General features: G+C 40.0%; 6 protein-coding genes, 3 long non-coding RNA genes and 8 other non-coding genes across 28 annotated transcripts; 9 read left to right on the forward strand and 8 right to left on the reverse strand.

Annotated features, from left to right (window-relative positions):
* The first annotated feature begins 13,072 nt into the window (after window positions 1-13,072).
* Med18 (mediator complex subunit 18) lies at window positions 13,073-24,557 on the forward strand. 3 transcript variants are annotated; one of them, XM_005317685.5, is made up of 3 exons: window positions 13,073-13,225; window positions 13,783-13,923; window positions 23,444-24,557. In XM_005317685.5, the coding sequence occupies exons 2-3, from the start codon at window positions 13,851-13,853 to the stop codon at window positions 23,995-23,997; spliced, it is 627 nt and encodes a 208-aa protein (XP_005317742.1). In that variant the 5' UTR covers window positions 13,073-13,225; window positions 13,783-13,850; the 3' UTR covers window positions 23,998-24,557. The 3 variants fall into 3 exon arrangements, with proteins under 3 accessions (XP_005317742.1, XP_013218804.1, XP_021590389.1); XM_013363350.4 differs by having other exon boundaries at window positions 13,075-13,158; XM_021734714.3 differs by having other exon boundaries at window positions 13,078-13,210.
* A 41,514-nt stretch (window positions 24,558-66,071) lies between these two features.
* Window positions 66,072-161,969, forward strand: Phactr4 (phosphatase and actin regulator 4). 3 transcript variants are annotated; one of them, XM_078025715.1, is made up of 15 exons: window positions 66,099-66,227; window positions 91,398-91,451; window positions 91,580-91,702; window positions 132,357-132,530; window positions 133,755-133,835; window positions 135,122-135,286; window positions 136,457-136,846; window positions 140,104-140,698; window positions 141,463-141,647; window positions 144,280-144,433; window positions 152,521-152,576; window positions 154,699-154,760; window positions 156,566-156,703; window positions 157,808-157,884; window positions 158,977-161,969. In XM_078025715.1, exons 4-15 carry the CDS (start codon window positions 132,389-132,391, stop codon window positions 158,990-158,992), a joined length of 2,061 nt encoding a protein of 686 aa, XP_077881841.1. In that variant the 5' UTR covers window positions 66,099-66,227; window positions 91,398-91,451; window positions 91,580-91,702; window positions 132,357-132,388; the 3' UTR covers window positions 158,993-161,969. The 3 variants fall into 3 exon arrangements, with proteins under 3 accessions (XP_005317744.1, XP_077881841.1, XP_005317743.1); XM_005317687.5 differs by lacking the exon at window positions 91,580-91,702 and having other exon boundaries at window positions 66,072-66,227; XM_005317686.5 differs by lacking the exons at window positions 66,099-66,227; window positions 91,398-91,451; window positions 91,580-91,702 and adding an exon at window positions 117,798-118,084.
* LOC120891123 (U6 spliceosomal RNA) lies at window positions 68,833-68,938 on the reverse strand. The gene has a single exon (XR_005735542.1). It is a non-coding gene; the product is annotated as a U6 spliceosomal RNA (small nuclear RNA).
* Window positions 133,677-169,362, reverse strand: LOC144367973 (uncharacterized). The gene is made up of 3 exons (XR_013427636.1): window positions 167,568-169,362; window positions 139,545-139,646; window positions 133,677-133,772 (listed from the first exon to the last, which is right to left on the reverse strand). It is a non-coding gene; the product is annotated as an uncharacterized LOC144367973 (long non-coding RNA).
* On the forward strand, window positions 167,704-169,807 carry LOC144367972 (uncharacterized). The gene is made up of 3 exons (XR_013427635.1): window positions 167,704-167,810; window positions 168,791-168,819; window positions 169,359-169,807. It is a non-coding gene; the product is annotated as an uncharacterized LOC144367972 (long non-coding RNA).
* On the forward strand, window positions 168,509-168,710 carry LOC120891049 (small nucleolar RNA SNORA73 family). The gene has a single exon (XR_005735483.1). It is a non-coding gene; the product is annotated as a small nucleolar RNA SNORA73 family (small nucleolar RNA).
* On the forward strand, window positions 169,085-169,287 carry LOC120891047 (small nucleolar RNA SNORA73 family). The gene has a single exon (XR_005735480.1). It is a non-coding gene; the product is annotated as a small nucleolar RNA SNORA73 family (small nucleolar RNA).
* Window positions 169,808-175,450: 5,643 nt separating the features above from the next.
* Window positions 175,451-188,478, forward strand: Rcc1 (regulator of chromosome condensation 1). Of its 3 annotated transcripts, XM_013365079.4 has the most exons (11): window positions 175,451-176,606; window positions 179,803-179,884; window positions 180,641-180,706; window positions 181,604-181,791; window positions 181,970-182,149; window positions 183,193-183,289; window positions 183,404-183,526; window positions 185,043-185,198; window positions 185,418-185,537; window positions 185,858-186,010; window positions 187,081-188,478. In XM_013365079.4, exons 2-11 carry the CDS (start codon window positions 179,812-179,814, stop codon window positions 187,254-187,256), a joined length of 1,332 nt encoding a protein of 443 aa, XP_013220533.2. In that variant the 5' UTR covers window positions 175,451-176,606; window positions 179,803-179,811; the 3' UTR covers window positions 187,257-188,478. The 3 variants fall into 3 exon arrangements, with proteins under 3 accessions (XP_013220533.2, XP_013220536.2, XP_077881842.1); XM_013365082.4 differs by lacking the exon at window positions 180,641-180,706 and having other exon boundaries at window positions 175,667-176,606; window positions 187,081-188,179; XM_078025716.1 differs by lacking the exons at window positions 179,803-179,884; window positions 180,641-180,706 and having other exon boundaries at window positions 175,667-176,606; window positions 187,081-188,179.
* Window positions 188,479-196,391: 7,913 nt separating this feature from the next.
* On the forward strand, window positions 196,392-217,908 carry Trnau1ap (tRNA selenocysteine 1 associated protein 1). 2 transcript variants are annotated; one of them, XM_005317692.5, is made up of 9 exons: window positions 196,392-196,551; window positions 197,022-197,119; window positions 202,264-202,363; window positions 202,985-203,037; window positions 206,272-206,403; window positions 208,020-208,139; window positions 214,221-214,383; window positions 214,590-214,623; window positions 217,646-217,908. In XM_005317692.5, the coding sequence occupies exons 1-9, from the start codon at window positions 196,525-196,527 to the stop codon at window positions 217,780-217,782; spliced, it is 864 nt and encodes a 287-aa protein (XP_005317749.1). In that variant the 5' UTR covers window positions 196,392-196,524; the 3' UTR covers window positions 217,783-217,908. The 2 variants fall into 2 exon arrangements, with proteins under 2 accessions (XP_005317749.1, XP_013218559.1); XM_013363105.4 differs by lacking the exon at window positions 208,020-208,139.
* A 1,495-nt stretch (window positions 217,909-219,403) lies between these two features.
* Window positions 219,404-222,106, reverse strand: LOC120890677 (uncharacterized). Its single transcript, XR_005735041.2, has 5 exons — window positions 221,788-222,106; window positions 220,814-220,890; window positions 220,433-220,514; window positions 220,058-220,109; window positions 219,404-219,547 (listed from the first exon to the last, which is right to left on the reverse strand). It is a non-coding gene; the product is annotated as an uncharacterized LOC120890677 (long non-coding RNA).
* LOC120891093 (small nucleolar RNA SNORD99) lies at window positions 219,617-219,690 on the reverse strand. Its single transcript, XR_005735520.1, has one exon. It is a non-coding gene; the product is annotated as a small nucleolar RNA SNORD99 (small nucleolar RNA).
* On the reverse strand, window positions 220,271-220,403 carry LOC120891082 (small nucleolar RNA SNORA61). Its single transcript, XR_005735512.1, has one exon. It is a non-coding gene; the product is annotated as a small nucleolar RNA SNORA61 (small nucleolar RNA).
* LOC120891073 (small nucleolar RNA SNORA44) lies at window positions 220,637-220,766 on the reverse strand. The gene has a single exon (XR_005735505.1). It is a non-coding gene; the product is annotated as a small nucleolar RNA SNORA44 (small nucleolar RNA).
* Window positions 221,192-221,326, reverse strand: LOC120891063 (small nucleolar RNA SNORA16B/SNORA16A family). The gene has a single exon (XR_005735495.1). It is a non-coding gene; the product is annotated as a small nucleolar RNA SNORA16B/SNORA16A family (small nucleolar RNA).
* A 4,575-nt stretch (window positions 222,107-226,681) lies between the features above and the next one.
* On the forward strand, window positions 226,682-231,232 carry Rab42 (RAB42, member RAS oncogene family). Its single transcript, XM_005317693.4, has 2 exons — window positions 226,682-227,080; window positions 227,963-231,232. Exons 1-2 carry the CDS (start codon window positions 226,851-226,853, stop codon window positions 228,384-228,386), a joined length of 654 nt encoding a protein of 217 aa, XP_005317750.2. The 5' UTR covers window positions 226,682-226,850; the 3' UTR covers window positions 228,387-231,232.
* Window positions 231,233-236,629: 5,397 nt separating this feature from the next.
* On the reverse strand, window positions 236,630-260,550 carry Taf12 (TATA-box binding protein associated factor 12). Of its 5 annotated transcripts, none has more exons than XM_078025718.1 (7): window positions 260,397-260,508; window positions 249,582-249,660; window positions 248,321-248,572; window positions 245,692-245,769; window positions 240,598-240,712; window positions 238,653-238,741; window positions 236,630-237,110 (listed from the first exon to the last, which is right to left on the reverse strand). In XM_078025718.1, exons 3-7 carry the CDS (start codon window positions 248,486-248,488, stop codon window positions 237,075-237,077), a joined length of 486 nt encoding a protein of 161 aa, XP_077881844.1. In that variant the 5' UTR covers window positions 248,489-248,572; window positions 249,582-249,660; window positions 260,397-260,508; the 3' UTR covers window positions 236,630-237,074. The 5 variants fall into 5 exon arrangements, with proteins under 5 accessions (XP_077881844.1, XP_077881843.1, XP_005317752.1 ...); XM_078025717.1 differs by having other exon boundaries at window positions 249,582-249,656; window positions 260,397-260,504; XM_005317695.4 differs by lacking the exon at window positions 249,582-249,660 and having other exon boundaries at window positions 260,397-260,550.
* Window positions 260,551-264,208: 3,658 nt separating this feature from the next.
* Window positions 264,209-264,342, forward strand: LOC120891088 (U11 spliceosomal RNA). Its single transcript, XR_005735516.1, has one exon. It is a non-coding gene; the product is annotated as a U11 spliceosomal RNA (small nuclear RNA).
* Window positions 264,343-267,551: the final 3,209 nt, after the last annotated feature.

Consider the following 267,551-nt stretch of genomic DNA (forward strand, 5'->3'; position numbering starts at 1 on the left):
AGTTCATGTGCTGGAAGGTTGGTCCTAGGTGTGGTGTGGTGATATTGGGAAGTGGTGGAACTTTTGAGTGGTGGGGCCTAGTGGAAGATGTTTATGTCACTTGGAGTACTGCCAATGGATGGGGTTAACATAGTTACCATGGGCCCTGGATAATTCCTCTGAAAGAAAGGTGTTATAAAATAAGAACAAGCCTGGTCCTTGAATCTCTCTGGTTTTCTGTCTCACCATGTAATCTCTCCCTCTCTCATGCATTCACACTGTGTTGCCACCTACCATATTGTGATGCAATCAAAGGGGGCCCTCACCAGATGCCAAACAGATAAGATCTCCTGATCTTGAACTTTCAACTTCCAAAACTGTGAGTTTAGGGGCTGGGATTGTGGCTCAGCAGTAGAGTGCTCGCCTAGCATGGGTGGGACCCAGGTTAGATTCTCAGCACCACATAAAAATAAAGGTTTTGTGTTGTGTCCATTTACACCTAAATACACACACACACACACACACACACACATATATATATATATATATATATATATATATATATATATATATTTTAAACCTCTTTTATTTATAAAGTACCCAGACTTGAGTATTTTGTTATAGCAGCAGACAATGGACTAAGACATATATTTATCTAAATGCAAAATGCGTGAATTTAAAGTATAGCTTGATGATTTTTGGAAAATATACACACCTGAGTACCCATTACAACAAGTAAGATTTAGAATATTCCCATTTTTACAAAAAGTTCCCTCACGTCCCTTTGCAATCAATCCTCTCATTTCACCCCTCACAAGCACAGATCTGATTTCTCTGACTTTACACTCATTTTGTCGGTTCCAGAACACCATATAAATGAAATCACAAATTACACATTCTTTTGACTTCCTCCATTTAAATTATTTTTAGATTTATCTATCTTTTTATGTACATCAGTACATAAAATTTTTATTGCTGAGTAGAATTCCATTGTAGAAATATCACAATTTGTTTATCCCTTCACCTGTTATAGACATTTGAGTTGTTTCAGCTTTTTAACACACTCATCAAAAATGTGGAAAACAGGGCTGGGAGTATCACTAGAACATATGTTTAGCATGCCTGAGGACTTGGCTTAAATCTCCACCACCAAATAAATACATTAAAAATTGGGGGAAAGGGCTGGGATTGTGGCTCAGCGGTAGAGCGCTTGCCTAGCATGCTCGGGGCCCTGGGTTCAATCCTCAGCACCACATAAAAATAAGTGAATGAGATAAAGGTATTGGGTCCAACTACAACTAAAAAAAAAAAATTAAAACACAAACACTACTACCTGTCCAGAGGGAACACTGCTAATGCTAATCTACTAATAAAGGAAACTTTAAAAAAAAAAAAATTGGGGGAAAAAAACAGAGACAAATGGAGAGAAAATAATCTCTAGTCCCATTAATCAAAGACAATTACTGCCAGAATTAGAGTGTCTGGTTTTTCTTCCTCTGTGTACAGACATTTTTCAGATTCTGTATTTAAACACATTACAGCCCGGTGTGGTGGCTTGGGAGGCTGAGACAGGAAGATCTCGAGTTCAAGCCGGCGTCAACAGCTTAGCAAGACTTTAAGCAACTTAGCGAGACCCTGTCTCAAAATAATATTTTTGAAAAGGTCTGGGGACATGGCTTAGTGGTTAAGCACCCCTGTGTTCAATGCCAAGTACCAAATAAATAAATAAATACATTATACATGAGATTTTAAAACTGGCTTTATTGTTTAATATTATATCATAAATATTTTCCATATAATTTCTTCTGTAACCATTTTTAATAGTATATGACATTTTATTACTAAGATGTGAACTAGATTTTATTATTAAGATAATAAAATAACTAACTAGATTTTATTACTAAGATGTGAACCCTGTCAATTCAGAGATTTAGGTTGTCTACTACTTTTTTTTTTTGGCAGTGATGGGGATCCAAGCTAAGGTCTCACACATGCTAGGCAAATGCTTAACCACTGAGCTACATTCCCAGCCCTAGCTTATCCTTGTATTCCTTCCTAATGATGCTTAGTCTATAACAGGCACACAATAAATATTGACAGTATTGTATGCCACAATTTACCTTGCTATATCTGTACAAAGAACTAGACAATTCTCTTTATCATTTCCTTTTCATTAGTTCCTTGTTAAATGCTTATATCCTGCCTCCTCAACCACATTGCTTGAAAGCAGCGTGTAAGAACACCTACCATGTGCCAAGCACAGCAAGTATCAATAATGCACTTAGAAGAAATTTTGACAAGTAGATAATCTCCCTGTTTTATAAATTTGAGAAACAAACTCAAGCCAGGTGCGATGGCACATGCCTGTAATCCCAGTGCTCCTGTGGGCTGAGACAGGAGGATCTTGAGTTCAAAGCCAGCCTCAGTAATTTGGCCAGGTGCTTAGCAACTCAGTGAGACCCTGTCTCTAAATAAAATACAGAATAGGGCTGGGTATGTGGCTCAGTGGTTGAGTATCCCAAGTTCAATCCCCAGTACCCATGAGAAAGAAAGGAAGGAAAGAAGGAAGGAAGGAAGGAAGGAAGGAAGGAAGGAAGGAAGGAAGGAAGGAAGGAAGGAAGGAAGAGAAATTAAACTGGCTCAAGTTCATGTCACCAGTATGTAGTAGAGTTCAAATGTTAAAAAATTCTTATGTAAGATTCCAAATCCCACAATAATTTTGGGAATAGTTAAAATTGCCTTTTGCCTTGCTATATGCCAGGTGCATCAGACAATTCTCATAACAATAACAAGAGGAAATACTAATATTCTCCCCATTGGGGAGATGACAGAGAAGGGAAGTAAAATGCCCAAGTTTTCATGGCTGGATAGAATTCTAACCAAAGAACTCTGACTCCAAGGCCCATCTTAAACCCTAACTGCTAAACCCTTCTGCTTCTCCACAAAGTCTTCTTGAATTTTTCTCTCTTCTGGACTGTGCGAAGAGTCTCCCCCAGAAAGTGTGTGAGTCGATGTTATAGATAATGCCATATGATGACCCTTTTGACCTAAAGAAGGGGTTAATAGCAATGAGGTCTTAAGGAACCAAAAACAAACCCTTTTACTTCCAAATATTGCATACTATAGCAGATTCACAGTCGGGCAGATATGAGGTTGGGAAAACATCACCTGTCTCCGAGGGCTGGTAGGAGGAGTAAATGAGTGATATAGATTCACAGAAAGTGCTTACTCCAGAGCCTTGCACCCAAGAAGTGTTCACTAAAGGGGAGCTATCAAAGAGCCTCCATCCAGGAAATCTGAGATTCAGTGGGTTAATTATCCTCAGACAGAAAACAGCACTGACTTCCCCAGACAGCCTGGGAGGGTAGAAACCCAAACAATCAGTTACAGTTCAGCTAAGACAGAGCTAATCTTTAATCTTTTATGGATGTATGTAATACATTAACTGTTAAAGCCTGTCCCCTCGAGGCAGTTCAACACCTGGTCAACAGAGGCTGGAGCTGAGTTGGCTGGGCTAAGTGGAAAGGAGCAAGTAAATAGGCCAATTACCCTTCTGCAACAGACTTTCCTAGGTCCCCACCTTGAGATTAAACGCTCATGCTGCCTGTCATCCAGGGGGTGGGGATGGGAGGTGAGCTCTTGAGTCAGCACCCAGTGAAGAGCACAAAATGACCTGACATGTTTTACCTGTCTCCCAGCAAACCAAACTTCTTAAGAACAAGAATTGGACCATTTATTATTTGTCATTGGGTGTTTACTGTTGGTAGTTGCTATTAATAACGATGGTGTAGTTATCATAACACGGAAAAAAATCCCAAGGTGCAGAATGACTAAGGCTATGAATTATAAAGTCATAACGTTCAACTCCTTATTTTCTCAATTCTAAGATGCATTTTTAACCGGCTTCCACTTGTAATACACGCTTGGAGGCATTTCTCAATTGCCTGAAAATCTGCCCTTAAAATAACTATTGTAGCTTAGAGTGCATGTAAGTAACAAGGAAATGTAATAGTTCAAAATTCAAGTCTGGGCAAGAATTCTTTCTACCAGTTTCAATATTTCCAAAGACAGGGGTTCAGTCCCGCCCCCACCCCACCTTGCAGAAGTGGGGATTGAACCCAGGGTCTGGCACATGCTAGGCAAGTGTTCTACAACTGAGATATATCCCAGACCTTTTTATTTTAAGATAGAGTATTGCTGAGTTGCACAGGCTGGCCTTGAATTTGCAATCCTCTGTCTCTGTCTCCTGAGTAGCTGGGATTACAGGTACAGGTGTGTGTCATAGTGACAAATTGGGAGTTTACTCCCCACCCCCCCCCACCCCAGTACAGGAGATTGAGCCCAGGGGCAGTCCTACCATGAACTAAATCTCTAGCCCTTTTTATCTTTTTATATTAAGTTGAACAGGCTGGCCTCAAATTTGCAACCTTCTTACCTCAGCCTCCCAAGTCACTAGGATCATAGGTGTGCAACATGGCACCCAGCTAGGAGTTTGCTTCTTACCTAGTACCTTTTCCGTTACTGGACATCATCATTGTAATTGGTAGTTCCTTGTATAAAGCTGAAATCTGTCTCCCTGTCGTTTCCACCCAGAAATTCCACTCCTGTCCTTTGAAACTACACAAAATTAAAATTTTCTTAGGATGCTTTTATGAATTGAACACTTGTGTCTCCCCAAAATTCATTTGTTTAATCTTTTTATTTTATTTATTTTTTAAGAAGTAAGTGGACACAATACCTTCATATTTATTTGTTTATTTTTATGTGGTGCTGAGGATTGAACCCAGGGCTTCACATGTATTAGATGAGTGCTCTACCACTGAGCCATAATCCCAGCCCTCATATATATATATATATATATATATATATATATATATATATATATATATAAAGATGTTTATGGATCTTTATTTTTATTTATCTATTTAAATGCGGTGCTGAGAATCAAACCCAGGGCCTCACACAAGCCAGGCAAGTGCTCTACCACTGAGCTACAACTCCAGCCCCATTTGTTGAATCTTAATCCCCAGTGTGATATGGGGCCTTCAGGAGGTAATTAATTCATAAGGGTAGAGCCCTCATGAATGGGATTAGTGTCATTATTATAAGAAACACAAGAGGGATTATATTTTTCTCATGAATATGTATGAACACAAGAAGACAGTGGTCTGCAATCTAGGAAAAATTCCCCCACCAGATATTGGACAAATTAGGACCTTGATCTTGGACTTTCCAACCTCCAGAACAGTGAGAAATAGTTTGTGTTTAAGCCACCTAATTTATGATGATTTGTGATAGCAGTTGGAAGACAAGAAAGTCTTAGGAAAATAAATCTGTGGTAGACAGCTCTGGGCTTTAATTCTGACTCTGACACTTACTAGCAGGACCTGTAAAATGTGCTAAACATTTCATTATTGAGAAGTTTGGGGGTCATTGTACAGGGAATTGAACCCAGGGATGATTTACCACTGAGGTAAATCCCCATTTCCTTTTGAGACAGAAATAAATAAATAAAGAAAGAAAGTCTCTCTGAGTTGTTCAGGGCCTCCTCAAGTTCCTGAGGCTGACCTCAAATTTATAATACTCCTGCCTCAGCCTCCAGAATCAATGAGATTACAGATTCAACATGTACCTGTAATGAGTAATATGAGATAGATTTATTTATTTATTTATTTATGTATTGGTTGCTCAAAACATTACAATGATCTTGACATATCATATATCATACATTTGATTCAAATGGGGTATGAATTATTAATATGAGATTTAAATGAGAAAAAAAATGCATAAAGTACCTGGCACCTGATGCTCAATCAAATTAAGATACTCATCTCTTTCTCGCTCCTCAACTCCTTGGGCTTCGTCATTTTTATATGCTGGAAGACAAATGCTGTGACTCACCCTTCCCCAGTCTTTTCCAAGTTAAACATTCCCCAGTTCCTAAACCATTCTTCTAATAATAACTCTGATTCATTGCATACCTACAATATACAGTATATGACAGGCACTACTGAAGAACTAAGAAGTTAAATTACAGGCCTATGGCCATCTAAGCATTCACCCCAATTCAAGCTCAGATCTGTCTGGCTCTAGAGCCACAATTTTCTTTCTTTCTTTCTTCTTTTGGGGGAGTACTGGGGATTGAACTCAGGGGCACTTAACCACTGAGCCACATTCCCAGCCCTATTTTGTAGTTTATTTAATAGAGACAGGGTCTCATTGAGTTGTTTACTGCCTTGCTGTTGCTGAGGCTGGCTTTGAACTTGTGATCCTTCTGTCTCAGCATCCCAAGCCACTGGTATTACAGGTGTGTACCACCCCACCCCGCTAGAGCCACACTTTCTAATCTAGATTGTGTAGCAATACTATCCCATAGATATTTCATATGAGTCATGTATTTTTAAATACATGAAACTACATTTTAAAAAGTAAATTTAATAAAATATTTTTACTTACACCAAAATAGTAGCATTTCAATATATACTCCATATAAAATTATAGGGACATTTAATATTTTTTCACACCATCTTCAACATCCAGGGTGCATCCTATACCCATGGCATATCTTAATTTGAACTAGCCAAAGGTGACTCTTGGGTACTATGTAAGACAGCACATATCCTGAGAAAAGCAAAATCCAGTCTGGAATTTAAGGGCTTGGATTTTACTGCATCCAGTGCTGACTACTTGAATGAGACCAAGAAGAATGTTTAATAACTCTTCTGCTAAACTTTGTCCCTAGAATCATTTTTCTCAGCAAATACAGTGTTTATGAAGCACCGGTACTGCACCAGGCATCATTCTAGGTGCTGGGGATGCTGCAGTGAATAAAATAAAGCAAAGGCCTGCATACATGGAGTTTTTCATTTTAATGGGATGAGAAAAAAAATGGAAAATTGGTGGTGAATCACCTGGTCAAATGTGCCATGAAGCTGGGCATGATTATGCAGGTCTTTAAGCCCAGTGGCTCAGAAGACTGAGGCAGAAGGACCTTGAGTTCGAAGCCAGCCTCACCAATTTAGCAACTAAGCAACTCAGTGAGACCATTTCTAAATAAAATACACACACAAGAAAAGGGCTGGGGCAGGGGCTAGGATTGTGTCTCAATGGTAGGCCGCTCACCTAGCATGTACAAAGTGCTGGGTTCGATTCCCAGCATCACATAAAAGTAAATAAATAAAATAAAGGTATTGTGTCCAACCACAACTAAAAAAACAAAAAAACAAAACACACACACACACACACAAAAAAACACCCCCCCCCCCCCCGCTGGCGATGTGGCTCAGTGGTTAAGCATCCCTGGGTTCAATTCCTGGTAACAACAACAAAAAAGTGCTGTGAAGAAAAGTATAGCAGGCTATGGGAGCAGGACAGATAATGGACTGCAATCTTATTTATTTTGAGATGGAGTCTTTTTTAAAATATATATATAGTTGTAGTTGAACACGATACCTTTATTTTATTTATTTACTTTTATGTGGTGCTGATGATTGAACCCAGGGCCTCACATATGCTAGGCGAGCATTCTGCCACTACCCCAGCCCTTGAGATGGAGTCTTGCTATGTTGCTCAGGCTGATCTTGAACATCTGGTTTTGAGTGATCCTCCTGCCTCAGTCTCCCAAGTTGCTGGGATTATAGGTGTGTACCCCCACACCCAACAGGGAAGACCTCTCTAACAAAGGGATATTTGAGACATGAAGAAGCAACAAAGTGAAACTTGAAATTCATTGAGGAACCAGAGTTCTGGGAATACTACAATTACAAAGACTTAAGATGGAAGCGTGCTTGACATGGCCAAGTTAGAGCAATAAGTACAGTGTGGCTGGAGGGCAGGGTGGCACGGAGGGGGATGTTAGACATACATGGTCAGAGAGGTGATGGGATGGATGTTGGCAGACCATAGAAGCATAAAGACTTCTGCTTTTACTCTGAGTAGAGGAATCAGACATGAACTGATGAGGATTTAAGAGATAATGAGATTGAAAAATGATGGCTATACTTTTTTTTTGTAGGGCTATCTATATAGAAAGTAGTTAATAAATATCAGTTACTCATGGAGACATATATGGAGTTTGTAACACTAAGGTTGGGAGCCTAACACTGAGTTTAATAGGGCAGTAGATCTATCTTAGTTTTTGATAGACAGTCTAGAAAGCCAACAAAGGAAGCATGTATGGGTATGTGTGGGTTGCAATCCATGTGATTAGTCAGCTGTGCTGATGAAGACTGGCCAAATACTGGTCCTACTCCTTTTACCATTGGCTGGGAAATGTTGAATATATGGACTTTTCTCCTTTTTACTGCCAACTAATTGCAATAACTGAGAAAAATTACAATGGAAAAAGGGCCCATGAATTCATAAAGAAGCATATAAAAAGACAGGTTTGGTGTCAAATATAACTGACTTTGTGAATTCTGACATTGGCTGTGTGGCCCTAGACAAGTTACTCACCCTTTGGAACCTCTTTTTCCACTTCTATAAAGTACAGACAATTATATGTTCCTATTTTTTTAAAAATTGAACTCAGCTTTACCACTGAGTTATATCCACAGCCCTTTAAAAATTTTTTTCAATTGTAGGTGGACACAATACCTTTGTGTTTTTGATTTATTTTTATGTGTGCTGGGGATGGAACCCAGTGTCTCACACATGCTAGCTAAGTGCTCTACCACTGAGCCACAACCCCAGTGTCCCCAGCCCTTTTTTAAAATTTTGAGATATGGTCTAAATTGCTTAGGGACTTGCGAAATTTCCCACACTACTTTCTTTTTTTTTTTTTAATTTTATTTTTAATATTTATTTTTTAGTTCTCGGCGGACACAACATCTTTGTTGGTATGTGGTGCTGAGGATCGAACCCAGGCCGCACGCATGCCAGGCAAGTGTGCTACCAGTTGAGCCACATCCCCAGCCCCCACACTACTTTCAAAATTGGGATCCTCCTGCCTCAGCCTTCAAATTGCTGGAATTACAGGCATGTACCACCACACCAGAAATATGTCCCTTTAGTAGTATTTGGTTTGAAGCAGCTATTTAATGATTAGTAACTATTCTGGTGTGTTAAACAAGATTTTTAACATCTACTACATCTGAATCACATAAAGAAAATACATGGGGCTTGAGGTGTTGTTCAGTGGTAGAGCACTTGGCTAGCAGAATTGAGGTACTGGGTTCAACTTCCAGTAAAACACACACACATACACACACATACACACACAAAATAATAAAATACACACAATAAACCATGATTCTTTCCTCCACAATGTTTACATTCTATCCAGGGAGATGAGTCAGGCATAAAATATGTTCAATAAGATACAATGTTATCGGGCTTAGGTGGTAGCTCAGAAGAAGAGTAGTTTGTTTGCACAGTGAGGCAATGGGTTCCATCCTTAACACCACATAAAAATAAAAGTATTGTGCCCATCTACAACTAAAAAAAATACTTTAAAAAGATACAATGTCATTATTCAAATGAGAGATATAAAACTAATATTAGCAACCATTTATTGAGTGCTTACAATAAATTAGGCAGTATACTAAGTGCTTTATAATCCTCTCATTTAATTTGGCAACCTTCTTCTTAGAAAGTACTATTTTTGTCTAAGGCCTTACCACACTGAATGTGCCTGATCTCAAAAGCTAAGAGGGTCAGCCTTGGCTCGTACTTGCATAGAAGAAAGTATAGGTGTGGTGGTGACACACCTGTAGTTCCAGCAGTGGGGAAGCTGAGAGGATCACTTGAGTCCTGCAGTTGGAGAGCAGCTTGGGCAACAATGAGATACTAGGTTTCAAAACCAAAAATTCTATTATTATCTCTTTATAAAAGAGGAAGCTGAGGCTCAGAAAGGGGAAATGAATTGCCCAAGGTTGCACAGGTGGGTGGGGCAGAGCACAGGGGTGAACCCCATTCTAAGCTCTAGGATTTATATCCTTATGAAAGTAACCAATTCCTATAATTTAGGGATTGTCTAGGTTTAACCATATTGTTCACACATTTCCTATCTATCCTTTTTTTTTAAAGTACTACCAAGGCTATTCAAGGTAGGAATCTAGACACAGGTGACTATCCTCTCTTTTCTCTCTGGTTAGTCATTAAATCTTTCTCTCATAGTTATCTCAGCCATAGTGAATCACAGCTCTCCAGGCTGTCTTCCTAAGTTTGTCCCCACATTGCAGCTAAGATGATCTTTTCATTTTTATTTTATTTTTTATATTTATTTTTTCATTGTAGTTGGACACAATACCTTTATTTATTTATTCACTTTTATGGGGCGCTTAGGATTGAACCCAGAGCCTCACACGTGCTAGGTGAGCACTCTACTACTGAGCCATAACCCCAGCCCTTCATTTTTATTTTTAAATTTTTGTTTTTGTTTATTAGTATTGATCCCAGAGTGTGAGCCAGATTCCTCAGCTCCTCCCCCCATTTTGAGACAGGATCTCGCTGAGTTGCTTAGGGCCATGATAAGTTGCTGAGGCTGGCTTTGAACTTGGGATCCTCCTGCTTCAGCCTCCCAAGTTGCTGGCATTACAGTCATGTACCACTGCACCTGGCTAAGGTGATTTTATATATATATTTGTAGACAGACAACAATAACTTTATTTTATGTGGTACTGAGGATCAAATCCAGTGCTTCACATATGCTAGGCAAATACTCTACCAACTGAGCTACAACCCCAGCCCCAAAGGTGATCTTTTTAAAGCTCACATCTGATCTTTAGTTTGGTATGTAAAGTCCTCCAAGATCTGGACCTTATTCCTCTTCCATTTCTTTTTTTTTAATATTTCTATTGATGGGTCTTTATTTATGTGTATGCGGTGCTGAGATTCGAGCCCAGTGCCTCACGTATGCTAGGCAAGCGTGTTACCACTGAGCCATACTTCCTCTTCCATTTCTTACTCCTTCTTACCTCAGATTCTACAGCCTAATTCTACTTAATTTGATGTCATCTGGTAATGCTGTTTCCATCACCTGCAATTTCCTTTCTTCCCTTTTAATCTAGTTAACACTTGTTATGACACCATCAAGTTACTTTGTGCATTAATGACCTTTTCCAGGAAGACTTCCCTGATGCCCTCAAGATGGCTGAAGTGTCCTACTTGCTTCCAAAACAGCTGGCCTGTTTATATCTCATTACCTAATTGTATCAAATCACATGGTACTGTTTCCTTAGTTTAACTCTACTTCCTACTAACCTGCTGATCAACTCTTTTGAATGCATAGTTGGAGTCCACACTTAAAATGAACATCTGACTTTTCAAAGTCAACTGTGTCCAGATTAAAAAAAAAAAAAGAATCCTGGCAGGTGATGAAGCAGGTCTATAATGACAGATTCTGGAGATGGAGGCAGAAGGGCAGCAAGTTTGAGGTCAGCCTCAGCAATTTAGTGGGACCCTGTCTCATAATTAAAAATAAAAGGTGCTGGGGTGTAATCAGCTGAAAAGACAGCAAGTGCTCACGCCTGTAATCTCCACAACTCTGGAGATTGAAGCAGGAGGATCACAAATTCAAGGCCAGTCTCAGCAACACAGTGGAGTTCCTGAGCAATTTAGTGAGATGCTGTCCCCAAATAAAAACAATTAACAAGGGTTAGGGTTAGGGCTGAGGTTGTAGCTCAGTTGATAGAGCACTTGCCTAGCACATTGAGGCACTGAGTTCGATCATCAGCACCGCATAAAAATAAATAAAAATAAGGGTGTTAAAAAAAAGGCTTGGTGATATAGCTCAGTGGTAAAGCATCCCTGGGTTCAATCCCCAGTACTAAAAAATTAAATTTAATTAATTCATAATTAATTAATTAATTAAAAAATAAAAATAAATAAAAGGTTTGGGGATGTAGCTCAGTGAAAAGCACCCCTGGGTCCAATCCTAGTACTGGAAAAAATAATAATAAAGGTGGAGGGAGGCTGTATAGAGAAAGGAAACCAGAGCTAGAGTTAAAAGTGTCAGTATAGTCCCAAAGAGGATGGATCAATAAACTGCTTGATTTGTATCCCAGCCTCTCTACTCCTTTGCACATAATTTAGCATCTGTTGTCTAAATTTTCCCACTGTACCACTATTACAGTAATAGTGGTACTTGATTCATAGGGTTTCTGTGAGGATCATTAAATTTTGGAAATTTTGTTTGGGCTCTAGGGATTGAACCCACAAGCACTTTACCACTGAGCTACATCCCCATTCCTTTTTATTTGAGACAAGGTTTCCCTAAGTTGCCCAGGCTGGCCTCAAATTTAAGATCCTCCTGCATCAGTCTCATGAGTTGCTGGGATTAAAAGTCTGGGCCACCTGGGCTGGCTTTACTTTTACATTAACTATGTAAGACATTATTTGTTAATCACTGAATTTTTTAGTATCCTTTTAATTTCTGCATTTCAAGTGAATGCTTCATTCATCTTTCCCTAATCCCTGCTCCCTCCACACTTTATGTGCTTGACGTTAGCAGAGTTCAATAAATGTTGAATTTACAACACCCACCCCATATTTTTTATTTATTTTTGAGCCTGGGTTGTCTTATATCGCCCAGGCTGGCCTCAAACCATGGGCTCAAGCCACCCCATCTCAGCCTCCTGAGTAGTTACTGGTGCACGCCACTCGCCAGTATTTTTAAATTGAGGTTAATATCCATAGCAAAGTGAAAAAAAAATAAGGCTATTGCTGAGATCCCCAGTTGCTCACAACATTATGCTAAGCAATATAGGGCGTCTTCCTTTTCACCTTCAGGTATCTAATAAAAAGAGGTCTTTGTTTTATAACATTCTCCCCTTCTCTTCGTGAAGCTCCCTTTCTTGTCCGAGTCAGCGTTTCTGCGATCAAAGTTTAAACGTAAGTTCTTTCTTCACTTCTACCAGTTCCAAGAGATCTCCTACACAAAAACATCTCTGGGTCATCGAACTTGGAAAAAAATAAATATTTTCCTAGATGAGGGCCTATGACGTCAAGCTTCCCCCGCCACCACCGAGCAGTTACTGTACAAACCAGTGCCGCATGTTTGCGCATGCGTTTCCGCTAGCCCGCAAAGAAACAATTTCTGACCCTCTCGGCACCCTTACGTCGCGAGGCGGCAGTGTCTCGCCTCGTTTGCGCGACGTCGGCTTCCTGCCGGAAGTGGGAAGAGAAGGAGGCGGGGCGGTTTTGCTCGTGGTGTTTCTTGCTAGGCTCCTGTATTCTGAGGTCTGGAGAGTAATTGTTGCTCAAAGGCTCTGCGGGTGGAGCGCGGGCGGAGGTGTGTTTTTCCAGTGTAAGTGCACACGTCCGGGATGCCGGCTTAGGACGATCTGTACTATCATTTTATAAAAGAACTTCATGCTTCCGCGAGGCTCTCTCCTAGTCGGCCGCAGGCTCTGCCACTGACTTGATGTGCACTGTGACTTGCCTTGTATCCCTCTCCGTGTCTCTGTGTCTAATCTGTAAAATGAAGGGAAGACAAGATCCCTAAAGTCACTTTTCAGTTTTTCCGAATGTAATTGAATGTCTGTTATTTCTTTTGAGCCACGTAGTCCGGAGGGTTAGTATCCTTGACCCCATTTTATAGGGAAAAGCTGGTGAGAGGTTACATGACTTCCTCAAGATTGAACAGATAACTTTTTGAGGTTTTAGAACTTGAAACTAGAATGTTACTCTGTAACTCCATGGTCAAATTTTCTTTGTATATTTCTATATCGTCAGTTCCTGGAACTGGCCACATAAGCAGATACTCAAAAAGTTTTGAATGAATTAATCTTGATTCCAAGGCCAATGCCATGCAAACCTGGTATCTCTCCATCTCTGATGTATAAACAAATGTTACTTTTCCAGGGTATCTTGTGCCTTACCTTACTGGGTGCTCTGAGTCCAGTTCTGTAGTCTTCAATTAATCAGACACCATGGAGGCACCCCCAGTTACCATGATGCCTGTTACTGGGGGCACCATTAACATGATGGAGTACCTGCTTCAGGGTAAGTAAATCAGAAAGCTGGGATTACCTGCTTTCCTCTTTTCAGCTTCTGTGGAAATGAAAGACTTACACAAAGGTAACCTGCATAGTTTCTGACACTCAGCAGACAATTTCCATCCCCTGCAGTGCTGGGGATTGAACACTGAACCTCATGCATGGTAGACAACCTCTACCCCAGCTCCTTATTTTTTAAATTATTTTAAACTTAAAATTATGGTTTCAAGGGGCTGGGGTCCTGGCTTAGCAGTAGAGTGCTCACTTAGCACATGTGGAGTGCTGGGTTTGATCCTCAGCACCACATAAAAATAAAATAAAGGTGTTGTGTCCAACTACAACTGAAACAATATTTTAAAAATATGGTTTCAAATGCATTAAGCACTATAAATTTGCCAGTATAACATTTGAAATGTTGCACCTCATATCTGTTGAACTTTTTCATCTTGCAAAACTGAAACTCTATACCCATTAAATACTAATTTCCCCTCTCTTCTATTCCCAGATGTTAGCAACTATCTTTCTACTTTCTCATTTCAAATATCTTAGATACCTCATATGAGTGGGATAATACAGTATTTGTCTTTTTGTGACTGACATATTTCATTTAGCGTAATGTACTTGGGATTCATCCATTTTATGATATAGGACAGAATCAATCTCCCTATCTATGTCTCTCTCGCTCTCGCTCTCTCACTCTCTCCCTCTTTTTTCCATACTGGAGATTCAACCAAAAAAAGATTGGCTTACTTCACTTACCATTATATTCTCTAACTCCATCTATTTACCTGCAAATGCCATGATTTTATTCTCTTAATGCTGAGTAATATTCCATTGTGTATATATACCAAAGTTTGCCATCATATAATAAATTAGAATGAATAAATAATTTAAATAAATAAATAAATAAAATCATATGCTAGATGTTGTAGAAGAGTAGGCAAAGGCTAATAGACAATTCTGCAAAGAAGACATACAAATGGCCTACAAGCATATGAGAAGTTCGATATCATGTGAGGCAAGTTCTATACCCTGAGCTACAACCCCAGCCCTTTTAAAATTTTTTATTTTGAGACAGGGTCTTTCTAAATTCCTCAGGCTGCTCTTGAACTTGCCATTCTTCTTTGTATTACCCTTCCTTAACTTCTCAAGTAGCTGGGATTACAGGGATTTGTCACCAACCTGGCCAGAATAACCTTTTTTTTTTTTTTTTTTTTAGTTGTAGTTGGACACAATATCTTTTCATTTTATTTATTTATTTTTATGTGTTGCTGAGGATCAAACCCAGCGCCTCATATGTGCTAGGCAAGCACTCTACCTCTGAGCCCCAGCCCCAGCCCCTGTGCCTTTTTCTTTTTGGTACCAGGGATTGAACCAGGGGTGCTTAACCACTGAGCCACATACCCTTTTGTATATTTTATTTAGAGATAGGGTCAGCAATAAAAGAGAATAAAACTATGGTATTTGCAGATAAATAGATGGAGTTAGAGAATATAATGAGGCTGGCTGGGTTGATGGCTCATGACTATAATCCCAGTGACCTGGGAGGCTGAGACAAGAGGATTGTGAGTTTAAAGCCAGCCTCAGCAATTTAGTGAAGCCCTAAGCAATGCAGTGAGACCTTGTCTCTAATAAAATATTAAAAAGGGCTGGGGATGGGACTTAGTGGTTAAGAACCCCTGGGTTCATTCCTCAGTACCTGCCCCCTTAAAAAAAGTTGCTGAGGCTGGCGTTGAACTCACAATCTTCCTATCTCAGTTTCCTGAGCCATAGGGATTCTAGGTGTGTGGCACTGTGCCTGGCTTTATTGTGGTTTTTTTGGTCCAGCAGCTAGCATATGATTGTGTTTATTTATTTATTTAAATTATTTATTCTAATTTATTATATGATGGCAGAATGTATTACATTTCATATTACACATAGAGAGCACAAATTTTCAAGTCACTGGTTGTACATAAAGTATTTTCACACCATTCATGTCTTCATACATGTAATTAGGGTAGTGAAGTCTAATACATTCCACCTTTTTTTTTTTTTTTTTTTTAAAGAGAGAGTGAGAGAGAAGGGGGGACAGAGAGAGAGAGAGAATTTTAACATTTATTTATTTTTTTCTTAGTTCTTGGCGGACACAACATCTTTGTTGGTATGTGGTGCTGCTGAGGATTGAACCTGGGCCGCACGCATGCTAGGCGAGCGCGCTACCGCTTGAGCCACATCCCCAGCCCCTACATTCCACCTTCTTTCCTATCCCCACGCCCCCTCTCTTCCCCTCTCTCCCCTTTGTCCTATCTAAAGTTCCTCCATTCCTCTCATGCTCCCCCCCCATCACCATTAAGATTCAGTATCCTCATATCAAAGAAAACATTCAGCCTTTGGTTTTTTGGGGATTGGCTTACTTCACTTAGCATTATATTCTCTAACTCCATCCATTTACCTGCAAATGCCATGATTTTATTCTCTTAATGCTGAGTAATATTCCATTGTGCATATATACCAAAGTTTGCCATCATATAATAAATTAGAATAAATAAGTAATTTAATTAAGTAAATAAATAAAATCATATGCTAGCTGTTGGACCAAAAAAAAAAAAAGAACAGTAGGCAAAGGAGGCTAAATAGACAATTCTGCAAAGAAGACATACAAATGGCCTACAAGCATATGAGAGGTTCAGTATCACTAATCACTAGAGAAGGGCATCTAGGTTGGTTCCACAATTTAGCCATTTTGAATTGTGTTGCTATAAACATTGATGTGGCTGTGTCCCTGTAGCATGCTGTTTTTAAGTCCCTTGGGTATAAACCGAGGATAGCTAGGTCAAACGGTGGTTCCATTCCAAGTTTTCCAAGGATTCTCTGTACTGCTTTCCAGATTGGCTGCACCAATTTGCAGTCCCACCAGCAATGTATGAGTGTGCCTTTTCCCTCACATCCTTGCCAACACTTACTGTTGTTTGTATTCTTGATAGTTACCATTCTGACTAGAGTAAGATGAAAGTTTTGGTTTTCATTTCTCTAATTGCTAGAGATGTTGAACATTTTTTCATATATTTGTTGATTGATTGTATGTCCTCTTCTGAGAAGTGTCTGTTCAGTTCCTTGGCCCATTTATTGATTGGGTTATTTGTTTTTCTTGTGTTAAGGTTTTTGAGTGCTTTATATATCCTAGAGATTAGTGCTTTATCTGATGTGTTTGTGGTAAAGATTTGCTCCCATTCTGTAGGTTCTCTATTCACCTCACTGGTTGTTTCTTTTGCTGAGACGAAGCTTTTTAGTTTGAATCCATCCCATTTATTGACTCTTGGTTTTAATTCTTATGCTTTAGGAGTCTTATTAAGGAAGCTGGGACCTAATCTGACATGATTGAGATTTAGGCCTACCTATTCTTCTATTCGGTGCAAGGTCTCTGGTTTAATTCTTAGGTCCTTAATCCACTTTGAGTTGAGTTTCTTGCATGGTGAGAGATAGAGGTTTAATTTCATTTTGTTACATGTGGATTTCCGGTTTTCCCAGCACCATTTGTCGAAGAGGCTATCTTTTCTCCAATATATGTTTTTGGCGCCTTTGTCTGATATGAGATAACTGTAATTATGTAGGTTTGTCTTTGTGTCCTCTATTCTGTTCCATTGGTCTACAGGTCGATTTTGGTGCCAATACCATGCTGTTTTTGTTACTATTCCTCTGTAGTATAGTTTAAGGTCTAGAATAGTAATGCCACTAGCTTTATTCTTCTTGCTAAGAATTGCTTTGGCTATTCTGGGTCTCTTATTTTTCCCAGGTGAATTTCATGATTGCTTTTTCTATTTCTATGAAGAGTGTCATTGGGATTTTGATTGGGATTGCATTGAATCTGTATAGTGCTTTTGGTAGTATTGTCATTTTGGCAATATTAATTCTGCCTATCCAAGGACAAGATAGATCTTTCCATCTTCTAAAGTCTTCTTTAATTTCTTTCTTTAGCATTCTGTAGTTTTCATTGTAGAGGTCTTTCACCTCTTTCATTAAGTTGATTCACAAGTATTTCTTTTTTCCTTTTTGAAGCTATTGTAAATGGGGTGGTTTTCCTAGTTTCTCTTTCTGAGGATTTGTCATTGATGTACAGAAATGCCTTTGATTTATGGGTGTTGATTTTATATCCTGCTACTTTGCTGAATTCATTTATTACTTCTAGAAGATTCTTGGTGGAATATTTTGGGTTTTTAGGTATAGAATCATCATTGGCAAATAGAAATAATTTGAGTTCTTCTTTTCCTATCCATATCCCTTTAATTTCTTTCGTCTAATTGCACTGGCTAGAGTTTCAAGAACTGTGTTAAATAGAAGTGGTGAAAGAGGGCATCCCTGTTTTGCTCCAGTTTTTAGAGGGAATGCAATTTTTCTCCATTTAGAATGATGTTGGCCTGGGGCTTTGCATAGATAGCTTTTACAATGTTGAGATATATTCCTGACATCCCTATTTTTCTAGTGTTTTGAACATGAAGGGGGTGCTGTATTTTGTCAAATCCTTTCTCTGCATCTATTGAGATGATCATATGATTTTTATCTTTGAGTCTATTGATGTGACGAATTACATTTATTGATTTCTGTATGTTGAACCAACCTTACATCCCTTGGATGAACCCTACTTGATCGTGGTGCATTATCTTTTGATGTGCTTTTGTTGTTTTCAGTTTGCCAGAATTTTATTGAGAATTTTTGCATCTATATTCATTAGAGATATTGTTCTGAGTTTTCTTTCTTTGATGTGTCTTTGTCTTTGTCTGGTTTTGGAATCAGGTGACATTGGCCTTATGGAATGAGTTTGGAAGTGTTCCCTCTTTTTCTATTTCATGAAATAGTTTGAGGAGTATTGGTGTTAGTTCTTCTTTAAAGGTCTTGTAGAACTCAGCTGTGTATCCATCTAGTCCTGGGCTTTTCTTGGTTGGTGGTGTCCTCTATTTCCTTGCTTGAAATTGTGTATATAATCCTGATTTAGTTTGGGTATATCATATGCCTCTAGAAATTTGTTGATGCCTTTGATATTTTCTGTTTCATTGGAGGACATATTTTCAAAATAATTTCTGTAGTGTCCATTGAGATATTTCCTTTCTCATCATGGATGTTAGTAATCTGAATTTTCTCTTTCCTTCTCCTCATTAGCATGGCTAATGGTTTATCATTTTTATTTATTTTTTCAAGGCACCAATTTTTTGTTTGTCAATTGTTTCTTTTGTTTCAATTTCATTGATTTCAGCTCTAATTTAATTATTTCCTGTCTTCTACTGCTTTTGAGATTGATTTGTTTTTCTTTTTCTAGGGTTTTGAGATGTAATGTTAGGTCATTTATTCGTTGACATTTTCTTCTTTGAAGGAATAAACTCCATGAAATGAATTTTCCTCTTAAAACTGTTTTCATACTGTCCCAGAGATTTCAATATGTTGTATCAGTGTTCTCATTTACCTCGAAGAATTTTTTAATCTCCTCCTTGATATCTTTTGCAACCCATTGTTCATTCAGTAGCATTTTATTCAGTCTCCAGGTATAGAGTAGCTTTTATTTTTTTATTTTATCATTGATTTCTAATTTTTTTCCATTGTAGTCTGGTAGAATGCAGGGTAGTAACTCTACTTTTTTGTATTTACTAAGAATTGCTTTGTGGCATAATATATGGTCTATTTTAGAGAAGGATCCATGTGCTGCTGAGAAGAAAATATATTTGCTTGTTGATGGATAATATATTCTATTATATGTCAGTTAAGTCTGAGTTATTGATTGTATTATTGAGTTCTATAGTTTGTTTAGCTTTTGTTTGGAAGATCTATCCAGTGGTGAAAGAGGTGTGTTCAGGTCACCCAGAATTATTGTGTTGTGGTCTCTTTGACTCTTGAACTTGAGAAGAGTTTGATTTATGAACATAGATAGAGGCTCCATTGTTTGGGGCATGTATATTTATAACTGTTATGTCTTGTTGATGTATGGTTCCCTTAAGCAGTATGAAATGTCTATTTTTTTTTTAAGGTGGACACAATATCTTTATTTTTATGTGGTGCTGAGGATCGAACCCAGTGCCAGGCGAGCACACTACCACTTGATCCACAACCCCAGCTCCTGAAATGACCATCTTTATCCCTTTTGATTAACGTGGACTTGAAGTCTACTTTATTTTATATGAGAATGGAAACCCCTGCTTGTTTATGCAGATCATATGAATAGTATATTTTATCCCAACCTTTCACCTTCAGTCTGTGAACATCTTTTCCTATGAGTTGAGTCTCTTGAAGGCAGCATATTATTGGGTCTTTTTTTTTAATCCAGTCTACCAGTCTTTTGGTTGGTGAGTTTAGGCCATTAACTTTCAGGTTTATTATTGAGACATGATTCGTATTTCCAGTCATTTTTTGTTTATTTTTCAATTAAACTTGACTTGGTTTCTCCTTTGATTGGCTTTTCCTTTATTATAGTTCTTCCTTCTGCAAATTTTCATTGTTGTTTTTCATTTCCTCCTTGTGGAATATTTTGCCAAGAATGTTCTGTAGTGCAGGCTTTCTTGCTGTAAATTCTTTGCTAAGTTGCTGAGGCTGGCTTTGAACTTGAAATCCTCCTGCCTCAGCCTCCTGAGTTGCTAGGATTTTAGGTTTGTGCCACCACACCCTGCTCCTAACACTAACCTGTTCAATATCAAACTTGATTTTTCCACCTCAAAATCTTATTTCTCCTGTAGTCTTCCCATCAAAGTAAATGGCAACTCTCAGCTTTCATCTTCCCAGGCCAAAAACCATGGAATCATCTTTGACTTCTTTCTCCAACATCCTATATCCACCTAATCCACATTTCTAAAACTAAAGCAAAATCCAGCTTTCACCCGCTTGATCATTTCTACCTAGTCTAACTTGCTTTCATTTTTGCCTTGCCTTTGCAGTAACCTGTCTCCACCTTTGCCTTTTTTTTTTTTTTTTAATGTGGTCTTTCTGTGTTGCCTAAGTTGGCTTTGAATTCCTGAGTTCAATTGATCCTTCTACCTCCTTAATAACTGGGACTATAGGCATGTGCCATCATGCCTGGTTCATCAACCTAGTCTTCTTTAATCTACACAATAGGCAAGTGGTCTTTTTTAAAATATAAGGCAAATATGAAAAATAAATAAATAAAATATAAGGCAAATAAATCCTCTTCTCAGAACCCTCCAGTTTCCTATGTGATTTAAAATAAAATATAATCTAGACCATTTTCTACAATATCCTACATATTATGTTCTCTGTTATCTGTCCAACATTATCTCTTCCCACTTTCCCCCTTGATCAGTCTCTTTAGCCAGAATGACATGCCTACTATTGTCTGAAAATAACAAGTATTTGGCAATGTATTTCTCTTATCCCTTATGCTAAAAATGTTCTTCCTTCAGATATTCCCAACACTTTCTTTAGAGCACTACAAAATGTCACTATATTGCAAAAACTAATAGTAAGATTCAAAAGACTGAATATTTGAAAACAAACAGGGTTCTAAGTACAGCAATGGACCACCAGGTCCTGGTAAGCATGTGATTGAAGATTTATTTAAGAGTTGTGCCAGGGCACACTGTGCTAGGCAGTAGGAGGCCCTGACCTTACAGAGATTACAGTTTATTAGAGAAAACAAAAAATAAAAAAGTAAATTAAAAAGTAGAAATACAAGGAAATAAAAGGTAGATGATAGAATAATTGGTGGGAAGGGTTGGGGGAAAACTGCACTGAGGGGCTGGAGTGGTCAGAAAAGGTCTAAGTAGATGAACCTGTGCTGAGATCCAAAGGATGAAAATGAGATGATTAGGGAAAAGAGTTGTCAGGGCACAGGGATGATCAAATGCAAAGACCACAAGGCAGGAAAGAGCTTGGCAGATTCAAGGAAATGAAAGTAATATTTAAAAGTCATTATGAGGGCTAGGGCTATAGCTCAGTGGCAGAGTGCTTGCCTAGCACATTGAAGCACTGGGTTTGATCCTCAGCACCACATAAAAATAAACAAATAAAATAAAGGCATTCTGTCCATCTACAACTACAAAAAATAAAAATAAAAAAAAGATAATTATGAAACCTGGGATCATCTAAGCAACTTAGTGAGACCCTGTCTCAAAATAAAAATAAAAGGGATGGGGCTCAGTATTAAGTGCCCTTGGGTTCAATCCCTGGAAACAGCAACAACAAAAGATGTATGTTAGGCATCCAAATGGAAAGATTGAGTAGACAGTTTGGATATATGAGTCTGTAGTTCATGATTTAAATGTGGGATTCTCAAGAAATAAAATAGTATTTAAAGCTATGGGATCAAATCAGGTCACCAAGGAAGGAAGAGACTTATTTTGGAGGAGGGGGTGTTTGGTGTTTTTTTTGTTTTTTTGGTACCAGGGCTTGAACGCAGGGGTGATTTACTACTAAACTACATCCCTGGCCCTTTTTTATTTTTAAATTTTGAGATAGGATCTCACTAAGTTGCTTAGGCCTTCACTAAGTTTCTGAAGCTAACCTTGAACTTGTGATCCTTTGCATCAGCCTCCTGAATTGCTGGGATTACGGACATGTGCCACCATGCCTAGCAAAGTGACTATTGATAGAGAAAAGGACCAGGAATGAGTTGTAGGACCTTCCATCATTTAGGCAAGATGAAGAGATTAAGCAGAGAAAACTTAAAGGAATAGTCACAGAATTAGGTGAAGAACCAAGAGAGATTTGTGTCGTAAAGGCCAAGGGTATAATTTGTAACAACTGTGTTAAATGCTGCCAGAAGGATGAATAAATGAAGACTAAGATTAATGTTTTTATGAAGCGGTTCATTGTCTTTTTAAAAAAATATATTATATAAAATGGAAATTTTAGAGCTGGGGATGTGGCTCAGTGGTAGAGCGCTTGCCTAGCATGTACAAGGCCCTGGGTTCAATCTTTCAATCCCCAGCATCACAAAAGAAAAAAAAAAAGAAGCTTTATATGTTCTTACATAAATGGAAGACTTATGGGGCTGGAGTTATAGTTCAGTGGTAGAGCACTTGCCTAGCATGCAGTGAAGCCCCCGAGTTCAGTCCCCAGCACCATACACACACACATGCACACACACACACAAAACAAAACAAAACAAAACTTGCTGGAAATAGCAGATAATTGTGGCCAGGGGTATAGCTCAGTGATAGAGCACTTGCTTAGCATGAGTGGGGCCCTGGGTTTACTCCCCAACACCAAAAAAGAAAAAAAAAAATCAATCCCACAAATATAATTGTTAAAATAAACGACATTCTCACCGTTGTCTTTTAAAGGCTCTGAGGCCAAGGAGCAAGAACTTCTGGTCATTAGCATTTCTAGGGAGATCCTAAAGAAAGGGAAATAACTTTCTCATAATGTTATACAATAGCTTGGCAATATAACTCCTTATATATTAGGCCTGTGTTTTACATAGTACTACACTAAACTGTTGGGTTTTTCATTTAAGATTTTTGTTTTGTTTTGTTTTTTTAAATAATCCTTTGCTAATTCTTTGACCCAAAATGAAAGCTGAGATTTAATAGTGCTTTTTCCCTCTTTAGGAAGTGTTTTAGACCACAGTTTGGAAAGCCTTATCCACCGCCTTCGTGGTTTATGTGACAACATGGAACCTGAAACTTTCCTTGACCATGAGATGGTATTCCTCCTGAAGGGCCAGCAGGCCAGCCCATTTGTCCTGAGGGCCCGGCGCTCTATGGATAGAGCAGGGGCACCCTGGCATCTGCGTTACCTGGGACAGCCAGAAATGGGAGACAAGAACCGATATGCTTTGGTGCGAAACTGTGTGGACATTGCCACATCTGAAAACCTCACAGATTTCTTGATGGAAATGGGCTTCCGTATGGACCATGAGTTTGTTGCCAAGGGACACTTGTTTCGTAAGGGCATTATGAAGATTATGGTATACAAGATTTTCCGTATCCTGGTGCCAGGGAACACAGACAGCACTGAAGCCTTGTCGCTCTCCTATCTTGTGGAATTAAGTGTTGTTGCACCAGCTGGGCAGGACGTGGTCTCTGATGACATGAGGAACTTTGCTGAGCAGCTGAAACCTCTGGTTCACCTGGAGAAAATAGACCCCAAAAGGCTCATGTGACTAAGACAGTCTGTCCTCATATGTTAGAAAAAAGATGTTATAAATGCCCCAGTTTACCACTGCCAGCCAGGTGTTGCTCAGGAAGGACAGTGAGAATTTACTTGGTTCTTTGCAGTGTATTCCTCGTGAGGTTTCACATTCATAGCAGCCTTTTTATTTTTATTTTTTAATTTTTTGGTACTTGGAACTGAACCTAGGGACGCTTAACCACTGAGCCACATTCTCAGACCTTTTTTGTATTTTATTTAGAAACATGGTCTCGCTGAGTTGCTTAGGGTCTCCCTAAGTTGCTGAGGCTGGCTTTGAACTTGGTATCTTCCTGCCTCAGCCTCCCAAACTGCTGGGATTACACATGTGTGTCACCACACCCAGCCATGGCAGCCTTTTTAAATTAAAGGCTCAGGATAACACAGAATATGTCTAATCCCTCTGCATAAAGAAGGGAAACTGGGACAAATTAGCTTTGGAAAGAAAAGTCTCTTAATTATTATGTGTAAGGTTTGTAACAGCCTGTGAGCTTGTGTTGAATAGTAATAAAAGCTGTTAAAAAATGTCTGTAATTCTGCTTCTTTGGTCTCTTATTTTATACCCTCAGGGGAGATTCATTAGCAGTTGAAGCAACAATAAGGATAATTCTTAGTTTTAATTTTTTGTTTGTTTGTGGTGCTCAAGATTAAACCTTGGGCCTCAAGCATGCTTGGCAGGTACTTTATCACTGAGCTATACCTCTAGTCCCTTAGTTTTAATTTTATGAAAATGGTAGTTCTCACTTATCATAAAGTTGCACATTTGTTGATGAGACATTTTAAAGTACAAAATAGTAAAAATAATATATAAGGAAATACACTAATTCTATTTTGGTATATAGCTTTCTAGTCTTTAGTTTTTATAAATTTATGTACATACATATATATACACATATATATTTGTTTTGGTTTTGGGGGGGCTACTGGGGATTGAACCTACTGAGCCACATCCCCAGGCATATTTTGTATTGTATTTAGAGACAGGGTCTCACTGAGTTGCTTAGTGCCTGTTTGCTGAAGCTGGCTTTGAACTCAAGATTCTCCTGCCTCAGCATCCCAGCTGCTGGGATTACAGGTGTGTACCACTGTGCCCAGCTATATATTTGTTTTTATAAAAACATTTCATACATATTGGGTTTCTGTTTATTTCCCAGGATATTAATCTATAGTGTTCTTTTGTAAATGTAAAAAAAAAAAACCAAACTCATTTATTGGGTTCTAATCATGTTACAGTGCTGTCCTAAATTCTTTATTTTTTTGTTCTTTTTGTGCATAACAATAGAATGTATTTTACCTACATATGTGGGGTATAACTTCCCATTTTTGTGATTGTATATGATGTGGAGTTACCCTGGTCATGTATTCATATATGAACATAAGAAAGTTATGTTTGATTCATTCTATCTTTGCTAGTCACATCCTCCCTCTGTTCCCTTCATTCTCCTTTAGACAAAGGAGAATGAACTTCACAAAATCCAGTGAACTTCCATTCAGCCTTTGGTTTTTAGGATTGGCTTATTTCACTTAGCATGATAGTCTCCAGTTCTATCCATTTACAGACAAATGCCATAATTTCATTCTTCTTTATGGGTGAGTAATATTCTATTGTGTTTGTATATGTACCACATTTTCTTTATCCACATTCATCTGTTGACGGGCACCCAGGTTGGTACCATAGCTTAACCCAAGTTCTTTATTTATGTTAAACCAGACCCTTTTGGGCCAGGAGGTATAATTCAGTAGCAGAGCACTTGCCTTAGAGTGCCTGAGACCTTGGTACCTAGCAACATTATAAAATAAATAAATAAATAAATAAAAAGACCCATTTTGTAAACAGGTACAGAGTAATTATCTTTTTCTAGGTTATACAGCTTTGATTAGCAGAGCTAGTATTTGAATATTGGCAGTTATAATTACTCTTTGTGTTTTTATCATTTAAATTTGCAATAAATTGATTCCTCTACTTTTGGATATTTAGTTTTATTCCAATGTTTTGCTTTTATGCACAATACTATAATGCTGGTACTTTTGATTAAGTCTTTATTGATAGCTATTATTATTCAGGATAAATTTAGGGAACTGCTGAGTCAAAAGGTATGTACTATTTTTTGTGGGGAACACGAGGGATTGACTCTGGGATGCTTAACCTCTGAGGCACATCTCCAGCCCTTTTCATTTCTTATTTTGAGACAGGTCTCACTAAGTTGCTTAGGTCCTCGCTAAATTGCTGAGGCTGGCTTTGAACTTGCAATTTTCCTGCCTCAGCCTCCTGTGCTGGAATTATAGGTTTGTGCCACAGAACCTGGCTGGGTATGTACTATTCTAAGACTTCTGCCATGTACCACCCGTATCTTCCAGAAATGTCCCAGTTTTCATTTCTACCAGCATTAAATGAAGTTTCCAACACTAGGTTACCTGAAAATTCATTTTTCTCATTTGAAGATTAATAGTAATAAGTTTTAATTTAAAAAAAATATTCCTTGGGGCTGAGGTTGTGGCTCAGTGGTAGTGTACATGGCTAGCATGCGTAAGGTACTGGGTTCGATTCTGCATACCACAAACAAATAAAGTAAAGGTCCATCAAGAACTAAAAAATATTTTTAAAAATTCCATGCTCAGGTTTACATTTTATAAATATTTATTGTAGACACATGTGAATATTTTTTTCTTATTAATTGTTCATCTTTTCCTTATTAATTTGTAAAGATCTCCTATATAATTTTTCCTATTTATCATTTGACTTATAACTTAATGGATTTTTTTTAGTAGAATAAATATGGATAATTTTAATGTTTGTAGTAGAGTTTCTAATATTCTAAAGAGATTTCAGTTTACCAAAACTTAAAGGCCAGCCAGGCCTGGTGGCCTGTGCCTGTAATCATAGCAACTTGGGAGGCTAAAGCAGGAGGATTATGAGTTTGAACTCAGCCTCAGCAATTTAGTGAGACCCTAAGCAACTCAGCAAGACTCTGTCTCTAAATAAAATATATTTTAAAAAGCTGGGAATGTGGCTCTGTTGTTAAGTATCTCTGGATTCAATCCCTGGTACCAAAAAAAAAAAAAAAAGATATAGGTCATTAAAAATTTTCGGACTGGGTTTGTGGCTCAGTAGTAGAGTGCTTGCCTGGCATATGTGAGGTGCTGGGCTCGATTCTCAGAACTACTGCATATAAATAAGTAAAATAAAGGTTCATCAATTTCAAAAAAAATTTTCATTTTCCATTTTATTCAGTAATTTCCACTTAGTTATTTCATTTGAACTATATTGGACAATTCACAATTCACTTTGGATCACAATTTTTTACTCAAAATAGAGCTGGGGGGTTTAGTTCAGCTGTAGGATGCTTGCCTAACATGTGAGGCCCTGGGTTCAATCCCCAACACCACAAAAAGATGCAAGCAAAATGTTCAGCCAGGTGCTATGGTTCTAGCTACACCCAAGGCTAAGGTAGAAAGATCGCTTGAGCCCAGGAACTGGAGATCAGCTAGCATAATGTAGCAAGATCTGTCTCAAAAACAAACAAATGAAACAAACAAAAAAAATGAATGTATGTGGTGCTGAATAATGAGTGCTGAACACTCATTGACTTGGGTGGCTGAGGCAGGAGGATCACAAGGTCAAGGCCAGTCTGGAAAACTTAATAAGACTGTCTCAAAACCAGTCAAAAAGACTGGACATGTGGTTGAGTATCCCTAGGTTAATCTCCAGGACTGCAAACACACACACACATACCCCCCCAAAAATTATTAGGATGCTTTGTGCTACAAGTAACAGAAAACCCTCTTCAAAACTGCCTTAAACAGGTTTGAGGATGGTGTTATCTTTACTAGAATGGTGTCCTGGGTTCCATCCCCAGCACTGATGATAAGTTCCAAAATGGGATGGCTTCCCAGTTCGCTAGCCAATTGTTTCATCTAGGATTATTTTCTTGGGCTTCCCCAGCATATTTGCAAAGTAGTTTCCCCCAATCTCTGTTATGACATATTGCTGTTAATAGCATATTAGCATAATGATTCAGGTAAGACCCTTTCTTTTGTAGTCTCCACCTTTATTCCCCCCATTTATTTTTATTTTTATTTTGTTTTATACCAAGGATTGAACCCAGGGGCACTTAACCACTGAGCCATATCCCCAGCCCACTTTTTTTTTAATATTTATTTTTTAGTTTTTTGGCAGACACAACATCTTTATTTTATTTTTATGTGGTGCTGAAGATCAAACCCAGCGCCCCACGCATGCAAGGCAAGCGCATTACCACTTAAGCCACATCCCCAGCCCTCCCCAGCCCATTTTTACTTTTTGAGACAGGGTTTTACTAAGTTGCTAAGACTGGCTTTGAACCAGCAATCCTCCTGCCTCAGTCTCCTAAGCCACTGGGATTACAGGTATGTATCACAGATCCCACCACCCCCACATTCTTTTTTCTCTTTTAATCTTTTTTAGTTGTCTTTATTTTATTTATATATGGTGTTGAGAATCAAACTCAGTTCCTTACACATGCTAGACAAGCGCTTTACCACTGAGCCACAACTCCAGCTCAACCACTCCCATCCTAACCTCTATTCTTATTCCCTTTAACCTCTAGGCACCCACTCAAATATCTTTGATATGTTTGTGATGCCTGTCTGATTTCCTTCTACTTTCCACTATCATAAGTAGTTAAGTGGGTATGTAAAATTCACATAAATGATACTGCACCATCATTTATGTTCCTATTATTTATTTTTGCACACTGCTGGCAGGCAAACCCAGTGTCTCACAGCTTGTAATCACTCTGCCTCTGAGCCACATCCCCAGTCTATCTTTTTTTGCTTTTAAAAATTAATGTTTTTCCTGCCTACACAGCAAATGATGCAATGTTTGTAAAACTGCTTTGACAGGAAAAAAGTGTGTTTTTGCAAACTGTTAAAAAAAAAATTAATGTTTTGAGCCGGGCATGTGGCTCAGTGGTTGAGTGCCCCTGAGTTCAATCTCTGGTACCTGCCCCCCACCCCTCAAAAAATGACATTGTGGGCTGGGGTTGTGGCTCAGTGGTAGAGCGTTTGCTGACATGTGTGAGGCACTGGGTTCCATTCTGACACCACATAAAAATAAACAAAATAAAGGTATTGTGTCAAATCTACAACTAAAAACTTTATTTTAAAAATATTAACATTGTTCTGGCAGTGTGGTACATACCTTTAAGACCAGGTTCTTAGGAGGCCGAGGCAGGAGAATCACAATTTCAAGACCAGCCTAGGCAACTTCGTAAGCCCCTGTCTCAAATCAAAATGAAAAAGAAGGGCTGGGTCTGGGCATGGTGGCACATGCCTGTAATCCCAGTGGCTCTGGAGGCTGAGGCAGGAGGATTACCAGTTCAAAACTAGCCTCAGCAATTTATCGAGGACCTAAGCAACTCAGTGAGACCCTGTCTCAAAATAAAATATAGAAAAGGGCTGGGGATGTGACTCAGTGGCTAAGTGCCCCTGGGTTCAATTCCTTGTACAAAAAAAAAAAAAAAAGAAGAAGAAGAAGAAGAAGAAGAAGCATTTGGGATGTAGCTTCCCAGGCATGTGTGAGGCCCTGTGTTCCATTCCTAGCACTGAAACAAAAAGAAAAACACATTGTTTTGTGATACATTCTTGTTGTTTTTCTAACTCATAGTTTCCCACTTGCATGTACTTTCTTTTTTCTTTTCTTTTTTTTTTCTTTTTTTAGTTGTAGATGGACACAATACCTTTATTTTATTTGTATGTGGTGCCCGGGATTAAACCTAGTGCCTTGCGCATGCTAGGCAAGTGCTCTACCACTGAGCCACAACTCCAGTCTTATACTTTCATATTAATGGTAGTAATATTAGTAATTAAATACCACATAACTCTGTAACAGGTGCTTTAAATGTTTTCACTCACATACTTTTTATTACAACCCTGTGAGATAGATATTATTCTCATTTTGTAGATGAGTGTGAGGCATGGAGAGTTTACTAAATTCTACTTCTATTGTCTAGAGTCAAACTAGTAAGTGGTGGAGATGGAATTTCAACTCATGCACTCCACCTCCAAAATCCAGGCACATATCCAAAGTTTTATTCATTCAGATCCTTGATGATAGTAGATTTCCTTCTACTTTCCACTATCATAAAAAATGCTAAAATAAGCAAATTCTTAGATTACTGTGAAAATTCCTTTAAATTATATAGCTATGGGGCTGGGGATGTGGCTCAAGCGGTAGTGCGCTCGCCTGGCATGCGTGCGGCCCGGGTTCGATCCTCAGCACCACATACAAACAAAGATGTTGGTCTGCCAATAACTAATAAATAAATAAATATTTTTTAAAAAAATTTATATAGCTATGGGCATGTTTGGACCTGCCAATTATTGCCAGACTGCTTTTTTTTTTTTTTTTAAGAGGGAGTGAAAGAGGAGAGAGAGAGAGAGAGAGAGAGAGAGAGAGAATTTTTAATATTTATTTTTTAGTTCTCGGTAAACACAACATCTTTGTTGGTATGTGGTGCTGAGGATCGAAACCGGGCCGCACGCATGCCAGGCGAGCACTTGAGCCACATCCCCAGCCCAGCCAGACTGCTTTTGTTGTTGTTGTTGTTTGTGGTACCAGGGGTTGAACTCAGGGGCATTTTATCACTGCACTATATCCCCAGCCTTTTTTTTTTTTTTTTTTTTTTTTTTAATGTTGAGACAGTCTCCCTAATTCCCAGGCTGGCTTTGTATTTGTGATCCTCCTGTCTCAATCACCCCAGTCACTGGTATTACAGAAGTGCACCACCACACTTGGCTCAGATTGCTTTTCAGAATTGCTGTACCATGCCCAGCATGGTAGTGCATACTTGTTTTTTTTTTTTTAGAGGAGAGAGAGGAGAGAGAATTTTTAATATTTATTTTTTTTAGTTCTCGGCGGACACAACATCTTTGTTGGTATGTGGTGCTGAGGATCGAACCCGGGCCGCACGCACGCCAGGCGAGCGCGCTACCGCTTGAGCCACATCCCCAGCCCATGGTGGTGCATACTTGTAATCCCAGCAGCTCGGGAGGCCAAGGCAAGAGCATTATGAGTTCAAAGCCAGCCTTAGCAATTTATCGAGGCCCAAGCAACTTAAGGAGACCCTGTCTCAAAACAAAATATAAAAAGGGCTAGGGATGTGGTTCAGTGCTTAAGCACCCCTGGGTTTAATCCCCTGTTCCACCAACAAACAAACAGACAAACAAATAGCTTGTATTATTTATGTTCCTTGTGCCATTACATAAAAATAAATATTCACATCCTTACCAGTCCTTTGGGTTGTTAATTGTAGTCTTTGCCAGTTTGATGGATATAAAATGGCATATTTTAAAAAATATTTTTTTAGTTATACATAGACACAATATCTTTATTTTGTTTATTTATTTATTTTTATATGGTGCTGAGAATTGATCCCAGTGCCTCATATGTGCAAGGCAAGTGCTCTGCCACTGAGCCACAACCCCAGCCCAAATGGCATCCTTTGGTTTTTTTTTTTTTTTTTTTTTGTGAGAGAGAGAGAATTTTAATATTTATTTTTTAGTTATCGGCGGGCACAACATCTTTGTTTGTATGTGGTGCTGAGGATCAAACCTGGGCCGCACACATGCCAGACGAGCGCACTACTGCTTAAGCCACATCCCCAGCCCATCTTTTGATTATTTTGATATGCATTTCTCTGATTATAATAAATTAAATAGGAGTTTTTGTGTGTGTATGATACTGGAGATTGAACCCAGGAATGATAATTTACCTCTTAGCTAAATCCCCAGTCCTTTTTATTTTGAGACAGGGTCTCACTAAGTTGCTTAGGGTATCCCTTAGTTGCAGAGATTGGCCTCTACTTTTTTTATTTTTTAGTTATCAGTAGGCCTTTATTTTATTTATTTATACACAATGCTGAAAATTGAAGCCAGAGCCTCACAAAATGCTAGGAAGCACTCTATTACTGAGCTACAACCCAGCCCCTGGCCTCTATTTTTCCATCCTCTTACCTCAGCCCACTAAGTCTCTGGGACTACAGGGGTGAGCCACTGTGCCTGGCTCATTTATGTATAGATATTTTTAATATGTGAAACTAAGGTTATCTATATTCTTTTCTCATTTTTTCCCATTTGATTTCTTGTCTTGTTGGTTTGCAGAAATTCTTTATATATTCTAAACATTAATCCTGTGTTTGTTTTAAATTCTGTAGTGCCTTCTCCCAATATCTACTTACATCCTTAAACCTTTTTCTATTTGATTTCCTGTTGTATTTTTGTGTATTCTAGACATTATTTCTTTGTTCTTAACTTTGTAATATCTTCTCTCTTCATGTTAACTTTGTCTTTGCTGTCATTAGTTAAATAGATATCCTGAATTTTGAGAGTTTCTGTTTGTGTTTGTTAGATTTTTTGTCCTAGAGACCAAACTCAGGACCTTGTTCATGGTAGGCATATGCTCAACCACTGAGTCACATTCCAGTAGATGTCCTAATGGTTTAAAATCTCGTTTATGAAGTCTCTGTGTGTGTGTGTGTGTGTGTGTGTGTGTGTGTGTGCGCGCACGCATGTGTGTTTTATTGGAAATTCAACCCAGGTCCTTGCACATGCTGGGCAAATGCTCTACCAATGAACTATATCTCCAGCCCTATTCTTTTTGTACCCCTAGGTAATATGATTTTCCTACATTTTCTTACATTAGCTTGATAGTTTTATCTTTCACATTTAGGACCTTGATCCATTTGGATTCCATTTTCTATATGGTTTCAAATAAAAATACAGCTTTCTTCTCCCTACAGTGAATTCGTTTTTCTCCCACCATATAAAAAACAATCTTCCAAGTGCTTATTATGTCACCTTTAACACATATTAAGTTTCCATGTGTATATACTTTATTTCTAAGTCTCCGTGCTATTCCATTGGAATTTTTCTTTGTTAAGTGCCAGTTGAATGATGTTTTTATTACTGTGGCTTTGTGGTAGAGCCAGTTCTACCAGTAGAGCAGGTATCTCTATTTTTCCCCTTCATAATAGATGTTGCTTTTGTAGATCTTACTCTTTCATATTCAATTTAGAGGAGGTTTTACTGATGTTATTGAATATGTCTAGACTAATTTGGGAGGTAACTGGCAACTTTATGTGGGACATTCCCTCTGAATTCAGTGTGGCTGGCTGACTGAGAAGCCTTCCCGGGCTATACTAAATTAAGTAGCACCATCACTCCTTGTCACTAGCTCTATCTCTTTATCTTATTTGACTTTTTTTTTTTTTTAGTATAGCGTTTCTTTCTGTTATTTCACTGCTTTTGTACTAGAATGTGAGATTAATGGGGACAGGTGCTTTGTTTTGTTCTCTTCTAGGCAGCATTGAAGAAACTGCCAAGAGAGAAAGTATGCTTTTATGCACAATCCCTAGCACCCACAACATCTGGACTATGGTAGGTACTCTGAGTATTTGTTAAACATGAATTAAAATCTTCACATTGCTGAGATCATCCCAGTATGACATTTATTCAGGACTTCTTATGTCCTGAATGGAGTTTAATTTTTTTTCTTGACAAACTTCTTAGGCATTGCTTTTATGCTAATTTCTATAGTCAACAAACTCATGCATATCAGCCTGCCACCTGTTTTTATAAATAAAGTTTTATTGAAACACATCCACATTCATTCTTTTTTATGTAAATTTTTATTTATATATGACACAAGAATGCATTACATTTTTTTATTACATATATAGAGCCCAATTTTCATATCTCTGGTTGTATACATAGTATATTCACACCAACTCGTGTCTTCATACATGTCCTTTGGATAGTAATGATCATCACATTCCACCATCAGTAATTACCCCATGCCCGGTCCCTTCCCTTCCAACCCCTTCTTTTAACAATTGTCTATGGCTGCTTTGTACTATAATGCCAGATTTGAGTAGCTTCAATAGAGACCAAATGACTGACAAAATGCAAATTATTTACTGTCTGATCCTTTATGGAAAAGATTTGTTTATCCTGGAAATACTCTACAGTTTAGTTGCTATTGTAGACAGTATTGTATTTTTTAGTACTTTGTTTTTGTGGGGGGGGAGGGATGCTGAAGATCAAATCCATGGCATTGCACATGCTAGGCAAGCACTCTACTACTGATTCCAGCCCTTTATTACATTTTTTAAGGTAGTTATCCCAGGGAGTTGGAATATATAGCTAGTCGTAGAATGCTCACTAGCGTGTTTGAGGCCATAGGTGTGATCCCAAGCGCCAGCATCCCCCCCCCCAAAAATGCTTACTGTTTCAATAGCTTGCCTGTTGATTCTTTTGTTTTGTTTTGTTTTGTTTTCCCCACAGATTGTCATATCATTGACAAACAATGACTGTTGTGTCTCTTACTTTTCTATTCTTATATACTTCTTTCACTTTTTCTTGTCTGAAAAAAATGGCCTAACTCTCCCATGCTCTAGGAAATACTTATGTTAATAACTAGCTTCCATGACTTAGTCCTGATCTTAATGCTATTGTATCAATTTTTTTCTACTAAGTATGAAGGAAAAATTATGATTTTTTTCAATTCTTTAGCTCATTAATGTGGTCAACGATATTGACAGATTTTCTGCTATTGAGCCATTGTGTTCTCTTGCCATAACTCCTATGTGTCATGATGTATCATTTAAATACCCTGTGGAATTTGGTTACCTATTATCTTACTTAGGATATTTTCATTGTTAAATTCCTTAATTGACATTCCAAGTTCTATAGATGATGACTTCTTCCTATCTGTACAACCTTCTCTGTCGAAACTGCAAGCCAAGCACAGGGCAGGATGCCAGGCTACAGCAACAGCTAAGATATAGTCCTTATGTTTTTTAACCAGTCCCCTGTTATGGGTGTTAATTCACAAGATATGAAAGGATTCAGCCATGATTTGAATCTTTGAATTCTTCTTCTTCTTCTTTTTTTTTTTTTTTAGGTACTGAGTATTTAACCCAGGGGCACTTTACCACTAAGCTAAATTCCCAGGCTTTTTAAATTTTTTTTTTTTTTATTTTGAGGCTAGGACTCACTAAGTTTCCTAGGGCATTACTAAATTGCTGAGGCTGGCCTTGAATTTGACATTCTCCTGTCTCAGACTCAGAGTTGCTGGGATTACAGGCCCTTACAACCATGCCCATTTCTAGACTCTAGAAATTTCCATGATAATGGCAGGAACAGGCATTTATAGAATTTATGTATTCATGAAAGCTGTGTGAATAAAGGGCTTCTTCCCAAAGTGAAGACCTTTAGCACTGGTCAAGCATGTCAACTTTCTTTTTCTATGGATACAGTTTGATGTTCTTGTTTATGTATTATCTTTGGTTTTTTGTTTTTTAAATTTTAGTTGTAGGGCTGGGGATGTGGCTCAAGTGGTAGCGCGCTCGCCTGGCATGCGTGCGGCCCGGGTTCAATCCTCAGCACCACATACCAACAAAGATGTTGTGTCCGCCGAGAACTAAAAAATAAATATTAAAAATTCTCTCCTCTCTCTCTCCTCTCTCATTCTCTCTTTAAAAAAAAAAAATTCTCTCTCTCCTCTCTCACTCTCTCTTTAAAAAATAAATAAATAGATAGATAGATAGATAAATAAATAAATAAATTTTAATTGTAGATGGACACAATACCTTTCTTTCTTCTTCCTTCATTCCTTCCTTTCAGTCTGATGCTCTTATTTATGTATTATCTTTATTTTTTTAACTTTAGTTGTAGATGGACACAATAACTTCCTTTCTTCTTTCTTTCTCTTTCCCTCCCTCCCTCCCTCCCTTCCTTCCGTCCTTCCTTCCTTCCTTCCATGTGGTACTGAGGTTGAAACCCAGTGCCCCACACATGCTAGGCAAGTGCTCTACCACTGAGCCCCAGCCCAGCCCGGATCATCTTCCTTAATGTCCTTTCACGTTTGCCTTTTCCACTCATCTCTATCGGTGTGGCTTCTGCACAACCTAAAAGCAAGATGGAACCATGGAAAGCTTGTAACACAAGAGCTCCCATGTGAGAGACAAAGGTAGCTTTCAATTTTAGCTATGTCATTTTCTAGCTAGATCACCTGGGACATAATGCATACAATCCATTTCCTCATCTGTCAAATTGGGAATAAAAATACCTTCATTACAAAAGCATACAACAAACTAAACTGTGTGAATATTTTCAACACAGGGCCCTACAAGTTGCCAGGATTTCTATTACTGTCCTTCTGTGATCATTCCTGACCACAAGAAGGCCATGAAGTCTTTCCTTCTCACCTCTGACTTTTGACAGCAGCTACATAGAATCACTCACTTCACATTTCATCACGTTCCCTGCGTGGTAATTCTGCGTGTATCTGTTTTGACTTCTGGCTCTACCATTTAATCATTTTGGTATCTTGGGCAAATAATTTAAATTCTCACAAAGTCTATTTTCTCATCTGCATCTCATCTGCAAAAAGATCTGTAGCACCTGTTTCCATAGGTCTGCCAGACAAATTATCAATATGCATAAAACCCAGCAGAGTCTTGGCCCTATAAAATGTGGTTTTTTTTAAATATTTTTTTTAGTTGTATGTGGATACAATACCTTTATTCATTTATATGTGGTAACTAAGGATTGAACCCACATTGGCTCCTCATTTGCTAGGTGAGTGCTCTACTGCTAAGCCACAACCCCAGCCTTAAAGTATGTTTTGTTGCTGTTTTTTTTGTTTTTGTTTTTGTTTTGTTTTGCTTTGTTTGGTACTGGAGATTGAACTCAGGGCGCTTTACCACTGAGCTATATTCCTCAGCCCTTTTTATAAGTTACTGAGGCTGACCTCAAACTTGATATTCTTCTGCCTCAGCTCCCAAATTGATGGAATTACAAGTGTGCCACATAAGTCTTTGTACCTGTTAATTGTTTTCAATTCTAGTATTATTAACAAGAATGTATGCTTCCTAAGGAGAGGAACTATGTTTTTTTAATATTTATTTTCTAGTTGTAGTTAGACACAATACCTTTATTTCACTTATTTATTTTTATGTGTTGTTGAGGATCAAACCCAGGGTCTTGCATGTTCGAGGCGAGTGCTCTACCACTGAGCCACAGGAACTATGTTTTTTTAAAAAAAATTATTTATTTGTAGATGGACACAATACCTTTGTTATTTTTATATGGTGCTGCGGATCAAACCCAGCTCCTCACACATGCTTGGCAAGTATTCTACCACTAAGCCACAACTGCAGTCCCAGAAACTACATTTTGTAGTACAGAATTATGATTATGAGCACAGACTTTAGGTTTTTTGTGTGTATAGTGCTAGGCATAGAAAACAGGGCCTCAAGCATAACAGGCAAGAGCTCAACCCTCAGCCCCAGATGGAATTTGGAGTTCAAATTCAAACCCCACTCAGGGGCTAAGACTGTAACTAAGTAGTAGAATGTAGGTTTAGCATTGTTTAATGCCATGGATTTGATTTGGCAGCAGGGTGGGGGTGGGGATGGTACTGGTGATTTTACCCAGGGACACTTTACCACTGAACCACATCCCCAGTCTTTTTTTAATATATTTTTTTAAGTTGTCAATGGACCTTTATTTATTTACTTTTATGTGGTGCTGAGAATCGAACCCAGTGCCTCACACATGCTAGGTAAGAGTTCAATCACTATGCCACAGCCTCAGCCCCAGTCTTTTTATTTTAAGAAAGGGTCTTGCTAAATTGCTTAGGGTGGAACTTGAGATTCTTATACCTTAGCCTCCCAGGTCACATGAATTATAGGCATATGTCACCATGACCAGCCATTGCCCTGGATTTGATTCCTAGCACCAAAACAAACCCCTGTTTAGGCCTTAGTTTTCTATTCCTGCAGAATGAGTGTAATCAAGGAACTCCATTCCTAGAGATTGCTGTAGGGATTAAATGAGATAACCCACTCATTTAAGAGCACAGTGCCTGGTTGTAAATATTTATTTAGTGTACTAAATATTTTAACACTTACTAAATGTTTTATTCTAAATACTTTATTTTTGTGAACCCCAATTCCCTACCCAACTTAACATGACTCATCTAATAGAATTTCAAATATTTTTTGAATGAATGAGTGAGTGAATCAATGAATGCTGACTTGTAGGCCAAAAGAATCTCACTTGTGTGAACTCGTCTGTCCCAGGTTAACACTCCACATTCTTCTTCAATGAGTTGGTTTCTAAGCCATGACACTCAGCATCCGTGAAAATCAGGAAGAAATTATGAAAAATGGGAGTTTTCAGACCCTGGCTTTTTAACTTTAAAGAAATCACTAGTGCTTTAGTGCTTGAATGTATTTTTCAGAACTGAAAAAATGAATTTTAAAAAGTTGTTCTAGGAAAAAATGTTAAAATATACAACATTCAGGGTCATGGAGAACATTGAGCAAGGGCGTACCTTTTTGGAGAAAATAAAGGTCAGTGCAACTATTATTGAGGGTGTGTGTTCACCCTAAGGAAATAATTAAGGATGTTCACAAATGTGTATCATAAGGTTATTTATCTTAGTAGTGTGTCTGATAGCAAGAAATGGAAATAATCCAGATGTCAAATAAAAGAGGATGGAATACTTAAATATTACTTCATCCATACTATAAGATATCATTTTGAAAAAAATTTGCAAATTTAATGACATGGAAATATTCCAGTTAGTTAACATATTAACTATGTGACCTTAGTCTCCTTATCATTAAGTGGTAATACTAATATTGCCTTTCTTAAAGGGTTATTAGGAGGATTAATGCGTTATTATATGTTAAAAAAAAAATTGGGATAGTACCTGGCCCATCATAAACATTTATAAGCAGAAATTGTAGCCAGAGGTGGGGTTGAACCCTGGGGTTCAATTCCTAGTAACTAACACAGAAGAAGAAGGAGGAGGAGGAGGAGGAAGAGGAGGAGGAGGAGGAGGAGGAGGAGGAGGAGGAGGAGGAAGAACTACTCATCCAGGAATTTTAAGGAAAAAAAATAGAAACAATGTGTATGGAATGCTATTTTCTATTTATTTTTATTTTTTTTGTTTTTGTGGTGTTAGAAATCAAACCCAGGGCCTTGCTCATGCCAGACAAGTACTCTTACACAAAGCCACAGCCCCAGCCCCTAGTTGTTTGTTTTTGCTGGGAACAGGGGATTGAACCCAGGGCCCCTTTACTGAGCCACATACTTTGTCATTTTAATTTTTTTATTTTGAGCAGGGTATCGCTACACTGCTCAGGGCCTCACTGAATTGCTAAGACTGGCTTCAAACCTGTGATTTTTCCTGCTTCAGCCTCCTGGTCACTGCAATTATAGACATGGGCCATCACATCATGCCTGGCTGCTAATTTAAACAATAATATGTACAGAAGCCAGGCACATTGGTTTGGGAGGTTTGAGGCAAGGGGTGGGGGGCTGGGGCTGGGGTTGCAGCTCAGTAGTAGAGTGCTCACCTAGCACATCCGAGGCCCTGGGTTCAATCCTCAGCACCACATAAAAGTAAATAAATAAAACAAAGGTATTGTGTCATGTACAACTAAAAAAAAATATATATATATATATATATAAAAGGTAACTTGGGGATGTGGCTCAGTGGTAAAGTGCCTCACACCCCTGGGTTTAATCCCTGCTATAAATAAACAAATAAACAAAAACCAGAAAAATAAAAGAAAGAAAAAGAATATTGCTTTAATAGGGAACTAAGGATGTCTGTCTAGAATTTTCCACTCTGTGCCAGCTGTTTAGTCAGGTGGCCTGAGTACAAGTGTGAAGAGGGAGTCAGGTTCTCCTACACTTTGAAAGTTGAGCTCTCTTCTCAAATGAGAGAGCATCCTAGCCCCAGGATGCCCTTAGGCAGTGTCAGGTTCTTAATAATGATGGTGACCAACTATGTAAAATCAACTCTGAACAGGATGTGAGTCACCACACTGGCTTTTTGTCAACCTGACTGTAATTGTTTGTGTTTTTCCTTGGTGGTGTGAATGTGAACTGAGACTAAATTTAAAAAACAAACATACCAGAAAATAAACATCTAAATAAGTAGTTCCCTTCAAAGTTTTTTTTTTTTTTTTTTGAGAAAACAAAGTTTTTATTTATAAAACTTTATTATTGTTCAAATAATTTCTTGGAGTGGGGAGGGGAGAAATCAAGTTCATTGATTTCAAAATTAGTTTATATGAAATATATTTCTAGTTCTTTTTTTAAAATAATTTTTTTAGTTGTAGATGGACACAGTACCTTTATTTTATTTTTATGTGGTGCTGAGGATGGAACCCAGTGCCTCACACATACTAGGTGAGCACTCTACCCCTAGGCCACAATCCCAGCCCTAGCTCTTTCTAAAAAAAAATATTTTTCACTGTAGAGAGACACAATACGTTTATTTTATTTATGTATTTTTATGTGGTGCTAAAGATTGAACTCAGTGCCTCACATATACTCTGCAAGTGCTCTGCCACTGAGCCACAACCCAGCCCATTTTCTAGCATTTAATTTGTTTTATTATTATTTTGGTACTAGGGATTGAGCCCAGGGGTACTTTACCACTGAGCCATATCCCCAGCCCTTTTAATTTTTTATTTTGAGACATGGTCTCACCAAGATGCTCAGAGCCTTGTTAAATTGCTGAGGCTGGACTCAAGGCTGGCTTCAAAGTTGCAATCCTCCTGCCTTAGTTTTCCTAGTTGCTGGGATTACAGACTGGAGTCACTCTGCCCGGCTAGCTCTTAATTTATTGAAATGATGATACCCAGAACTTTTCAAAGTGTAGTAAGATGCGCATCCTCATGTTTCTAGTGACATTGTAAATTTGAGAAAACCCATCAGAAAGCAATTTGGAAGTAAATATCAAGAACCACCAACCGGGGGCTGGGGATATGGCTCAGTTGGTAGAGTGCTTGCGTCACATGCACAAGGCCTTGGGTTCAATCTCCAGCACCAAACACACACACACACACACACACACAAAAAAAAAAAAAAAAAAAGAACCACCAACCGGGCACTATGGTACATGCCTGTAGCCTCAGCTACCAGAGGATGAGGCAAGAGGAACACAAGTTTCAGGCCAGCTTGAAGGCCGTCTCAAAATAAAAAGGGTGAGGGGAGGTGCTCAGGATGTAATTCTGTAGTTCAGTTAGTGCCCCTGGGTTCAATCCCTAGTCCTGGAAATAAAAACAACAAATAACTGTCAATTAAAAGGAAAATAAATAAACAAATGCTCATGCCCTTTGACCTGGCTGTTCTATTTCTGGTAATTCAGGTTGAGGAAATAAGCTAAGGTATGGGGAAAGAAATTTTTCATAAAAATAAAAAATACTGGGCTGGGGATGTGGCTCAAGCGGTAGTGCGCTCGCCTGGCATGCATGCAGCCTGGGTTCGATCTTCAGCACCACATACCAACAAAGATGTTGTGTCCGCTGAAAACTAAAAAATAAATATTAAAATTCTCTCTCTCTCTTTAAAACAAAATTTAAAAAATAAAAAATATTGAAAAACCCAGGTGTTCAACAAAAGAATCACAGTTCAGTAAATGATGGCAAATTCATTTGAATAACTATTGTGCAGCCAATAAAGTTACTATTATGAAGACCCTACAGCAATATGAAAAATGTTGATGATATAATATTAAATTAGTTTAGCATGTTACAAATTATATGTACATTATTACCACTTTTTTTTTTAAACTGGAGATTGAACCCAGAGGGTCTTTACCTCTGAGCCACATTCCCTGACCTTTTGTTTTGTTTAGTTTTGTTTATTTTAAGACAGTATCTCCATAAATTGCGTAGGGCCTCACTAAATTACTGAGGCTGGTCTTGAAATTACAATCCTCCTGCCTCAGCCTTCTAAACTGCTGTGATTACAGGCGTGTGCCACCATGCCCAGAACTATTTTTAAAATTATGCATTAAGGAAAGATAAGCAAACCACACCAAAATAATAACAGCATTTTGTGTTGTAGAGGTAGAGTTGTCACTGGATGAGGTACAAGGAGGTCCCCAGAAGGGAGAAAGGGACTTCAACTCAGCCCTGGCAAGTTCTTTGTTTTATTTATTTATTTAGTTACCAGCGAATGAACCAAGGGGTGCTTTACCACTAAGCCACATCCTCAGCCCTTTTTACTTTTCATTTTGAGATAGGATCTAGCCAAGTTACTTAGGGCCTCACTAAATTGCTGAGGCTGGCCTTGAACTTGAGATCCAATACTGCCTCAGCCTCCCCTGTGGCTGGGATTACAGGTATGTGCTGCTAGGCCAGGCAGCCGATTCTTGATTTAACTACAGAAATTAATTTCAGGATGTGTCAAAAGAGGCACAAGTAGGGGCTGGGGTTGTGGCTCAGCGGTAGAGTGCTTGCCTCACATGTATGCAGCCCTGGGTTCAATCCTCAGCACCACATAAAAATAAATAAATAAAATGAAATTATGTCCAATACAACAAAAAATAAATAAATCTTTAACAAAAAAAAGAGGCACACAAGTAGAGATTTATTCAGGAAAGCCAATAATAGAGTAAGGCAAAAGGAGTGTGATAATCGGTTGCTGGAGAGTAGGACAGCTCTGAGGGCCTCAGGTTCCTTCTTTTAAAGAAAACCTTGTAATTAGGGGTAGGGATGAGCCTAATGAGCTCAGTTCCTTTGATTGTGGAACACAGAGTAGGTCCTAATGATCTGGTTCTTTTCAAGATCCTCAGGATGACATTTCTAGTTAATAGATAGCACTTGGACTGCACCTGTATCTTGGTTCTTTCAAAGTTTCTCTTTCTAGGCTTCTTTTAATTGGTCTAAAAGTACATCCTGTAAACTAACCAAGAATATAGGCACTATTTAACTGGATTTGCAATATTTAGGCCTGGAAGAAAACAAGCCTGGAGTTTCTTTTTTTAATATTTATTTTTTAGTTGTAGTTAGACACAATATTTTATTTATTTGTTTATTTATTTATTTATTTATTTTTATGTGGTGCTGAGGATTGAATCCAGGGCCTCACACTTGCTAGGCCAGCACTCTACTGCTGAGCCACAACCCCAGCCCTCCTGGAGTTTTTAGATTTAAAGTTACAATTCCTGTGTCCTTCCCTATTTGTCTCCTTTTTACCTATCCTTATTTCTCTACCCTACCTCAGGCTGATAGGTAATTTCCTTCTTTCTTTCTTTCTTGTACTGGAGATTGAACTCAGGGTGCTCTACCACTGAGCTATATCCCCAGCTCTTTTATTTATTTATTTATTTATTTATTTTAATTTCAAGATAGTCTTGCTAAGTTGCTCATGTTGGCTCAAATTTGTGATCCTCCTGCTTCAGCCTCACAAATTACCAGAATTATACATACATCACCATGCCTTGTGATGATTTCCTTTTAAAAATCTCAATAGAGCTTATTGATTTTATCTTTAAAATTAATTTATTTAATAAGGATAAAATCTACATAAGAACCATATAAGATAATCAATTCTATCTAAGGTTTTTTTTTTAACCTATTAATTATTTAATTTTTTAACGCTGGGGATCAAAACCAGGGTCTCACACATGGTAGGCAAGCACTCTATCACTGAGTCATATCCCCAGCCCTATTAACTTGTGATTATTTTAAAAATTGAATTCATCTATATAGAAGATAAAGATTCGTGGCCACATGGATGTTCAAAAGAATGTGTCATACACCTTATAGGTGCTTCTGAATTGTGCATCCCAAAACTGTTTTGGAGAGTGGGAAGGTCCCTGGAATGAGAACCCTACCTCCAGGATGAACCACCACCACCAGCGCCCACCTCCCCCCCAACCCCCGCTTTTTTTTTTTTTTTTTACTCTGGGGTTTAAGCCCAGGGGTACTTTACCTTTGAACTACATCCCTAGTTCTTTATTTTTTCTTCTGGGACAGGGTCTTGCTAAATTGCACAGGCTGGCCTTGAACTTTCCATCCTCTTACCTCAGCCTTCCAAGTTGCTAGAATTACAGGCATATGCTACTGCATCCAATGATTATCATAATTTTGAAGTAAGCAATGCTCATTTGTATTTATAAGTTTTGCCCTGTTTTAAAAGAATCAGTCATAATAGGGTTCTAGACCTCAGCTTGACCTTAAATTGGGCCCATTCCTGAAATTCAGGCCTTATCAGGTGTGCCTGATAAGTTAGGTGGCCTACCTTACAGTCATTGTTAAAATTTATTAAGCATTTACTATATCTTGGGCACCTGCTAAAAACTTTGCAAAAAGTACCATATTCTAAATTTAAATTTAAGTGTATTTTTAAATCGATACATAAAAATTGAACATATTTATGGAGTACCATGTATACATTGTGTAGTATTCGGATCATATTTCAACTTTTTTTTTTTTTTTGCAGTACTGGAGATTAAACTCAGGACTTCACACATGCTAGGCAAATACTCTGCCGCTGAGCTAGATTCCCAGCCTATTTCCTTTTATTTTGAGACAGGGTCTCACTAAATCGACAAGCTGGCCTCAAACTTGCTGTCCTTCTGTGTTAGCCCCCTGAGTGACAGAGATTACAGCCTTATGCTGTTGTGCCAAACTGTCACACTAGACAAATGTTAAGATCCTTGATTTAGGAACTACTGTTCCAGCAACATCATTTACCAGAACTGGAAATTATTTTCAGACATTCAGAAATTAGATCTTGCTTTTTCTTGGAAGCAAGACTGGATCACTCTTTTCTGTTTTCTAGGAACTGGCAATCAGAGAAGTGAGGACAGGTCTCAGGGGGATTTCAGTGTTGGGACTGGGTTTTGAAAGATGAATACAATTTCAAAGGCAAGAGAGAAAAGACAAGGACAAATGAAAGTTGGTTGAGAGGACAGTTAAGTCTTCCAACTTGTACAAGTAAAGTAAGATTTGAGCCAACACTTCCTCTTCTAGGAATTTACTCCAGGAAAACTATTAAGAGAGACTAGGGTATAGCTAAGTGATATATGTACTAGGCACGCACTCTACCTTGGAGCCACAACCCCAGCCCCACAAATATACATTAAAAAAAAAAAAAATATATATATATATATATATATATATAGAGAGAGAGAGAGAGAGAGAGAGAGAGAGAGAGAGTCGTAAATGGACCTTTATTTTAATTATTTATTTGTGGTGCTGAGAATCGAACCCAGGGCCTCGCACATGCTAGGCAAGCACTCTACCACCGAGCCACAACCCCAGTCCCCCAGCAAAAATATTTTGTTGGGGGGCTGGGGATGTGGCTCAAGTGGTAGCGCGTTTGCCTGACATACGTGCGGCCCGGGTTTGATCCTCAGCACCACATACAAAGATGTTGCGTCCGCCAAATACTAAAAAAAAATAAATAAATATTAAAAAAATTCTCACACTCTCTCTCACTCTTTCTTTAAAAAAATATATATATATAATATATATATATATATTTTTTTTGATGCTTGTTCATATGGTTTGTTGGAGTCAGGATCCAAACAAGGTCAGCATATATTTGCTTGTTTGGTTTTTTAGCTTCTTTTTATTCTGTTTCCCTCCTCCCTGTTTTTTTTCACACCAGTGGCATCAAGTAGCATAGGAATCCAGATTATCTGGTTTACAATACAGAGTTCAATCCATCTGCAGTTGGTGGCTCCCACTGAGAGGTTTCTTTGCCCAGTTATCATTAGCTTTCTTTTGTGTGTGTGTTGGGGGGGGAGGTGCTGGGGATCGAACCCAGAGACTTAGTGCCTACAAGGCAAGCACTCGACCAACTGAGCTATATCCTAGTCCATCATTAGCTTTCTTTATTATGACAGAGGGAATATTTAACTCTTGTCCCATGGGAACTTCCACAAGAACCTTCAGGTTTAACTGAGGAGAGCAAATTCAAGAGAGGAAGACCCAGAAGGACAACTACCACATTCTATGCTTATTTTAAACAACCTCAGTTGCTTTGGATTGTCTGTTTCCTGTCTGAGGACTCTGTCAGTCCATGCTAGGAAATCCATCTCCTTTTGGAGACCCTGCGCTAGCCTCTTGGCCTCTCAGGTTGATCCTGGGAACAAGCTGGCACTGGAGCTCTGGGGATAGTTGGTGGTTCTAGCCCTAAAACTTTGTTATTTCCATCCCCATCTCCCTTGCACTATTGCCTGACTTTGGGAGAGCAGGATCTTCATCACCACCTGGTCCAGACAGAAAGCAGGCAAGACTCAGGTTCAAGTTCACTTGGACAGTATGTTCTTAGCTTTTTTTTTTTTCCCCCCTATTTTTAGTGGATATTTGGGATTGACCTAGGGGTGCTTTACCACTGAGCTACATCCCCAACCCTTTTTATTTTTTATTTTGAGACAGGATCTACCTAATTTGCATAAGGTCTTACTAAATTGCCCAGGCTGGCCTTCAACTTTTCGATCCTCCTGCCTCAGCCTCCTGAGTTGCTAGAATTATAGGCATGTACCACCCCGCTTGTTCTTAAGCTTTTTTTGTGTATGTGGGGTGCTAGGGATCACACTCAGGGCCTTTCCCCAGCCCTATTCTTAGCTTTTCTTAGCTCCTTATCCTGAATGCTTGAGACCCAAAGTTTTTTTAGATTTCAGTTTTTTGGGTTTAAGAATATTTGCATAGATTTTATCAATTGAGCATCCCTAATCCAAAAATATGAAATCTGAAATGCTCTGAGATCTAATTTTGGGTTTTTTAAATTTGTTTGTTTGTTTTGGTTTTGGTCCTGGGGATTAAATCCAGGATGCTATCACTAAGCTACATCCTCAGCCCTTTTTATTTTGTTTTTCTTTTGAGACAGAGTCTTGCTTAGTTGTAAAGCTGATGTCTTCCTAGTTGTAGAGGTTGGCCTAGAACTTGCAGTCCTCCTGTCTCAACCTCCTGAGTAGCTGGGACTACAGGTGTGCACCACCATGCCTAATTTAGTAGCAGAATTCTTAAAGACAACAACCTCCACTCAGAGAGACAACAGTCTCTCTCCAGTCACTCTGTCTAAATCAGGACAGGTAACCCTCTACGTCTGATGCACAGTTGTCTTCTATTCCTTCTCTGTCCTCTTAGAAATTTCCTTTGCTTTCTCCTATGTTGGCTTTTCCTGCTTCCTGAATCCAGTAACTTTCTTTATCTTTGTAAACCACCTAATTTTTGATAGTCTCTGTTGGCTAATAGCTTCTTATGAAAGGATATATTAGAGGTAAAAAGCTTAAGACCTTAATTTAAAAAAACAAAAAGTTTAAAATTTTGTGTATCTGGCCTTGTCTTTATTTGTGTTTTGGTGCTAGGGATTGAACCCAGGGAGAGCTTTACCACTGAGACACATCCCCGGGCATTTTTATTTTTTCATTTTGAGACAGTCTCCCTAAGTTGCTTAGGAACTCACTAAGTTGCCCTTGCTGGCAGAGGGTTTACAGTCATCCTGCCTCAAGCCTCCTGAGTTACTGGGATTACAGGCATGCATTACATACCCATCTTGCTTTTTTTTTTTTTTAATATTAGCCTGTAATTCCAGCAGTCCGGGAGGCTGAGGCAGGAGGGTTGTGAGTTAAAAGCCAGCCTCAGCAATTTAGTAAGGCACTTAGCAACTCAGTGAGACAGTCTCTAAATAAAATGTAAAAAAAGGCAGGGGATGTGGCTCAGTGGTTGAGCTTCCCTGGGTTCAATCCTCAGTACCAAAATATATATATATATATCTCTTTACTTTTACTTTTGGGGGCAAAAATATGTGTTCCCATGCTAGGAGACACAGCAGTTAAAATTTTTTTTTTACAATATTTTCCCAAATATTTTTTTTATTATTTTTTTATTGGTTGTTCAAAACATTACAAAGCTCTTGACATATCGTATTTCATACGTTAGATTCAAGTGGGTTATGAACTCCCATTTTTAGCCCAAATACAGATTGCAGAATCACATCGGTTACTCATCCACATTTTTACATAATGCCATATTAGTAACTGTTGTATTCTGCTACCTTTCCTATCCTCTACTATCCCCTCTCCCCTCCCCTCCCATCTTCTCTCTCTACCCCATCTACTGTAATTCATTTCTCTTATTTACATTCAGCGGGTGTGCCAGCACAGTCCCTTGCCAGGTTCCTAAGCCTCGTAGACAGGCTCCCCTGGGCTGATATACTTCAGCTCTGATGGCTGAGTTGTGTTATGCCAGGAAGTTGGCTCAGCCAGGAGTTCTTGGACTGATGTAATAAAAGAAATGCTATGATTTCCTCCAGTCATGGATATTTTCCAGTACCTTCCCTCATTTTGAGTACTAGCACCTGTGGTGCAGCTGCTCAGTCTCCTTGACACCCAGGCTTCTAAGCTCTGAGGAGTGGACCAGCTCTTGATGTGGATGACCCAGGGACAACTCTCTTGGTCCAGAACAGTCAGTGTCTGCAGGGAACCTGACAGGGTTGGGGTGGGAACAAGCCTTTTCCTAATTTGGGGGCAATATTCTTTTTTTCCACGAGGAGGCAAATGCAGGTTTTCTAATGTGTGGGTTTATTTCTAAGGATTATCCACATTTTTGGATGATGGCATCGACAATTTAATAGGGTATGGAGTGATAGCTTGAAAATCACCATCTTTTAGAAATTTGAAGGCACTCTTCCCTTCTCTTTTTCTAGTGTTGCTATCTAGAAGTCTGAACCCACTCTGATCCCTGAGATTGACTTATTTTCTCCTTGAACATACAGAATCTTGCCACTAATGTTAACATTCCAACATTTCACATTTCTCTCTCTCTCTCTCTCTCTCTCTCTCTCTCTCTCTCTCTTTCTTCTCTCAGTACTGGGGATTGACCCCAGGGCCTCACACATACTAGGCAAATACTCTACCACTGAGCTATATCACCAGCCTTATTTACTTATTTAGAGATAAGTTGTCTAGGCCATTTTCAAACTTGAGATCCTCCTACCTTAACCTCTCAAATCCCTGGGATTATAAGAGGGAGCTATTGTGTCCAGCTCTCATATTTTCTTTTTTTTTAAATTTTTTTTAATATTTATTTTTTAGTTTTTGGCAGACACAACATCTTTGTATGTGGTGCTGAGGATCGAACCCAGGCCGCACGCATGCCAGGCGATCGCGCTACCGCTTGAGCCACATCCCCAGCCCAGCTCTCATATTTTCTATATCTATGTCTTTCTATTTTCTAGGAGTTTTTCTCATTTCTGTCTTCTAATATTTCTTTTTTTATATCTTCTAATATTTCTATTGGGCCATAACTTCTGCCTTCATATATTTTTAATTTCTAATAGCATTTATTATGGCTTAGATCTGGAACATTCCCCAAAAGCTCATGAATTGAAGAACTGGTCCCTAATGCAGCAATGTTCAGAGGTGGGGTTTGGGGAAAATGATTAAATCATGAGGGTTCTAACCTCATTAATTGATTAATGCATTCATGGGTTCATAATTTGAATGTTCTCTTGGAAGGTGGTAGAAATTATAGGAGGTGGGACCTTCATGAAGGGAGCAGGTTCTTAGGGACAGTATCTTACCCCTGGCCCTCTCCCCTCTCTGTCCTTCCTGATCACAATGGGGCAAGCACCTTTACTGAAGTTTTAGTGGAATTGCTGGAGGAATTATATATATATAAAAAGTTAAATGCATGGGAAATTACATCCATAATTTTTTTATGTGGTACTGAGGATTGAACCCGGTGCTTCACCTGTGCTAGGCAAGCACATTACCACTGATTCACAGCCCCGGCCCTATAGCCATAATCTTTAACCAGAATTCTCTGGTTTTTTTTATAGAATCTTCTATATTCTACTTCTTACTGACAGGCAAATTACTTGGATTTCTCTATGCATCACTTTTCTCATCAGCAAAATTAGAAAAATAATAGTACATATTATGAAGACTAAGAAAAACATTTCATTGATGTTTTAAAATTTTATTTATTTATTTATTTGGTACCAGAAATTTAAATTTTTTATTATTTTATTTTTTAGTACTGGGGATTGAACTCAGAGGCACTCAACCACTGAGCCACATCCCCAGCCTTATTTTGTATTTTATTTAGAGACAAGGTCTCACTAAGTTGCTTAGCACCTCACCGTTACTGAGGCTGGCTTTGAACTCATGATCCTCCTGCCTCAGCCTCCAGAACCACTGGGATTACAGGCATGTGTCACTACGACTGGCAGAATTGACTTTTTTGATGTGTGTGGTACAAAGATCAAATCCAGAGCCTTTCATACACTAGCTAAAAGCAGCCCCCATTTATTTGATATAAAAGATACCTTTTTCCTACATTTTTACATATCCAAAATTAGAATACTTAGCAAAAGTTCAAATATGTTGTAAACATTCAATAAATGGTATGTTAGGTTTACTGAAATATAGTAATGCACATAATGCTTTTGAAGAGTGCCTAGAACTAGATTTGTAATAAACATTGAAGACATAATTATTATTATTCACACTAAGCCATACTTAACATTCTGAAAAATGCTTCTTCCACATAATCCAATCTGAGATCATTCTTCTACATCAGTACAAATAGATCTACTTTACTATTTTTTAAATATTTTATTTTATTTTTTTAGTTTTAGGTGGACACAATATCTTTTACATTTATGTGGTGCTGAGGATCAAACCAAGTACCTCAAGTATGCTAGACAAGCACTCTACCACTGAGCCATAACCCCAGCCAACTTTACTATTTTAAGTTACACGATATTCTATAGAATGAATGTACCATTTAATCATTCCTCCATACATTTTTGTTTCATATTTTTTTCTGAAATACCAATAATGGATGCCCTTGAAAACCATCCTTATAAACCTGTGCTAGTATTTCTGTAAGATAAAGACTAAGAAGTAGAATTGCTCTATTACACTTATGAAAAGTGTCTAATAGAAGATTCCAGAATGAAAGAAACATTAGAGTGATTAACCAGTAGTCTGATTTAGGCAAGTAATATACAATATGTCTCAAAAAAAAAGTGGCTGGTCATATAGCTCAGTTATAGAGCATTTGCCTAGCATGCTCCTGGTTCAATCCCCAGTAACAACATCCCAATACCACATGCACGCGTGTGCGCGCGCACACACACACACACACACACACACAAATATTATGAAAAGTTAGCATTCAAAGGGAGTTAATACATATAAACTGCTTAATATAGAACTCATACTAAGTGCCTTTAGTTTAATTTTAGGTATGATCATGATAATTTTAATTTTTTCTTTTATTTTTAAATATTTTTATTTATAGAGGGACACAATACATTTATTTTATTTATTTTTATGTGGTGCTGAGGATCGAAGTTAGTGTTTCCTACATGCTAGGCAAGTACTCTATCACTGAGCTACAACCCCAGCCCTCTGAATTATTTATTTATTTTTTCTTTTTTTGTGGTTCTGGGGATTGAATTCAGGGTCTCCTACATGCTAGGCAAGTGCTCTACCACTGAGCTACATCCCCAGCCCCATTTGATTTTTTTTTTTTTTTTTTGGTACTGAGGACTGAACCCAGGGTCACTTTACCACTGAGCCACATTCCCAGCCCTTTTAAAATATTTTATTTAGAGACAGGGTCTTGCTGAGTTGCTAAGTGCCTCTCTAAATTGCTGAGGCTGGCTTTGAACTCATGATCCTCTTGCCTCAGCCTCCCAAGATGCTGGGATTACAGGTGTGCACTGCTGTGCCTGGCCCCATTTGAATTTTCTTTACAGTACCTCATGCAGTGTTTGGTACGTGGTTAATAATCAAAACATATAGCTATTATGACAAGTTACCATAGAGTTCCTAATTGTCAGAATTATGGCTTTGCTGTTTAGTGATTAACATGATCTGTAGAGGGCTGGGGATGTGGCTCAAATGGTAGTGCACTCTCCTGGCATGCGTGCGGACCGGGTTCGATCCTCAACACCACATACAAAGAAAGATGTTGTGTGCACTGAAAACTAAAAAATAAATATTGAAAAAAAACCCCATGATCTGTAGCCTAGTACTTAGGAACTTGCCTCATCATTTCTGTAATTCTGACAGTGTCTGGCATCATGCCTGATACAGAGTATGCACTCAGTACATTGCTGTTAGGTCACATTAAATGGAACAGAACATCCATTCAGATATTAGCACAAGAGCTGTGTCATTAAATAGCTGTCATTCCAAAACTGACCACCAACCATGACACAGACATGCTTTCACAGTTCATAAGCCACACTTCTGACTTCCTGCATTGCAGATGTCTCAATTATATTTCATGCCACTCCAATGACCTTTAGAAAGAAAGGGCGAACTAAGAAGTATTTAGCTTAACAGCTAAGAGAAGGCGCTTTGACAGGCTTACAACCTGGTTCTCACACTATCTGCTGGGTCAGTAAACCTCTCCAAGCCTCTGTTTCCTTATGAGGAAGGGGTTAATAATAGCACCTATCTCATCAAATTATTGTGAAAATTGTACCTTCCTTCTGCTGTTCTCTTTGCCTGGGACTATTTCCCCATGTTTCATCTCATTAATTCCTCCTGCTTTTTCAAATCAGCTATCACTTCTTCCAGAATGCCTTCCCTGCTGCCTCTGGTAGATGGGGTCCATGGTTACACTCTCCCTGTAACACCTGCCAATTATTCTTTGTAATCATTTCTTTAAATGTCTCACTTCCTTTCTGGATTGCAAATTCCCAAACGATAAGGATGATGTTTATTTCATTAATTCCTGTATCTCTAGTGTCTTGTAGTCCCTAGGTACATAATATTTTCAGTGGACTGTATTTGTTAACTTAGTGAAAAAGTGAAATAATGCACATAATACAGAGCTCAACATTTAGCAGGTCTCAACAAATGAAATTGCTATTGTCAGGCAAAGTGGCTCACACCTAGCAATTTGGGAGGCTGAGGCAGGAAGATTACAAGTTTGAGAGTCAGCCTGGATAACTTAGCAAGAACCTCATCAGCAATTTAGCAAGACCCTCCCTGTCTCAAAATAAATTTGTTTTGTTTTATTTTGGTACCAGGGATTGAATCTAGGGGTGATTAACCACTGAGCCACATGACCAATTCTTTTTTATTTTTTATTTTGAGATAGGGGTTCTCTGTGTCACTTAGAGCCTCCATAAATTGCTAAGGCTGGCTTTGGACTCACAATCCTCCTGCTTCAGCCTCCCAAATTGTGCCACCATTCCCAGCTAAAAAATTCTTTAAAATTTTTTTTAAAAATGGGCTTGGGATGTAATTCAATGTTAAAGTGTCCTAGGTTAAATTCCCAGTAACGTACACACAGGAGAGTCGGGAAAATGGGGAGATAGATATGGAATTGCTAATATTATTAACAATGAAGTATTGGTACTGAGTTTATTCACCTTGAGCAAACTAAATATAGTGGGAGGAGCAATTAAATTGGAAATAGGTACTATGAGTCTAGTTGTTATGTGTGTGCGTGTGGGCGTGCATACCCATGCCTATAAGTGGGGATTGAACCCAGAGTGCAATATCCTTTCACTAATATGCTGTATGCAGATCCCATACTTGAAATCCTTCTACCTAAGCCCCCACAGTTGCTGGGACGACAGGCATGCACCACTGCACCTGGCTTCTAGCTCTGGCTGGCTTTGGACTCACAATCCTCTACCTTTTGTTATGAATTTTTAGTGACATGTTTATTCTTATTTTTCCATTATAAAAATGAACATCAGATATTCACCTTTTTGAGCAACTCAACTTGGTTCTAATAAAGTCTGCCATTTGCCAGGTCACGCTGGAAAAGCTGTTCTGTTTATGTCCAGAGTTTCTAGAACTATATCCTATACTGCCTGTGTACTTCTTTGCTTTCTAAATTGTTGACTTCTCCATTCTGATCCTGAGTAATTGTTACCCCAATTGGCTATCTTCCAACTTTTAGCTTTGAAGTACTGATGCTACTTGGTGTATAGTGGAGTTATGGCCTGATAAATCCATTGTAAGTTGGAAATATTGCAAAGTCAAAAATGTATTGAAGGACAAGCATGGTGGTGCATGCCTCAGGAGGCTGAGCCAGGAGGATCGTGAGTTCAAAGCCAGCCACAACAACTTAGTGAGGCTCTAAACAACTCAGTGAGATGCTGTCTCTAAATAAAATACAAAAAAATAAAAAGGCTAAAGATGTGGCTCAGTGGTTAAGTGTCCTGTGTTCAATCCCTGGTACCAAAATAAAAAAGCATGTAAGCCTGGAGCAGTGATACTGTAATGTCAGATTCGTGGGACCCCAATAGACCTCTAGGAGCTGAATCCGATGTAATCACACAAGAGTCTTTATTGCAAGCTCCAGCCTGGACTCAAAACCGTTCCCAACGCAGCAGTCCCAGGGAGTGAGTCCTGGTCCTTTGTTCAGTAGGATTTTATAGTTTTTTGGGAGGGATACTCTATGCATCACAACATCACACAGCAAATCATTACATACCACGGGAAAATCAAACAACTCTTTTTTTTTGAGAGAGAGAGAGAGAGAGAAAAAGAATTTTTTAATATTTATTTCTTAGTTTTCGGTAGACACAAGATCTTTATTTGTATATGGTGCTGAGGATCGAACCCAGGCCGCACACATGCCAGGCGAGTGCACTACCACTTGAGCCACATCCTGAGCCCTCAAACAACTCTTAACATTGATTAGCACATTCACTGGCGGGAACAAGTTGGGTAGGGGTGATTGGTTAGTACAAGAGGGGGATTCCTTTGAACTGATTAGTTTAAGCCACGAGGGGTGTACGTGCTAAACTACATGGTTTCCCAACATGTTATCAACCACCATAAACTACTGGGAGGGGGCCATCTGGCATCCCAGGTATTTTCCCTGTCTCATGCTGATTGGTGGTTGCTAGGGGGTTGCTATGGGTCCTCACTTAGCCTAAATGAGTCAGAGACACCTGGCACCGCAGATCTCTCCTGATATTTGCAGACAAACAACTTAGCAGGGTGGGTATGTGCCTAGGAGTGAGTGCTCTGTGGGTTTTTCCAAGGACAAGGGTCACGCCCCTTTCTTGGACAGGCTTTGAGGTAGAAACTTTTTTCAAAAATGGAGCTACATCAGTTTCTCAATACATACCTATAATCCTAGTGATTGGGAGGCTGAGGCAGGAGGATGGCAAGTTCAATGTCAGCCACGGCAACTTAGTGAGGCCCTGTCACAAAACAAAAAATGAAAAGGGCTGGGGATGTGGCTCAATGTTTAAGCACCAATAGGGTCAATACATTTGGGGTAAAACGTACATTTAGGGCTGGGGATATAGCTCAGTTGGTAGAGTGCTTGCTTTTGTAGGCACAAAGCCCTGGGTTCGATCCCCAGCAAAGCAAAAAAAAAAAAAAAAAAAAGAAGAAGAAGAATATATTTAAAGACGGGCATTGCCAGGCACCGTGGTACATGCCTGTAATCCCAGCAATTTGGGAGGCTGAGACAAGAGAGTAACTTAGTGAGAAATAAAAAGGACTGGGGATTGTCATGTTTCTGGTGACAAAAAACACCCAGGGTCACTCCAGGGGAACTGGGCCGCAGGAAATAACCACACAAGAGACAGAGATACCTTTTTCTTTAGGGGTCCTGTGATGGCTCCTCTGACCATAAGGGTGCGCAGAAAGAGAGACCGAGCGTGTGCTGACCAGTTTCATTGAGTAGTAGCCTTCAAATGAAGCAAGGGGCAGGTTTCAAGGGGCTGAGTCTAGCTTCGCGATGTCTGCTGTCAGAAGGATGACTGACATCTAGGAAGGCCATACCCAAGGGCAGAGCAAGAGAAGGGGACACACAAAGGGCGTTTCCATGGAACATTCTATCCCAAACAGGGCAAAGGGGTAATATCACAAAGGAACAGGTGAGTGTAGCTCGATCCATGAGGCTGCAGGAAGGCACAGCCTATGTATGAAGACATATTCTGCTACTTCGAGGATCAGGGCAGCTGTCTAGGGCCACTGTGAATGTGGCTGGATCACTATGAAAGTGACCGACAGAGCCTCCACCGATCACAGGAAGGAAAATGCTGGTCACTCAGTATGATGGCCCTCCACAGGGGATATGGCTCAGTGGTAAAGTGCCCCTGGGTCCAATCCCCAGTAATAATTTATTATTATTATTATTAATAAAAATAATAAGTAAGTAAATAAATAAATAAAATAAAGCCAGGCAATGTGGCACACTCTTTTTGTCCTAGCTACTTGGGAGATTAAGACAAGAGGATTGCAAATTCAAGGACAGCCTGAACAACTTAGAAAAACCCTTTCTCAAAATAAAGTTTTGAAAGGGAGAGGTGCTTGGGAGTGTAGCTTAGTGGAAAAGTGCTTGCATATCGTATATGAGACACTGGGTTTGATCACCAGTATAGAAAAAAAGAAAAAAAATAATAAATCTAACCTCTTGAACATCTTAGTTTAACCTAGCCTACCTTTAACATGCTCAGGATATTTGCATAAACCTACAGTTGGGCAAACTCATCTAACATGATGATGTCTATTATATCTCATGTAATTTACTGAATACTTGTATCAAAAAAAAAAATGCTGGCAACTGAGTACACTGTAGAGCATTGGTTGTTTCCTTTTCTGATTCCATTGTTGACTAGGAGCTGAGGCTCACACCACTGCCCAGAACCACAAGCATATTGTATCAGATGTTGTTGCTAGCTCAGGAAAAGATAAAACTCAAAGTACCTTTCTACTAAGGGCATGTTGCTTTTGTAACACTGTTAGATCAAAACGTTGTAAGTCAGGGACTGTTTATACACACTTGTGCTCAAAAAGTTCAAAATCCTGAAGACTGGAGCCTCATCTTCCCACCTTCTTGTTCATTGGATTCCAGTCCACAGCTACTCTGAAGTCTCCTGGAGACACTAATGTTTTTGTCTCAAGGTCTGTGGACATGACAGTCCCTCCAAGCATTGGAGCACTACCCCCCCCCATTACTACATCAGACTAACCCCCACTTGACCTTTGTGTCCCAATTTTAGCATCATGTCTCCAGGGAGCATCCTTTGCTCCTTTGAAGACATTAGGTTTCCCTGATATGCACCATCTTTCTTGTACGTCAAGTGTGATATATTGTTAGATTTTCTCATTTCAGAATGCCTTTATTTTATTTGTTTATTTTTATGTGGTGCTGAGGATTGAGCTCAGTGCCTTACACATGCGAGGTAAGTGCTCTGCCACTGAGCTACAGCCCAGCCCAAATTTTCACATTTTTTAAAGAGAAGTTCAGAATCTGGATTTAAATGTAAATTTGTGTGTGTGTGTGTGTGTATGTTTTGTAGTGGCTCAGCACCTTGTGCATGCTAGGCAAACATTCTACCATTGAACTACATACCCAGTCTGAATTTTTTTTTGGAGGGGGGGGGTTCTAGGGATTGAACCCAGAGGTGCTTTACTACTGAGCTACATCCCTAGTACTTTCTATTTTTTTTTTATTTTGAGACAGGGTCTTGCTAAGTTGCTTAGGGTCTCACTAAATTGCTGAGGCTTGACTGGGGTTGTGGCTCAGTGGTAGAGCACTTGCCTAGCATGTGTGAGGCACTGGCTTCGATCCTCAGCACCATATAAAGACAAATAAATCCAGGTATTGTGTCCATCTACAACTAAAATTTTTTTAAAAATTTTTTCTTAGACATTGATTCACCTTTATTTTATTAATTTATTTATATGTGGTGCTGAGAATTGAACCCAGTGCCTCATACATGCTAGGCAAGTGCTCTACCACTGAGCCACAACCCCAGTCCCTACAATTAAAACATATTTTAAAAGAAAATTGCTGGCTTTGAGCTTGTGATCCTTCTTCCTCAGTCTCCCAAATCACTGGGATTACAGGCACCTGGCTGAAATTTTTGTTTCTAAGGTTGGCAAGTAATTTTAAAAATGTAAACCCTACTTCACAGAAGAAAAAATAGGAATGACCAACAAATATATGAAAAAATGTTCAGCATCTCTAGCTATTAGAGAAATGCAAATTAAAACTACACTAAGATTCCATCTCACTCCAGTCAGAATATCAAAATATACTCTACTGTCCTGTTTATATAAAAAGAATTAAAAAATGTATCCATTCATCTGTTGAAGGACACCTAGGTTGGTTCCATTGTTTAGCTATAGTGAGTTGAGCTGCTATAATGAAAATATGTATATATACACAATGAAATATTACTCAGTCTTAATAAAGAATGAAATTATGGCATTTGCTGGTAAATGGATGGAGGTGGAGAATAGCAAGCTAAGTGAAATAAGCCAATTCCAAAAAACCAAAGGCTGAATGTTTCTCTGATATGTGGATGCTAATTCACAATGGCAGGGGCTAGGGAAGAATAGAGTTATTTTGGATTAGGCAGAGGGGAGTGAAGGAATGGGAAAAGGTATGGGGGTAGGAAAGATATGCACTTGACATTATTACCCTTTGTGCATCTATGACTACACAACCGGTGTGATTCTACTGTCATGTACAACCAGAAGAATGAGAAGTTAAACTCCATGTATATATAATGTGTCAAGGTGCATTCTACTGTCATGTATAACTAATTTAGAACAAAGTTAAAAAATGTAAAACCCTATGGGTCAAATAAAAATATTTGCAGATTAGTAGCTGCCTGTGTCCTGCCTATTTGCAACCTGTGCTGTCCAACTTCACCTGCAGTTGGTGGCTATTTCTGTGCTCATCATCACTCCATCATCACTCCACGGATCATCTGCTCTCTCTAAGCCAGCCACTGTCTTGTGCTTTACATAGATGACCTCATGTAATCTCCAAAACCACCTGTGGGGTCAAGTAAGGTTCAGCAAGGTTAAGACACTTGCCTAAGGTCACAAGCTGTGAAGTGGTGGAGCCAGGTGCTAAAGGTCTTTGCCCTGGGTTACTGTGTGTCAAGGTACAATTTGTTAGTTTAGAGTAGGAGTGACTCCGATCTGCCTAATAACAATTATTAATATTTGTTCTGTGCTCACTATGTGCCAGGCATTGTGCTTTACATGACCTGATCCAATCCTCAAAACACTTGTTTGAAGCAACTACTGTTACCACCCCCTTCTCACAGATGAAGAAACTGATATAAAAGGATTGCACAAGGTAAAAATTAGTTTCAATCCCAGATAAATCTGATGCCACGGTCTCCACTTTTAGGAACTCCAAATACCAGTTTAGGTTTGTGACAGAATATGGGCTGAGGGGGGAAAAAAGAGAACTTTATAAGTAACTTTCTCGGGCTGGGGATGTGGCTCAAGCGGTAGCGCGCTCGCGCGCTCGCCTGGCATGCGTGCGGCCCGGGTTCGACCCTCAGCACCACATACCAACAAAGATGTTGTGTCCGCCGAGAACTAAGAAATAAATATTTAAAAAAAAATTCTCTCTCCCTCTCTCTCTCTCTCCTCTCTCACTCTCTCTTTAAAAAAAAAAAAAAAAAAAAAGTAACTTTCTCCAATCCAGAGGCCCACAGAGGTTTCTACTGAGAGTAATACCTGGGTAATTTCCATGAAGTGGATATTGGAAGATATGGCCTGTAGGTGGCAGCAACCTTAACAGTCTTTAAATACTGCAGTGTTAAAAGACAGAGTGAGGAAACTTCTCCATTCATTCATTCGTGTCTTGTTTTCTCACTGGCCCAATTAATTCTTTGCCAGTTAACTTGATTTCTGGTTCTCAGACCAGTGAGAACTGCCAATCTTGTGGAATCCTGGAAAATGGTGGAGAAGAGAGCCCTCAGAGAGATTTGAAACGATGGAAAACCATCCCATTCAACAATGTTGTTGGATGGAAAACCATCTCATCCAACAATGTCAAAGTTATTTTTTTCTTTTTTTCTGTACTGGAGATTGAACCAGGGGCATTTAACCACTGAGCCACATCCCCAGCCCATTTTATTTTTTATTTTGAGACAGGGTCTTGAATTTGCAATCCTCCTACCCCAGGCACTTGAGCAGCTGGGATTATAGGCATGTGCCGCTGTACCTAGCTGAATCTTTCTGTCTTTTTTCCTTCTTTCTTTCATTTCCTTCTTTGCTTGCTTCCTTCTTTTTCTTTTCCTTCTTCCCAACTTTCTTTCCTTCTTTTTGCACTGTTGGGTATCAAACTCAGGGCTTTGCACATGATAGGCAAGTGTTCTATTACCGAGCTACATCCCTAGCCTTACTGCAGTGATTTTAAACTATGAGTGAAACCATGTTTCAGTGGTCCCCAACATTTCTTTAATTTCTTAGCTTTTGCTTCATATTTTATTTTTGTTTTTAACGTACAGTAATATATATATATATACACACATACTTTTAAAAAATTCAATAGTTCTAAAGATACCCAGTGAAAAGTCAGATACTTACTTTTACCCCAAGTCCCATTATTTTCTAACCCTAAAGGAAATCTTGTGTATCCTTCTAGGTACAGATTACAGATATAAAAGTATAAACATACATATATACATACAAATATATGTAAATATATATATTTATTTATTTATTTATTTATTTTTTAAAGAGAGAGTGAGAGAGAGAGGGGGACAGAGAGAGAGAGAGAGAGAGAATTTTAACATTTATTTATTTTTTCTTAGTTCTTGGCGGACACAACATCTTTGTTGGTATGTGGTGCTGCTGAGGATCGAACCCGGGCCGCACGCATGCTAGGCGAGCGCGCTACCGCTTGAGCCACATCCCCAGCCCCCTATGTAAATATATTTAAAAGTAGTAATCTAAAACTATACACTTCTAAAAGAAAATTTAGGGGGAAATTTTTGTGATCTTTCGTTAGACCAAGATTTTATTTATTCATTTATTTATTTATGTATCAGGGATTGAATCCAGGGGTGCTTAACCACTGAGCCACATCTCCAGCCTGTTTTTATTTTTTGTTTTGAGACAGGCCTTTTCTAAGTTGCTGAGGCTGTCTTTGAACTTGAAATCCTCCTGCCTCCACCTCTCAAGCCACTGGGATTATAGGTGTGCGATATCATACCTGGCTAGACAAAGATTTCTTAGATATGACATGATCCATAAGAGAAAAAAAGAAGGAAAAATTGAACTTAATAAAAATTTTAAAAAATAGTCTACAGATTGGGAGAAAAATATTTGCAAATTACTTTATCTGATAAATGTCTTATATCCAGACTATGTGAAAAAAAGAATAAGAAAATAGGAGCTGGGGCTGTAGCTCAGTGGTAGAGTGCTTTTCTTGCACATATAAGGCACTGGGTTCAATTTTCAGCACCACATAAAATAAATAAATAGGAGGCTAGGTTGTGACTCAGTGGTAGAGGGCTTGCCTAGCACATATGAGGCCCTGGGTTCAAACCTGAGAACCACATAAAATAAAGGAATAAGGGGCCTGGGGATGTAGTTCAGTTGGTAGAGTACTTGCCTTGCATGCACAAGGTTCTGTGGGTTCAATCCCCAGCTCTGCCAAAATAAATAAATAAATAAATAAAATAAAGCTATAAACAAAGATATTGTACTTTGTGTCCATTAAAAAAATAAGAAAACAGTCAGCCAAGCAAAAGAATTAGCTCAAGGACAACATAGATACTTCACTGAAGAAGATATACAGATGACAAATCAGTGCATGAAAAAAAAGGCTAAATTTAGCTAATTAGCCAGTTGCAGTAGTGTATGTCAAGAAGACCACAAGTTCAAGTTCGAGGCCAGCCTAGGCAACTTAGCAAGACTCTGTCATAAAATATGAAAATAAAAGAGACTGGGGATGTGGGGATGTAGCTCCCTGGCAGAGTGAGTTCAATTCCTATTCCCAGTACCAAAAAAAAAAAAAAAAAAAGAAAGAAAGAAGAAAAATAAAACTCATAAATCATTAGGGAAAGTGCAGAGTTCATTGAGTTATCATTGCACAACTGGTGGAATAGCTAAAAACAAATAATATATTTTTAAAAAATATTGACAAGCTGGGCATAGTAGAGCATGCCTGTAATCCTAGTGTCTCAGTAGACTGAGGCAGGAGGGTGGCAAGTTCAAAGCCAATCTGAGCAACTTAGGCAACACTGGGTTCAATCCCTGGCACACACACACACACAAAAAAAAAAAAAAAAAGAAAAAGAAAAGAAAAAAGAAAAATTGACAATACTAAGGCCGGCAAGCATGCAAAGCAACTGAAATGCTTATTCATTGATGAAAAAAAGAAAAATGGTCCATCCATTTTGGAAAAAACTGAATGTTTTATCCACAGTTGACAAAACTGGAAATAATCCTAAAGCCCCCCCCCCCCCGTCCCAAAAAAACCCACTGTGGTACATACACACACACACATACAAATCCTAATGTCCTGTAACTAGTGAATGGAAAAACAATGTTACATCCATACAAGAGAATAGTATTTTAAAAAGAGAAAGAGAATAGTATTCAGCAGTAAAAAAAAAAAAAAAAGAACAAACTACTGATACATAAACAACAGCAATGAATCTCAAATGCAAATGCATTATTATTTTTCCAAGTGCTAGGGAAAGAATGTGGGAGCACTGTAACACTGAGCTACACACATCCTTGGCCCTTTTTATTTTTTATTGTGAGACAAGTTTGCCTGGATTGACCTCAAAGTTATGATCCTCTTGCCTCAGCCTACTGAATACTGGAATTACAGGTATGCGCCACCATGCCAGGCTTATCTGAATGTGACTTTATATTTTCACTATGTATGAATGAATCCTTTAACAGGATATAGTTGTTTGGCATGTTTCGATATTTTATATACATAGTATCAAGCTTCGTATGCATTTTATTATTTTTTAAATATTTATTTTTTTAGTTGTAGTTGGACACAATACTTTTATTTTATTTATGTTTATATGGTGCTGAGGATCAAATCCAGGGCCTCGAACTTGCTAGGCGAGTGCTCTACCGCTGAGCCATAACCCCAGCCCTGGTATGCATCATTCTATGTAAAAATAGCCAGATTTTTTTAAAGTTACTTTTTTCATTTCATTTATTTGACTTTTTGGGGGAAGCCAAATTATAGGAAGAAAAAACAGATCAGTAGATGATACAAATGATAGCATGAGTTAATATTTTGGGGTGGTGATACAGTTTTTACCTAGGCTTTGATGGTGGTTACTCAAAGATACATATTTGTCAAGATGCCTAAAACTAGACATAAATAAGAATGGAATTTACTCTGTGAAAACTAAGCAAAAACAAAAACCCTAATTAAAACCCAACTTCGCCAATCATTGATTTCAGGATGGCATCAATTTTGTTTACTGGAGGCTCCAAGCTTCTTTGCGTTATGGTGAACTATTTCAAACATAAAAGGTTAATGTAACAACAAAGTACCTTTCACTAATTTTGTCAAATCTTAAAATTTTTGCCTTATTTTCTTAATATTTTTCTTTTCAAGAAACAAAATGTCTGGTTTTTTTTTTTTTTTTTGATAGTGAGGATGGTACCTTGGGAACTCTACCACTGAGCTACATCCCCAGCCCTTTTCATTTTTAGATAGGGTCTTGCTTAGTTGCTGAGACTGGCCTCAAATTTTCAATCTTCCTGCCTCAGCCTTGGACATATTTATACAGTTTGATATATACACCTTTGAAACCATAATCACAATCCAGATTGTGTTTAATTAACATACTCATCACCCTCAACAGTTTCCTCATCCCTTTTGTAATCCATCTTTTCCATGTCGTAGTCCTTTTGGTCCCTAGGCACCCTGTGATCTGCTTTCTGTCTCAATAGATTAGTTTGTATTGTTTAGAACTATGTATCAAAGGATATCATAACAAAACTACTCTTCTTTGGGGACAGTGAGATTCTGGGGTTCTTTCACTCAGCTATTTTTTTTAAGAGAAAGGGAGAGAGAGAGAATTTTTTAATATTTATTTTTTAGTTTTCGGCTGACACAACATCTTTGTTGGTATGTGGTGCTGAGGATCGAACCCGGGCCACACGCATGCCAGGCGAGCGCACTACCACTTGAGCCACATCCCCAGCCCTCACTCAGCTATTTTTAAAAATAAGTCATATTTCATTTATCAGTAAGTCATTCCTTTTTTTTTTTTTGGTACCAGGCATTGAACCCAGTGGCACTTAACCTCTGAGCCACATCCTCAGCCCTTTTTTATATTTATTTAGAGACAAACTACTGATTGCTTAGGGCCTTGCTAAATTGTTGAGGCTGATCTTGAACTCACCATCTTCCTGCCTCAGCCTTGCTGGGATTACAGGCATGTGCCACTTTACCGAGCTCCATTCACCTTTTGAAGGACATTTGGGTTATTTCTAGTCTTTAGCTCTTACAAATGTAGCTGCTATTAACATTCATGTTAAGGTCTTTGTGGATTTATGCTTTTATTTGTCTTAGATAAATAATGTAATATTTGGGTCATTTCGTAGGTATGATAAGTTATAAATATATAACCTATCATACCTACCAAATGACCCAAATGGCATATTTTTAATCTCTAAAGAAACTGTAAAACCATTTGCCAGAGTAGTTGTTAATCTTAAAATCCTACTTTTCTCCTGGATATGAGAATTTTTATTGCTCTACGCTCTTGCTAACATTTTGTATTACTAGTCCTTTTATATTAGACATTTCTGTGGTTATGTAGTGTTATCTCACTGTGGTTTTAATTAGCTCTTATTTAACGTCTTTTTTTTTAAAGAGAGAAAAAGAGAGAGAGAGAAATTTTTAATATTTATTTTTTAGTTTTCAGTGGACACAGCATCTTTATTTTATTTGTATGTGGTGCTGAGGATCGAACCCAGCGCCCCGCCTATCCCAGGCCAGTGTGCTACCGCTTGAGCCACATCCCCAGTCCTTACTTAATGTCTTTCATGTCTTATTTACCATCTATTTATCTCCTTTGGTAAAGTATACATCCAAGAATGCAGGTATGTATTCATTGATTTATGTGGTACAGGGGATTGAACCCAAGGACTCGTATCTCCTAGCCACATCCCCAGTCCTTTTTATTTTTCATTTTGAGATAGAATTTCACTAAATTGCAAGGCTGATCTCAAACTTGTGATCCCCTGACTCAGCATCCAAATTAGCTGGAATTACAGATTGGGGCCATTGTACCCAGCTCAAAATAGTGTTGTTCATTTTTTTATTTTTGCAGTACTGGCTTAAACCCAGAGTCTGACACGAGCTAGGCAGGTGCTCCAATGAGCTATATTCAGGGTTCTCATATCATTGCCCTAAAGAGCAAACTTTCTAATTTTGATGACATGCAATTTGTTATTATTATTGCTTTATGGGTTATGTATTTGAAAGTCACATATATTTTTCTCCTGTGCTTCTCTCTAGAGGTATTGTAGCTTTAGGTTTTACATTTAGGTCTAATTTGGGTTGTGACACAATAGGTTTGGTATTTTGAAAGATACCTGGCAGCAGCAAGGAAGGTATCTGGAGAGTAATAGCCTGGAGACCTGAAAGGAGTGCCACGTGGCTTCCGTTAGGTGGTGGTAATGTAGAAAATGCAAAGCAGTTGACATATTTTTAAGTATTTTCCCAGAGTGGTTGGGAATGTAGTTGAATGGCCTGGAGGTGTCAGGAATGATTCCTGGGTTTCTTATGCAAAAAATGGTGGTAACTTACTTCTAAGATTTTTGCCTTTTAAATTGACCCTCAATGTTTCTCTTTCTTTGGTGGTACTGAAGGTTGAACCCAGAGAGGCTCTACTTCTAAGCTACATCTTCAGTCTTTTTATTTTTTTATTTTTTGAGATAGGGTCTTACCAAGTTGCTGAGGCTGGTCTGGAACTTGGGATCCTTTTGCCTCAGCCTACCCAGTCTCTGGGAGTACAGAAGTGCACTACTGCGCCCAGCTCAATTATGTTTCTCTTGGGGAAGAGTGTGACTTGAAATTTGTTCACGCAAAGACTGGACAGTTTCTTTTTATCCCCCATATTTTAAAAAAATTGGTGCATTGTAGTGATACGTAATAGGATTAGGTGCTACACATTCGTACGTGCACACAACATAACAATATACTTTGGCCAATATCATTCCCCAGTGCCGGACACTTGCGTCAGCTCCTTTCTTGGCCACTTGTGTGGAGTCAATATTGAACCCAGCCCTCCCAAGCCCAAAACCTTTGCCTCGCTCAGTACCAGGAAAGGTTCCCAATTCTTTCACACGCAGGGCGCGGACTGCGGGGGGGGGGGGGGGCGCAGGCCCAGACAGCCCGTGCGGGGCTGGCAGCCAGGACGGAAAGGCGGGTAGTCCCCGCCATTTTGTCCCGCTCGCCGGTCCCTGCTGCGACTACAAGTCCCGTGAACCTCCGCGGCGGCACTTCCTACTCTCACTGTCCGGCCGGCTCCCTCTTCCCCCTCCCTGGGGCCGGCGCCTCTGGCTGCAGCCGGGCGGCCAGAGGCCAGGTAGGATTTCCGGGGGAAACTGGTGTGGAGACTGAGGAGGCGGCGAAGGCGACCCGGGTAAGTTCCGCAAGCAAGAGAAAGTGAGCCGCACGCGCGCAGGGTCAGGCTTGCGGGCGCCTCTCAGGCTCCGGGCGCATCCTTCGCTCTGCTAGGGGGTTGCGGTCCCCGCGGGGGGTTACGGCTGGGGTGGCCGCCGAGTTCGGCAGGGCGTGGCGGGCCGGGATCGCCGCCTCCCTTCTCCGCCCTCCTACAACGGTCCGGCCACTGCGTCTCGGCTCTCAGCAGGGCCCGCGCAGGTTGCCCTCTACGCCCCCCAGACACGGTTGAGCCCTTTTGTCTGGGAGGCTTTCTCCCCTTTGTGCGACCGTGAGGAGTCGCGGCCTCGGGGAAGCCTGCAGGTACTGACTGAGGCGGCTCCCTGGGGATCCGATTACGGTAACAGAATCGGGTCAAAGTCCATTTTTCAAAACCTTCCACCCTCATAACTCTGCACCCCGGCTAGACTTAGCGGAGCCTTCGGAGCCCGGCAGTTTCTGTAGAAACCTCGAGGTTATTGGATCCAACTCTTTAAGTGTCAGTTCCACGGAGCTTCGATTACAAATCTGGCGTTTTCATTGGGAGGGAGATGAGTCTATGGGGCGGGGGGGAAGCGAGCCCCTGAACCCCATCCTGGGAATCCGGAGAGAAATTGAATTTGCTGCGATGCCTGTTGCCCCTATGGTCAGGGGGACCAAAGAACTCTTGCGAATGGCATTGATTCACACACCTCCCGATCTCAGAGAAGACTAAGTGATTTATAGGTAGGGCATCATTTATTATTTGCAAAAAACAAAACAAAACAAAACAAAAAACCTCACTTCATTCGGTCACCCGGATCCTCAATCCTCTGAAAGACATCCTTACTTATTCTGTTTAAAACAAAAAGTCTAAAGAAAAAGTCCATTAATAGAACTATCCGCTTTATAGAGAAGCCAGAAACCAAGTGGCTTCCAGAAAGCATTTTTTGACTAAGTAAAAGGCATGAAACCATTTTACGGGAGGAGAGGTGGTATGCTCCTATTGGAAATGGTTGAATTGCATGGATTTAGTTAAATTTGGTTACATAGTGGTAACTTACATCAATGTTCCGTTGAAAGACTGCATCGCTAGATTAAAGCTTTCTTTGGTTTCGCCACGGAGTCACACCCCCAGCCCTATTTTGTATTATTATTATTTTTTAAATTTAGAGACGGGGTCTCACTGAAGCGCCTCGCTGTAGCTGAGGCTGGCTTTGAACCCATGATTCTCCTGTCTCAGCCTCGGAGCCTCTGGGATTATAGGCGTGCGCACCAGCCAGGCTAATTTAAAACTTTCTAAAGGCAGATACCCCCCCCCCCCGCCCCGTTGAAAAATACATTAATACTTCAAGTTCTTTTAATAAAGATAGCCAGGATCCTTTTGCATAAACCAGGGAAGTTTTTTTTCTTCCTTCTTTTCTTTTTTCTTTTTGCCAGGGGTTTAACCCAAGAGCAATTAACAACTGAACCACATCCCCATTCCTTTTTATTTTTCATTTTGCGACAGAGTCTCCTTAAGTTGCTAGGACCTCACTAAGTTGCTGGGGCTGCCCTGGAATTTGCCATCCTCCCGCCTCAGCCTCCCTAGTCTAGGATTACATGCGTCCGCCACCACACCCTGCAAATCTGGGAAGGTTTTTGAAGTTACGTAGGTTAAATTCTCATCTTATTCAAGTAGGCAAATTAAGCCTTTAGTACTTTATTTGTTTGACTTCTCATAACGGAAATTACTTACTCTGAGAATCCCAGATCGAGTTACTTTGTATAGAAATGGGAGGTCCTTAATGAAGTTGTTCTTCAATTTATTTTTCTTTTTTGTGGTGCTGCGGATATTCTGAAACCAAGGTCTTGTGCATACTAAGGAGGTATTCTACCACTGAGCCACACTCCAAGCCCCAGTTGTTCTTCACTTTGTAAAGCAGCAGTGTTTAGGGGCCTTTTTTATCTTTTTGGATAAACTTTGAAGAAACAGCCATAGAATTGCCCAGTGTTTTAAAAATAAGAAGCAGCAGTTGCTATTCACTAGCTCTTATTTGTTTCACATGATAAAAAAAATTATGTCAATGTTATTTTTAAAATTTTTATTATTTTTTTGTGCTGCTGGGGATTGAACCCAGTCTTGTGCATGGGACGAAAGCACACTATCAACTGAACTATATCCCTAGCCCCAATGTTATTTTTTTTTTATGTAAATAAAGCTGTTTATATTGCATAGATAAAGAAATTTGGTGAGACAATTCCATTAAAGTAGTTACTTTCAAAATTACCAAAAACATTTTTGAAGATATTCATGGTAATAAAGAAGACATTGTAGTTAGCAGGCAATTACATAGTTTTGACTTTGTATATGTATATATATATATATATATATATATATATATATTTATTGTTGATTCAGTATTTACTAAAATACAGAGCATGCAGTTATATTTGAATTTCAAAGAACAATACATAATTATATGTATATAATTATATATAATTATGTATACCTAAGTCAGGACATATTATAGTAAAGAAAAATAATTATCTGAAATTCAAATTTAATGGGGCTTCGTGTATTTTATCTAGCAATTCTAGTTGTACAGCTACTGGTAATACCAATAAAAAAAAATATGGAACGCTTCATGAATTTGCTTGTCATCTTTGCACAGGGGCCATGCTAATCTTCTCTGTATCATTCCAATTTTAGTATATGGGCTGCCAAGTGAGCACCCCGATGTTATTTTTTTTAAAAAACAACTAAATTCTCAATACAGTTCTATGAGGTGTAGTTCTCACATTTTACAACTGATAAAATCTGGCTTCTAAAATGTTAAGTGACTTTCCCAAGGTCATACAGTTAATCCAGATGGGAAATAGCTGAGTAAATCTTACTCCAAATCTAATACTAGTACTCTTTCCATTATCTTACATTATTACAGCTACTAATGTTACTACCATAAGTGGCTTTAATTTATTGAAATCTGAATACTGGAGAAATGAGGATGTTTTGCAGTTAGAGCAAACTGAATCGTAAGGAAGTGGAATTCATAGAACCATAAATGATGTCTTTCTGTAGGTCATAATTGATCATTGGTGCCATTAATTTATCTTACAGTATGATTTGTGTCTAGGTAGAATAACAATTTTATGGACAGTCCTGAGGGCAGAAGGGTAGTTACTCAGTTGTGATTTAAACTTTTTATTGGAAGGTGATTAAAAGGTTTAAGTATGTAGAAAATATAGGTACAGCAGCTTTTGAAATTAACATTGAAGACAAAACTCAAATGCATAGGGAGTCTCAAGAAATTTTTTGTTAATTTAAAAAAAATATTGTTTTAGTTGTCAATGGACTTTTATTTTATTTATTTATATGTGGTGCCGAGAATCAAACCCAGGGTCTCACACATGCTAGGCAAGCTCTCTACCACTGAGCCACAACCCCATGTCCCCCCACTCCCCTTTTTTATGGTGCTGGGGTTTGAACCCAGGGCCTTAAGCATAGTAGACAAGCATTCTATCACTTAGGTATACCCCCAGCCCTAATAAAACTTTTAATCAGTTTCAAACCTGTAGTTAAGTCTTGGATTTATGTCAGTACATGCCATGAATATGACACCATAAATAGAAACCTACTTCAACTTCCTTACTTAAATTCTTAGGTAAAATGCATAACATGCCAGTTGAATTGAGTCAATATAATTAGTCTAGCCTTTCTAACTAGTAGAATTATGTTTTAAATCTCTTTTACAATGCTGTCATAATAGGAAAGAACTTTTTCCCTTGTGTTTTTTGTTGTTGGTTACTTTATTTGTAAATCCATCCATGAATGATAAACTGTTATGTTCTAGACCCTGTTATATTCTAGACCCTGAGGACAAATGAGTGAAAACAGAAGTCTATTCCATCTTAGGGTTTACAGACTTATTAGCATTGGGGTGATAAGAGGGAAGAGTCAAACAGTAAATAAGCAATTAAAAAAATCCTCTTGTATTGAATCTGTAGCCTTGAATAGCTCATATTTAAGTTCTTTGAATCTCCATTTTTCTAATCTCTAACATGGGAATAATGATTCCTGCTTTAACTTGTGGAGTTGTTTTCAGGAGCAAGTAGGATAAGTATTTGGTTGCCTTATATGCTTCAAATTCCTGTAGTAAGTTACTTTTACTATTAGAATAGGAACAGAGACATTGGAAGAAGGTTATATGTAAGGAAAGAGAGAAGTGAATGGATGGATTCTCTGGTCTAAGAAAGTCTGATGTCCCTTGTAAACTTTCATAGAACCCTAGTCACATCTTCACAAAAACTATCATAACTGTGTGTACTTTCCCCCCATAGTATTTATTAAGGAAGACTCTTATTTGTTTTATATTGTTGCAGTTAACTGCCATAATGTTAGGGATAAGGTCTGTTCACACCCCTTCTTAGCTGCCCTTGGTGCTAGGGACACATTTTTACTACTTAGCACACAGCTCCAGGTATTTCACTGGAATTGTATTCACTCATTCTTTTTTTTTTTTTTTTAAAGAGAGAGTGAGAGAGGAGAGAGAGAGAGAGAGAGAGAATTTTTGATATTTATTTTTTTAGTTCTCGGCGGACACAACCTCTTTGTTGGTATGTGGTGCTGAGGATCGAACCCGGGCCGCACGCATGCCAGGCGAGCGCGCTACCGCTTGAGCCACATCCCCAGCCCTATTCACTCATTCTTGAATGAATGAATGAGAAATAAAAGTGGGCAAGTACAATTTTGGAGAGTATTAGAAACAAAATGATTCTTTTATTCAGCAGATATTCTGTTTTATCTGTTGTATGCTAGGATCAACTTTTAAGATTTGGCAATATGAAGGTATTTCGGCTCTGCCCCCCAAAACTAACTATATTGTAACACATGACAGTGTGTTGAATATTAAATAAAAGTATGTTTTAAAATAGGGACTGAAAGATTCTGCTTTGGTAAACAAGCCATTACAGAGGATGTGGTTTTGGAATATGTTCTTTAGGGGCAAGTAGATTCAGCTTTTCATGGGACAGGGAGCAGTTTGAGCAAAAGAATGGATGTGAAAATGTAAGATACGTGTCTAGGGAAGAATGGGTAACCTGCATGGTTAGAGTGTATATTAGATCTTTTCTGAGAGAATTTGGATTAGCATGTAGTATTTTTGCTTATCAGTGTGCCATACCTCTATTTTATTTCATTTTCATCTCATCCCTGTGGTAGTGGGGATCCAACCTGGGGCCATTGAGCTACATCCCTAGTCCCCACACCTCTGTTTTATAGAGCTGATTCATGTCTTTTCTTAGTGGTAGCAGAAGCACCACATTTAAGTAGGAAGAGGTGGTCAATGTTATTTCTTCAAAGGGAAAATGAGTTTCAATTTTATATTGTACTCTTAAGTACTTTAGATGTTGATTATTTGTGCTTAAAAGTAAAAAAAGTACTACGTTTCTTTTTCTTTTCTTTTTTTTTTTTTGGTACTGAGGATTGAACGCAGGGACACTTGACCACTGAGCCACAGCCCTATTTTGTATTTTATTTAGAGACAGGGTCTCACTGAGTTACTTAGCACCTCAGAGTTGCTGAGGCTGGCTTTGAACTAGCAATTCTCCTGTCTGAGCCTCCCCAGCCTCTACAGGCATACACCACAACAAATATTACTTTTTTTTTTTTAATGGTTGTATTTTATTTTCTTTAAAAAAATTTTTTTTAGATGTAGATGGACTCAATACCTTTATTTTATTTATTTTTAATTTTATGTGTTGCCAGGGATCAAACCCAGTGCCTCATGCATGCTAGGCAAGCGCTCTACCACTGAGCCACAACCCAGGCCCAAGTATTACTTTTTTGAACAGACAAAAACAATAACAACAAAAAAACCATAAAATGCTACTGAAAGAGCACAATTGTAAATCTTTGTTGAAAGTGAAGTTTTTTGTTTGTTTTTTTAAATAAACTTTATTTTTTGGTACTTCTCAGTGGCACATGCCTGCAATCCCAGTAACTGGAGAGGCTGCAACAGTAGGATCATAAATTTGAGACCAGCTTGGGCAGTCTTTTTTTTTTTTTTTTTTTTAATTGTAGTTGGACACAATACCTTTATTTTATTTATTTATTTTTATGTGGTGCTGAGGATCGAACCCAGGGCCTGACATGTGCTGGGTGAGTGCTCTACCACTGAGTCACAACCCCCCCCCAAAGTGAAGTTTTGAGGTGAAACTGGATTCACTGCTTCTGTGGACAGGTGGGGGTCTATTTAAGATTGCAGGTTTCTGCAGCCCAGAAAGTGTTGCAGCTCTTAATGGCAGACTATGCCTTCCAATGTTGCAGCAGACTCCAGGAACTCATTGCCAATTTCTTATTTCAGGGATCTTGTCCAATGAATTTGAAGAATGAAATCCACCACTAGGATGAGATGTAAGAGTAGGATTTATTGAAGAACAGGAGCAGAACACTTGCATTGCAACAGGGGAACCATAGTAGGTTTTCTCCATTAGTGCTCTAGTCTAGAGGCTTATATAGCACTTGGTTTACATAGCATTTGGTTCACTGCTGTTGATTCAAACTTATGCTAATTAGGGTTTGAAAGAAATACCAATGCTATTGGTCCAAATTCATGTTAATTACTTAGAAATGTACTAACACTATTGGTCAATTTTTAAGTCCCAACTTTAATTCAAGTCTGCCCCACTTCCATTTTCTCATGGCAGGTTGGGCAACGGGAGGTTGAAGTCCGTTGAGGTCGTTGGATTGCGTGGAGTGTGCAGCGTACAGTGGGCATTCACGCTGTATGACACCTGGGCTGCTGGGTGGTGGCGAATGCGTTGGCTTCCACTCACCTCAGGTCTGAGCCGCCCTGGCAGACTCGGCATGGCAGCTTGTGTTTGCTGCTTGTGCTTTAGCCCATTCCAGCTGCCATTCTCCCGCTTCACTGCTCCGCCGCTGTCTCTCTGCAGGGACCCGTAGGCTGGCTGTGCTGCTTGGCAGCCGGGAAGCCATTTCAGTGTTTCTTTTTCTTTGTGGTAGGTAAAAATAAGTTAAGGTCTTTATGAACACTGGTTCTATTTGTGGCTGTAAACTGCTAAGTTTTAACAAAAATAGTTCAGAAATAGAAAAGAAGGTTATTTTAGGGAATTGTAAAGGTTTTCTAAGGCTTTCCAAACTTTTAGTCTAAAGAGTAAATTCTGCTCTGAGGCTGTAACTCGGTGGTAGAGTGCTTGCCTAGCGCATAGAAGACCCTTGGTTCACTATCCAGCTCTGAAAAAAAGGGTAGATTCTCTGGTGACAGATAATAAAGATACACATAAGTTATGGTGTTTATTCCTTATATTATAGTAGCATCTAAGTTGGCTGTTTTGGGCCTGGGGATATGGCTCAAGGGGTAGCGCGCTTGCCTGGCATGCGTGCGGCCCGGGTTGGATCCTCAGCACCACATACAAACAAAGATGTTGTGTCCGCCGAGAACTAAAAAATAAATATTAAAAATTCTCTCTCTCTCTCCTCTCTCACTCTCTCTTTAAAGAAAAAAAAAATAAAATAAAATGGCTGTTTTATTTTTAAATAAGTATTAACACAGCTTGGTGGCGTGAACTTATAGTCCCAGCACTTTTTTTTTGTTTTTGTACTGGGGATTGAACCTATACCTCTGAACTGTACCTCTATAATAGAGTCCTTTTAATTTTTTTTATTTTGAGACGCAGATATTGCCAAATTGCTGAGAATGGCCCTCCTCCTGTTTCAGTCTCCTGAATTGCTGGGTTTATTGGTGTGTAGCACCATGCCAGGCTGGTTCTGGCACTTGGGAGGCCAAGGCAGAAGATCACCAGGATTTCAAGACCATACTGGCAACATCTTTTTTTCTCAAAAAAATAATGAGATTCTCATTGAGAATTATTATTACTAATCTCTCTTGAAGCCACAAGGACACAGATTAAGTTATTCTGCAATATTATTTTTGGGGGCCAAATGATTGATCATTTTCCTGTGATTGATACTTGAAACTAACTTGTACTGATTTATCTACTGAGAGATAATCTGAGTTCTTTTGTCCAGTAAATGTTTGTTCTTTGGTTTATTTTGTTTTTTGTTTTCTTGCAGTGCTGGGAATCAAACCTAGGGCCTCATGCATGCTAGGCAAGATCTCTACCACTGAACTATATCCCTAACCCTTGTTCTCTGATTTTTGCCTGACTTATTGAGCTTTCTTGGGAGGGATACGATTGAAGAACAGGTGGGATTGGTGGCGTACACCTGTAATCCCATTGATCTGGGAGGCTGAGGCAGGGGGATCACCAGTTCAAAGCCAGCCTCAGCCGTTGTTGAGTCAGTTACTAGTGAGTCACTTAGCAACTCAGTGAGACTCTGTCTCTCTATATAAAATACAAAAAAAGATCTGGGGATGTTGCCCAGTGGTTAAGCACTCCTGGGTTCAATCCCTAATACAAAAACAAAAACAAAAACCTGAAGAACATGAATTTACTGTTACAGAAGTAACATAAAAAGGAAAGACAGAAGGATAATCTCATACTCAATGGTTTCCATTTTGGTTGACTCATTTTGTATATTTATTGCTTGAGGCCATCTTGGGACAGAATAAAGTTAAATACAGAATAAAGGCTGTTTATTAGGATGATCAAGAAAGTGGAACTACAGCTGGGGCTTGGGCTGGGGCTCAGTGGTAGCTCACTTGCCTCGCATGTGAGAGGCACTGGGTTTGATTAAAAGAAAGATCTACCAACAACTAAAAAAAAAAATATATATATATATATATATATAAATATACACATACATAGATATACACATAAATATATATATAAAAACACATAAATATATATATATAAAAACACACCATTTTTCCACTTTTTAAAATTTTTTTCTAATTTAATTTTTTGCTTTTAATATGGGAAGTTTTTAATTTGTAGTACATGTTTCTGCATTGCTTTCACTGAATTGACCTAGCCACAGTTCCACATTACCAAAGTTGAACATAGGAAATATGTGAAGAGGTCTGCTAACTCTGGGAAGAGGATAAAATGTATCTTAAAGTTCTAACATTTCTCTTAACCCCACCTAGAGTATGGCTACCATTAGCCACAGTAGCATGTGTTAGATGAGCTGTAGACCAAGGTACTTGCTGGGACGTTCTCTTTCCCCCCTACTCCCTTTTTTTTTTTTTTTAAAGGGGGAGAGAGAGAGAGAGAGAGAGAATTTTAATATTTATTTTTTTAGTATTTGGCGGACACAACATCTTTGTTTTACGTGGTGCTGAGGATCGAACCTGGGCTGCACGCATGCCAGGTGAACTCACTACCACTTGAGCCACATCCCCAGCCCCTCTACTCCCTTTTTAAAGAGATGACCCTTATGATGTTGCCAAGGCTAGCCCAAATGCCTGGGCTTAAACAATCCTGCCTCAGTCTCCTGAGTAACTGGGACTGCAGGTGCACACCACTGAATTTGGCTCTTAAAAAAAAGAAGTGCATATGAGGATTATCAGAAAGCGGGTCATATCTTTATACTTGATTCTTTTTTCCTTTTTTTTGACCTGCCTTTCTTCTTTTTCTTTTTTTTAAGTTATGCCTTTATTTATTTGTTTGTTTGAGAGAGAGAGAGAGTGTGTGTGTGTTTTTGTTTTTTTAATGTTTTATTTTTTAGTTTTCGGCGGACACAACATCTTTGTATGTGGTGCTAAGGATTGAACCCAAGCCGCATGCCAGGCAATCCCAGCCCCTCTTTTTTTTCCTTTTCTTTTTCTCCCTCTCCCCCTCCCCCTCCCCCTCCCCCTCCCCCTCCTCCATCATCATCATAAACGAGGAAATGCTAAATCCATTTTTCCCCCCTGGGGCTGTGGATTGATCATTGCTAGGTAAATGATCTGCCAAGAGCTACATCTCCAACCTTTATGCTGTTTTTTTTTTTTTAAACTGGTAGCAACAACTTTTCAAATTTTTGCAAAATGTAGTGTATCCATTGACCAATGGCATATCAGTGGCTCACTGCTTTTTCTAGAAATGCCTTGCTCTCAGCCTCCATTTATTAATTTCTTAGTTGAAGTTATACATTTTATTTAAAGGGCTTTTTTTTTTTTAGTCCTGGGGATCAAACACAGGGCCTTGTGCATGCTAGGTGGGTAATTGCTCTACCACTGAGCTATGCCCCCAGCCCCTGGGTTTATTTTTTAAAAATTAGATGAGGACTGGGGTTGTGGCTCAGTGGCAGAGCACTTGTGTAACAAGTGTGAGGCACTGGGTTCGATCCTTATCACCACATAAAAATAAATAAATAAATGTATGTATATATCTACAACTAATTTTTTTTTTAAATTGGATGAGTTATTAGACTAAAAACAGCACCTGTTGTGTAGTAAACTCTAAATAAGGTCTAGCTATTATTATTATTTTAGTGGCCAGAACTCCAAATGAGGAGATGTAATTGGACTTTCAGGGCAGAATGGTTGGGGGGATAGACAAGAGGGGATAGATTTGAAAAGCATTTGTTTGTTTGTTTGGGATATGGAGGATTGAACTCAGGGGCACTCAACCACTGAGCCACATTCCCAGCCCTATTTTGAATTTTATTAGAGACAGAGTCTCACTGAGTTGCTTAGTGCCTCACTTTTGCTGAGGCTGGCTTTGAACTTGTGATTCTACTGACTCAGTCTCCCCTGGGATTATAGGCATGCACCACTATGCTGGGCCTTGAAAAGCATTTCTGACTTTATCATGTTTGATTTTTACTGGATGTACAAGGAGTATCACTTAGAAAGCTTGCCACTACTTTCTAATTATAAACATAAGAGTTTATTTTTGCATTTGTGGAATTGATAAAATTAATGCCTCTTGAATTATTGGTTCTTGGATGTCGGTATTTTAGCTTATGCTTTACTAGATTTTTGGTGTGAATAAAATTGGAATTTGAGATGAATCTAGATTCTCCACTTCTGCTGGCAGGTGGAGTCTGTGTAAGTTATAAGTCTCTGCAGCACAAAAAGTCCATTTTAGTGTTAGCAGCTAATCATAGCAGGGGATCCAACTGTTCAGCAAAGCTGATTCTTTACTATTCTTGAGTGGCATGTTGCAGCTCTGAATGGTGGGCTGTGTCCTCTAGTGTTGTAGCAGACCTTGGCAGCTCACCGCCAGTTTCTTTCCTGGTTCTTGACTTGCAAATTTGAAGAATGAAATTCACCACCAACAACAGAAGGCAAGAAGGAAAGAAGTAGGATTTATTCAAGTCTGAAGAAAAGAAATAGAACACCCCCAGGGTGAGAGGGGACCCAGTAGTAGGTTACCACTGGAGTGTTCTAGTCTAGGGATTTATATAGCTCTTTGGCCAATATTATTGGTCAGAATTTATGCTAATTAGATCTTGAAAAAGTACCAACACTATTCCTTAGTCCTTGAGTCTGAACTTCCCTATAACCTCTATTCTGGTCTGCCCCACTTCTGTTTTTCTGCTCCTCCAGGATAAAGACTTTGATTCATAGCCCTAAGGGATTACTGTATAGGTACAGTAATTGTATTTATTTATATAATAAAGGCAATTGGTTTGTTCTGTGTGTAAGCTTGGCTAGGCTATATATAGTGCACAGTTATTCAGTTAAATACTAATCTAGGTGTTGCTGTCAGGGTATTCTGTAGATGTGGTTAATATTTCTAGGGGCTGGGGATGTGGCTCAAGCGATAGCGCGCTCGCCTGGCATGCGTGTGGCCCGGGTTCGATTCTCAGCACCACATACAAACAAAGATGTTGTGTCCGCCGAAAACTAAGGAATAAATATTAAAAAATTATTAAAAAAACCATTTCTAGCCATTAGTCTTTACCAAAGGAGATTATCCTTGATAGTATCATGGCCTTGTCCAATCAATTTAAAAGTCTCTCCCTGAGGGAAAAGTCTTCCCTGCCTCAAGATTGCAGTTCCAGCTCCTGCCTAAAAATTTCTAGCTGGGAATGTTGTCCTGTAGGTTTCTGGTTTACCAGCTCTCACAATCACATAAGCCAGTTCCTTGAAATAAATCTGTCTTTATACTCAAGAAACATATGTATGTATGTTTATATTCATCCTACTGGTTCTCATCCTACTGGTTCTCAGAAGAAGCCTGACTAGGGGTTGGGCATTTATGCATGCACAAGGCCCTGGATTCAATCCTCAACACTGGAGGAAAAAGGAAAAAAAAGAAAGAAAGAAAGGTAGAAGACTCCTGACTAATACTAATACTACTAATTGAGATCTGAAGGCATTAGCTATATAAAGAGATGGGGAAAAGAGTTTTAAGGTTTTAAGGGAACAATGTGCAAAAGCTTAGGTAAAAAGGAATATGGATGCAAGAAATGGGGCGTAGTTTGATTTGGATGACATGATAGGCAAAGGAGAAGAATGACAGGGAATGAAGTCAGGAAGGTAAATAGGCTGAATCATAGAGGAACATGTAAATCAAGTATGAAGTTTGTACTTTATTTTACTCAAATCATAAAGCAGGGAGCTGTTACGATGAGATTCATTCTCAAACAGTTTCTTAATCCAAGTAATGCTTTATTTAAAGGAAAAAAATTGGGGAGGGGTGGTACTGGGCTTCGAATTCAGGGGCACTCAACCACTGAGCCACATTCCCAACCCTGTTTTATTTTTATATTTAGAGACAGGATCTCTCAGGAGTTGCTAATCATCTCATTGTTGCTGAGGCTGGCTTTGAACTTTCAATCTTCCCGCCTCAGCCTCCTGAGCTCCTGGGATTACAGGCGTGCATCACTGTGCCCCGCTTAAAGGAAAATTTTTATTGTTAATCCCCAATATTGGTTTAAAATATTCTCATTATATTAATGTTACAAACATAAAAGGATATGTAAATTTATAACTCTTGACTATAAAACTAACAATTTCCTATTTAAATACAATAATTATAAACTGCTAAAATTTTTGCTATTAATAAGATGGGTAATTTTGAAATGAATTGAAGTTTCTGCTGTGTGCAATTCATTTTGAGTTTAGTATTTCTCTACTATTTTAATAATATGAGATGATTTATTTCTTTGGACACTTTTCAATATGTATATTGCCTGGAAACTTCTGTTCCTTTGAGATCCTTTTGGTTTTCTCTTGGCTCAAATGTATGCACATTAAGTCCATTTCTGTTAATTTCTTGTTCATGGACAAAGTAGTATATTTGGTGTTAGTGTTCATTCATTAAGTATTTTTTGAGCACCTACTGTGTGTGCACATTCTAAATGCTTGGATACAAGGTGAGAAAAACAGTGTCAATGCTATAATGATACTTTCTAGATACTATAAAAATTGATTATTTCTAGATCTAGATAATGTGCCAGCAGGTAATGATAAGTTAAAAGTAAAAATGAAACAGGGTAAAAGGATAGAATGTGATGGAAAGGGGGTTGATAGTTTAATTAGACTATTCAGGGAAAGACCCCTTTGACTGAGGAGGTCATATTTGAATTGTTACTCAAAATGAAGGAGAAAATCATGCCAATCCTGGGAAAAGGACATTTCAAGCTGACTGAACAGCACCTGCAAAGCCCTAGGGCAAGAATATTTTTGTTGAGTTAGAGAAATTGCATCAGTATCAGTGTGGTTGGAGTAGAGTGAGCAAGAGCAAGGATGGAGAAAATGAAGTCAGTGGAGTAGACAGAGGCCAGGTCTCATAGGATCTTATAGTCATGGTAAGAAATCTGGAGTTAACTTTCAGATGTGATAGGGAGATATGATCTGCTTTTTTTTTTTCTTTTTTTTTTTTTTTAATAAAGGATTAACTAGACCACTCCAAAAAGTATCTGAATTATAGGGGGGTCTCAGTAGAAAGGAGGCCAGTTGGGGGTTGGTTACAGTAGTCTAGCAAAAGAGGATGGACAACTTGAACTGGTAAGAAGTGGATAAATTATGGGTGTATTTTGGAATCAGAGACAGTAAGATTTTGATTTAGATGTAGGTAGGAGAAAAAGAGTTAAAAGAGTGATAGGCATGGCTTAATTCCAGCTACTTGTGAGGCTGAGGCAAGAAGATCACAAGTTCAAGACCAACCTCATCAGCTTAGCAAGACTGTGTTTTAAAATAAAATTTAAAAAAGGGATGGGGGGGCTGGGGATGTGGCTCAAGCGGTAGTGCGCTCGCCTGGCATGCGTGCGGCCCGGGTTCGATCCTCAGCACCACATACCAACAAAGATGTTGTGTCCGCCGAGAACTAAAAAATAAATATTAAAAAAATTCTCTCTCTCTCTCTCTCCTCTCTCACTCTCTCTTTAAAAAAAAAAAAAACCAAGGGGATGGGGATGTTGCTCAGTGGGTACAGTGCCCCTGCCTTCAATCCCTAATACCTGTGTCTGGTGGGTGTGAGAGAGTGGAGGAAGAATGACACTAAGGTTTGTGTCCTGAGCAGTAGGAAATTTTAAGTTGTAACTTTTACTGAAAAGATGATTGTAGTGCTAATGATACAAAATAGCAGCTAACACATGGCAGCTGTTTTTGAAGTGGTCTACACCTGATACTCTGTTGGTTGAATAGGGTAGACTAGGGTAGGAACAAGTTAAGGGTGGGGAATCAACAGTTTGTTTTTAAAATATGATATGCTTCCACAACTTATTAGCTTTTCAAGAAGAGGTAAGTGGGTAAGCTATGATTATGTCAGTTTAGAGGAGAGGTTTGATCTGGAAATATATGTTTGGAAGTTGTGTGTGTGTGTTTGTTGGGGGGGGTATTTAAAACTATAGAGCAGGGTGAGAAAACTAGTTATGGTTTATATTTGGGCTGTTATTGCTTCCCTAGGAGGGATAAAGAAATTTAGAGGATTTTTAAAAAATATCTATATTTTTATGAGGTGTTGAGGATAGAACCCGAGGGCCTCACACATGCTAGGCAAGTGTTCTACCGCTGAGCCACAACCTCAGCCCTAGAGGATTGATTTTTGAAGTTTGTGTTATCACCTTTCCTATTACTGTAATGAAATGCCTGAGATAGTTTACTTAAAAAGAGGAAAGGTTTGTGTTTTGCCTAGCAATTTTGGTGGTTTCAGTCTGTGGTCAGTTCCTTTTGGGTGTGTGGCAAGGCAGTAGCCCCATAATTGCCTTTGAGGCATAACCTCAAAAACAGAAAACGTCTTAATAGATCCCACATCCTAAGACTATACCACTTTCCAATATCACCATGGGCTGGGAATTAAATCTGTACTACTTGGGCTTTTGGGGGACATTTGAGGTACAAACTACCCCTGAGCGATGATATCCTCATCCTTTTTTTAGTTCTTTCAAGTATTTATAGTAGCTTTTGTAAAATCTCTTTAAGTCCAACATCAAATATTCTTCAGATACAGTTTTATTGACTGCCCTCTCCTTAATATAGCACATATTTTCTTGTGTCCTATTTAAGATAATATAATATGGCAATTCTGGAAGTAAGATTCCCTCCTCCTCTGTTTTGTTTTTTTTTTTCTTGTTCTTTGTCTGATGACTTTCCTGGACTAAACCTGTAAAGCCTGTATTCTTTGTTGTGTGTGGCTGTGGAAATCTGTGCTTGGTTGGCTTAGTGTGATGAAACTCACTCACTGGTAAAGCACCACTGGGTTCAGTCCTCAGTACAAACAATAACAACAACAAAAAACCTTTATACTAATTAAACAATAACTTCCTATCCTCACTCCCCTATTCCCTGGCAACCTTTGTTCTACTTTTTGTTTTTAGTTGTAAGTAGATATAACACCTCTATTTTATTTATTTATACGTGGTGCCAAGGATCAAACCCAGTGCCCACATGTGCTAGGCAAGCACTCCACCGCTGAGCTGCAACCCCAGCCCTGTTCTATTTATTTATTTATTTATTTATTTTTTGAGAGAGAGAGAGAGAGAATTTTTAATATTTATTTTTTAGTTTTCAGTGGACACATCTTTGTTTATATGTGGTGCTGAGGATAGAACCCGGGCCGCATGCATGCCAGGCGAGCGTGCTACTGCTTGAGCCACATCCCCAGCCCCTGTTCTATTTTTCATATCAATGCTTTTAACTACTTGACATCCTTTTGTGTCTGGCCTATTTCACTTATCATGTTTCCAGAGTTCATCTATGTTAGTAGTATATATCAGAATTTCACTCCCTTTTAAGGCTGATAGCATTCTGTTGTATGTATATACCACATTTTGTTTATGCATTTGCCCATCAGTGTACATTTGGGTTGTTTCTACCTTTTGGCTATTATCAGTAATGCTGCTATGAACATTGGTATGCATCTATTTGTTTCAGTACTTGCTTTCACATCTTTTGGGTATTGTTAGATCCTATGATCCTATGGTAGTTCTCTCTCTCTCTTTTTTTTTTAAATCGGTCTCATTATTATTATTATTATTTTTAGGTGTAGATGGACCCAATACATTTATTTTATTTATTTGTTTTTATGTGGTGCCTGGGATTGAACCCAGTGCTTCACACATGCTAGGCAAGTGCTCTACCATTGAGCCACAACCCCGGCCCCCCAGGGTCTCATTATTGTTACTGAGGCTGGCCTTGAATTTGCAGTTATCCTGCCTCAGCCTCTCAAGTACCTGGGGTTATAGGTGTCTGTCATCACTCTCAGTTTTTAAATTTTTTTTAAGGTGCCACCATAATGTTTTTCTCAAAAGATGTACCATTTTACATTCTTATCAGCAATGTGCCAAGTTTCCAATATCTCCACATCATTATATACTTGTTATCTTCCCTCTTAAATAATGACCATCCTAATGCATGTGAAGTGGTATATCACTGTTATAGTTGTATTTCTCTAGTGATGTTGAACATCATTTCACGTGCATATTAGTCATTTGTATGTTTTCCTTAAAGAAACATTTGCTTAGGTTGTTTGCTCCCTGCCCCTTGTTGCTAATTTTAGAATCAGCTGTTTTTTTTTTCTTAGCCCCTCCTCTTTGACACTTCGAACTAAACCCAGAGGCATTTTGCCAGAGCTACATCCCAGTTCTTTAGATTTTATTTTTGAGATGGGGGTCTTGCTAACTTATTGAGGCTGGTCTTGGACTTGCAATTTGGTATTACAGATGTGCACCATCATGCTTGACAGCATCAGCTGTGTTTAAAAAAAAAGAAATATCAGCAGTTTCTCCTTCTGGAGATGGCCCTTGAGTATGTATTCCTTGCTTTCCTAAATAAACCTCTGTCTTTTTTTTAAATATTCATTTAGTTGTAGATGAACACACTGTATCATTATTTATTTTTATGTGGTGTTGAGGATTGAACCCAGTGCCTCACATATTCGAGCTATACCTCAGCCCCTAAACCTCTGTGTCTTTAAAAAAAATAAAAAATAAATGTCTTTGGATTGTTGCTAGCATTTGGTTAATTTTCAGAGTTTCAAAAAAGTGTTTGCCACCGCCCCCCCTTGCTTGCTTGCCTTCGTGTGTGTGTGTGTGTGTGTGTGTGTGTGTGTGTGTATGTGTGTTTGTGCACGTGCGCACATGCTTTGTGTGTTGCTGGGGGGTTGAACTCAGGGGTGTTCTATCACTGAGCAATATCCCATGTCCTTTTTTATTTTTTGTTTTGAGACAGGATCTCACTAAGCCTAGAACTTGTGATCCTCCTGCCTTAGCTTTCCAAGTCTCTGGGATTAAAGGCATGTGCCACTGTACCTGGCGATACTTCACTTATTTTTATTGCTGAATAATATTCCATTGTATTTATTCTGTTTATTCATTCATCAGCTCATAGACATTAGAGTGGTTTTAAATTTTTAATTAAAAATTAAAACCATTTGGGTGGTTTTAATTTTTTAGTTATTATAAAATATGTTGCTCTGAGCATTTGTATAAAAGTTTTATGCAGATGTGTATTTTTGTTTTTCTTCTACATATGTAGGAGTGAAATTGCTGGATTATATGGTAAACTTAGTGTTTAACTCTTTGTGGAACTGGGAAATTCTTTTTCAAACCTGCTTCACCATTATACATTCCACCAGCAGTATATGAGGGTTTTGGTTATCAACACATGTTATTGTCTATCTTATTTATAGACATTGTACTTGGTTTGAAACATCATCTCATTGAGATTTTGATTTGCCTTTCCCTGTTGACTAATGATGGCTAATGATGGTGAGGTTCTTTTTTATTTTATTATTTATTTTTAGTTTTCAGCAGAAACAACATCTTTGTATGTGGTGCTGAGGATCAAACCCGGGCCACACACATGCCAGGCGAGTACGCTACTGCTTGAGCCACATCCCCAGCCCCAGATGGTGAGGTTCTTTTCGTGTGCCTGTTGGCCCTTTCTTTGAATATTTTCTTTGGAGAAGGACTACTCAAATCTCTTGCCTAGTTGTATTATTATTTATTTATTTTCTTGAGGTGGAGTCTCCCAAAGTTGCCCAGGCTGATCTCAAACTTGTGAGCTCAATCATCTGCCTCTGCTTTCCAATGCTGAAACTACAGGGAGGCACTACTGTACCTGCCTTGGTTAACAAGCACATGTTGTGATACCACCAGTTAGTCCCAGGGTCCTGGTTCTTGTCCTGCACTTAACTGCCAGATGATTTCCTTGATGTATGACAAGGTGTTATGGGAATAATACTTGGTAGTGGATCAAACATTTCTTAAGCCTTCCTGATGTTTACGTCAACCCTGAGGGCAGAAAGATTAACTTATACTTCAAACATTATCTATTCCTGACAGAATAAATTGTTCCACAACCGGAGAAGTGAAAAATTCTGCTCCATTTGTGTATAGTGAATCGAAAAACTTTCTACTGTCATGTATAACTGATTAGAACTAATAAATAAATAAATAAAAGAATCAATTATTCACCTTTTCATGATAGAAGGGACCAAGTATAATCAACTTATTATCAAATAGTCAATTGGTTTCCTTAAAAGATGGTACCATCTTGAGGGTTTGTGTTGCTGGTTACTTGGATGTTAGAGCATCCTTACTAAGTGGAGGTAAAGCTCATGTGTAGTGTCTTTCTTGCTACCATTGCCATCTTTGTTCATGTGTACATTTTGTTAGCACCAGGGAAGCCATGGCAAATGATGACTGATGTAAATTGGTTGAGTCATTTTCTTTACTTGGTTATTTAGTACCTCTTCCATTGAAAATGTTCACTGATGAACACTAACATGATACAAAGATCTTCACACTCCTTGTCCTTCCTTAATATCTCTTTGTCTCAATTTCCAGTCTTTCTCCTTTAATATCCCTGGCTAACATTTCAGAACATTTGCCCATGATTTTGTTTATTTGCTAATCTTAGCCACTTTTTTTTCCACACAAAGTAGATAGATATACTACCTACAGTTCTGCTCATTAGTTTTGTTTTGTTTTTTAAAGCACTGTTTAAAAGTTCCACCCTCTGAGTGAAGCTGTAGTATACCCTTGTATGGCCAAAAGTATATGCTGAGGGAGAGGCCCTGGTGCAACAATGGCAGATGATTTAACTGTTGGGCTGTCTGGTAGGTAATGCTTGTGCCTTTTAATTCTACTTGTGCTTTATCCTGAATGTATCATTTTCATCTTAGGGTGTATTCTTGTTGGGTCCTTACAGTCTTATAACTTAGTGTCATGATGAGTTACTCTAGATTGATGATCACTCATGTCCCATGGTTGGATATACCGTGTCCAGTATACTAGAGCCAGTAGCTTGCCATGAGTTGTTTTACAGAAGACATGCCATTTAACACTGCAAATAGCGTGGCCCTGCTCTGTAGCTCCTGGGCTACTGATTCTGTGTATTGATTTTCCCACTTGGTTTATCGTAATACCCCGATACCTAGTAGTGGGATTTGTTATTACATTCTCATATATGCACACAACTTAACAATACAATTTGGTAAATTTCTTTCCCTAGTACCTCTTTCCTGTTTTTTTTCCTAATCTCAAAACTTTTCTCAAATTTCAACTTTTCAGGTTACCCAATATAAAATTCAGAGCTGTGCTCTCAAGAGTTGTGCTCCCCTCTTCTTGGTAGGAGATACAAGACGCAATAATTTACCTAGATGCCGTTATTTGAATGTCATGTCTTACCATGCTTCTGACTACTGGGCCTTTTAACATTGTATTGATATGATTGTAGCATTTATCCTTCACCTTCTGGAGATTGTGTATCTTATAAAGGCCTCTGTTGTGCTTTTTAACCTCTTGCTTTTCTAGCCCAGATAGCATGTTATTAATGGAGTAGATCAGAGTGATGTTCTACAGAAAAATCCTAATGATCCATCCATCTCTCTCTCTTTCTCTCCCCCTCTCCCCTCCCCTCCCCCCCTCTCCCCTCCCCTCCCCCTCTCCCCTCCCTCCCCCTCTCCCCTCCCCTCCCCCTCCTCCTCTCCCCTCCCCTCCCCCTCTCCCTCTCCCCCTCTCCCTCTCCCTTCCCCTCCCCCTCTCCCTCTCCCCCTCCCCCTCTCCCCCTCTCCCTCTCCCCCTCCCCCTCTCCCCTCCTCTCCCCCTCCCCCTCCCCCTCTCCCTCTCCCCCTCCTCCTCTCCCTCTCCCCCTCTCCCTCTCCCCCTCCTCCTCTCCCTCTCCCCCTCCTTCTCTCCCTCTCCCCCTCTCCCCCTCCCCTTCTCCCTCTCCCCCTCCTCCTCTCCCTCTCCCCCTCCTTCTCTCCCTCTCCCCCCTCCCCCTCCCCTTCTCCCTCTCCCCCTCCTTCTCTCCCTCTCCCGCCTCCCTCTCCCCCTCCCCACCCTTTTTTTTCTGTGTTACTGCACTCTACCACTGAATTACATCTTCAGCCCTTAAAAAAATTTTATTTATTTATTTGTTTGTTTGTTTGTTTATTTGGTACCAGGGATTGAACCTAGGAGTGCTTTATACTGAGCCACATGCCCAGCCCATTTTATTTTTTTATTTTGAGGAAGCGTCTTGCTAATTTGCTTAGGGCCTCATTAAGTTGGAGCAGGGGGAGGTTCTTGATGAGAGTGGAAGAGCTGTGAAGGAATTAACATTTTAATCCCTCAGGGGATAGTCTCCAACTTGCTGGACTCAAAAATTGGCCTCCTTGATCCTACCTAACTTGATTTACCCATCTATGCTAACTGCCTGACTAATTCTGGCTTCATAATCACCCACCAAATTACTGTGGCACTGCCAGCCCAAGAAGGGAAGGGATGGATCCAGACAGCATGGAGTTGGGGGCTAAAATCTTTGATCACATGAGCTGCTATGCCACTCCCCTAGCACATACACCATTTTCCCATCAGTCTTCACTTACAGAATGTATAAATAAAATTATAAGAATTTCAAAACAGTACCTACAGAGTATTAAGCTCCAAGTATAGGGACCTTTGAGCACCATCATCCTTGAAACCTGTAGCATATAGGTCAGAGCTTTTCAGGGAATTGTTATATTTGGGTGCTGTAAGTTACTTTCTCCTGGATACTGGCCTCTTTCAATCAATGGGTTCAGACTTTCAATCAATGGGTTCAGAGTCTAAAACTGGCTCAAGTCCAAACACTGGGCATGGGATCTTGATTTTTTTATTGGAGCAACTACCCTCAGCATCCTGATCTTCTATTTTTTATTTCTTTTTGTGTTACAAATGTGATAGTATGCATTTAGGGCTGAGGGTGCTGGAGATTGAATTCAGGACCCTGAACATGCTAAGCACATGCTCTATTACTGAGCTGCATTCCCAGCCTAGAATAGCACTCTTATTAATTGCTCTTCTGTTTTGCCTCTAGTGACAATCATGTTCTATTAACTGTCTCCATAAATCTTTTGGTCTGGTGTCTTGGCCATTCTGAGTTTGCTGGTAATTATGGTAACTACATTTGCTGGACTTCTAATAGTGAAGTACCATGACCTGGTCTTTGTTTCAAGAGTTCCTTCATGGCCATTGTGCTCTGTGAGTTTAGTTTTGTAGCAGTTTCTGCTATGGTGGAAAGCAACTATCAAATTTCTTAATGATGCTGGTGCCCCTTCACTAACACATTCCTTATGGCATCTTCTCATTCTTTCCTAAGAACAGAATAATTTGATGGATTACCTGATGAAATGTTAATTTAGTGTGGGCCATCACTTTTCCAGTTTCCAGGACCTACCCTGGAATTTTTTTTCAAAATGTTAAATCCTTTATCTCAAAAGAAAGGTTGATAATGTCTCCTATTTAGACTTACATTCTGGTCCTCATGTTCAAGCACCAGAATTCAGTCACTTGGCTGTTCGTATTGGCTCCTGCCAGTACACACTGGCTAGATTTTGCAGCTCTCTGCTCACCTTATCAGGACCAGAACATCTGGGCTGGGGTATTCTATTAAAAGACTACTAGATAGGAGGCATGATAGTTAGCTAAGAGTGACAGATCCTGAGGTGGCATTGTTTTGAGGATAAGGTGACAAGGCCTCTATTATTTTTGAGCTAGAGGAGAGTATTTGCTCTTATAGGAAGGATGGGCTGCTTTTATGGTCTCCTGGGATTAAGGGATATCTGAGCACTTGAGATTTTGGAGGGGCATTATAGTAGTCCATTTTGTGTTACTATAACAAAATATCAAAGGAATTCTATATCTTTATAATGAAAAGAGGCTTATTTAGCTCAGAGTTCCAGAGATTGAAGGACAGGGTACCACCATTGTTTTGTCTCTGGTGAGGACCTCATGGTAGATGTCATCACAATGGCAAGAACACAGGTGGAAGAAAAAAATCAGGGGTCAGGCTCAGGCTTTTATAACAACTTGCTCTTAAGAACTCAGGTGTGTGGTACATAATCACAATGGAATATTACTCCGCCATATAGAAGAATGAAATTATGGCATTTGCTGGTAAATGGATGGAACTGGAGGCAATCATGCTAAGTGAAATAAGCCAACCCCCCCACCCTCACCCCCCAACCCCCTCCAAAAAAAAAGACCAAAAAACCCCCCAAAAACCGAAAGACCAAATTTTCTCTCTGATATGCAGATGCTGTTCCATAATAGGCAGAGGTGGGGGTGGGGAGGTATAGGTTTCCTGGATTGGAATGGGGGGAAGGGTGAGGGAATGGGAATGGGAAAGACAGAAAGAGTTGAACAGAACTTTCCTATGTTCATGTATGAGTACATGACCAGTGTACCTCCACATCATGTACAACCACAAGAATGGGAAGTTATACTCCCTGTGTATATGATTATGTCAAAATACATTCTATTGTATATAACTAAAAAGAACAAATTTAAAAATAAAATAATAAAAAATGTAAAATTTTTTTTAAAAATCAGATTCGTTTCTGTTCTAATTTATCTGAAGTTTTGACAGATCATCTCATCTACTAAAATATATTTTTTTCTTTTAATTTGTTAATACTACTATATTTATGGATCTTTAATGGATTTATGGATTTTCAAATGTCAGATCATTCCTATGCTTTGGCAACAAGCAAATAGTGGTCACAATGATTGTTATATGTATATGGTTATATTTTGCTATTTTGTGTAGGATATTGCACTTATGTTCATGCCTATAATTTTTCTTTCTCACACTGCCCTTGAATAAATTGGGTAGTACTTCCTCCTCTTCTACTTTTGGGGGGGAACCAACCAAACAAGGAGTCCACTAGAGCTACTCTAATCCCTTTGGAGTGCAGTTCCCCTAGTGGCCTTAAAGACCTGCTACTGGGTTCTATTCTTAAAGATTCCACACCATTTTTCAGCAACATCACCCTGGGATCAAGTTTTCAGCACATGAACCTTTAAGGGACAAACCACATGGAAACCAGTGCATTAACTAAGGTGTCTTTTTATCCTCTGTTTCAGTGTCTCCTTCTTTCCCATTCAGATCCCTTACATGGGTATAACATCTCTCTCTTGACTGTGAATTAATCTTTGGAGCCCTGCTTCTCTTATGATTAATTCCTAGGCCTGGTCTTCTGCTTTTCTGCCCTGCTGCAAGAGAAAAGAGCCTCTCTGCAAGTTATAAATATGCCTTGAGTCTTTTATATTTGACATTCTTTAAAAAAAAATTTTTTTTGTAGTTATAGATGAACAGAATGCCTTTATTTTGTTTATTTTTATATGATGCCAAGGATAAAACCCAGTGCCTCACATGTGCTAAGGCAAGCACTCTGCCTCTGAGTTACATCCCTAGTCCGTTTTTTTTGTTTTTGTTTGTTTTGAGAGAGTTCTGCCCTCTCAGCTTCTGGAGTTGCTGGGATTATAGATGTCTGCCAGCACGCTGCACTGGCTTCCTTTTTTAGCTTTCAGTAGACTGTTAATTACTCTTACCCTTTTGTTATCTTTTCCTAATTGAGTTTAGCAATTATAGTGTTTCAGTTCCATTGTCATTATAGTTACTGTTTTCTTCTTACCTTCAAGCACCCTGATACATCTAATCAAGTAGTGTGGTCTCCTCCACTGACAGACAACCACTGTTCACCACTGGTGACAGTTTAAAAGTTGGACCAGCACCTGGGTCAGGAAAAAAAAAAAAAAAAACTGTTCTATCTTTGACCAGTGATGGGTCCTCATTGCCATCTAGTCTTCTAGTGATTCAACTCCAAAATCCAAAAGTGGACCTTTAATGGATTTATGGATTTTCAAATGTCAAATTATTCCTATGCTTTGGCAACAAGCAAATAGTGGTCACAATGATTGTTATATGTTTTCTCCAGTCATTACTGGTACCAACTGGAGTTTAATATTCGAATTGTTTATTGGGGAATGCCCTTTGGGGTCAAAATCTTGGGAAGGATAAGGAGCTGGATTGGGCATATTTGTCCCTTGTCTTGATTGGACATGAAGCAGGTTGAATGTCTGTCTATATATAGTCAACTTTTCTTTCAAAACATTTTTTTTGTTTTGTTTTCATATTAGTGGTCTAAACTTACTGAACCTTCTTTTATCATTCCTTTTTTTTTTTAACTTCCACATTCTTTAGGTAAAATTCATTCCCTCCTTCAAAGATGTCTTTCATATCCTTTTTTAGGTGTTTGTGTTTTTGTTTTACATTTAAAAAATTGCCCTTTTCCTTGTATTCTTGTAAATGCAAGTCAGGGATTTGAAAGGGAATTTATATGAGGAAACTGAGAATGATACAGTTTTAAAATAAAAATTTAGCTTTAAATGTTTTATCTGTTGTACTATTATCTATATCTCAACCTCCTTTAAATCTTGCAGTTAGCAATATTTTTGTTTAATAAGTTTTACATTTCTCTGATGTTCCAGTGTTAAGCTATAATCAGTATTACTGAATTTGGCTTATTTTTTTAAAACCATAAATGACAATGATACAGTTTATGTTTTACCTTTCTCTCATTTTAGAAACTATACCCCACTTTCCTAAACTGGCTAATAGTGGCATGGAAGACCCATTTGGTGAGTATCACCTGCATTTTTCTTAGTAAATTATATTTGTGCTTGATCTCATTTCCATTAAAGCTTTGAGAATGAATTAATTTTTTCATGTTTACTATGCTTCTCTCTTTTTTCTTTTTTAACACTAGAGATTGAACCTAGAGGTGCTCTACCACTGAGCTACATCCTCAGTCCTTTTTTATTTTATTTTAAGACAAGATCTTGCTAAATTGCCCAGGCTGTCCTCTGCTTCCTGAGTTGCTGGATTATAGGTGTGTATTTTGCCTGGCTTCAGTATGCTTCTCTCTAGAATAGTGGTTCTCAAAACTTTTTCTCACAGGATCTACTTATATTCGTAAAGATAATTGAGGAACTCAACAAGCTTTTGATTGTATGATTTTTATCTATTAATTTTTAAAATTCTTTTTTAGATATTTTTTCTAGTTGTTGATGAACCTTTATTTTATTTATTTGTATGTGGTGCTGAGAATCGAACCCAGTGCCTCACATATGCTAGGCAAGTGCTCTACCACTGAGCTACAACCCAAGCCCGCTGAGATATTTTTAAATTATTAATGCATCTAAAAATAACATTAGGGCTGGGGATGTGGCTCAAGTGGTAGCGCGCTCGCCTGGCATGCGTGCAGCCCGGGTTCGATCCTCAGCACCACATACAAACAAAGATGTTGTGTCTGCCGAAAACTAAAAAAATAAAATATTAAAATTCTCTCTCTCTCTCTCTCTCTCTCTCTCTCTCTCTCTCTCTCTCTCTCTCTCTCTTTAAAAAAAAATAACATTAATGGGGCTGGGGTTGTTGCTCAGCAGTAGAGTGTTTGCCTAGCACGTGCGAGGCACTGAGTTCAATGCTAAGTACCACATAAAAATGAATAAGTAAAATAAAGGTATTGTTTCCAACTACAACTAAAAAAAATATTAAAAAAAATAGCATTAATAGTTCCATGTAGGTTACAGAAATGAGACTTTTAATTAAAAAGAACTCCAAAAATAAGTCCAACAAGAATGGCATTAATAAATGCAAAGTTTTCTATTTTTTTAAAAATATTTTTTAGTTGTTAATGAACCTTTATTTTATTCATTTATTCATATGTGATGCTGAGGATCGAACTCAGGGCCTCACACATGCCAGGCAAGCTCTCTACCACCGAGCTACAACCCCAGCCCAAAGTTTTCTATCTAGATCGTACATTAACTTATGTATACTTTCTTTGGGATGGAAATTTAATTCTGCTAACACTTCAGAAACAAGTGCACTTTGTAGTGTTTCATTATTACTTAGTCAAGGACCCGTAATATGAAAGTGATGATAATAGCAAAGATGTTTTGCCTGTATGTAGTATTTCATATAGCAATGTGAGTAGGAGAATCTAAATCTAGGTACACAAAGGTTTTTTTGTTTGTTTGTTTTTGGTACCAGGGAGTGAACCCAGGGGAATTTAATCTGAGCCACATCTCCATCCTTTTTTGGGGGGGAGGCTAGTTTATGGGGATTGAACTCGAGGGCACTTGACCACCGAGACACATCCCCAGCCCTATTTTGTATTTTATTTAGAGACGGGTCTTACTGAGTTACTTAACGCTTTGCTTTTGCTGAAGCTGGCTTTGAACTTGGGATCCTCCTGCCTCAGCCTCCTAAGCTGCTGGGATTACAGGCATGTGCCACTGTGCCTATCTACACAAAGGTTTAAATCTGCCTTTTCTACTAAAAAGTCAGTTACTATGTAAACCTTGTTTTCCTGTTGATTGTTAGTGCAAAATGAGAGATTCATTCTAGAATATCAGATTTTTTAAATCATAACCTAGGAAGACTAGTTTGGAAGTACTTTACATTTATAAATATGCATCAGCCAAAAAAAAAAAGAGGAATCAGTTTAGTTTAACCTTAGCATGCTTTGAGGAAGTATATGATACAAGCATTTTCTCACTCATCATCACATGGAAAAAAAAGTCCTCTTTTGTGCCAGTGCAATTTGAGGATGTATTCTTAAAATGATAGTAAGTTTATGTTCTCCTCTTGCCCTATTATCACTGATGACTAAGGTAAGATTTTTGGACTACCGATACTAGTAATCAGATAGCTCAGATTAAATAGTTTGTTTGTTTTTTTTTAAGAGAGAGAGGGAGAGAATTTTAATATTTATTTTTCAGTTTTCGGCGGACACAACATCTTTGTTTGTATGTGGTGCTGAGGATCAAACCCGGGCCGCATGCATGCCAGGCTACCGCTTGAGCCACATCCCCAGCCCAGATTAAATAGTTTTTGACTAGGTTTGAGAAGACTTCTGTTGAAAACCTTGCAAAGAGCAGAATTTCTCTGATATTCATGACCCTAGATGACTGCTTTAGGATGGATTGTTGACTTTTTAGTAATATCAAGTTCATCAATGAGATCTTTAGTTTGAACACTAGAGGGCAGTCAGTATTTTGTTAACAAATTTGTAGTTTAATACCAAATTAATTCCTGAGAGGATTATTTATGAAGAATAATAAATTGAGTTTATTTTAGTAGTCTAGTGACAGATTCTAAAGAACTGGAGTGTTGCATGAAAACACTAAAGATTTCTTTTTCTTTTTTACTGACCTTCTTGCCTTACCCTATAAGTACATGTTAAATATCCTTAATCTGAAATCCAAAATGCTCCAAAGTCTGAAATCTTTTAAACACCAACGTGATAATACAAGTGGAAATTTCCACCTGACCTCATAAGATGGATTATAGTCAAAATGCAAACATACTAAAAATACTGTAAAAAATGACCCTTTAGTGGGCTGTGGCTATGGCTCAGTAGTAGAATACTTGCCTTGCATGGTGAGGCACACTGGGTTCAATCCTTAGCACCACACAAAAACAAACAAACAAACAAATAAATAGTCTATCTACAACTAAAAAAATTTTTTAAAAAATTACCCTGTGGCTCTGTGTATAAGAAACAAATGAGGGCTGGGGATGTGGCTCAAGCGGTAGCGCGCTTGCCTGGCATGCGTGCAGCCCGGGTTCGATCCTCAGCACCACATACCAACAAAGATGTTGTGTCCGCCGAGAACTAAAAAAAAAAATAAATATTAAAAATTCTCTCTCTCTCTCTCACTCTCTCTCCTCTCTCACTCTCTCTTTAAAAAAAAAAAAGAAATGAATTTCATGTTTAGACTTATATCTTAACATAAGATATCATTCTGTATATGCAAATATCCCAAAATCTAAAAAAAAAAAAAAATTGAAAGCCAAAATGCTTTTGGTTCAAAGCATTTTTTTAAAATTATGTTTTTAGCTATAAATGAACACAATACGTTTATTTATTTTAGGTGGTGCTGAGGATCGAACCCAATGCCTCACACATGCTATTGCAAGCATCTACCATTGAGCCACACCCCCAGCCCCCTTGATTTTGTTTTTGATTCAATTCCAGGGTTGAACCTCTGAGCACTTTGCCACTAAGTTACATTTCCCCAGTCCTTTTTTTTTTTTTTTTTAATATTTTATTGTGAGACAGGGTAATGCTAAGTTGTAGAGGCTGGCCTGGAACTTGCCATCATTTGCCTTAGCCTTCCAAGTTGCTGCATGATCCCAAGCATTTTGAATAAAGGATACTCAATCTGTGTAACCTAATTTTTTTAAAAATTATTTTTTAGTTGTATTTGGACACAATACCTTTATTTTATTTATTTTTATGTGGTGCTGAGGATCAAACCAAGAGCCTCACAGGTGCTAGGCAAGCGCCCTACCTCTAAGTCACAACCACAGCCCCTGTATAACCTAATTTTTAATATGATTTAATTAGTTAAATATTAGGCTATTTTAATTCAACTGAAATTAAATGTAACTTACATTTATTGAGAGTATTAAAGTGAAAGGTGCTATGGAAGTTATGGTTGGCTGAGTCATCAATTGAAACATAAAGTGAAATAAGTGAAATGTACTTTTATTGTTTTTTTGGGGGGGCTGGGAATTGAACCCAGGGCCTTGGGTATACTAAACAAGCACTGTACCACTGAGCTATACCTCTCAACCTGATATGTGCTTTTGATTGTTTGCTAATATAGGCAAAAATTTGGGTATTGTGCTAATGGAAAGATTTTCCTCTTGCACCTATTTAACTCTAAGAATTTTTAAATTAACATTTCCATTCCTGATGTGTATTTTATAGGAAAATAGAAATGACGCAATAGTTTTAACAACCCTATTCCTTCTCTGTCTGTACTCTTCCTTTTAAATGTTAAACTGATTTTTTTTTTAGTTGTTTATAAAGCTACCTATGGTAAGAATTTGGTATATTTGATGCTATTTGATAAAGAATCGAATTCTGAATGTAAAATGAGTTTATTTTTAAGAAGACCAAGTCTCTATAAGATGGAGTGAGAATTTTGTTACAATCAGGATAGCTAAAGATTATGTAGACATATAAAGAAAGAATTATTTGTAATATTCTGAAAATAAAAATAGTAAAAAAAATTTTACCTATCACATTCCAGTGGGACAGATATAAACACGCGCTTATTTATTTCATTCAAAAATATTTAAAAATCATATTTGTTAATACAATTGTTGTTCTCATCAAAAAAGTCTTTGAATATTGGGAAGACTCTGGATGTAAAATTTTCAAAATTCAGGTTTTTATTTGAAAGTTTGAATTACATGTATCACTGGGAACAAATAACGTCAGTTTTCTTTATTAATGACAGGCTTACTTTGAAAAAATGTGCAATGTCTATGTGAATAACAGTTTGTCATTTATTCTTTCAAGTAAAAATGGTATTTCATGAAGAAAACTGACTAATTCAGTTTGCAACTTGATCACACAAGTACCTTCTTGGAGATAACCAGCATGCACAAGTATACAAGTGTGCTTTATACATACTCCTTATTTCATCACATGTATAGACATGTATAAGACATGTATAGAAAGGTTGAGATTTATTAAATCTAACACTTTTGCAGGGCATAGTGGCGCACGCCTGTGATCCCAGCGCCTAGGGAGGCTGAGACAGGAGGATCACAAGTTCAGAGCCAGCCTCAGTAACAATGAGGTGCTAAGCAACTCAGTGAGACTCTGACTCTAAATAAAATACAGAATAGGGTTGGGGATATGGTTCAGTAGTTGAGTGCCTCTGAGTTCAATCCCTGGTAACCCCACAAAACAAACAAAGAAAAAAAAACTAACACTTTTTATGGCTTCATCAAGGACATTCTTTTTTTTTTTTTTTTTTAAAGAGAGAGTGAGAGAGGAGAGAGAGAATTTTCAGTTCTCGGCGGACACAACATATTTGTTGGTATGTGGTGCTGAGGATCGAACCCGGGTCGCACGCATACCAGGCGAGCGCGCTACCGCTTGAGCCACATCTCCAGCCCAAGGACATTCTTAAGATTAGCTATAGTTTTAACTGTAATTGAATTGAGGGGAAAAATATAGTGACTCCTGCCGCATTTTGGTGCTTCTACCCTGGTTTTTGCATCATCAGTGCAAGTGTCAACATACTGGAAAAGGTAAATATAGTTACGCACAGCATAAGGACATTTCAGTCAATGACAGAGCAAACATATGGTGGTGGTCCCAGAAGATTATATCGCCTAGTAATGTTGCATTTGTCTTAGTTTGTGTAGTTTACCCTGTGATATTCATACAATGAGGAAATTGCCTGATGGTACATTTCTCAGAACATATCACTGTCATTAAGGGACGTATCAGTGTAAATTTTAACAATTTGAGAGACAGTTGCCAAATTGTGCAGGTTGGCTTCAAACTTGGAATCCTCCTTCCTTGGTTGGGATTATAGGCATATCCTACCATGTCTGACAAGATTTTGGTATTCTTACATATTTAATTTTACTTCTTAAACTTCTGAAAGATCTTAGGGATTTCCCCTGGATCAGTAAGCCATACTTTTCTCAGTTTTCTGATTCACAGAGTTCTTTCTATGAAAATTATGGGCAAAATCAAGACTTAGTCTTGGAAATTGTATTGTTCAAACTTTGATTGTGAGCCAGGTCTTAGACATGTGGCAGAAATTCAGTCAAAGGGAGCAGCACTTCCGTGATTTCTCCTAAATTGACCACAACCTACCTACAACTGAGGATCGAACCTGGGCCACACGCATGCCAGGCGAGTGCGCTACCACTTGAGCCACATCCCCAGCCCACAACCCAGTTTTTATCGGGTGGAATGACTCTTTACTCAGCCGGATATGTTGAGAAGAAATTTATCAGCCTTTAGTTAAAACGAGATGTAAACTCACCAGATTTTTTTTCATTTTGTTTTGATTTTCTTTTACGATACTAGGGACCAAAGCCAGGGCCTCAAACGTGTTGGCAAGTGCTCTACCACTGAGTTACACCCATAGCCTTTCATTTTGAGACAGATCTTACTGAATTACCCCAGCTGACCTGAACCTGTCCTCCTTCCTCAGCCTCCTGGGTTTTGGGGATTATAGGCGTGCACCATTGCACCCAACTTGTTCTTAGCTTTTAAAAGAGGTTAAATGAAGCCAGGCATGATGGCATGCTCCTATTAAGTCCCAGCTACTCAGGAGACTGAGACAGAGGGATCCCTTGAGCCTAGGATTTTGAGGCTAGCCTGAGCAACATTGAGACCCCCCACCCCTTTCTTTTTTTTTTTTTTAATATATTTATTTTTTAGTTCTCGGCGGACACAACATCTTTGTTGGTATGTGGTGCTGAGGATTGAACCCCGGCCGCACACATGCCAGGCGAGCGTGCTACCGCTTGAGCCACATCCCCAGCCCCCCACCCCTTTCTTAATAGGGTAAGTGGCAGCAGAGATCTTGTTGACAACAGCCTTCAGAATTTTTCTTGAGTCCATCATGTTTCTCTAATCTGGACAGGTAATCCTCTGTATATGGCACACGGCTATCATTCTAGGATATCCCTTCTTTCTTCCTCTGGCAACTCTGCCCCTCTCCTAACTATTGTTTCCTGAGTTTCACGTGTTCCTTTCTTGATGCTAGCAATTTCCTTTTTGGAGGGAGAGATGGGAGAGATAGGGTCTCATTAAATTGCTCAGGATGGTCTCAAACTCCTCATCTCAAGTGATCTTCCTGCTTAAGCCCCCATGGTGCAAGTACTACAGGTGCATGCCACCACATCTGACTTTTCTAGTAGCTTCTTGATGTTGGATGTCCTAGAATAGCTCTCTAAAGTTCATCTTTTCCTTTTAGCTATACTTCCTAGATTTATTCAACTTTATCTTCTACTAGGTTTTTGGATATTTTTTGTTGTTGTCATTCCTTACTATTATATCTTTAATATGCAGGAAATCTTTGTCTTTTTTTATTTTTATTTTTTTGTTGTTGTTTTGGTGATGCTGGGGATCTAACCCAGGGCCTCACTCATGGCAGGCAAGCAATGTACCACACTGAGTTACATTCTCAGCCTCTAGGAGGTCTTAATTCTCTGAATGTTCCTTTTTTTAAAAAAAAATATTTATTTATTTTTTAAGAGAGAGTGAGAGAGGAGAGAATTTTTAATATTTATTTTTCAGTTCTCGGCGGACACAACATCTTTCTATGTAGTGCTGAGGATCGAACCCGGGCCGCACACATACCAGGCGAGCGCGCTACCGCTTGAGCCACATCCCCAGCCCCAACATTCCCATATTGATATCAGGGTCTAAGAGGCAGTCTTTCCGTCACTGTTTGGTATGATGAGGGCTAAAGAAGATTGGGTAAAGAGATTTCTATGTTCAGCATTAATTATGCACATGCACACTTAATTGCCTTGTTTTTAGTACTGTGTTCCCATCATCAACTGCCTTTGTGTCTGCCAATCCAGAGACCATTTGTTTTATCCCTTCCAGAAAATAGACTTCCACATTTCTGCCATTTTTGTTCTGTGGAACAGACAGATATCCAAGGTCATGGAGTGGGGAAAGTAATGTTAGAGTAATACAGCAGTTTTTACTTTGATTCTCAGTATTTTAGGTCCTCTGTCTTCTATTTCCTTTTGAAGGGAACTAGAAATAACAAAATGAAAGTGTTACTTGTTAACCTGTATTGATGTATACTGCCAGTTAAAGGACAAAAATATACTGGGTGCTGCGGAGCACATCTGTAATCAGGGACTGGGGAGGTGAAGGCAGAAGAATTCCAAGTGCAAAACCAGCCTCAGCAACTTATCGAGGCTATAAGCAACTTAGCAAGACTCTGTCTCAAAAAAATTAAAAAAAGAAAGAAAAGAAGAAGGGGTTAAAAAAAAAAAAGACAGTCTGGGGATGTGATTCAGTAGTTGAACAGCTAATTCCTGCTTTTACTTTCTTTCTCCCTTCTCAGCTATTCATGGGTTAACAGCCAGTCTCCCCCACAGCATCTCAGAGATAAAGGGACTGAAACCCTGATATAGAATATGTTAAAAAGTGTTGAATTGTGGGGCTGGAGCTGTGGCTCATTGCTAGAACGTTTGTCTAGCATGTGGGAGGCACTGGGTTCGATTCTCAGCACCACATATAAATAAATAAAGGTCCATTGACAACAATATATATATATATATAGATAGATAGATAGATAGATAGATAGATAGATAGATAGATAGATAGATAGATATATTTTAAAGTGTTGAATTGTGAGTTACTTCTAAAGATTTTTGGATTGGGGAAGGATCTATATGCTAATTGCCTTCCCAAAGTATTTTACATCATCTGAGGAATTTCATTAATTTCTTATGTACCCTCCCTGTGCAGATAGAGACCCAATTTGTTGACAAATATTTTGGCGGTATGTATTTGATGAAATAATTAAATAATGAGATAGATTAGTAGTGTGCATTTTGAATTTAAAGCTAATTGCAAAAGCTGTATTCATATGCACAATATTCTGGGAATAGGCTTATAAGGTAATATTTTGATTTCCTTATAAGAATTGTATCATTTAGGAAATATGAAGCAATAAATCTATCATTTCCTAAGAAGATTACTCTCTATCTGAATTTATAAGTAATTATTAGATTACAGAGTTCTATTTTTCCTAGCTTCTCAAGAGCTGGTAAGGGAGCCATGTTCATGTACAACTATAATGCATCAATGAAAAATGTGGGGAAAATTTAAAATTTAAATTAAAAAAAAAAAGGAGCCATGCTCAAGGCTAATGCACCTCACTTCAAAGTATATGGAAAATTTTTTGTGATGTTAGGCTGTTACCACTTGAAGCTCAAACTATGTGAATAAGTCTTTCCCTCCCTCTTTAAGAATGAAAGACAAAATATAAACTTAATTAGTTCTGAGATCCTTTGTGTGTAGGAGATAAATTCCTCTGAAATTAAATGAAGCCAGAAATGATGCTAGTTAAAAAAAAAAAAAAAAAAAAGATGCTAGTTTCAATTTTTCCCGTAGTTTTGATTAGAAATTTAATTTACTGGTTTTTTTTGTTTGTTTGTTTTGAATGGGGGTTGAACCCTGGGGTGCTTTACCATTGAGCTATATCCCTAACCCTTTTTGTTTATTTTACTTTGAGACAGGATTCCCCTAAGTTGCTCAGATGTCATGTGGTTATTTTTTCTATCAATAGATGATGATGATCCTTTGTAGTAGTAATAGAAACTTGGAAGGGTAGAAATGATGACATTCTGGGCTATCTCCTGTATCCTCTTACCAATTATTATCACTTCTGACTCTACATACTCCTAGAAAATCATAGCAGATGTGATAGGGTGACTAAATGTGTAGGTTGGTTTCCATCTGAATTTATTTCTGCATATTGAACCCTTACCAACATGTCGTACAGTCTGTGTGAGCAGTGTTTTATGTTATGCAAATGTTTCCTCCCAACCTTTGACTTGCCTTTTCTTTTCTTTTCTTTTTTAAAGAAAGAGTGGGAGAGAGAGAGAGAGAGAATTTTAATATTTATTTTTTAGTTCTTGGAGGACACAACATCTTTGTTGGTATGTGGTGCTGAGGATCGAACCCCGGCCGCACGCATGCCAGGCGAGCGCGTTACCGCTTGAGCCACATCCCCAGCCCCGCCTTTTATTTTCTTACTAGCAGAAGTTTGGCATCTTTTTAATCTTTTTTTTTTCTTTTATCGTTTATAGTTCCTAAGTTATCCTTTACGTTTTTCTTTAAGATGTGTATAGTTTTAGGTTTTACATTCAGGTCAGTGGTCCTTTTTTTGTTTTATTTTGAAATTGTTATGAAATTGAAAAGGTTCTCCTTTTTTTTTTTTTTTTTTAATAATATTCTTTCTGGAAGTCTCTAAGCTTTTTTTAGAGAGAGAGAGAGGGGGGGGGGGCTGGGGATGTGGCTCAAGCGGTAGCGCGCTCGCCTGGCATGCGTGCCGCCAGGTTCGATCCTCAGCACCACATACAAACAAAGATGTTGTGTCCGCCGAAAACTAAAAAATAAATATTAAAATTTTTTTTAAAAAAGTGTCTTTAAAAAAATAAATAAAATAAAATAGAGAGAGAGAGAGAGAGAGTGAGAGAATGAGAATGAGAGAATGAGAATTTTTTTAGTTTTCGGCGGACACAACATCTTTGTTGGTATGTGGTGCTGAGGATCGAACCTGGCGGCACGCATGCCAGGCGAGTGCCCTACCACTTGAGCCAGATCCCCAGCTCAAAGGTTCTCCTTTGTTCACTTAATTTTTTACTTTTGAACTCCTGACAAAGTGAATAATTTCTAAGAGCCCAGCACGGTGGTGAACACCTGTAATTCCAGAGGCTTTGGAGACTGAGAAAGTGTGGCACTAAGCAGCTCAGTGAGACCCTGTCTCTAAATAAAATACAAAATACGGCTGAGGATGTGACTCAGTGGTGGAGTGCTCCTGAGTTCAATCCCTATTACAAAAAAGAAAAAGAATTTTAGGAAATATAATTTATTGAAGTGACTCAAGAAGTAAAACTCCAATGTAAAATAATATTTAAATGTTTCTAAGCCTTGTTGGTTTTGTCATAATGAAGGAACAGATAATGTTAAAGCTATATCAGTCATAATGAAGGAACAGATAATGTTAAAGCTATATTAACCATGGTATAGCAGGCAAAAAGAAACTTACATCATTCATTTTATAAAGTTAGCACAATCTTGATAACCAAAAACTAACAAAGATGGTGTAAATTTGTATTGTCCCACCTAAAGATTAAATCCAATGTGTTATTATTTTTTTCTGATGAAAGAAGCCATACAAACTTACTCCAGAAAAAAATTAAAAACATGGCATTAAAAGAAAAGAAACTTTTGGGGCTGGGGTTGTAGCTCAGTGGTGGAGTGCTCACCTCACATGTGGAAGGCACTGGGTTTGATCCTCAGTACCACATAAAAATAAAAATAAAGATATTGTGTCCATTCACAACTAAAAATATTTTTTAAAATATTTTATTTATTTAGTTGAAGTTGGAAACAGTACCTTTATTTTTATTTTTACGTGGTGCTGAGGATCGAACCCAGGGCCTTGCTCACACTAGGCGAGAGCTCTACCGTTGAGCCATAACTCCAGCCCCTAAAAATATTTTTTAAAAAAGAAAGAAAGAAACTTTTAAATCACACTTGATATTTCTACCCAGTGGTAACTATTTTTGTAAATATTTTTTTAGTTGTAGGTGGACACAATATTTTTATTTATTTATTTACATTTATTTTATTTATTTATTTTTCTATGTGGTGCTGGGGATCGAACCCAGGACCTCCCACATGCTAGGCAAGCATTCTGCCACTGAACTACAACCCCAGCCCTATTGGTAACTATTGATAACATTTTTGCACCTGCTGCTAGAGTTTGATCCCAGTGCCCCACACATGCTTGGCAAGCACTGTACACTGAGTCATATTTGCAGCTCTTTTCTGTTTTCTTTTTTGGAGGGCTGGGGGAAGAGTTACAGGGTATTGAACTTGGGGACATTCATCCACTGAACCTTATCCGAAGCCCTGTTTGTACTTTATTTAGAGATAGGGTCTCACTGAGTTGCTTGGCACCTCACTTTTGCTGAAGCTGGCTTTGAACTTGCGATTCTCCTGTTTCATCCTCACTAGCTGCTAGATTACAGGCATGCACACCATGCCCAGTTTCTTTTATGTTTTGAGACAAGGTTTCATTAAGTTGCCCAGGCTATCCTCCTGCCTATTACATACACCACCATGCTCAGCCTAGTTATGTTTTTAATATATTGATTTATAACTGCTTTTTCCTCCTATTTGGTATATCAAATCTATGACCAAGAGAATTTCTCAGTATCTTAGGATAGAATATAAAAAAAATCTATAATAATACATTATTATATTGATATGTCAAAAATTAGTAGGAAAATTATATGCTCTTATTTGTAGGTGATACCTTTTTTTGGATAAAATTTAACTATTCCAGTTAAATGTTTTAATTTCACTAGGAATAGGATAATTAATTTTTATTCTTAAATATTTAAATAATAACACTTTTCAGTCAGTCTAATCAGTTTGAAAATGAATAACATCCAGGCATATTTTATGAAGTAAAACTTGTTAGATAAAGCTTTCTTTTTATTTTATTTATTTATTTTTATTTGTTCTAAGTAGTTATACATGACAGTAGAATGCACTTTGACACATCATACATAAATGGAGTATAACTTCTCATTCGTCTGGTTATACATGATGTAGAGTTATATTTTCTTGATGACTACCCTTCAGTGACAACTCACGATATTAATGTATTTCTCTAATTTATTTTTTCTGTTACGTTGCTTACATATTTTAATATGATCAATAATAGTTCTCTGAAATTAATAGACATCACTGTATTTACTAAGGAAATACTGAAGAAATGTCCACTGTTACCCTTATTCAATATTATTTTGGAAGTTCCAGACAGTGCAGTAAGGCCAACACTCAGTAGAGGGTAGGTTTCTTGTAACAGACAAAACAAAATGTAATTGTTGACAGACATTATTGTCTCTTCAGAAAAATAATAAAAGACAATCATTTGAAAAATATTCAATAAAATGGCAGACTAAATATAAAATGTTCAAATGAATCTTTAAAATGTGTTTATGGCTGGGATTGTGGCTCAGTTGGTAGAGTGCTTGCCTAGGATGTGTGAGGCACTGGGTTCGATTCTGAGCACCACATATAAGTAAATAAATAAAGGTCAATCAACAACTAAAAAAAATTTTTTAAGTAAATAATAAATAATAAATAAATTGTGTTTAATGTCTACAAGCATATAAGTTATACATAGAAGAACTATAGAATTAAAAATTATTTACTTAACAATCAAAATTATACAAAAATAACAACCAAAATTATAAAATACCTAGGAGTGATGTTAATAAGAAGCACATAACTTATATGATAAAACTATAAATTTGTTGTAAATAAATACAAATATGAGAGAAATGATCAGCGGTGCCATTTATTAAATTCTAAATCTACTTTTTATATTTAATAATTGATGTGAATTTATAATTGCTTTTGATATTTGATAAAGTGGTTAAATATAAGTTGGAAAAATTAAGAGGTAATAAATTGTCCTTGTTTATTGGTTTGTGATGCCATTTGCCACACTGAATTTGCTGCTTCTTTCTTTCTTTCTTTCTTTCTTTCTTGGTGCTGGGGATCAAACCCAGGGGCTTATGCATGCTAAACAAGTGCAAGTGCTGTGTCACTAAACTTATATCCTCAGCAGTTGAGTGCTGTAGAACCAGCTGTGAATTTTATACCAGTTCTACAGTGTGATTATTACTACAGTGAAAACAACACTGAATGGCTTCTTAGACTGGCTTTGAGGTTTGTCAGCAAAAGAAAAAATTGGGCCAGGTGTGATGGTGCAGTCCTATGCAGGCTGGGACAAGAGAATTGCAAGTTCAAGGCCAACCCCAGCAATTTAGAAAGATCCTATGTCAAAATAAAAAATAAAAAGGATTAGGACTACAGCTTGAGGAGGAGGAGTGCTTGCCTAGCATGCCTATCCCCAGCACTACAAAAATAAATAAGCAAGTTAAATTAATTCATTAAAAAATAAAAACAGTGGGGTGGGGGTTATGGCTCAGTGGTAGAATGCTTGCCTAGCAAGTGTGAGGCACTGGGTTTGATTCTCAGCACCACATAAAAAAATAAAGTTAAAAAACAAAACAGGGCTAAGGATGAGGCTCAGTGGTAGAGTACTCCTAGAGTCAATTCCCAGTACAATCAATCAATCATAAGAGAAAAAAAATGGAACCAAAGAAAGGACATTCTTGGTGTTTGTTTTTATATTTGTATTGCTGGGGATTAAACCTAGGGCTTCACATATACTAAGCATGTACTGTATCATTGAGCTACACACTGAAGCTGAAAGGACATTCTTTTTAGGATGAGGAATTTGGCTTAATACAGTACTAAAGGTGTGTGCTTATTTAGTTCGTTCTGATTATAATCTAATAATGAATTCATAGTAGATGGCTTAATATAGCTTACAATGAAGGCCAATTGGTATCCTGACCCCAAGTAAAAGGTGAATGGTGAATTGATGGACAATTGTCTTACTTAATTCATTCAGTAAATTTTTGTTGGCTTACTGCCCTAGCTGCTATGAAGGAAGAATGAAAATGAATAAGATACAGTTTCATATGTGTGAACATGTAACAACAAATTCTATCAGCATGTACAACTATATTGCACCAATAAAAAATGTGGGGGGAAAAGATACAGTTTCAGCTTTCAAAGAAGAGTTAGGAACTATTAATGTGAAGCAAAATGAAGTGTTTTTATACAAATGAAAATACTTATTAGATTTTAGTACCATGTTATTAAGCATGTTTTATACTTAAGGACATTATTAAAATAAAACTTGATTGTACAGCACATTTTTCCTATCTGTTTTTTTAAAATATTTTCTTAGTTGTAGATGGACACATTATTTGTTTATTTATTTATTTTTTATGTGGTGTTGGTGATCCAACCCAGTGCCTCACACATGCTAGGCAAGCTCTCTACCACTGAGCCATAACCCTGGCCCTATCTGTGTTTTTTGAACAACATTGTGGCAGTTTCTTTTTTCTCTACTGGAGATTGAACTCAAGAGTACTTTACTACTGAGCTACATCCCCATTTCTTTTTATTTTTATTTTTTATTTTGAGATAGGGTCTCACAAAGTTGCTGAGGCTTTGCCATCTTCCTGCCTCAACTCCGAGTTTCTGGGATTAAAAGTGTGTGCCACTGCGCCTGATTCAGTGATTTCTTTAAGAGAGTTTTTTTTTTTAATTGTTTTTGTTTTGCATCTAAGAGAATTTGGTGGACATTTGGGAAATAGGAAAAACTAGAGGTTTCTTAACTACCTTAGAGAATATAGGTAACATATTGTCATGAAATATAAATGTATATTGCTAATAGTAATGCCTCAAGAAGCATAAACATGGGTGAAAGGTGATATAAATAAACCTGTGCAGAAACACTGGAGCTAGAATTTTTGTAATGTATTTAGGTTTATAGTGTAGCAAAAGAGTAGAGACTTGGATAGAAATTACTTAGGTTTGAGAAGTACTTAGCTTTGTTACTTATTAACTTGGACAGATTATCCCCTATGTGACTCAGTTTCCCTATTATAAAATGGAGATAATAAATGGTAACTTTTTCATAGTTTGTTAAGAATTAGATAATATATGTAAAACATTTAAAATAGTTCCTGATATTATGTCTATATAATTAATATTAACTATTATTATTCATAGAGAATAGGCATGCATACAAAGTTGTATTAATTTATTTTTCTAAGTTTTACCTTCTTTTCTTCCTTTTGTACTGGGAATTGAACCCAGGGGTGCTTTACCACTGAACCACATCCCCAGCCCTTTTCATTTTTTATTTTGAGACAGAGTCTCACTAAGTTGCTTACAGCCTCACCAAGTTGCTGAAACTGGCCTCAAACTTGTGAATCTCCTGCCTCAGTGTCCTGAGTTGCTGGAATTATAGTTGTGTGCCACCTTACCTGGTTTTAAATCTTAGCTTTCTTTTCACCAAATCTTTTATTAGAGTTGTCCATATGTAACAGAGTAAATGAATTTGAATTTAGTGTTATTTTTTATTTGAATTTTTCTGATAAAGTTTTTACCATTTAGCAACATGATCAAAAAACAGGAAATAAGAATCAAGAATAGAAGAAACAGAGGCCAGAAATCAGCTTTGAATGATTAAAAACTGGTTGTGCTGCAGTTTAGTTCTTATAAGTGTTTCTCTTAGGAACTAGAAAAGCAGAGCTGTTATTTAAATCAGTTTTATATAATTCTAAAAGCAACTATACTTTAGAAGATCTGTTTCTGGAGGCTGGGGTTTTGGGTCAGTGGTAGAGTGCTTGCCTAGCACTTGTGAAACCCTGTGTTTGATCCTCAGCACCACAATAAAGGTGTTGTGTCCACCTACTACTAAAATATATATATATATATATATATATATATATATATATATTTTTTTTTTTTTTTTGGAAGGAGGAGGAGAAGGAGACAAAAAGAAGTGGAATTACTTCAAAAAACAAAGAATATGTGTTTCTGTAGGCATCTGTGGAAGTAAATTTATAAAAATCCATAACCCATGGGTAGCAAGATAATCTCTGTAATGGTTGTCTTTTTCCTTTTTGTCACAAAACTGCTCAGTGATTTTATTACACAAAACTAATCAGTGATTTTATTACACAAAACTGATCAGTGGTTTATTCACTACTTATAGTCCTGGCACATTTTGCAACATAAATACACTATAAACTGAGAGACACCTATAGGCAAACCTTTCTCTAAGAGGAGTTAAAGGTCATATTCTTCTGTCACTTGTTTTTTTCAAATATTTATTTAAAGTCTATAACATGCTGGGTACTATGTTACTTGTTCAGTCTACTTTCAAAGAACACATAATGGAATAGGAGACACGGATGAATAAATAGCTAATTACAAGTGACTTCAGTGCACCTAAGAAGTGTGCTCAACTTGGTCTTAGGTGTAAAACAGAGGAAGACATCTTGAGGAAGGAAGATGAACTGAATTGTGAAGAAGCTAGAGTTAGCTTTAGGAAGGGAAAGACTGAGAAAAACAGTAAATGCCTAGGTAGGGAGTCCTGGGAGATCATACATGTCAGGGTTTAAGACTCAGTAGGACTAAAAATTAGGGTAGATGAGGAGAGAGTGGTGAGAATAGGCACTGGGTCACATGTTGAAGGATTTTTCTAAGCCATGGAGAACACTTAAATTTATTTATTTATTTATTTTAAGAGAGAGGGAGAGAGAGAGAATTTTAATATTTATTTTTTAGTTATTGGCGGACACAACATCTTTCTTTGTATGTGGTGCTGAGGATCGAACCCGGGCCGCACGCATGCCAGGCGAGCGCGCTACCGCTTGAGCCACATCCCCAGCCCCACTTAAATTTATGTTGTTCCTGTTTGGTGGTGTAGTTCAGTGTTAGAGTACTTGTACTTGCCTAGCATGCTTGTAAGGCTCTAAGTCTAATCCCTGGCACCACACACACAAATGTGTGTGTGTGTGTGTGTGTGTGTGTGTGTGTGTGTGTGTGTATATGTATATACACATATATGTGTGTATATGCACATATATATTTATACACACACACACAACTGTGACACCAGTGTTGAAAATAATTAGAAATATATCAAATTGAATAAAGCTGTGAAGACTGCCCCAAATACACACTGGAGAATGTCAAACTTTAAGGCTGTGTTCTATAAACACAGTCTGTCAGACCCAGATTTACAGAATTGTTTAAAGACAGAAGACTTTTTTTTATCCCAAGTGAATAAATTCCAGGACAATTATTTTATCCTGTTACCTTTTTGCTTTTTTTCTTCTCATTCCTACAAATCAACACAACAAACTGGCTGTCAGCTTCTTGGATTTTAGAATAGGTAGTATTCTGAGGGCTCTTGGTTCCTAGGCCATGGAACAAAGAGAATAAGGTATAGTGTTTAGATTTGCTGGCTGAGATAAAAACCACCCAAATTTATATCTTGGAACATGTCTACATTATTAAATAGATTGCCAGCCCTAGTAAAGCTTTTCAGAAAGGTCAAAGTGGGTTTAGGCTAGTTGTTTTAGCATAGATAGGTCAATAAAGGTAAAAGTTGTGTATGTTTTCCTCTGACCTGACTACATTATTTTCCTAAAACATTCATGTATTTACTCTGTTTTTAAAGTAAGATTTACAAATGAAGATGAAGGTATGTAATAATAAAAAACATAACTTTCTCTTTAATTTTAAAAATTATATATATCCCCCTCACTGCCACACCTACTTCCTGTAGTTGTGAAAAATTGAGGATTTTGAGGAAAGGGATTGATGTAAAAAGATACGTGAAAACAACAATAGTGCATTTGAATTACTGACTGGAGGAAGTTTGATAGAAATACCATTTATGTAGTCATCCTTATTTCTTTTGCAGGAATTACTGTTGACTCATGAGAGTGTCACCAGGTGTTCATTATTCAGACTTCTTATTTAGTAGAGAATGAAGGCTATATTCTTTAATACGTACACTGGAAAAAATGTTGTTTCAGGAAATTTCTTGTTAGAAATTTCTGAATAACTTTTAATAGATGTTGTAACTATCACCACGCATTTATTGTATTCTCACTGGATACATGACTGAGTGTTGATAATATCAACATTTCCTTCTCCTTTTCTTAAATGAATTTGAGAGCCAGAAAGAGTTATGAAAGAGAAGGAAGATTTAATAGTCATCTCTTTGAGTCACCAACAATGAATGCCACTTTACTAGGAAACATTCAACATATTTGCAGTGGGAACTCCTTGATTTCTGACTGGTTAGTTTCTACACATCATTGATACCTCTTGGTTCCTTAATAGAGATTACTCAAGATTTAGTTTTTATAGATATCATGTATTGTTATAAAGCATTACATTCTTTAAGTCACCTTAATCTCTTTTATTGTAACTACAAAAATTCCGCGTTCTGCTTATGAAAAAGTTAATATTTGGAATAGAAAGAATGTTACTAAATGGGTAGCCAGTAAGATGGTAGTTATTAATTTTCAGTATAATAAATGAATATAATTATCAGTAGGTGAAATAAAACCATCCTTGCTTGGTTCCTTAGACTTTATTGATTGATTGATTGATTAATATTTTTTAGTTGTTTATGGACCTTGTTTTTATTTATTTATATGTGGTGCTGAGAATCGAACGCAGTGCCTCATGCATGCTGGGCAAGTGCGCTATCACTGAGCCACAACTCCAGCACTTTTTAGACTTTAAATTGTCATTAGTATTTAGAAACTTTAACAGAATGTTATTAGAGAAAGTTGTAGTAAATTAAGAATATAAAATTTCTGAATAAAAATATTGGAATAAATTATTTGTATGTATGTTGTGTGATATTTAAGATGGAACCCAGGACTCGGGAATGCTAGACACCAATGTGCTACATCTCCACTCCTTTTTATTTACTTTGAGACAGGGTCATGCTAAATTTTCCAGGTTGGAAAACTTTTTTTTTTTTTTTAACTGTCAGTATTCCTTCAAAGTATATTGTCAGTAGTGTTGTTGCATGGAAAGTAGACTCTACAGTCTAATGATACATGAAGTTAGGTCTTTGAGACACTCCTGTTATTACTGAAAGACTTCTGAGCATGTTTTAAAAGTCTTTTAGTTTCACATGTCCAATAGAACTTTCTGTAATGACAGAAATGTTCTGTATCTGTACTCTTCAGTGTAGTAGCCATGTATAGCTATTGAGCACTAGGTGTGTGGCTAGTCCAAATGAGAAAATAATTGTAAATTATGTTTCATTTTAGGTAATATGATTATATTTGGCTAATGGCCACAATATTGAACAGGCACAGGTGTTTGAGAACTGAGTAGCACTTTTTAAAAAAAACTTTTTAGTCATATATGGACACAATATCTTTGTTTATTTATTTTTATCTGGTGCTGAGGATTGAACCTAGTGCCTCACATGTGTGAGGCAGGTGCTCTGCCACCGAGCTACAATCCCAGCCCTGAACAGCACATTTGATAACCAATACTTCTCTCCCAGTGATTAAGATAACACTATAATATAATTAAAATTTTATTTTTAGTATTCTTGAAATCATTGCTTCCCTTAGAACCAAAATTTTGCTGCCCTTAGAACTGAAAGATTAGGAAGATGACAGAAAATTGAGGAATGTGTTGTTTACTTCAGAACTTTGTGTTTATGTCATCTTTCTAATGAGGCACATCTGTTTGCCCAGTTTATAACTTAATATCCTATCTCCCTTTTAGTCTGCCCTATCTCAGTTTCCTCCCTTTTTTTTTTTTTTTTGCCTTTATAGAACTTAATACCATCTAATATATTAGAAAGAGGTCAAGGATATTTTTTAAAAATATTTATTTATTTTTAAGTTTTAGGTGGACACAATATCTTTATTTTACATTTATATGGTGCTGAGGATTGAACCCAGTGCCTTGTGCATGCTGAGTGCTCCACCGCTGAGCCACAACTCCAGCCCAGGTCAGGGATTTTTTTTCCCCTCTTTGTACGAATTGCTGTGTCCCAGAACCTAGAACAGTACCTGACACTTTAGAGGTACTTAGGAAATATGTGTAAAATGAAGAAATGAGTTTCCCAGTAATTATAATTCAGTTCGGGGCTGGGGTTGTGGCTCAGCAGTAGAGTGCTTGCCTCATACATGCGAGGCGCTGGGTTTGATCCTTGGTACCACATTAAAAAAAATAAATTAAATAAAGGTATTGTGTCCAACTACAACTAAGAAAAAATTTTAAAAAATAATTCATTTAACATTTATTTTTCATTATTTGGCAAGCACCAAGTTAGAGTTAGAAAGTACACTATAGCCATAATAAAACATTTCTCATAACCGTTCTTTTGAAAAAGAACGTTTAATTGGTTAAATCATTGGTTTAACCAGAAGGGACCTTGACAGTAATTTCAGTCAACTGCCTGATGTTACATGATAGTTTAAAGTTCTATCAGTGCCAGGGGCTGGGGTTGTGGCTCAGTGGTAGAGCACTTGCCTCGTGTGGGATGCACTGGGTTCAATTCTCAGCACCACATATAAATAAATGGATAAAATAAAGGTCCACCAACAATTAAAAAAAACAATTTAAAAAAAAAAAAGAAGAAAGCAGGTCTCATTACTTTAAAAAAAAATTCTATTCATGTTATTTATTTTCTTTTCCATAATAACCTGTGAATCTTTTAGCTCAGTTTTTTTTTCCCTCCACATCCTCTCATCTCCATTCAGCTAATTCTTACTTTCACTGAGGCCTTTCTCATTTTTCTGTACCCTAAGACACTCTGCAGATCCTTAATCTAACCATAGAAAAACCCTTTGACCTTTCTTAACTGAAAGATTGATTATTGAAAATGCAGTTTTCCCTATAACTTCTTCTTTAGTTTTGGAAGTCTCTCTTGATCCCTATGGATCTGTAAGAGCTTATTGTGATAAAAAATGCAGAATCTGTATAGTTCCCATTTCTTTAAAATCTTTTCATTCTGTTCTGATGGCACAATTTTAATTTCTCCTATAAACAGATCCATTATATTAGATTTGTTAACATATACATTATTTCATGACTGCCATTCTTGAGGGCCTTAAGAAATACTGCTACATCATAAAAGCATAACAGAAGCTCCTCAGTTTGCCCAAAGAATTATGGCATTTGGTGCCATGGTGAGCTGAGGGATGGACGCCATATCAGGGGTGGGGGTGGGTGGGCTCAGGGCCCAGCGTGGGTCCACAGGCACTTTCCTAGAGCATCTTCATATAGTGGAAAGTGAGAGTTTTTCAGGAATCATCCAAATGGATGAAGATACACATTATAATAAAGTTGATGATGGAGTTGGAGGTCATTTAGAAGACGCAGTAATATTTTGGACCCATATCATTAATAGAAATAATGCTGTTGTGACAATTGGTTGCTTACTATGTGAGGTTTGTCATAATACCAATTCAGTTTGGGGGAATCTTTTTTTAATATTTATTTTTAGTTGTTGGATACTATAACTTTAACTAATTTATTTATTTTTATGTGGTGCTTAGGATCGAACCCAGGGCCTTGCTCTACTGCTGAGCTACAACCCCAGCCCCAGTTTTGGGGAATCTTGATCCAAAGATTTGTGATAGATTGTTTTCTGAAGATGAGAACTAAATATTATCAGCAATAAAAAGTCAGAAAATAGCCAGGCTCAATAACACACACCTGTAATTCCAGTGGTGCAGGAGGCTGAGGCAGGAGGATCATAAGTTCAAAGCCAGCCTCAGCAAGAGCAAGGCACTTAGCAATTCAGTGAGACCCTGTCTCTAAATAAAATACAAAATAGGGTTGGTCGAGTGCCCCTGAATTCAATCCCTGGTACTGAAAATAGGGCAGAAAGTATGTGTGTGTGTGTGTATGTGTGTGTGTGTGTGTGTTAAGGAATATTTATTCTAGTTCTAAAATTTTATGTTTATTGAGACCATCATTGCTTATTCATAGTAATAATAGGGTCTGTTTAATGAACTTACAAAATGATTAAAACTTGTTTTTCTCCTAATGAACACAAAGGAAATTAGTTGCCAGAAAACAGGTAAGGTGCTGGGTGTGGTGTCATATACCTGTAATTCCAGTAACTCTGGAGGCTGAGGCAGGAAGATCACAAGTTTGAGGCCAGCCTTCACAGTTTAGCAAGACTATGCAACTTAGCAGGACCTTGCCTCAAAATAAAACAAAGGACTGGGGATGTGGCTCAGTGGTTGGGTGCCCCTGGGTTCAATCCCTGGCACCCCCCTAAAAAGCAAAAACAACAACAAATTTAAATGGAAAGGGGGGAGCCAAAATATATGAAACACCTTCAGTCACCAGAGTCTGCTCTTAATTTAGTCCTGATAACAACTCTATTAGCAAGTTTTCCATTTAACAGGTGTGTAAACTAAGGCTTGTGTAAGTTAAGTCAAGTCATAGAGTCACTTAATCAGTAAATAGGAAAACCGAATCTTTACATAGTTAGATGTTACTCCAACATCTCTGCTTTCTTCCATTGGTAAGCCATGCTGTATTCTAGAAGTGGAAGTAAGACAGAACAGTTACAATATTTGGTATAGAATGAGAGTTCTATACCAAATATTTGCATCTAGTGAGCTTGCCACAGAAAGAAATCTGTATCATTTGGCAAGAGTGGCACAACCATCCAATGATTCCAGTAGCCCTGCCTTTGTCTGTTTCAGGATATTTCATTTAAGTAAAAATGCTTTCTGCTGCAAATCTTAAGCCTAATGGTAGTGATTATATATGAGGTCTTTTGTGAACTTTCATATGACAAATTTGTCTTCTTTGTCACTACTTGCAAAGCAGTAAATTCTTGAAAACCATTGTGAACATGCCAACCCCCACCAAAAAAAAAAAAAAAGTGTTTCACAGTAATTCTGAGGTTATTTGGAATGAGCTCCATATTTCTTCTGTCCTCCATTACTGGCACTCTTCACCATAAATGCCATCTTCTTCTGTTTCTGACTAATCTCCTTGTAATGACTGAGGTTTTGCCTTGTATTATCTGGCTCCTCCTGAACTTGCCTCTCCTTTATTGATTTGCTTTTTTACTATAACAACTGTGGTAATTATTGCTTGTATTTACTGAGCATTTTCTAAGAACCAGGCACATTTCATAGCTCTTTATATATGTTTGTGTCCTTGAATCTTCACAACTGCTTTATACTAGAAACTATTGCTGTGCTCTTTGCATAAATTAGAAAACTCATGGCTCAAGGGCTGCTTATTGTAGCTCAGTAGTAGAAAGCATACATGTGTGAGACTCTGAGTTCAGTCCTCAGCAAATGAGAGGGGCGGGAGGGGGAGAGGGAGAAAGAGAAAAGAAAAACCGAGGCTCAGAAAGGTGAGGGAACTTTCGTAATGTTAACAGATATAAGTGATAGAAAAAACTGGAATTAAAATTTTAGTCTGACTTCAAAGCTCATGTGCTTATATTGGTTCTGTGCTGACGATAGAGCACCTCCTGGATTCCAATGCATTTTCCACCCTTTGCATGCCTGTTTACATAATGGGAACTTCTGTTGCTCATGGTCTGCTTTTAGGCTAATAAATATAAGTACCTGAGTTCCAAAGTGTTGGACAATCTTAGGTTGGAATCCCCAGCACCGGAAAAAAAAAAAAATTACTGTAGAGAGAATGGGCTGGGGATGTGGCTCAAGCGGTAGCACACTCTCCTGGCATGCGTGTGGCCCGGGTTCAATCCTCAGCACCACATACAAAACAAAGATGTTGTGTCCGCCGAGAGCTAAAAAATAAATATTAAAATTCTCTCTCTCTCGGGGCTGAGGATGTGGCTCAAGCGGTAGCGCGCTCGCCTGGCATGCGTGCGGCCCGAGTTTGATCCTCAGCACCACATACCAACAAAGATGTTGTGTCCGCCGAGAACTAAAAAATAAATATTAAAAAAAAAAAATTTTCTCTTTCTCTCTCTCTCTCTCTCTCTCTCTCTCTCTCTCTCTCTCTCTCTCTCTCTCTCTCCCTCCCCTCTCTCAAAAAAAAAATTCTCTCTCTCCCCCTCTCTCACTCTTTCTTTAAAAAAAAAAAAATCTTAGATTGGATCATTCTTTCAGAGTGTTTTTTCTTTTACTCTCCCATTTTAAGGGTCATAATGTTTTTTTGACCACTATCAGTATATATAATCCACGGTTTATGGCTGAAATTAGAATTGTATTATATGTAGCTTTTTCGTCCAGATCCAAGATCAAGGCACCTTGAAGATGATGTGATGGCCCTCTTCCTGACTTCCTGATAGCCATCTGTCTTTTTGTTTTATCCTCCACTTGAAGAGCTGGAAATCTCTCTGTGAACTTTTCTATAACGCATTAATCCCATCCATGAGGACTCCACTACCATGACCTAATTATTTTCCAAAGACTCCACCTCTCTTTCACCATCATTTGGGAATTGGGATTTCAACATATGAGTTTGGAGGTCTGAGAATTTAGGGGGAAAAAATCCAAACTCAGTTTCTCCTACTCTACACTATGTGGAGGAGGGGTGGCTCCCTGCCTGCCAAGCAGGCAATGCTACAGCAACAACCAGGTAGGTGTCTTCTAATTCAATTCAGTTTTGACACTGTCTACCTGGAGATAGCTTCACATTCCTTAAGTTAAGGGCTTAGTCCCCAAGACCAAACCCCTATTCAGGAGCCAGTCACAGGCCCTACATTATTTTACCTAACTTCTGACCAACCAGATATGAGTCAGAGTTCCTAAAATCACCCTCCTAGGGTTCCATTATTTTCTTAGGGCAACCTACAGAGCTCAGGGAAAACATTTACAATTTTCTTGTTTATTACAAAGGATATTACGAAGGATACCAATAATACCAGAATGAAGAGATGGATAGGATAAAGTGTAGAGACAAGGGGTGCTGAGCCTCCATGCCTTCTCTGGGCTACTCTTCAGGAACCTCCGTGTGTTCAGCTCTCAAAAGCTCCTTGGAATCTTGTCCTTTTGGGGTTCATTGAAGTTTCATTACATAGGCATGATTGATTACCTCACTTGTCATTGGTAGTCAACTCAACCTTCAGTACCTCTCACCTCCTGGGAGGTTGGGGAAGTGGGACTGAAAGTCCTAACTCTCTAATCTAGCCTTAGTCTTTCTGATGACTAGCCCCCTTCCTGAAGCTCCCTAGGGCTGCCAGGAAGTCAGTCAGTTATTAGAATACACACACACACACACACACACACATCACTACTACTTTGGAGATTGCAAGGAATTTAGGAAGTGTATACCAGGAAAGGAAGATGAGCAAATATACATTTCATGGGGAAAGGGGGATAACTTTTTTTTTCCTTTTTTTTTTTATTATTGTTCAAAACATTACAAAGCTCTTGACATTTCATATTTCATACATTTGATTCAAGCAGATAATGAACTCCCATTTTTACCCCGTATACATATTGCAGATTCACATCGGTTACACATTTTTTTTACATACTGCAATACTAGTGTCTGTTGTATTCTGCTGCCTTTCCTATCTTCTACTATCCCGCCTCCCCTCCCCTCCCCTCCCATCTTCTCTCTCTACCCCATCTACTGCAATTCATTTCGCTCTCTTGTTTTTTTTCCCCCTTTCCCCTGTTTGTACATAATGCAGTGAAGTTACCCGAACAATCAGATGGTTTTAAAGTAAATGTATACCTAATGGACTCCCATTAGCCAGCTACTTACTCATAATCACCTTTATGGGTTTTTTTTGTGTGATTAAATTTATAAAAATGTTTTGTGTATTCTTGAGCAGGCTTGCTTTCTTCTATGGCTCTGAGCCTGGAGAGTTCTAACCAAATTCAAAATCAGGAAAAGGAGGTGTGGGCTTTTGGGCTTTGTAGATCAGCAGCTTGAATGTGGTTGGCAGTCTCCTCCCCTTCCGCACTTCGGCTCAGAGTGTGCACTCTGGAATGACAGGCATTCCTGTGTGAGGAGAGCCAGCATGAAGACATATTTGTAAGAACCACAAGTGCCCAGGCTGGAATACAGGGAACAGAAACTCCAGCAGATTAATTGACCTCATGCCACTTCCTGACTTTTGGCAGTGACACTGAGAAAAGGATTTCAGCTTGTCTCCTTTTGTGGATTTATCTTTTTAAAAGAAGTTTACTTTTGTCCGGGACAGTTTGTTGTCGTGAGATACATCAAACAGTATAATCATGGGGCAAGCTGATGTCTCCAGACCGGTAAATCCAGATGCAGTTGGTGAGTAATAGAAGGCAAAAAAACAGAAAATCTTGACAGAGACAGACAGATTTACAGATGAAGTTCAGTATTTCATAGGAATTTGAATACAAGAATTTTGATGTTCATAACTTTGGAGCATTTATAAGTTTGTGAAGAATGAATGGAAACAGTATTTTCATTCAGTTAAATTAATTTGCCACTCACAGTTTTGTTTTACTTGATCTCATTGCAGTTTTTTATATTATATTGCTAGAAAGTTACTTGTTAATTTCTTGACTATATAGAAGATAAATGCTACCAGAACTCTTATTTAGAATTCAGAGTTATTTTACGAGTATTTTGTAATACACAGCCAATTGTTAATGTGTGACAAAACCATTTTAAAGAATAGAGTTAATTTTTTAGACTTGGTTATATATTTTCTAAGTAAGTCACAAGCTTTTGGGGGATAGCTAGAGACCAAGTTGATCATTGCAGGTGTAGCTCAGAGTTTCAAAGCTGAAAAGGTTGTCTATTGTCACTACAAGTTCATTTTTCTAACTTTGTAGGGGTTTATGTGTAAGATGATGATCATAAACTGAGGGAAAAGTTTTAAGTGAGTATTCACTAAGGAATTGCTAAATATAAGGAAGGCAAGAGAAAGCCTATAAATTGTTTCTGGACACTATACTATTCAAGAAAAAGATTTAGATCTTCATTTTGATTTATGAAGCATCAGAAAACATGTTCAGTCCTATGATGCTTTTTTTTCCTCTGAGAAATATATTTTGTAACTAAAGGGAAATATAAAAGTGTAAGAACACAGGTAACATTCCCTATCTATCATAATTTGATGTGATATTTAGTTCCTAAATTAGATAATATCTTGTGAACTTCCCAATTAAATATCTATAAAACTATTTTTAATGTGTTACTCAAACTAAGACATATGGATCACAAAGTAAGTTATTCAGCAAGAGATTTTTGATACTAAGGTCAGGATTTTATTCACTTTACTTTGATCACCAGAACTGGGTCTTTATCAATTCAATAGCTCACTTTAGAAAAAGATATAGAGAAAAATGTAAAAACCCTCTGGGACCACTGCCCAATTTAAGAAATGAAATTAAAAACAGAGATGAGGGACTGGGGTTGTGGCTCAGTATTGTGTCCATCTACAACTAAAATATTTCAAAAAGCAAAAACAATATAGTCTCCTCTGTTTGATAAATAATTTTGTAAATAATTTGCTTTTGAACCATTAAATTCTTGGGTGGTTTCTACTCCAAAGAATAGTTCTAAGTACTCTAATAATGTTAGACACTTATCTATGAGACAAAAGTAAAAAAGCTTTTACAATCAGATACATGAAAAATTGTGCTCTATATGTGTAATATGATTTGAGTTGCATTCTGCTGTCATATATAACCAATTACAATAAATAAAATAAAAAGTGAAAGAGCTTTGAAAAACCCTAAATTGTTAAACAGATACAACTTAGTGATAAGGACCCCCCCATCTAATCTTAATATGCTATATGAAAGATTTCATGAGTAGATTAAAGATCAAATTGATCATTTTTTTTGCCTACCAACAGCCCTGATAAAAAGATCTCTAAGAAAGAAATAAAATCACTTAGGAACCCAACTATGATTTTTGTATTCTCTCTGGATTTAATTTTTCGATTGTTTCCTATATCTAAATAATTAGTAGGCGTCAATAAGCAATTTTAATGCACTGACTCTATTATAATATTATTTGCAGTTTGTGGTGTATTCTATTTTTTTGTAGTTATAGATGGACAGCATGACTTTTTTATTTGTTTATTTTTATGCAGTGCCTCATGCAAGCTCTTTGCCACTGAACTACAGTCCCAGCCCCACGCTGTATTCTATTTTAAGCAGATCAGGACTAGTTTATGAAGGTTTAACATTGACAATGTTGAAAGCTATACAAGCACAGTAGTTTCTTAATGAAATTTTTAAAGTAATTTTTAAAGATCAACTGTTTAGAAAGTCATACCAGGTTTTTTTAAATGATAAACAAAATAAATTAAAACTTAAATTTTTTGTTTGATGTTCTGGGCCTATAATAGAGTACTTAGTCTTGAGCTTTGAAGTTAATGGTACTAGGTTGGGAAAGTGATACAAATACATGAATTTGAATATATTAAATTGTTTTCTGGTACTGAGGATTGAACTCAGGGTTACCACTGACCTGCATTTCCAACTCTTGGAATGGGGTCTTGCTAAGTTGCCCAGAGTAGCCTCAAACATGTAATCCTCCTGCCTCAGACTCCGAGTAGCTGGGAATTACAGTGTGCACACCCATCTTGAATGAGTTTCTATTTATTTTCAAGTCACTATAAATTATATAAAGGATTTTGTATAGATGTAATTCATGTCTGTGCTCCCAAGAAGTTTGCTTGTTGGGCTGGAGATGAAGCTTGGTGATAGGGTGTTTGTCTAGCATATGTGAAGCCTTGGGTTTAAATCCCCAGTGCCACACACACAAAAAAAGAAGTTTGCTTTTTAGTTAAAAAATTTATAATATAAAAAGAAATCTGGGGTGGGGTTGTGGCTCAGCCATAGAGCACTCGCCTAGGACGAGTGAGGTGCTGGGTTTGATCCTCAGCCTCACATTAAAATAAATAAATAAAATAAAGGTATTGTGTTCAACTATGACTAAAAAGAAAAAAAAAATCTGAAAGAGTTGTACGTTTTAAAAGATTTATTAAAGCATTCTCCTTTTTTAAGTTAGTGAATTTCCTTGGCTTATAATGAAAGCCCAGAGCTGTTAATCAAGAAGAATCTATTTTCAAACAAATAACCTTTTCCTGAGGACTTAACTGCAAATTTATTAGTAGCCATTCAGAATGTTTTTACTTTAAAATCTTTAAAAACTGATAGAATAATTGAGCATTTGAATAGAAAGTAGGAATTTATGCTGTGGTGTTCATTCAAAGAGATGAGTAATTAGGATTTCATAGAAAAAAAAATTATTCTTACAGGTAGCACACTCCTGTAATCCTAGCAGCTCCTGAGGCAGAAGGTTCACAGTTTGAGGCCAGCCTGAGCAACTTAGTAAGACCCTGTCTCAAAATATGAAAAAAAAAGTTGGGGGGGCCTGGGGATGTGGCTCAGTGCGGCCCTGGGTTCAATCCCCAGTACCTTAATTAATTAATAAATTAAGGGCTGGGGTTGTGGCTTAGTGGTAGAGCGCTCATCTAGCACGTACGAGGCCCTGGGTTCAATCCTCAGCACCACATATAAGTAAATAAAATAAAGATATTGTGTCCAACTACAACTAAAAAAAAAGAAAGAAATACTTTTTAAAAAATTAAAAGGCTGGGGGTATAGTTCAGTGGTAGGTCTCCCCTGAGTTCAATCCTCAGTACCACAGAAAAAGAAAGACGAGAAAGGAAGGAGATGTGCTGCTGTTGAATTTGGAATACCAACCAAAATTTATAGCCCTTCTGTCTGCCCAATAGATTTTCTGTGTATCCTATCATCATGGCAGGTAACAACCCCAGTCCCTCATCTCTGTTTTTTTCTACTTGCAGGTAAACTCTGGCAATTTTAAGGGTGTTCCACCCTACCACCTCATAAGAGAACAGCTAATACTTTGGCCCTTTATTATAAAGACTATCCTCTGCCTGTAATTTTTATCAAAAAAGTATGCACATCAAGTTGCCTAGATTAAAGCAGATCACATGATCACATTTCTAAAAAATTTCTATGGTGCTGGGCATTGACCCAGAGCCTCAAGCATGCTAGGCAAGTGCTTCACCACTGAGCTATACCCCCACCCAGCATCACTTCTTGATGCAGTCATGGTAGCAAGCTTTATTTTTCCAGAGGTGGAATCTCAGAACTAATCATACTTACAAATACAGAGAGAGTCCTTTTCCCTGTCTTCTCTTGAGTGCTTTGCCCTCTTTGTAATCTGCAAGGGTGAGAGCTATGCAAGATTTCCAGGAGAATTATGGGCCTCCTCTAGATAAAGCCTTCTTTGTTCATTAGTGACAGATTTAGGTTCTGTAATTTCATTGCAGTGTTTTGAAGCAATTCTGTAAATCCAGTAATAATCCTTTTAGCAAAAATGATTAAGTACAGTAGTGTTAAGTACCATAAATTAATGTTCTCCGTTCACAAAGTTCTGAAACTCTGAAAATGCTTTTTATAGCAAGATCTATTTCTAGGTAGGTGGCATAAAGTATATTAAACAGATAAAAATCCTTAGATTATAAAGATATTTGGCTCTTTTTTGCAGGGCGGGGGGGGGGCACAGTACCCGGGATTGAACTCAGGGGCTCTTGACCACTGAGCCACATCCCCAGCCCTATTTTGTATTTTATTTAGAGACAGGATCTCACTGAGTTGCTTAGCACCTCCCTTTTGCTGAGCCTGGCTTTGAACTCACTATCCTCCTGCCTCTGCCTCCCAAGCTGCTGTGATTATAGGCATGTGTCATTGTGCCTAGTGTATTTGGCACTTCTTAATACTAAAGTATGTATATTGTTGAACAGAACTATATATTTTAAAATTCTGGACAAATAACTGATAACATTTTTATGGAGAAAATGAGAGAACTTTGTTTACTTTAAGTCTAAACATCTTATTAAATGAGAGTTGGAGATTTACTTCAGTTGTCGATCACCTGCTTTGCACATATGAGGCCCTGGATTTCATCCCTACCACCACCACCAAAAAAAAAAAATTACATTCTGTTTCACATTGAAGGGAATAAATAAAGGGAGGTGGGATTTGATCAGTGCATCCTATAAAAATACCTGGCAATATATCACACTGAACCCTTTTAATATGTATACCCTAGTATATGTTAATCAAAATTAAAAGTAATTAAAAAATGGAATCTGATAAGGTACCTAAATAGATGTAGAATTCGTCCAGATCCAATAATTTGTCACTTTATTACCAAATCTAGTGAAAACTTAAGTTTTCTATGGACTTCAGTTGCCTGGGCCAAACCTGGCTGATTTGATTCTTAATCAAACTTAAGAATTGATTGTACCCAAGCACAGTGGCACATACCTGTAATAGTAGTGATTTGGGAGGCTAAGGCAGGAAGATTATAATTTTGATTCCAGCCTGGTCAATTAGGTAGACCATGTCTCAAAAAATTAAAAGGACAGGGGCTGGGGTTATGGCTCAGCAGTAGAATGCTCGCCTAACAAACGCAAGGCGTTGGGTTCGATCCTCAGCACCACATAAAAATAAATAAGTAAAATAAAGGTATTGTATCTAACTACAATTGAAAAAAAATATTTTTAAAAAATTAAAAGGACAGCTGGACACAGTGCTCTCACCTGTAATATCAGCCATTCAGGATGTTGAGACAGGAGGATCACAAGTTCAAAGCCAGCCTCAACAACGGCAAGACCCTAAGCAACTCAGTGAGACCCTGTCTTAAAATAAAGCCAGGAGTGGAGGTGCATGCCTGTAATCCCAGTGGCTTGGGAGGCTGAAGCAGGAGGATCTCGAGTTCAAAACCAGCTTCAGTAACTAGGCCCTAAGCAACTCGGCAAGATCCTGTCTCTAAATAAAATATAAAAAAAAGGGCTGGGACCAAGCACTTTGGCACAGGCCTGTAATCCTAGTGGTTCAGGAGGCTGAGGCAGGAGGATCACAAGTTCAAAGCCAGCCTCAGCAGTGGCAAGGCCCTAAGCAACTCAGTGAGACCCTATTTCTAAATAAAATACAAAATAGGGCTGGGGATGTAGCTCAGTGGTAGAGCTACAGCAGGAAAGAGGAGGGAAGAGAGGAAGGAAAGAAGGAAACTAAGTAGTTTAAATAACTGGGCCTGGTTTCAGATACTACTACTACTGAAACTCCCAGTATAATTTGGGTAAATATTTTCCTCTCCTAACCTTTGCTCCCTCCAAGATTCCCGACTGTGTAACATGCTTTTCTAGTGGCCTACAGTTACAGGACTCAAAAGAAAAGTTGTTTTCTTTGGAACACACAATCATAAAACTATAACTAACATTGTGTACTCTATTTTCTGGGACAAAAGGAAAAAAACCCTTTTTTGGTTGCTTGTAGAAAGAATCGCCATAAGGCGATTTAAAATCCCATAACTTGTTTGAGTAAACAAGTAAGATATGTAAGTGTGACTCCAAACCTGTATTTCTTTTGTCCTATTGGAAATGGGAGGAAAGCAGTCATAAAATCAGAGAAGTTCACCATTCTTGTCCCATTATTTAGATAAATAGAACAAATTTTATCATTGCAAAAATACAGTGGTAATTTTATGGTACCCGAGTAGACTTTTGTTGTGTAATGTGTTCATCTATAAGTTTCTTTCTTTAATTTTCTTTTTTTTTAACATTTTGTTTAGTTGTCCATGGACCTTTATTTTATTTGTTTATATTTTGGTGCTGAGAATCTAACCCAATGCTTCAATATGCTAGGCAAGCGCTTTACCAATGAACGACAATCCCAGCCGCTTTCTTTAAAAAATTTTCCAAGTGATGCAATTGAATTCTCTTCCTGTCGAACAAAAATTCATAGTAAGAAGATTAAGCCAATATAGCAGTTTTAATATATCTAACAAAGCTACAGAGATTAACATCTTAATTAGATCTAATCAGCCATTGATTGTTTGGATTATAGACTAGCAATCTACTGTCTTTTATATATGTCAGTATTCCAAACACCAAAGTAATCTGATAACCTTGGCTGATTTAACTCCCTTAATAGTTCAGACTTTTAGAATTTTGTGTGGGAAATAATTTTTTTATTATGTTATTTTGAGATAGAGTTTTGCTCAATTGCCCAATCTACTTTGAATTTGGGATCCTCCTGCCTCAGCCTCCTGCGTAGCTAGTATCACAGGCATGTGCCACTGTACCCAGTTGTTTCTGTTAATGTTTTGATTTTAGTTTCTCCTGGTTTTCTTTTTAGCATATTTTATCATAGTTTAGATTTTATATATATATATATATATACACACACACACACACACACACACACACACATAAATTTATATTTACTTCATTTTTACCCTAGGATTATTAAATACTGCAGAAACATAGTTTTTGGTTTTAGCTGCCTGCCTCCCCAACTTTTTTTTTTTTTTTTTTTTTGATACCAGAGTTGAACCCAGGAGTACTTAACAACTAAGCCACATCCCTAGCCCTTTTTATATTTTATTTTGAGACAGGGTCTTGCTTAGTTGATTAGGGCCTAACTAAGTTGCTAAAGCTGGCTTTGAATTCAAGATCCTCCTGCCTTAGCCTCCCAACCTGAGTATATTTCCACATTATCATTTAATTCTTGAAGATCCCACCCTTCATATATAAGACATTTGATGAAATCAAGTTATTATGATTCCCCTCTGGTGTTATCATAATGGATTTGGGAAAGGATAAGCAGATAATTTACCCTTTTCACTAGGAATAATTATAATCAACATCTTCTTTTATAAGCTTTTCTTATATCTTTCATCCTTTACAAATTAAGATTTATTTATTTCAGCAAATATCTAAGCAAAGAGTGAGTGACATTTTAAACAGTTGTAAGTATTGATCTAGAAAAGCTAAAAGTTGTGTTTCCAGAGTCACTCCTAAAGTAGAGTCCACAAGAAATGTTTACTAGTTTGACTTTGGAGTACTATCTCTCTCCCACTTGCCTTATCAGTAGCATGAAGAATCTGTCTCAACTTGAAGCAAGATCTGAAGAAATATTGTGCATAGCAAATTAGTGAAGAAAGATTCAAAATACAGAATATGATTTATAAATAACAAAAATAATCAGTTATCTGATGTAAAAGTAATATACAACAACAATCTAAATCATTGCTACATATAATTTTTTTTAAAGAGAGTGAGGAGAGATAGAGAGAATTTTTAATATTTATTTATTTTTTTTTAGTTCTCGGCGGACACAACATCTTTGTTGGTATGTGGTGCTGAGGATCGAACCCGGCCGCACGCATGCCAGGCAAGCGCACTACCGCTTGAGCCACATCCCCAGCCCGCTACATATAATTTAAGTCCAAATTTAATTCCTCCCAAAGGAAGTGAACTCAGAATTTATAAAATACATTATGAAATTTGAAGTAGTTATAACTGGATGACAAATTAGTTTTAAAAAGGACTAGTAGTAAGAAAACACTGGAATATGAAATTGTTTCTTTTGTGGGGGAATGTATTGAACCTAGGGGCCCTTAACTCTAAGCCACATCCTCAGCCCTTTTTATTTTCTTTCTTTCTTTTTTTTTTTTTTTTCTTTAGTTGTCAGTGGACCTTTATTTTCTTTTATTTATATGTGGTGCTGAGAATGAACCCAGTGCCTTGCATGTGGTAGGCAAGCACTCTACCACTGAGCTAAGACCCCTTAATTTTCTATTTTGAGATAAGAACTCACTAAGTTGCTTAGGGCTAAATTGCTGAAACTGATTTCGAACTGGAAATCCTCCTGCCTTTGACTCCCAAATTGCTGGGATTACAGGTATGCACCGCTACACCTGGCCAAGCCAAATTCTAATTCTGTGATTTTTATTTTATTTATTTATTTATTTTGGTACTGGGGATTGAACCTAGGGGTGAGTAACATCCCCAACTCTTTTTATTTTTTATTTTAAAGTAGAACCTTGCCAAATTGCTGATACTGGCCACTAACTTAACCTCCTACCCCAGCCTTCTGAGTCACTGGTATTAGAGGTGGTACCACACTACCAGCTATCTATCTACTTATTGTGGTGCTGGGGATCAAATCCAGGATCATTTACATGTTTGGGAAGCCTTGTACCACTGACTGCATGACCATATAATGGACTCAACACTTCTGTTATCAAAGTAGACAAAAAAACGAAAGGCAAATGTTTCTAGAACAATAGAACGGATTTTGTATTGATAAAAAAGGCTCTGTTCAGCAGGAAAACATAGTAAATCTTAATTTGTATACACCTAATATCAGCTTTAAAGTATAGAAAGTACTAGGCCTGATGGCATATGTCTGTAATCCCAGCCACTTAAGAGGCTGAGACAGGAGGATCACAAATACAAGGTCAGTCTTGGCAATTTAATGAGACCCTGTCTCATAAAACATTAAACAGAGGAGCTGGGCACAGGGGCACATGCCTATAATCCCAGCGACTCAGGAAGCTGAAACAGGAAGATCACAAATTCCAGGTCAGTCTTGGCAATTTAATGAGACCCTGTCTCATAAAACATTAAAAAGAGGAGGTGGTCATAGTGGCACATGCCTATAATCCCAGCAACTCGGGAGGCTGAGACAGGAGGATCTGGAGTTCAAAGCCAGCCTAATCAATTTAGTGAGGCACTAAGCAACTCAGTAAGACTCTAAATAAAATACAAAATAAGGCTGGGATATGGCTCAATGGTCAAGTGCCCCTGAGATTAAGTCCTCAATGCAAAAAAAAAATTAAACTGGGGCTTGGGGACATAGCTCAATGGTAAAACACCTGCCTAGCATGCATGAGGCTGTGGGTTCAGTTCCCATCACCGCATTAAAAAAGAAAAGATGAAACAATAACAATAAAATTATTTTTAAAAAATTTTAAAAAGGCTGGGAGTATAGCTCAGAGGTAGAGAGCACTTACCTAGAATGTGTGAGGCTCTGGGATCAATTCCCAGTCTCACACACACACACACACACACACACACACACACACTCTCTCTCACACACACACACACACACACACACACACACGGGAGGGAGGGAGGGAAATCTACTTTCATAGTAAGAAATGTTAGCATAGTAAGAAAGAAAATAACAAGAGCTGAGGATGGGCTTAGGGTTAAGGGCCCCTAGGTTCAATACGCTCCCCACAAAAGAAACAATTTCATATCCCAGTAACTGATAGAACCAAGAAGACAGCAAATCAGAAAGAATAGTAATGATTTGTCTAATACAATTAACTCACTTGAACTAATTGGTATATTTAGAACACTACACCCAACAACTGCACAATACACTTCTTTATAAGTACACATGGAACATAATATAAATCTGGAAAAATAATTTTTTTTCATTTGAACTGTCTTGAGACTAGAAACACCAGAAAGACCTCACAAATTCCTCTGTAGGAATACTTTGCTGAGTAGGAAACACTATAGTATGTCATAATTTTCCCATTTGTTTTTCTTCAACAAAGAAGCATGATGTCTCCTTTTTTATCTTTTAACATGTATGAGATTTCCTAATAATAATCTAAGATTGGATTAACAAATCTGGTTTTCCATAAGAATCACTTGGAGATACCAGGTTCAGTGGTACACTCCTATAATCCCAGTGATTCAGGAAGCAAGGGAATCACAAGTTCAAGGCCACCCCTGCAACTTAGCAAAGCCTTTAACAATTTTTGAACCTGTCTGGGGGATGCGAGAGCCTGCGGGAGCTAGTTGCAGTGGCACATGCCTGTCTGTAATCCCAGTAATTTGGGAGGTTGAGGCAGGAGTATCATAAATTCAGTAATTTAGCAAGGCCTTAAGCAATTTATCAAGACCCTGTTTCAGAATAAAAAAAAATAAAAGGGCTGGGGATGGAGCTCAGTGGTAGAATACCCCTAGGTTCTATCCCCAATACCTAAAAAATTTTTTTTAAAAATCACCTGTAAGATTCCCCCACCTGCTTATATTGGAGATGACACCCAGAACCTGGTGTATACTAGGCAAGTGCTCTACCATTAAACTATGTCCCTAGCCCCTGGTGAGATTTTTAAAAACAGATTCCTAGGTCCTAACTCCTGGAGATTCTCTGTATTGACAAGGTAGTGGGGCTGATTCCAAATATTTGGATAGATTTAGGAGTCACTGAAACAATTTTCTGTTTGTTGTGGAGAGAGTACGGAGGGAGGAAGAATATAAAAATATGAATAGAATGAGTTGGGGATAATAACTGGAAAGACTAGGTATGGCTGAACCCCACTGCATGAGACAAGAGTTTTTAAAACATGAAAATTAAGCACATTTGTATACAAAAGCAAAGAAAAAACTGTTCTGGGTTTGTTTTTTTTGTTTGTTTGTTTGTATTCAGCAATGTGTTCAGTGACTTCCTTTTTACATAAAGAGGTGAGCTATTGTTGCCTGGCGACATGGTACAGGCCTGTAATAATCCCAGCAGCTCGGGAGGCTGAGACAGGAGGATCTCAAGTTCAGAGCCAGCCTCAGCAAAAGCGAGGCTCTAAGCAACTCAGTGAGACCCTGTCTCTAAATAAAATACAAAATAGAGGTGGGGATGTGGCTCAGTGGTTGAGTACCCCTGAGTTCAGTAACGGGGGGGGGGGGGGAGCTATTCTTAATGATAGATGTGACTAAACTCGTCCACGGATACATTGGACATTTGCTTTTTCTTTTGTTTATTTATTGTGGTACTAAGAATTGAACAAGGGCTGGGGATACAGCTTAGTTGGTAGAGTGTTTGCCTTGCATGTACAAGGCCCTGGGTTCAACCCCCAGTACCACCAAAAAAAGGAAAGAAAAGAAACACAGGTGCTCTACTACTTAGCAACATCCCCCAGCTCTTTTTTTTTTTTTTTTTTTTTTTTTTTTTTAGTACCAGGGATTTTTTAGCTCAGAGGTGCTTAACCACTAAGCCACATACCTAGCCCTATTTTGTACTTTTATATTTTACTTAGAGACAGGGTCTCGCTGAGTTGCTCAGTGCCTAGCTTTTGCTGAAGCTGGATTTGAACTCATGATCCTCCTGCCTCAGCTTCCCTAGCTGCTGGGATTATAGGCATGTACCACCATGCCTGGCTAATTTTTGTTTACTAAAATGGGATCTAGCTAAATTGTCAAGGCTGGCTCAAACTTGAAATTCCTATACCTTAACCAAATCACCGGAATTACTGGCAATGTGCCACTGTGCCTGACTGACTCTACAATGGACTTTTTAATACAAACTAAATTTGTTTCCAGTTCACATGCTGAAAAGACATAAATAGATTTAAAAGGATTTCATGATTTCATTCTGCATTTTTGTTTATGGCACTGGGGATCAAGCCAAGAGTTATGCCTGCTAGGCTGGCACTCTTCCACTGAGCCACATCCCCAGCCCTTTTTCTCATTTTAAATTTATGAGAAAAATATGACACAAAAATATATTATTCTCTGGGCACAGTGGTGCACACCTGTAATTGTAGCAACTTGGGTGACTGAGGCCAGAGGATCAAAGCCATCCTTAGCTACTTGGTGAAACTTCATCAAAATTAAAAATAAAAAGGGAGAGGAATGTAGTAGTAAAGCACTCTTTGATTCAATCCCAGTACTTTAAAAAAATTATGAATGCCTTGAAATGTCTTCAGTTCTCATTGACATTTCATATTTGACAAAATATTGTCTTAATTAAAATACCAACTTTTTTTGGCAGGGGGGGCGAGGGGTACTGGTGATTGAACTCAGGGGCATTTGGTCACTGAGCCAATCCCCAGCTCTATTTTGTATTTTATTTAGAGACAGGGTCTCACTGAATTGCTTAGTATCTTACTTTTGCTGAGGCTAGCTTTGAACTCGTGATCCTCCTGTCTCAGCCTCCCGAGCCACTGGGATTACAGGCATGGGCCATCATATCTGACTAAAATACCAACTCTCAAAAGCAATACCAAGTGTTCACCTTACTTCCACTCTTGGGGTCTGTTCCAAGGTACCACTGAGGGGAAATATCAAAAATTCTCCTAATATCTCTGGGGATGGAACTCAGCTCACTCTACCTTTTTAAAATATGGTCCAGTGTTACTATCAGATTCTAGTACATTTTGGTAAAAAAATTAATGTAATTAAGACCTGTGTTGCCCTTGAATAAATCATGCATCTAGGAAGAAAAGAGTTACTGTCCTGTGTCATGTCCTTCTGTTGCACTTTAGTAATCAGAATCTGGAAGTCTTCTGACAGCACACTAATGCATGAGCAGTCATCACTGCAGTTACCAATAATTATAATTGTGTAAATCTGACCTTTATCATTTTCCCTAGACTTCTTTTATCAACTGAAAAAGGATCAAATTTGTTAACTATTTCTAAAAAAGCATTAATAGTTATCTGTTGTATATTTCCTCTTACGAAAAAAAAATCTTCATTGTTAAAAGAAGATAATTTTGATAGTATATGTGTTACACTCCACCTTCCCTAAAAGGTGTTATTTCCCTTCACTATATAGGAAATACATCATGTGTTTCATGATGCATTTTTATAAAATAGTTCCACTTTGATTCCAGGACCCTTATTCCACATGATTTTTTTCCCCCTCAAGAATTCTCCAGAGAAACTTGGGACAGTAGGTGGAGTGCAAAGTTGTATTGTGTTGCCTTCCTGCTTTTTTTGTTGCCTTCCTGCTTTAAAAAAAAAAAAAAAAAAAAAAAAAGTTCTTGGCCCTGCCTTGGCTGCTTCTTTTTCTACCATAAATCTAACTATTTCTAAATCCTGCATGCTTTATTTTAAGAGGGACTCAGGCCTTTCATCTTGATCCTGCACATATATCTTCATAAAGCGTTTCATGTTAGCTCCTTAACAACAGGACAGTCCCTAAAGTGATACCTTGATAGGCAGACTGGAATCTCACTCTACTCTGAAAAATTTCCTTCCATTTTAAAACACCCTTTCTAGGGCTGGGGATGTGGCTCAAGCGGTAGCGCGCTCGCCTAGCTTGCGTGCAGCCCGGGTTCAATCCTCAGCACCACATACAAACGAAGATGTTGTGTCCGCCGAGAACTAAGAAAAAATAAATAAATGTTAAAATTCTCTCTCTCTCTCTGTCCCACTCTCTCTAAAAATAAAAATAAAAATAAATAAAACACCCTTTCTAGTATACCCTTCTCTCATCCCAAGCACCTTCCAATTCTCCAAAACTACCTTGAGTCTTTTTTGTAAAGGAAAAAAGCCTGCTAAACATACACAAGTAAGGTGTTAACACTTGATGGGTTACCTTATACACTAAAAAGGGCATAGAGAGGACAGTGTTTAACAAAATAATTACTCACTAACCAAGGAGTTTCCTGCTCGGTGACACGATGTGTCATACATACTGGGAAGACATCCACGTTTTTTGTGTGTGTGCCTTTGAAAGATTTTGACCTGGTTCTGATTATTTTGCTGAATTTTTACCCTAAAATGATGTTAGCTTGGTTTGATTCCTTTAGTAATTTATCTTATATGTATTTTGATGTTTGGTATCCATGTGACGTCAGGAGTCTGACTGCATGATTGTTTATTTTTGCTCCAATCCTTTCCAGTTACCACAGGAAGAGAGGGAAGGAAGATTTTAGAGAGATGCTGAAATAATCAATTGGCTATTCTCTTCCTTCTCTCTCTCTTCTTCATGTAACAGAAGAAGCAGGCCAGCCCACTGCAGACCCAGGCATGGTCATGGACAGTGTGGAAGCTGGAGACACAACACCTCCCACCAAAAGAAAAAGCAAGTTCTCTGGCTTTGGCAAAATCTTCAAGCCCTGGAAATGGAGGAAAAAAAAAAGTAGTGATAAATTTAAAGAGACATCAGAAGGTGAGATATTAAGATTTATGTTCTGAGTTAAAGAGTTCTCTATTTTACAAGTACCCAACTTTTTTATCTCTTCCCAAGGTCCTGTAGTGCCCTAATTGAAAGCAAGAGTTAAATCTTTTAATTTAAACAGCTCATGGCCACTCACTAAGCCTTATATTCTGTAGCTTTATTTCCAGGTTTATATTTTGATGGGATTAGAATCTATTGAGTGGTAATAGAGTTCCTGCACTGTAGCAGATCTAAGGTGCTATTGCTTTTTTACTTTGCCTACTTCCCTTCAACACAAAGTGCATCCATAAATGCCTTACTATTATAATTCATTTAAGCTACAATTATGTAAGAGTACTTCCTTTTGGAAATGATACTTTCCCAGTAGGACAGGATGTGAAAGAAATTAATGTGGTTTCATTGATGGATTTGGTTTGGTTTGGTTTTTGGCAGTGCTAGGGATTGAACCCTGGGCCTGGCACGTGCTAGGCAAGTGCTCTACCACTGAGTTACACACCCCCAGCCCCAGAAATAAGTTTTAAAAACTGAAGTTAGTTTCCCTGTGCTTTTGTTTCTTAAAAATAGAAGAAATTTAGCCAGGTGCATTATCAGTAGCATATACCTCTAATCCAAGCTACTCAGAAAGGTGAGGCAAAGGGTTTATAAATTCAAGACCAGCCTCAGCAACTTAGCAAGATCCTGAGTATAAAAATTAAAAAGGTGCTGGGGATGTGGCTCAAGCCGTAGCATGCTCGCCTGGCATGTGTGCGGCCTGGGTTCGATCCTCAACACCACATACAAACAAAGATGTTGTGTTCGCCGATAACTAAAAAATAAATATTAAAAAATTCTCTCTCTCTTGGGGCTGGGGATGTGGCTCAAGCGGTAGCACGCTCACCTGGCATGCGTGCGGCCCGGGTTTGATTCTCAGCACCACATACCAACAAAGATGTTGTGTCCGCTGAAAAATAAATATTAAAAAAATCTGCTGCTTTAAAAAAAAAAAATTCTCTCTCTCTCTCTCTTTAAAAAAAAAAATTAAAAAGCCTGGGGCCATAGCTCAGTGTTAGAGTACACCTCAATTAAATTCCAAGAACCACAAAAACATAAAAATAATAATTTTTAAAAAGTAGAAATTTGAATCATTTTATTCTTTTACCTGTAGATTAAGAATAAGAGTAATGTTGACTTTCCAACTGCCACATTTCTGAGTGCCGTTTTCCAATTCAATGTTAGTTTTAGAGCGAAAAATATCTATGCGAAAACCAAGAGAAGAGCTGGTTAAAAGAGGGGTACTGTTGGAAGACCCTGAGCAGGGTGAGTTTCAAATTAATAGCGTATGCCTGTCTCTGCACTTGATCTTTGATTGGGTCTAACTAAGTATTTGAATTTTCTTTCTTCATTTTGTGATTGCTGTATTTGTGGTGGAGTGGGAGTTTTTAAACAAATTCACTCTTCCTTTTAACTCTTTTAACTCTTGAGTGGTTGGCGAAGGATCCTTGGGCAAGCATTCCTTGTCTCTGTATACTTCAAGTTTTTGCCAACTACCACAGTAGTTGTTACTTCCTTTTCTTGATCAAGCTTGTCGCCATGCCCATGTTTCTGCCCTAATTTTCTGTCATATTTCAACACTCATTGCTAGTTTAATAATGTCAGAGCTTTCTTATGAAGCAGTTTATTATAAATGTAAAGCTATAGTATCATATATTGGTAGCATTTTATTTCTCTTCTTTTTACATATGCAATAACTTGCTATAGTAGTTATCTTGTTCTCTCCCTTTTTTATTTTGTAGTACTGGAGATAGAACTCAGCTCACTCTGCCATTTAGCTACAACCCCAGTCCTATATATTTTTTATTTTGAGACAGGGTCTTTACTAAGTTGCTCAATCTAGCCTCAAATTTGTGATCCTCCTGCTTCAGCACCTCCAAGTTCCAAGGACTACAGGCATGGGTCACTGTGTCCAGCTACCTTTATCTTTAGAAGCACATTTTTGCTTATTACTTATTTGCTTCAGACTCTTCCACATTCATTCTAAACCCCCACCTCTTATAGGGCCTGCCTGAAAATGACAGTTTAATCTCCTACTATTAGTTTGTTATCCTTCATAGCCCTGCTTTTGTTGGTCATCCAGTCCTACCCATAACCATTTCTTATATACAAAAATATTCTGCCAAACCAAATCACTTGCCAGTCCTTCAGATATGTCCAATAATTTCTAACCTTTATACATTTTCTTCCTCCTAGATAGACTGTCTTTCATCAGTGTGGTAGACTTCTCTTTCAGAGTCTCGATTTAGACACTGTTTTCTGTCAAGCTTTCCCAAACCCATTCCCACCCCAATAGCCCTTCACATAATATAGCTCTTGACAGCACTGTAATCACATACATTTATTCATATAGAAAGGTACTTCACATATAAAAGGCAAAAAGATATTTATTATAAAGGAATTACTTCCACTATTACTAGAAGGATACAGGTAACCTAGATCTACATAATAGCTAAAACAGGAAGAGGGACACAAGAGGATAAGAGAAGCTCTTCTCACAGTCTGACCATGCCACTTTTGCCACTTGGCCCTTTCCTCTTTTCTCCTTGCAGGTGGTGAGGATCCAGGAAAGTTAAGTCATGCTGTATTAAAGAATGGCCACACCACCCCCATAGGGAGTGCCAGATCATCTAGTCCAGTCCTAGTAGAGGAAGAACCAATAAGAACAGCAAATGTTAACAGTCTTTTTCCAGAAGAGGACCCAAAGAAACGACTGGGTAAGATACTGGATTTTTCATTTACGAGCCATGGATCATTCTCTTTTAACACAAATTTGTGAGAAAATAAGAAGAACGAAGCTGGTTGTGGTAGCGCATGCCTGTAATTCCAGTAGCTCAGTTGGCTGAGTTAGGAGGATCTCGAGGTGCGACCTCAACTCAGTGTGACATGACTCACTGTGACCCAACTCAGTGTGACCCTGTCTCTAAATGAAATACAAAAAAGAGCTGGAGATGTGGCTCAGTGGTCAAGTGGCCCTGAGTTCAATTCCCAGTACAAAAAAAAAAAAAGAACTAAAATTCAGAGAGAATTATGTTCTTCTTTATGAATTTATTAACTACTTACAACATTTATTGGAACCCTCTATCCCCAATTCTTCACAAAATTCCTAAATTTGTAACTCTCTCTCTTTTTTTTTTTTTCTCTCTCTCTTTTTTATGGTACTGAGATTTGAACCAAGGGGCACTGCTGTATCACTGAGCTACATCCCCAGCCCTTTTATAAATTTTGAGACAAGAGTCTCATTAGTTGCAGGGGCTGGCCTCTAAGTTGCAATTCTCCAGCCCCAACCCTGTTTGTTTTTATGTGGTGCTGAGGATCAAACCTAGTGCCTCACATGTACTAGGCAAGCACTCCGCCACTGAGCTACAACCCCAGCCCCAAATGTGTGATTCTTAAGGAGAGAAAAGATTTTAAATATTAGATTTCAATGGGACTTTTTCAAGCTACATGCTTCTCTTCTTCTACTGAAGGAATTTTTTTGTGCCTCCTCTCGTAGTCTGGTCCTTTGTGTAAAGAGTCCCTACCATAATGAGCCTCTTACTGAGACTAACTTAGTGTTGAGGGTTACTGGGCACAGTGGCACATACCTATAATCCCAGCTACTTGGGAGGCGTATGCTGGAATGTTGTGAATTCAAGACCAGCCAGGGCAACTTACCCAGCCCCTGTCCAAAGTGAAAAAATTTCAAAAAGAGCTGGATATGTAACTCAGTGCTAGAGCACCCCTGGCTTCAATTTTCAGTATGGGGGGGGAAAGTGTTGTAGAAAACAGAGAACTATAGTCTGTAAACAGATCTATAAATGGAAGAATTGATGAAGCTGACTGTAAAGTCATAGATATATTTGCCTCGTTATTTTCTCCCTGTAATCACATCTTTTATTATACAGGCTCAATTGGAAGCCAGTCTAATTCTGAAGCAGAGTCTGTATCTGAGAATGTACCAAAACAGCCTTTACTTCCCCCTAAAAGGCCATTGTCCTCATCTCATGAAGCAAGTGAAGGGTCAGCAAAGGATGTCACTTCTTCTGGCAGCATGGCAAGGTCCATCTCCTCCGCCTCTTCTACCAACATAGCAACTGCTGCCACCACTGCTGCCACAAACCTAGCAAAGACTGTTAATTCCTTTGTCACCCCTTCCCCAGCACCCAGGACTCTGCCTGCTGCTCCTACCAGCATTAACACTACTGCTACCCCAAGCCTTTCTCATATGGTCCCTGCCAAGCAGCCCCCTATCCCTCCCCCTAAACCAGCTCACAGAAATAGCAACCCTGTTATTGGTAAGTAAGTCTTCAGACCTTTCATATTTTGGGTTTGGTTTTTGATGGTTATTTTATTGGATAGTTGGTATAATACTGATCCATACTAAAGTGTTTATTACCTTGTATATTATCTGAATGTCTTCAGCATAGGGAAAAGTTCTTAAAATGAGGCAGATGAAAATATCACTAAAACTGAGTTCAGGGCTGGGGTTATGGCTCAGTGGTGTTGTACTTGCCTGTACATGTGAGGCACTGGGTTCCATCTTCAGCCCTTAAAAAAAAATTAAGTTCATATATGGAAAGACTAATATCTATTTCCTATAATAGTATTTTAAAGCAATAAATGTAGTTGAAGGACCATATATGTGAAGATCATAACAGGTTTAACCTGCATTAAATTATCTGTAGCATTTGGTGAAAAAAGTTAGGATAATTCCACAGCTTACAAGAAGCAAGGCATACTTGTCAGTTAAAAACTTGGGATCTGATAGGCATGGTGGCACACCTGTAAGCAACATGAGGACTAAGGCAGGATTGCAAGTTTGAGGCCAGCCCAGGCAATTTAGTGACAGCCTGTCTCCAAAAGAAAAAGGGTTAGGGATGTAGCTCAGTGGTAGATTGTCCCTGGGTTCAATCCCCATTACCACCACCACGCGCACACACACACACACACACAAAAAAAAACTGTGACCAGGCATTGCATGTTTGAGACCATTCTTGGCAACTTAGCAAAACCCTGGCTCAAAATAAAATTTAAAAGGGCTGGGGATGTAGCTTACTCAGTGGAAGAGCAAGTCCAGTAGATAAAAACAATGATTTTGTAGATGCCTATGTAACTTGTGATTCAGCTCCTGGCAGAGTATCTTCATGGGAACTGCAAAAGGTATTATTTAAATTGTTGTGATAAAATCATGTTTTATCTTGGGAAAGTTAAGAATGCCACTCTTGCTGGGTGTGGTGGCACAAACCTATAATCCCAGCGGCCCAGGAGGCTGAGGCAGGAGGATCACAAGTTCAAACCCCACCTCAGCAAAAGCAAAGTGCTAAGCAATTCAATGAGAACCTATGTCTAAATGAAATACAAAAAAGGGCTGGGGATGTGGTTCAGTGGTCAAGTGCCCCTGAGTTTAATCCCCAGTACCAAAATAAAAAATGCTACTCTTAAATTAAAATAAGTCAAGAAAGCAGGGAAGGTAGTCAGTAAATTTTTATGGGGTTAGTACATTTTTGCATTTATCTACAGTATTATTTAGGTCTATTTTCTTTACATAAATGTATATCTTTAGTGAACTTTCAAGAAAGGAAGGAGTAACTTAAGTGTTTCAGACCTACCTAATGCAAATAGTTTTTCAGGAAAAATAATAATAGGCTTATTTCTGCTTAAAGTTACTGAGTGAATTGATGAATAAAAAGTATGCTCATTGACTATCTAATATTACCAAGTTGGGTGGAGTGACTATAATCCTGAAAAGCAGGTTTGGATATATTATGAGTATGACAGGTTGGAGTAGCCAGATAAAAACAGGATGAAGATTATTATTGTATCATTACTCAGATGGGTAATGCCACATTGACTTATCTTTGAGGAACTTGAAGAGCTTTCTTATACTATTTTCAAAACCACTTTGTACCTTAGTAAACTGATTTTATCTGTTCTAGAGATAGGGCAATTAGAACAGGAAGACTTTGTAACTCACCACGGTTGTAGTTAGTGAGAGACAAAAACTCAACTCTCAGATCCAGACCTCTTCTCTACATTGGTTTTCTCAAACCATTGTCTAGACTTATACTCTCAACAGGATCACCTACAAATCTTATTAATACAGATTGCTAGCTGGACATGGTGGCACAAACCTATAATCCCAGCTATATAATCCCAGCTACTCAATAGACTAGGTTGGAGTATTACAAGTTTGAGGCTAGCCTAATTAATGAGACCCTACCTCAAAATAAAAAATAAAAAAGGCCTAGGGATGTAGCTCAGTTGTAGAGCACCCCTAGGTCCAGTACACAGTAGCATCAAATAAACAACAACAACAAAAAAAATAGAATTTTAACTAGCTTTTTACTTTAAATGTCCCCAATGGAATGAGATTTAGGACAGTAAAATTTTATTTCAGGAAAACTTATGAAACCATTTGAGAAACAATAGATATGATTAGAGATTGATGATAAAAGAGAGCTATTCTTTAAATATTTTGCAAGGTTAATTTCTTTTTATGTGATGATCCACTTGTTACATGGAGCCCTCCCAAGGGAGTGAATGGGCTGGATCAGTGCCTGAGTCATTGTGGGCTTTGGGAGGATACATAGGGATATATACTATCATGATACAGAGTAAGGGCATCTCATGTAATAAACATACTGAAGACCCACTTGAACCAAACTCTGTGCACAGCCCTGTGAATATGCTGGTGGATATAAGTGTTCCCCTCCCATCAAGGATACCACTGTGTAACGGGGAGTGAACATGGGAGACAAGGGACAAGAAGTGCTAACACAAATAAAGATCAGAGACAATAGGAGTCTAGTAACCACAGAGGATACTAGCTAAGTCCATGCCAGCTTGTAGTTACCAACATCTGTGACCTCAGGTATCATCTCAAGTGATACAAGGAGAATATGACATTAAAGATAGAAAAGCACTTACATTTCTTTAAAGAGCTTTGCATTTGCTATCAAAATTCAAGATGTCATCTGAACATGTGTCGCATACCTATAATTCCAGTGACTCCAAAGGCCCACACAGTAGAATCACAAGTTTGAGGCATGCCTCAGCAAGTTATCAGTGCCCTCAGCAACTTAATGAAACCAAACCCTGTCTCAAAAAAAAAAAAAAAAAATGCAAGATGTCTTTATTGATAATTTCATGATACAGAGTTGAAGAATCATTATTGTGTTTTTTAGACAAATATTAATATTAATATTGAATATTGAAATTTCTTAATTAAGTACTCTTGTACTAAAGAGCTTTTGATTGGCTTTTTTTGTTTCTATTCATATTAACTGTATACCAACATCAAGTTATAAAGTTGTCATATCATGGCAACAAAATGAGATACTTAGCTGAGTTTTACTATATTCATTAGGCCCTCTACCTAAATAAACACAGATTTTGTTTCAGAATAAGATATATAGGGAATGACAAAGCCATCAAATTATATAATTTGCTTGAAAGATTTAAGACTGAGCTCAGCTCTAATTTTAGACCTGGGCTGGCCCCTCAAAGCTTTGTAAAGCGATGTTAAATTGAAGTGTTGCTTTCTCTTTTCCAGCTGAACTGTCCCAAGCAATAAACAGTGGTACATTATTATCAAAACCATCCCCACCCTTACCACCTAAGAGAGGCATTCTGTCAACCTTGGTATCCACCTCGGAGTTGGCTGCTGGCATCAACACAAAAACACCAAGCGATCAAAAAGAGACGAATACATGCTCTGTGGGCTCTGAACCAATGCTGATGATCCCACCTCCTTCTCCATCTCCCCCGCTGCCTACTCATACACCTCCAGAGCCCCCACGGTCTCCACCATTCCCTCCTAAGACTTTTCAACTTGTGCCAGAAGTTGAGATTCCACCTTCCTTAGATCTTGCCCAGGAGGATCCCCAGCAGGAAGATCAAAAAAAGGAAGTCCCCAAGAGGATATTGGACCAAAGCTTTGGGGAGCCCCATGTACCCTGTAGGCTGCCCCCACTCCCCCTACATATTCGAATTCAACAGGCCCTGACCAGTCCCCTTCCCATGACTCCTTTAGAGGGTTCTCACAGAGCTCATTCATTGCTCTTTGAGAACAGTGACAACTTTTCTGAGGACAGCAGTACCTTGGGTCGGACCAGATCACTTCCCATCACTATTGAAATGCTGAAAGTGTGAGTGCCTTTAAAGCTTTCTTCTTGTTTTTCCTTCTTTACTCTTAGCCCTGCTTGGAAAAATTACTTTAAAAAGAGGAGATATAGCTCGGTTGGTAGAGTGCTTGCCTCGCACGTGCAAGGCCCTGGGTGCACTCCTTAGCACCACAAAAAAAAAAAAAAAAACCATACAAAATTACTTAAAAAAGAAAATTTGAATAAATTTAAGGTACAAAGAGTATTCTGCCAAAAGGTCTTTTTTTTTTTACCCTGTGATTTCTGTAACTTTTTTTTTCATAGAGATTTCCATGATGACATAAAAATTACATGTTATATATAGGAAAATTAAAATCACTACTTTTATGAGATACAAGGTGAAGTATATATTACATGGTACTTAAGAGCCTTGCCTTATATAATGAGATAACCCTGGATTCAAATCCCAGCTCTATCACTCCTAGTGTGTTGAAGTGTAAGTTACTTGATCTTTCTGTTTCTTAGTTATCTATAAGTGGAATGATATCTTCTCTGTAGGCCTGTGAGAATAAATTTAAACAAATTCTAGAAAGCACCAATATCTAATAAGTGGTAGAGCCGGGATTTGAACCCAGAGTCCTTTAGATTATAGGTATTTAAAAGTTTCTTAGCATCGTTGTTAAAGCTAAAGGAGGGATTTATACGTTATTTCATTAATGGATTTTCCCATAGATATTTCAGTTCTTTATCTTGCAAACCAGTATTATCTTTGTTTCTGAAAAGAAAATATAATTATGTGAATTTGTTAGTCCAGACGATGAAGAAGAGGAGGAACAAACCTGTCCTTTGGAATTTGTTGAAGATGTGGCATCTACCTCAGTCATTCCTAAATTACCACAGTGTCTGCAGGAGGAAGAAGAAAAGGAGAGTGACTCAGATTCAGAGGGTCCCGTTCAATATCGAGATGAAGAGGATGAAGATGAAAACCATCAGAGTAAGAAAGGAAGGAATAGCAAAACAGAAAATTCTTTTTTTTTTTTAATTTTTTTTAGTTGTCAATAGAATTTTTTTTTAAGAGAGAGTGAGAGAGGAGAGAGAGAGAGAGAGAATTTTTAATATTTATTTTTTAGTTCTCAGTGGACACAACATCTTTGTTGGTATGTGGTGCTGAGGATCGAACCCGGGCCGCACGCATGCCAGGCGAGCGCGCTGCTGCTTGAGCCACATCCCCAGCCCAGTTGTCAATAGAATTTTATTTTATTTATTTATATGTAGTGCTGAGAATCAAACCCAGTGCCTCACACATGCTAGTTAAGCCACAACCATAATTCTACCACGGAGCCACAACCCCAGCCCAAGAAAATTATTTTATAGATAAAGCTATTTGCAAATAAGATGAATGGAAACAAGTATCTTTTATGTCAAATAATCTGATTAGCTATTATTGGAAGCCACTGTAAAGGACTCATCCTTGCTATCATTCCTCAGTTAAAATTAATCATGAACTGGGCGCACACCTATAACCCACCTACTTAGTAGAAAGAAGCTGGAGGATCACAAGTTCAAGATCAGACTCAGAAATTTAGTGAGAGCCTGTCTCAAAAAAAAAAAAATTTAAAGGGTCTAAGGCTACTGGGCGCAGTGGTGCATGCCTATAATCTCAGCATCTAGGGACACTGAGGCAGGAGGACCATTGAGTTCAAAGCCAGCAATTTAGCAAGGTCCTGAGCAACTTAGCGAGACTGTGTCTCTAAATATAAAGAAGGACTGGGAATGTGACTCAGTGGGTGAGCACCCCTGGGTTTAATCCGCAGTACTAAACAAAAAAAAGTCTGGGGCTGGATGCAGTAGCATACACCTATAATCCCAGCAGCTCAGAGGAATCGCATGTTCAAAACCAGCCTCAGTAACTTAGTGAGACCCTGTTGCAAAATAAAAAATATAAAGGGTTGGGGATGTTGCTCGGTGGTTAAGCACCCCTGGTTTCAACCCCTGGTAAATTAGAGCACTGGCCTATCATGTGTAAGACACGGGATTCAATCACCAAAAAAAAAAAAAAAAAAAAGCCCTAGCAGCCAGGCATAGTAACACATACCTATAAAACCAAGAGACAGGAGGATTGAACCTCAGCAAAACAAACAAACAAACTGGGGATGAAGCTCAGTGGTGAAGCACTCCTGGGTTAAGCCCTCAGCACTAAAAAACAAAAACAAAAGAGTGGACTGGGGATGTGGCTTAAGTGGTAGCAAACTTGCCTAGCATGCGTGAGGCACTGGGTTTAATTCTCAGCACCACATAAAAAAAAAATAAATAAAGATATTGTGTCCACTCCAGGCCCTGGGTTCAGTTCTCAGCACCAATCAATCAATCAATAAGAAGTCTATTTAACTTGATAATACTAATAAAAAATACAAAATAGAGAAAAACTGGCACCTGGGGTTCAGTTGAAGAGATAGTTTTCTTCAGTAAACTGAACTTATTGTCATTGGGCAAAGAAAAATTTTAAAATGTCTTCATGCCTATAAATCATTGTGAAATATGGAATCCTGATTTCTAAAATTAGCAAAGCAGCTTTAAAAACAGACTAGGGGGCTGGAGTTAGGCTCAGTGGTAGAATACTTGCCTAACATGTGTGAGACACTGGGTTCGATTCTCAGCACAGCGTATAAATAAATGAATTAGCTAAACACATCTGCATATACCTGTTTTCCTCTACCTGGGAAGTTGAGGTGGGAAGATTGCTTGAGCCCAAGAGTTTGAGATCAGCCTGAGCAATTTAGCAAAGCCGCATTTTTAAAAAAAGAAAAATTGAACATGGTGATGTATGCTTATAATTCCAGCTATGTGGGAGACTGAAGCAGAAGGATCCCAAATTCGAGGCCAGCTGGGGCAACCTAGTGAAATCCTGTCTTGAAATGAAAAGGTTGGGGATATGGCTCAGTGGTGGAGTATTTGGCTAGCATGCACAAGGTCCTAGGTTCAGTCTTCAGGACTGGCGGGAAAAAATTGTAGGATGGTGTTAGTATGAAAGACACTGAGATTTTAATCGAAATGACTGTCCCATGCTTAGATTCCCTCTCCTCTAGCAGTTTTTATTTATTTATTTGTTTGTTTATTCATTTTTAGTTGTAGTTGGACACAATATTTTATTTATTTTTATGTGGTGCTGAGGATCGAATCCAGGGCCTCATACATGCTAGGCAAGCGCTCTACCTGAGCCACAGCCACAACCCCAGCCCCTCTAGCAGTTTTTATTAAGGAGAAAAATAGTGCTAATAAAAGAGACAAGGTATCTTTTGCCATCTAGATCCATCTAGCTGAAAAAATTTTTGCATGTCTTCACTTTTCCTCTCCTCTGTGTTTTCCCTGGATCATTTGAGGCCAAGTAAGAAGTTGGGAGTTACATTGATTCAGACTCCTCCCCAGATCCCCATGATGTTGAGCCTCTTTTTTTTTTTTTTTTTTTTGGTAGTTGAAGATCAACAGCATTTTATTTATTTTTATGTGGTGCTGAGGATTGAATCCAGTGCCTCTCACATACTAGGCAAGTGGTCTGCCATAGCCACAGCCCCACATTGAACCTTTGTTTCAAGCTTCTACACTTTTTTTTATCTCCTCATTTATAGGTGCTCTGGCCAACAAAGTGAAGAGGAAAGACACACTGGCAATGAAGTTGAACCATAGATCCAGTGAACCAGAGTTGAACTTGAATTCTTGGCCTCGTAAAAGCAAGGAAGAATGGAATGAAATACGGCACCAGATTGGGAACACACTGATCCGGTAGGCCTTTGCCTAAACTAGTTGGATTTTTGGTTTTTTTATTGAGGATTGAAACAAAGGGCTCTTAACCACTGACCCACATCCCCAGCCATTTTTATATTTTATTTAAAGACAGGGTCTCACTGAGTTGCTTAGGGCCTCGCTGAGTTGCTGAGACTAGGTTTGAATTTATAATCTTCCTGCCTTAGCCTCCTGAGCCACTGGGATTACAGATGTGCGCCACCACACTCAGCCTTCAATATAATTTTTAAAAAATTTTTTTTAGTTGTAGATGGATACAATATCTTTATTTGTATTTATTTATTTTTAAGTGGTGCTGAGGATCGAACTAGGGGCTCATGCATGTGAAGCAAGCACTCCACCGCTGAGCTACAACCCCAGCCCCTGTAGTATAAATTTTAAAAATACATAGTATTAAATGGGAGTTACATAATTTCTATTTCACATGTTCCAAGTAACTGCCTCCTTTCAAAAAAAAAATTTTTTTTAGTTGTACATGGACATAATATCTTTATTTTTGTTTGTTTATTTTTATGCGGTGCTAGGAGGCAAGGGCTTTACCACTGAGCTACAACTCCAGCTCTTAAAAAAAAAATTATAAAAATAAAAAAGAGGGCTAGGGTTATGGCTCAGTGGTAGAGTGCTTACCTAGCATGTTCACCACATAAACATAAATAAATAAAATAAAGGTATTGTATCCAACTAAAATATTAACAAAAAAGGAAAAGACAAAAATCTACATATTAGACACAGTTGGATAGCCTCTAAGAATTTGGAAATTTTAAGGAACCAGATAGCACTAACTATGAGATAACATATATGGTTTTGCCAGAGTTGTTAAGAGAAGTCTGGGTGGTTCCCAGAATAGCAACTCTTTTTCCATTTTTTATTTAGCTGCTGAACCATGAAATGCAAACCTAATTAATCACACGCACATTTTTCATCATTTCTATTTGACATGTTCCAAATGTTAGTGTGTTTTTTAAGTCAACTAGAACCAAAAACAAAATGCAGACCTGCTTCCTGCATATGCAAAACTCTAAAAGTTCAGACAAATAGATGGATGTTTTCCTGGCACAGATGTTTCTCCCTATAGAGAGAGGATAAGAAGGTGGACTCTCTCCATAAAATAATTAGCTAAGGATATCCAATAATAAAATTGTATTCTCTTCTACCTTAAACATCTTGATTATACTGTATGTGCCTCATCTAGAGACAAGTTTGGCCCTTGGTCTTCCAATAGACATTTTTTGGATCCTGAAATCATTCTCTGAGATGTATTTTTTTAAGCATAATGGCCAGTCTGACTACTGTTGAAATTAAGGGTGATTAGGCTGGGTCTGGTGGCACACACCTGTAATCCTAGTGACTTGGGAGGCTAAGGCAGGAGGATTGCAAGTTTGAGACCAGCCTCAGGAACTAAATAAGGCCCTAAGCAAAAGAAATTAAGGGTGATAGAGAGAAGGGAAATAGAAGGCTTTTCTTTTTCTGACAGTGTCCATAACTCACAAATCACCATTCTGAAAGTGATTTGGATAGATGGGCTTCTGGGTGTGGTACCAGAAATTCTTCATAGGGAAAGGATGGTAGACTTGGCCCTTTACATTTAAGGTACAGCAATTTAATATCTGTACTTATTCATTCATTTTATTTTGAAGAAAAAAGAAATTCAAATTACAAAAATGTTGTTGTATGCCCTTCACCTAGAAGTGTTAACATTTCCATATTTGCCTTATTGATTATTGTGCTCACTCTTGCTTTGTATACATAACATTCTTTTTTTCCCCTGAGCCATTTGAGAATAAATTGCAGACAATAGAATGCTTTTCTTTGGCATGTTATTTCCTATGAAGAAGGACATTGTCTTATATATCCACAGAATACTTATCAAATTCAAAAAAATTAATACCAATACATTCAGAGTACATCATTAATCATCCTAATAATACCTTTTTTGGGGGGTGGGGGGCAGTACCAGGGATTGAACTCAGGGCCACTCCACCACTGAGCCACATCCCCAGCCCTATTTTGTATTTTATGTAGAGTCAGGGTTTCACTGAGTTGCTTAGCCCCTCACTTTTGCTGAGGCTGGCTTTGAACTTGCAATACTCTTGCCTCAGCCTCTGAAGCCACTGGGATTATAGGTATGTGCAACCACGCATGGCTACTAATAGCTTTAATAGCATTTTAATAGCATTTATCTAATCTACCATATTGTGTTATATTTAGGTGTCATATCTTTTTGGTGTCCTTTAATCTGAAACAATTCCTAAGCCATTTCATTTGTGTATTTTAGAGTGCCCTAAATTTGAATTTGTCTTATTTTTTCCTTATAATGAGATTCTGGTTATTCATTTTCTGCTATTCTAATTTATATATTGTTGTCTTCCTTCTATCATTCCTATAATTTCAGCAATTCGGGATGCTGAGGCCAGAGTATCACAAATTCAATGTCAGCCTCAACTACTTAGTGAGATCCTCAACAGCTTAGTGAGACCCAGTCTCAAAATAAAACATTGGGGCTATAGCTCAGTGGTAAAATAGCCCCAGGTTCAATCCTAATACCAAAAAATAAACAAATAAATAGAATGGGGCTGGGGGTCAGATAATAGCTCAGTGGCAGAGCACTTACTTAAGCATGCATAAGGCCCTGAGTTCTCTCCCAGCATCAGTAATGATAATGATGGTGATATGATGATGATGGTGGTGGTGGTTTGTTTAAGTTCAGGCTCTAAACAAGCAGATCTCAGGTTGGATTTAGAATACAATATTTTGTATTCTTTCCCAGTGATTTTTGTTTGTTTTGTGGTGCTAGGGATTGAACCAGGGTCTCACACACGTTAGGCAAGCATTTTGCAACTGAGTTACATTCCTTTCTCTTTGCTAGTGTTTTTGTGTGCATATTTTACATGGCACATCTATTACTTTTTTATTATAAAGATTTTTCCTATTTCCATATAGTCTTTGTAATTATTACTAATAGTCACCATATATGAGTCTATTGAATCAATATAGTATAATTAACTGAACCATAACCCTATTATTAGACATTGATTTTTTTATCTCTGATTTTGTGTGTGTGTGTGTGTGTGTGTGTGTGTGTGTCTCTGATTAACTCTAAATCAGTTGTTTTCTACTTTAGCATTCATCTTTTAGGTTTGAATCACCTGTAGGCTTGAAATTAAAAAACAAGCTTTTGAGCTCAATGTCTGGAGGTGTTTGCTTTGTGATGAGGTCTAGTCATCCGGCTGCTTGTGGGATCACTTTAAGAACTACTCTACCTAGTACTAATCATTTGGATTATAGTGCTGGCATCTTTATTCCAATTTTTAGGGGGGAGGGGGATACCAGGGATTGAATTTGGGGTTTCACTGAGTTTGCTTAGTGCCTCGTGGTTGCTGAGGCTGCCTTTGAACTTGCAGTTCTCCGGCCTCGGCCTCCTGAGCTGCTGGGATTACAGGTGTACGCCACCGTGCCCGGTGCTTCTCCTCAGTTTTTGTCAGAAAATTTAAATTAGTCAATATACACAGTCACTAATTCCTTCTAAATAGTAAAGTCATCTGGCAAAGTCCTGGTAAAGTCATCTCTAGTATGCGTTCATCTGTCCATATAAAGGATGGCATTGTTATTGTTATCCAGTTTTAGACTGGGCCTGCTTTCATGGAAAGCTGTTTCACTTGGAATAGCATAAGTTAAACAGTAGGACCTTGTTAACCTAATTAGCCACAGGAAAGAGGTAACTGCTCTGGCCTCTGCCAGATACCATGTCCCTTCAACTTTTGTAGGAGTGACAAATAACTAATTTCTTATTAGTTCATCCCTTGATTTTTACTAATAACTAATCAGAAGTTCATAGAAATAGAACTGGGGTTGTTTCTTAGTGGTAGAGCACTTGTCTAGCATGTGTGAGGCACTGGGTTCCTCAGCATCATATAAAAATAAAAGTATTGTGTCTATTTACAATGAAAAATATTTTTAAAAAGCTAATTGTGGTGGAGTATGCCTATAATCCCAGCAGACTGAGGCAGGAGGATCAAGTTCAAAGCCAGCCTCAAGAAAAACAAGATGCTAAGCAACTCATTGAGACCCTGTCTCTTTTTTTTTTAAAGAAAGAGAAAAAATTTTAATGTTTATTTTTTAGTTTTCGGCAAACACAACATCTTTGTTTGTATGTGGTTCTGAGGATCGAATCCGGGCCGCATGCATGCCAGGCGAGCGCACTACCACTTGAGCCACATCCCCAGCCCCGAGACCCTGTCTCTTAATAAAATACAAAATAGGGCTGGGGGTGTGACTCAGTGGTTAAGTGTCCCTGGTACAAACAAAAAAACTCAGAGAAGCTTGGTGTGATAGCACATACTTGAAATCATAGCAATGCAGGAGAATTGCAGATTTAAAGCCAGCCTCAGCAAAAGTGAGGTGCTAAGCAACTTCTCCTGTCTCTACATAAAATACAAAATAGGGATGGAGATGTGGCTCAGTGGTTAAATGCCCTGAGTTCAGGAAAGGATTTTTCATATCATGTATTTTATGAATGTCTCTTATCTATAATATGAAGATTTTCAAAACTGAATAAGACAATAAAAAAGGACAGGTCAGCATGCCTGAAGTCCTGGGTTCAGTCCCCAAAGAAGATATATAGAAGGCAAATAAGCATATGAAAAGAGGCTCAACATTATTACTCATTAAGGAAATGTGAGTTAAAACCACATAATCTGAAGACATACAAATGGCAAACAGATATATGAAAAAATGTTCAACATCACTAATCATCAGAATTGCAAATCAAAACCACAAGAGATATCACCTCTCACCTGTTAGGCTGGCTATTCTCTAAGAAACAAAAGACAAGTGTTGGCAAGGATATGGAGAAATTAGAACCCTTATAAGCTGTTGATCGGAATGCAAATTCATGCTTCCCATGTGGAAAACAGTACGGAGATTCCTCAAAAAATTAAAAATAGCCTAGTTTATGCAAGGCCCTGGAATCAGTCCCCAGCAACCCCCCCCAAAAAAAAAAAAAGGTTAAAAATTGAACTTCCATATTATCCAGCAGTCCATCTTCTGGGTATTTATTTGAAAAAATTAGAATCATGATCTTGGAGAGAAATCAGCGTTGCAATCCATGTTCATTGTGGCAGTATTCTTATTTATTTATTTGTTTGTTTATTTATTTATTGGTAGCAGTATTCTTAATAGCTGAAATATGGAAAAAACTTAAATGTTCACTGATGGGGGAGAATGGAGTAAGAAAATATATTGTACACAGTGGAACATTCTTCAGCCTTAGAAAGAAAACAACATTGGATATACATGAATAAACCCTGAGAACATTATGCTCAGCAAAATAAGCCAATCATAGGGTTAGAAGTATGGCTCATTGTAGAGGGTTTGCCTAGCATGAATCAGGCCCAGCACTGCAAGACAAAAAAAACAGTCACAGAAGGAGAAATGCTCTATGACCCCACTTCTTTGCGGAATTTAAAATTTTCATAGAAGAAAAAATAAAACGGTCATAGAAGCAGAGAGCAGAATAGTCTTGCCAGGTGCTCAGTGGAAGTGTATAAAATAGCTGGTCACTAGTCAATATAAAGTTTTATTTATGGATGATGAATAATCTCTAAAGAACTACTGAACAACATTGTGTTTATAATTTTAAGTCTCTTAGGAGGCCCCATGGGGATGGTAATACATCCTTATAATCCCATTGACTCTGGAGACAGGCCAGTATGAGCAATTTAGTGAGATCACGTCTCAAAATAGAAAAAAAAAAATTAAAAAGGGCTGGGGATGTAGCTCAGTGTTAGAGCACTTCTGGGGTTTAATCCCCGAAATAACCAGCAACCACTCTGTTAAGGGGTTGGATCACATATTAAACACTCTTACCAGCATCACTTCTCTTATATTTATAACTATTATTAAGTAAAAAAAGGTTACTTCATTTAACACAAGCACCATGACACCATGACAGTCAGTCTCATAATCCAGATGGCTAAGAAGTGACTAATGGATGAATAATACCCACAACAAAGAGCATGATTCATGTTCCAGGTGGGAGAGAGTGGGACAGTTCAAAATTTTAAAAGTGCATGCAATTTAAAACTTATTGATTGTTTATTTCTAAATGTAACTATGTTTATTTATTTTTGGACCATGGTTGACCTTGGGTAACTGAATCCCTGAAAAGCAAAAGCATGGATAAGAGAATACTACTGTAAAATAACAATTTAAATTAAAAAACAAAAAATGAGATACCACTACAAATCCACTAGAATAGCTAAAATTAAACAATTTAATAAAAGACTGGCAATACGGAGAATAAGGAGCAACTGAATTCTTACCTACTAGTTGTAGGAATGTAAAGTAGTAGGAATACTTCAGAAAAATAGTTTGGCTGTTTCTTTAAAAATTAAACATAAAAGCTGGGCATCGTGGCACACAGGTGTAATCCCAGCACTTTGGGAGGCTGAGGTAGGAGGATTGCAAGTTCAAAGCCAGCTTCAGCAATTTAGTGAGGCCCTAAGCAACTTAGTAAGAGCCTGTCTCAAAATAAAAAAGAAAAAGGGTTAGGGATATGGCTCAGTGGTTAAGTGCCCCTGGGTTTAATCCTCAGTACTAAAAAAAAATGAAATTTTATATATAATGTAAATTGTGTAGAGAATGAGTCTAGGCATTCTCCACACAGGCAACAAAAGAGTTGAATAATTAGCAGGTAGAGCTAGACACGATGGTGCATGCCTGTAATCCCAGCAGCTCCAGAGGTTGAGGCAGGATTTCAAGCTCAAAGCCAATCTCAGCAATTTAGGAAGGCTCAAAATAAAAAGGACTGGGGATGTGATTTATTGGTTAGGAGCCCCTGGTTCAATCTCTGGTACAAAAAAAAAAAAAAAAAACAAGTAGCTGAAATGCTGTCTGATAAATATTGAGATTAAAGTTAAAAATGAATAGCTTTCTGAATTCAGAAATGACAGAAATGGGTGGGGGCTGTGGCTCAGTGGTAGCGCACTCGCCTGGCTTGTGTGAAGCACTGCATATAAATAAATAAAGGTCTATCAACAACTAAAAAATATTTAAAAGGAAAAGAAATGACAAGTTGTCATTGGTTAGTAACTTCATCAGAACTATGAAAAACCTTATCAAATACTTCACAGAGAAGACAAATTAAAATCATAGAATTAACGAGAGCTGGGGATGGATACAGAAGACCCTGAGTTCAATCCCCAGTATAACTAAAAATATATAGAAAGAGACCATCTTAAATTTCTGTGTCTCCTAAACCACTGCTTAAAAATCCAAACAGCAGCTGGTCATAGTGATTCATGCTTATAGTCCAGCTACTTGAGAGGCTAAAGCAGAAGGTTTACTTGAGCCCAGGACAACATTATGAGATCCCATCTCAATAAAACAAACAACAACAAGTACACACACACATGCACATATATATTATAAAGATTACCAGGCTGAGGTTGTGGCTCAGCACAGGCCTGGCATGTTGAGGCATTGGGTTCAATCCCCAGCACTACCCCCTCCCCCAAAAAATATGATATTTTAATGATATATAATATGATATCTGTAATATTAATACTTTCAAGTTTGTCTTTTCTTTTTTCCCCCTCTTTAATGTTAGGGATTGAACCCAGGGCGTCACCTATACCAGGCAAGTGCTATCCACTAAGCTACATCTCTAGCTCTATATTAGTACTTTCTTTTTTTAATTTTTATTATTTCATTTTTTATTTTTTTGTACCAGGGATTGAACTCAGGGGTGTTTAACTACTGAGCCACATCCCTAGCCCATTTTAAGTCGGGGTCTTGCTGATTTCTTAGGGCCTTATTGACTTGCTGAGGCTGGTTTTGAACTTGTGATCTGGTCTCAGCGGCCCGAGCCACTGCATGTGCCATGGGCCCGACTTAGTACTTTCAATGTGGAAATTGTTTCATAAATAATCGGATAAGAAAATGAAATATATCCATTTGAAAATTTATTGATTTTTTTTTTTAAACTTGCTTAGGGGCTAATATAAACTATCATTGTAAAGAAGAGCTTTAAGTGAGATAATAAGTATCCCCATTTATCTCCCTTTTAGGAGACTGAGTCAAAGACCAACACCAGAAGAACTAGAACAACGAAATATACTGCAACGTAAGTCCAGCTATGGAAATAAAATTATGCAGATATTCTTTTATATGTCTATTATTTTAATGTACATAAAAGATAAAAGAAGTAATTGCTAAAAGGGCCAAGAAGAGAGTGTTTCAGTCTGGGAAAAATATTTTTCCCCTGTGGGAACAGTTCCCCCAAGCTTCCTTTGGAAGAAGCTACATGGCATTGTTTAGTATATTATGATACTATAAAAAATTTTGCTTTAATGTTTTCACATTTTCCTCAAATTGCTTTGGGCATTTGACAGTGTATAAGAGATGTGACCCAACTTTTCTCTGTCTTCATGGAAGGAACTACGGTAGTAACTGTGCATGTGAATGAGATGTTCTTGTGCTAGTAGAATCAGAGGGCTTGGAATCCAATGCAAGTCCCTAGAAATGCAATTTTCCTGCTGCTTTCAGTCATTAAGACTGTCTTTACCTCCATAGCCCCTAAGTAAGACCATGTATTTAATTTGTTGTCTATATATATATAATTAACTTCCTGAAATAGCATTCTAATTTAATACAGATGTGATTTGTCTTTCCAAAGTTTAGAAAAATCTCATTACTGAAGCGGTTCAGGCTTCCCTGGGATTGCTTGTTGGGATGCTCAGTCTGATCATTCCCATAATACTTTTTAGGTATACACAATTTAGTCACTTAGTGAATTTAAAGTGTGGAAGGCTGGGCTGGGGTTGTGGCTCAGTGAGTGCTCGCCTAGCACATTCAAGGCCCTGGGTTCGATCCTCGGCACCACATAAAAATAAATAAATAAGGGCTGGGGATGTGGCTCAAGTGGTAGCGCACTCGCCTGGCATGCGTGCGGCCCGGGTTCGATCCTCAGCACCACATACAAAACAAAGATGTTGTGCCTGCCGAAAACTAAAAATAAATAAATAAATAAATAGCAAAAATAAATAAATAAATAAATAAAATGGGGGTGTTGTGTCCACCTACAGATAGATAGATAAATAGATAAATAAATAATTTTGGAAGATAAAGTGTGGGAGGCTTTATAAACATATTACCTGAAACTTGGTGTGATCTCTTTTGTCTATTCTTAACAGTTACTCTTGAGCAAAAATATGAAAACTTTTTTAAAATGGCTCTTAGTGGGCTGGGGCTATAGCTCAGTAGCTGAGCAATTGCCTAGCACATGTGAGGCCCTGGGTTCAATCCTTAGCACCACATAAAAATAAACAAATAAAATAAAGGCATGCTGGCATCTACAACTACAAAAATACAAATTGGGCTGGGATTGTGGCTCAGCGGTAGAGCACTTGCCTAGCATGGGCTGGACCCAGGTTCAATCCTCAGCACCACATAAAAATAAAGGCATTGTGTTGTGTCCATCTACACCTAGTAAATATTCTGGCTTTGCAAACCATAGAATAATGGAGAATATTTTAGGTAGATATAAAACTGTTAAAAAATGTGAAGACTAGGGCTGAGTATGTAGCTCAGTAGTAGAATGCTTGCCTAGCAAACCCAGAGCCCTGGGTTTGAATTCCAGCATGATCAAAAAAAAGTAGAGACTTTTCTCTCTTTCTCTCTTCTCTCTCTTCTCTTCTCTGTCTCTCCCCTTCACCCATCCTCTCTCTCTCTCTCCCTCCCTCCCTCTCTCCCTCCTTCCCTCTCTCCAGGGATTAAGCTTGAGCAGGAGTATTGCAAGTTCAAAGCCAGCCTTCGCAATTTACTGATGCCCTAAGCAACTTAGCAAGGCCCTGTCTCAAAATTCAAAAAGTAAAAAGGGGTTGTGGATATGGCTCACTGGTTTAATGCCCCTGGATTCAATCCTTGGTACCAAAATAAAAGAAAAAAAATTGTCTTGGTTAGTTGGGTGCCGGGGCACACACCTATAATCCCAACTTCTAGGGAGGCTAAAATAAGAGGGTAACTTAACATCTATAATCCCTAACTGAAAATGAAAAGTGCTAGGGATGTAGCTTAGTAGTAGAGCACTTATCTAGCATTTGTGAGACTCTTGGTTCGGTTTTCGGTACCACAATAAAGAAAGAAAGTGAGATAGATAGACCTGTGGTATAATTATCAAAATGTTTGATAAGCAAATTGCCATTTTGAAGTAATAATCATTCTTTGTTTCTGACTGTCGAATGTAGCTAAAAATGAAGCTGATCGTCAGGCAGAAAAACGAGAGATTAAACGTCGGCTCACTAGAAAGGTACAGCTTCCTGTGTGGTTGATTTCAATCTGCCTATTAACTTTGTCTTGGATTTTAATGACCTATTTGTGGAAATAATGAATTTGCTATATATGTAGAAAATAATACATATAATAATAATAAGAAAATAATTTTTCTTTGATTTTTAATGTTTAAAACAGACCTTTACAAGGAGGAGTTTGATAATTTTTACCTTTTTGGACTTGGGATTTTGATGTATACTCTGTAAAAAGTGGTGCAGTTTTGTTTTGTGTTTTGTTGTTGTTGTATGTGTGGGAATTTTTGTTTGTGATGCTGGTAATAAAACCCAGGGCGTTGCACCTGCTACGAAAGTGCTCTAACACTGAGGTACATACCCCCCAACCCCTTAAAACTTGTTGCTGTGTAGAGACAATAACAGGAGGAGAGTGTAGCATTCAGTTTTACAAAGCAAACTAATTTTTTGTTGTTGTTGGTTGTTTGTTTTTTGTGGTACTAGAGATTGACCCCTGGGGTGCTCAATCACTGAACTACATCTCCAGCCCTTTTTATATTTTATTTTGAGATAGGACTTGCTAAATTGTCCAAGGTGGCCTGGAACTTTGTTTGTTTGGGGTACCAGGGAATAACCACTAAGTCACATTCCCCAGCACTTTTTTTTTTTTTTTTTTTTTTAATTTTAAGATGGGTCTCACAAAGTTGCCTCAGACTTCCAAGGTGCTGTTATAACAGGCATGTATCACTATGCCTGGCAAATACTACTTAAAATTTCTAAGAATCCCCAGAAGAGCAAGGGATCTAGATATTAATTTCTGGAATTATCCTATTTCATCCTTTCTCCTGGAATGGAGGAATTATCTTTGATAATTTGAGGCCATCTTCAGATTGAGCAGGTTACCTGCAATCTTAAATCAGTTTGTTAAGGAATCCTCTACTTTGTGTATTGTTGATGCTGAAATGAAATGCACAAGAGCCTTGCTACTCAAAATGTGGTCCATGGAGCGTGACATGGTGGCACACACCTATAATCCCAGCGGCTTGGGAGGCTGAGGCAGGAGGATCACAAGTTCAAAGCCAGCCACAGCAACTTAGTGAGGACCTAAGCAAATCATCGAGAACCTGCCTCTAAATAAATATAAAAAAGGCTAGGAGGCTGGGGTAGTGGCTTAGTGGTAGAGTGCTTGCCTAGCATGCTTGGGGCACTGGGTTCGATCCCCTACACCACCTAAAAATACATAAATAAAATAAAGATATTGTGTCCACCTGCAACTAAATAAATAAATAAATAAACAGATAAAAAAGACTAGGGATGTGGCTCAGTGTTTGAGTGCCCTTGGGTTCAACCCCCATACTAAAAAAACAAAAATGTGATCTGTGGACCAGCATCATTATTATCACCTGGGGTTTTCTAAGAGATGCTTAGTGTCAGGCTCTACCCAAGACTCAATTAATAAGAGACTCCATTTTATTTATTTATTTATTCTTAAATGTTTTTGGTATTGGGGATTGAAGTCATGGCCTCAAGTATGCTAAGCTTTACCACTGAACTATACTTTCAGCCTAGAATCTACATTTTAAACAGATCCCTGGGGGGATTTGAATGTATGTTGATGTTTGAGAAGCACAGATTCTAGCAGTGTATCTCAATCTTAGTTGTGCAATGAAATTACTTAAAAAGAAAAAATTCTGGGGATGATGCCCAAGAATTAATAATGGTGAAAGCTCCCCAGGTGATTTCAGTATTAAACAAAGTTTAGAGGCAATTTGAATGCATAAGTGATTGCTAATTCCTGGCATAGAGAACTAAAAGATTCCATTTCTTTCAGCTCAGTCAAAGGCCTACTGTGGCTGAACTACTTGCAAGGAAGATTCTGAGGTTTAATGAATATGTGGAAGTAACAGATGCTCAAGATTATGACCGGCGAGCTGACAAACCTTGGACCAAGCTGACTCCTGCTGACAAGGTAACTGTAAAACATGTAACATATTTTCTTTCATATTTGAGAGCATGCTCTCTTTTTTCTTTACTTGAAGGATGCCAGATACTAAATAAAATAAGGAACCATAAAGCTTCTAGTTTTGATATAATATTAAATTTCAAATCAAGATATAAAATCACAGGGTGTACAACCAAAATCTTATACTAATGACTCCACCACCGGCATTGAAAGAAGAGGAGGAAATCCCTGACTCCACCACCGGCATTGAAAGAAGAGGAGGAAATCCCTGCTGTATCACAAAGTGAAAAAACAAGAAGGAAACAAAATGTTTTAAATTTTGTTTTATTTATTTGTGTGTGTGTGTGTGTGTGTGTACATGCATGCAGGCGATATTGGAGATTGAATCCAGAGCCTGATGCATTAAAACACATTTGTTGAATGGATTTGGAGTGGTATAGTTCAGTAATTACACACATTCACACATATTCATCATAGTTCCCTTTTTTTGTTGTTTGTTTTTGGCACTAGGAATTTAGCTCAGGGGCACTTTTCACTGAGCCACATCCCTAACTAACCCTCCTTCCCCCCCCTTTTTTTTTTTTTTTTTTTTTTGAGGCAGGGTCTCACAAAATTGCTGAAGGCCACCACACCAGCCCCTCTTTATCGCAAGGTTATCTCTTAGTTGCCCAGGTTGATCTGGATCTTTTAGTCTTCCTGCCTCAGCCTTCTAAGTAGCTGGTATTACAGGCTTGCACCACTGCATCTGGCACACACATAAACTTCTACAGTAGGAAAGGCATTTTTACATGCTGTGAAAAATATAAAAAACTATAATCTCTCTTCAGGGTTTTCAATATTTGGATTTATCTTGACATTTTAGGTTTATTGTGAGATGAATTGTGTCAGAAAATGATGTATGTTAGGTTCAGAGCTTGGCTTAACGTGATGTATGTTAGGTTCAGAGCTTGGCTTAATGTGTGGACCTGGATTTTTTTTCTTCCCTCTGTGTTGCCTGTCAGGGACTCAGTGACTCTCAAAGTTAAGCACAATAGGGAATAGATGGCAAATCATAGTGCTATACTACAGCAGACAGAAAATGCTAAAATCTTTTTTATTTCTACCCTACAGGCTGCTATTAGAAAAGAATTAAATGAATTTAAAAGCTCAGAGATGGAGGTTCATGAAGAGAGCAAACATTTCACACGGTAAGAGCCAAAAGACCCAAAAACTATAAGCTAAGTAAAATTTACCCCAACAAACAAACATATCAGAGCTGTTTAGGTTGGAGAACTCTGGACTAAGGATGTAGATCAGGGCTAGAGCGCTTGCCTAGTATGCACAATGCCCAGCACTATCCCCTGCACCACAAAAAAAAAAAAGAGAGAGAGAGAGAGAATTCTAACATCATCAGGAGGCTGAGGCAGGAGGATCTGAATTCAAAGCCAGCCTCAGCAATTTAGCAAGGCCCTAAGCAACTCTGTAAGGCCTTCTCAAGGCCCTAAGCAATTCTATAAGGCCCTCTCTCTAAATAAAATAACAAAAAAAGGGCCAGGGATGTGGCGCAATCCAGTACTGGGGGGTGGAGGGAGCAGGGGTGTCGCATGTCACATGCAACTGAAGGGAATTAAGAGTGGAAAAAAGGGGGGGGGAAGAGGGGTGAGAGGGAAAGGGAGGGGGCAGGGGATTAGCAAGGATGGTGGAATATGATGGACATCTTTATACAAAGTACATGTATGAAGACTTGAATTGGGTATCAACATACTTTATATACAAACAGAGATACAAAAAATTGTGCTCTATATGTGTAATAAGAATTGTAATGCATTCCACTGCTGTCGTATATTTAAAAATAATAATAATGAAATCGATGAAAAAAGAAAGAAAAATCATTTTTAAAAAAGTAGAAAAAAGACTTATTGGGGGGGCAGGATGGTTACTGGCTGTTGAACCTAGGAACTACATCCCAGCCCTTTCTATTTTTAATTTTGAGATGGGGTCTTGCTATTTGCTTAGAGCCTTGCTTAGTTGCTGAGGGTGGTCTTGAACTTGTGCTCCTCTTGCATTATAAGCTTGCACCATCACACCCAGCTAAAAAACATTAAAAAAAGAATATAACATTTCAGGGGCTGGGGTATAGCTGAGTTGGTAAGAGGTTTGTCTCACAAGCCCAAGGCCCTGGGTTTAATCCCCAGCACCAAAAAAATAAAAATAAAAAAGAATGTGATATTTCATTACTACTGATACAAGAAAAGTTATCTACATTATTTGGTAACCTTTCTTTTGATCATCTGTTTTAGCTACCATCGTCCATAATGCTGAAGTTTGAGAAAGGAACTAAACAACTTCTCCAAAAACCAGGACTGCTTTGCTGCTTGTTTCCAGAGTGACATTATGGAGGGAACTTTAGCACTTCCCCCGCATAGCCAGAATTGCATCCTCTGGGATCTGGTTCTGGAGTGAACAGCACTCCTATGAATGTAGCCTTCCACTGGAATGGATTCTCATGTGCTGCCCCTGGGACAAAAGCCAACACTTCATCAGTACTTTTGAACTTTTTAATATAGCAACATTCTTGAGGGGTTTTCCCTCACCAGTCACCAAAGTTCTGAGCCACTGGCAGGTTCTGAGTTTTACTGACTTTTCCACACCCTTGCCCCAAAATTACTGCCTGTGCTGAGGCACAGTTTGCACCATTAGCCTTACCTGCCCTGCCCTAATTGTGAGACCCACTTGTATAGGCACTAAATTCCAGCCTTCAAAAATAATTGCTTGTGGGAAAATTTTCTAGAGGCCCCAGCCTTCTGGAAAAAGGGGTCCCCACTTCCAGAGGATGCCTTCATACCACACTGGGATGTCAATTGATAGCATTGCACTATACCTCTTGTAACACAGCAATATAGTTCTCTTCAGGCATACATGTCTGAGGGGAAGCTCAGGATCTGACATGTTCCTCCTTTTTGGCACTTGTCATCCTAATTTTTATTTTTAAATGATTTTGAAGAAGTAATGGGAACTTATGTTTTTCCTGTTCATTAAAGTCTGAGCTGCAACCAGAATGCAAGTTGGTCAAATGAGAAAGCGTGTATATTTTTTTGTATATAAAACAAGAAAAGGCCTTAACATTAATGCCAATTTGGCAGAAAGCTGACTGGTGGTTTAAATTTTATAGGCTGTTGTACTTTTATTGTACCAAATACTGTAAATCACTTCAACCAGTAGTAAAGCAGAGTTGTAGACATGCTGGGTGAGCACTTGTTTGGTGTCAGCCCCCACACTTCCAACCAGAATCGCAGCAAGATCCTAAGGGATGTGGGGTGCTACATGGGAAAATGTCTTTGGAGAACCACAAAGGAGGGGCATGTTATGGCTCACTGCCCTTCTCTAAGTGCCGTTTGCCCTCTCCTGCTGCACATTCCCTCTTCACTCTAACACTATTCTCCTGGCATTCTCTGGCAGCTTAACTCACGGTTCCTTTTCCACGCTGTAGCCAGCGTTTTTGGTGCCTAGGAATTGGCTTAGTCCCACCTCATTTTGTAATTGTAATATATGTTAGTATAATTTCCTAAAATAAAAAGTTTGGTTATCCTATTTCCTTCTTTTTTTTTGGTGGTGGTGACGGGGGGATTCGGGATTGAACCCAGAGGTGCTTTACCCCTGAGCTACATCCCTAGCTCTTTTTATTTTATTTTTTTTATTGTGAGACAGGGTTTCACTAAGTTGCTTATGCCCTTGCTAAGTTGCTGAGGCTTGTCTTGAACTTGGGATCCTCCTGTTGCTGGGATTACAGGTATGCACCCCTGGGCCTGGTTCTTTTTCATTTAAATTAATTAAATGGACATTTCATTTAAACGGACTGGGCTAGTTTGGTCTCAGTAACCACACTGAAATCATATGCAAGTTTATTTTATTTGCAGTGCTGGTGATTGAAACCAGGGCCTTGCACATGACTGGCATGCACTCTACCACTAAGCTGTACTTTTTTTTTTTTTTTTTTTTTGCGGTACTGGGGATTGAATCCAGGACCTCATGTTGTATGCTAAGCAAGCGCTCTACCACTGAGCCTCATCCCACTTAGTATCTCCCTCTTTATTCCTATTCACATTGTAAGTGGAAGAAAGAGACAGTTTTTATTTAACTGATGAATGTGGACTTTTTCTTCACTGTGATGTTTAGGAAATTGTACTGTTTTATAGGTTTCTTTCTGATCTCTTGTCATTTGTTCTTGGTTTTTCGTTTCTTTGTTTTGGTACTAGAGATTGAACCCAAGAGTGCTTTACCACTGAGCTACATGCCCAGCCCTTTTTTATTTTTTATTTATTTTTTGTGGTGCTGGGGATTGAACCCAGGGCCTTGTGCATGCGAGGCAAGCACTCTATCAACTAAGCTATACCCCTAGACCCCCTTTTTTATTTTTTGAGACAGGGTCTCACAAAGTTGTTGAGGACCACATTAACTGCAGTCCTCCTGTCTCAAGCTCCTGAGTCACTGGGATTACAGGTGTGTGATACCATGCCCAGCATCTATCATTTTCTGTATGTAATTTTTGAGTAGATTTTTCTTCTTTCATGTTCACATCAGATTTGCTGAAGAATGAGAACATCAGGTCAAAACAAAAAAGTCAAAGTGAATTTACAAGGTAGTATTTTCTCTCTGTGTAGGGATTGGGGTGGGAGTTGGAGTTCTCAATTACTGTCAAAGGTTTTATAAAGGCTATGGAACAATACTAGATCTACATCTCTTTGAAGTTCATTAGCATTTGGAGTAATTCAGTCTGTTAGAGGTCTGGGTATATGGTGGTCACAGATAAACTGCTAACTTGACTCTTAACCATCCTGTCTTATTGGTTTGGGAACTGCTTGGCATGTGCCTGCATTCTCTGACTTGAAATGACATTTTCAAACCCTTCTTTAACTGCCTTTCTTTCCCTTAATGTGCCAAGCTTAATACAAAATTTGATTCCTGAGCTACTTGTCTGCCTTCTATGTGCCATCCAAGGATTCTGATTGATCTTTCATCTCATTTGTGTTGTTTAGAAACAAGATACTTTGGGTGTAAAATGTGTTCAATTGTTTATTTAGTTTTTATGTAAATAAAAATGGATTTGTGTTCCCTTTCTGTGTAAATGTGAAGTTCACAATCATAATGTAAAAGAAGAAATAAAAGCTGTGTGTTGTACTTCAAGATGCTGCCCTGATGTACAGAATCTCCATGTAAAATAAATAATTGCATTGTATATCAGTCTTACTATCAATATTAATTATTAAAATATGTTAGAAGTTTAAAATGCCAAGCCTTCTGGAATGTGTTATTTATTTTTTATGCTCTATTCCAAAAGATGAAAGCCTGCTTAAAAATTATATCCAAGAGGCTGGGATTATAGCTTAGTGGTAGAGCACTTACCTAGCATGTGTTTGCCCTGAATTCAATCCCTAGCACCACAAAAAACAAAGCCAAAAAAAATTTTTTTTTTCAGTACTGGGGATTGAACCTAGGGGCGGGCACTTAAGCCACTGAGACACATTTCCAGCCCTTTTTTATTTAGAGACCAGGTCTCCCTAAGTTGCTTAAGGCCTCTATAAATTGCTGAGGTTGGTTTCAAACTCATCCTTCTGCCTCAGCCTCTAGAGCCACTGGGATTACAGGCATGTGCCACCGCACCTGGCAAACCCAAAATATTGCTAATTACCCTATGTGAGAAGTAGGTGATGGGGAAGAAATAACCATAAGGATGTCAAATGTAGCCAGAGGTGAGAGTCAATCACGTTTGTGTCTGCACAAATCCAAAAAAACAGCCAATTGTGACAGCATTGCACTAAGCATCTGTCCTGTGTAGCCCACCCCTAGCTAGTTAGTAAGTGATATATTCATTTTACCAGTGAAGAAACTTAAGATGGCCAAGTGCTATGCTATGTGCATGCCTGTAATCCCAGCCATTTCGGAGGCTAAGACTTAAGGATCAGAAGTTCAAGGGTAGGGCTGGGGATGTGGCTCAAGCGGTAGCACGCTCGCCTGGCATATGTGCGGCCCAGGTTCAATCCTCAGCACCACATACAAACAAAGATGTTGTATCTGCCGAAAAACTAAAAAATAAATATTAAAAAAAAGAAGGGCTGGGATTGTGGCTCAGCGGTAGAGCGCTCGCCTAGCACGGGCAGGACCGGGGTTCGATCCCCAGCACCACATAAAAACAAAGGCATTGTGTTGTGTCCATCTACACCTAAAAAATAAATATTTTAAAAAAAAGTAGTTCAAGGTACAAAAGAAAAACTAAGATGAAGTTGCTTCCTGAGGTCAAAGCAATTATGTAATCATTCTTTGCACATATTTGAAGACAAGCACTTGTATTCCAACTGATTGCCTTCAAAAGGATTTACTAAATGTGGGCCACATATAATTGGACCTCCAGCTGACATCACAAGAGGACAACTGGTTCTTCTGTACTCTTGGCAAACAGCCCAGTTTAATACAGGTGGCCTCAGCAATGACTCACTTTGTACTCCTCACTTCAGAGTCTAGCCTTGTTTAGCACATTATCCTTTATCAAGGAGTAAAGAAACAGAACTGCTCCCAGATTTTCCTTTTACTCACCATCAAAAGAGACCTCGAATTGCCACTGCATGTTTGAGGTTAAACTCCCTCCAAAAGACTATTTGGACCTTGAGATCTTGTCTGGAGGTTCTAGCAGGAGAGCACAGCTACTCTTGACCTAAAAAACATCCTTCTCTATCAGGGAAAGTTGTCCTCCTTCACCCAGCACACAGCTTTTGGAGGGACACACGTGGAGCTGTGAGGGTGAAATGGAACATCCACCTAGCCATCCAGATAAGCCAAATCAACCCTGGTGATCAATGCCGCAGCCAGATCGCCTTCACGTCCGGAAAGACTACTTAGAAAGAGTACATTGCCCAGTAGCTGCAGAAAAAGAGAATGAATTTTGGGTTTTTGTGGATTTAGATGACTACTCCAGAAGAGAGTGTTTTTGGAAAACCATAATCAGAAAGGGCAGGTCCAGTGGATACTGAATGGACAGGGAATCTTGTAAAAAACTGTACAACAAAGGAAAGCATAGCTGGACACTGTGGCACATGCGTGTATCCCAGCAACTCAGAAAACTGAAGCAGGAGAATGGCAAGTCAAGTCCAACCTCAGTAGCTTTGCAAGACCCTGTCTCAAAAAAAAAAAAAAAAAGACTGGAGATGTAGCTCAGTTGTAAATCACCTGGGTTCAATTCCAGTACTAAAAATAAAAGAACTTTTTGTCTTCAATGTATCCCTGAAGACAAAACAGCCTAAAACACTGCTTCAGGATTCTAACTCAACTCCAGCTCCAGGATCCAGGAAGCATGAAGGGAAAAAGCAGGAACCACCAACAACCTGGACCTCTTGCGCCATCTATTGCCTTGTGTGGATATTGTTTATTTCTTCCCCCAAATGCTGCCCCCCAAAGCAGTGTTCTGACAGGAACCAACACAATTTCCCTGAATCTGTTTCTTAGGACACAACCCTTTTTTAATGTTTATCTTCTTCCTATCCTCTCTGCTCCCCTCAAAAAAAATAATCCCTTGAAACTCCTTTTTTTTTAAGGAATTGTCCACATACTTTTTTTAAATTTTTTTCTTTTAGTTGAACACAGTACCTTTATTTTATTTATTCATTTTTATGTGGTGCTGAGGGTTGAACCCAGCACCCTGCACGTGCCAGGCAAGTGCTCTACCGCTGAGCCACAGACCCAGCCCCTGTCCACATACTTTTTTTTTTTAGAATTCTATTTTTTTTTTTGAGAGAGAGAGAATTTTAATATTTATTTTTTAGTTTTCAGCAGACACAACATCTTTGTTTGTATGTGGTGCTGAGGATCAAACCCGGGCTGCACGCATGCCAGGCTACCATTGAGCCACATCCCCAGCCCCGTCCACATACTTTTTAAAAATATATATATATTTCTTTGGTTGTAGTTGGACACAATACCTTTATTCCAAACATTTAGTTTTATGTGGCACTGAGGATAGAACCCAGGGCCCTGCGCGTGCTAGGTGAGCACTCTACCACTGAGCCACAATCCCAGCCCCTGTCCACATACTTTTTTAAAAAATATTTTTTCTAGTTGTTGATGAATCTTTATTTTTATTTATTTACATGTAGTGCTGAAACTTGAACCCAGTACCTCATACATGCTAAGCAAGCACTCTACCACTAAGCCACAACCCCATACCCTTTGAAACTTTTTAAATTATTACCCTATCTTCTGCTTTTCCTGCACTCCCTTCACATAATCTGCTCTAACATTAAACTTAAATTCCTATGTAGTACAAGCAGTTGAGCTAAATTATTGACAAGCTGGGGGAAAAGAAGTGATGGATTCAGTATGAAGGTACATGCTTGTAATTCTACCCACTCAGGAGACTGAGGTAGGTGGCTCTTAAATTTAAGGCCAGCCTCTGCCACTTAAACCCTGTTTCAATTTATAGGGTTGGAGGTTAGAGGGCTCAGTGGTAGAGAGCCACTGAGTTTAATCCCCTGTAATATAAAAAGAAAAAATAAAAGTGACAGAGAAATCAACTGAACAGGTTTCTTGGCATCAATTTATGACCTCTGGTCTATACACACTACTTCCCTATCTAAAGTCATGTTTGTTCAACTCATTAAAATCTAAACCGAGGGGCTGGGGATGTGGCTCAAGCGGTAGCTCGCTCGCCTGGCATGCGTGTGGCCTGGGTTCGATCCTCAGCACCACATACAAAGATGTTGTGTCCACCGAAAACTAAGTAAGTAACTAACTAAATAAATAAATATTTTTTTAAAAATCTGAACTAGAATGCCTTTCTATAAGATCTAGTGATTTCTCAGTCACCTGTTATGTTCTGAAGCTTATTTTCAATTCATCTACTGTCTATTCTGCGGTATTTGAGGGCTTGAGCCACATCCAAGTCTTGGCTTCTGAGTCAAACACTGACTTGTTTGTCCTCTGATCATGCTTTCTATGTCCTGTCATTTTCTTCCCTGACCACATTCCCCCAACCCTCCAACCCCAACCCCCGTACTAAGGATTGAATCCACTAACCTACATCAGGAGCCCTTTTTGTTTTTATTTTGAGACAAGGTCTTGCTACATTGCTAAGGCTGGACTCAAACTTTCCAGACTTCTGAGTAGCTGGGATTACTGGTGTATACCAGCTTCAGCTGCCTTTTTGGTTAAAATTCATGTAGAAATGCATGACCTCCTATTGTGAATGTTGTTTTGGTTTAAGTGAGGAAGAATAGGCAGTCTAATGCAGACATGTAGTTGGAAAAGATGTCAGCCATTTTTCAAGTAAATATTACTCCATGATAAAATGTAGCACTTTAATTCACAATTCAATCATGTAAATTCTTTTTCTAGCATGAATTACTGTGCTTTTATTTTGTTTTGGGGGGTACTGGAGATTGAACTCAGGTGCACTCAACCACTGAGCCACATCCCCAGCCCTTCTTTTTTTTTTTTTTTTTGTATTTTATTTAGAGACAGGGTCTCACTCAGTTGCTTAGCACCTAGCTGTTGCTGAGGCTGGCTTTTGAACTCCTTATCCTCCTGCCTCAGCCTCCAGCACAGCGGGGATTATAGGTGTGTGCCACTGTACCCAGCTCAACCATTGAGTTTTTGTATGCAGGAAGTGTTTTATGCTTACTTTTCACCTGTCACACAAAATATTACAGATAGATATTCAATGTCTGAGAATTAAAAATAATTTTTACATTCTCATCAAGAACAATTTAAGGTGAAACTTACTTTTTTTTTTTTTTTGGTAGGGAGCATTGCATCCAGGAGCAATTTACCGCTGAACTATAACTCCAGTACTTTTTTAAATTTTGAGACAGGGTCTCATTAAATTGTTTAGAGCCTTACTAAATTGCTGAAGCTGTCCTTGAATTTGCAATCCTCCTACCTCAGTCTAGCCTCACTGGGATTACAGGCTTGCCCTACCATGCCTGACTCTGTCTCACATCTTAAAATCTGGGTAATCATACTAATGTTTTAGAATTGTTATGATAGCAAAATAATAAATGTATAGCACTCAGAGCAAAAGGAGAAATACTATCAACCTTTTTTAGTCAATATACCTTGGATGTGATGGCTGTCAACTTATCTAACAATACACAAAATTCTATCATTTTTTTTTGCATTGCTGAATAACAAACCCAGGACCTCATGCATAAAAAGCACTCTACCACTGATATACACCCCCAGCCCTGTAAATATGTATCTTCAGGATTCTCTACTTGCCTACACCTTTGTATTAGTAGGGTTTTGTTTGTGTGTGGTAAAGGCATAAAAAATTTACCATATTAACCAGATTTTTTTTTTGTTTTTTAGTTTTAGGTGGACACAATATCTTTATTTTATTTTTATGTGGTGTTGAGGATCGAACCCAGCCAGGCGAGCGTGCTACCGCTAGAGCCACATCCCCAGCCCCAGATGGGTTTTTTTTGTTGTTGTTTGTTTCTTTGAGTTTTTTCCCCCAACCAACCTCATAATAGGAATCAAATCCAGACCCTTACCCTACCACTGAAATACACCTTCAACCTCCATTTTAACCAGTTTTTCAGTTCACTACCACTTAATTACATACCCATTATTGTGCATAGGAAGTATTTAATTTTAGCCAATTCATATAGAAGCAATTCTTTCCAGTATAAATCAAATGTTTCTTTCACATGCGAAAGGACAGATCCAATTCCTTTTGAGACTTGTGTTTTTCTTTTCCTATTTTGCATAGTTGTTCCTATTCGTTCATGTGCCAGTTTCTCTACAGACAGAACGAACCAACTGAAGTAAACTTTCGAGAAGTAAACTTTCTATTTGTTACGAAAGTTTCCAGCTACACACCCACAAACTTGTTTCTATAACTTACATTACCCAGCAAGATCCCGCGCGAGGGCTCTAGTATCGCGAGAAGCCTAAAATCCCGGTAGGACTGTAGTTTAACCTCAGTAGATCCCAGCAGCCTTAGCGAATTTCCAATGCCCTATATGCTAGTCGTTGCGCAGGCGCAATATGCCTACCTCGACTTCCGGTCCCTCCTGGGTATAAATACAGATGCTTTGGCGTAGTCGGTCTTTTGGAGCTACACTACCGTTCAGCGCTGTTTTGGTTGGTAAGTGCTTGTACCCGCGTGGTTCCTCTGCCTGATCTGTTACTTTGGGTAGGCGTTCAACATTCCCTGAGGATCATGTTGTTTAGAGGGATTGCCTTTAGCTGCATCCACTCAAACTACATTTAGGCATGCGATGGGACTGAGCAGGATGTGGGCCGCGCAGCCCCAGAAGTTTTTAGGGACTGCTATCCGGGTGTTAATTGCTGCCTGGTACATGATCCGGAAAAGAATTGCACATAGACGTTTCGTTCCCTATCCGCGTTTTAAAATTTTTCCAAATTTCGGGCTGGGGTTGTGGCTCCATGGCGGAGCCCTTACCTAGGATGCGTGAGGCACTGGATTCGATCCCCAGCACCATATTTTTAAAAAGAACTAAATAAAGGCATAAAAGGAAAAAATGTATTCAGGGCCAAGGTTGTGGCTCAGCAGTAGAGCGCTTGCCTAGCACATGCAAGGCCCTGGTTTCGAAATATGCAAGAAAAGTTTCGTGGCAGTCTTCTTGTAGCCCTACAATTTGGTTTTTTTTTTTTATTATTATTGAGGCAGTTTAGCGATACTAAGTATTTGATCGCTTAATTATGAGATGACTGGCTTTTTTTTCTTCCTTTGTGGGGCTGTGGATTGAACCCAGTGCCGCTATCAACTAGAAACTAATAATTGGTACAGTGTTGTAAGTTAAATGAATTAACAGTGACGGTCCAACGTGGATACTCTCGGGAGGTCTCTCCCCGGGCTCTGTCCAGGTGGCATAGGGGAGCATAGGGCTCTGCCCCATGATGTACAGTCCCTTTCCACAACGTTGGAGATGAAGCTGGGCTTTATGTCTGCACCTGCATATTCCTACGACTTCTCAGAGTCTGTGGACTATGACTGAGGAGACAAACCATGCAGGAAACAAAAGTATTTTTTATTAGTCCCTTGTTTATGGTAGATCTGCTTTAACCTTTACTGTATTGATAAGTGAATGCTTTGTTTTGCAGATTCATGATTCCAAATACTTCTTGCTTGGGTAAGTAGCCAATGGATTGTTTTTAACAATGTATGCTCATGTTTGTGAAGTTTGCTAAGGTATCACATTTTATGTGTTTGAGGAGAGGGTTCTATTTAAAAGTGAAAAGACTTAAAATGGAGTTCAAAGACTAGTTTGGGATTCACTAAAAGCAGTTTCAATCTATCTACAGGTATGGTCAGAGATGAGAAAAATTAAAGCACATAAGGATGTTAGAACTGTTAGCATTTGTTAGGTATTCCAAACTCCACAGTACTCAAGCATTCCAACGTGGATAACCCGGGAGGTCACTCTCCCCGGGCTCTGTCCAGGTGGCATAGGGGAGCATAGGGCTCTGCCCCATGATGTACAGTCCCTTTCCACAACGTTGGAGAAGAAGCTGGGCTTTGTGTCTGCACCTGCATATTCCTACGACTTCTCAGAGTCTGTGGACTATGACTGAGGAGACAAACCATGCAGGAAACAATATCTAGCATACTAAAATTTTTTTATTAGACTAAGATCTTCGGGATTCTAATCTTGAGTTTATTTTCATTCAGGAGAAGAAGAGCAATATTCAACTTCAGCTGTTAACCTGGTAACTTGGTTTGGGATCCTTTAATCAGACATAAGAATGGTAATTATTATTAAGAGTTTGAAAATCATCTCTTAACAGAATTTGCATTCCTAGGCAATTGTTATCCCAGATTTTAAACCTTGACTGCTGACAGGCTACCCAGTTCACCAAGTATTCCTGGAAATTAAGGAATTTAAGAAAGCATGGGGGTGAAGTTAAAATTTGTCATGGTGACTAAGAATATTTGGCATTTTCCAAATTCCAAACAAGTCCAGTCATGTTTTCTAACAAATGGACTGCAGAAGAACATGTTGATATGTCTTGAGCAAAATTTATTATGATTTCTGTTTTATACTCTTTGTAATATATCTAACAGATATCTGAGGCAAGTTAATGTGGATTGAAATAAAAAAACTTGTGAATTGAAATAAATGTGACTGCATGTTTGTGTGGTTCTTTTTCATGTAGCATTGTTGGGCTTCAGCCAAATTGAATGGTGCTGGTTAACTAAGTTACATTTCACTGTGGGGTTAACTCAAAAGTAGTAAAGGTCACAAGATCAAGTCCCAGGTTTTTCCCTTCTACCATTTATTTCTTGGGAAAATGCATGTTTTTATACATCTCTCCCCACCCATGTATGAGAAAAACAGCCTAAGAGATGAATAGTCCATGTGTACAGCTAGTGTACTTGCTCTATGCTCCTTCCTGAGAGCTTGAAATTGTTGGCCTGCTTCATCATGTTAGAAAGTTAAGTCACAATGGAAGCCTGGTCAAGTATCTGCACTGGTTGCCAGCAGTGTGGGAAGATCAGATGGACCAGAGGGAAACCATCTAGAAGGTAAGATTTGAGGTCACTAGGAACAGGTTTGGTTGTGTGAATTGTATTTGTCAGCCATCCCTGAGTTCATCAGTGAAGAGCTTTGAGGGTAGGTGCTATTTAACACATGGTTAAACTACCATAGCAGCAGTAGAAGTGATTTACCCAACCCCCCCTTAATTGAGATAATTTCTCATAATTCAAGAGGCGCAGTTACTGCCTAGCATATATGAGGTGCTAAATTTTATCCCCAGTGCCTCAAAATCAGACTAGTAGCGTTTGTGCCATCTAGGTACATATTTCTGCTTTCATAAGTTATTGAGAAAGGCTGACCAAATACAACTGCCTGAGGATTCTCTGTAGGTGGCTACCAATTTCCTGTTTTTTGGGGAAGCCAGACAAGCCTTCTATTGGAGGACATTTCTTAGTTCAACTTAGTTGAGCAACTACTGGAACCGCACTGGTTTTTCTCAACAGTAGATTGAGGGCTTTAAATTTTTCAGTCACTTGGTGACTACAGCTCTTTTTTTCTCCTGAGGAAGTATATGAGACATCTATGTTCTCTAAGCCCCACTGTTGTAAAGGTCAGCTTGCAACACTAGAATTTCTAGTTGGCTCTTCTGGGCATTTTCTGAGTGTATTGTTACTTGACTGGGTTTGATTTCGCCATCAGCTGTGGCCATGGAAGACGCAGTTCCCTCATTTGTCTTGCAGGGTCATAGCAAGGATTCCCCTCAACTCTTATTTCCCCACATAAACATACCTGGGTCTAAATTTAAGGGCACTTAACCCCTGAGACAAGATCTGGCTAAATTGCTGAGACTGGCCTTGAATTTGAGATCTTCCCTCCATCTTCTGAGTTGCTGGGATTATAGACATGCACTACCATGCCAGTTTTTTAATATGCTTATGATAACGCCTGTAATTCCAGTGGCTTGAGAATCACAGGATCACAAGTTTGAGGCCAGCCTCAGCAATGGGTGAGGCATTAAACAACTTAAGACCCTGTCTCAAAATATACAAAGGGGTGGGATGTAGGTCAGTGGTAAAATGCCTCTGGGTTCAATCCCTGCTACCTAGTGACATTGTTTGAGGGGGTGGGGTGTTTTGGGGGGTTTGCTTGTTGGAAATGGAAACCAGAATCTTTTTGGTACCAGAAATTGAACTCTGGGGCACTTAACCACTCAGCCACATCCCCAGTACCCCCTCCTTTCTTTTTATTTAGAGACTTTTTTCTTTTTATTTAGAGACTCTTTTTATTTAGGGTCTCATTGTTGCATTAGTGCCTTACTAATTTTTTTTTTTTTAGAGAGAGAAAGAATTTCAATATTTTTTGTTTTAATATTTTTTTTTTAGATGTAGATGGACATAATTTTATTTTTTTTTATGTGGTGCTGAGGATCTAACCCATGGCCTCACACGTGCTAGACAGGCGCTCTACCACTGAGCCACACAACCCCAGCCCTCAATATTTATTCTTTAGTTATCAGCGGACACAACATCTTTGTATGTGGTGCTGAGGATCGAACCCGGGCCGCACGCATGCCAGGCAGCGCGCTACCGCTTGAGCCACATCCCCAGCCCGTGCCTTACTAATTTGACAAGGCTGTTTTTTTGGGTTTTTTTAATATTTATTTTTTAGTTTTTGGTGGACACAACATCTTTGTATGTGGGGCTGACTACCGCTTGAGCCACATCCCCAGCCCGACAAGGCTGGTTTTGAACCTCCCAAGCTGCTGGAATTACAGGTGTGCACCACCATGCCCAGCTTGAAACCAGGATCTTGTACAACATGGCCAAGTGCTCCACCACAGAACTACATCCCCAACCCATAATAACTTTGAATTCCATCACTCTTACCATCTCTGCACTTCTGGGTCAAGTTCAATTAATAGATAGTTCTTTTTTTTTAAAGTTTTTAATATTTTTTATTTTTTAGTTTTCTTTGGACACAACATCTTTATATTATTTTTATGTGGTACTAAGGATAGAACCCAGCGCCCCGTGCATGCCAGGCGAGCATGCTACCGCTTGAGCCACATCCCCAGTCCCTGGATAGTTTTTTTTTATGGTTCACATTCAATAAAATAGTGATAGGGTGTGAAAGAAATTAAAGCTGATGTTTGATTCAGAGATAAAGTTATGTGGGCCCAATAAGTCTTAATGGAAGTAGGACTGAATTGGGCCTTAAAAGATATGAAAAATTCTGTTGCTGGACACAATGGTGTAAACCTGTAATCCCAGTGGTGTAGGAGACTAAGGCAGGAGGATCACAAATTCAAAGGCAGCCTCAACGATTTAGCTAGGCCCTAAGCAACTTAGTGAGACTCTGTCTCAAAATTTTTTAGGGGCTGGGGATGTGGCTCAAGCGGTAGTCTGGCATGTGTGCGGCCCAGGTTCGAACCTCAGCACCACGTACAAAGATGTTGTGTCCGCCGAAAATTAACTAACTAAATATATATAAAATTCTCTCTCAAAAAAAAAAAAATTTAAAGGGCTGGGGATGTGGCTTAATGGTTAAGTGACCCTGGGTTCAATCCCTGGTACAAAAAAAAAAAAAAAAGTAACAAGAAATCTCATTATGTACAATGATAATGCACCAATAAAAAATGTGGAAAGAGGGCTGGGGATGTGGCTCAAGTGGTAGCGTGCTTGCCTGGCATGCTTGAGGCACTGGGTTCGATCCTTAGCACCATATAAAAATAAGTGAAATAAAGGTACTGTGTCCAACTACAATTTAAAAATATTTAAAAATAATAAGGAAAAAATGTAGAAAGAAAAATAGTAAAATGAACTATGAAACATTAAAATAAATACATATTTATATATATTATATATATGAATGAAGGATGCAGGCTGGAGTGGCGCCACATGCATGTAATCCCAGCTGCTCTGGGATAAGAAGACTGCAAGTTTGAGTCCACCCTGGGCAATTTACTGAGACCTATCTCAATTTAAAAGAAGAAAAAAGGCTTAGGATGTAACTCAGTGTAGAACACCCTAGGGTTCAATCCCCAGTACCACCAATAAATAAAATTATATGTATATACATAAGTATATATATATATATGTGTGTGTGCTTATATACATATGTACATACATATATACTTACTGGGTTTAATCTCCATTATGGCCAAATGTATATATGCTGGTGTGTATATACACATACTTGTATCAAGAATTCAGGTAGTCAGAGCCAAGCACAGTGGTACACGCCTGTAATCCCAGCGGCTCTGGAGGCTGAGGCAGGAGGATCCAGAGTTCAAAGCCAGCCTCAGCAATGGTGAGATGCTTAGCAAATTAGTGAAACCCTATCTCTAAACAAAAATAGGGCTGCAGATGTGGCTTAGTGGTTGAGTACCCCTGAGTTCAATTCCCCAGTACCAAAAAAAAATATGTGTATATATATATATATATATAATATGTGTATATATATATATATATATATATATACACACACACACATACATACATTCATACATACATGCAGGAAGAAAGGCACCCTAGTAGAGGGAATAGCCCAGGTAAAGGTGAGAGAGTGGAAATGAATAATGGGCACTTTCAGAGTAGTGTAGCAGGTAATAAAGAAATATGAAATATGAAATTTACAGCTCAGGGCATTTGTAGCCTTGTGTTCCAAGCACAGCTCTAAAGAAGTACTTGTTGAGGGGCTGGGGATATAGCTCAGTTGGTAGAGTGCTTGCCTTGCATGCCCAAGGCCCTGGGTTCAAACTTCAATCCTCAGCACCAATGAATTAGAGGAGAGGCCAGAAGGACAGTTTTAGACAAGAGGAGCAGAAATGGGAAAAAAAAAAAGAAAAAGGTTTTAAACCTATACTTTTCAGAGAACCCTAATATTGATTGGAAGTTGGGGGAGGGAGTCTAAATCCATGAGAAAGTACTGAATTGAGTTGTGTGGGGCACAGTGGCACATGCCTGTAGTCTCAGTGGCTTGAGAGGCTGAGGCAGGAAGATCACAAATTCAAAGCCAGCCTCAGGGCTGGGGATGTGGCTCAAGCGGTAGCGCGCTCGCCTGGCATGCGTGCGGGCCCGGGTTCGATCCTCAGCACCACATACCAACAAAGATGTTGTGTCCGCCGAGAACTAAAAAATAAATATTAAAAATTCTCACTCTCTTTAAAAAAAAAAAAAAGAAAAAAGCCAGCTCCAATAACTTGGAGAGAACCTGTCTCTAAATAAAATTTAAAAGAGGAACTGGACCCTTGGCCCTTAAAGACGAAAAAAAAAAAAAAAAAAGAGGAATTGGAGATGTGGCTCAGTCACAATGTGCCCTTGGGTTCAAGCCCTTGTACAAAAAAAAAAAAAAAAGATATTGAGTTGCTGGGCATAACACACGCCTATAATCCCAGTAACTTGGGAGGCTGAGATAGGAAGATGGCAAGTTTAAAGCAGCCCAAGAAACTTACTAAGAAAAATGTTGGGTCTTCTAGATAGAGATACAGGGTGGTAACTTGGGGTAGACTTCAGAACCAGCCCAAATGGGCTGACATGTCAATTAAAAGGTGATAGCCCATGGCTGGGGATGTAGCTCAATGGTACAGAGGTTGCCTGATTCACATAAGGCCTTGAGTTTGATCCCCAGGACCACAAAAAATGTGATGGCCTATCCTTAAGAGCCAGGTCTCCTTCCACCAGTTTTGTGAAGACCCTAGGGAACTTACTTAACCTCTTTGAATTTCATTTTCCAACTCATAAAGTTTTTTTTAATATTTATTTTTTAGTTGTAGTTGTCAATATCTTTATTTTTTTATGTGGTGCTGAGAATCGAACCCAGGGCCTTGCACATGCTAGGCTAGTGCTCTACCACTGAGCCACAACCCCAGCCCCACTCATGAAGTTTTTTGAGGAACAAATGAGCCAATGCCCATAGATGTTTCTGTAGTTAACAAAATAGGTAATAACCCTTTTTACAATTAAAGCTAAGTGAATGAGAAGATCTTGAAGACAGAAGACAGAGAGATCAGAGATCCCAGGGTAAAAACTTGGAGAAATTTCACAGTATATCATCCAAAAAAGGAGTTCACGATGGAGGCAGAGGTAAACTTGAACAGGTAAGAGACTCTGAAGGCAGAGAAGTGTTTTGGGGTGGGCACTGCATAGTAGGAAAAATTCAGTTGGAAAATACTCATCAAAAATGTCCCTCTGGGGCCAGGAGCAGTGGCGCACTCCTGTAATCCCACCAGTCTGGGAGGCTGAGACAGACGACTTGCAAGTTCAAAGCCAGCCTCAGCAATGCCGAGGCCCTAAGCAACTCAGTGAGACCCTGTCTCTAAACAAAATACAAAATAGGGCTGGGATGTGGCTCAGTGGTGGAGTGCCCTTGAGTTCAATCCTTGGTACCAAAAGAAAAAAAAAAATGTTCATCTGGGGATGAGGGTGTAGCTCTGTGAGAGAAGTCATGTTGATCATGTTGTAGCCCCCAAAAAGTTTTTGGAGTTAATGTATAACACAGAAAATACTCTTCTTCAGTATTTTACTCTGATACTCTGAGAAATCCCAAGACACAAAGCAGCCCCTGAGAGGTCACCTCAGGGCACACCTGAAATCCTGAAGAACTTTGTTTGCAACCTAAAGAAAAAGGATGTGTTGCCAAGAAAGAATATTATGCTTGATGCTTCACATCTTCAACTCCCAAGCCCAATTCACACCCCATCTTTTTTTCTGGTCTCCCTCCTTCTTCTTGCTCCCCTCTTTCTTGGCTTTTCTTTTCCACATTGTTCTCAAAACTGTTCCATGTCAATGGGAGCCCAGATCCCTCCCCTAGTTCCCCATTGCCCCAGAACAGAGGCTGTACTACTACAAAGACACACAAGACCCACCATCCATCATCAGTCACTCCCACAGGGCATCCACTGCCCCCATCTATATGACAGTTTCGAACAACATCCCTGAGCTTTCCTGGCTGTTACTGCAAGTGTTGCTTCTCCCATAATGCCTTGTACTCCTAGACTTGGAAGGCCACTGCTGAGTCAAAGGGCTCTGTGCAAACTCTTGTCATAACCCTGTGTGGCTACTGAAAATGATTTCTCATCCTCCCCAGAGACAAAAGATCACTTTTTTTCTCCGTTCAGACCCTTACGCATCAGATTTTCCCAAACAAACCTGGATTCAAGTAGTCACTCCGGTCGCTCGGTTGTCAATCCACTTGTCCGAATTTGGGGCTTCCGAAATACACAACCCCTATAGCTAGGCCAGGTGAGGGAGCCTGGTCAAAGCTCCCTACTCAGGGAGCGAGCCACTCGCACTTTCTGGGGTGGCCGCCAGGGGCCGCCGGGCTCTTTGTTTTCCTTTCTGGCCAGGGTCGGGGCCGGAGGCCTGCAGAGCGCATGCTCCGGGGCAGTTCGCGGCTCGGCCGGTGATCACTGGAGTTCGTTGTAGCCGACCCGCACCAAGGTAGGTCGCCCGGAGACGTTCGGAGAGTCCCGGGGGAGGGAAGCGCGTGGGGCGGCCCCGCGGAGCGCGGTGACCTGGGTCGTTGCTTGCTCGCGCCCGCGGGAGTCGCGCAATGCCGGCCCACGCGAAGCGGGGGGCAGCGAGACGCGGTGTGGGCGCGCGTGCTCCGGCCCCGCGGGCGGCCAACTGGGCCCCGCCTCACCCGAGCCGGGGCCGCGCAGCCCCTCCGCCGCGGCGCCAGAGCGGGCGGGAGATTCAAACGGCCCGGGTGCGGAAGACTGCTCGTGGCCGCGGCGACCTCGCGGGCCCCCGACGCGCCGACTCGCGTGCCTCGCGGCTGGGCGGCCGCCGGGCTGGGGCTGCGTCTCCACTACAGGGAGAGTGGTTTTGTCCTGCGTTCGTTTGGAGAATGCGGTTTGCACTACAGGGGGAACTCGGCCCCGGAAAGGGTCTGCTTTAGAAGCCCAAGGTTGGGGTGGTGAGGCCCCGCTGCAAGGACAGGAACCTCAACGTCAACAGGCACCTCCTCAACTGTTGGCGCGTTAGAGAGGTGTGCCCAGAACTCCGCATCAGTTAAGTCTGTGAACAAATTATTTGCTGGCCATCCATTCTATGCCGCTCTTGAAAGTGCTGGACAACAATGGTGAAAAGGCCCATGTGGCCTTTACATCCCTGGGAGAGACTTTGTGAGTGTCCACAGTTATGGTCCCGTGTGGTCACAAAAGTATGCCCCTGGCACCCAGAGCACTGCTGCTGGCAAGTCATTCATCAGAAAAATTAATTGAACTTCAACCGTGTGTGACTTGTGTGCCCTAGCTTTAGTGGAACATATGGAGTGTTACAGGACCCCAAAGAGAGACCCATCAACCCTGCTCAGGAGGGGCAGGGATAGCTTTTCAGGTGAGGTGACTCTTGACTGGGTTTTAATTGAACTGTGGAGGCCAAGTGAGGTGGTGGGGTCAGGGATTCCAGGCAGGGTACATAGCACATACAAAGACATAAATGTATGGGTGAGTGTTGTGATCAAGACCACAGGTGATTTGAGGACTGAAGCAGCTCTGGTACAGCAGAGTCTTGGTGGGACTACTTAGAATACAGGACCAAGGAACACTGCATGTGGTAGAGGAGGCAGGGAATGTTTCCCCAAAGAAGGGCATGAGAGTGGAGCTTGGAAAGATGAATTAAGAGTTAATCATTAAGTTTCAGTTACAGACAACACAAGAATAGGAATCTGTTGCCATTGGGCTACCCACCCAATTCCCCTGAACCTTAGTTTCTTATATCTAAAATGTGTAAGTTGTATGTGATGAGGATTTCTAGTGTCCTAAAATTTCCATAAAACAGTGGCGCTAACATCTGGTGAAAGCTATGGTCCCTTTCCCCAGGGAAAAAGGATCAGGGAGGCCCAAGCACAGCTCTGTATACTAAGAGGACCATAGAGAGGAACACTTGGTGTGAAATATGCCAGCTCTGTGCCTGGCATAAGAACAACTCAGCAAATGTTTGTTGACATGGGAGCCCTCCTCCCTTTCCTCCTGGGGACCTTTCACACAAAGAGATTCTTCAGCCCCTGAGTCTGGCAGGCAAGTTCTGCTTCCTGGTGTGGAGGAGGGAGGAGACAGCTGCTATGGTCCCAGAGCTTGGTTTTCCATTACTGAAACCAGGATGTGGTGGGAATTGTAGCAGGAACACCAGAATCCTGCTAGACTGTCTATACTGGTGTGCCTACCCACTTCAATCAACAAGTGAGGAAACTAAGGTGGGGAAGGCTCTGGCCCTGAGTGGGGAATGGTCTGAAGACCTGGATTTCCATCCCACCTCTGTGTGGTCTAGGGCAAATTTCCCTGAGCCTCATCTCCTTTATCTATAATAGTGGAGTAATAACTCTTACCTCAGGGCACTCTAGAAAAGGTTGGAGCATTATAGGTACCCATTAGTATACACTGACTCTGTATCTGACTTAACTGTTTGTGACTGTGTTTCACTCTTCTCCTTAACTGTAAACTTGAAGATGGAAGGTAAAGCATAGAAAATGGGAATGTGAACATGATGACAAAAGACAAATCCTTGTTCCCAGTCTAGACTCAGGTTAAGAAAACTTGCAGAGCTGGGTGTGGTAGCACACACTGTAATCCCAGTGACTCAGGAGGCCCTGGCAGAAGGATTGAAAGTTTGAGGCCAATATCAGTAATATAGCAAGATCCTAAGCAACTTAGATCAGATAAAACAAGGAGTGGGGAATATAGCTCAATAGTATAGCACACCTGGGTTCAGTCCCCAGATTGAAAAAAAGAAGCAGAAAAATAAAACACTCAGGGGCTGTTGGTATAGTTCAGTAGAAGAACTCATGCTTAACTTGCTTATGGGCCTGGGTTAGATCCCCAGAACAGTGTAAGGGAGATAATCTGTAGAAAGAACTGATTTGCACAGTTGAGGATATGCTGGCAGGTAACAGGCAGAGGGCTTCACCTTTTAGAAGATGCCCACTCCCCCACAACCCTGCCTCTGGGGCTCATAGGCAACTCAGGTCTGTGAAACTAAAGCCTGTGTGCTTTCTACCACAGCAGGGAGCTGTACCCATTGTCTGGATCTGTCACCAGCCCACCTAGAAAGAAGCTCCAGCTGCCTCATTGTCTTCTCTCTGCTCTCAACCTCCTCTTTCTCAATTGACTTCTACTCTCTGTACCTTCTATTTAGCCAAGCTCATTGGGGGTCTTGGGAGGAATTCCTGGTGTGAAGTGTGCCAGCTCTGTGCCTGGCATAATTGCAACTCAACAAATGTTGGTTTACATGAAAGTTCTCCTCCTTTCGCTCTTGGGGACATTCACACAAAGAGATTCTTCAGTTCCTGAATCTAGCAAGCAAGACCCTGAGTCTAGAAGGCCTGGCCAGGCTGTGTTAGCCCCCTTCCTGTATCATGGTCTGCCTTGAGTTAACCCTTTCATTTTGTGTTGGGGGAAGGGGTACTGGGCGTTGAAACCAAGGGGACTCTACCATTAAGCTATATCCCCACCTTTTTTTTTTTCTTCTTGTTCTTCGGCATTGGGGATGGAATGCAAGGCCTTGTGCCTGCTAGGGAAGTGCTCTACTACTAAGCTACATCCCCAGCTGCTTAGGGGTTTTGATAAATAATGCATAATTAGCACAGGAAAATGTTTGCCATGTCTAACAGGTAGTACTTGGCTGGGTTTTTCAGGATAGGAAGATGCCACCCAAGCGCATAGCTAAGAGAAGGTCAGCCCCAGAAGATGCCATCCCCAAAAGCAAGAAAGTAAAGGGTAAGTTGGCTGTGGCCTCTTCTTTCTGCTTGTGGGTAGCCTCTTAGAACCCAGGGAACCTGGGACTGGGTTTCTTCCTCCCTGAAAGATGAGAGGCTTGGATGTCCAGGGACCCCACACCCAGCTGGAGGGTCTCCTATAGCTCATTGAATCTCATCCTCAAGGAAATAAAAACTGGGCTGACAGCCCAATGTGGTGGTGCACGCCTGTGATTCCAGTGATTTGGGATGTTGAGGCAGGAGGATTGCAAGTTTAAGGCCAACCTAAAGCAATTTATTATACCCTCAGCAAGTTAGCAAGATCCTGTCTCAAAAAATAAAAAGGACTGGGGATATAGCTCAGTGGTAAAGTGCCCTTGGGTTAATCCTCAGTACACACATACACACAATCAATCAATCAATCAGTCAATCTTAGAATTTTGCTCCAGGCAATAATGTATTTTGATTAGGACCACTGATTTCCATAGTAGGTTCAAGTCCTGCCACTTTCTAGATGTGTAACCATAGGCAAGTTAAAACTTGACTGAGCTTGGGTTACCCACTTCATAAAATGGAGATGAGAACATCACTGATCTCTGGGCTGTTGTTGTGAGGATTAAATGATTAAATGAGACAATGTCCTGGCAGCATTTGAGAGAGGAATCCCTGGTTTTCTTTTTTCTGAGATCCTAAAGTGGGGCAGGAACAGGAGAAAGCCACCCCCTGTCTGGGAAGAGGGTATGTGAACCCACACTCAGACAGTGTCTGTCTTTTGCAGACTCTCGTAACAAAGCAGTGAGGGCCACTGCCTCCCGCCGTGGTCCCAGCGCCCGCTCCTGCCAAGGTGCCTACAGGCTGAGCCCTCCTGACCAGAAAACCCACCCAGGTGGCTCCCTGCTCAGTGCACTCTCTGCGCAGCCCCCGTGGCCCTGGGGGCCATGGCCACGCGCCTGGAGGAGAGGCTGGACGCTATTGGCTGTCTGGGGCTGCCGAGGCCTCCATTGGCTAGCAGAGGGCCTTGTGCCGCCCACTGGTGGGCACAAACCTCACTGCAGATGGTTCTGTGGCCTGCCTCTTCCTCTTCAACTGCCAGTGTGCTGCCCCATAGGGTTAGAGTGGTCAGTTTTCCTCTGAGAATATATCCAGAAGTTGAAAATCACAGCCTGGGGATGGAGGAGGGTTAGGGTAGAGGCTGGTGTCTGCTCCAATCCATGTAGTCTCCCTTGGTTTTAGTGCAGACTGCTAAATTGCCTTATGACCCTGGGAAGATTGCTGAACCTCTAGGTTGCTCTCTTCCCTTTTCTATAACACAGGATCCTAAATATGGAAAATCTGCAGAGCAAGTCAAAGGTAGAGTAAGCAGTCAGTAAAGGGTGGACATTATCTGAGCCCCAGCTGTTAGCACTGTGACTTCTGACAGACAACCTAGGCTAATCAGGAAAACTATCTTGAGTCGTCATGGTCCTCTTCCCCTCCTCACCAAGATTCATTTCACAGAATGGGGTCTCCTTGTTTCTATTTCCTTACTGTCACATTAATAATGTGCTCAGCTTTTAATCTTCACAGAAACTCTTTGAGATGATGAGGAAACTTAGTCTCAAGAATGTCATACTAATGACTTATTACAGAGCAGGGGCTTAAACCCAGGTTCAAGATTGATTCCTGATGCCAGAGTCCATGAAATGACCTCCCTCTCTCCTATCATCCTGCCCACTCAGGGGCTATCTTCTCCACCCCTCAGTCTCACACAGGTCCCACAACACAGAACCAGGCTTGGTGCTGACACTGGGCCAGGGCGACGTAGGCCAGCTGGGCCTAGGTGAGAATGTTATGGAGAGGAAGAAGCCTGCCCTGGTGCCCATTCCAGAGGATGTTGTGCAGGTTGAGGCTGGGGGCATGCACACCGTGTGTCTGAGCAAAAGTGGCCAGGTAGGCTGGGGGATTGGGCAGTGCCTGGGGTTGGGGGGGATGGGCTAGGGTTGGGACAGGAGCTTTAAGCCATATACATTTCACTGTGGAGATGGAGCCGGCTAGCCAAGCAAGGAATGGCCTAAATGAGAGTGGATTGAGACCAGATCTTGCACTAATGGGGGCTTCCTGGGCATAGGTCTACTCCTTCGGCTGCAATGATGAAGGTGCCCTGGGAAGGGACACATCTGTGGAGGGCTCAGACATGGTCCCTGGGAAAGTGGACCTGCAAGAGAAGGTGATACAAGTGTCAGCAGGAGATAGCCACACAGCAGCTCTCACCGAAGATGGTCGTGTTTTCCTGTGGGGTTCATTCCGGGTAAGACTGGGTCTAGAAGACTGCATGGAAGTGAGGGTATAACTCAGTGGAAGAGAGCTTATCTAGCAAGCATGAGGTCCTGGGTTTGATCCCCAGCACCAAACAAACAAACAAACAAAAAAGACTGGCTAGGAGTGGTGGTGCATGCCTATAATCCCAGAGGCTCAGAAGGTTGAGATAGGAAGATCAAAAGTTCAGAGCCAGCCTCAGCAATTTAGTGAGTCCCTAAACAACTTAGCAAGACCCTGTCTCAAAAAATAAAAGGGCTGGCTGTATTGCTCAGTGACTAAGCACCCCTGGGTTCAGTCCCTGGTACCAAAAAAATTATCTAACCTCCTTACCACTATTGTACTTGGGTTGAAAAAGGCAGGGCTGGGGCCCAGATCCAAATCTCTGGCTTCTTCTGGGCCTGTCCACAGTTTTAGCTCTTTTCTTGAATCTGATGTTATGAAATGCATGTCCTGAGAAAGGAGTGGGTGAAAGATGCCTTTGGGTTGAGGCTGATATAGGAAACTACTCTTGTCATCCCCTACCTGAACCTCTCTCTTCCCTTCCCAGCCCTCTTCCCTACTTTCCAGAGGCTTTGGGGGAATGAGGCAGGAATTGTCACATCACAGTGTTTCCAAGGCAAGGGAGTGTAGTTTAAAAAACAGTTTCAGCATTAAGATTGGTACCTTGGTATTTATTGTGAAGTCTCATAAAAAAATAAGGAATCCGATGAATGTTTCCTAAAATTTTTATGGAGGATTTCTTAAGAATAATTAGAATTATATATTGACACCAAGTTTCAACAGTTATCAACTTTTTAGCCAGACATATTTATTCCTACTCACCTATTCCTTTGTTATTATAATGCAAATCCCAGATCATGTATGATTTCATTCATAAATATTTCAGGATGCGACCTGGCTCCTGTCTGCTCTTTATCCCTTCTGCTACTACTTACTACACTTCACCAGATAGCTCTGTGGCCTCCTAAAAGCCTGAATGTGGCTGCTACAGGGCAGGCAGGACTAGCTGATAAGTGCTCTCTTCCCTTCTAGGACAATAATGGCGTGATTGGGTTGTTGGAGCCCATGAAGAAGAGCATGGTGCCTTTGCAAGTGCAGCTGGACACACCAGTGGTAAAGGTAGCCTCAGGTGGGTTTAGGAGTATTCACTGTAGGCAGGAGCTAAAGGACCTTCTTCTGGGGCTGGATCAGCCTTGGTCCTAACAGATAAGCCATGCATCCTCCACCTTCCTCTCATCTTCAGGAAATGACCACTTGGTGATGCTGACAACTGATGGTGACCTCTACACCTTGGGCTGCGGGGAGCAGGGCCAGCTAGGCCGAGTACCTGAGTTATTTTCCAACCGTGGTGGTCGGCAGGGCCTCGGTAAGTAGTTTCAGTACATCTAGTGGGGTAACTTGGCAAACCAACCCCTGTGGTGACTAAAAGCAGGAGGGAGTCTTGAGCTTCAGACTTGCATGAAATAGACTTGTAGTGTTTTAAGATCTCACACTTTAAAAACTGAGTTGGGGATATAGCTAAGTTGGTAGAGTACTTACCTTGCATACACATAGACCCTGGGTTCAATCTCCAGTGCACCCCCCACCCCACCCCACCCCTAAAATAAATAAATAAATAATAAAAACTCAAACTTGAGTGAGGTGCGGTGGCACACATATAAATTCCTAACTACTTCAGAGGCTGAGGCAGGAAGATCACAAGTTCAAAGCCAGTCTTGGCAATTTGGCAAGACCCTATTTCAAAGTTTTTTTTTAAAATAGGGCTGAGGGGGGCTGGCGTTGTGGCTCAGTGGTAGAGCATTTGCCTAGCATGTGCAAGGCCCTGGGTTCCATCTTCAACACCATTTAAAAATAAAGAAATAAAATATTTTTTTTAAAAAATGGGGCTGAGGGCTTCAGTTGTGGCTCAATGGTAGAGCATGTGTGAGGCCCTGGGTTCAATCCTCAGCACCGCATATAAATAAATAAATAAATGAAATGAAAGATCCATTTACAACTAAAAAAATATTTTAAAAAAATGGGGCCACGGGCTGAGGTTGTAGCTCAGTGGAAGAGTGTTTGCCTCTCACTCGTGAGGCCCTGGGTTCAATCCCCAGCACCACATAAAAATAAACAAATAAGATATTGTGTCCATCTACAACTAAAAAAAATATTTTAAAAAAAAATGGAGTTGGGTATATAGTTTGATGGTAGAGCACCTGCATATCTGCTTATCATGTGCAAGGCCCTGGGTTCATTCCCCAATATTGACCAAAAAGGGTGGGGGAGGGGTTCAAACTTTGGAGACTGATGGCTACCCTGGGTATGGGAAGATTTTTTTGTTTGTTTTTGGTGCTAGGGATTGAACCTAGGGTTGTTTGTACTTTACCACTAAGCTACATCTCGAGCCCTTTTTATATTTTTGAGACAGGGTCTCACTAAGTTGCTTAGGGTCTTGGTAAGTTGCTGAGATTGATCTTGAACTTGCAGGCCTCTTACTTCAGCCTCCTGAGTTGCTGAGATTACAGGTAAGTGCCACCATGCCCAGCTACCATGAGTTTGAATCCTGTTCTGTTATCTACTAGCTATGGGACCTGCGCCATATAGTTTCCTTATCTCTAAACCTGTCTTTAACCTTACTTCATTGTGTTGCGTGAAGATATATAAGTTAATTAGAAAAATATCTGGCACATCGTAAGTTCCACATAAACATTAGTCTAATACTGTGGGAATCTGAGCATAGCATTTACACTGGCTTTAGTATCCTCTTCTGTAAAATACGGTTTAGAGTTCCTGCTTAGCCTCCTCCCAACGGTTTTCAAAACATAAGAGAAACAGGCCCAGGATCAGAGAAGAAAAAGGCCATGTGCTTCTGTCACTGACCCTGGCTGCTTTACCTACAGAACGACTCTTGGTCCCCAAGTGTGTGATGCTGAAATCCAGGGGAGCCCGGGGCCATGTGAGGTTCCAGGATGCCTTCTGTGGTGCCTATTTCACTTTTGCCATCTCCCAAGACGGCCACATATATGGCTTTGGCCTTTCCAACTACCATCAACTTGGTGAGTCTGAATGCAGCATAGCATAGGGGTGGCCCGATGACCTGGTTCCAGTCCTGGCTCTGTCACTTATTTACTGTGCACCCTTTGTGGAGTTCCTTAATTCCCCAGAGCCACAGTTGTGTCTGTAAAGTGAGAATATTCATATCCTGGTGAGGGTGGCCTTGCTATGGGATGGGATTGATAAAACATCTCCTGAAACACCTTTACCCCTGATGGCAGGAACACCAGGCACAGAATCTTGCTTCATACCCCAGAACTTGACATGCTTCAAGAATTCCACCAAATCCTGGGTGTGCTTCTCTGGTGGCCAGCACCATACAGTCTGTCTGGATTCAGAAGGTAGGACCTCCAAGTCCTCTATGTTAGAGACAAACTAGGCCTATCCAGACCAGGGCCTGTTCTACAGTTTGGGCCAGACATGGGTCCATACAGGTCACCCTTGTCCTCCAGAGTCCTGGTGCTTCCAAGTACAAGTTCATTGGAGGCCTATTTGAAGATTCTCCTAGGACTCACCCAAAATGGGGACACTACATACCTCCTTCTGACCATGCTGAGAGTGGGGACAGGCTCCTGAGGATATGAGGACTCACCTGGCCTGCTGCCTGTTTTGCCCAGAGGATGTCCTCTGCTACTGCTTATCTCTCTCCCTCTTCCCACAGGAAAAGCATACAGCCTGGGCCGGGCTGAGTATGGGCGGCTTGGCCTTGGGGAGGGTGCTGAGGAGAAGAGCATACCCACCCTCATCTCCAGGCTGCCCACCGTCGTCTCAGTGGCCTGTGGGGCTTCTGTGGGGTATGCCGTGACCAAGGATGGTAAGTGGGGCTCCCCACACCTCGTCTGGTTGGGGCCTGTGGGTTGTGATTCTTATCATACTCTCTAGCAGGCTGTCTACCATCATGCTGAAATTGAGATGTAGAAATTGGTCTTTGCTCCTGACCCTCAGAAACTCTCTGATTTGATTATAAATGAGTAAACAGATGATTTGAGACTGGGTCTCACTGTGTTGCCCATGGTAGTCTGAAACTCCTGGACCCAAATGATCCCCCACCTCAGCCTCCTGAGTGCAAGAACTTCAGGCACATGTGCATGCCACATTACCTGCTGGCTAGAAGTGATTAGTTCTGCAGAGGAGAAAAATAAAGAGGAGATATCATTGAGTCCCAGAGTCCCAGCTTCCCATGGAGTTATACTTAAGAATCTTAGGGGAAAACAGGCTGAGTAGTCAGGGTCCTGGCCAGCATAGGAGAGGAGGATGTCAACAAGTGACTGCCAAAGCCTAAAGGGGTGAGGGGGCACAGTAAGGGAGAGCTGCTAGAAGGCTGGCTGGCAAGCCGGTTGTGGTGGTGCACGCCTGTAATGCCAGCCTCAGCAAATTAGTGTGGCCCTAAGCAATTTAGCCAAGGCCTTGTCTCAAAAAATAAAAAGGGCTGGGATGTGGCTCAGTGGTAAAGGGCCCCTGGGTTCAATCCCCAATACCCCAAAAAAGAAAAATGAAGTCAGCAGAAATGCTTGATCTGAGACTGGGAAGACCTCTGAGGAAGTGAGGGCTTTCACTGTACCCCAAAGGTTTTATTTTTCAAGTACAGGAAGGTATTCCCAGCCGGGCAACTTCCATAGCAGTCTCAATGACAGTTGGTCCTGAGAATGGAGGGTGGATGCAGGGATTTAGGAAGCAGCCAGTCATTTAGGGCCTGGGAGCAGGAAGAAGTCTTTACATTATCTCCTTGACTTCTCTCAACTTCCCTGAAATCCCAGAGACAGCACCTTATCTGGCTGCTGTTGGCCAAGGCCAGAATTCACCCTCATGTCCCAGGTTTTGCAGTGTGGAAAGGTGTAGCCAGAAATCCTGGAGACAGCTGCCTCCATTTCTTTCCCCCTACAGGTCGTGTTTTTGCCTGGGGTATGGGCACCAACTATCAGCTGGGTACAGGGCAGGATGAGGACGCCTGGAGCCCTGTGGAGATGACTGGCAAACAGCTGGAGAACCGCGTGGTGTTGTCTGTGTCCAGCGGGGGCCAGCATACAGTCCTATTAGTCAAGGACAAGGAACAGAGCTGATGAAGCCTCTGAGGGCCTGGCTCCTTCCCCTGCCCTCCCTTATAGAACAGGGAAGCAGAGACAACTACAGATTCCAGCAGGCCTCTCCCCAGCCCTGAGCACTGTCGGTCTCCTGCCATTTTTCCATCAGCAGAGCAGAATCCTTTTCTCTCTTTCCTCCTCTTTTCTGGAATCATCCTGGGACCTGCAGGATGAAAGGGGAGGGAGATGGGAGGGTCTGTCAGAAGGAACATTGCTCATCCCAGACTATGTAGTCAGACCTTTCCTTCTACTTCCCTACCCTCTGGTGGTCCTGGCTGGCCCTGACTTTGCCTACAAAAAAACAAAACTTCTTCCCCTGGAGGTGTGGTACCTGCACTTTGAGAAGTTGGGCTTTATCAAGCCCCATTCTGGTCTTGTGTTTCTAACAGTCCCCAGGCAAACAGATGGTACAGTCATCATACCCAGTTGTCATGGAGCCATATCTGGGGGAATTTGGAGGAAAGACAAGGCTACAGGACCTGTGCACAACCCCAAGCCAAATATTTGGCTCTAAGCAGGTGTCCGAATGAGCCACTTGATGAAGAAAAAGCCAAAAGCTATTCTCCCAGAAGCACAAAGCATACTCTTGTCTTTCAGGCATTGCCTGTGGATTCCCCCATTTGTTGGGCCACACCTGCAACCAAGGACATGAAAGCCAGGCTGGGCTGGGCTGGGCAGGGCTGGGCAAAGCATGGGGTAGATAAAAGGTTTTATGAACAGCAATATTGGGAGGAAGAGAGGGGAAGGAGTTGGAAGGGCAAAGGCTGGTCCTCAGAAAAGGAAGCAGTAACTTGTACAGTGGCTGTGAAAATAGTTTTGGATTTTTTTTAATTATAAAATATTTTGGAGGGGAGAGTGGAAATCTTGTAACACTTTGAATAAATTTAAAGTTTTATAAAACAGGTCACTTGTTTTCAATACACACCCTATTCTTTTAAGGGACTACCTGCCATGTTCCAGGTACTTTTGGGAAGGGCAAAATAAGCCCAGGCCTGTGAACTTGGTGTCAAGGTTATAGCTTAAAGGATGTCAAAATGGGGGGCTGGGGATGTGGCTCAAGCGGTAGCGCGCTCGCCTAGCATGCGTGCGGCCCGGGTTCGATCCTCAGCAGCACCACATACCAACAAAGATGTTGTGTCCGCCAAGAACTAAGAATAAATAAATGTTAAAATTCTCTCTCTCTCTCTGTCCCCCTCTCTCTCACTCTCTCTAAAAAAAAAAAAAAAAAAGGATGTCAAAATGTCCCAAGGTTCCCCGTGTGCTTCCCCGGGGCAATTAGAATCTATCAAAAAGAAGAAAATCGGTGTTTGGGTGTTTATGTTTCAGGAATCACTGGAGGGTTTTTTGTTTGGTTTGGTTTTTGTTTTTTATGATGCTGCAGAACTGAGAAATGGGATAAATCTTTGAATTCTCTAATCCCAAGTTGTTTTTCTTTTCCTTTTTTTTTTAAATTAAATGAAGTTATACAATGGATGGAGAGATACTATTTTTTTTTTTTTGGAGAGAGAATTTTAATATTTATTTTTCAGTTTTCAGCAAACACAACATCTTTGTTTGCATGTGGTGCTGAGGATTGAACCTGGGCCACACGCATGCCAGGCGAGCGTGCTACCGCTTGAGCCACATCTCCAGCCTTTTTTCTTTTTGACTAGTGTTATTTATTTTGTCATAAGTAAGCCACATCTCATGTTAACTTGAGATTATTAATTCAGTAATTGCAGTCAATTTAGAACTTTGTTTTAGAATATTTTGCCTTAAATATGTTTATTCTATTACCCCCAACATTTTCTGTGTATTATATGAGCCTAACAGGTCAATAATACACGTTTTTCCCACTCTCCATGAGTAATGTCTTTTTTTTTTTTAACCTTGATTTTATTTATTTTTATGTGGTGCTGAGAATCGAACCCAGGGTCTTGTACGTGCTAAGTGAGTGCTCAACCACTGAGCCATAACCCTCGCCTGAGTAGTTTGTAATTCTATAACAAATAAGAAATTATTTCCATTATTTAAGGTAAGGAAAATTGGACTATATAACTCCTTTACTCTTAATTTTAGCTTCTTTAGATGTAGATAAAAAAACAACATAGTGCCCACATTTAAGAAATAAACCTGAAGAAAAAATATCTAAGAAGGTCTATGATATCCAGAGAATTTATTCGTGTGACTTCCATGGTCTCCTTAGCGTCAACAGTGTCACTGTGGTTCATTTGGTTGGTGTTCATGAAAGCTTCTACAAATGATTATGAAGTTTAGTTCTTTCTCCCCTACTAACTAATATATTAAAATATTGTGAAGTCTGAAAGATCAGAGGTATCAACATTTGATATATGACAAATCACCAAATTTTTACTGGGTTAAAAAAAAGACATTCTACATGACTATAAGGGAGCATTTTGGACTGGGTTTAGTGAGCAATGCCTGTGTTGAAGACTTTTGAGTATAGTACATCTCGAAATGCTTACAGAGTTACCTGTATTGTTTTCAATAGTTGATGTATTTATTTAAACATAATTGGGCTGGAGATGTGGCTCAAGCGGTAGCACGCTCGCCTGGCATGCGTGCGGCCTGGGTTCGATCCTCAGCACCACATACAAACAAAGATGTTGTGTCCGCCGAGAACTAAAAAATAAATATTAAAAAAAAATTCTCTCTCTTTCTCTCTCTCTCTCTCTCTCTCTCTCTCTCTCTCTCTCTCTCTCCCTCTCCCCTCTCTCACTCTCTCTTTAAAAAAAAAAATAAACATAGTACAGTATCTTAAGATAATTTGTGTATATTAAAGAAAATTTTCATAAGCATTTGAGCAACCAAATCAGAACTGATTCCCTCAATATAGTGGTCACCATTTAGGTGTTCCTATTTATATTTAAATCAATTTTTAAAATTTAAAATAATGTTTTTTCAGTTATACAAACCATTAATTTTATCAAGTACTTGATAAATCCCATGTGGCTTGCGTCTATGGTATTATGAAAAGAACATTTCTATCATGGCAGAAAGTTAACAATGGGCACTGGCTTGTTATGGACAGAGTCTATGTTAGGAAGGTTATACTACCAAACAGATTCTTGGATGTTTGGTTTGGGTTTTGAGTTTTGGTTCTGGGGATTGATCACAGGTGCCAGGGGCAATTAGAATCTATCATCCTTTTATTTTTTAAGAGGGACTTGCTCAGTTGCTGAGGTTGGCCTTGAACTTGTGATCCTCCTGCCTCAGCTTCCTGAGTCACTGGAATTACAGGCATGCACCACTGCCCTTAGCAAGATTTTTGGATATTGATGATTCTTAGAAAAAAATGAATATGAGGGCTGGGGCTATAGCTCAGTGGCAGAGTGCTTGCCTTGCACATGTGGGGCACTGGGTTCGATCCTCAGCACAACATAAAAATAAACAAATTAAAGGCACGCTGCTGTCTATAACTACAAAAACAAATTTTAAAAGAAAAAAATGAATGTGAGCTGGGTACATACTAGGCAAGCACTCAACCACTGAAATAGGTTCTCACCAAGTTGCCTGGAGTGAACTTGACCTTGCCAGTTTTCCTGCCTCAGCCTCCAGAGTAAGTGGATTATGGGTGTGCACCACCACACCTAGCTACAATACCACATTCTTTTGTTTTTTTCCCTTGTTTGTATTAGTGAATTGTACATAGTGGGATTTGTTATGTATTTTTTTTTTTAAGAGAGAGAGAGAGAGGGCTGGGGATGTGGCTCAAGCGGTAGCGCACTCGCCTAGCATGCGTGCGGCCCGGGTTCGATCCTCAGCAGCACCACATACCAACAAAGATGTTGTGTCCGCCGAGAACTAAGAAAAAAATAAATAAATGTTAAAAATTCTCTCTCTCTCTCTCTCTGTCCCCCTCTCTCACTCTCTCTAAAAAAAAAAAGAGAATTTTTTAATATTTATTTTTTTAGTTATCGGCAGATACAACATCTTTGTTTGTATGTGGTGCTGAGGATCAAACCTGGGCCGCACGTATGCCAGGCGAGCGCGATACCACTTGAGCCACATCCCCAGCCCCTGTTATGTATTTTTACATGCATATAATATAATTTGACCAATATCATTCTCCAGTATATCCCCTTTCCCTTCCCTCCTCCCTCCCTCTGGTCCATTTCCTCTCTTGATCTCTTTAATTTTTGAGATTCTCCCCCCACCCTCATACACACAACTTTCTTCTATCTTTTCCTCTCTAGCTTTCACATATGAGAGGAAAACATAGGGTCCTTTCCGAGTTTCGCTTATATCTCTTAATGTTCTCAAATTCCCCCCATTTCCGTACTTTTTTTTTTTTTTTTGAGGGGGAGGTACTGAAGATTGAATCCCAAAGCACTTTACCACTGAGCTATATCCCCAGGCTTTTTTTAAATTTTGAGATAGGATCTTGCTCAGTTACTTAGGGCCTCCCTAATTTGCTGAGACTGGCCTTGAACTTGCACTCCTTCTGTCTCAGCCTCCTGAATTGGTGGAGAAATACCCCCCAACCCCTGCCCTTTTTTTTTTTTTTTCCTGAGACAGGGTCTCTCTTAGTTGCTCAGGCTGAGGCTGGCTTTGAACATGCCATCCTCTCACCTCAGCCTTTCAAGTGACTGAGATTATATGAATATATCACTTCACCTATTCCTAAAAAACATGAAATTGTTTGATCCTCATAACTCTTCAAGGTAGGAATTGCAAAGTGTTGACTGGAATGACTTGCTTGAGGTCCAGAAGCCACTATGTACCCAGAAGCCACTATGTACCCAGAATGGGCTGGACTCTAAATCAACCTCCACCTAATCCAAAACCTCTTTCTCTTTCTCATATTGTATCCAAGAGTTAAGCTCTCTTAAGTGCTTTGCATGCCGGACACATAATAGATACTTTCTCTGTAAACCATTGTGATTATTGTACATTTTTTTTATTCTCTAATTATTGCCTTTCTTTCCCCCAGCGTTGAGGATCAAGTCCAAGGCTTCACACATATATGCAAGGCAAGCACTCTACCACTGAGTTACAACCCTAGTCTTGCTTGTTTTCCAGGTGTTTATATTTTTATTTTACTTGTGTAAATACCATTAGTTCAGTTCTAATATACCAGAAGTATCATCTGCTTTTGTGTATTCAAACACATCAAGTACTTCCAATTTTGTTTACTTTTTCTTTCTCCAAACTGGATTGGTTACCCCAAAACAAATGTGATCATAGTATAACATTGTTCAACTACAAGAAATATTTGCAAAGTCATAATGTAAATGTTAATAGTGCTTTAACAAAAATTAGAAGATGGAGAATTGTGTATAGGGACCAAACTACAAATGAAGAGACAGTAGCATAGTATGTTATTTAGAAATATGCAGATAGATTCAGGAAAAAGATTCGGAAATAGTCACTTTAAGGGAGTGGAAGTTGGGGGCAAGGATAGGTAGTGTTTTGCTTAGGTCATAAATTCATCAAATAGGGGCTGGGGATGTGGCTCAAGCGGTGGCGTGCTCGCCTGGCATGCATGCGGCCTGGGTTCAATCCTCAGCACCACATGCAAACAAAGATGTTGTGTCTGCCAATAACTAAAAAAATAAAATATTAAAATTCTCTATCTCTTCTCTCTCTCTCTAAAACTCTATATAAAAAAAGAATCTTGCTAGGAGCATTGCACACTCCTTTTTTAAAAAAAAAATTCATCAAATATTTCTGAGTGCTTATCATGTCCCAGATAATGTAGGAATTTAATTAGAAAATAGAACGGACAAAGTCCTGCCTCAGAAAGCTTTTTTTTTTTTTTTTTTTGATACTGAAGATTGAACCCAGGGGCACTCTACCACTGAGCCACATCCCTAGCCCTTTTTATATTTTATTTAGAGACAAGGTCTCCCTAAGTTGCTGAGGCTGGCTTTGGACTTGCAGTCCTCCTCTTGTACCCTCCTGAGCCACTGGGATTACAGGCATGTGCCACTACACCCAGAAGAAAGTTTATATTCTTAAACTTTTTTTGGAGGGGATTTAATTGGATTTAATTGTGGATGTGAACATATTACATCGGGTACAAGTATGACATCTCTGGGAAAGCAGAAGTGGGACCCACATCACCTGCTGGGAAGCCAAGTGCTCCCAGGGAACAGGTTAATGTTGTGTGTGAAGTGTCACCGATGTCAGGGCTGCAGGCCACAGCTAGGTGGGTAGTGTGTGGAGGAGCACAGCAGCCCCTCCAGCTCAGCAAGGAGAGAAGAGCACTCCTCCTATTCCTATCATGCCATTCACCAAGGGCTGGGGGAGCCTGGCCTCTTGGCAGTCATGCCCAGTCCTTGCCCCTTGCTTAGTCTGGTCAGGGTGTGGGTGCTGCTTTTTGAGAAGGCAGTACAGCATGAGGTGGACCACATGGGTGGTCTATCAGCACTCTTCCCCAGCATCTTTGTTAACTGCTCCAAGTCTCTCTGGACGTGCTGCTGCAGGAATCCTTTCGGGTCACTCAATGGAGGCTTGATGATGTTTATCACAGCCTATACTTCAGGAGCAGCTTCAGCACCACAGAGCAGATGACAGGAGTCTTATCCATGGCATCATCAAATGGCGAAAGAGACTTGATGTGTTTCTGGTGTCATTGGGGAGCATCTCTCATGAGCTCCTGCACAACAAGTAGAGACAGAAGCCTATCAATCACACTCTTCTGAGAAGTATTGTTTTTTAAGAACATAGTAGAAACCAGTTCCATGAAGAAACTATTGCACATCTGCTGGAATTGGGTGTGTTTCCCAATGGCCACCCTGTGCTCTTGGGAAACTGTCACAGAGAACTCCTCTGGCAGGCCAGTTAAACAGTAGGGGCAGGTCATCTGCCTAGAGATGAACCAGATCTTGATGCAAGGCAGGCAGTACACATGGTCACAGGGCAAACACACAGGATCCTGAGCATCTCCCAGACAGAAGGGGCATGGTCGCACTCCAAACCTGGCCAGACTTTTGCTGGCTTGCTCCTTGCACTCATAGAGTGGTCATCACAGCTACAAAAGGCCTATGGGTCTTGAGATCAGAGTTCTCTTCATATTCTTAACCTTTTTAAAAAAATATTTAGTTGTAAATGGATACAATACCTTTATTTTATTTTTCTGTGATGCTGAAGATTGAACCCAATGCCTCACACAAGCATTGTATCACTGACCACAACCCCAGCCCACATTCTTACCTTTATAAAAAATAAACCCAGCAACCTGAGGGGCTGAGGAAAAAGGAGTGCAAGTTCAAGGCCAGCCTCAGCAATTAAATGAGACCTTCAGCTATATAGCAAAACCTATGTCAAAGTTTAAATAAATACAAGGGCTGGGGATGTAACTCAGCAGTGAAGTGTGCCTGGGTTTAATCCCCAATTTAAAAATATGCATTTAAAAATCGTCTATGTGTAAAATAAAAATTTTAAATAGTAAGCAAAGAGAACATCATAATGACTGGTAAATAGTGCAAAAGAATAAATATCAGTTATAATTTGAAGATCTTCAACTGCTGTTCTCAAAGATTTACTGGATGCCAAACAGTGGACCCATAGCTTTCACAGATTCTCATTTTTTCCTCACAACATTGAGACAAGTACTGTTGTTAAACACACAAGGCTCAGAGACTTGCCAAAAGTAAGCAAGATGTGGGCCAGGAATTATGCACCTAAAGCTTCTAAGCACTACACTGTATTACAGCCACAGGAGAATAAGGCTGGATATTTGGAAACTCAGTAGTTGGACCTTAGGTCATCGGATTGATGAGTTCTTGGCTTGAGGGCACATCCTAAGCTTGGGATGTATACACTGGTAAGGAAGGACTTTAAAGGTCCCTGAAGCACAGGGGGTGAGCTTCATTGTGAAGAGATGCCAATTTCCACCTAGAAGCTTCCTTTTCTCAATCTGCTTGATATTGAGGCCTGGGATACTTCCAGCCTAGGAGCTCTGGAAAATCAAACCATCAAGCTGAGCCCAGTGAGGAATGCCTGAAATCCCAGTGGCTCAGGAGGCTGAGGCTGGAGGATCTCAAATTCAAAGCCAGCCTCAGCAACCCATCATTATTTACAACCATAATGCACCAATAAAAGTATGTGAGAAGAAACAAAAATAATTCCAGTCTTAGCAATTTAGTGAGGTTCTAAGCAATTTAGTGAGACTAAAAAAAAAAACTTTTTTTAAAAAGGGTTGAGGATATGGCTTAGTGCTTAATTATTATATTAATAATAATAATGTATTATTATTCCCTAGAATAATAATAATAATAAATTTAAAAATCAAACTATCAAGATTATCTGGTCGTCTAAACCATGTTTACTGAGGGCTTTCTCCAAGCAGGTCACTGTTGGAGGAATTAGTCGCTGGCGTTTTAGAGTAGGGTGGTGGGCCTCAAGAAAGCAGGACACGGCTGGGGTTGTGTCTCAGTAGTAGAGCGTTCTCCAAGAACGTGCAAGGCCCTGGGTTCGATCCTCAGCACCACATAAAAATAATAAAATCAAGGTATTGCGTCCAGCTAAACTAAAAAGTAAAATTTAGGGGCTAGGGATGTGGCTCAAGCAGTAGCGCCTTTGCCTGGCATGCGTGCGGCCCGGGTTCGATCCTCAGCACCACATACAATATTAAAAAAAATACAAAAATAAAAAGTAAAACTTAGGAAAAAAAAAAAAAAGAAAGAAAGCAGAGGGACAAGACTTAGAGACTTGCTGAAAGGACAATTCAATCAGTCTCTAATTCGGGTGTGACTGAAGAATCCTAGTGGAGCTTCAACCAGAAACTCACGTTTCAAGGACTAGGAACCCTGGAGGGAGGATACAGCTGGAGCCCAGCAGCGGCTTGGGAAGGATCACACTTCTTGGAACCAAACTTAATGAAACCTGGCTCCCATAGAGGGTTCTCTCACTCTTTCAAACGCTTATATTTGCAATATTTTACAACAAGCACAGGTCAGTTTTTAAATTATATATGCACTTATACAGGTGTGTGGTCTTGTTTGTTTTTGTTTTTTTACTACACAAAACCGAAAACAAACTCGCACCGCTCGCTGGCGGCGCCGCCAGTTGGCCCCCCGCCTCCTCAGCAGTCTCTGGCCAGAGCTCCGCCCGCTGCGGTCCGGAAGCTCGGCCTCCGCCGGGGTCGCGCGGAAAACTCGGAACGGAACCGCGAGTCGAGCCGGAGCCGTGGCGCGTGCGCGAAAGGCGCAGCGGGCGCGAGCTCCCGGGCGGTCCCCGAGGCGCGGATTGGCGCCCGCGCGCGCCCCGGAGGCCCGCGAGGTGCCCGCCCGGGTGCGGGATGGCGGCCAGCCTGTGGATGGGAGACGTGAGTGAGGACGGCCGCCCCGGCTCCGAGAAGGAGGAATCTCGGTGTCCCGAGGGAGGAGGATATAGGGGGAGGGGACCTCGGATCCCGACATGGTGGAAGTGAACGGGAGGAGGGGTCCCTTTGGTGACATAAAACCGGGTCCCAGCGTCAGAGTGAAGCGGCTAAGTCCGGGGGGAGGCGGGGAGTGGTCCTGGGGCCCCTCCTGGGTACCTGGAAGGGAAAGGGAGGTTCTTTGGGGGAACAGAAGGGGCGGGACCCAAGGGTTGAAGCTTGGTTCTAGGCCTGCAGTGTTGGGGCTCCTGACTCCGCGGGCAGGTTTGAAGTGAAGGAGTCAGGAGTTGAGAGCTACGTCTGCAGCGGAGGGCCCCGTGCCCTGCATCAGCCTGCGGCTTGCAGGTAGGGGCCCTGTGCCCCGGGATGGGCAGCTGGACGCGGGCCTGAGCAGCGTCGCTCTTGTTTTTATGTAGCTGGAACCCTACATGGATGAGAACTTCATTTCTAGAGCCTTTGCCACCATGGGGGAGACCGTCATGAGCGTCAAAATTATCCGAAACCGCCTTACTGGGTACTTCTCTCTTCATCTTCCTAGTTCTTCTGCAACTGTCATTCAGGGGAATGTAGACATCACAGAACGGGCTCATCACCACCTCTGATAGTAGTTTACAATGTTATAAAAACTAACATTTGGGGGCATATTGAGTGGAAGTATAGCATATTGTTTAAGAACAGGATGCTGAAGCCAGACTGGGTTTGAAAACTATTTCTGCCATGTGACCTTGAATAAGTATTTGTTTACCTTGTCTCATTCACAAGGTAATGAAATTGAGTGTGAAATATGAGAGTAACATTAGAATTTACCTCATAGGTGAGGACTAAATTAGTTAATTGATATTTCGAATTTAGAACAATGTCTGGCTTATGGTATAAGCTCAGTAAGTATGGATGGATTATGACTTGCTACATAATAAAGATTTTCATTCATTATCTGTTTAAAATCACAAATACCTCTGAGCTGAGTACTTTTATAAAAGAAGATCAATAATTGTGTTAAAGTGACATAGCTTTTTTAATTTGTGCATGTAGTACTGGGAGTGGAACCCAGGGCCTCTGATATGTTAGGCAAGCTCTCTACCACTGAGCTACACTCCGAGCCCCTAATGCAGCTATTAAATGACAAACTAGGTCTCAAATACAAGTCTGTCCTCAAAACTCTTGAGTGTCCCTTAACTCTTTTTTTTCCCCCTTTTTTCTTCTACTCTCTCTCTTTTTGTTGTTTTTATTATACTGAGAATTGAACTCAGGGTCTCATACATGCTAGGCAAGCACTGAGATACATCCCCAGCTCTTTTTTATTATATTTTGATACAGGATCTTGCTAAATTGAAGAGATCTGCAATTGAACTTGCAATCTTCCTGCTACAGCCTCCTGAATACCTAGGATCACAAGCATGTGCCACCTTACCAGTTGTCTCTTAATTTTTACGCTAGTCATTAAAAATATACATTTAGCCAGGCACAGTAATCCCAGTGACTTTAGAGGCTGAAGCAAGAAGTTCACAAGTTCAAACCCAGCTTCAGCAACTTAGCACCCATGTATATACACACACACACACACATATATTTATTTATAGAGATACTACTATAGGGCTGGGGCTATAGTTCAGTTGATAGAGTGCCTGCCTCCTATGCACAAGGCCCTGGGTTCATTCTCCAGCACGGCCAAAAAGGAAACCAAAAAAATTTATTACCACAAGCTACAGTGGCACATGCCTTTGATCCCAGTAACTGGGGAGGCTGAGGCAGGAGGATCAGAAATTCAAGGCCCTCTGCAATTCAGCAAGACCCGGTCTCAAAATAAAAGGATTGGGGATATACCTCAGAGGTAGAAAGTTCCTGGGTTCGATCCCCAGTACCACTAAACAAAAACATTACCCAAAGACACATTTTCTAACTGGGAGATCATGCTGGCCTGAACATTTCTGTTCCTGATTTTATAAACAGAAAATCCCAGATAATCAGCTACTGGTATGAAAGTTCATTCTGTAACACTTTCTGCTTTTTAAAAAAATTTCATAGATCCTCACATTTTAGCCTTTGTTTGCCATAAGATTTGAAACTATCTTTTCTTACCAGTAATTGCTAAACTGTTACTTATGATGGTACCTGTGGACACATTTTATTTATATCCTGCCTCACTTGACAAAGGCTTTGAAATGGCTTAGAAAAATACTGTATAATAAATAAATGTAAATTTTAAAAATGAAGACCAGAAAAAAATAAGGTAAAAATGTAACACCCAAGTAAAAACAATATGCAATAAAGCATAGTGCTGCTGCAGTAGCACAGGCCTTAAATCCAAGAATTCAAAGGCAGAGGGGAAGTTCAAGGCCAGCCGTAGCAATTTAACAAGGCCCTCAGCAACATAGTGAGACTCTTAAGATGAAAATTTAAAGGGCTGGGGATGTGGCTCAGTGGTTAAGTGCCCCTGGGTTAAATTGTTAAATCCTTAGTGCAAAAAAAAAAAGAGAGAGAGAGAGAGAGAGATCTTCCCCTAAGACCTGGCAGGTCCTGGCCTACTTATTTCCCCAAGAGAAAGGATGACATGTATATTTTTATTACAAAAAAATAGACCTTGGGGCTAGGCTGGGACTCAGCAGTAGTTCACTTGCCTGGAATATGTGAGGCACTGGGTTTGTTTCTCAGCACCACATATAAATAAATAAAATAAAAGTCTACCAAGGAATTAAAAAAAAAAAACAAACCTTGAGCTGGGTGCAGTGGTGCACACCTGTAATCCCAGCAGCTTGGGAGTCTGAGGCAGGAGGATCTAGAGTTCAAAGCCAGCCTCAGCAATGTGGTAAACAACTCATCGAGACCCTGTCTCTAAATAAAATACAAAATAGAGCTAGGCATATGGCTCAGTGGTGGAGTTCCCCTGAGTTCAACCCACCCTCAAAAAAAGACCTTGAAAAAGAATGTTCAGAGGAGCTATGTGACAACAGCCAAAAACTGAAAATAGCCCAGGTATCCATGAAAAAAGAAAAGTATGTATCAGAGCATTCATAGTGATTGCCTTTGAATGGCTGGGTTATTGGTGATTTTATTTTCTTTGTACTTTTTTTTTGGGGGGGGGTGGGTACCAGGAATTGAATTCAGGGGCACTTAACCACTGAACCACATCCCCAGCCCAATTTTTGTATTTTCTTAGAGATAGGGTCTCACTGAATTGCTTAGGGTTTTGCTGTTGCTGAGGCTGGCTTTGAACTCTCAATCCTCCTATCTCGGTCTTCCCGAGCTGCTGAAATTACAGGATACACCACCGTGCCAGCCAGGCAAGCACTCTTTCTTTTTTGTACCAGGGATTAAACCCATGGGCACTTAACCATTCCTGAGCCACATCTCCAGCTGTTTTTCATTTTTTTAATTTAATTTTATTTTTTAAATTTGTTCTAGTTAGTTATACATGACTCATTTTTAAATTTTGTTTAATTTTTTTACTATTTTTTTTCAGTTGGTGATCAACCTTTTTTAGGGGCACTTGACCACTAAGCCAAATCCCCAGCCCTAGTTTGTATTTTATTTAGAAACAGGGTCTTACTGAGTTGCTTAGGGCCTCGAAGTTGCTGAGGCTGACTTTGAACTCCCCATCCTCCTGCCTCAGCTTCTGAGCCGCTGGGATTACAGGCATGCGCCTCTGCACCCTGCTCCATGATGGACCTTTTTATTTATTTATTTTTAATTATTCTTTTTTTAATATTTTTTTAGTTGTAGTTGGACACAATACCTTTATTTTATTTATTTACTTTTTTTTAAGAGAGAGAGAGAATTTTTTAATATTTACTTTTCATTTTGGGGTGGACACAACATCTTTGTTTGTATGTGGTGCTGAGGATCGAACCCGGGTCGCACACATGCCAGGCGAGCGCACTACCGCTTGAGCCACATCCCCAGCCCTTTATTTATTTATTTTTATGTGGTGCTGAGAATCCAACCCAGAGCCTTGCACATGCTAGGCAAGCACTCTACTGAGCCACAAACCCAGCCCTGGACCTTTTATTCATTTATTTATATGCTGTGCTGAGAATCGAACCCAGTGACTCAAACATGTGAGACAAGCACTCTTCCACTGAGCCCTAGCCCCAACTCTTTTTAATTTTTTATTTAGAGATAGGGTCTCCCTGAGTTGCTTAGGGCCTCACAAAATTGCTGAGACTAGCTTTGAACTCTCCATCCTCCTGCTTCAGGCTCCTGAGCCAGTGGGATTACAGGTATACACCACTGTTCCTGGCCAAACACTCTTTAATTTTACTGTTTTTTTCGTGTTTTTGTTTTGTTTTGTGACACTTTACCATTGAGCTACATCCCCAGCAATTTTTATTCTATATTACAAGACAGGATCTAGCTAAATTGCTGAGGCTGGCCTTGAACTTCTGATTCTCCTTCCTGAGAATTACTAGTCACTGGGATTGCAGGCATGTACCACTGCATCTGGCCCTTTAATATTACTTTTTTTGTTGTTTGTTTAAGTACTGGGAATTGAATTCAGAGACACTCAACCTACATCCCAAGCCCTATTTTTTATTTAAAGTCAGGGTCTCACTAAGTTGCTAAGCACGTCACAGTTGCTAAAGAAGTAAGGGTAGTTTTCTCATATCATGTTCTACATTTTTGATTCATTTACTTATGTAGTAATTTACCAGTTCTATCTCTAATATTTTTTTGCAAACTAGATGTTAAATCTAAAGCTTGATTGAATTGCATTAAATATTCTTGGCAAGAGTACTTTACCAATGATATAGTATATAAATAAATCTTTACCCAGTGAGTCTGGGACTCTCCAGATTAGCAGTCCTTATATTTAGGTTTGTAAGTTATTTCCTAACTGGAATATTGCAAACAACAGAAACTGTGGGTTCTGCCAGGCACAGTGGTGCATGTCTATAATCCTAGCAGCTGAGGAGGCTGAAGCAGGAGGATCTCGATTTCAAAACCAGCTTCAGTAAAAAGTGAGGCTGTAGGCAACTCAGAAAGACCCTATCTCTAAATTAAATACAAAATAGGGCTGGAGATGTGGCTCAGTGGTTGAGTGCCCCTGAATTTAATCTCCGATACCCAGAAAAAAAAAAAAAAAAACTTGAGGGCTGGAGATGTGGCTCAAGTGTAGCGTGCTCGCCTGGCATGCATGCAGCCTGGGTTCGATCCTCAGCACCACATACAAAAAATAAATAATTCTCTCTCTCTTTCTCTCTCTCTCTCTCTCTCTCTCTCTCTTTAAAAAAAAAAAAAAAACTTGAGTTCTGATTAGAAAATCATTTCTCTTTTCCTTCAGGCTAAGACTCATGGATATCTTGAACCCATTAAGTCAGAAGTTTTAAATTCTGTGACTATTTCAATGAAATTGACCTACATGCATTAAAATATGTCAGAATTCATAATATAGAGATTATTATGTGTTATTATATTGTTAATCATTATATTCTGATTATTAAACAACTATTTATGTAATATATATAAAAAATAAGGTGTTTTTGTTTTGTTTTGTTTTTTGGTGGTGCTGGGGATTGAACTCAGGGCCTTATGCATGCAAGGCAAGCACTCTACCAACTGAGCTATATTCCAGCCTCTAATATTTAAGTTTTTATAGGTGTTCCACTTCTGGACAATGTAATAAAATGGGTTAACCATTCTCTCTCTCTGCTTTCTTTCCAGGATCCCAGCTGGCTACTGCTTTGTAGAATTTGCAGATTTGGCCACAGCTGAGAAGTGTTTGCATAAAATTAATGGGAAACCCCTTCCAGGAGCAACACCTGTAAGGACATTTAGATAATGATAATGTTGCCATTTTTATTGTCATTAATTACCACCATCTATTGAAGCCCTACTGTATACTTACCTCATTTTATTTAATCCCATAACAACCCTGTGTAGCAGGCATTGTTATCTTTGACATAAGAGGAAACTGAAGCTCGGGGAAGTAAATAACATACCCAGGGCAACACAGGTAGTGAGTGCAGAGCCAGGATTCAGACTGAAGATTGGTTGCTTCCAAAACCTTTGCCATTTCCACTCTGCATCATTGCCTCCTATGACAGAAGACTTGAAACTCTAGGTCTTTTGCCTGACTGAGAAACTAAAACAGGCTGGCAGCAGCAGGAACCCATTTCAAGAGAGTTGCATTCTGCTCTTCCCACAGTTACTTAGCTTACAGCTGCTGCACCAGCTGCCACACCTGGGCTCATAGAACCATGGAGCTGGCAGTGCCCTTAACGGTCATCTGTGCAACCCCCTCATTTTATACAGGAGAAAAGGCTGAGGCTTAGAGAGGGGGAGATGTTTTGGCCAAGGTAATTTATTTAAGTTTTTTTCAAATATTGTTTGACTGTTGAAACACTTTTCTTTTGTTTTAGTTTGCTTGTTTTTAAATTTCTAGGCAAAACGTTTTAAACTGAACTATGCCACTTATGGGAAACAACCAGATAACAGGTAAGTACAGAGCAATCCCAATGTAGCTTCAATGCCTACCACAGGGGTGAGATGTGGCAATGTGCCAATGATTGTCAGAAGGAGGATGGGGAACCAAATTTGGCTGCCTGCACTTTGCCCGCTCCTGAGGGAAGACACACTTCCACTTCCCATTGGTGGACCTTCCTAGGGTGCATCTTGTCACACCCATGTCTTTTCCCTGGCAGTGGTAGAACACTTGCCTAACATGCTGAAGGCCCTGGGTTTAATCCAGGAGGCAGGGGTTTTTTCTGTATCTGGTCCCTCCCCAGTCTTCTACTTTGTTACTGTCCACATTATTGAGGTTTATTCAGTAAGAATCCACCTGTGGGGCTGGGGATGTGGCTCAAGTGGTAGCGTGCTCGCCTGGCATGCGTGCGGCCCAGGTTCGATCCTCAGCATCACATACAAACAAAGATGTTGTGTCCGCCAAAAACTAAAAAATAAATATTAAAAAAAAATTCTCTCTCTCTCTCTCTCTCTGTCTTTTTTTTTTTTTTTTTTTAGAATTTTAACATTTATTTATTTTTTTCTTAGTTCTCGGCGGACACAACATCTTTGTTGGTATGTGGTGCTGCTGAGGATCGAACCCGGGCCACACGCATGCTAGGCGAGTGCGCTACCGCTTGAGCCACATCCCCAGCCCCTCTCTCTCTGTCTTTAAAAAAAAAATAAAAAGAATCCAGCTGTGATAGCAACATAAATTGATTGGCATTTCAGGTTGCTATTTTAAAGTTTTAAAACAATGTATTAAAAGCTTTAAAAAGCTTTGCACCCATTGACCCTGTATTCCTGCTTTTCACAGTTTATCCAAGAATGTGTGCAAAGAGTAGCCTTGAAAGTGTTCATTGCACTGGGTACAATGGTGTGTGCCTATAATCCCAGCAGTTTGGGAGGCTGAGGCAGGAGGATCACAGGTTCAAAGCCAGCCTCAGCAACTTAGAAAGGCATTGTCCCTAAATAAAATATTAAAAGAGGGGCTGGGGATGTGGCTCAAGTAGCGCACTTGCCTGGCATGCGTGCAGCCCAGGTTCGATCCTCAGCACCACATGCAAACAAAGATGTTGTGTCTGCTGAAAACTAAAAAATAAATGTTAAAATTCTCAAAAACAAAAAAAAATTAAAAGAGGGGCTGGGGTTGTAGTTCAGTGATAGAGCACTTGCCTAGCACATGTGAGGCACTGGGTTCAATCCTCAGCACCACATAAAAATAAATAAGGGGCTGGGGATGTGGCTCAAGTGGTAGCGTGCTCACCTGGCATGCTTGCGGCCCAGGTTCGATCCTCAGCACCACATACAAAGATGTTTTGTCCGCCAAAGACTAAAAAATAAATATTAAAAAAATTCTCTCTCCTCTCTCACTCTCTCTTTAAAATAAATAAATAAATATTACATAAACTGATGAAATTGGAATATAAAACAAGAGTTGCTTCTTGTTAAAATAAATAAATAAGGTATTTATATATACATACGTATATGTATATATGTATATGTATGTATATTAAAAGAGGCTAGGGATGGGGCTAAGTGGTTAAATGCCCCTGGGTTCAATCCCCATTACCAAAACAAACAAAGTCATGTTGCGGAATATTGATTTTATCAAGAGGTTGTCAGTACATGCAGTTTTGTTGTTGTTGATGTTGTTGTTGTTGTTTTCTTGGTACTGGGGATTGAACCAGGGGCACTTGACCACTGAGCCATATCCCAGCCCTGTTTTGTATTTTATTTAGAGACAGGGTCTACTGAGTTGCTAAGCACCTTGCCATTGCTGAGGCTGGCTTTGAACTCACAATCCTCCTTCCTTAGCCTCCCGAGCCACTGGGATTATCAGTGTGCACCACTGTGACCAGCACAGTTTTTGGTAATTTTGTTTTGTTTTGTTTTTAGAGAGAGAGTCTCATCATGTTTTCCAGGCTGGCCTCAAACTTCTGGGCTCATGTAATCTCCTGTCTCAGCTTTCTGAGTTCCTTGGGATATAAGTGCATATCATTGCACTTAGTTGTTGGTGATATGTCAAAACTAAATGGGGTAGAAACAAAACAGGATAGGCTCGGTGTGGTGGTACGTGACTCTAAACCCAGCAACTCAGGAGGTTGAAGCAGGAAGATTGCAAGTTTGAGGCCAGCCTCAGCAATTTATGATTCCTGAAGCAATTTAGCAAGGCCCTATCTCAAAATAAAATGGGCTGGAGACAGTCACAGTTGCAAATTCCTGTAATCTCACAAAGGAGGATCACAAGTTCAAAGGCAGTCCCAGCAACTTAGCCTAGACCCTGTGTCAAAATAAAAAGAATGGGGATGTGGCTCAGTGGTTAAGCACCCTTGGGTTCAATCACCAATACGCAGGAGAAAAAAAAAAAAGAGTACTGGGGATATAGCTCAGTAGTAAAGTACCCTTGGGTTTAATCCCCAGTACAAAAAAGAGAAGCCATAGAAAAAAGAAAAGTATGTATCAGAGCATTCATAGTGATTGCCTTTGAATGGCTGGGTTATTGGTGACTTTATTTTCTTTGTACTTTTTTTATAGGGGTGTGGGTACCGGGAATTGAACTCAGGGGCACTCAACCACTGAGCCACATCCCCAGACCTATTTTTGTAATTTATTTAGAGACAGGGTCTCACCGAGTTGTTTAGCACCTCACTTTTGCTGAGGCTGGCTTTGAACTTGTGATCCTCCTGCCTCAGCTTCCCAAACCATTGGGATTACAGGTGTGCACCATAGAGTGACCCTCAATCCCCATCCCCACAGTAGCTTGGATTACAAGTATGTACCACTACCCCCTGGCTTCTATTCCTTAACATTTGATTTTAAAATGTTGAATGCACACAGAATGTCCAGTTTCTTTCAAAAAAATTTCTCTTTTGAGTTTTTCAGAGATGTACCTCTGACCTGTTCCTCCATCTATATGTATATAATACTTGAAAACTTGAAAGTAGACAGGCCTGTGTAGTAATAGAGGAATTCAAGGCAGGGGGCTGTTTCCCTAATTCTTCTGCCAGAACTGTAATGAAAAAGATTAGAACCTGGGTAAGCCTAGAATGCATGAGACCCTGGGTTTGTTCCCCAGTCCTGGGGAAGGTGGGTGGGGACATTGTTAAGTCCACCCATCAGATGTGTTTCCTAAGAGGCCCTGAAGAAGTTTATCAGGAATGTGCCAAAAGAGCTCTGCAAAGCAAGGCTTTTACTCTTTATCACTGATTCTTGTTCTCTCCTCAGCCCTGAGTACTCCCTCTTTGTGGGGGACCTAACCCCAGATGTGGATGATGGCATGCTGTATGAATTCTTCGTCAAAGTATACCCCTCCTGTCGGGGAGGCAAGGTGGTTTTGGACCAGACAGGCGTGTCTAAGTAAGGCTTTATCTGTAACTGATTCTGTTTTGAAATTCTCCTCTGGGGCAAGTGTTAGCATGTTGCTTCAGAGCAGAGGCTGTGGAGCCAAATTGGTTTGAATCCTAGCTCCAATACTGGCGAGGGACTATGAAGTAAAAAGCAAGCCTCTGCCCGTATTTTCTTGTCTGTAAAGTGGGGCTAATAGTATCTCTTATAGAACTGTTATAAGGATAACTAATAAAGGATGTAAGTAAGTCATATAGGAAATGCTCTATGGTTGTTTGCTGTTGTATTTATTATTTTTACTGAGCCTTTCAGTGTAGTTAGAAGTTTTCACTTCAGAAAGTGAAAAACAGGGGCTGGGGATGTGGCTCAAGCAGTAGCGCACTCGCCTGGCATGCGTGCGGCCCGGGTTCGATTCTCAGCACCACATACAAAGATGTTGTGTCCGCTGATAACTAAAAAATAAATATTAAAATTCTCTCACTCTCTTTCTCTCTCTCCCTCTCTCACTCTTTAAAAAAAAAAAGAAAGAAAGAAAGAAAAGAAAGTAAAAAACAGCCAGGTGCAGTGGTACATGCCTGTAATCCTGGCAATGAAGGAGACTGAGGCAGGAGGATCACAAGTTAAAAGCCAGCCTTAGCAACTGAGAGAGGCCCTAAGCAACTCAGCAAATCTGTTTCTAAATAAAAGATAAAAAGGGCTGGGGGTGTGATTCAGTGGTAAAGCACCCCAGGGTTAAATCTCTAGTAACCTCCCCCCCAAAAAATTAATTCATTAATTTTAAAATGTAAAAAATGAATAGAAAGGGAAAAGAAAGGTTTGGGTTTTTTTTGTTGTTTGTTTGTTTGTTTTTTAAATGGCAGTGCTGCATATATGAGGCAAGCACTCTACCACTGAGCCACACCCCAGCCCAAACAGGCTTATTGTTGATTAGCATAGTACTTACAAGCACAGGCTTTGGAAGTCTGACACATGTGGATTTGAATTATGCTTCTACTATGTATAACTTTGGCTACCTCTTCAGTAAAATGGTGGATACTATCTTATGTGATTGTTGGACAGTTTGATGAGATTACTTAGGGAAAATACTCAGTACAGTGCCTGGGAAATAATTAGTGATCAATAAATGTTACCTATCCCTAGTTCATTCCCCAACAAGAACATGAGCTCAGGAGAGCAGAAACCAAGTCTCTGTGCCTGCTGCATCCACACAATACCAAACATACAAAGACTCTGGAAATATTTGTGGAGTGGACTTCTTCAACTGTTATTATTACTGCTACTACTATAATTATAGTGATAATAATTTATTATTTTCCAGTAGATTAGGAAGGATGCTCTTAACTGGGAAGGAGTCCCACAGGTGAAGGTATTAAGAATGGTCAACTGAAAGTAGGAATTCCTGCAGATTTCAAGGTTGTCCAGTGCTTGAATCTGGCACTATTCTGTGGATACCTCCACTACTGGGACTTGTCCTTTCCCAGATTGATGGATTCTGTCTTCCTTCTTACCCTCTTTTCTTTTCCTCAATCCTGCCTGGCTCTAACTCTTCCCTCTTTTCTATGCCTCTGTTCTTAAAACTTCATCACATTTGTGACCTAAGAGTGTATTGGGTTTTTTTCCCCCTGCAGGGGTTATGGTTTTGTGAAATTCACAGATGAACTGGAACAGAAACGAGCCCTGACGGAGTGCCAGGGAGCAGTAGGACTGGGGTCTAAACCTGTTCGGCTGAGTGTGGCAATCCCTAAAGCGTGAGTTCGGTAGGGAGGGCGGAGGGCCCTAGACTCATCCCACCCACATTCCTTATCTGTTTGCTGACCGCCAGGTATGGGACTCCCACTTGGACGGGAGGCTGCAAGAAGGCTGACTTCAAGTCATGATTACCAAACATCTGCCTTTGGGCAGGTGGGTGCTGGGTATTAGAGATGAACTACTATAACCTCAACCCTTCAGAGGTTGAAGACAGGTATAACTGGGGGAGGCAGATATATTCAGATGTTTCTGGTAGCAATACTGTAAAAGCTGGCTATACTTGTCCAATGTTCCTTTTCTTCGCTCAGTGGTATTGCTATTGAGAATTTATAAGAATTGAGCAGAAGGAAAAAAGTTGCTTCCAGTGTGAGCTATATTTATGTTAATGAGACCTTCAAACCTCCTATGAAAGTCCCTTGCTGTGGATATGGCTAAGAATGGATTCTAAACCCCTTATAGAATATTATATATGTCACTATTAGATTTGTCATGGTAGGTAGAAAACCTTTTCTGCCTTTTCTAGGTAGAAAATCCTTTCCTAACAAGTCCCAGAAGTTTTTTTGTCTGTTTATTGGTACTAGGGATTGAACTCAGGGACACTCAGTCACTGAGCCACATTCCCAGCCCTATTGTGTATTTTATTTAGAGACAGGGTCTCTCACTGAGTTGTTTAGTGCCTTGCTTTTTGCTGAGATTTGCTTGGAACTCGTGATCCTCCTGCTTCAGCCTCCCGAGAGATTGGGATTACAGGCTTACACCACTGCTCAGCTCAAGGAGATTTCTTGAGCAGATGTAAGACAGATGTAAGACATCTTTCACTATTTAACCAAGGTAACGATTCTCAACTGGTGGCAGTTTTACCCCTAAAGGGATATTGGCAACATATACAGATACTTTGGTTACCTCAGTTAGAATGGCATCTAGTGTGTAGCAGCTAGGATTGCTGCTAAACGTCCTACAATAACTGTGTGTTATTATTATTTTATTTTTTATTTTTTTGGTAGGGATTGAACTGAGTTGCCTAAGGCCTTGCTAAGTTGCTGAGGCTGGCTTTATTTATTTATTTTTTAAAATATTTATTTTTTAATTTTAGTTGGACACAATACCTTTATTTTATTTATTTATTTTTATGTTGTGCTGAGGATCCAACCCAGGACCCTGCACATGCTAGGTGAGCACTCTACCTCTGAGCCACAACCCCAGCCCCTGAGGCTGGCTTTAACTAACTTGAGATTCTTTTCCCTCAGTCTCCAAAACTGCTGGGAATAACTGTTTTTTTAAAGTGATTTGGGAATTCTTTGTGTTTTAACTATGTTTAATACATTGAATGATACCAGGTATGGTGGCACATGCCTATAATCCCATTTGTTTGGAAGGCTGACACAGGAGGATCGCAAGTTCAAAGGCAGCCTCAGCAACTCAGCGAGGCCTTAAGCTACTCAATGAGACCCTGTGTCTAAGTAAAATATTTTTTAAAAGGGGCTGGGGAATGTGGCTCAGTAGTAAAGCACCTCTGGATTCAATCCCTGGTACCTCGACCTCCCCAAAAAATAATAATACATTAAATGAAGAACAACCTGAGTGATTTCTTTTTTTTTTTAGTTGTAGATGGACACAGTATCTTTATTTATTTATTTTAATGTGGTGCTGAGGATCAAACCCAGGGCCTCACATGTGCAAGGCAGGCGTTCTACCACTGAGCTACAGCCCCAGCACCAACCTGAATGATTTCCCCAGTGTACTCTATGTAATTACATCCCTAATGCCCCCCCACTTGTTTTTTTTGTTTGTTTGTTTGTTTGTTTGTTTGTTTCTTTTTGGTTTTAATTTTTGTTGCAGGGTCTTACTAAGTTTCTTATGGTCTTCCTATCTTGGCCTCCATTTGGCTGGAATTAAAGGCATGTGCCACCAAACCAGCTAGCAAAATTTTTAAAAGAGAGAAATTTCCTCGTAATTACATTACTCCAAAATTACTATAATTTCAGCCAGGTGTAGTAGTGCATTCCTGTAATACCAGTGACCTGGGAACCTCAGACAGGAAGATCAGAAGTCTTGTCAGGATCAGTCTGGGCTACTTAGTGAAACCCTGTCTCAAAATGAAAAATAAAGGCGGGGATACACACCTATAATCCCAGCAATTCAGGAGGCTAAGGCAGAAGGATCACAAGTTCAAAGCCAGCCTCAGCAACTTAGCGAGGTCCTGAAAAACTTAGCAAGACCCTCCCTCAAAATAAAAAGAGCTGGGAATGTGGCCTCGTTGTTAAGCACCCCAGATTTAATCCCCAGTACCAAAAAAAGAGGGCTGCAGAATGGAGTTGTGGCTGAGCTCAACACCACATGAAAATAAATAAATAAACGAAATAAAGATATTGTACCACACAAAAAAATTTAAAATTACTATAAAACTTCTTTATGTGATTTTTACAAGACTCAGTTTACATAGCATAGATTTTCTTTTTCTTTCCTTTTTTGGCGGTGCTGTGACCCAGGGCCTCGTACATGCTAGGTAAGCATCCCACTACTGAGCCACATACCCAGCCCCTTTATTTTTTTATTTTGAGAAAGGATATCACTAAATTACACAGACTGACCTTAAACTTGTTATTCTCCTGAGTAGCTGGGATTACAGGTATGTGCTACTACATCTAGCTCAACCCTTCATTTTTTTAAATTATAAGAGCAATGCAGGTATAATGGTGAAAAAAAAAAAGTGTTCATTGGGTTTGTTTTCCAGTTTACTTAGTACATACACTTTTTCATATGGTTGTAAAATCCTCATTGTATATTTATGTGGTGGGCTGTGCTGGATATTGAACCTAGAACCCCATATTGCTAAGCACACTCTATATTGAATAACCCCAGACAATAATGTTTTTTTTTTGTTTGTTTGTTTTGTTTTGTTTTTTAAGAGAGAGAGAGAGAGTATCTTTTTTTGTAGATGGACACAACACAATGCCTTTATTTTTTTTTGTTTAATGTGGTGCTGAGAATCGAACCTCGGTCCCGCCTGTGCTAGGTGAGCGTTCTACCGCTGAGCCACAATCCCAGCCCCAACAATAATTTTTTTTTTTTAAAGAAGGAAATGGCTTGATCTTTATAATGATCCTATAGAGCAGTTTTTTTTTTTAAGAGAGAGAGAGAATTTTTAATATTTATATTCAGCCGACACAACATCCCTATTCGTACATGGTGCTGAGGATCGAACCCGGGCCGCACGCATGACGGGCAAGCAGGCTACTGCTTGAGCCACATCCCCAGCCCCAACAATAATGTTTTAAAATAAAATGCAGGATAGAGTTGGGGATATAGCTCAGTGGTAGAGTGCTTGTCCTGCATGTAGGGGACCCTGAGTTCCATCCCTATCACTATAAATATAAATAAATAATTAAACTTCAGGATATGTTTCCCCTCACCTCCCAGGACTGGTAATTGAACCCAGGGTCTTGGACATGGTAGACAAGCGCTTTATCACTGAGTTACATCCCCCCCCTTTTTTTTGTTTTCTTCGACAGGGTCTCACTAAGTTGCCCAGCCTCCCAAGTAGCTGAGATTACAGGCATACACCTGTACACCAGACTTTGAATATTCTTTCATGGTACATCCAGGAATTCTTCTGATGTATACCAGTTTGATATCTTTTTTTTTTTTTTTTTTTTTTTTAAAGAGAGAGTGAGAGAGGGAGAATATTTTTAGTATTTATTTTTTAGTTCTCGGCAGGCACAACATCTTTGTTGGTATGTGGTGCTGAGGATCGAACCCGGGCCGCACGCATGCCAGGCGAGCGCGCTACCGCTTGAGCCACATCCCCAGCCCCCCAGTTTGATATCTTATCATTTGTTCAGTCAGTATTTACCGAGTCCCTGCAACTACATAGGTCCAGTCCTAGACTTTGGAGATATAGCTATAAACAGGGGAAACAAAGAGATTTTAATCTGTTTTATCTGTTACTTGTTTGATATTGTTGTCAGTGATTGGTACCTGCCTAAGGGGAGGTGCCCTAAAACCCTGGGAATGAGGGTGACCAGAGTTCTTTTTGAGAATTTGACTATAACAGCTGTATATAAAGAAACAGAACAGAAATGTCTTAATTGTCTGATGAAGACAAAATCAGATCCAGGCTAGGGAGACTGTACCTTCAATTTCCTTAACAAGTCAGAAGAGTGGCAGATATACTTGAAATCATGAAAGGGGAATCAGAGATGAATAGCAGGAGTGTCCAACCTAATGCTGGGCAGGGAGCAGGAGTCTGCCAGTATACTTTATTGAACCATGTCTCTAGAGGGGAATTGCTTCAGGCTAGGTCTCAAGCAGTCAGAGGTGGAGTCCACCTGACACCTCTGGCTAAGTCCTGTTGACCAAGCAGACATTGAACTTGAAAGGAATAGCATTTGTAGTTTGTATAATAGGGATTTATTTGTATAGTATTCAGCTTCTGCTTATGGCTTGGTTACCCATCTAGCTTGACTATAGACAGCAAATGAGGACATCCATTATATGGAACCCTTATGAATCTCCTTACAAACCAACCAGTGGCATGATGTGGTTAGCTTCTGTCTCCTTCATGTTTGTTGGCACTTATAAGACACTCTGGGGCTGGAGTTGTAGCTCAGTGATAGTGAACTTGCCTCCCAAGTGTGAGGCACAGGGCTCGATCCTAGCACCACATAAAAACAAAGGTATTGAGTCCATATACAATTTAAAATTAAAAAAAAAAAAAAAAAGCAAAAGACACTCTGGAGCCCTTCAGAGAACAATGAATGGAAACACTGCCACATACTGAGCTTGAGTTATGTTGTTGTGATTCTTCTCATCTAGGATCACTGGTAAGAACCCTAGGATCACTGGTAAGAACCCGGACCTCTTTGATGTGCCTGTTCACATATGGTTTATATGTCACTGCAGGCAATAGATTCTTTGTGGTCTTGGCATTCTGACTTTGGTTAGTAGCAACTATGGCTACTATGCACTGAGAAGGAAAAAGCTTTACACCAACACTGGGGGCTTCAGCCCTGTTTGATGAATGCAAGATGTAGAAGACAAGTTGTTGTGAGCTTGTCAGAGCAGGTGCTGTTTGTAATGGTGTAACATTAGAAGTGTAACTCTTAAAGAGTTAAATGTGGCTCCAGACCGAAGCATAGCCTTCAGAAATCACTCAGCTTTTTAGAGATTTGATATCCTCATCTGTATAATGGGAATAATAAATAACAGCTTTATTTTAGGGCCGTGCAAAACTTAAATTAGGTGACCATAGATGAACAATGATTATTACAAAACCAGAGTAACTACTTAAATAGATGGCACAGTATCTGTGGACATAGCTCACTGTAGAGCTCATGCTTAGCATATGCAAAGCCTTGAATTTGATCCCCAGCACACACACACACACACACACACACACACACACACTCGCATACACACACCAAAAAAAAAAAAAGATCACCCTAATGAACCATAGTGATAAGCCTTCTGGAATACTGTTTGTTTTGTTTTGGTGTTTCATGGGAAATGTGGTGGCACATACCTATAATCCCAGTGGCTCAGGAGATTGAGGCAAGAGGATCTCCAGCTCAGAGCCAACCTCAACAACTTAATGAGACCTAAACAACTAATGAGACCCTGTCTTAAAATTAAAAAAAAAAAAAAAACTCTGTAGTTTGAAATACTTCTTAGATCATCCTAAATCCAGATTCTCTAGCCATGTTTACCTGACTTTTGTAGCTGGCAGAAAAAATAATAATAATAATAATAACCTCCCAAGATCTTGAGAAGGGAGAGAAAAATTGGTCCTGACTTTGATAAGAGAGACAAACCTAACCATTAGGAACTATCTTAAATACATGGGTTCTGGAGACAGACTGCCTGAATTTGAATCTCTTAGTAGCTGTGTGACTATGGACCAATTATTTAATCTCTGTACTCAGTTCCTAATCTGAAAGTAGGAATAACGTTATACTAATTGCACAGGGTTATTGTGAGGATTAAATGAGTTAATCTGCATAAAGCATTTAGAACAGTCTCTGGTCACATAGGAAATGTTACATAAATGTCTGCTTATATTTGTTTTTATTTCTTCATTTAAGGAGCCGTGTAAAGCCAGTGGAATATAGCCAGATGTATAGTTACAGCTATAACCAGTATTACCAACAGTACCAGAACTACTATGCCCAGTGGGGCTATGATCAGAACACAGGCAGCTACAGCTACAGTTACCCCCAATATGGCTACACCCAGAGCACCATGCAGGTAACTGATTTGGTAAAGCAGTCACACTTGGGTTACTTTTCTCCTCTAGAAATGGGTCAATCTCCAGGATGGGATTAGTAACAGGGCTTAGGCTTCACAAAAAGTGGGAAAGCTAAAGTGACCCAATTCTTATTAAAAACAAGCCACCATGCCCACAGGCTAGGATTTCATCATGTTTATCTCTTCCCTCTCTGGTCTCTTGACAGACATATGAAGAAGTTGGAGATGATGCATTGGAAGGTAAGAAAGAGTTTATTCATTCATTCCTCTGTCAAGGGTTATCATGTGATTGCTTTATGGTTGGCCCTGTGCTTGAGCTAGATTCTGAGGAATGCAAGGTAAAGTCTACTCTGGAGGAATTTACATTCTTCTGAGAAAGCCAGACAAATACATGATAATGGCAAAGTGTGAAGCCAGAGGTGTGAGTGTAGATCCTTGGGAAATGTCCACACAATTCGGTAGTTTTTCAAATAGTCACAAAGTTGTGCATCCACTACTACTGGTTCCAGAACATTTTCTCATCCCTAAAAGAAACCCTGCAACCATTAGCAGTCACTCTGTATACCTCTCTTCCAGCCCCTGAAAACCACTCTTATACTTTTTGTCTGGACTTTCTTTGGGGCGGGGTTACTAGGGGTTGAACCTAGGAGTGCTATACCACTGAGCCGCATCCCAACTCTTTTTATTATTTATCTTTTTTTGAGACAGGATTTTGCTAAATTTGTTAGGGCCTAAAATGCTGAGGCTAGCCTTGGATTTATAATCCTCCTGCCTCAACCTTGCAAGTAGCTGGGATTAGAGGTATGCACACCACACCAAGCTTCTAGGAGTTTTAAATAAATAGAATATATGTAATATATGATCCCTTTTGAATAGCATCCTTCATTTAGCATAGTGTTTTCAAGGGTCATTTGCATTGTAGTCTTTAAGTACTTCATTTCTTTGGGGACCAAACAATATTCCATGCATTTTGTTTAGCCATTCATCAATTGATAGACATTTGGGTTGTTTTCACCTTGGGCTATTATGAGTAGTGCTATTATAAATATTCATGGATGAGCTTTGGTGTGAATAAAGACAAGTTTTCATTTATTTACTTATTTTTAGTTGTATATGGATTCAATGCCTTTATATGTTTTTACGTGGTATTAGGATGGAACCCAGTGCCTCACACTTGCAAGGCAAGTGCTCTACCACTGAGCTACAACTCCAGCCAAGTTTTCATTTCTTTTAGGTTCATATCTAGGAGTAGATTATTTGGTGAACTGTTTAACCAGTTATTTTGCTAAACTTCCATATTACCTGCCACGTTTTATATTCCTTCCAACATGTTTGACATTCCAATTTCCCCATATCCTCATTGGCACTTGGTCTTTTTCATTCTAAGTGCCTGGGTTTGCAGGGTATCTCATTGTGTTTGTCTTTTTTTTTAAGATTTTTTTTTAATACATTGATTTTATTTATTTTTATGTGGTGCTGAGGATTGAACCCAGGGCCTCGCACCTACGAGGCGAGTGCTCTACCACTGAGCCACAACCCCAGCCCATCATTGTGGTTTTGATTTGCTGATTACTAATAGTGTTGATCATCTTTTCATATGCTTTTATTGGTCATTTGTTTATCTTTGGAAAAATGTCTACTTAGCCTTTGCCCATTTTTTAATTGGTTTGTCTTTATTGTTGAGTTACTAGAGTCTTTATATCTTATTCTAGATAGTATTCTCTTGTCACATGTATGACTTGCAAATATTTTCTCCCATTTCATAGGTTATTTTTTCACTTTATTGACAGTCTTTTTTCCCCCACAGTACTGGGAATCAAACTCAGGGATACTCTACCACTGAGGTACATCCTCAGCCCTTTTTTGGCAGAGTGCAGGTACTCCCTAAATTGCTGAGGTTGGCTAGCCTCAAACCTGCAATCCTGCTGCCTCAGCTTTCCAAGTCATGGGGATTATAGCATGCATCTTGACCATAATTCTTTTTTGTTGTTGTTGTTGTTGTTGTAGATGGACAGCATATCATTATTTTGTTTATTTTTATGTGGTGCTGAGGATCAAACCCAGTGCCTCATATATACAAGGCAAGCACTCTGCCACTAAGCTATGGCCCCAGCCCTTAGACCATAATTCTTTTATCAGACATTTGTCAGTTCTTTGAGGTGGCACTTTGGACACAGCAACTGTGTGTGTGGTGCTGGGGATCAGCCCCCAGGCTTTTGCACATTGTGAGACAAGCACTTAACTACTGAGCTACTAAGTGTTGTTGTTTTGAGGGGGGTACCGGGGATTGAATTCTACCACTGAGCCACATCTCCAGGCGCCCCCGCTTTTTTTTTTTTTTTTAATATTTATTTTTTAGTTTTCGGCAGACACAACATCTTTGTTGGTATGTGGTGCTGAGGATTGAACCCTGGCCGCACGCATGCCAGGCGAGCGCGCTACCGCTTGAGCCACATCTCCAGCCTCCACACACCCCACCCCCCACCCCCACCCCCGCTTTTTTTAGTTGGACACAATACCTTTATTTCATTTATTTATTTTTTATGTGGTGCTGATCCTCATACATGCTAGGTAGGCGATCTACCACTGAGCCACAACCCCAGCCCTCCCCAACCCTATTTTAGAAACAGGGTCTCACTGAGTTGCTTAATACCTCACTGTTGCTGAGGCTGGCTTTGAACACGCAATCCTCCTGCCTCTCAGCCTCCCTAGCCACTGGGATTACACACATGCACCACTGTGCCTGGCCAACTCAGTGATTTTTTTTTTAAATATTTATTTTAATACTTATTTTTAATATTTATTTTTGGGTTGAGGCAAAATTAGTGACTTTGACCAGATTTTTCAAGCCCAAATTTGAAATGAGGACCAGACGAGAAAATCCAGGGCATATGATTACTAGCTATAGGTGTATCTTTTTAAGTATTTGCATTTTTTTTTTAAATGTTTATTTTTTAGTTATAGTTGGACACAATGTCTTTATTTTACTTTCTTTGGTGCTGAGGTTCAGACCCCGTGCCCCATGCATGCTAGGTGAGCGCTCTACCTCTGAGCCACAACCCCAGCCCCTAGGTGTAGCTTTTAATAAATACACAAGGAAAAACAAATCCCATTACAGGTATTATATTCTCTAAGAACATTATCATTTTCATCTTGGCGGTCTTGCCCCTCCTGGAGGCCTAGGAGTAGGAAACTGGGTCCAGATCCCTTGTGGCTGTTGTGCCTTAGTCTGCCCTGACCCCATCTCTGCTTTTCCCCCCAGACCCCATGCCACAGCTGGATGTGACTGAGGCCAACAAGGAGTTCATGGAACAGAGTGAGGAGCTGTACGATGCACTGATGGACTGCCACTGGCAGCCCCTGGACACAGTGTCTTCAGAGATCCCTGCCATGATGTAACCAGGACAAAGGCCAAGTCAGGATGGACTGACTTTAAAAAAAAAAAAAAAAAAGTGAAAACATTTGCTTTTGGAAATGATTTGTAAGATTTTAATGACTTTATTAAGATTATTATTACTTCTGCAACTCTGCTGCCTCTTACTTGGTAATGAACTATGAGTGTGAAAACCAAGAGACCAACTGTTCAACAAGGCTCAAATATTTTGTTGAACTAGTCATTTGCCCAAGTAGTAGGTTTACACTTAAACTCCTGGACAAAGGGCATTTTGGGGTCAACATGTGGATCATGAGATTTACTAAACCCTGGTTTATAAGCCATTCTCAGGCATCTAAATTCCTTGGGTCAGAATTTGTGGAGCTTCTGCTGTGTCAGCAGTATTCAAGGCTAGCAGGTAAGCTAGGAAAGGTGTGACTCACTGAAGAGGAACTTGTTGGTAGAAGTGATCCGAGCTTCTCCAGAGCCAAGGCAGGATTGTAAATTCAAAACCAGTCTAAGCAAAATTACTATATTAAAAAGAAATCAAGAGGGGTGGGCACTGGGATGGTGGCTCAGTGATAGAGCACTCCCCTAGCATGGGTGAGGCCCTGGGTTTGGTTTCATTTCTTAGCACTACATAAACAAAAAAATATTTTTTAAAATATATTTTAGTTGTAAATGGACACAATATTTTTATGTGGTACTGAGACAACCCAGAGCCTCACACATGCACTCTACCACTGAGCTACAACCCCAGCCCTAAAAAACTAAACATTTGAAATAAAGCTGGGTGTGGAGCATACACCTGTAATTCCCACAACTCTGGAGACTGAGGCAGGAGGATTCAAAGTTGGGAGACCAGCCTCATCAAGTTTGAACTTGTCTCAAAGTGCAGGGGACATAGCTCAATGGCAAAGTGTCCCTTGATCCAATCCTGGCTTCCCAAAATGCAGTGGCTGGGCCTAGAAAGCTCAAAATCTGAAACTTGCCCCAATAGTGTTTCCAAGTAACCTGAGCAAAGTATGTTCAAAGACATTACTAACTGGGCATGGTGGCACTCACCTATAATCCCATCAACTAAGGCCAGGAGAGAATCTAATAAAGGGAGCCAGATACAGTGTGATCCCAGTGACTTGAGAGACTGAGACGTTAGAAATCATAACTTCCAAGCCAGCCTCAGCCACAGCTAAGCAACTCAGTGAGGCACTATCTCTAAATAAAATACAATAGAGCTGGAGATGTGACTCAGTGCCCCTGGATTCAGTCATTACACTGTCATGTGCCCCAAGCCCCCCTTCCCATTTCTTGGCCTTAATTGCCTAAACTAAGTAGGTATTCTATATGGTGGTTCACAAGAGGTAATGTGATTAAAGTGACTTGGTGTGAGCCAGAATCCATGCCAGATTCATACCCATCCCTGATCAAGTATATCCAGTACCAGACACTTCTGAAAGGTCTCTTCCAATTAATTTTATACCAGAGGAACTGGGGTGGTGTGTACAGTTGCTGCTTTAGGCAAAAATGATCTAAACAGTCTCAGGCCCAGCAAAAGAAAAACAATGGTCAATCTTATGAAGGAATTAGATTATAATTCAGTTGCATATATGGGATATAAGTGAGGAATAAGCAACAACCTGAGGGACAAACATTTCCAAAGCCTTTTATTGTGTATGGATAGCTACATATTACAGCATTTGCAAAGAAAAAAAATCTGCTTACAAAGCTACCATTTTCTTCTTTAATAACTGGTCACCTTTTTGTGTGCATCTTCTTTCCCACGGTGTTTTCCTGAAAAGGAAGTATAAGCCCATGTGTTACCACAGCCCTGGGTAGTTCCCACCCAGGCACTTTCCTAAGAGCTGGTCTCAGTCCCATATCCGCATTTCTCATCCATAGATGTCCATTCAGATTAGGTTTCATCCTGGACCAGTGAGTGACCCTAAAAATATCTTAACTACTCCTTTTTAACCACTAGTCTACCTCCCACTCTCCCAGGGGTAGAGATGAGCTCACACAAAAAATTATGGCATTAGCTCCAGTCACTACAGGGTATTTGCAGCTCAGTCCTTCTTGCCCAAGGAGCTGTTCCCTCTGCTGCTTCCAGTAGCTGTGTTTATGGCAAATTCAGATAACTTGAGGGGCTGGGGCTCAGTGTAGAGCACTTGTAGGGCATGTGAGGCCCTGGGTTAGATCCTCAGCATCACACTGACAAATGGTTTTTAAATGCTAAAACTTCCATAGCAGTGTAATATCTGTTACACTGCTTAAGGACAGGGTTTGCAATAGTCATTAACTCACCAACTCTGTAGCCAATTATCGAAGATGAAGACAACTTTCTGGTTACAAAGACCTAAAAAAAAAAAAAAAAAGACACCCTCTATCAAGAGAGAATAAAACACCCCTCAACTACAACATTATCCAGCAATTCCTAATCAAATGCACACAGCATCACACTCATCCTCTATCCTCCATTGTACAGGGGAAGAGCAAACAATTTCAAAGAGAATTCACTTCTGTTTGAAATTAGCCCATGTGTTAGAAAACAGACTAGAACACGGTTAAGGCCAGCTTCAGTATTACTTTTCCTCCTTTTACGACCACCAAGACCAGTATTCAGATCCGATGGGAAAGGGAACCAGAGGGTCAAGTGTAACTTTATCATGGTAACTTTACCTTAATCTAAAGCACAACTCCAGAAACAAGCTGGTATTTTCACTCTTCAATATCACACACTTCCTGGAAACCTGGGGGCAACCTGCAGAATCAAAGCTTATTGTGAAGGCTCTAAATCAGTTGATCCAGTACAACCACCTACATGGTGGTTGACGGAACACACCTGGACCTGGTGTGGCAGGCTTCCAACCCAGGTCCTGATGACTTTATAGGAAAGGTGAGTGGCAGCTGCAGGTATTGTGCTGACCTGAGCTGTCAAAGTCTCTCCAGTTGTTCTTGCATGCAGTTGGAGATCCCATGGCCACAACCAGCCACAGCCCTTGGAAACATGCTGTACTGTTCCACCAGGGAGCTCCCCATGTAGCTCCAAAAGTAACTTACCAAGTCCTGAAGTTGTTGCATTTCATCACCATGACCCTCACTCGCCACCATCTTCATAGCATCTTGATCTGGCATGGCTAAGATGAAAGACAGCACAACTGTCCTGATTGATCTTAGCATTTCCTTCATCCAATCATAAAGGTCTGCCTGGCTTTTAATCCTGATACTGATGACATAGCTTTTCAGGACAGAGACCAAAGCGCTTGCATTCTCTGTGCCACTGATCTTTCCAGTACAGGTATCCCACACACCCCCAAATGCCCCTTCATTCTGGTTCCTGGGCTCAACTAGTTATTTTTCAACACCTCATCCTGATAACTCTACGTTCAATATTAATAAAGGTCTCCAGCTATCCCTAAGAAATAGCAAGAACAATGAAGTTGTCTTTTCCCAAAATGTTGCAGATCAGTTACAGCAAACAGAACGGCGACCGTCAAGGAAAACTGCTGCTCTGGGCTCCTTTTTGACCACAGAAGCTATGTGGAAGCAGCTGCAGCTTCGATAAGGGCCAGGGGGCAATGGAGACCACAGAACCTCAAAGCCAAACCACACTTATCCTTCCTAATTCATCTAAATCCTGTGCATCATTGGCTACCAAAGGACACTAGTCATCCAGTAGGCCCTAAGGGCTGTACTGGGTACCAGTCTTTTGTATGCATTATCTCAATCTCACAGAATCATTTTAAAGGGTTGGAGATGCCGCTCGGTGGCAGAGTGCTTGCCTAGCATGTGGGTTCAATCCCAAGCACCACAGGGGGGGGGAAGGGCAGGAAAAAGAGCGTCTGAACGACTCCAAAACCCTCCTCCTGAAAATCTTGTCCTTATATTCACACCAAGATACCTTCTAGAAAACTCTATAGTTAAGTCAATTGTCCAATGTCACGCAGCAGTTCTCAGGCTCACCGATTGATGTTATTACCTAAATTAGGTGATCTGAGGCCCAAAACTTCAACCCCAAGTGCCTAATTACATACCCAACTCGTTTCCAGCACCCGGCCACCCGCTCGCCTCATCCACGGGTCAGGCGCCAGGGTACCGCTGCGCCAGCGGAGACGGGAAGAGGACACCGCCCCGCGGGTGCCGTCTCACTGCGCAGGCGGCCGTCGTGGCCTTCAGGGCCTCGGCAGCCCAGGCCAAGAGGCCCGGCCTGGCACTCTACATCCCGCAGTCTCTAGAGGCAGCCCGGATGAGTGCGGGCCTATGGAAGCGAGCTAAGGCGGCTACGGGTACCGGCCGCATGGTTCCACGTCCAGACACCACCAGCGCCAGGGACAGGAGAAAGGACGCACGGGCCTCGGCAGCGGGCTTATATATGCCCAGTCTGCGATTACGCCTGCGCCGTAGGGGCTGAGCGCAGCGCGGGGCTGCTGGGACCTGTAGTCCACGCGCCCAGGCGCAGCCCCATACGCGTGGCGGGCCGGGTGTGGTTTCTGCCGGGCCCGAGCGGTTCCTTCAGCTCGATTCCGGATCCTCGGATCGCCCACATCCAGTCCAGGGCCTTGGGCTCACAACTGAAGCTTACTGGTCTTGCCCTCCAAATTCAGTCTCTGGAGCGACCTTCGATTATCCCGCTGAGCTGTGAAAGGGCTTGACTCCGCGCGCCTTGGGATACCCGGAGTAGCAACTGAGAGGGTTTCCGCAGGGGCGCAGTGAGGTTTTGGAGTGGAGGTCTTGGGAGTGCTTATCAAAGGAGGCGATTGAAAACTCAGATTGATGCATTGTTTAAGGCTTGTCTCATCCGCTAACATATAACTTTGCTAAGTGCCTTCTGTTAACACTGAGCTCGGTTATCTCATCTAGTTTTCGTAACAATTCTGTGTGTAGGTATCATAGTTCAGCTCATTTTCTAAAGGAAATTGAGGAATGGCTCTCTAGTGAGTGATAAGTCAAGCCCAGAGATCACACAGTCACTACAGTATGTTTGTGTGCTATATTTTACCCATGGAATAAATGAGTAAGCGTCAACATAAAAATACAAATAGTAGTTGCCAAGCAACTTAATCTGCTAATTTTTCACCTGACGTACACCTTAATAACTAGGTTAGCAGGGCGTTTCAGCTATCTGTGGGGCTGGAGACCTACCTCCGCAACCTAAGAAGAGCTTAGTTCAAAAGAAAAAACAAAACAAAACAGTAGGTTCTACTATTATTCCCATTTTTTGGAGAAGACAACAGATTCTGATTGGATTTGAAACTCATGACTTTCAAATGTGCATTTCCAGCTCCACTTCTCTCCCAAGCTCCAAACTTAACCCCCTGAATCTTCCTTGACATCACCTAGAGGTCTAATGAGCTTCTTACAACACAACAGCTGCTCTTCCCCGTTTTGCCATGTCCTTGAAGAGACCCTCTACTCCAGTCTTTTTGTAATATTCCATGTTCAATTCGTCAGCAAATCCTATGTGCTGTGCCTTAAAAATGCATCAAGACAGTTTCTTACTGCCTCCACAGATACTACCACTGTCACTCACCTGCTCACCTGAGTGGTAGCAGTAATTTCTCAACTAGTCTCCCAGATTCAACCATTGGCCCCTACCCCTTCCATATGGTCTCAACACACCAGCCAGGGTGTTAATAGCAAAGGTTTTTAGTTTGAGGGGTTGGGGGTGTAGCTCAGTGATGGTTTGTGTACTTAGCATGAATGAGGTCCTGGGTTCAATTCCCTGCAAACCCCACCCCCTGCAACACCACCCCCAAAAAGAAAAAAAGATCTATTTTGAGTTCATTTTTCTGTATGGTGGAAGAGAGGTAAGTCAGTGATGACTGACATCCCCAGCTCTTTATTTTTAGACAGGTCTCATTAAGTTGCCTAGGGCCTCCCTAAATTGCTGAGGCTGGCTGGAACTTACCATCCTCCATCCTCAGTCTCCAGAGTCATTAGGATTACAGGCATGCACTACAGTACCCAGCCCATGCTTTTGAGGAACCTCCATACTTATTTCCATAGTGCTGTACTAATTTACAATCCTACCAACAGTGTAAAAATGTTCATTTTTTCCCCTTATCCTCTTCAGCATTTATTATTGATTGTATTCTTTGTTTTATTTTTGTGTGAGTATTTTGGGGGTTACTGGGGATTGAACTTAGGGGTATTCAGCAACAGAGCCACGTCCCCAGCCCTATTTTGTATTTTATTTAGAGACAGGGTCTCACTGAGTTGCTTAGCACCTCAGTTTTGCTGAGGCTGGCTTTGAACTTGCGATCCTCTTGCCTCAATCTCTGGAGCCTCTGGGATTACAGGCATGCACCACCACACCCAGGTGATACTTTAGCTTCCTGACTAGGCAGGGTCATTGCCCCTTGCCAGCCTGAATCAGTCATTGAAGGATCTTCACCCCTCACCAACCCTTAAGATTAAGGGACCAAAGTCTGGGCTGAATGAGATAGGGATTTAGGATAAAAAGAGTGATATAATGAGTCTTTTTTAAAACATATTTTTCTAACTGCTCATGGATCTTTATTTTATTATTTATTTATATGCAGTGCTGAGAATCAAACTCAGAGCCTCACACATGCTAGGCAAATGCTCTAACCCTGAGCCCCAGTGGAAATAATGAGTCTTAAAGGAAATGCACTCAAGCCATGAGATGCAGAAAACACAGTTGTAAATCTTGAGTGACATGCCCTTGGTCAGTGCCCTTGTAAAACGAGGAAAATGCCCAAACCCAGGAAAAACACGCCAAAAATTGTGCAGCTCCACCTCCAATCCAGAGACTAACTACAGTGCTTCTATAAATATTCAACTCATCCCAACCTAAGAAGGGTCTTCTCACTCCAGATAACCCTCATTCTCCCCTGAAAGCCTGTCTACTTCCTAAATAAACCTTTGTTTATGCTTTGTCTGACTTAAGCTGAAATTCTTTTCCTTCACATATCCCAAGAACCCTGCTGGTCCTGAGTCAAATTTCCCCTCCTCTCTGGGAACTCCTTGGATTCTTCTCTGGAAATGTCTCTTCTCCAGGACAGAACTACAACCCAGATCTATCTGATGAGAATGTGCAGAACTTTCGCTGTTGCAACACACAGTGCCTCCAGAACCACCCTGAAAGGTGGGTCCATGATTTGCCTTGCTTAGCAGAAAAAAAACAGGGTTCAGAGAAGGGAAATAGCTTGCAACTTGGGTCACACAGTGATTCTAGGGCAGACTAGCTGATGTCTAGATTCTGCTGGCCGGTGCAATCATAGGCAGACACATGACCCCAACCCACAGCTGGAGGGTCTGGGAGAGGGAGGAAGTTCAAGATGCTGACAGTGAGTGCACTGTCACATGAGCTGTCCAGAAAGGCTTCAGGGAGGCTGGGTTCAAGCAGCATTTCCAAGGTCAATTTCCTATAGCTCTGCCTTTGCCCAGCTGCTCTGGCCAGAATTACTTGGAAAACTGATAAAATGGCTTCCCACTGAGATGTTTAGAATCAGTCAGGAAAAACCTGGCTTTTCTCAGATCCCCAAACTCTCCAGTTAGAAACAGAAAGAGTAAACAAAGCTTTGGCCTTGAGTAAACTTGGCAGCTAGTCTGTCTTCCTTGCTGAGTGAGCCTAAATTAGATATTTAACTTCTCTGAGTCTGTTTTTTTCTTCCTCTGTAACAATGAGCAGAATAGTGGCACCTATTCACAAGGTTGTGCAAAGAAAGAATATAATGACATGATGATTTTAATAGTTCCTCAAACCACCAATTTGCAAAAACAAATTGGTAAGACTCCTCACACTGGTACAAGCCTGTAATCCCACCTGCTGCAGAGGCTGTGGCAGAAGGATCCTAAGGTCAAGGTCAGCCTCTACCAATTTAGAGAAACCGTGTATCAAAATTCAGAAAGGCTGGGGATGTATCTCAGTGGTGGAGGGCCCCTGGGTACAATCCCCACTCTCCATCCCCATATACAAAGGGTTACTACATAAAGCACAAAGAAATGATCATCTGGCTTCATAAATGTCATCGGACCAGCTGTACCACTAGAGTTGCAGATGGCAGTGAAAGACATGGAAGACAACAATCCCCAGGAAAAAAGAAAACAACCCCCAGGGAGAAAGAAGGACAATGGGTTCAGGGACAGAAGGAAAACAATGGGCTTTGGACTTTCACCATTTCCCAGCAACAAAGGCTTTGAACTTGGACAACTGTTCCCCCTAACTGCCCAACCTAGGAACTCTGCTGTGAGTCAAGTCTCACTTAAACCCTATTAAAAAAAAAAAAAAAATCAGACCCCCTCTTGTAACCAGTTGCCATTTTCTCCCCTGAAAATGTGTCCCTCAGCTACTTGATAATAAAAAGCACCATTGATTCGTCAAGGTCTTTCCCTGTTTTGGTTACTTTTGCTTTCAGGCAGTGTTTGTTCAGATTCCCTCTGGGAAGCCTGCTCTCCAGCACTGACCTGCATGGTAGAAGCAGAGGAACTGTTTAACATTGAACCTGAACCTTGAGCTGGATGCCCCAGGCAGGTCTAATAGGGCTCCAGGAAAGGGGCTCCACAGTGATGTCCTCAGTCCAGAACCAGCAGGGCAGGGGGCTGGAGAGAGACACCACTCCAGTGAGTGGATCAATGAATGGACGTTCCAGCACCCTTGATCTCTCAGGCCAATCAGTGCTTGCTTGGCCAAGCTTTCCGTATTCCTCCTCCCCACTATCCAGCTTAATCTCTCTATCCGGTGGAGTAGGGATTATTAGCCCTATTTTACAGAAGGGAAAACTTTTTTATCTATTTATTTTTTAAATTTTTTAGTTGTAGTTGGACACAATACCTTTATTTATTTATTTATTTGTAGTGCTGAGGATCGAACCTGGGGCCTCGCGCGTGCTAGGTGAGCCACAACCCCAGCTCCAGAAGGGAAAACTTTTTACAGAAGAAATGACTTCCTCCATCCCAACTCCTTGGTGTCTGACCTTCTCTGTGTTGAAAATGTCCCAGGCTCCCCCGACCTCTGTCGGCTGGTGACCCTTCGCTCAGGGCGGGAAGCAGCGATCCCGGGAAGGAGGAGGACCCGACGGGCAGGGGCGGGGCCAGACAAATAGCCGCGAGGGCGGCGTATCGGGATTTGGCTATGGAGACCTGGGGTTGCCGCTACCAGTTTCGCATCGCGCTGCTTGGAGAGGCAGCGGTGGGCAAGACGTCGCTGCTGCGACGTTACGTGGCGGGGGCGCCCGGGCTCGAGACCGAGTCCGAGCCGGAGCCCACCGTGGGCGTCGAGTTCTACAGCCGCGCGCTGCAGCTGACTGCCGGGCCGAGGGTCAAGCTGCAGCTGTGGGACACCGCAGGACAGGAGCGCTTCAGGTGCGGCCGCTGGGGCGGTGGGCAGGGAGGCGCAACACGGAGGGACCTCTGGTTTCGGGGGAGGGGGGAAGGGGCCCCTGGCCAGGCACATCCCCCACTTCATCCCTCCCTGGGTCTCTGCAGATCGCTCTGGCCAGACCCCCCCCCCCTTCTATACTTCAATCTTACAAGTACCGCGTGTGGGCCAAGTCCCACAGCGTCGTTAGGTAAGCACTTTACCTCTGAGCCCATCCCCAGCCCCCAGTGCTAGAGGAACATTCAGTTTTTCGGGGATTTGCACCCCTCTTTCAACTCATGTATGACCTGGGTGCCAGAATTCCCATAGCCCAAAGGGGAGTGTCAAAGGAAGAGAGATTGGCGCCTGGCCTGATGGCACAGACCTGTAATCCTAGTTACTGGGGAAGCCAAGGCAGGAGGATTGCAAGTTTGTAGCTTTGGCAGTGTAGCAGAACCCTGTCTCAAAATAAAAAGTCCTGGGAACATAGCCTAGTGTTAGAGCAACTGCATAACATGTGAGAGGCCCTGAGTTCAATCCTCAGAACTGCAGAAATTAAAAAGAGAGAGAGAGAGAATATGAGAATTTATGTTGGCCCTGAAGGATGAGTAGGAATTTGTCGGGCAGAGAATGGAGAACAGGGAATCACCAAGGCTCCTCCAGGATTGAAGAAATGGTTAGGAGTTTGTAACTCAAGACTTGCTTCCAGATTGGGGAGTGTCCCAGTGTTGGGAGAGGGACAGACGCGCTGACCTGTCAAGAAGCACAGGGCTGTGAATGAGCTAGAGAGGGGTGTGAGGCATTCTGTGGGTCCTAGGGAGAAGGTCCAATCTCTGGGGATATCTTGGTGTCCTCAGGCTCTCCTAACTTACCGTCCCCCTCCCCAGGTGCATCACCAGGTCCTTCTACAGGAATGTGGTGGGAGTTCTGCTGGTCTTTGATGTGACGAACAGGAAGTCTTTTGAACACATCCCAGACTGGCACCAGGAGGTCATGTCCACTCAGGGGCCCAACAAGGTGATCTTCCTGCTGGTTGGCCACAAGAGTGACCTGCAAAGCACCCGTTGTGTCTCTACCCAAGAGGCAGAGGAGCTGGCTGCCTCCCTGGGTATGGCCTTTGTGGAAACTTCAGCCAAAAACAACTGCAATGTGGCTCTGGCCTTTGACGTCCTCACCACTGGTATCCAGCAAGCCCTGCAGCAGGGGGACATCAAACTGGAAGAGGACTGGGGGGGTGTCCGGCTCATTCACAGGGCCCAAATCCCTAGGTCCTGTAGCAGGAAACAGCACCCAGGCTCATGCCAGTGTTGACTTGAGAGAGAAGGTGTTAAAGTAGAGCAGACTTCAGATTCCCTGGTGGGACAGAGTGTTAGTATCTTTGGAGGGCAAATGAGGAGGGTTAATTTCAATGGAATCTTTGTTGTTGTTGTTGTTACCAGGGATTGAACTCAGGGGTACATGGCCTCTGAGCCACATTTCCAGCCCTATTTTGTATTTTATTTGGAGACAGGGTCTCACTGAATTGTTCAGTGCCTTGCTTTTGCTGAGGCTGGCTTTGAACTCGCAATCCGATACTCTTGCCTTAGCCTCCTAAGCCACTGGGATCACAACGGTAGTCACCATGCCTGGCTTCAACAGAATCTTGACAACCTCATGCCTCCTGCATTTTGGGGGTTTAGCTCAACTCCTTTCTAGATTAAGGTTTAAGAAACCAATTATGCAGTGTCCTTTCCTTAAGCCTCAGTTTCTCATCTGACAATAAGGCTTATAAAAGATGAACAGGGAATTTGTGACCATGAATGAAATTATAGGTGTGCTCACTCAGAGTCTGCCATTCTAAGAACTGAATAACAAAAGCTGTCATCCCCTCCAGTATCTTTCTTGGCTTAGGCTGTTTCTGGAAGCATTCCTGGGCTTAGCTTCTGGACGCTGCTGCTCTGGCAATGTGTGGGGAATTCCAGTACAAGACTGGCTTTTAGAGCCTCCTTAGGTCCTCAGGCTAGAAAGAGTTTGGGCATGGAATCAGATGTGGCCTCAATCTAAGGTTGCTGCCCAGTGTTCCCACAAGCCCAGGGGCTAAATGAGTGTGGGAGGCAGGGCTGAACATGAATGTGTAGCAAGCATGCTGAGCACACAGTGGACACTACGATGAGCCACCAACGGCAGAGGGATCTATGCTCCCACCTACCACCCTGCCACCAAGGGCAGAGGGATCTATGCTCCCACCTACCACCCTACCCCTGCTGCTGGGAGTACTTCGAGGTGACAGACATGATTTGAAATACTCTCTGGGAACTGTCCACCCCTAAAGGGCAGTCCATATCCAATTTCCACCTACGGGTGGGAGGATAAAGGCCTTGCCCTCTCTTCCCAACTCTGAAGATCAAACCCAGATTCATCCCTCTCTATCTAAAGACTTCATTGAGAACATTATTGTGACAATATCACAGCCAAGTTCTCCCTCCTTCCCTTCCTTCCCCAACCAGGTAGGGACTTGAAGAATGCCCCATAATAAATGTCTGCCTCCTGAAGAATTTAATTTGCTAGGTGAGACTATTGTGGACTTCATGGAAGAAATGGTGCTTATGTTGGACAGATCTCAGCAGGCATAGAGAGTATGTCACTGTGCCAGTGGGCATGAGCAGAGCATGGACAATTGCCACAGTAAAAAGACCATAACCACTTAACTCATTTTGTGAGTTGGGCCAGTTACCTCACCTCAGCCTCAGTTTCCTCCTCAGTAACACGTGATTGATAATCCTTCCTTCCTTGAGTTCTTGGGAGGTTTTTTTTTAAATATTGTTTTTAGTTGTTGATGGACCTTTATTTTATTCATTTATATGCGGTGCTGAGAATTGAACCCAGTGCTTCACATATTTGAGGCAAGTGCTCTACCACTGGGCCAGAGCCACAGCCCCAGCCCTCTTGGGAAGTTTTCAGTTAGGTTGTTTCTTAGCTTCCTCCCATGGAGGCTGGTCTAGGGTTGACCTCTCTGTGAATGTGTTCCTCCCTTTTTTAAAAACAACCTCACTAGGCTGGAACAGTGTACAGGTTTGTAATCCCTACTACAGGGGGGCGCTGAAGCAACAAGTTTGAGGCCAGCCTCAGTAATTTAATGAAACTCTGTCTAAAAAAAAAAAAAAGGTAGGGTGCAGGGATGTTAGTTCAGTGATAGAATAGTGTTCCTCGATTTTACCCCCAGTACCGCTGAATAAACAAATAATTAAAATAACCTCACTTATCCTTGTAGTAACCCTCTAAGGTCTGTACAATTATCCCCATTTCACATATGAGGCCAAGAGAGGGAAAGTATTTGTTTTAGGGCATATTTTCATTCCTTCATCAAAATTTTTCTGAACAAGCATCTACTCTGTCAGAATCTCTGGAGATATAGCAGTAGCCACAACTGAAAAGCCCTTTAGGGCTGGCATTCTAGTGGAAGAGAGAGAAAAAAATACAAATAATGAACTAAACGATTTCCAGTTGTAAGTGCTGTGAAGATGTAACAAAAAGTTAAGCTGGGCGCAATGGCGCACCTCTGTGATCCCAGTGGCTTGGGAGACTGAGGCAGGAGGATAGAGAGTTCAAAGCCAGCCTCAGCAAAATCAAGGCACTAAACAACTCAGTATTTTATTCTAAATAAAATGCAAAAAAGGGATGGGGATATGGTCAGTGATTGAGTGTCCTGAGTTCAATTCCCCAGTGCCAAACAAAACAAAACAAAACAAAACAACCTTTAAGACTCCTCACTTTTGCCTATAAGTGTCAGGTAGCTAAAAGCAGGATTAAAGATTTTGCATCTCCATCTCCATCTTACATCCATCCTCTTTGTTCTGAGTCATCTTGGATTATAGGAACAAGGCCTGATTCAATAAACATGTGATGAGTGGAAGCTACCTCCCGTCCTTAGGCAAAGGCAACTTTCTTATCTGAGGGCCACCTGACCCATCCTGAGATAATGATGGATAAATCACACCTAATCAAGATCACCTGCTTTGGCAGCTGTGACAAGCCTCTGACTATGCAACCCCATATACATACCTTGTCTTTATTCCCCTATAAAACCTCAAAGTCTCTGTCTGGGCTAAGGACATGTATCCTCTTGTCTTTTTGATGTAGTTATACTGATTAAAGTTCCTTCATGCTTTTTGCCATTACCTTTTATGTTTGTTTTTTGGGGTGAGTGACCAGATCTGATTTGTTAAATCCCCAGAGTCAGATATTATTATTATTATTATTATTTTGAAGCAGCAGGAGGAGCTGAGCCAAGAGCAGAGATGGGAACAGAGGAAAAGAACAATAACCAAAGCCCTCTCTGACCAAGCGCTGCTTCCTTTTTTTTGGGGGGGGGGTTTGACCTGGGGGCTTTGCCACTGAGCTACATACATAGCCCTTTTTATTTTTTGAGACAGGATCTAAGTTGCTGAGACTGGCCTCAAATTTGCCATCCTCCTGGGGCTGGGGATGTGGCTCAAGCGGTAGCGTGCTCGCCTGGCATGCATGCGGCCAGGTTTCGATCCTCAGCACCACATACAAACAAAGATGTTGTGTTCTCCGAAAACTAAAAAATAAATATTAAAATTCTCTCTCTTAAAAAAAAAAAATTTGCCATCTTCCTGTCTCAGTCTCCTATGTCTGGATCTCATTCCCCTGCTAGACTGTCACTCTTCAAGGGCAGGGCTGTTTTTTTAAATTCTCTTGGAGAGGCTGCCTTGGGCAGGGTAATACTGGGCTTTTCTTTTTTTTTTTTGAGAGAGGTGAGAGAGAGAGAATTTTTAATATTTATTTTTTTTAGTTTTCGGCAGACACAACATCTTTGTTTGTATGTGGTGCTGAGGATCGAACTTGGGCCGCACGCATGCCAGGCGAGCGCGCTACCACTTGAGCCACATCCCCAGCCCCAATACTGGGCTTTTCATTTTTTTTTTTTTTTAAGAGAGAGAGAGAATTTTTTAAAATATTTGTTTTGTAGTTTTCGGCAGACACAACATCTTTGTTTGTATGTGGTGCTGAGGATCGAACCCAGCGCTGCGCACATGCCAGGTCAGCGTGCTACCGCTTGAGCCACATCCCCAGCCCTGGGCTTTTCAATTTTTTAAAAAAATAAAGATTGAGCTGGGGCTATAGCTCAGTGGTAAAGCGCTTGCCTTGCATGTGTGAGGCACTGGGTTTGATCCTCAGCACCAGATAAAAATAAAGCTACTGTGTGTTAATCTATAATTAAATAAATATTTTTTTAAATAAAATAAAATAAATAAAAGATTAAAGATAGTCCAGAGTATAAAATAAAGACTTCCTTCTACCTATACCTCAGCTTCAACAACTATCAGTGGGTATGGCCAGTCTTGTTTTTCATTATTTTTAAAAATATTTTTAGTTGTAGATGGACATGATACCTTTATTTAGTTATATGTGGTGCTGGGGATCAAACCCAGTGCCTCATGCATGCTAGGCAAGCGCTCTACCACGGAACCACACCCCCAGCCCACCAGTCTTGTTTTCAGGTTGTTCTGCAGTTCTGGGGGCTGAACCCAGGGGTGCTTTACATTCTCAGCACTTTTTTTTTTTTTTTAATATTGCTGGGGACTGAACCAGGAACTTGTACATATTAGGCAAGCATTCTACCAACTGAACTATATCCCCAGCCCCTCCCAGCACTTTTTGAGACAGAGTCTCCCTAAATTGCCCAGACTGGCCTCAGACTTGGGATTCTCCTGCCTCAGTCTCCCAAGTCACTGGGATTAAAGGCATGCACTATGGCAGCCAGATTGTTTTGGCAATGTTAGGGTTGGAACCCTGGGTCTGGCACATGCTAGACAAGTGCTCTACCACTGAGCTACAACCCCAGCCCCTGGCCAATCTCATTTTATTATGCCCCCCAATTTCCTGGGATCCGGCCCTGGCACAGAGCAGGTGCTGTCTGTGATGACACGTGTAGGAGAACCTGCCTTGAGCTCCTGGCTGGGACACTTTACCCCAGCTGTGCTGGAAGACCTAGTGTTAGGAAAGGCAAGCTTTTCCTTGTTCAACCTCTGTTCCTACAGGCCTGGGGCTGTGACTCAGACCAGCAGTGAAGGAGACAGCCTAGCATATGGGGGCTGTGACCTCTGTAGTCTTTTAAGCCACCACCACAGGTCTGAGTCCTAGCCTGCCCACTGACTGCTCCATATCTCAGTGATCTTACTTATAAAATATGGGGCCCACATTGGAAGGCCTCTGAGGGACTTTCCTAACTCCAGGTATTTTTAAGACCTTTAGTACAGATCTACCCTCCTCCTCCCAGTTTCATCCCATGCAGGTACCAGAATGGCTCCTTCTGTCTCAGAACTCATCCCAGGTGGCTCCTTCTGTCTCAGAACTCATCCCATCCTTGTTGTAGCCAGCCCTTATCCTGCCTTAAAACCCTTTGACTGGGCTGGGGTTACAGCTTAGTGCCAGAGCGCTTGCCTAGCACATGGGAGGCACTAGGTTTGCTCCTCAGCACCACATAAAAATAAATAAAGATATTGTGTCAATTACAACAAAAACAACCCTTGGACTAATTCTTCCTCAGGAGGACCTCTTAATCCTTATTACTTGACCATTAGTCCAAACAACTACAGCAACTTCCTGGCTGGCCCCCTCCTGCCTGCTTCCAATTCCACTTTCCACACCAGCAGCTAAGCAAGGTTTTACCATGCAAACAGCAAAATCAGTCCTTAGCTAAAACTTACCTGGCTTCCCACGGCCTGGCACTGTTTTTCATTTTGGTACTGGGGATTGAGTCCAGGGGCATTTTATCATTGAGCTATACCCCCAGTCCTTTTTATTTTTCATTCTGAGATGGGGTCTTGCTATGTTGCTTAGGGCCTCACTAACTTGCTAAGGCTGGCTTTGAATTTGTGAACCTCCTGCCTCAGACTCCTGAGCCACTGGGATTACAGGTGTGTGCCAAGGCAACCAGCCAAACTTCCTGTTTATATGCAAGTTTTAAGCATCAGAATCCTCTTGTATGATGGGATCTTTGTGGGAGCCCAACAGTTAAGAAAGATGTTGCTCAGTCTAAAAAGGAGTGGGAAGCCCAGAGTTGGCCTGCTGAGCCTCCCACACTACTCTCCCATACCCTGCCACACACAAATAGCCTAAGCATGGGCACCGAACTGAGGGCTTCAGGTATACATGTGAGAAGCCAGAATGAAGCTGAGGTAAGATAGAAGAAATTTAAAAATAGGTAGAAAGGAGACATAAAGGAAGGACAGGAAATAAGATTTTAATTCGGAAGTTCTGCATGCTTTTCCAGGCCTGTCACTTCCAATTTCTTGCAGACTTATTATTCCCCAGATTCCTGAGAAATCTGTACATTGTCTGTACACTGTTAATTAAGCCCCCAATAAATAGATCTAACAAAGAAATTTCGAGGAACCTCTAATTTAGGGAACTTTCCAGTGCTATCTATCGATCACATATAACAAAGACCACATCAGCCTAAGATCTAGACACTGACCAACCACCAGACTGCTATCATTCCTACATACCTTTCTATACCCATCCCTTGCCAAATTTCCTTTAAAAGAAGACTAGAACCCCCAAAAGGCATCTCTCACTCTTGGCAGTGGCCTGCATTCTCCCTTGAATGCATATTCTTTGCTTTACCCCCAAAGGCATCTCTCTGTTGACTCTCTAATGACAAAGTGACACTACCAAACCTGAGGGCTATCCACCCTAAGGCTCCCTTTCTGCTCATCTTTAGCTACTCTCTTCAAATCTTGCAATTTGAGCTTTAGCCACGTTGATTCTTTTATTTATTTATTTGGTACCAGGAATTGAACCCAGGGGCATTTAACCACTGAACCATATCCCCAGCCCTTTTTGAGACAGGGTCTCGCTAAGTTGCTGAGGCTGGCTTTGAACCTGTGATCTTCATGCCTCAGCCTCCTGAACCACTGGTGACCAGCGAGGATGCACTTCTATGATATGGGTATAAATATCATCCTTCTGAGGCCTCCAAGGCACTGCAAGACTGGGCTTAACCTACCTCACTACACTATATATTTCCCTGGAAGAGATTCCAGCCCTTTCACCTGGATCCCTCAAATCTCAGCTCAAATATTTCTCTCCAATTGCTCAGCCCCCTCCCCCAGTCATGTAGACCTTTCTTTTGCTGCTTTTGTCTGCCTCCAATGGCAGGAATGTTCACTGGGTGTTTTATTCATCATTGTATCCTCCTGTCTAGGTCAGGCATGAGCACAGCTTATAAACACTTACTGAGAAAGTGGCCAGGTGGAGGGAGACGGGGAGGGAAAGGGAAAATATTGGGGAATGATTCTGACCAAATTATATTGTTATATCATGTGCATGTATAAATACATATTAATGAATCCCACTATTACGTAAAATTATAATGCACCAATAAAAATATAGGGAAAAAAACTTGCTGAATGAATGAAAAAACTCCTCGATATACAGATAGGACAATGAGATTGAGGTAGAGGAAGCCACTCACCTTTAACATAGCTGACTTAGGAAAAGAGGTCTTTTGACTACCTCAGTTCTTTCAAATTAAACTCCCCCAATTCCTTTGTCCCCTTCTGTCCTCAACACAGGACTTAAAAAACTAAAGATGGATTCTTCTTGGGTGCTGAGGTCAGTGAGCTGCTCCTATTGTCAGAACTTTTGCTGGAGGCCTCTTGCTGTTTGATATCACCAACAGAACATCCTTTGAGAGTGTCGCCCAGTAGCTTCAGGAGAAAATTAAGACCCCTTAACATCATCCTGGTGGCTGGCCTCAAGAGTAACCTGGTAGCTTAGAGTCAGGTAATGCTGGAGGAGGATGGAAAGCTGGCTGCCCCCTTGACCTCCGCTAAGAGCAACAGAAATATCAGCAGGGACTTTGAGTTGCTCACCCAAAGACCTAGGAGCTGTTAAGAGAGGGGTTCTGGGGTCAAAATCAGAGTGTGGAGGAGTAAAGAGTAGGGTCCCATCTTAGGCTGAGTCTTAGGAGGCAGAGGACCAAAGCAGGGCAAGGTGGTGGACCCTGGGCAGAATGGCCACTTTCCCTGAAGCCCAAAGAACTCTCACAATCCACAAGGGCAATACTGGGCACAGGACAGGATGATGCCATTGGAGGACATGACTCTAAGGTCTGGAAGGGGCCTAGTTTCCTCTGCAACATGGTGAAAATCCCAAAATTGGATACCAGTAATTAAGGACAGACAGGATTATCCCAAGGCTATTGCCATCCTTTCTCATGGCACAGGTGAACATAATTCTCTAGAAGTTCCAGAACAGGTCAAAAAGGGCTCTTAAGCACATTCACACTGCCCAAACCAGGATGCCTATTCATTGTATGGCTTGCTAGAATTCATCATGCCTGATGGCAGAGAAAGTGGATTCAAACCACTACTGATGGCATCTATCCTCCCTTAGAGTAAAACAATGGAAAATCCCTGAGCATTTCTCCAATGCAGAAACTGACACCAGTGCTGCCCCCTGCTGTTAAGAGCCTGGCCAGTCCTGCTCTTCCCCCTGACTTCCTCTGGCATTTCAAAGGTTTGAAAGCCACACAACCTTGTGGCTTTCGATTAATAACTTCTTTATTCTGGAAAAGCAAATCAAATTCATATTCATATAAACACTGACATTACAAAGTACAGGGAAAGGGGGAAGGGAGGAGGAAACAAAACTCTCTACAAATCCTGCTAATACTGTCTCACCCAACAAGACCATAATGCTTTGTCCCATATTCAATTACTTATATAATAAACCACAAATAAAATCTTCTCTGGAAGATACACTGCTCCTCTTTGAGATGTCAGGGAAAAGGGACCGGAAGTAAGGGTAGGAGGCTTTATTCTTTTGGCAGATCCTCTCAGTCATTATAGATATTGCTGCACTGTTAATAAAAAATATATGCTTCTCTGTAAAGCATTTAAAAAAAAAAATTCCAAGGATGAGATGGCTGAAATCTCAGCTCAAGTATCTCCAAATACATTGTTGTCCATTCCCTGACCTTTCCGTGTGTTATTTCTTGGTTGTTTTCCGGATCAATGCCATTCTCTGAAAGGAGAGAGAAATAAGCAATTATACAGATTAGAGTCAGGAGCTTTAGGAATATGCATATGCAGTTAGTAGGCAGCATGGTCTACAGTATAGGCTAGAGCCCTTGGGGACTTGCAGTCACAGAGAAGCTCAGCAGCCTTCTTTTAACCAGACAGCACAGTACAGGGACTGAGATAGGCCAGCAGGTCCATTTCACCCACCAAAAGACTCAAACTGCTCGGGGTATCAGGATGGCAAAAAGGTTAAAAGTAGAAGAGGACAGCTCTTGCCTTTTGGGGACATAAGGGATAGGTCAGCAAAACATGTTTTCTAGGATTCCCTCACCCCAATGTCTTCTTTCTCCAATGATGGAGAAAATAGGAAAAGGGCCTCAGTTTCAAACCTGTTGCAACACAAAGAGAGTAAAAATTTCACCCGTGATGATGTGCAGTAAAGGGCAACTGAAGACTAACAACTTCTACCACAACCCACTGTGGACCCAGTCAGATCACAGGTTTCCATTTTTAGTAACTTGTTTTTGCTCACTCTTTTTGACCAAGACGTTACCCCTTTATTATGCCATTTTTTTAACTAAACAGAGCTCTAGAGCCAGAGAGACAATCTGGAGAACTCCCTTCAGAAGAACAGTATGGACCTTTGATTCAGGCTATTGGTGGCTTCCTGGGAGGGCTCCCTCTATGAACTCTGTAAACAACTACTCCAGAGACCCCAAAGATGAAAAAGCAAGGGACATTCACCCAGGACTGCCCAGTGCCTATCAAGCTTGGAAACATCTCACTCTTCATTTCTTTCTTTCCTTTTTTCCTTTTTTTTTTTTTTAACTCTAACATGTTATATATGACAGCAGAATGCATTAAACATCTCATTTTTCAAATCAGAGTAGCCAGTTAAAGCAGAAAGGATAACAGCCTTTCAAAGGGAGACCAATACAGCTACTGGACTGACCAATGACTAATTACACCAACATCTAGGTTCCTTGTTAAGAGGGGTAGAGAAAAAAGGTTAAGCTGGGGACGTGGGCCAGAATGCTTAGCAGAGCAGCCTGAATATTCCATCTTAGCATAAACATAGGATATTTCTGTTTCCTCTGACCTTTCTCTATTCAAGGGCATGTTCAAACCAGCAACAAAAGGAAGATTTCATTAAGGAGACTGGGAGGGGGTGAGCTTGAACCAAGCACAGTGGTACCTGCCTGTAACCCCAGCTACTTGGAAGACTAAGACAGGAAGAGTACAAATTCCAATCTAGTCTCTCCAACTTAGTGAAATCCTGTCTCAAAATAAGAAAGGGCTGGGGATGTAGAGTGGCCCTAGATTCACTCCTCAGTACCGAGAAGGAAAAAAAAAAAAGTTTGAAGTGAAGCCCATCAGAGTTGAGAGAAAAAACTGAGATTCCACATAGAAATAGCACAGTGCTAAGGAAATATCTGACTATTGCTGCCTCTGGGCCTCTCTGACCTTTGGTCCAGAGAATGAAACCTGCTTTGCGGGGGAAGTGAGACCCCTAGAAGGTAGCCTGACACCATGCCCGGCTCCTCACCTGTTTATGAGCTTCTGTGGTGCAAGCTTTTTTGTAGGGCCGTATTTCTTCAGAACCAAATCCTGGAATCCACATGTTCCACTGGCGTTCTGAAAAGAAGAAGCAACAGAGTTAAGGGTACCAGGAAGGCAGCATCAGGGGTGCAATATGCCCCTCCCAGTATCAGGGAGGATAAATCTGGGCATCAACTATACTAACACTAACCCTACTAGGCTATTCTGTGGAATACAATGGGAAATCACACCTGGCTCCTTCAAGAGCTTTTTTTTTTGTGTGTGTGGTCCTGGGAATTGAACCCAGGGGCACTCTACCACTGAGCTACATCCCCAACCTTTTTTGAGACAGGGTCTAACTGAATTGCTTAGGGCTTTACTAAGTTGCTTAAGCTGGCTTTGAACTTGTGATCCTCCTGCTTCAGCCTCCTAAGCCACTGGGATGATATGCATGCTCCACTGTACCAGGCCAAGCAATAGTTTTTTTTTTTTTTGGGCGGGGGGCGGGCAGGGGTATCAGGGATTGAACTCAGGGGCACTTGACCACTGAGCCACATCCCCAGTCCTATTTTGTGTTTTATTTAGAGACAGGGTCTCACTGAGTTACTTAGCCTCTTGCTTTGCTGAGGCTAGCTTTGAACTCGTGATCCTCCTATACCTCACCCTCCTGAGCCACTGAGATTACAGGCATGCACCAGTTCACCCAGCTGCAAGGGTATTCTTTTTTTTTTTTTTTTTAAATAGAGAGAGAGAGAGAGAGATTTTTTTTTTAAAAGAGAGAGATTGAGAGAGAGAGAGAGAGAGAGAGAGAGAGAGAGAGAGAGAGAGAGGATCTTAATATTTATTTATTTTGTAAGTTTTTCCGGCGGACACATCTTTGTTTGTATGTGGTGCTGAGGATTGAACCCGGGCCGCACACATGCCAGGTGAGCGCGCTACCGCTTGAGCCACATCCCCAGCCCCGAGAGAGAGAATTTTTAATATTTATTTATTTAATTTTAGTTTTCGGCGAACACAACGTCTTTGTTTGTATGTGGTGCTGAGGATCGAACCCGGGCCGCATGCATGCCAGGCGAGCAAGATACTGCTTGAGCCACATCCCCAGCTCGGAGTATTCTTTTTTTGACTTGTCATTTTTTGGTACTAAAGATTGAAGCTGGATGCTTTCTTTTTTTGTTTGTTTGTTTTTTAATTTTTTTTTTTTAATATGGGGGATTGAAACCAGGAGTACTTAACTACTGAGTCACATCCCTATCCCTTTTTTTTGTGTTTTATTTCGTTATTTATTTTATTTATTTTTTTTTAAGAGAGAGAGAATTTTTTTTTTAATATTTATTTTTTAGTTCTCAGTGGACACAACATCTTTGTTTGTATGTGATGCTGAGGATCGAACCCGGGCCGCACGCATGCCAAGTGAGCGTGCTACCACTTGAGCCACAGCTCCAGCCCTGGATGCTTTCTTAATAAGTTATATCCTCAGTCCTTTTTTTATTTTTGAGATAGGGACTTGCTGAGTTGTTGATGCTAGCCTTAGGAAAAGTTCATTTGAATAGCAGAGATATAATGGTAACTATAATTGCTAAGCACTTATGTTGTGCCAGATCCTATACCAGTTACTTCATATATATAATCTATAATTTCACAATCATCCTGTAAAGAGGATATTAGGATCCCTACTTTACAAATAAGAAAACGGGCTTATCTAAGAGAAATCAAGTAGGAATGATAAGATGATTTAGCTAGAAGTGGCAAAATCTGGTTTCAGATCAAATGACTACCCCCTTCCTATGGATAGATTTCTTTCTTCTATTTAGTGCTACTATTAAATGAATATATAAGTCCCAGGACCCAAAAGTCTGGTCTTGGCACAAAGGTTTCTCTGACTACGCTTTCCCTGACAGTCCTGAAGGTATAGTTATGTGGATACTTCAGGGAGAAATAAGACCACATACCTAGATGCAACTGGACATCTTTCACCTCCAGAGTGCTGGATTTGCGATGCCGGGCAAGCTGGCAGGCTGCTGTCACCACACTCTCAATAAAATCATCAGCAATCTGCAGCAGCATCTGGAGAAGATAAAGTGAGTGACAGTAACAGTGATATTGGCAGGATAGGGATAGGATCCTGTTGCTGAGACAATAGTTTTCTGCCTGCATTTAAAATTTTGTTGTTGTTGTTGTTGGGAGGGGTACTGGGGATTGAATTCAGGAAGATTCATCCACTGAGCCACATCCCCAGCCCAATTTTCTATTTTATTTAGAGATAGGGTCTCAATGAGTTGCATAGCACCTCGCTGATGCAGAGGCTGGCTTCAAACTCTCAATCCTCCTGTCTCAGTCTCCCAAGATACTGGGATTACAGGCATGCACCAATGTGTCTGGCTAATATTATTTTTAGATGTTGATGGACTTTTATTTTATTCATTTATTTATATATGGTGCTGAGAATTGAACCCAGTTCCTCGTGCTCTACCACTGAGCCACAACCCCAGCCATCTGCCTACATATAATACGTAATATGTGTGCGTGTGCGTGTGTGTGTGTGTGTGTATTTATTTCTTTTTCTTTTTTTTGCTTTTGGTACTAGAAGTTGAATTTGGGGCACATTACCATTGAATAATATCCCCAATCCTTTTTTATTTTGAGACAGGGTCTCACTAAGTGCTAAGGGAAGGGTAGCCTTGAACTTATGATCTTCCTGCCTCTGCCTCCCAAATTGCTGGGATTACAGATATGAGCCAATGTGTCTAGTCTGAATTACATATTTCAATAGACTTTCTATTAGAGGCCTGAAATCAGCATTTGGGCTAAGGTGGGGAGAAGAAATGAGGAGGACAACAGAAACATTACCCAGATCAAAAGTTAGGACAAGGGCTGGGGATGTGGCTCAAGCGGTAACGCGTTTGCCTGGCATGCGCGGGGCACTGGGTTCGATCCTCAGCACCACATAAAAAAATAAATAAATAAAATAAAGATGTTGTGTCCACCGAAAACTGAAAAATAAATATTAAAAAAAAAAGTTAGGACAAAATGAAGATAGATTAAAATGTTAAGACTCAGGAGAACCAACTTGCTTATGGCTATGTAACTAGAAAGCAGTGGAAACAGAATTTCACTTCATTATTCTGAGTCCAAATTCTAAGATCTTTTCACTTCACTGTTGATTATTCCTAGACCATGGGGGAAGCAAAATCAGAATTCTGAAGATAAAAATCTTCACGAAGGGGCTGGGGTGCTCAGTGGTACAGCACTTGCCTAGCATGTGTGAGGCACTGGGTTTAATTCTCAGTACTGTATATCAACAAACAAATAAATAAAGGTCCATCAACCACTAACACACACACACACACACACACACACACACACACACACACACTCACACACACACAAAAAATCTACATGAAGCAACTTAGAGAGGCCCTAAGCAAGTCAGTGAGAACCTAAGCAACTCAGCAAGATCTTGTCTCTAAATAAAATATTAAAAAGGGCTGGAGATGTGGCTCAGTGGTTAAGTGCCCCAGCATTCAATTCCCGTACCAAAAAAAAAAAAAATCTACATGAAGCCAGGCACCTCAGGAAGCTAAGAAGATCTCAAGTTCATGGTCAGCCTCAGTAACTTGGTGAGGTTAAAAGGTTTAGAACATAATCTAAGGAAAACCTTAGCAAGTAGAAGTACAACTATAAAAGGATGAAAAATTAGAAAAAAAAAAAAAGCCCAAAGAGGATCAATCCAACCACTTACTGTTTCAGAAGAAAGATAAAAAATAGAGAGGAAATTATCAACAGTAGTATAAGAAATTGTAATCTTCCTACCCTGGTGATGGGAATGTACAATTATGTACTTCTTGGAAAATAAGTGACAGTCTCTGGAAGGTTAAACACAGAGTTACCACATGATCCAATTATTTTACTGCTAGGTATACACCCAAGAGAAATGAAAACATGTATCTACACAAAAACATGTACATACACTTTTTTTAAAAAAAGGGGGAAAAAACTTGTACAAAAATGTACACAGGGGCTGAGGTTATGACTCAGTTGTAGGGAACTTGCCTAGCATGTGTGAGGTCTTGGGTTGGATCCTCAGCACCACATAAAAAGAATAAATAAAGATATTGTTATGTCTATCTACAACTAAAAAAAGAAGGTACACAGAAACATTATTCATAGCAGCCAAAAAGTAGAAGTAATCCAAATATTCATTAACTATTGAATAATATTTATACAATAATATTTCATTGTGTGTCTATATCATATTAACAAAATATGGTATAGGCATTGATATAGACATAAACTTTTCATTTATTTCATGTAGGTTTTTTTTTTTAGTACTGGGGATTGAACCTAGGGACACTTTACTACTGAGCTAAATTCCCAACTACTTTTTCTTTTTTTTTTTGAGACAGGGTCTTACTAAGTTGCTTAGGGCATTACCAAATTGCAGAGGCCGATCTTTTGTGAATGTGATATAGGCATACAATGAAATATTACTGAGCCATAATAATATGGATGTACCAATATGTGTGGAATAACAGGGATCGAAGTACTGCTATTACATAAATTTTGAAAACATTAGAGTAAATGACCAAATATCATGTTTCCATGCATTTGCAATATTCAGAATAAGCAAATTCATGGAGGTAGAAAAGATCAATTGTTGCTTATGGCTAAGTAGATTGGGAGAAAATGGGGAGTGAGCACTAATGGGTAAGGGTTCTTTTTGGGGTGATGAAAATATTCCAAAATCGCTAGGCATGGTGGCACACCTGTAATCCCAGAAGCTTGGGAGGCTGACACAGGAGGATAGCGAGTTCAAAGCCAGCCTCAGTATGTGATTATATAATATATATATATAATATATATATATTATATATATATATTACATATATATATATATGTTATAGTTGGGCATAATACCTTTATTTTATTTGCTTATTTTTATATGGTGCTGAGGATCCAACCCTTGCAAGTGCCAGGCAAGCACTCTACCGCTGAGCCACAACCCCAGCCCATATGATTATATCTCAATAAAGCCATTACAAGAACTGGATGTAACCCAGTGGTAGAGCTATTTTTTAACATGCAAGAGCCCTGGGTTCTATTCCTAGAACCACCAAACAAACAAGCAAACAAACAAAACATATAGCTATAAAGCTGTTACATCACTCACACACACACGGCAAATATTATGCCTCTGCTTAAAAAAATAAAAACAACAATAGAATTTCATTCCAGAATCAAGAAATAAATAAATAGAAATAAAAGAAGCCTCCAAGAAAGCTGGGTATGATGGCACACACCTGTAATTCCAGCAATTCAGGAGGTTAAGGCAGGAAGATCACAAATTCAAGTCCAGCCATAGCATATTAGCAAAATCTTGTCTCAAAATAATAAATAAGGCCAGGTACAGTGGTGCACACCTGTAATCCCAGTGGCTTGAGAGGCTGGGGCAGGAGGATCACCAGTTCAAAGCTAGACTCAGCAATTTAGCAAGGCACTAAGCAATTCAGTGACCTTCTCTCTAAATAAAATATAAAATAGGGCTGAGGATATGGCTCAGTGATCAAATGCCCCTGGGTTCAATCTCCAGTAAGCCCCCTCCCAAATAAATAAATAAATAAATAAAAGAGCTGGGGATCCAGGACTGGTGGCATATGCCTGTAATCTCAGCAGCTCAGAAGGCTGAGGAAGGAGGATTATGAATTCAAAGCTAGCCTCAGCAAAGGCCAGACACTAAGCGACTCAGTGAGACCCTGTCTCTAAATAAAACACAAAATAGGGCTGGGGACGTGGCTCAGTAGTTGAGTGCCCCTGAGTTCAATCTCTGATACCCCCCCAAAAAACACAACTAAACAACAACAACAACAACAACAACAAAAGGGCTGGGAATATAATTCAGTGCTAATGTGCTCTGGGTCTAATCCCCAGTACAAAAAAATAAAAAAGAAGGCTCTAAAGGGGGCTGGGGATATAGCTCAGTTGATAGAGTACTTGCCTCACATGCACAGGGCCCTGGGTTCAATCCCTAGCACCAAAAAACAAACAAACAACAACAACAAAAAAAGAACACTCTAAGAACCCAGCATATTACATAGTGCACGAAAGAAGGTATATACTAAGGCACATTATGTGAAAATACAGGTTGGAGGTAGAGTTCAGTGGTAGAGTGCTTGCCTAGCATATAGAAGGCCCTGAGTTCAATCCCCAACACCTACACTTCCCCTGCAAAAAAAAAAGAACAGGAGAAAAATAAAATCCTAATAAAATCCTAGTTGGAATAAAAATAGCATAAGAAGGCTGGGGATATAGCTCAATTGGTAGAGTGCTTGCCTTGCATGCACAAGGCCCTGAGTTCAATCCCCAGCACCACAATCAATCAATCAACCAATCAATCAAAATATCCTAAGATTTCTTTTTTTTGGGGGGGGGGGCGGGTACCAGGGACTGAACTCAGGGGCACTCAACCATTGATCCATATCCCCAGCCCTATTTCATATTTTATTTAGAAACAGGGTCTCACTGAGTTGCTTAGTGCCTTGCTTTTGCTGAGGCTGGCTTTGAACTTGCAATCCTCCTGTCTCAGCCTCCTGTGCCGCTGGGATTATATGTGTGCGTGCCACCAAGCCCCACCAAGATATTAACAATAATCCTGTAAGTAAATACTGTAACACTCAATCAACATAAGAGGAGCCCCTGAGTCTCAATTCTCTTTTTGATACTAGAGATTGAACCCAGTGGTGCTTTACCACTGAGCTACATCCCTATTCCTTTTCATTTTTGAGACAGGGTCTTGCTAAATTGCTGAGATTGGCCTTGGACTTGTGATCCTCCTGCCTCAGCCTCCTGAATCACTGGAATTATAGGCATGTGCCACTCCTCCCTGCAGTGCTGAGTCTCCAAAAGCTTAAGCAACTTGTCCATAACTGCACAGCTGGTAAGAGGCAGAGCCAAGATTCAAATTCAGATTCATCTGACCCTAAAGTTTCTCTAATCACTGTCATATCAGCCCTCAGGGGCAGTCTCTGGAGAACCCAAATCCACCTTACCTCCTCCACATCTTCATCCAACTGCTCATTTGGATCCACTTCTCTTACTAAATCCTGTAATTTCTTCTTGGTCAATACCTAAAGTTAATTGTGAGGAGATTCTTCAGTGAGTAAGGAAGCAAAATAACTTGTAATCCCATACTGAAGAAAGGCTGTCAGTTTGTTGGGTTTAGTTTCCTTTCCAATGAGTTCAGTATGGCCCACTGGTGGCACTGCTACCAAACTATACAAGACAGAAGTAGTCCAGGGAAAGACAGAAAGAGTAGTTTGGAAAAGAGGTCAGCATCCAATTGTCAGGCAGTTTATTTCAACCTTAACTCTTTTTCTTTTCCCATTATGCCTCACTTCTCTCTATATTAAGCAATTTCTAGTTCTCTGAACACCACAAATTGCACCCCTTATACCATTACCTTTAGACATGCTCTTTCTCCTTTTTTCCTATATGCTCAGCTCACGGCACTCTATTTTTTTTTTTTTTTCTTTTTGGTAGTGGGATCAATCCCAAAAGCACTTTACCACTTAGCTACACATGCAGCTCTTTTCAATTTTTTATTTTGAGACAGGAGCTCATCAAGTTTCCAAGGCTGGCCTTGCTTTCCATCCTCCTGACTCAAGCCTCCTGAGTCACTGGAATTACTGGCATGAGCCACTGTACCAGTTCAATGAGACTCTTTTCTGATGCCTTTCCTAGACAATGCAGGTAAGCACAACCACTTGTAATCTTTTCTATCCTCTGTGTACTCTTCTATCTTATGTATATTTATAAATTTGCCTGTGATCTGACTTAACAGGTTAAATTCTATGAGGGGAGGGAACTTGTATTATCTATAACTAAATATATTAAATATGTATAGCTACCATCCCTTTTTCATAAATAGTGTTATATTACATATATACACCATTAAAAAGTGATCAAGGTGGAAGCTGGGGATGTCTCTCAGTGATACAATGTATGACTAGCATGTGTGAGGCCCGTGGATTTAATCCCCAGCACTATAGTAATGATAATAATAATAGACGCAGCAACAATACATAAATACTGGTTAATGATGTCTCAGATTTATCCATTCTTCTCCATTTTACCATTATTACTTAATTCAAGTCTTTTTTTTTAAAGAATTTTTTTAATATTTATTTTTCAGTTTTCAGTGGACACCTTTATTTTATTTTATGTGGTGCTGAGGATCGAACCCAGCGCCCTGCACATGCCAGGCAAGCACATTAGCGCTTGAGCCACATCCCCAGCCCCAAGTTTTTTTTTAATATTTATTTTTTAGTTGTAATTGTACACAATATCTCTAATTTTATTTATTTATGTGGTGCTAAAGATCAAACCCAGGGCCTCTCACATGCGAGGTGAGTGCTCTACCACTGAGCCATAACCCCAGCCCCTAATTCAAGTCTTTATCACGTCTTAATTTATTTCAAGTCTTAGAATTGATCTTCTTTCCACTTTATCCCTCTTTCCTACCCCTTTATTTCCTTACTGCCAAGTTAATCCTTCCTAAGGTATACTACTTTTATTATGTTAATGTTACTCTCTATTAAATATTAAATATCTGCAAAGATTGTCTATTACCTAAAAGTCCTACTATGTTCTGCTGTAGTCCTACTTTATAGTTTTATTTCTTGCTCTTTCCAACAGACCATATACTTAAAAAACATTATTTGTTGCACTAGGCATGGGTGGGACATGCCTGTAATCCAAGCAACTCAGGAGGCTGACCCAGGAGGATCCCAAGTTGAAGCTAGTCTTAGCAACTAAGCAAGGCCCTTACAACTTAAGAGAGACTTTGTCTCAAAATGAAAAATAAAAGGACTGGGGATAAGTGCTCAGTGGTAAAACACATTGGGTTCAATCCCCAGTACCAAAAATACATGTTTATCTCCTTATTGTCTACCCAACTCTCTCCCATTTACCTTACTAGTCCATCCACCCATTCCCTTGAAATGTCTCCTCATCCATTCTGCTCAGCCTATAAGATCCAAGTCAAGGCATTATACTTATTTCTTGTGGCTCTAGATAGTAGAATCAGGATCACAGCTAGAAAGGGAAACAGATTTTTAAATCACTGCAGAAATTAACAAAGGCAGCAGTTGGATGAACTAAAAGGAAGACTGGAGACAGAATACTTTTATTTTAGAAGTAAAAAAGCACATTTATTATTTTATTTAACAACTATATAACTAACACATATAAAGCATCTGTCATATGCAAGGTGTCATGTTAGTATATGCATGTGTATGTATGTATGTACATATGCATACACACAACCATATATAAGAGACAGTAATAAAGGATTTTGAATATGATAATTTGATAAAGAATCTTAGAGGGGCTGAAGCTGTAGCTCAGTGGCAGAGCATTTGCCTAATGTGTGAGGCACTGGGTTCGACCCTTAGCACCACATAAAAATAAACAATAAAAACAAAAAGGCATTCTGTCCATCTATAACTATTAAAAAAAAAAAAAAAAAAAAAAAAAGAATGTTAGAATTCCAAAGGCAAGAACAGACCTTCTTTTTCAACTAAGAAGAGGCAGCTCCTGAGATGGCCATTTCTCAAAGAATTCCTGGTTCAAATAATAAAAAGAGGTGACTATAGAAAGGAAAAAGTAAGGGGATGATACCTGATTGTTTTCAGGGCTAAGACGACCTCCTGTCCCAGGAGTGCCTGGAATTTTTACCACTGTAGTGCTATTAGCCATGGAGCCTTGTGGAGGGGTACTGGCTGGTTCCGGTTTTATGGATGAGAAATTGGAGAGGTTGATTAGTGCTGAGGGGCCAAACTGGTTCATAATCTGCCGAGCTTTGGACTTCAGCTCATAGAGCTTATCAAGATCCTGTTTCTTTTTGGAGCTGTGAGGACCAAGGCCAATCAACTGAAGAAGAAAAACATGAGAATTAGTGCTAGAAATACCTATAATAAAGAATAAGTTTTGAAAGTAAAATTATGTGAAATCTGTCAGGCTTTGAGGACTCTTCAGTATATCTGGGATGGTGACCATTTGATACCTACACATTAAAATGGAGAAAATGAAGAATGTTCATTGCTCTCACCTGATATTTAGAAACCATCTCTTCTCCAAAAGCTAAATGAAATAGTCCACAAAATTGAAATAAGGAAGAAAGTAAATGAAATGAGGAATCTTATATAAAAACACATTAGATTAAGCAAGATATTTGAGGACTCTGAATAAAATACTTGATGAAGTACTACATGCATTATTATTTAAGTATCAAATAATGTTAAATTCAAATAAGTCATGTCACAATCACATACTTAAAACTTAGTCACCAAGTTCAAGAAAACAGATTAGTTCATTTTGGCATTTCAAAACATGCTTGAGCCCATTCAGGGCTATGTCAAATAAACACAATTTTTAGAACTTTTCAAAGTAAACTCTTCTTTATCATAAAAAGCAAATTTTCTCTGTGTTAGCAATGCTAAGTACATGCAGAAATACTAGCCCGAAGCAGCCGAAATTCCTAAATCTTAGAGCCATGGTGTTGACTCTGTGGACATCAGCTTTGGTGTCATCAGGATCAGAAGCACATTCATCAAGTTCTGCCCATAGTGGCCTCAAGGAGCTTACTTACAGCTATCTGAGTGTCTAGATCTTTAATTACATCAGCAACAGCTGTGAGCCCGGTGAAATGAGAGGCAGCCATTTTCAAAAGCTACCTGTAAATGAACAACTAGCATCAAGTACCACCCTTGCCACAGAAGCACTACTGTAGCATGACCTGGTACATCTTTAGTAATCAGGATCCAGGCAAACTATCTCCTTGTCCCTATTATGTGGCAAGAAAAAAATCCCCCTCTCTTTCCAAAACAACTTTAAAAATTAATTAATAATGAATATTTTGAAGACTAATGAGAGTACATGCCTGTAATCTGGGACTCAGGAGGCTGTGGCAGGAAGATCGCAAATTCAAGGCCAGTCTGAGCAACTTAGACAGACCCTGTCTTAAAACAGAAAATTTGAAAAAAAGGGCTGGAGAGGAAATTAGAGGTAAAGCACCCCTGGGTTCAACTTCCCAGTACTAAATAAAATAAAACAGGGGCTAGGGATGTATCTCAGTTGGTAGCATGCTTGTCTAGCATGTAGGAGGCCCTGGGTTTAATCTCTAATGCCATTAAATAAATAACAAATAATAAATAATAAAAGGTGAGGGATGTAGCATAATGGTAGAGTACCTGAGTTTAATCCCCAATACCATAAAATAAAAACAAAAATTAATGATGGTGACAAGCATGGTAGGACACGCCTGTAGTTCCAGCATTCTAGAAGCTGAGGTGGAAGAATCACTTATCTGGAGTTCAAAACCAGCCTGGACAATATAGCAAGACTTTGTCTCAGTGGGGAGGGAATATGTATATATATACATATGTGTGACGGTGTGTATATACATATATGTACATATATGTGTGTGTGTGTGTGTGTATATATATATATATAAAATTGAATAAATGGTGCAGCTGGCTGGGACTGTAGCTCAGTGGCAGAGCACATGTTTAGCCACTGGGTTCAATCTCTAGGACCATTAAAGAGAGAAAGAGAGGACTGGGGTTGTGGCTCAGTGGTAGAGTGCTTGCCTAGCATGCATGAGGCACTGGGTTCAATCCTCAGCACCACATAAAGATAAAAAAAATAAAGATTTGTGTCTACCTAAAACTAAAAAATAAATGTTAAAAAAGAGAGAGAGAAACTGAAAAATTAATATGGGCACAGTGATACATGCCTGTAATTCTTGCAACGCAGAAGATTGCAAGTTTGAGGCCAGTCTCAACAACTTAGCGAGATCCTGTCTCAAAACAAAAAATAAAGGTACAGGGATGTAGATCACTGGTAAAGTACCTCTAGTTCAATCCCCAGTATCAAAATTAAAAAAAAAAAAAGGGCTGGGGATGTGGCTCAAGCGGTAGCGCGCTCGCCTGGCATGCGTGCGGCCCGGGTTCGATCCTCAGCACCACATACCAACAAAGATGTTGTGTCCGCCGAGAACTAAAAAAAATAATAAATATTAAAAATTCTCCCTCTCTCTCTCTCTCCTCTCTCACTCTCTCTTTAAAAAAAAAAAAAAAAAAAAAAGCAGCAGCAGCAGCAAAATTGTGTGATCTGAACCTGCGGGAACCATGTAACAGCTTTCAGGACCTGGGAAAGCTTAGCAACCTGAATGTGTGTCTATTCTACTCCTGTCCCTATTGCTGAGTTCCTCCCCAACATACTATTTAACTTTCTAATATGAGAAAGCAACGTTTGTACATGTTCTTCTGGTTTACTCTAAATAAAAGCAACTAACTGTGCATTGGTTAAATTTAGAGGTCTCTATAAAGGGCTACAAGGCAAAATCTAGGAAAACTGGAAAAGTATATACCAGTTATTTTTTTTTCTAAGGGCCTCCAAAATGCTAAGCAAACCAGGCATGGTGGTGCATGCCTATAATCCCAAAAGCTTGGGAGGCTGAGCAGGAGGACTGCAAGTTCAAAGCCAGCCTCATCAGCAACTTACAGATGTTCTAAGCAATTTAGTAAAACCCAGTCTCAAAATGAAAATTAAAAAGGTCTGGGGCTGGGCTAGGGCTTGGCTTAGTGGTCGTGCACTTGCCTGGCATATGGGTTCGAGTCTCAGCACCTCATATAAATAAATAAAATAAAGATCTATCAACAACTAAAAAATACAAAATAAAAATAAAGGGCTGGGCTACAGTAAGGGTTAAGTGCCCTTGAGTTCAATCCCTATTTCCAAAGAAAGAAGGAAGGAAAATGCCAAGCACACATCTACCACTGAGTTATATACCCAGCCCGATATTGTTTTGACTCCACAGATCCATTTTTAATAATTTATATTACATTGATCTTGTATATGAATAGAATAGTACTATACTTACTATACAGTACATATAGGAAATATCTATCAGGGCTGGAGTTATGGCTCAGTGGTAGAGCACTTGCCTAGCATGTGTGAGGCACTGGGTTCAAACCTCAGCACCACATAAAAATAAACAACAAAAAAAAAATTTTTAATGAAAAAAATCTATCAAAGTGATATAGTTAGGGTTGGGGATATAACTCAGATGGTAGAGTGCTTGCTTTGCATGCACATGGCCCTGGATTCAATCCCACCAAAAAAAAAAAAAAAGTGATATAGTTAAATAAATTAGGGTATAACCATATAATGGAAGAATGAGATAGTCAGATATGGTGTATACCTGTAATCACAGCTACCTGGGAGGCTGAGGTGGAAATATCACAAGTTCAAGGCCTGTCTCAAATAATAATTTTTAAAAATAAAGGAAAGGCTGGGCATGTTGCTCTATGGTGGAGCACTTACCTAGCATGCACCAAGACCTGGGTTCAATCCCCATTACCAAACCAAACCAAACAAAAAATAAACAAAAACCAAAAAAATGGGCTGGGGTTGTGGCTCAGTGGTGGAGTGCTTGCCTAGCATGCAGGAGGTGCTGGGTTCGATCCTCAGCACCATATAAATGTAAAATAAAGATATTGTGTCCACCTAAAACTTAACAATAAATATTTTTAAAAATTAAATTTAAAAAGGGATCAGGGTGTAGCTCAGTGATAGAGCACCTCAGTACTGGGGGGACCTAAGGATGGAGAATAAGGCAAATGAAAATATAATGCTACATGAAAGAAACCATTTTAAAAAGACCATATGGGGGGCTGGGGATGTGGCTCAAGCGGTAGCGCGCTCGCCTGGCATGCGTGCGGCCCGGGTTCGATCCTCAGCACCACATACCAACAAAGATGTTGTGTCCGCCGAGAACTAAAAAATAAATATTGAAAATTCTCTCTCTCTCTCTCTCTCCTCTCTCACTCTCTCTTTTAAAAAAAAAAAAAAAAAAAAAAAGACCATATGTGCTGTGGTGTGGCTCAGCGGCAGAGTGCTCACCTAGCACATTCAAAGCCCTGAGTTCAATCCTCAGCACCACAAATAAATAAATAAATAAAGGTAATGTGTCCAATGACAACTAAAAAATAAATATTAAAAAAGACCATATATTATGCAATTCCATTTACAAGAAATGTCAAAAACAGGCAAATCTATAGTGAAGTAGACTAGTAGCTACCTATGGCTAGGAGGTATGGAAAGGTAATAGGAAATGGTTGCTACTGGGCATAGGGGTTTCTTTTGGGGAAGATAAAAATAATCCAGAATTAGATCATGATAACGTTTGTACACCACTAAATTGTACACTTTTCAATTGGTGAACTGTACAATATGTGAATTATATAAATATAAAGCTGTTAAAAAAAAAACAAAGACAATCATAAAATGATCTCCAAGATACACCATTCAGTGGAGTACTAGGTACAGAATACTAAGAATACTTTAGTATCATTTATTAAAATTCCACATAGGGTCTGGGAGTGTAGATCAATGGTAGAGCAATGGTAGAGTGCTTGCCTAGCATGCTCAAGGCCCTGGATTCAATCCCCAGTACTGGAAAAAAAAAAAAGAAAGAAAGAAAGAAAAAAGAAGAGGAAGAAAACTAACAATCCAACTTTTAAAAAAGGAGCTGGGAAGCCAGGCAAGGTGGCACAGCCTGTAATACCAGTGGCTTGGAAGGCTGAGGCAGGAGGATCACAAATTCAAAGCCAGCCTCAGCAACTTAGGATAAAAGCAACTCAGCAAGACCATCTCAAAATAAAGTAAATAAATAAAAAGTGCTGGGCTCAGGCTGGAGTTGAAGCTCAAGGTAAAGCACTTGCCTAGCATGTGTGAGGCACTGGGTTTGATTCTCAGCACCACATATAAGTAAATAAATAAATAAAGGTCCATTGACAACTAAAAAAACATTTAAAAAAAAATAAAATAAAAGGTCTGGGCTAGGGCTGGGGATATAGCTCAGTTGGTAGAGTACTTTGATCGCATGTACAAGGCCCTAGATTTAATCCCCAGCACAACAACAACAAAAAGGGCTGGGTTGGGGATGTATTTTAGTAGCCATCCCTATATTCAATCCCCAGTACCAAAAATAAATAAGTAAAAAGGGGGCTGAGGATCTAACTAAGCAGTACAGTGGTTGCTTAACATGTTTGAGGCTCTAGGTTGATACCCCAGCATCACGGAAAAAAAGGGCAATAAAAGCTGCACAACAAAATAGGCAAAGGATCTGAATAGATCCAAAGATAAACAGATGGCAAATAAACCTGTGAAAAGATGCTCAATATCATTAACCATTAGGAAAATGCAAATTAAAACAATGGGATATACCTTTTAGAATAGCTAAAATTACATACACATACAAGTGCTTGAGAGGATACAAAGCAACTGAAACCCTCATACATTGCTGGTATGAACGTAAAAATGATGCACTCTTCTGAAAAGATAGTCTGGCAACTTCTATATATGATATAGGGCTGGGGTTGTGGCTCAGCAGTAGAGCGCTTGCCTAGCACCTGCAAGGCCCTGGGTTCATTACTCAGTACCACATAAAAATAAATAAAATAAAGGTATTATGTCCAACTACAACTAAAAAATCATTTAAAAAAAATACTGATACATGCAACAATGGATGACTCTCCAAGTGAAAAAGGCAAGAACTGAAAGGCTAATTGATAAATTTATATGATACTCTGAAAAAGGCAAAGTTATAGGGATGGAGAACAGAGATGTGGTTGCCAAGGGGTCTGATGTGGGGTAAGGTTTGACTACAAATGGGGAACATGATTAAATTTGGGGACAGGTGGAAATATTCTGAATCTTCAATGTTAATGTACTTATATGACCATATGTATGTCTTATTCCCAGCTGTGACTGTACTCTAAAAGAATTTTATTTGTATGTAAATTTGAAAATAAATTTTAAAAATCAAACATCGTTGGGCTGGGGTTGTGGCTCAGTGGTAGAGTGCTCGCCTAGCATGCACGAGGCACTGGGTTCGATCCTCAGCACCACATAAATGTGAAAATAAAAATATTGGGTCCACCTAAAACTAATAAATAAATATTTAAAAAAAAAATCAAATATCGCAACCTGATTAGTATGGTCAATGACTCCATGTCCAAATGACCTGTTTACGGATAATTTTCATCAACCCCAATTGTGGATGACACTGATGAAGCCCAATGGAATGAACTGACTGTAAATAACTTGAATTCCATTATGTAATATAACACAATTGCTTTTCAGCTACTCAAATTTCTAACTCTTGCTTCCTCAAAATGCCAAAAAAATAGGTAGCCAGGTATGGAAGCACACATCTGTAAACCCAGCAACTCGGGAGGCTGAAGGAGGACTCCAAGTTTGAGGTCACCTTTAGTAATTCAGTGAGGAATTCAGCAACTTAGCAAGATCCTTTCCCTGATGCATCCACTGACCTCCCTCCTTTCTGCTCCTGAACATATATATTAAAATCGGGGTAGGGGTTACTCTAGTCTTGGTGTGCTCAGGCTAGACAAAAAAAAAAAAAGATCCTTTCCCCCCAAAATAAAAAGGGCTGAGGATGTGGCTCAGTTGTTAATAGGGATTGTCCCTATTATTTCCCCACAAAAGAGGTAAAAACAGAAGCATTAACTGTGGTATAATTGAGAAAATAATTATAATAGTTAACCCCTTTTGGTACCTGCTATGTGAATTTTAAGTGCCATGAGATTCACATGTAACTTCAGAAAGTCCATGCCTCAGTGGGCTACAAATGAAAATATTCGGGGCTGGGAAGCCAGGTATGGTGGCTGCAAATTTGTAATCCCAGGTACTTGGGAAATTAAGACAGGATATTGACCAAATTCAAGGTCAATATCAGTAATTTACTGAGGCCCTGAGGGCTGCTGGGGATGTAACTTGGAGGTAAAGTGCCCTAGGTTCAATATACAGAAAAAAAAAAAAAAAAGAGAGAGAGAGAGAGAGGAATAGAATACCATATTGTTTTTGCAACTTGTTTACCTTTAAAATATTTAAGATTTATTTATTTATTTATGGTGCCAGGGATTGAACCCAGAGGCATTTAACCACTGAGCCACATCCCCAGTCTTTCTATTTTTCATTTTGAGACAGGGTTTAAGTTGCTTGAGGCCGGCTTTGAACTCATGATCCTCCTGCTTCAGCCTCCAGAACTGCTGGTATTACAGGTTCATATCACCGTGCCTGGCAGGAATTTATTATTTAAACAAAATGACCGTAGTACATGACTGGATTTTCTACCTACCTATTTCTCTCCTTGGCTTCCAATTCTATCTAAAACAGCTCATATTTCCCAGCCTAAAATCAACCAAAAAGAATCAATGATTTGTTGTCTATGAGACTTGAAAGCAAAAGAAACAAGGAATTTTTTCCTGTCTGAAGCTAATGCTTGTTTTGGCTAGTGTGAGCCCATGTAGGTGACTTTGACTTAAGAGAAAGGCAATACAGTGCAGTGGGAAAGGATACAGACTCTGGTGAGAATCTCTGAGGTCAAGTACAAATGCTGCCCCTTACCTATATGTACTTAAGCAGTTACCTAATCTTTTTATGAGTCTTTTTATTTATTTTTTTTTGGGGGGGGGCAGTACTAGGGATTGAAGCCAGTGGCCCTCTACTACTGAGCTACATCCCCAGCAGCCCTCAGGGCCTCACTAAATTGCTGATGTTGGCCTTGAGTTTGGGATCCTTTCCGGAAATTAGTTATTTTTAATTTTGAGACAATCTTTTGCACAGACTAGTCTCAGACCTGTGATCTTCCTGCCTCAGCTTCCAAAGTCACTAGGATTACAGGCATGCGCCACCATGCCCAGCTAATCACAGCTACATGGCAGGCTGAGGCAAGAGGATCTCTTGAGCCCAAGATTTCAAGGTCATCTTGGATGCCATTATAAGACCCTCATTTTAAAGAATAAATAAGGGGCTGGGCATGTAGTTTAGTTGGCGAAGTGCTTGCCTAGCATGTGCAAGGTCCTGGGTTCAATCTTGAGCACCACCAAAATAAATAAATTAATTAATTACATAGATAAATCAAGTTAGCACATGCTGGCAATGCCAGCTACTCAGGAGACTAAGCCAGGAGGATCCCAAGTTCAAGGGCAGCTTTGATGAGACCATGTTTCAAAAGAAAATTTAAAAGGGCTGGGGATGTAGCTTAGTGGTAGCATGTTTGTCTAGCACATGTGTGGCCCTAGGTTAAATCCCCAATACAGCAAAAAATAAAAACAAATAAATGGAACAGTAAATGGAAAATTGTGGAAAACCAAAGTCAAGAGGAGTGTCAACCAGATGTGGTGGTACATACCTGTAATCCCAATGACCTGGGAGGATGAGACAGAAGGATCCACAAGGACCCTGTCTCAAAATTAAAAAAAAAAAAAAAAAAAGAGTGGGCACAGCTGAGGAATCTAGCTCAGACATGGGTGAAGTCCTAATTTCAATCTCCAGTAAAAATAAGAGAAGTAGGCACCATCTTTGACTAGAGTTTTTGCACCTATAATTAGAGCCAGACCAGGAAGATTTTATTTTTTAAAAATATTTATTAATTTATGGTACTGGTATTTTGGGCATTGCAAAATCCTGTCTCAAAATAAGAAATAAAAAGGACTAAAGATATACTCCACGGTAAAGCACCCCTGGGTTCAATTCCCAGTACCAAGGGTGTGGGGAGGGGGCTAAACACCCCAATGCTACAGCTACAAATGAGTAAAACTGAGTATATTTTGCAAATGTAGATAAAGATGATAACTCAGGAATAAGTTATCACTAAACCATCAATGAAATTGTGACACAGGCATGCTTTCTCTCATAATTTGCTGTGTATAAATTCTAACTATTTGTATATAGGTACTTGCAAATAGTATAGGGTAAGCCATGGGAGAAAAATAGCAGTTTCCAACAAATTAGCCCAGTTGCCCCAACCATACAGTTTATGTTAACAATTAATTGACAAGTTAATCCAATTTTTATTTTCTTTTGTGGTTCTGAGGATTGCCATGCTAGGCAAGTGCTTTACCACTAAAGTATATGCCCATCCTTTTAAATTTTGAGACAGGGTGTTGCTAAATGTCCCAAGCAGGACCAAGTTGCACTTGCTTGACCTCTTTTAATTTTTTTTTTTTTTTGTACTGGGGATTGAACCCAGGGGTACTTAACCATTGAGCAACATCCCCAGGTCTTTTTATTTTTTTATTTTGAGACAGTCTCACTAGGTTGCTGAGGCCAGCTTTGAACTTGTGACTCTCTTGCCTCAGTCTCTGGGATTACAGGCATGCATCACTACACCTGGCTTTGGCCTCCTAAATTTAAAATTAAATATACCTAACTCTGCTGGGCTCTATTGTAAGGAAAAACTATAAATGTTTCTTTTTGTCTATCTTGAAGTATGCTCTGTGAAAACATAGAAATTTAGTTCTCCTCAAATACCACATTAAATATACTAACAAGTTATAGTCTTTGACATTAAGAGAAATCTTATAAAGAAGGGAGTGCTTTCATTCAATGAAATGCTTTGTATAACTATTACTTATATTTTGCTGATGGACAAGATAGACATGGAGAGGGAATCCACTTAGAAAAGTAGAAAAAAAAAGTTTTGGAGACACAAATAACTGGGCTAGGTCACTTGATTTCAGGGAAAGTACTTAACCTCTCTAAACCTATTTCTTTATCTGTACAATGGACCTAAAATTCCTAACTCCTGGGGCTGTTATAATTATTGAGCCACACAATACTTCAAAGTACTTAAACCAGGCCTGGTAGTGAATGCCTGTAATCCCGCTCAGGAGACTGAGGCAGGAGGATCACAAATTCAAGACCAGTCTGGTTAACTTAGCAAGACTCTTGTCTAAATAAACAAATAAGATTAGGGGTGTAGTTTAGTGTGGAGCGCTTGTTTAACATGTATAAAGCCCAAGGTTGGATCCCCAGTACACAGAAAGGAGGCAGGGGCGGGAAGGAAAAAAAGTGCTTAAATTGTGCCTAGTTAACCTCAGTAGCTTTCAATAAAAAATACTAGTGAAGAAGTGTCTGAAGTGTCTGGTCCAAGTCTCTCCATCCTTATCTAAAAACAGCCATCTATAGTAATACTTGTGTCAAAAATATAGGATACAACTTATTTGCAACTTTTTTGGGGGGTGGGTACTAGAGATTGAACCCAGGGTACTCTACCACTGAGCTACATCTCCAGCCTTTTTTTTTTTAATATTTATTTTTTAATTGTATTTAGACACAATACCATTTATTTATTTATTTATTTGTTTATTATGTGGTGCTGAGGATCTAACGCAGGCCCAGGGCCTTGCACTTGTTAGGCCAGTGTTCTACCCCTGAGCCCCAACCCCAGCCTTCCAGCCCTTTTCATTTTGAGATAGTGTCTCACTAAACTGCAGAGGCTGGCCGTAATTTGCAATCCTCTTGCCTCAGTCTCCAGAGTGTCTGGGATTACAGGTGTGCACCACCACGCCTGCTATTTGTGACTTTCTAGTGTATTTAAAAAAAATTATATTTGGCTTCACTTAAAGGTTTCTTTACTGGTGACATTCACTATTATCTATGTTAATATAGTAATGAGACTCAAAGTATTAGACTCTAAAATAATTTCCTTCTTAAGTTTGAAGGTAAAGATTCCAGAAGCATTTATTCAAGGAATGTTAATCACGCATCATATGCTACACAGTAGGATACTGTACCAAATTTATGATCCAACCACTTCTTGTCTCACTGTGATCCTAAACCCCTTTTGGTCCTTCTTCTCCTTACATGTAAAACAGGAATTTTAAATAGATGGATGATCTTTTCGGGCCCTTCCATCTCTGAAATTTGGGCTTTGGAGATCTGTGCTCAGTTGGGGTTGATAGGAATGGGATTCAAAGCACTTAGCAAGTATATATCTGAGTTCAAACTGCTTCCAACTTCACATCCAATTCGCAAGAATGAGAAGAAAAACGAAGATTCTTGCATGTGAACTTCCTAGGTTTAAGTATATGACACAAGAAAAACCTGCCTGCCAAAAACCAAGTAGGCAAGCGCGAAGGAGTCGTCTTCCCCTGAATACATCTTTTATCACTCTGGGCATAGAGACTACGAGGGGGGAAAAAAAAAAAACCTGATCGCTATATCTTTTCCAAATCCTTTCCCTTTCCCCTTCCAGTGGAGGCTGATCTCACAGTCTCGACCCCTTAGATTTTCCGTATTTTGGAGCCGTGTCTCACCGCCCGGTTTCCTCAGGAACTCAGGACTCTATAAGCCCCGATCCCGTCCCCATAGAAGCCCTAGTCTTCACTGCACGCTTCTGTTCCCTCCCAAACTAAAGTCTTCTCCGCCTGCTTCTGCCCTTCAGGAACCTAAGTCTTCGCTGCCCTGTTTCTGAATCCTTAGGAGCCGGGGTCTTCGCTGTCCCGCGTCTGCCTCTTAAGAGCCCAAGTCCTCACTACTCCACTTTTACCTCTCCGGAGCCCGTGTCTTCACGCCCGGTTTCGTTCCGACCCTCTCCTCCTAAAAGTACCAGACCTCACAATCCTGACCCTCTCAGACCGCGTTCCCTCATGTGCCGGAGAACTCACATTCGTCCCGGTTCCCTAAGTCTCCTTCGGAGCCCGGGTCCCCACAGCCGCGTCTTCTCCGAGCCCGATCCCCACAAGTCCCATCCCAAGAGCCTGATTGCTCACAGCCCAGTCTTCTCCACAACCTGGTTCTTCAAACGCTGACCCACTGTGGGTCTGGGTCCTGACTCCCTCCTCCCACTCTTCTTCCTCAACTGCCAGGGCCCAAGACTCACAGGCAGCAGCGTCTATCTCCCCATGATATGCGGAGACTGCCCCAGTGAAGCTTTCGTCTCAGCAGCCGGTCCGACTGCGCGGCCCTCCCCGAGTACTTCCGGCACCGCTCCCCGCCTCCAACCCGGAAACGCGCGGCTCTTCCGGCTGGCGGGCGCGCGCCTGGCTTGCGCAGACGCAGACCGCCCTCCGACACGTGGTGGCTGTACTGGGCTGCAGCTCACCTCTTCGGGTTGTCCCTTCTCCTGCTTATGACTGACTGGCGGTGTGGGCGACTCTGCGTTTTCTACCTCGGCGTTTCGAATCCTGCCCTAGCAGTTTCTTTCCGACTCTTATCTTTCGCTAGCATGACCGGTAAATGACGCCCTCGGATGATTTTGAAGTCGCCATTTTTGGTCGGTGCTTTTGTCGTGATATCTGGACGGGAATATCACCTGGGACTGCAGTACCCCATGGTATCCTGTTTGGCCGAAACAGGGGAGTTGGCAGCACAAAAGCCCGAGGACTGGAGAAACCGGTTGTGAAGTTGTAGCTAATAACATTTAATAACAATTGAGCGCGTACTGTCCAGAACTGTTAATCCCTTACTTCCGATGTGTCATTTAATCTTTTCAAGGAAACCTGTGAAAAATTTATCCAGGTTAAGTATAGAGCCTCAATTTGAATAGAGAACTCTCACCCCAAACCTGAGCCTGGCCTGTAATCATTAAGTTCTGGTCTTTTGAGTTATTTCATCCAGCAAATGCTTGGTGGCAATTATTGCTTTTTTTTTTTTTTTTCCTCTTTTTTGCCCTAGTCTCTAGACGTGTAAGCAAGACCCGGTTTCAGCATTTGCGGTAAATGGAATTTACCGATGTAAATCCGAGGTAAAATGGAAAACAACTTACAAACAATGTATAACTGTCTGTGACAGCCCAGAGCTTGAAACAGTAGCTGCCAGCAGGAATTGGGGGGAAAAAATGGGTGCAGCAACTTGCCCTGTCTTTATATCTTCCCATCCTCGACCCCACAATGTTCCCAAACCACCCTCTACCCTGATACTAGAACCAGATTCTCAGATTCAAGGCCTCATCACCATTAGGTGCCAACCTGTTGTATTGCCTAGCCTTATTTTCTTGCCACTATTCTCTTTGTTCTCTTTGGCATGTCAGCTTTTGTTGTCGAACTCCTGTTTGTCTTTTTAATACCCTACTTGAATGTATATGCATCCATTCAACAAATGTTTATTGTCTTATTGGGTGCCAAACCTTTTGCTGGATACATACTAGTGGCTAAGCAGACATCCTTGTCCTTGGAGAGTTCACAATCTAGGCCAAATGCACAAAAGTGTAAAAAAGTACCACAATAAGTTAGGCTTATCTAAGTGATGAAGGTACTTGAGTGAAAGCTCTAGGTTAGGAAATAATTTCGTCAAGGACCAAATCTTTTTTTTTTTTTTAAAGAGAGTGAGAGAGAGAGAGTTTTTAATATTTATTTTTTAAGTTCTCGGCGGACACAACATCTTTGTTGGTATGTGGTGCTGGGGATCGAACCCTGGCCGCATGCATGCCAGGCGAGCACGCTACCGCTTGAGCCACATCCCCAGCCCGAGGACCAAATCTTAATAGGTGACAGGGAGAGACAGTGAGGTTGAATAGGTAAGCAGGAATTCATTTCAGGCCAGACTGTATACTATAGTGGGAATTTGTAATTTTATTATTGTGCAATGGGAAGGCATTGGAGGGTTAAGGAGAGGAGTAAGATGATGGTTTGCATTCATTTTATTATTATTATTTGTTTTGAGACAAGGTCTTGCTAAATTGCCTAGGGCCTGGCCAAATTGAGGAGGCTGGCTTTGAATCACAATCTTCCTTTCTCAAGCACCCCCCTCTAGAATTACAGGTGTGCACCACCACACCCCAGTGATGATTTGCATTTAAAAAGTAATGTAGCCAGGTGCGGTGGTGTACACCTGTAATACCAGCAATTCTTAATACCAGCAATTCGGCAGGCTGAAGCAGGAGGATGGCAAGTTTGTGGCCAGTCTCAGTAACTTAGTGAGGTCCTAAGCAAGACCCTGTCTCAAATAATGAAGAAGGGAGATGTAGTTAGTGGTAAAGCAACATTTGGTTCAATCCCCAGTACCAAAAAATAAAATAACACTGGTAGATTATAGGAGGAGCCCTCAATAATCGACAGCACCCATCTGTATACTTCCCACCAGTTTCTATACTTCTCCTTCCTATTACAATGTAAGAACTATTTTTGTGTCGCCTTGCTCTTGTAATTTCTACTCTAAGGAATAGATTCTCCATACATTATTAAAATAGATTTTTAAAAATTTTTTTTAGTTGTAGATAGACATAATACTTTTATTTTATTTACTTATTTTTATGTGGTTCTAAGGATTGAACCCAGTGCCTCACACATGCTAGGCAAGTGCTCTACCACTGAACTATAGCCCAGCCCCTAAAATAGATTTTAAAAAGTAAAATCTCTAGGGCTGGGGATATACCTAGTTGGTAGAATGCTTGCCTCAGTTGCACAAGACCTTGGGTTCAATCTCCAGCACCACAAAAAAGAAAAAAAATGTCTAACAGTCTATGTTCTTCGATATCTTTTTAAAAAATTTGTACATATAATACAGCTGTAGAAAATATATTAGGACTGGATTTTGCACTGGGGATGTTCTTTATTATATTTTGGTACTGGGGAGGGTTGCTTTACCACTGAGCTGTATCCCCAACCCTTTTTGTTTTGAGACAGGTTTTTAGTTGCTGAGGCTGACCTCAAACTTGAAATCCTGTCAGCCTTCTGGGACGCTTGGGCTAGTGAGCCTGTGTGCTCTTTCAACATCATTTTTACATACTTTTAAAAAATTAGCCATTGATCTACTTAAGTCATTCCATGTACAATATTGCTTCATTTTTTTGTATTAACGGTATGACGTTCTACCTTATTAAAACTTAATGCTTCCAACCGGTGCGCCTGTATTCTCAGTGGCTGGGGAGACTAAGCAGGAGGATCACAAGTTCAAAGCCAACCTCAGCAAAAGCGAGGTGCTAAGCAACTCAGTGAGACCCTGTCTCTAAATAAAATACAAACTGGGGATGTGGCTCAGTGGTCCAGTGCCTCTGAGTTCAATCCTCGGTACCAAAAAAAGAAAACCAAACCAAAAAAAAAAAAAAGAAAAAAAATTGATGTCTAATTCACTCTGGTCGAAGTGCTGCATATAACATTCCATTATATGAGCACACTGTGTGACATTATGCTTATCACTTGATGTCACCTGGGAGTTTAGAGTGCTCCCAGTTTCCCCCTCTTAAGTCATGTGATGCCTCCTGTGCACTCCCGCAAAAGCAGATCTAGGGTGACCCAAGTTTGCGTGTTTGCTATTTTGATAAGTCGGGATTCGTATGTTCCCATTAGGTAACCATAACCACCAATATTCGTCTCCTCCTACGGGAGACCCTTCGGGTAAGAAGCAAAAAACCACAGGGAGGAACCCCACCGCGCACTGCTGCTGGTACCGCTAACCCGCTTGCTCCTGCAGCGGCTCAGGTTCGCTTCTCAAAGGGCGTCAGCCAAAACCTTCCCAGCAAGCACTGCTCATATTTGCATATTAACTCAAGTCCTTGTCTTTCCTTCTAAATAAAAATCGAAAGGACAGTATTGATTCTGTATGTGAACATTTCCCTCCGCCTCAAAAGATTTTGGAACTTCCTCCTTAGTTTTGAGAGTATAGGATCTGAAGTAATTTGCGCTTTTTTTTTTTTCACCTTTACCAAAAGATGAATCGAACTACATCGGCTCTCTGACTTAACAGTGCTAAAGCAAAAAGGGCTTCTGTCGTGAGTGGCACACGTAGGGCAACTCGATTGCTCTTCGTGCGGAATCGACATCAAGAGATTTCGGAAGCATAATTTTTTGGTACTTGGGCAGCTGGTGATCGTTGGTCCCGGCGCCCTTAAGTTTGTTATGCCAATGTAAGGTACTGAGGGGACCCTTTTAGTATGTCCTATGTTTTAGGATTCTGTATGGGATTTGCTGTTGTGTTTGCGCTCTTAAGATTCCCTTAAAAAGATGATAGCCAAGTAAGATGTAGGGGTGAAGCCTGTTACTGTGCTTCGGAAGTGCTCTTAGACGTTCAAGCCGGAGATTTCAAGGTCATCCTCAGCACTTGGCTAGACAAGATTTCAGCAATTAAAAATAAGTAGTTTGGGATGGTGATGAGACTTAAGCGGTATTGCGCTCGCCTGGCTGGCATTCGTGCGAACGTGCGGCCTGCGTTCGATTCTCAGCACCACATACAAATAAAGATGTGTCCGCTGAAAACTAAAAAAATAATAAGTAGTTGCGTCAGGCATGTTGGCGAGTCCCGGAGGTGCATAATTTTTGCACAACTCTGGAGACTCGGATGAGAGGATTCCAAACTTGAGAGTAGTCTGAATATTTAGGGAAATACTATTTTTAAAAAACAAAACAAGGCGGGCCTGTAATCCCAGGGATTCTGAAGGCTGAAGCTGGAGGATCCTGAGTTCATTCAGTTCCCTAACCTATTTATTGAGACCTTGTCCAAAAAGGAGAATATAGGGAGGGGAGGGAAGTGTATATATAGTTCCCTTCCCTCAAGGGAGGGGAGGGGGAGACTAGAAGGGGCTTTTCGATGAAGCTTAGTGGTAGAAGTGCTCCCCTGGAAGTATTAAAAGCACGGACACCTTATAACTTGGTACAACTTGGATGAACCTTGAAGACTTGTTTAATGAGACAAGTCAGATGCAGAAGGGCAAGTGTATATAATACCACTTACATGAGGTAAATAGAAAAGTCGAATTCAGAGAATTAATAATGGTTTCTAGGGAAAAGGAGAGAGGAGGTGGAGTGGAAGCGACCTTCAATGGTTACACAGAATTTCTGTTTGGGATGATGCAAAAGTTCCGGAGATGGAGATGGATAATTTTTGCACAACAATATGAATGTCCTTAATGCCACTGAATGAAAAAATACATATGTGTGTGTGTGTGTGAGTATATATATATATACATATATATATATATATATATATATATATATATATATATATATATATATTTCTGTTTTTATCCTTTTTGAATTTTATATTTTTAAATGACTAAAAAACAAAAATAATGAAAAGGGCTGTGGTGGAATTTGCTCTGGAGTTCCATTTCCAGTACTACTGTATACATAGGTTATAAAACAATAATAATTTGCTAATAGGGGCTGGGTTGTATCTTACTGGTAGAGTACTTGCTTAGCACACACGAGGTGCTTTCCTCACATGTGGAAGATCCTGGATTGGATCCTGAGCACTGCAAAATACATAAATAAAAATGGCTAAATGGCTGAGTTCGGTGGTGCATGCCTGTAATCCAAGAGCTCAGAAGGCTGAGAGGAGGATTGCAAGTTCAAAGCCAGCCTCAGCAATTTAGTGAGGTCCTAAGAAACTTAGTGAGACCTGTCTCAAAATAAGAAAATAAAAAGGGCTAGAGATGTGGTTCAGTGATTAAGTACCCCTAGGTTCATTCTCTGGTACTGGGGAAAAAAAGAAAGAAAGTAAGCAAGTTGAAAGCCACATGTCCTGGGTGCATATCTGTAATCCCAGCAATTTGGGAGGCTGAGACAGGAAGATCACAAGTTTGAGAGCAGCTTTAATTTAGCAAGGATTTATGCAACTCAACAAGACCCTGTCTCAAAAAATAGAAAGGACTGGCAATGTAGCTAAATGATAAAGGATCTTGAGGTCAATCCCCAGTACAAGAAAGAAAGAAAACAGGCAGAAGCAGAGACTAGTTCAAGGTCACAGGGCCAGCAGGACTTGAGTCTTGTACTCCAGGACTCCCAAACCAGAAATTGGCTTTTTGCTTTGGGTCCTGGTAGTGGACTGGGTGTCAGGGTAGGGCTGGGGCTGGGATGGGGGAGGAGGTGATCCACCTGGGGTTTTTGTTGTTGTTTTTTGTTTTGTTTTGTTTTTTTCACCAACTGCCAAAACTTCCTCCCTTTCTCCCTCTGCCTTCTTTTCTGATTCACTCCCCATCTGTTAGTGGTTTCTGGCTTCTGGGAACGTGGATGATGCATTAGGGAAGGGTAAACTGTGGGGGGTGGGGAGACAGACACAAAAGTGCAGGAAGTCCTAAATAAACATTTTTTTTTATTTAGTGTTCTCTGTGTACCAGGCAATGTTCTAGGATCTGGGTGTTATCCTGTGACTAATATTGCTCTAATGATATTCCATTTTAGAATATACATTGTGGTGGTGGGGGAACTGGTTCAGACAGGAATGAGCCAGCTAAAGAATGGGTGAGGGCCTTACAAGAGATGCAGAAAGAAACTGGGCAAAACTTGAGACTGTGAGAACAGGGAGGCTCTGGGAGATGGGAGGAGGCAACTGGAGTCTGGAGGAAGAATATGCCAGGCCTGGGAGACAGTTCCAGCAAGGACCACAGAACCCACATGTTGAAGGAACATTGAGGAGGCAATTGGGACACAGCAGAGGGACACAGTCAAGAGACTATCCCAATGCCAGGTCAGGTAGGGACATGTAGAGTGATGAGTTCAGATTTTATTCTTAGGGGACAGGAGGCTAGTGGAAGGTTAAACACTGAAGATTCAAGGCCACAGAACAGGAAGTAGGGCGACCAATTCAGAGGCGCTGAAACCAAGGCAGGTAAGGAAGGTCCAGACTAAGTGGGGTTCAGAAAAGAGGTATTATGGGGGTCTGTGAGAAGTAACTGAGATGGAAGCACTATTCTCTGACGTAGGGGACATGGGAGGAAAAGCAGGTTTTGGGGGGCCATCCAAGGAGAATGGGAAAGAGAAAGATGAATTATGCTATGGGAATGTTGAGTTGGGAGAGTCAGCGGCTGCTCAGGCAGTTGGAAACTGTTCCAGGCTGGAGGTGAATACCTGGGAAGAGAAGCTGCCACCTGGGCACACGAGGTCATTTCTCTTCGTAGATAAGTAATGGAGAACCCGGATGACTTTTTTTTTTCTTTTTTTCAGTATTAAGGATTGAACCCAGGGATGCTCTATCACTGAACTATACTCTGAGATATTTTTAAATTTTTTATTTTGAGACAGAGTCTTGCTAAGTTGTTTAGAGCCTTGCTTAAATTGCTGAGTCTGGCCTTGAATTTATGATCCTCCTGCCTCAGTCTAAA

The sequence above is a fragment of the Ictidomys tridecemlineatus genome, chromosome 11, assembly GCF_052094955.1.
Source record: "Ictidomys tridecemlineatus isolate mIctTri1 chromosome 11, mIctTri1.hap1, whole genome shotgun sequence".
NCBI classification, from domain to species: Eukaryota; Metazoa; Chordata; class Mammalia; order Rodentia; family Sciuridae; genus Ictidomys; species Ictidomys tridecemlineatus.

Excerpts from the sequence above, each read along its gene's own strand:
- Med18 (XM_005317685.5), top strand. The coding sequence starts at position 13,851 with ATGGAGGCACCCCCAGTTACCATGATGCCTGTTACTGGGGGCACCATT. Across the intron at positions 13,924-23,443 it reads GATGGAGTACCTGCTTCAGG|GAAGTGTTTTAGACCACAGT; the intron begins GTAAGTAAATCA and ends TTCCCTCTTTAG.
- Phactr4 (XM_005317686.5), top strand. The coding sequence starts at position 118,039 with ATGGGGCAAGCTGATGTCTCCAGACCGGTAAATCCAGATGCAGTTG. Across the intron at positions 132,531-133,754 it reads ATTTAAAGAGACATCAGAAG|TTTTAGAGCGAAAAATATCT; the intron begins GTGAGATATTAA and ends ATTCAATGTTAG. Across the intron at positions 135,287-136,456 it reads GGACCCAAAGAAACGACTGG|GCTCAATTGGAAGCCAGTCT; the intron begins GTAAGATACTGG and ends TTTATTATACAG.
- Rcc1 (XM_013365079.4), top strand. The coding sequence starts at position 179,812 with ATGCCACCCAAGCGCATAGCTAAGAGAAGGTCAGCCCCAGAAGATGCC. Across the intron at positions 182,150-183,192 it reads TCCTGTGGGGTTCATTCCGG|GACAATAATGGCGTGATTGG; the intron begins GTAAGACTGGGT and ends CTTCCCTTCTAG. Across the intron at positions 183,527-185,042 it reads TGGTGGTCGGCAGGGCCTCG|AACGACTCTTGGTCCCCAAG; the intron begins GTAAGTAGTTTC and ends CTTTACCTACAG.
- Trnau1ap (XM_005317692.5), top strand. The coding sequence starts at position 196,525 with ATGGCGGCCAGCCTGTGGATGGGAGAC. Across the intron at positions 214,384-214,589 it reads ACACCCAGAGCACCATGCAG|ACATATGAAGAAGTTGGAGA; the intron begins GTAACTGATTTG and ends GTCTCTTGACAG. Across the intron at positions 214,624-217,645 it reads TGGAGATGATGCATTGGAAG|ACCCCATGCCACAGCTGGAT; the intron begins GTAAGAAAGAGT and ends TTTTCCCCCCAG.
- Rab42 (XM_005317693.4), top strand. The coding sequence starts at position 226,851 with ATGGAGACCTGGGGTTGCCGCTACCAGTTTCGCATCGCGCTGCTTGGA. Across the intron at positions 227,081-227,962 it reads GCAGGACAGGAGCGCTTCAG|GTGCATCACCAGGTCCTTCT; the intron begins GTGCGGCCGCTG and ends CCCCCTCCCCAG.
- Taf12 (XM_040288224.2), bottom strand. The coding sequence starts at position 249,362 with ATGGCTGCCTCTCATTTCACCGGGCTCACAGCTGTTGCTGATGTAATT. Across the intron at positions 240,713-245,691 it reads TGGATGAAGATGTGGAGGAG|ATGCTGCTGCAGATTGCTGA; the intron begins GTAAGGTGGATT and ends TATCTTCTCCAG. Across the intron at positions 238,742-240,597 it reads AGATGTCCAGTTGCATCTAG|AACGCCAGTGGAACATGTGG; the intron begins GTATGTGGTCTT and ends TCTTCTTTTCAG.